Source organism: Lampris incognitus, chromosome 8 (genome assembly GCF_029633865.1).
Source record: "Lampris incognitus isolate fLamInc1 chromosome 8, fLamInc1.hap2, whole genome shotgun sequence".
Taxonomy (NCBI): Eukaryota; Metazoa; Chordata; class Actinopteri; order Lampriformes; family Lampridae; genus Lampris; species Lampris incognitus.
Window position 1 is genome coordinate 40,463,252 of NC_079218.1, and position 262,965 is coordinate 40,726,216.

The 262,965-nt window shown below is 43.0% G+C and overlaps 3 protein-coding genes and 2 non-coding genes across 8 annotated transcripts; 1 reads left to right on the forward strand and 4 right to left on the reverse strand.

Moving 5' to 3' along the window:
• Positions 1-38,100: 38,100 nt before the first annotated feature.
• LOC130116595 (core histone macro-H2A.1) lies at positions 38,101-71,024 on the reverse strand. Its single transcript, XM_056284551.1, has 9 exons — positions 70,949-71,024; positions 68,059-68,259; positions 66,154-66,260; positions 63,128-63,319; positions 59,374-59,481; positions 51,927-52,017; positions 49,919-50,008; positions 40,583-40,757; positions 38,101-39,944 (listed from the first exon to the last, which is right to left on the reverse strand). Exons 2-9 carry the CDS (start codon positions 68,228-68,230, stop codon positions 39,779-39,781), a joined length of 1,101 nt encoding a protein of 366 aa, XP_056140526.1. The 5' UTR covers positions 68,231-68,259; positions 70,949-71,024; the 3' UTR covers positions 38,101-39,778.
• A 10,669-nt stretch (positions 71,025-81,693) lies between these two features.
• faxdc2 (fatty acid hydroxylase domain containing 2) lies at positions 81,694-115,109 on the forward strand. 2 transcript variants are annotated; one of them, XM_056285050.1, is made up of 9 exons: positions 81,694-81,747; positions 82,875-82,909; positions 85,020-85,114; positions 85,452-85,555; positions 101,634-101,755; positions 106,062-106,267; positions 108,249-108,354; positions 108,913-109,079; positions 110,947-115,109. In XM_056285050.1, exons 1-9 carry the CDS (start codon positions 81,723-81,725, stop codon positions 111,101-111,103), a joined length of 1,017 nt encoding a protein of 338 aa, XP_056141025.1. In that variant the 5' UTR covers positions 81,694-81,722; the 3' UTR covers positions 111,104-115,109. The 2 variants fall into 2 exon arrangements, with proteins under 2 accessions (XP_056141025.1, XP_056141024.1); XM_056285049.1 differs by having other exon boundaries at positions 81,723-81,747; positions 85,017-85,114.
• Positions 115,110-118,447: 3,338 nt separating this feature from the next.
• Positions 118,448-233,065, reverse strand: larp1 (La ribonucleoprotein 1, translational regulator). 3 transcript variants are annotated; one of them, XM_056284746.1, is made up of 21 exons: positions 232,460-233,065; positions 183,073-183,137; positions 178,527-178,592; positions 159,319-159,390; positions 156,218-156,368; positions 151,874-152,008; positions 150,528-150,680; positions 144,668-144,830; positions 135,678-135,822; positions 135,110-135,284; positions 134,651-134,817; positions 133,455-133,544; positions 131,969-132,295; positions 124,298-124,421; positions 123,399-123,604; positions 122,323-122,429; positions 121,485-121,642; positions 120,980-121,124; positions 120,564-120,673; positions 120,103-120,230; positions 118,448-119,060 (listed from the first exon to the last, which is right to left on the reverse strand). In XM_056284746.1, exons 1-21 carry the CDS (start codon positions 232,851-232,853, stop codon positions 118,830-118,832), a joined length of 3,312 nt encoding a protein of 1,103 aa, XP_056140721.1. In that variant the 5' UTR covers positions 232,854-233,065; the 3' UTR covers positions 118,448-118,829. The 3 variants fall into 3 exon arrangements, with proteins under 3 accessions (XP_056140721.1, XP_056140720.1, XP_056140722.1); XM_056284745.1 differs by having other exon boundaries at positions 133,455-133,559; XM_056284747.1 differs by lacking the exon at positions 159,319-159,390 and having other exon boundaries at positions 133,455-133,559.
• On the reverse strand, positions 148,906-148,989 carry LOC130117390 (small nucleolar RNA SNORD111). Its single transcript, XR_008810671.1, has one exon. It is a non-coding gene; the product is annotated as a small nucleolar RNA SNORD111 (small nucleolar RNA).
• On the reverse strand, positions 152,258-152,341 carry LOC130117391 (small nucleolar RNA SNORD111). The gene has a single exon (XR_008810672.1). It is a non-coding gene; the product is annotated as a small nucleolar RNA SNORD111 (small nucleolar RNA).
• Positions 233,066-262,965: the final 29,900 nt, after the last annotated feature.

The window sequence follows — 262,965 nt, forward strand, 5'->3', positions numbered from 1 at the left end:
CCTTCTCGGTGGCGCAGTGGTTAGCGCAGTCACCTCACAGGGGCGGCACGGTGGCTTAGTGATTAGCGCAGTCGCCTAACAGCAAAAAGGTTCTGGGTTTGAGCCCCGGGGTAGTCCAATCTTGGGGGTCGTCCTAGGTCATCCTCTGTGTGGAGTTTGCATGTTCTCCCCGTGTCTGTGTGGGTTTCCTCCGGGGGCTCCGGTTTCCTCCCACAGTCCAAAGACATGTAGGTCAGGTGAATCGGCCATACTAAATTGCCCCTAGGCATGAATATGTGTGTGTGTGTGTGTGTGTGTGTGTGTGTGTGTGTGTGTGTGTGTGTGTGTGTGTGTGTGTGTGTGTGTGTGTGTGTGTGTGTGTGTGTATGTTAGCCCTGTGTGATGGCCTGGCGGCCTGTCCAGGATGTCTCCCCACCTGCCGCGCAATGACTGCTGGGATAGGTTCCAGCATCCCTGCGACCCTGAGAGCAGGATAAGCGGTTCGGATAATGGATGGATGGTTGCCTTCTTTATACCACTTGGAAATATGGATGAATTAATCGACATGCAATGGTGGAGGGAATCTGCAAAAGCCCTACTTGAGTATTTCAGAGCTGCCAATGATAAATCCATGTCCTCATGTGAAAGCTATCATGACATCAATGACAACTGTTCCCTCTTATGTCAACAAGACCCCCTTTCACAGACAGATGGCTGCACCCACATACTGATACACAAACTAATCTGCACGTATGAGTACACACACAGGCAAGTACATAAGCACGCATGCACACACATAGACAATCGCCAAACACACACACACACATACTTCCTCGCTGTATACTCACAGATATAGCTACACATAACCAAAAACATACATGTAAAACCTGTTGCTTATTTGCTATGGAGCGATAGTGCCCCCAGAAAGTTGAAATTGAAAAGAAATGGTTTGAAAGTTTTGACAGTTTGAAACTGAATTATGTCAAGATTGACACTGATTTTAATTAAGACTGATAGTGAATTTCACTATATAATATTAAACTGAAATAACCAAGAGCATTCAGCCTTTCAAACCATTCAGTTTCAAAATGCAGATTTAAAAATACAAATTCAAAGCCTACTACTAGTGACACCCAGTATACACAGGAAGTGTCAGACAAGGGAGAATCCTTTCAAAATAAAATGAATGGACCAAGTGAGAAGAACGGAGAAAATAAGTTTAGATCAGATTTAGTCTGGATATTGCTACATTGATAATGCTATCATTAGCATTTTTATCAAACATGTTAGCAAGGCAATACTTTGATAAATAACTGAAGTGTGTAAAAAAATGCAACCTGAACATGGCATCAATTATGTTTTGCTTGTATCAGTGAGTTAATCGCTCAATTTTCCTCGTGTTATCATGATGTGATGTGGGATATATTACAATGCTGTAGCCCAATATTTAGGTAAATTATTACAGTCACGGCAACGGGGCGAACAGTGGATTTTAAAAAGATGTATGTTTTTGACATTTGGATTTTTCTTTTTTACATTCTAATTTAAGCACTTGGTAACAACTAAACAGGGCACAGATGTACCCGAGGGTGCAAGCATCCATGAAAGATGGCAGTGATCCTGGTTTATCTGTTTATCTTTTTCTGGCTGCAGAGGGAACTAAACTGTTGTCGTTCTGATTTCTGTATCATGTTAATGTATTTTCTGCTTTAGTGGGTTTGATAACCAGGGGCCAGGTGGCAGATGGCAGCGGGGACCTGGATGAATGGTATTTGGAGATGGATCTGTGTCCTGTTTGGGAGTATGCGGCAGGTGGGTTGCAGAACACACGTCCACTTAGGAAAAATGAAGCGGAATTATGCTGCAGTTTAGATGCTGACCACAATGTAATGTCTTGATGCGTGCTCAATAACCCAGGTAAGAAAATCAAAGAAGGTTGAATCAATTCATCTGGATACGTTTATTGACAGATATGTTTCATCACTCAACTAAGGGACCTCTTCAGTCTGAACTGACTGCAGGTATCCCCACCCCTTGTAAAATTAAACAGGCCAAACACATTAAACAGGCCCTGGTTAAGTGTGGTTATCCTAACTGGGCGTTTGTCAAAGCCAGGAAGATGCCCAAACAGTGCACCAGCCGATCGAAGAGAGGAGAAGGACAACAGCTGCCTAGGGTAAACCAGTGGTGATTCCTGTATGTGGCGGGAGTGTCGGAAAAGCTGAGAAGCATATTTTCAAAACACCGCGTCTCAGTTGCTTTCAAACCCCAAAACACACTGCGCCAGAAGTTGGTCCACCGCAAGGATTGGGTCCCCTGGCACAAACAGAGCAATATAGTGTACGCTGTTAAGTGTCAGGAGGATTGCTGTGACTTATATACATTGGGGAAACTAAATAGATGCTGGCCAAAGGAATGGCACAACAACAACACAGAAGAGCTAACACGTCAAGCCAGGACTCCCGCAGCATACCCATCTACAGGCCAGTGGCCACTCTTTCAAGGATGAGGATGTGCACATCCTTGATAGGGAGGAACCATGGTTCGAACGGGGAGTCGAAGAGGCCATCTAAGTTAAGAGGGAACGACCATCCCTGAACCGGGAGGCCTAAGAGTACATCTGTCGCCATTGTACAATGCTGTGATTGCAACCATTCCCCAATCCTCTGTGAATAGTACACATGACCATTGTAACCAGTTAATGGGCACACCCATATTTGATCATGAAACTGGTCTTTGGTTTCGGTCGTTATACTTCTGTCGCCGTCTTACAATGCTGTGATTGCAACAATCCCTAATCCTCTGTGAATAGTACACACGGCCTTTGAAACTCTAATTAAAAGTCTCATCCATATTTGCATATGAAGCTGGTCGTTGGTTTCGGTCATTAGGCACTGTATTGTACTGTATTGTTTATAAGGGTGGGGATACCTGCAGTCAGTTTAGACTGACGAGGTCACTTAGATGAGGGATGAAATGTATCTGTCAATAAATGCTGTATCCTGATGAACTGATTCAACCTTCTTTGACAATGTAATGTCATGAAAAATTACTCTTTTCTCACTAGTTTGTTTTTGTTCTCCCAGGGAAAAAAGGCAGTCGACTCATCTTTGGCACTGTGCCCAGCTCTCACCAAGCGTCCCTATGCAGGGCACTAAGAAATAAGTGATTGTGAGCATCTATCCCTTTGTGAAGATGTGTATGCATAAATTGTATCTCCAAATTTTGCCGTCTTTGAGGTCATTGCTGCAAGCTAGTTCAGAGGCTGCTAATTGGTTTTTATAATGTTTGTGTGAGTGAGGCAGAGAGAGAGAGAGAGACACACACACACACACACACACACACACACACACACACACACACACACACACGAAGAACCCCTTTGAGACAGAGCCCATACTCACATGTCACAGGGACATGAAAATCACAGCATTTTGACTGTCATACTATCTGTTCAATTCATGCCCTCCTCTCTCCCCACCATCCCTCAGTACTCAGTATCATGTCCTACAGTGTCTGTCTCACATGGAGGATCTGTGTTCTGTCAGGATCTTCAATAATTGCTTCGTAGGTTTGGACACACCAGCGTTCCCATTTGTCACTTGTTATGTCATCAAGATGGCACCATGGATGGTCACCTCGGTTCTACTATATTCTCTGCACCATTGCACTCACCTCTTATTTCGCCTGCGTAAGTCAACCCTTGTGTATATATATCTGAAGATTGTTGTGTTGTAGTGTTGTTATTCTATGTTAAGTACACCGAGGGAGCCGCGAAACCAGAGTCAAATTCCATGTTTGTGCAAACCTACATGGCCAATAAACATGATTCTGATTCTTGTGGTCGGTGCATGAGGGACTCTCCATTTCATGTGCTACTGCCCCTCCACCCTCTCTTTTTCTTTCTTTCTTTCTTTCTTTCTTTCTTTCTTTCTTTCTTTCTTTCTTTCTTTCTTTCTTTCTTTCTTTCTTTCTTATCTCATAACACATTCTGCTACATAATGTTTCATTGAATATTTATGTTAGTACTTTTTGAACACGTCTAACCAGTTGCTGGAAAAAAACAAAAACAAAATGCATCGCTCATGCAATTCTCTGCCACAGCTCTTTATCCACTGAAACAGCAGAACTCAGTGGGGGTCCCACTGAAAGTATGGTAAGATAATTAAGTGGGCCTATTTCAATGAAACATCTGTAATGTAACCAGAAGGATATTCCCACCCTAAATCACTCTTTTTACTGCTAACAGTAAAAATGGGGCATTAGCTTTTGGATTGATTCATTTTCCAAGCCGCTTATCCTAATTAGGGTTGCGGGGTGCTGGAGCCTATCCCAGTGCTCATTGAGTAGAAGGCAGGAAAACACACTGGAGAGGCCACCAGTCCATCACAGGGCAGCTACACCGACAGATTTGTCCACACATTCACACCTAGGGGCAAATTAGTATCTCCGATTCACCTGACCTACACGTCTTTGTACTGTGGGAGGAAACCGGAGCTCCCGGAAGAAACCCACACAGACACAGAGAGGACTCTGGCAAGCAGGCCAGGAATCAAACCCAAGACCTTCTAGCTGTGAGGCGACAGTGCTAACCACTGCACCACTGTGCCGCCTGCTTTTGGATTGATGTCAAAATTAAAACTAAGATTAGTTTAAGAGCCTGTGTGTTGGTAAAAGTTGATTACATTATTTTTGTCATTGTCACAAATGGAGTAGAGGTCAGAAATATTCCTCTTTGCTTGGCATGCCACAACAAAAACTCTTTGGGCGGCACGGTGGCCCAGTGGTTAGCGCTGTCGCTTCACAGCAAGAGGTCCTGGGTTCGAACCCCGGGGTTGTCCAATCTTGGGGGTCATGCCAGGTCGTCAACGGTCTGTGTGGAATTTGCATGTTTCCCCCCGTGTCTGCGATGGGTTTTCTCCGGGTGCTGCGGTTTCCTCCCACCATCAAAAAGACATGCAAGTTAGGGTTTATACGCCTGTCTGTGACCCTGACCACGGCAATGGGAAAAGAACTGCAGCTGGTCCCCGGGCGCGGCATGAAGGCGGCAGCCCACTGCTCCCTGTTACACAGATCACAGCTAGGATGGGTTAATTTGCAGTAAATGAATTTCCCCAAGGGGATTAATAAAGGAAACTTTTTTTTAATTATCATTTCTCATACATCCAGCTGTCATGTAGTCTATGCAGCATGTATGTTAGGTTTCAAAATCCAAGATTCCAGCAGTGTGAGGTGCAGTCATGCACATTACTTTAGTTAACCCCATTATTAGTGATCTTTTACAGGTCAGGTCCAGTACAGCTCATTGTCATTGGTGGACTTGCTGCCAACTAGCACACATGCTGTTGTAAATATCATCTTTAGTAGACTAGCTGCAAACTAGCAGACTCATAAATGTCCTACATCTAGTTTATTTAAACTTGAAACTATCACCCAATATTAGATTTAGGGATGTATTCAACTTTTTGACATTTCTAAGCTGGACGGCAGGTCCTGTTTTTGTATTTTCTTCCAACTATATGGTCTCATAGAGAATGCATGTTTATGTCCCCAATGCAAGAGATCACAACGTATCGCTATGGACTGAGCTCGCTATGGACTGCATAAGGTCCAGATAGAACTTAAGCAGGCTGATGGTCCATGCAGACCAAGCTGACAAATGAAAGCGAAACTTAGTGGACATCTGCATACAATATCCACGCATCACAAACATCTATCTGGTATTTGCTTTTTGTCTTCAAGCAGTGTCACACAGAATATGGCTTGCATAGATTGTGGGGAATCTAGGCTTTTAGTACGCACTGTTATACATGAAGTATGAACAATAAAGGACTGCATACTGTCAGTCCACATACAGTTGCCGCTCTATTCTCTGACTATGAATGTCCCAACGCTGTGTTCTGCAACTAAAGAGTAACCATGTTGTAGAACTTCTCATGCTTCTTTTTTTATTTATTTATTATTTATTGGGCGCTATATATGGCTTTCAGAGATAACACTTTTTATTATAGTCTTGCAAACACTGATGCTGGTGGTAAATTATAGCATTTTTATTCTCGGAGAAGTGAAGCTTTGTGTAGCTAGAAGAAAGCTAAGTCAATTAGCCAGAAAGCAGTAGTTCTGGGAAAAAAAATGTAACCACTTGTAGGTCTTCATATGCTGTTTTTCACTGTAATGATGGGTCTAGCATCGCATTGGCAAAGTGTTGGAGTCTGATAAAGATGCAGTTCATGTTAAAACATTAGTAGCTTGGACCCTTTAAGTTATATCGGACCAATAGAGTGCTCCAGTGCCTTCTTCGGGTTCAGTCCAGGTGACGTGGCCCAGAGAGTCTCTCTTTTATGAACAATCGTCCAGTTCCGTGTGCACCTTTCTGGTAATGGCCGAAGCGCTCGAGACACCTTCTGACCATTGGTAAATCCTCATTCAAGTGCTTGATGGAGTCAAGTTCATGCACAGTTCAGTTATGAAAGAACATGTCAACTGCAATCTTCAACCCCAGTCACTGACCCTCATAACCACACTGGACAATTGGTGTTTAGCTGTGACACATAGTCCATTTTGGGGTCTTGGAGAAACTAAGAAGTTGCAATTCATATACAGCACATTGCTCAAACAAAAGAGGTTAAACAGTAAGATGACACAACACTCCTGCTGCAAGTAAACATCTGTTTCTTTTACTGCCAAAAATTTAATAAATTAGCTTTGCTGATTTTGTTTGGCTCATTCATTGCGGTACTGCACAACTTGTACCATAGTTGCATTCAATGTAATCCTGGTTTACTTGCTAAAAAATTCTTTGCCAGCAGTCCCATTAGGTATGGTATTCTCAACCTTAATACACACCCTCAACATTGCCATACAACCACTTTTGCACTCACTTCAGTCCAGTTGTTACTACGCAACACCCCGTTTTGTTTAAACTAAGTTTTAATGCAATAAAATCTCTTACAGAAAATACATTAGGGAATTTTTGGCTGCTAAAGTCACAATGGCTTGCAGTGGCTCTCTCCAGGCCTAATGAACATTCTTCTTGCCAACACTTTCAGCTAGCTTGCACATTTACTCCTGGAATTGTATACTTTCTAATTCATCTTTGTCATAACCCCCCCTCGAAAACTTTGGCGGAGTCTTACTGGCTTAAACATAAAAGCTCTGTTCTGAAACATTCAGGAACTTAAGAAGATATGCAGATGTGTTTCACCTTATGGGGAAAAAAATACATATATATATATATATATATTATATATATATATTCTTTTTTTAAAGGTGCAATCAGTTAAATGTTTCTCTAGTTACCACCATCAGTGATCATATGGCACAGCCAGGCACTTTGCCATAAATAGAACGTCCCCTACTCTTTTTGGGGGAAACAAATGACACTCGCTGTAGACTAACAGAGCTCCACCAAAAATACATTCGTTTGTAAATGACAGAAAGACACAGTAAATTAAATATATGTCCACTTTGCTTGCCATAGAACATGTAAGATTCCTCTAACGATTAATCTTATTAATCTTCTGTCATGCCCCCTCAGTCTCTCAACATCAAACAGGATAATGCAGTTAAAAGCCCCGGAAAACTGGGGTGTCTGGGTGGCGTGGCGGTCTATTCCATTGCCTACCAACACGGGGATCGGCAGCTCGATCCCCATGTTACCTCCGGCTTGGTCGGGCATCCCTACAGACACAATTGGCCGTGTCTGCGGGTGGGAAGCCGGATGTGGGTATGTGTCCTGGTCGCTGCACTTGCAGCTCCTCTGGTCGGTTGGGGCACCTGCTCGGGGGGAGGGGGAACTGGGGGGAATAGTGTGATCCTACGCTATGTGCTACGTCCCCCTGGCAAAACTCCTCACTGTCAGGTGAAAAGAAGCGGCTGGCGACTCCACGTGTATCAGAGGAGGCATGTGGTAGTCTGCAGCCCTCCCCGAATCAGCAGAGGGGGTGGAGCAGAGATCCGGACAGCTCGGAAGAGTGGGGTAATTGGCCAGATACAATTGAGGAGTAAAAGGGGGAACCCCCCCCCAAAAAAAGCCCTGGAAAGCTTTTCAAATCAACCCGTGCTCTTAGCAGTGATGTCCCAGTCATGTCCCCCATTAAGACAAAAAATAAAGCCTACTTAATCTTCACCATGATGGATCTGTCTCAATCAACTTTCAAGTCTCTGCAAAATAATTTTCACACGAAAATGAATGGAAACCAATGGATCCCCTGGAAGGAAGGGAAAACGCTTTCAAAGAAATCTAAAGCATGCTTTGGAATTGGTTTTCGATGCTTTTGGTATGCTTTGGAAATGATCAGTAGTAATGTATGTATTTTTTAGTAAATGGGCTAAAACAAGAAAACCACTTGTATGGTTGTCTCAACAGCAGAGCAAAGCAAAGCCCACAACAATAATTTTTGTACCGCAACTGTTATTTAGTCACCAAAATCATTTCTGACAAAATATGTGATGCAAAATCAACAGTGTATATTTTACATCTTTTCCCTTTTTGTATAATATATGCCAATTTGAAAATTTGCTCTGACTTTTTTGGAGCTAGGATTTCCCATTTGCTCGAGATATTGTGCAATACTGGCAAGTCCCTCTCATCTCGAACTACATTGAGTTTTCTACCTGCTTGTTGTCTTATTTACTGTCCCTTCCATCAACCCAGATTACATGCATGAGGTGGTAGGGTCGCTGTAATTCACAAAAATGCCTTTAAGTGCTCCATTATTTCTATAGGCCCCTTTTCATCTTTTGAATTTTTGGCTTTTGTGATGGATGGCACCCCGCCAGTTTTCTGCCTACTAATATACAAGAAGTACACAAAACTCCCTAAGCCCAATATTGATTTTGTCAGTGAATTCTTTGATCGTCCTTTCCCACATTGCTCTGAAATATGACAACATTCTCATTCTTAGAGGTTTCAACATCAACATTTGCTGTCCCTCTGAAGCCATGACCTGCGATTTTATAAATTTGCTTGAATCTTTTGGTCTCCACCAATCTGTGAATGGCCCAACCCGTACCCTAAATTTAGTTCTCTCCTCAGGTCTCTCTATCTCCAACCCTGTGATAGAATATTTTCACCTATCTAATCACAGGGCAATCATTTTTTACTTCGATTCGCCACACACTTCTCCTGTCTGCCCTGCTCTTCTCTGCTCCTGCACTTTAAATTCTTCCTCTGCCACTAAGTTTGCAAAAGCCTACAGAGAAGCTCCCATCATTGCCAGTATCGAGGCTGCACCATCTCATGTGAGCACAGAGGAACTTGTCTCTTTATTTAACAGTATTGTTTTGGCCACCCTTGACTCAGCTGCACCAGTCAAAACCAAAAAACAACAAAAGCTATGGTGAAGCCTCACCACAGCTTAATAACAATACTAGAGAAATAAGGAGAGCATGCAGAAGGGGTAGAGCGGAGGTGGAAGTGGGAAGAATTACAGATTTCATTTCAAATTTTGAAAGATCTCTTGGATAAATATCTGTAAATTGTCTATCCATCTCCTCTGACAACACTGCAGTTTTAAACTCCCTTAACTCCATCGCCTTACCAGAAGAATGTCTTGATGCATGCTCAATAATCCAGGTAAGAAAATCAAAGAAGGTTGAATCAGTTCATCTCGATACAAAGTTTATTGACAGATAAACTTTGTATCACTCAACTAAGTTTAGTTGATCGATGTGACACTAAGTGACATCTTAGTGGCTGATTGACATCTTAGTGATTGATGAAACGTATCTGTCAGTAAATGTATCCAGATGAACTGATTCAACCTTCTTTTATTTACCAGAAGAACTTCATATTATCTCTTCTATGAAGACCTCCACCTGTTCTCTCGACATTATTCCAACTAAACTCTTCAAAGAAATTACCGGAACCATTGGCCCCAGCATTCTTTCAATTATCCATAGCTCCCTGGAACCCAGTCATGTTTCCCAATCTTTCAAATACGCAGTTGTCCAGTTGCTTTGAAAAAACTGAATCTAGATCCTTCAGTCCTCAATAATTACAGACCAATCTCCAAACTGCCCTTTCTATGTAAAATCCTTGGAAAAGTATTTTTAAACCAACTGTTGTCCCACCTGCCTCAAAACTGGATTTTTGAAAAATTCCAATCTGGTGTCAGAGCTCTTCACAGTACTGAATCTGCATACTGAGAATAACTAATGACCTCCTTCTAGCTGCTGACTCAGGTAACTGCTCCATCCTCTTGTTCCTAAATCTACCTGCAGCTTTTGACACAGTAGATCATTCTATTCTCATTCACTCTCTCCCTTTACCAGTCATAGTGCCAACATTCAAAGTTCTGACTCTCACCGCCACACTCCTACCACTGTCTCTGGACATGTCTTCCCCTTCTCCTCCTTCGCCCACCAGTAGCATAGTTTCCACTGGCACCCTGCTGGCCAACAGTACCAGTGACGAAAGTTGGTAACCCAGGCCTTAACCGATCCGGTATGGATATCCGATTTATTATCCGCATATTTGATTTGGTAAAGATTTTATACCGGATTCTCTTCCTTGATGCAACCCTCCCCATTTATCCGGGCTTAGGACCGGCACAAAGAATGCACTCACTTGTGCATCGCCAGTGGCTGGGTTTACAATTAAATTTAAAGTTAAACCAAAATCTAAAATCTAAAATTTAACAGTATTTACAGACCAATTTAAAATAAAACAAAAATCTCTAATTTAAAATCTAAAATTATAATTGAACACTCTGAAACATAAATATTTACAGAGGTAAGCATTAAAATAAAATTGAGAATAAAGATATACAAGTTAAAAAAAAAGAAAACCCTACACACCATTGTTTGGGGTGACAGTGGCTCAGGAGGTAGAGCATGTCGTCTGGAGCTGGAGGGCTGCCAGTTCAATCCTCGGCTCTTCCTTGAAAAAAAGTCAAGGTATCCTTGAACAAGACACCGAACCCCTAACTGCTTGCAATGAGCTGGTGGTTACCTCTCATGGTTGACACCACCGTCGGTGTGTGTGGGTGAATGTGAGGCATTCATTGATTGTAAAGCGGTTTAAGTGGCTGTTGCAGCTAGAAAAATGCTATATAAATGTAATCAGGTAATTTTTTTTTGTTTTTTGTATAGTCCATTATCATAAATTACAAATTTGCCTCAGTGGGCTTTTACAAATCCAATTTAATCCATTCACACAAAAAAAAGCAGAAGAACAGTACAGCTTTTATTATGACTAATAATAGTAGATCTTGTGAGTTTGTACCCCCAAGTTCAACTTGACAAGCACACTCCACAAAAACAAGAGTTCATACTTACTTTTCTCAACACTCTATACTGAGATGCCCTGGGTCCCATAGTGTCCCGTTTTTGTCTTCCTCTCATATAGCTTGGAGCCACAAAACCCATCTTTCAGGATCTTTTTTGGGACATGGAAGGGGAACAAACCGGAGATTAGGCTTTTTACATGTATTTGTGGCATAACCAACTACACAGCAACTCCTCGGCATAATGTTGTTCATCTAATGCAGTTTGTAGACATTCAATTTAGTGCATTTTGATAGCTTGCCAACTGGTTTTGTGCCATAACGCACAATTGTCCCCCCCAAAAAGGTTGTGAAGTCCAACAACGTAAGCAACCGTTCAACATCAACTACGGTGCCCTGCAAGTGACAAAACTAATGCTTACAAGACGTCAAACTTTCATAAGCTAATGCTGAGATTTTGGCAGAAACGTCAAGTGACAAAGTACAGTGGTGCTTGAACGTTTGTGAACCCTTCAGAATTTTCTATATTTCTGCATAAATATGACCTAAAACATCATCAGATTTTCACACAAGTCCTAAAAGTAGATAAAGGGGAACCCATTTAAACAAATGAGACAAAAATATTATACTTGGTCATTTTTTATTGAGGGAAATTATCCAATATTACATATCTGTGAGTGGCAAAAGTATGTGAACCTCTAGGATTAGCAGTTCATTTGAAGGTGAAATTAGAGTCAGGTGTTTTCAATTAATTAACACCAGATACTGAAAGCAAAGGTTCACATACTTTTGCCACTCACAGATATGTAATATTGGATCATTTTCCTCAATAAATAAATGACGAAGTATAATATTTTTTGTCTCATTTGTTTAACTGGGTTCTGCTTATCTACTTTGGGGAGTTGTGTGAAAATCTGATGATGTTTTATGTTATATTTATGCAGAAATATAGAAAATTCTAAAGGGTTCTCAAACTTTCAAGCACCACTGTAATTCCTCCCCTAACGGGAGCAGCCAAAAGTAGTAGTAGTAGCAGTAGTCAAGTGACCAAGTAATTTTGTTATAAAACGCAGTAAAACATTTGTAACTTGTCTCGTATGGCTGTTAATATATTGTATAACAGCCCCCTCTAGTAACAGACATGAGGCACAAGATCACGGTTAAAAAAAAAAACCGGGGCTTTATTCCTCTATCGGACCAACCCATGAGAACTGGGTTAAAAAAGGAAAAATACAATAAATTAAATGTATGTATGTAATTCTTGTATTCACTATTCTTAATTCCCTTACAGAAATACAATAGGTAGCATATTGAGCTGATGCATTTATAGTATATGTAAACTATGCATTAAATTTGCCATACAAAAACACAATGAAATGAAATTAAACTCAAACATACCTCGTAGACTGCTTACTATTTAAGAGGGGCTAAATCTTACTTGCTTCGTCCTTGTTCTTTTCTTAGATCTTGCTATTGTTATTTTGGTGCTTTTTGCGTTTCGTTTTATAAATTACATGCGGAACACTGAAGCGGCAGAAATTAGTTCCGCCTCTAGGACTACTATAATATAGGTAGAAACCAAAATCTAGAAACCCAACTGACAATGTGAGGCAGTTACACTCCCACCAAATCACAAGTGATTTCATAGAACAACTTAGAAAGACAAACATACAGCATTATAAAAACATTAATTTGAAAATACTAACTATAACCTTGGCGCAACTGATGAACTGGCAGAAAGACAGAGTATAAGATACTGGAGTTTTCAGTCTGCTCCCAACAGTGTAATTGTCTTATGGATGCTTCTCTCCAAGTGAACAGGTTTGGAGATACGCTTTCCCTCTCTATCCAGGGCTGAGTCGCTGATGAGCAACTTGATTCTTCTCACTCTTTCATCCTTTCTTGGATAAACTTTGATAACCTTTGCCAACTTCCACTGGTTTTGTGGTGTAGTGTCATCTTGCAGAAGAACGATGTCATTGACCCTTGTGTTTCTGCGGTCTTTGAGCCACTTTTGTGCTGAATATTTAGGAGGTACTCCTTCTTCCTCCATGTCCAGAAGTTGTTGGCTAAGAGTTTAACTTGGCACCATCTCTTGCGGAGGTAAAGATCTTCCTTGATGAACTTTCCTGGAGGTGGGTAGAGGATCGTGGACTTCATGGTCAACATGTGGTTTGGTGTCAGGGGCTCTGGACAGGATGAATCGTTCAGATAATCAGTGGTCAGAGGTCTGCTATTTACAAACGCCATAACTTCATTTAGGAACATTTGTAGAGAGGAGCAGTCAAGTTGTCTGGCTGACTGTTCTAGAATGGACATCAGGACACTTCTGATGGTGCAAATTTGTCTTTCCCAGACGTCACCCATATGACTTGAATCTGGGGCGTTCATGATGAACTCACATCCCAGTTCTTTGAGTTCTTCTTGATCCATCTCTTTCAATGCTTCAACAAACTCACGCCTAGCACTGACGACGTTTGTCCCTTGATCACATCTTATCTGGCAGACTGTTCCACGAATGGTGATGAATGAACACAGAGCATTGATAAAGGCATCTGTGGTCAAGTCATCGAGCATTTCAATGTGGACTGCTTTAGAACATATGCAGGTCACTAACAGTCCATAACACTTTAGCTCTTTTCTCCCTTCCTTGACGTAGAATGGTCTGAAGCAGTCCATCCCTCAGTAAATGAATGGAGGGGTTGTTTCCGTTCATCCTTCCGGGAGGTGTGCCATCCTTTGTTGTTCGGTGCATCTTCTGAACTTCCTGCATATTGTGCACTTGTAAATATGGGATGATACGGCATTGCTGCATCCTAGGATCCATATTCCATTGAATTGGAGCTCATTCATGGTCATTCCTCATCCTTGATGGTGCAGTCTCTCATGATAGTGCTTAATGTGTAACGTCGACACATGACTGTCTGTTGGGAGGACCGCTGGATGCTTCACATGTGGATGTAGGGCAGCACGAGTTAAGTGACCCCCAACTCTGAGAATACCTTGGTCATCCAGAAATGAACTTAACTTGTGCAACTTGTTGGCCTTGTCTTTGATTCGTGTCTCCTTGTAAGGCTGGAGGCACTGCATTTCTTGAGACAGGATTGCTTGCTGAACCTTCTTGATTATGGTCAGCTCTGCTTTCCTCCTTTCCTCTAAATTGGTGGCTTAACCGGACCTTGACTTGAGGCCTTTGGTTTCTCTTGCACAGTGCTTGAGTCTGGCGATAGCTTTCACCATTCTTGACCAGTCACAGAACTTGTGTGGGCGATCTAACAGAGACCTCACTTCCGTTGCCTGGGTGTCATGAACCTGGGCCTTCTTGAGTGTTGGGTCACTATTTGCAGTCACTCCCACCTTGACTACTCCACTTGGTAGCTCTTTCTGCCAAAGAAAGTCTTGGCCTGTGAACCAGTGAGAACCCTACAAGTTGCTCTGCTATGAGACCTCTTGAGGCATGATCTGCTGGATTCTTTTCAGAAGCTACATACCTCCATTGTGCAGACTCTGCTTTGCTTGATGTGTTCCACACGGTTTGCTACAAAGCCATGAAATCTTCTGGCTTCATTATTGATGTATCCAAGGACAACCCTTGAATCAGTCCAGAACTCTTGTAGGCAATCTACTTCCAGTTCTTTCTTGAGCATGTCACTGGTGCGGACAGCTACCACTGCTGCTGAAAGCTCGAGTCTTGGTATGGGCGACTCTTGACTTTCCCATGACTAAGGATCAGTGGACTTCATTAGATGCACTGACTGCTCTGAGGTACGAGCACTCTCCATAGCCTGACACGCAGGCATCGGAGAAATGGTGGCGCTTGTAGTACTGGGCTTTGAGGCTTGATGGAATGTAGGATCTCTTGATCTTCGGACCAGCCACGTTTTGCAGATCTTGGAGCCAAAATTCCCACAGGGGTCGAAGGTCATCAGGTAAGGTGTCACCCCAACTGAGCTTGTCAGGACACATCTGCTGTAGGATCTGCTTTCCCACCAGGATGAAGGGTGCCACAAATCCGAGTGGATCATATACTGAAGCGACAGTGGACAAGACTCTTGTTCAGGTTAGTGGATTTTCTTTCTGTTTGCAGGGATGAATTCTCTTGAGTAGGTCACTGGCAGATGGATTATCTTGTCTGAGGAGAATCCTCTCACTTATAGACCAGTCAGTTTCCGGCAGGACACGACTGTGTTCCTTGAAGCCACTGTGGAGAGCTTTAGCTGAACTGGTTCATTCTTTGTGTGGAGAACCTTTGCTGTTTCTTCAAGGATAAAAGTTGTGTCACTCTGTGTATCGAGAAGTGCATACATAATAACTTCATGATCTGGCTCGCTTGTGGTTGACACCAATACTGGAATGATTGTTGATGTATGAGTGTCTTTGACATTCTGGACGACTCTATTTGATGTTGCCTCACGTGATTCTCTTGCTCCTTTATCTTGTGTTTGAGCAATCTTTCTTTCCCTTGACTTGTCCCTGTCTCTTGCTCCATCAGGCCTTTCTGACATCCTTTCTCCCTTGGTGTGATTATCGTGGAGGCAAGTCCGATGTCCTTTTTCACATGTATTGCAGATCTTTCTGTTTTCACAGTCCTTTGAGTGATGGCCAGATGTCAGACAGCCGAAGCGCAATTTCTTCTCTTGAACAAACTTGATTCGCTCAGAGATCGACTCATCCATAAATTTACAACACTTGTGTAGATTGTGACCTGCTTCTCACAGAAGACACAGCTTGTAGCAACAACTTTCTCATTTGAGTTGGTTGCCAGTACCTTTGCTCCAGGACCCCTGTTCTTTGAAGGTTTGCTCTTCTAGCTTTCACTTGGTTTTAGAGCATGGAGAGATGTTATTGGGTTGTAAGCGATTTTGACTTCATGTGTGATAAACTCGATGAACTGACTGAAGCTTGGGAACGTGTGACTTTGTTCTTCCACTTCTATGACTTTCCGATTCCATCTTTAGGTCAGCCAGTCTGGAAATTTAGTAAGCATTTTCCAGTTCTCGTTGCAGTCGTTGAGTATCTCGAGACCTCTGATCTGAGACATGGCAGCCTCACAGCTGCGAAGGAAGTCGGCGAGTTCTTGACGTTCCACACTGCCTTTGGAGCTTATCTTGGGCCTTGCATCGAGCTTGTCTCTGAAGGCCTTGGCGATGAGGAATGGATTGCCATATCTCTCTTCTAGGATAGTCCAAGCTGCACGATAGGCTGACTCTGTGCCTAGCAGAAAGCAGTTCTCTATGGCCTTCTTGGCGGGTCCACCCACACACTTTTGCAAATAATACATCTTTTCTTCAACTGATATGTTTTTCCTGTCAATGAGTGTATGAAAGGACACTTTCCAGTCATTGAATCTGAGTGGGTCGCCGTTGAACATTGATGGTTCAGGTACAGGAAGACGACTTGCACTGATGGACTCTGCAAATGCTCTAACAAGAGTTGCTGTGCTGTCTTCTTGCCTTGGATGTGTCACAGCTTGTGGTGGAGCGTGGTGCTGCCACGGGCTACTTTCATGCTTGACTTCCTCTTTCTCCTTCAGAAAAACATGTTGATGTAGCCACTCATTTATTTCCTCGTCTGAACATTCACTCTGATCATATACTTGCTGGTGTGCCTTGGCGGCCTTTAGCTTCTTAATAGTCTCCAGTCAATCTAGTTGTCTGTGCTTGGCGTCTAGCACCCTTTGTCTCTCCGCATTTTCAGTCTCTTGTTTGGCTCGTAAATGGGTGGCTTCAGCTTTGAGTCTTTGAAGCTCTTCAATATGATGTTCTTGTTCTAGCAGTACTTCTAACGTGGCTTTATTCGCAGCAACTTCAGCAGTGGCGTCTTGTCTGTTGGCATAAGAGAGGCTTGAATGTCTGGATGTGACTCTTGAGTTTTGAGAATGAGCAGAAGACTTGGTGCTGTGAGAGTTGATGCTTATTTTGTCTGAGGCTGCAGACTTGATTACAGAAGCTGTCCCTTAACTGCCTTGTTCATCTCTTTGACCTTCACCCTTTCTTGCGTCTAAACAACTTCTTGCAGTCTTGACAATTGTCCTTGTTACTGCTTCACAGGTGTATACTCTGCAACATGTGTGATGGTCGGGAATGTCAATGTGCCTTAACTCTTCATAAACAACTTTCAGATCCTTTGACGCATTGCTTACCATTGTGACAGTTTGTTTGAGCATTGCCCATTCAGCGCTTGTTTGGTATATTTAGTGATAGCCTTCCACTTCTCGTAACTCACACTGAAACGGTGTGCAAATCTTCTCACTTGCTAATCGTGTAGTTCTTGGCCCTTTTCCATTAACTTGCGGACTCTGGCTTCTTCGTGGCTCTTGTGAGGAAGTGTGGTTATCAGCTTCTGTGCCTTCGGTCATTTGTGGTTGCATGACTGTGCAGTGCTGCTGCAGGTCTTCACCGCCGTCCTCTGTTTCTCTCGGAGGAAAACTCAAGCTCTGACATTATTCGATTTGCTTTAGTTTGGTTTAATCTAATCTTGCCTTTAACTGTAATTGGCTTATTTACAGTAATATAAGTTGGGTCAAATGTAGCCTAAGCTAAATTGAGTAGTTGCCTAATTTGATATATAACTACTATAACTTGCGGCTAATAACACTATTTGTTACAATTTTATAGCCTTAAATCAGCACAAGTGACAATTAAACAAACAAAAGACATTAACTCTTAGTTAAACTTGTACTCTTTTTAAGTAATAGCCATTCACCTTGACATGTACAAGTTCTACCTTACTTTTAGTACTGCTAGTTTTTTAGTAAATATTTATAACATACCCATAAGTAAACACAATATCAGCACAGCATCGATATCAATGAACTTTAGTTAGAAAAGGTAAGTAAACAACATTAACTTGGTATTTGAAATGTAAAAATGTCTCAGTCTCTTGTGCAGAACACCTAAAGTCTCTTGGTAGCAGCTTAATTCACGCTAGGGCACCTGGGTCTTGCCGTGGGTGCAGCGTCTTGCGCTGTTGTGTAGTTGGCTGTGGGTCGGAGATGCACGCGCTGCAATGTGGCAATGTCCCGTCCCACCTACAGGTTGCTAATTTCTGGCACCGTCTTCCTCTCCTACTCATACGGAGCAGCCGCGTTCTCACCATAGCTCCCTCCAGTAACAGACATTAGGCACGAAATCATGATTAAAAAAACGGGGCTTTATTCCTCCATCGGACCATCCCGCGAGAACTGGGTTAAAAAAATAAAATAAAATATACAATAAATGAAATTTATGTATGTATTTCTTGTATTCACTATTCTTAATTTCCTTACAGCAACACAATAGGTAGCATATTGAGCTGACGCATTTATATGTAAATTATGCATTAAATATGTCATAGAAAAACACAACGAAATGAAGTTAAACTCAAACATACCTCGTAGGCTGCTTGCTGTTTAAGGGGGGCTAAATCTTACTTGCTTCGTCCTTGTTCTTTTCTAAGGTCTTGCTATTGTTATTTTTGGAGCTTTTTGCGCTTTGCTTGCGAGGTGTTTCATTTTATTAATTACGTGCGAAACACGGAGGCGGCAGAAAATAGTTCTGCCTCTAGGACTACTATATTACAGGTAGGAACCAAAAACTAGAAACCCAACTGATAACGTGGGGCAGTTACAGTGCTGCTTACATGTCCAACAGTAAGATGGCCAGGTCGGCATTGGTTTTTATGCCTTTATAGTCGCGAAGTTTTTCGTCGTCGTAGTAGTAGTAGCAGCAGTAGTAGCAGCAGTAGTAGCAGTAGTAGTAGTAGTAGTAGTAGTAGCAGTAGTAGTAGTAGTAGTCGCCGCGAAGTAGTTGCTGAATATGGAGCTGCCAGGGGAGAAGAAAAGAGGAAGGCCAAAGAGGAGGTTTATGGGTGTGGTGAGGGAGGACATGCAGGTGGCTTGTGTGACAGAGGAAGATGCAGAGGACTGGAAGAGATGGAAATGGATGATCCACTGTGGCGCCCCCTAACGGGAGCAGCCGAAAGTAGTAGTAGTAGTAGAAGTAGTAGGAGTAGGAGTTGTGGTGGTGGTAGTAGTAGTAGTAGAAGATAGTCGCGAAGCTTTTGCCACCTCTCAAAAGCGACGACTATACTTATTCTACTTTTGGTGTGTCATTTATCGTGTAATATTTTGCCGGATCTAAAGGCTTTTGGATTCTTTCAGATTGTGTTGCAAAGCTGGCTCCTCCATATTGGAAAATTGAAACGCTTAGCAAAATGGATGTGTTGGGACCTGTAGTTTTGTGGAAGGGTGTTGGGAGTTCAAAAAGGTAGGAGGCCCTCTAGTGGTTTGTTTACCAAAATAAAGATCTGGGGCCAGAAATCTCACTGCCGGTCACAGCTATAATTTTGCAATCAGTGTAGATCAACAAATCTTTCCAACATCCCCCATACTTTATGGTAATTGTTGCGATGATAAAGTAAAATTTTTACTGATAGTACCTTTAACTTTTACGTTGGCCATAGAAATGAATGATGGAATGCTATGGTTTGCGAGGGAATTGTTGCGTCATAGGCTGATTGGCTGTGAACAGGTTTCTAACCACCTTACCAACACATTCAGCTAGTCCACACATCTTTCAGAAAATGTAGTTTCTATCTTTTTTATTATCGTTATTCAAAACTTTGGACTCTGACTCGTCCCTCGGGGTAACGGCATTCAAGCGTCAAAATGTTAAAAATGGTGACAGATTATGTCACAACTTTGATCACGATACCAATTTGAACCATTTTAATCATATATAGATTAGTTTGGGAGCACATGGGACAACTACTTGAGATCCTGTGTCCTGGTGAATGCCTTTCATTTGTCTTAATGAATAACTGGCTGTGGTGTTGGGCTGCTAATGTGAATGGTGGTGGTGGGGGTTCTCTGGTTTCAGATTGATTCAACTGCATGTTTATGAGGATTAGAGGCAGTAGCCAGCCAGTCTAGAGCGGTGTCCTGTTTCACTGGACTCAGACAATGACTGGAACACATGGGCATGGAGAGAGGTGACTTAATATTTTCAATGGGTGGATATAAGATGGAAGTATGCAATGCTTTAATCGCTACACATATTTTGTGCAACATGCGGTTGGCTTTGGGATATCTATCTATCTATCTGTCTATCTATCTATCTATCTATCTATCTATCTATCTATCTATCTATCTATCTATCTATCTATCTATCTATCTATCTATCTATCTATCTATCTATCTATCTATCTATCTATCTATCTATCTATCAAGCCTTTATTTTCTTTATCAACTTTGCTTGCCCTCGAGATCACGTTTAAGGTGCTCAGAGTCAAATTTTTTTTTCCATTCTTGTCCTCGAACTGGTCATTTTAAAAGGGACCATTACCAAAGGCCTCTTTGTTTGTGATTAACTGTATGAAGTTGCATGCAAATGATTATCTATGGTTGCTGCAAAATCATAATATATAAGTATCTAATGGACTCGTTGCAATTACATTTCACATTCATGCTGTGAATGAATTCATTTCCTCTGAAATTGGACCACCTAAGTCTGTCCAACTTAAACTAATTACCTTAATGGAAAAGCTCTCTTTTACACCAAGCCACTATCCAAACATTCCACCACCTCCATTATCTCTGATGGAGGCTATTCTAACACTTGTTTGTCCAATTTAAAGCATCCATCTTGTGTAGAAAGAAAGACAGATGGAGAAGGAAAAAAAGAGAGTAGAGCAAAATATCAGTGAGCTTGACGGAGACAAGAGATGGACAGAAAAACAACAAACAGTGAGAAAGTTGAAAGTGAGCGAGACAGAGACATAAGTAAAGAGAGAGAGAGGGAGGGAGAGACAGACAGGCATACAGAGAATGAGAGAGACAGAGCAAGAGAGAGAGAGAGGGAAAGACAGACAGACAGACACAAAGGAAGAGATGCTAGAGACAGACACAATAGATACTATGAACACACACACACACACACACACACACACACACACACACACACACACACACACACACACAAAGGAGATACTTGGTATACTCCTTTAGTATGTGTCAATCTGGCAGTGACAGGCCCAGATCCCCACTATAAGCCCCTAATTGTGTCTCATTGTTTGGGTGCACTTTGAACTCTGAGGGGGAGAAGGTGACACCCAACGCCCAGCATCTACATGCTCGGCTGTGGGCTGAGTTGTGTACAGACCCCCTACATTTCAAGGAAGGTATGCGATGATCGTATATCTGTGCATTGTGAGTGTGTGTGTGTGTGTGTGTGTGTGTGTGTGTGTGTGTGTGTGTGTGTGTGTGTGTGTGTGTGTGTGTGTGTGTGTGTGTGTGTGTACAGGCCCCTTAAATGCTGTCTCACTCAAGGATTATGGGGAAAAGGAAAAGGCTTTGGGTCTTTTGTCAGGGTGCATCAAGACCTTGACACCTCAAATGTACACACACACACACACACACACACACACACAAGGACATGCATTTGTAGGCCATAAATAAAGACGACAAGAGATGGGTACAGAGAGGGTTATCGTCACTTGGCATCTGTTGGTATGTACACTGTGACGTGGTGGGATGTGGCCCCATACCCTGTAATGTGTTCTGTACACACCACCCATCTACCCCACCGTCCTAATTGCATCGTTATGCCCTACAAATCATATAGCTGTACATTCACACACAATTACTGTACGTGTGGTCTGTACATTAAGAATAAATGTTACCAATTATAATTGTGTATTTTATATTTTTGACTTGTTATACTCTACACTCATAATTAGATTTGCATTTATCTTAAATTTTACAGTTTGGCTTTTTTTCTGTCTTTCTTTTTAATTTCATTATCCAGAGCATGTCATCACATGAAAGTACACACAAAGACACACACATGCACACGGGGCACATATGCATGTGTGCATGTGTTCACTGTTATAAAAATCTGCCTATGGATATATGCATGTTGGTGCAAACACACACAGACACACACACACACACACACACACACACACACACAGGCTCACCTCTGCTGAGACAAACAACACACATACACAGTGACATGAACACATACCTACATGCATAATATTTGTTCACCCACTCACATTCACACATGTGCACATATTGTGATGCATTTATGAACACACATGTGCACACAAAGGCACATGTCATCATCATCTGAAGCACCATCCCCCTTTCTCAACCCCCCTCCAAATCAGGGACCACCAGGTCAGACCCACCTGTCCGTCCTCCTGGGAGGAATTATCCAGGCATAATTTGTCTTTTCTGTAGGACACAATTCCAGGCGTATCGTTTCACCCCAGTGTGATGTATGTCTTACTATCTGGGATGAGATGGCAGCAGTGCATCTACTTTGCATGTGTAACCAAGGACCTAGGGTCTAATTGTAACCACTGTTGGTAATGACTGATTGTTATTACCACTCGGGGACTTTATGGGGCTGCATACAAATCAGAGCATGTACCGGCCGCCATATTTACTTAGATTTGACTTGCACACGTGTCATACATTTTAATGGCAACAATAATTGCAATTCAGAAACCATTTTCTGTTGAAAAGAATACATGCACACACAGGAAAACAACATTGTTGCTAGCATAGGTAAAACAAAAAAAGGTCATATGGGAAAAAGTCCACAATATTGTCTGAGTCAGCTCCAGTTCATCCAAGATGTCACAGCTTTAACAAGAAGAAGAAGAAGAAGAAGAGGAGGAGGAAGAAGAAGAAGCAGCAGCAGCAGCAGCAGCAGCCACAGAAGAAGAAGAAGAAGAAGAAGAAGAAGAAGAAGAAGAAGAAGAAGAGGTAACACTTTAGTATGGGGAACATAAAAAAACTTAATTACTAGTGAATTAGTAATGATCAAGATGTCACTTTAGTATGGGGAACATATTCTAAGTAACAAAAACTTAATTTACAGTAGTTTAACACTATTAACACTTGTAGTTTTGTGTTTTGTTATGTAAGAACAGACCATATTCATTAAGTGTTAGTAAGGGAGAATAACTGTTCTTGTGGTACTACCACCTTATAAAGTCCATACTAAGCAAAGCATAGTGAGATGGTACTACTAATAAGCAATAATTCTGAGATTATAGAGGGAAAACTCATAGTTAATGGCTTACTGGTTGTATAATAAGGCCATGCAGAATAAGGCAGTAATGAGTATGTAATAATGACCAATTAAGAGCCAATATGTTGCTAATTTGCATGCTAATAAGCACCTAATTAATGGTGACTACGTTCCCCATACTAAAGTGTTACCGAAGAAGAAGAAGAAGAAGAAGAAGAAGAAGAAGATGATGATGATGATTGGAAAGCACTTTTTTGAAGCAAACATAATGCAAAATTTCTCAGCTATGAATTCATTTTTGGTACCTCGTATTAAGGTTTACAGTTCAATGGATCCAACCATAAGAATACCATCCTATTCTTTAGATTTATCAAGTTTGCATTGATTAATATCACATGTCAAATTTGTACAAAGCTGCTATATATACACTACCGTTCAAAAGTTTGGGATCACATTGAAATGTCCATATTTTTGAAGGAAAAGCACTGTACTTTTCAATGAAGATAACTTTAAACTAGTCTTAACTTTAAAGAAATACACTCTATACATTGCTAATGTGGTAAATGACTATTCTAGCTGCAAATGCCTGGTTTTTGGTGCAATATCTACATAGGTGTATAGAGGCCCATTTCAAGCAACTATCACTCCAGTGTTCTAATGGTACAATGTGTTTGCTCATTGGCTCAGAAGGCTAATTGATGATTAGAAAACCCTTGTGCAATCATGTTCACACATCTGAAAACAGTTTAGCTCGTTACAGAAGCTACAAAACTGACCTTCCTTTGAGCAGATTGAGTTTCTGGAGCATCACATTTGTGGGGTCAATTAAACGCTCAAAATGGCCAGAAAAAGAGAACTTTCATCTGAAACTCGACAGTCTATTCTTGTTCTTAGAAATGAAGGCTATTCCATGCGAGAAATTGCTAAGAAATTGAAGATTTCCTACACCGGTGTGTACTACTCCCTTCAGAGGACAGCACAAACAGGCTCTAACCAGAGTAGAAAAAGAAGTGGGAGGCCGCGTTGCACAACTGAGCAAGAAGATAAGTACATTAGAGTCTCTAGTTTGAGAAACAGACGCCTCACAGGTCCCCAACTGGCATCTTCATTAAATAGTACCCGCAAAACACCAGTGTCAACATCTACAGTGAAGAGGCGGCTGCGGGATTCTGGGCTTCAGGGCAGAGTGGCAAAGAAAAAGCCATATCTGAGACTGACCAATAAAAGAAAAAGATTAAGATGGGCAAAAGAACACAGACATTGGACAGAGGAAGACTGGAAAAAAGTGTTGTGGACGGATGAATCCAAGTTTGAGGTGTTTGGATCACAAAGAAGAACGTTTGTGAGACGCAGAACAAATGAAAAGATGCTGGAAGAATGCCTGACGCCATCTGTTAAGCATGGTGGAGGTAATGTGATGGTCTGGGGTTGCTTTGGTGCTGGTAAGGTGGGAGATTTGTACAGGGTAAAAGGGATTCTGAATAAGGAAGGCTATCACTCCATTTTGCAACGCCATGCCATACCCAGTGGACAGCGCTTGATTGGAGCCAATTTCATCCTCCAACAGGACAATGACCCTAAACACACCTCCAAATTGTGCAAGAACTATTTAGAGCAGAAGCAGGCAGCTGGTATTCTATCGGTAATGGAGTGGCCAGCGCAGTCACCAGATCTGAACCCCATTGAGCTGTTGTGGGAGCAGCTTGACCGTATGGTACGCAAGAAGTGCCCATCCAACCAATCCAACTTGTGGGAGCTGCTTCTGGAAGCGTGGGGTGCAATTTCTCCAGATTACCTCAACAAATTAACAGCTAGAATGCCAAAGGTCTGCAATGCTGTAATTGCTGCAAATGGAGGATTCTTTGACGAAAGCAAAGTTTGATGTAAAAAAAATCTTATTTCAAATACAAATCATTATTTCTAACCTTGTCAATGTCTTGACTCTATTTTCTATTCATTTCACAACATATGGTGGTGAATAAGTGTGACTTTTCATGGAAAACACAAAATTGTTTGGGTGATCCCAAACTTTTGAACGGTAGTGTGTGTATATATATATATATATATATATATATATATATATATATATATATATATATATATATATATATATATATATCAAACAGTATACCAAGAAAGCACCTAAAATTTGAAATAAAATAAGTTTGTTGGATCTTCGTACGTCTCTTTTCTTTTGACAGAAATATCAATATGTGTGCTGATAACAAACACATTTGAGTTAATCCTGAAAGAGGTACATGCCATTACAGGATTAAATGTCCTTCCTGATATCCTCTATTGCTTGCATATTAAAGAAAAAAGCTAATCCATGGATTGCCAAGTAATGAACACTTTTGTAGTCGCCCATTTTAGCAGGTACTCTCGGGTAGGACTTAGCGGAGAGTAATGATGCAGCCTATGGAGATTTACATCTCCACCACACAGGCCAAATATAGAAGAGCAGGGCAGGTTGGGGGACGTTTTGAGAAGTGAAGCTGTTGTGGCTGAAAGCAGATATGGCAGACGTAGAAGACCTTTACCAAAAAATACGATGAATCCAGCAGTCATTACGTAGATTTAACCATGTTGTTCTGTTTGGCGATGGGGGAGGTGCTCACACAACAGCACCGGTGACAGCTTGTTTTCCTATGGCTCTGTGGGTCTATGGGATGTGCGAGTGATCAAACCCCAATGTAATTGTCGACATCGCTGAAGACGTCAATACATTAAACAGGATTGTAGCTTTTAATACAGACCCCAAGGTTAATAGTTTTGCACAGCTGCAATTCCAATCACTATATGCATTGTGTACATTACTGCCAGAGGTGGGAAATAATGTAAGTGCCAGTTTTAATGGATGTGGGACCAGATGCACACTATCAACGCTCCAGTTTTGTAAACTCTTCAACCCTGAGATGCCAGCGCTATTTTGCCATGTTTCAGAAGGGCACATGGCCAAACACATACCAAAGGTTAAGATAATTACAGTTACCTGTGGTGTTATTACAAACATATGTTGTTTTCTTATAGAACACATGTTCTTTAATTATGTACATGGTTGCTGTACAATGTAATAGAACAGTCTTTATGTAGCAGACCACGTAGCTTTGCCACAGCTTCAGTCCTCTGTAGGCCCATCATGTGTATACTTTAGCCCTAAAGGGTCCCAGGAGGAGGGCACTAATTGGTTAATCCACTGGTGTGGTGTCTGTCTGACACAGGTTAGGGTTAAGGTTAGAGAGAGAGAAAGAGCGAGCGAGAGAGACTGACCTTGATGCGCCCATGCTATTCCTCTCTTTGAATCCTTCCACGAGGTACTGTGGTGGCACGGTGGGGCAGCAATTTGCACTGTCGCCTGGCACGAAAAGTGGTTCCAGGTTTGAGTCCCAGTCTGAGTTTTCCCAGCGTGGTGTTTGTGTGGGTTTCCTCCGGGTACTCCAAAGTCTCGAGTTTCTCCAAAGGCATGCAGTGTTAGGTACCAGATACTCCTTGGCCAAGAAGACATCGTCGCTCAGAGTTTGGGGTCGGTCCCTGGATGCCGCTCTGTGACTGCCCGCTACTACTGAGTAGTCAAGATGGCTCAGATGCAAAGGATGACATTAACCTACGGGGATTAATAATAAAGTGTAATTTCGCTTCCACAGGCTCCCTGTTGCTGCCCACGTTAGATTCAAAGCCTATTTAGTTGGCATTTCAAGGAACTGCACTGACTTACTGGGAAACCCACATTAACATGAACACGCCTGCTTGCCCTCCACTTCTGGTAGGCTGCTGTCTAAGCCTGCTACAAAAGTGAAAAGCTTCAGCTCCAGACTTTACTACAGACTTTACTCTCACCTGGCTCCAAAATGGTGGCACGAACGCTCGGCCTCCACCAGAGAGACTACCTCACTTACTCCATTCAAAAAAAAGCCTTAAATACTCTCCTGTTCAAAATCTACCTTAACCCTTTAAAAAAAAATCCTGCTGGCACTATTCAGCAGATATGAATCATCTAATACTACAATTGGTGTCGGCTGTAACTATTGTGACCTTACTTACTGATGAATCAGTGTCTCCTATTGTTTTATGCTTCTACCTGCACGCCACATTTTATGCTCCTATGATGGTCATTTGCTCATACTGATATGCGGAAATGTGAATCTACTTTGTGCTTTGGCTCTCCTATCCGCTCCCTCTTAATGCTCCAAGGTGCACCTACAATATATACACTTCAGGAGTTAGGAATCGGGAACACTTTATTTGAAATGAAACGAAATATCGTTTCCCCCAGCCCACAGCAGTGCAACATAAAGACAAAAACACATCCAAACTACAACTACAAGAACGCATATACAAAATAACACATATATCCAGTAAAGCGAACGACAGCCAGGATGACTGTTGGAACTGCCAGTCTGCATGGGCTAGCAGTTAGCTTAGCTTGCTCTGCTTCCGCGTCCTGTCAGACCGCCCTCCGTGTTTCCTCTTCGAGCGCAGCTTCGGGCAGGGCCGTGGTCCTTGGGCCCACAGGACGCGGCAGACCAGGCTCCCTCAGCCGATCCAATGCTAGCTAATTGCTGACTCTCTTGGAAGTCGCCTTGGATAAAAGTGTCTGCCAAATGAGTCAAGATAAGATGTGAATATCTGAAATGAGACATATTAGAAATTACGAATTCTCAACATTTTAAGGCATCTGTGTATTTTACGAACAAAATTTGTTTGCTAGCAATCCTTTGGTGTTATCTATCAATAGTAAAACAACTACAACATGCACCATGGACATGTCTCCCCCCTATACGGGACATCCTCCTCCGACGGTTCTACAGTTTAACATAATTAAGTGAAATGTAGAATATCCTTTAATGCCTTATGAAGTGATTATTAACGTCTTTAATGTCCTTAAATAAGGTAGTCAATGGGTGGGCGTCTCCCTCAATGGAGCATTTTTGCCTCTCCTATTCTATTTGGGTCAAATTTTGTGATATTTAAAACTGGCCTAGCACTGTAAAAACAAAGTGCACCATTTGTTTATACCAATCCACAAGTTGCTATTAATCTACAGTTGCACTTGGTGTAACTTGCGATAGATAAAAGTCACATTGCCTGTGATGATACCGCTGAGGTGCAGTATGTGAATCGCTCTGATACGATAGGCCCCGCCCACTGGGCACAGCACTTCCTGTCACTCAAAACGAGCATTATTAATTGTTCCAAACTTGTGACCCCGGTCTGAACAGTACTTTTACTGAGAGCCTTTTCCCCTCTCTTAGAAGTAGCTCAGCCCACGGTATCTTGGATCAGATATCTGCTGCAGCGCTGCCGGCCTACGCTGAGGTTCACACAAAAGACACAGTTCACCGCTGATCCGCTGTGTCAAATGTTTTGTTTTTCAAAAGAGGCAGGATCGAAGGGCCTTGTTGACTCTGGGTTTAATTCGCCCTCAGCGTCATAGAGTCCATCTTTCAACAAATATCCTCGCCGTCCTCCGTTTGAGTCGCTTCATATTGGTGGTATGAGCGTGCACGGGGAGGCAGGCCTACAACAAGGTTCGAGGAATGTTAACTCTTAACAGGTGGCGCTCCTGTAAGGTTAAATACAGTGGAGCTGCGCTAGATTAAAGAGTATAGAGGCTTCATTCATATCCGTCTATTTTTGGATTCATAAATCTGTGTATTAAGTTAATTGTGCACACATGCATGCATGTGTTTATTTATCAAACCAATCCACTTTAATACCCACCTACCCACCCTATCTATCTATTTATTGTGACTTTCTGTAAAGAAAGGCTGAGTTCCTTATTGTGTCCAGTGTGATTTTCAGATTTATCTCTCGTCCGGTGTGTCTTTCTGTCTGTCCGTAGTGTTTTGGCCTTCGTGCTTGTATCCAGATGTGTCTCCGTGTTACCATCAGACTCCCTAGCATCTTAGGAAAGCAGCCCACTGTGGACAGTGGTGTCAGTTTGCCTGGGTGGGTGCAGGATCACACCAGGGGCTTGAAATTAATACCAGTGTCTGACATCATACTGGTCAATTATGCCTGTGGCCAGTTTGTTTATCTGTCCATTCTTCAATTCATTCAACGTGTCGTCTTTGAGGGGACGTCTAATCTGTCTTCAGTAAACCATTCCTGTTGAAGCTACAATCCTCAAGAGTATAATTTTTATATAATTGGCTGATACCTATGTTGATACTGGTAACTGTGTTAGTGTATAGAGTAACTGTGTCTGTGATCCCAGAGATTCATTCCAGATGACAGACAGTCACTAGTACTGTTGGCTCCGCATCTCCCCCACCACTGGCTCAACCTGAGTTTTGGTTTTATCTGTCTGTAAAGGTCTTCTACTATTTTGGTCCGGCGTATCTGCTTGTTAGCCGCCATAACTTTGGTTCTTTTTAAAACTCACTACTGCGGGCAGTCCGGGTGGCGTGGCGGTCTATTCCGTTGCCTACCAATACGAGGATCGCTGGTTCGAATCCCCGTGTTACCTCCGGCTTGGTCGTGCGTCCCTACAGACACAATTGGCCGTGTCTGCGGGTGGGAAGCCGGATGTGGGCATGTGTCCTGGTCGCTGGGAAGGGGGAACTGGGGGGGAATAGCATGATCCTCCCACGTGCTACGTCCCCCTGGCAAAACTCCTCACTGTCAGGTGAGAAGCAGTGGCTGGCGACTCCACAGGTATCGGAGGAGGCATGTGGTAGTCTGCAGCCCTCCCCGGATCGGCAGAGGGGGTGGAGCAGCGACCAGGATGGCTCAGAAGAGTGGGGTAATTGTCCAGGTACAATTGGGGGCGGGGAACTCACTGCTGCCTGCCTTGCTCTGCCAGCCATAGAAAGTATCAAAAAGAATATCTATTTTCATGTAAATCAGTATTGTAGTTTTAAATAAGTGCTTCATGAGGAGAGTAAATTAGCATGTTACTAGCAATTTTAAAATGGCGTCATCCTCCTTGCGAGGGCAGCACACATCCTGTTAGGTGTCTGGGCGGGGAAACAAATAAAGACAAATTTCACATTGAAACATCGTGTGTGTGCAGATGTGCAAATAAATTTCAGAATCATGTCTATTGGCTTTGTAGGTTTGCACAAACATGGAATTTGACTCCAGTTTTGTGGCTCTTTCAGTGTACCTAATATAGAATAACACTACAACACAACAATCTTCAGATATATACACAAGGATTGGCTTATACAGGTGAAATAAGAGGTGATAAAGTGCATTGGTGCAGAGAATATATCAGAGATACTGAAATATATTTGCATTCATGTAAAAAGATATTCACTTAGTGACATAAACAGATAAACACACACACCCACACACACACACACACACACACACACACACACACACACACACACACACACACACACACACACACACACACGCAGACGAATATGAGTCATGGCGCCGCGGCTAGCCCCAAGCTACATGCTTAACCTACCTCCACCCCTCTTCTTCTTCTTCTTTAACTCCTTTTGGTTCCCTCCCTTCCTCTCTCATCTTGGGTGGGGGCCACCTCGATGTCACCTGTCTCCATCTAAAGGTGTCAAAGCACTGAGGCGAGGGCCCTCTGACGCAGGGTCGGGATTCAGATTAGCCGCGGGGCGACCTCCCTAGAAGTCTGTCTCTGACGTAGTCCTGATCCGTGCCTCATGCAGGTCTCGCCAGGCACAAGTGATGAATGAGCACTCTGAAAGTGACCCACGAGCTTCAAGGGACAAGTCGCCTCTCTGAAGGAAACGCCACACATTCGCGGCCTCCTTGTGTAGAGGCCGCCGAGGTGTCAATGCTCACATGGTTAAAGATGAGCAGTATGTAGATCTATTTCTCACTCCCTGTTTTTAATCATTTTGCTTTTCCTCCCTCCGTTATTTACTCTTCTCCTTCTACGTCTCACGCTTTCACTGTCTTTTTCTGTTTGCCTTGCTCATTTGCTCACAGTGATTCTGTCCCTCTCTCCATGCTGAGCTTCCAGTCATTGACACCCTTCATTTAGTGTGTCAGCAGTGATGACACACGCTATTATTCATCCACCCCTCTTCGCATGGGGCGTGCAGTTCAAATCAAGCAGGAACAAGCAAGGCTTTTCACTTCCTATTCAGAAATGTTCTGCCCAATAAAGCCTTGCCACATCGCACAGCCCGAAATGTGGCCTTTTCAGAAGTCAGAGGATTCCTTAGGTGGAGGATTCTTCATTCAAAGCCGGGAAAGAATATAATTTGGGTAGTGTGTTTGATCGAGCACATCGCTGATCCCCTCCTGTCAAGGCTGACGGGTCTTTTATCTCCGAGGGGCTCCTGAGTGGCTCTCGTGTCTGGTTGGGAGCATGTGGAAGCTCAAAGCGGAGTGACAGAGAAACAACAGCGAGTCTGAGTGAATGGCAAGCGGGGTCGACGACGACGGCTCGGACAAATCCCCCTCTATCTGGCCCACAATCCACCGGGGCTACTCGGTGAGCTGCCGTGAATCACCTTGAGCTTAATCATTTGCAGATATTCGGAGAGGGGAGAGTCTCGAACCTCCAGGGCTGGGGGTTTATCTCCTGGACCTGACCCTTTGATCTGGCCCACAGATTAACCCCATAGACAAACACAGGTCGTGGATAGGGCCAAGGTGTGTGTGTGTGTGTGTGTGTGTGTGTTGGGGGGGTGGGGGGTGGAGAGAGCGAGACTGTGTGAATGAGGGGTTGCACATATGCACATATGCACATGCAAACATATTTTTTTCGAGTGTGAGGGTGTAACAAAAACCATGACCATGCTTTTTGTGTTGGAGTCTAGCTGCATGCATGTGTGAGTCTGTGCATGTCTGTGCGTGTATGCGTATGCAGGTGTTTGTGTGTGTGTGTGTGTGTGTGAAGGAGAGAGGAAGAAGGGTTTTTTTATGTTTGTGTCTGTATAGGCGTGTGTCGGTGTGTTCATCCGTGCAGGCCCGTATGTGTCTGGTGTCTGCCAATGTGTTAGCCTTGAGTAACCTCAGCCTAACCTTAAGACCCTGGAAGGACCAATAAAAGTCTCCCAGAGAGCAATTTACAACTGTCCAGTGATACATTACCTGACCCCGTTGTCTTGTTCCCACGAGGTGAAACCCGCGGTCTCGTGAATCTTTTATTTAGCAGCTCCGTAACTTAAGACCATTGTTCCAAACGGTGCGGATCCGCCGTTTGGGGAGTAAGCGACGCCAGCTCTGGCATGGATAACAAAGGGTTAAAACATGTCACGGGGGTCTTTTTTTGGGAGCGATGACAACACTTCGGTAGTATTGCCGTAACTGAGCAATCGTTCGGCCTGTGTAACAAGGGCCAAGAAAAAACCCAAAACAAAACATGGCAATTATGAAAATACAAGGCTTTCAGCCGAAAAATTAGCGTTCTTTTCTTTCCTCCAACTGGCCTCCAGTAGTTTAAACCGCTAAACAGCTCGCCTGAGTATTGCAAAATTACGCCTGCACGACTTGGATCGTGCCCTTTAGTGGTTCAATATCATTACGACCAAGCTTCTCTTGGGGTTGCTCCTTTTGCCACAGTATTATTTTTTTCATTCAACCTGTTAGCTACAATTTTACAGTTATCAGTAGAGCCTGAGCGTTGTCGTCTTTAAGCAGACCCCATCGATAATAATCAATAATTACAGTATAGCCACATTTGCATGGCTCTGTGTCACCCTTCAGTTGGCTGTTATAGTGCACGGGTCTACCGTTGGGCAAACGCTGCAAGAAATGATGCGTTTTCCAGTAGAATCCAGCATGCACCGCGTTCAAAGTGAACCGAAGAGTCTCTATTAGCTTCTATCGGCTGGAAACCTTGTTTGTGCAGAAAAATAAAAAAAATAAAACAAGCTTTCCGGAGTGAAAAAAGTGACCTTAACCCGTACAGTTCATGCACCTGTATGCAGCTGACGTGTAATTATCAGAGACACAGAATCCTTTGAGGTTCACGCACCCACAGGGTCATGTATGTGAGGCCGAAACACACCTTATGACAGCCAGTAAAACAGGAGATGCGTCGCCTCCGACCGACGGCGGCGTGTTGTTGTCGGCAGCCTTCTTCACAGCTGGCTGAATCCCCGAGGCTGGCCTTCCCCGGTGGACAGTATTGGTTTGCTTTATCCCGCTGAAATGAAATTCTGCTGCGTTTTGACTGCACACCAAACCGGATGATGAGATCGCAGCGACCACCCACCATCCTTATGCATCCTGCAGGAAGGCTGCACGGCCACCGTTCGCCTGCCGTGACAGACGGTGGAAGAGGACAGAGGAGATGGACAGAGCCGGAGAGAAAGAAAGGAAGAGAGGAAGGAAGGAGAAATAAAAGAAAGCAGGTAGCAATTTACATGACGGTATACTTCATAAATGGCTGATGTTGATAACTCATTTTTTAATCAGTATCATGTCATAAAAACATAATTAGACCAAAGAAAGCCAAACTGTTGGATGCTGCGGCCTTCCTAGACACTACTTAAACCCAGCCCCTAAACTTTAACCACGCACCCTAACGCTAAGCGCTGCACCTTAGCTTAACCACTGCAGTTGTAGTTGCCGTTGCTGCTGCAGGAAGCTCGACCTTTGCATATGCATTGCGTGACCGCTTCAAGTCGTGTCATGTTATTTGCACGCCTCTCACCGAGAGTGTGATTCAGCAGTCATCGTCACCGCCTGGTCACGTGGTTTCTGAGCGAGTGTCTACGGAGACTCTCCTCCTACGGCTGCGACGAGAGCTCCCAACCTGGCAACCTAAAAAGTCTCTCATCTCATTACTGAGTTACGATGCATTAATAAATGAGTTATTCATATTAATGAAGTACTAAGTAATCACCTATACAGTCTTAATAAAGTATGCCTTATTGTAAAGTAGTACCAAATGTATTAATGTTAAGATTATTGCAAACTAGAACCGGTTTGTTTGCAGGGAGTCTTCCAGACAAATTGCATGCTACCGTTCTGTGCCATGCACTGAAGTTTTAGTGAGGGAAGTGCAGGCATGCCTGCTGCAACTTCCCTTAAATTCATCCCAAAAACAAAAAAAAAAAGATTATGTGGTCCTCTTTTATGATTCCCAAATCCCCTATCCTGCTGAGCGAGTCGCAGAAACAGTAGACGTGGGCCCAGAGATCAGCAGTCAATACACATAAAACAGGCTTGTTATACCCCCTCAGCCGTAAGACAGGTGGCTCTACCAAAGCCCCGAACAGGGCGACAGGGCACCGAGGATCACGCCTGCATATTCCAATAAGTGTCCGTCTGCCAGAATGCCAGAATCCTGTGGGGAGCCCTGTGTTGCAGACCTGATCCTCTGTTTGATGCCATGGGCGACCCACCTCCATCCCTCTCCCCTCCAATTTCCAAGCCAAGGGAGCAGCAATTACAGCCCCCCGCCCCCCCCCCCTTCCCTTCCGACCCCTCACAGTGACTGTCGGCCTTGACTGACGCTTCGTTACGGCTGCACGAACGCTTCTCTTGCAAACCACAATCACAGTTTTATTTCCAATCAGCTTAATTCCATTCGTATTTGTGCTGTGGGCCGGGGCTGATGGCGTGGTGGACGGAGGAGAAGGGGGGGGGGGGGTGAGGGAAGAAGAAAAGGAGGGAAAAAGTCCCGCACAGATGAAAATCCTAAATCAGTATGCCCCACCGCTGCAGCCGAGGCCTAGGCGGGGAATGCATTTAATTTATTCTCCTAAGCTGGGGAATCACGCCATCAAAAGGAACCAAACTATCAGGTTTCCTGTGCTAAAAAGGCCCAGCGGTACATGGTGGCTGTGCGGCTTGGATCAGACTTAACCCTTTCGAGGTGGCTGGAAAGTGATGGAGTGGAGCGGCCCTCCTTGTCAATACTAATTTGTCTCGCGCCGCTCGGAGACCGCAGGCCTGGCGGCAAATAGGCTCAGTGGGGACTTGCGGTGTGAAAGCGACATGGCAAGTAGTGGTGCCACTCCCGCCCAGCATTTGGTAGCTGTTGGATATCCCTCCTTTAGCCTTGTTTAATGGTTGCGGATCATGGGATTAAGGGACATAGGCTCATGGTAGGCCGTAGGAATAAAGCTCGCTTCCCTTTGTTGTAACCTATTAAAATAAAGTGGAAAAATTTGATTAAGCTCGTGAGCCGCATGCTTTTAGATTTACGTCTCAGGCATTTTGTTGACATTCTGATCCAAAACAACTCACGCCGGGCGAGCAGGGAGCATTAAAGAGTGTTACTAAAGGGACGCCTTGACAGATCACCTCGGCGTTGATGGACAAAAACGTGCACCGATGTGGCCACCGGATTTACGACAACTCCACCAGAGGACAGTCGGCCTTATCACTCATCCACTGAAACGTTGAGTTAAGGAGCCAGAACCCCACCCGTAGTTTTGGACACTGCTTTCACCATGCAACATTTCAAATGACGTGAGGATTACTTTTTAAAGAAAGGGATCCGAAGAGGGGCCTTTTCGAGAATAAGCAAGATGGCCATGTTGGATGTTAGCACATCTGCAGCCGGCACTGCAAAGCAGCCTCAGCACTGACGATGTAGTTTTGATTGGACGGAGATTCAGCGGTAATGACAGCTTGGCGGGCCGCAGCACGTTATTAGAGATGTAAGTAGGTCAGCTGAGGTCAGCGGTGGTTGGTGACACGTATCTGAAAAATTCAGAGGGTTTTTGTAGGTAGAACTGTTTTCTGCAAATGATCCTCACTATTTATTCGGGCCTGCTGCGTGCACCGGGGAGGTTGCAGTTCGCCATATGTCAGAAGCCAATAACAGTTTAGATTGTAAAGAGATAACAACTACCCCATTTTATAGCGCTGTGTGGTTAAAAAATAATGGAATAAATTCTTCGCTCACTCTTTTTTTTTTGTTTGCACCCCGGTCTGATTGGGACACCAAATTCGACAGCTTCTCGCCATGTAAAACGGCAGTAAAGAGATATAACCTGGGCCATGTGAGGTCAACAGTAAAAAAACATTTTTTTAAATCTTTTTTCTTGTTTTTTTTTCCGGTTCATGTGTAAATCCAACTTTCCAGTTGCTGGAGTTTGGAGGTTCTCGTATGACTTTTCGTCTGACCACATCAGACTCGGCGCTGACCAGAAACAATCAAAGACTACTGTTTAAACTTCAGACAGACGCACAACTTCAACCACATTAAGAAACATCCTTCACATGGGCTCCATTTGCTACTTGTCCTGAAAAGCAATTTTATAACAAGGAGTTACAGGGGGGCTTCTTACTTATTAACTTATTTCAACATAAGAAATGAGATGGTGCACTGCTTTCACAGCATGAGATCCTGGGACCCCCCCCAGGGGTCATTGCAGGGGATTCGAGGTGGGCCGCAGCAAGATGTCCAGCATGTTATATTACATCTTATTAAATGAAGTCAAGTAAAAAGTGAACACAACAGCGCAGTGACAGTTACATATCGCATAGGTTACCCTGCTCAGTGCCAAGACCTACACAAAAGCGGCGGAAAAATCAGCGGCGGCTAGCAGGACTTGGTTTTTCGGGGTCCACTCAGAACTCAAGTCATGAAGAACACAATATTACATTCTTCTTTTGACCGCATTGGGAGAACTGGGCAGAACTCCGATGACCAGTTCGTTAACCCCCCCCCCCCCACCACCACCCCCACCCCCAACTCCCCACACAACCCCCACCTCCCGCTCCCATCTGCTTGATCTCCAACACTGTTTGCTTTACTTTACTTTGTGTTTTCTCTCCCCCCTCCCCCGGCAATTTTTTCGTGCAAAGAATAAAATTTCATCTGCGCGGGCTCTTGGGAAAGGCAGTCCTCGGATTGGCCCTTGCCGTTACAGATGCTTTAAATTTAAGGAGCTTTTCTGCCTGCGAGGAGAAACGACTGAGGGGTGGATGGATGGAGTGAAAGGGGGATGGGAGTTGTGGGGTGGGGGCTGCCTGTATTTCCTGGGGATTAGGCCTCAGATGGGCGCCCTTAGAGGAGGTCCCTGGGTCCCTGCCTGGCTGGGAAAGTGACCCCCATCTGACTCCCTGGTCCTCAGACTACCCTGCCAATACACCCTGGGGGATGTGACCCAGGCGTGGGCTCTGTCCATGGAATGTAGACTTCCCGGTCAAGTTCACTGCCGCCACAATTCACCTGGAACCTTAATCTGGACTGGCTATGTGTTATGGACATAATCATGGATGTGATAACATTAAACTTAAAGAAGAAAAAAAAAGCATTCAGGAGGCTCTCCAAAGCTGACGATAGTCCTTATAGATAGTACCATTGGCACATACATGAACACATACTGGGAGCGCACATCTATGAAGTATAGAGATAGATTGTGTAGATTAGATCAGCGACAGTCAATGACGTGCCATGGAGAACCGTGGTGTGTGTGCAGGTCATCTTTCCACCCCAACACTACATCTGCGGATTTCAATGATTAATCGACCACTCTGGTTCGAAGCGTGTTACCGGTGACATTAGCTAGTGTAGTGTTGTTGGGTTGGAAGGAAAACGTGCATACATGTGGGCCTCCAGGGGCCTCCGACTGAACACTACTGGATCAGGTAGGTAAATACACACACACACACACGTGCACAAAGACAAAACACATCAGAACATAGCAAGTAATATACTGTAACCTGCAACACACAAAAAAACAAAACACACTAATGCTTGGTGGTCTTGGTACACACCTTATATCGTTGGTATACGCGCGCATTTCTCAAGGGGCGGCCAGTATTGTTAATTTGCCCATAAGCCCTCACAGACAATTCATAGAATCCGGAACTTGGTGGCCAACAGTGACGTCATAATTCAATCAGGAGCCATTCCACTTTCAAATCAAAGGCATTTTATTACCGGACTGTGAACAGAACTTGTGTATAACCGTCGGTCGTAGCAATCGATAGAAAGCGTTTTTACATTTCTCATAAGAAAGGTATTGAAAAGTCCAAATGCAACAGAGCAGTCGGCTCTCTCTCTCCGTGCGTGTGTCCATTGTGATCCCAATTCAAATTCGACTCAAATCAAACGTCGGTGGAGACCTCACCTGCACAGAAAATGGGTCTCAGGAAAACTCCCAATGGTTGGTTACAGGTCGCCATCTAGTGGCGGCTGAGTGAAAGACACTAGGGCAACGTCACGGCACCGCTCCCTAAATCAGAATTAATCACAATTTTATATCTTAACAAGGACAACGAAAACAACCTCACGAGAGAAAAAAAATCCAAATTTAAATATTTAGAATTGCTTGTGCCTCGAGGATCAGTGAGATAATTAAAACAGAAAATAGAAGTCTATGTTACAGTCCAATAGTTAACTACATTATTTCACAAATACTCCATACATACACAGACAGGGACACACAGTATAGACGATCGCTGTCCTGCAAAAACCTTTTTAAATTTCCAAATAGGTTATTTTGAAACTTCGCATATTTATTTTCCATAACTTTGCAACAAGATGTAGATGGGTTTTTTTTTATGATTGTAGGACCATGTGACTGTGACGTAAGCGCATGGCTATAGCTTTGTTTTGTTTTTTTTTTTTTTTTTTTTTTTGGTCATGTGTAAATTGTCGAGTTGTATAAAATAATAATTTTCTTTTGGATATTCAAGGTCTCTGCAGCACACAATGAAAAGAAAAATTTCTGCTTGTGTAAACAAAAGGCAGAAACCATCAGGAATTTGCAACACAAAACACAAACAAAAACCCTTCTGTTGTTGATTTATATTAATCTCCCACACACCAAACTCTTCACTTTTTAAACTTTCTTTAACTTTTCATTAAACATTACTATCAACAAATGTTACAAAGAGCAGAATTTATACCAACAACTGCACAGGAAAAAAAAAACAAAAAACAAAAAAACACCCCAGAATGGTCTGGTGTTTTTGAGTTCAAAAACAACGAGGACAGCTCTGTTTATTATTTATGACATGCATTGACCCGTATTAATATGACTTGCTCCAGAAGCCTTGTAACTGAGGACTAGCTATCTCGTAGCATCGGTCGGATCATAAAAGTTAGATTTTATTTTTTTTTAAAAGCTCCACATCTCACTCAATTGCTTCAATGTGACTTTTTGTATCAAAGGACTGCAAGAAGGAACAGTGCTTTTTTTTTTTTTTTTTTTTTTGTATTCACACCAGAGTTGACAAGGAAAAGCAAAATATAAGCAAATATCAGAAAAATACAAAGATAATGCAACACAAATTCCTGGCCTCGATTAAGATTTTTTTTTTTTTTTTTTTTTGCAATTTTCTTGTGGAAATCAAACAAAGTAAAATTAAACCAAGAAAAACAAAATCCCCAAACAAGCCTCTAAAATGGCAGGGGGTTTGAGAGAGAGAAAGTGAGATGCGTGTGTATGTCTGCGTGTGGGCTTGTGTCGTGTCAAGTGTGTGTGTGTGTGTGTGTGTGTGTGTGTGTGTGTGTAGCTGTGTGTGTGTGTGTGTGTGTGTGTGTGTGTGTGTGTGTGTGTGTGTGTGTGTGTGTGTGTGTGTGTGTGTGTGTGTGTGTGTGTGTGTGCGTGCATGCGTGCGCGCGTGTGTGTGGGGATTGAGGTGGAAAGTGAGGTTGGTTCGAGGGAATGGAGGAGATCAATTTCCTCTTTTCTTTTAGCTGGTTTCCAGTTTGGCCATTTCCTGCACGTAGATGCCGATGCTCTCGCTGTCGAACAGCACAAAGTAGACGGTCTTGATGGTAGAAGACATGGTGGCCACGAAGTAAGTGGAGATAGCCTTGAGAATCAGCTGGGCAGCTGTCTGCTTAGGGAAGCCATTCCTGGGGGGGGGGGGGACAGGAAGGACACGCACCATCTTATTATTCAAAACTGCAAGCAGTTATTTTCTCTATTACTTTGGCTTTTCCAAAGCAGTATATGACCAGTTATACCAGCAGGGGTTTTCTGAATGGCACTGACTGAAACTAAGCAAACGAAGACGGGGTGCATGTGTGCACACGCGTGTTTTCTTTCAGAGCTGCAGCTAGCCCATTAAAAAGACAGTGCACGTATCCATAAACGCCTTTCTAAATCATTAGAAATATAAACATGTGGGACTGTGCATGAGTGAGAAAGTGTGTGTGTAAGTTTGCCCATTTGGCACATACATATAATATACACATATTAGATAAATTGAAGAGGGCTTTAAATCCATACAGTAGCTATTTTGACTCATTCGCTATAGGTCTTAAAAATGACTCAATGTCGATGTATGCAATGTAATAAAAATAAACTTCAAGGATGAATAATGAGGAGAAAAATGCTTGTAACTGAACTATAATTTCATCCCTGAATTTGTATTATGAAAACATCAGAAAATTATCAATGAGACTAGTTTGTCAAAATTATATTCAACGTGCCTACCGGTTTATTAGCCTATGTTTGTGTGTTACATAGTGTTTGTGTGTGTCTGTCGTACCTCCCGCTACCAATGGAGGGAAAGGCAACAGACTTGAGCTTCTTCTCATCTGCCAGGGCCAAACAGTTCTTCACCGTCTTGTCCAGCATCTCCTCACACTTGTCGGAGCCCCAGCCTGGACTGTTGCAGTGGATGACATACTTGGCGGGCAGACCGTAGCCGGCTGTCAGGACCGCTGAGGAACAAGTAGGCAGTAAATACGGATAAAATATTACAAACACATAAAATAGAGTGATATAGCTCGGGAAGGGAAATGGAGGGGAAAGGGAGAAGGCAACCAGCACAAACCAACAGCTCATTCTTTGCATCATCGTGAGCCGAATTCATTTTGAAAAATACTGAGAGGCAGAGATAAGAGGGGACACACATACATGTGGGGTACATATGCGTTTCCTAGTCTTTAAAGTGCTACTTCAATAAATAAGGCACTGGTGCTAGATGGTAGGACACCTCCAACTAACGTCTCCCCTACCCAGTGAAACTTGAGGTCACACCCCAAAAAAAACGACGGGGACCCTTATTTTATTTAGAGCCTTATTTTGCACCTGAAGTTATCATTTGATCTATGTATGGGTATCTGGGTAATGAATAGTCTGATCATGTCTTTTTTTACAATTAAATCTGGCATTTATAGGCATCCTTTTTGGTGTCGGCGTTGCGTTTGTGATGTGATCAATTCTCATTTTGCAAAGAAAATGCAAAATATGACCGATGGGTGGGATGCAATGGAAAGTGCATCTATTGTCCCAGCAAACAACGGTCAGCGAGGGGTCATTTTGACGAGTGGCGGGCAGGTTGTTTCTCTGTGGTCATATCTGTAGCTGCTGTGAATGCAAGTACAGCGACTCGTTTACCGGAGTGGGAGCGGCTCATGCCAAAGTTGGGCAAGTCTGAGTAAATGGCAGCCTTCACAATGAGCTGCAATAAATTTCACTTCTTACCGATGTGAACACTGGATAAATCGCAGTACACCTGGCTGACTGTGGATGAGATCCAATCACAGTCTGAGCACCGTGTGCATTTACACCTTGCACCGAAGCACTTTGTTTTTCTCATCCTGATTGCATTTTGAAGTAATTTTGAACTTGAACTTTTCTAGTTCGAGACTAAAGATGAAGACCACATTGACTGTCACAGCCAAAGTTATCATAGTTTTGTATTTTTCCATTAGTTTTTATTTTCAATTCAGTTTAGTTTCAGTTAGTTTCCAGAGTGGGTTTGCTCATTTCATTTTAGTTTTTATTGTTTAAAAATTTTTAGTTTTAGTATTCATTATTATTGTTATTATTATTCATATTATTATATGGGGATATTTGTCAGGGGCAAGATTTAGGAAGTCCAGAATGGGTATTGCAATACAAACACAACAGTTTGTGAAGGCCGTTGACTGACAGTTATGTAGACGTGTCTGTCTGAACAAACATGACCAACACCTCCTCATGTGTGTTGGGTTGACAAATGTGACAAAACTGACAAAAACTAAAGACTTTTTCTGCATATTTTTATTTTATATTAGTTCGTTTTGCAAGTACACAATATAGTTTTAGTATTTTCACACCTAGTTTTAGTTTTTAGTTAAATATGGATAATTATAACCTTGGCCACAGCTTGGGTAACCAAAAAGTAAAACTACAGTCCTGTTGTTTAACCATGTGAGAGCTAGGCTGACACTGGCAATTGCATTAGTGTAAATGCTGTGTACCATACCCCCCCCCCCCCCCAAGAAATCCAACTGGACAGTACCCATTAAATACATAAAGGTTATTTTTTTGGGGATATTTGAGGATTAGCTCTTGCCTTAAATACTGCAGTGATAGGAAGTTTAACTGGGCAGCTCATGTCTAAATCTTCAGGATTGTGGCTTTCATTTTTCAACCTTTGGTGAGGCAGAAGGGAAATTCTGAGACAATGTGACAGATGTGATATTGAAAGTGAGCCTGGGTTGGGAATCACAACACTTACTGAACAAAGATGGAATCTTTCCGACTTTGTCCAGAAATATGATTTACAAAATCACCAAACCACGTGAATTGTGGCAGGCTCGGTTGCGGGCGTGCTGTGGGACACGTTTGAAAGACCAATCATGGCATTGGAGGCAGTCGAATGTTAAATTATGTCCACCAATAGTCTCTATTGTCCAAAGTGGGCAATAAAACATCAACAGCAAACCACAAAATAACATCTGTTCTGATATTTTTCATCCATCCATTATCCATGTCGCTTATCCGAATTCGGGTTGCGGGATGCTGGAGCCTATCCCAGCTGTCACTGGGCGGCAGGCGGGGAGACACCCTGGACAGGCTGCCAGGCCACCACAGGGCCCACACATTTTTCACATATTTTTCACTTAGTCAGTATCCTCCATGCCATCCTTTGGTAAGACTTCCGACTTCTGGTCTTTGTCTTCTTAAGAATACAGGATTTAGAAAAAGGCCGGTGACACGTCTTGAGGGATCAGTTTCAGTCTGCAAACAGTAAACTTTTCTGTAAGTACTAATTGATAACCCAAGAATGTGGGGTCACTATCACGGCCACAAACATGTCTAACCCTAATCCATCCATTATCAACAATTCCAATTAATAAATCAGCCCACCAACCAATTAACCAATCAATCTATGTAAATAAACTGAATTATTTTTGTCATGACTGAAAATCTCCAAGTTACATTGTTTAAGTTACTGAAAGAACACTTGATTTCTTGAAGGGAAAAAAATAAAGAAGAAAATCTCAGAGCTTAATTCTGCTTGACCAGAGTGTTATCCAGACGTGGGCTTGAGAAATCCTTCCTCTGCAGAGAGCTGGAGCTAAGCCGACAAGAGAGGAGAGGAGAGGAGAAAATAAGAGGGAAGGGAGGAGAAGAGGAAACCGTTTCTGGATGTGATTGAGGAACATGGTAAGCCTGTGGAGTTCAAACACCTAGTTTTATCCACCATCAAACGGCTCGCTGTACGGAGCTGTAAACCAGCCAAAGCCCTCGACGCTGCGAATGTAAAAGCCTCCACTCATAGTTCATTAGCACACAGCTAGCGTGGGACTGGACCAGACTGGCCAGCAGACTCCAAGTCAGGGACAAGCTGATTTCCAGATGGCACAGAAAGATGGAGAGACTTCAGACACGGGGGAGAGAGCCAGTTGGACTGTGGCTGTGTGGTGTTGTTGTGAGGAAAGTGGGCAGATGAAGATTGCCGTTTTCAAGCTCGCCCGTTAAGTTCATGCTGTCCATGGTTTGGAAAAGAGCAACTAAATGTATAATATCAGATTGAGAAGCTAGAGTAAAAAAGAAAAAAGACCACAACAAACCAGACCAAAACAAAACAACACTCTCCCTTATATATATGTATATATATATACACACACACACACACATACATAAACATATTTTATATACATATATAAAGTTTCCAACTTGAGCTTCACTGCAATTTTGTCTCTAAATAAACCCTGAAACTAACACATACGCAGATGTATAAACACACAAATATAATTGTGCCATGGTTCCTGCAGGGTTTTCTTCACCCCAACATCTACCTGTGCCTACTCACTTGTGGTAGGTATCCCCTCATTACTGGATTTACAGCACAACACCACAAAGTCCTTCACACCGACTGCCCTACACTGGCTAAATATAAATAAATCGGAAAACAGCTTTAAATACACAGAGCTACTTTTGGAGAACTTTATTGCACTCCTACCCTGAGGGCAGTTGCTTTCATAGGGGCAGGAAAACAAAACAGGTCCTACCCCCAGCTTTTCCGAGCAACACCAGCCCCGCTCAGAACAATGAAACAAGTGCTCACTCCACTTAACGAAGCCCAGAAACGGGGTTCATTCAACTTCTGTGGTCAACTCTTTAGGAGAGGAAGTCGACATTATTTTTCAAACGTGTATGGAACTTGCTTGAAATGTTAATGTAAATGAGAACGTCTCCTGAAACCATCAAACTACCATATGTCCTCCGCTTTGGGAGCGTTTGATTTCGACCTCCACATACCTGCTTAGCCTCAAAAGAGTGGGAAAGCTGATTTGAAAGAAATGTTAGAAAACAATGAGCCTGGCACGAGGACATCTTCTTTACTTTCTCTTAAATTTGTTCCCATGAGAGTTGTGCGAAAGAAACCCGCGTTGGTTTAATGAAAAATTCTGAATACTAACAATTGTTTTTTAAACACCTGTCTTTAATGTTGATTCCACTTGTTTGTAAATTGAATGCATGTGCCAGTAAAACTTCAACTAGCATCATTAACGCCTCAGAAAGACGATATAAAGATGGCCGATTTTTAGTTTTGTGAGCAAAAAAAAAAAAAAAACAGATCTAGATGAATCCGAACAGCTGAACGGTTGCTACCTTTACATTCAGACTTGCCACCAAAAATGGATAGATGAAAACTAGTTTTGTGTGTTCAGAAAATGAACTGCTGTTGTCAGAACTGCCAAATAGGTACATAAACCCTCTGGTTAAAGTGTTTCTCTAATCAGTTCTAGATGTCTCTGCATCTGTAATTGACGGGCATAAAAAGAATTTTCTATTCATTTAGAAGAAGAAGAGGAATTGCCTTCCAGAGGGTCTTACTGCCTTCAATGTACGAGACACTAATGGCATTACTGCAAAACAATAAATGACTTTTCAACACAAAACCCATCCTAAAATAAACTCAGGATGGTGCAGTGTTTATTTGTGGGCGGATTTTATTCACATTTATGCTGGCCTATATGTATTTTTTTTATGCACTCCATTATTAAAACTTTATTTTTTCCACTTTAATTCTTTAAAAGAAGTCGTCATCCAAATGGACAGTTTTGTACATTCAGGTACAACAGGTCCACATTGCTCTTTCATTTTAATCATATAAACAAATAAAAGCCCAAATAAGAGAAAATTGGTGAATGCCACAATAATTCTTAAAATGTTTGTGTGCTCTTTATACAAAAAGATCTGTGCACACAAACAGTTGTTGCACAAGTCCCATTGCCCTCAAGCAGTTTTAAAAAAACAAAACAAAAAGTATTCAACTGCTGTTTGAATTACTATAGGACAGCACCACTGGATTTTTACACGAAAGGGTGGGAACTGGCAAGCTTGCTCACAAAGAAAAGGTTAAATAAGCGCACCTCCAGGTCTGTTCGGCACCACAGGGCTGCAGACAGGAGAGCGGTTTGGCCCTCAAAAGCTGATCCAGAGCCCCGGAATCCCTGACCAGCCCTGCTGGCTTGGTGTTGAGTCACCTGGTAATCTACTTAAGAGCTCCACACAGAGAGCGAGATGAGAGCGGTGTGCTTACTTGGCTAAGTGTGAAAGGTAGAGACAGACAGAGAGAGCAAGACAGCGAGAGAGAGAGTTTGAAAGAGGGCTTATAAAAGGTGGATGGTGACAAAAAGAGAACTAATGAGGGACAGTGCAGATGGTGGAAGTGTGAGAGTACATGTTTGTGTGTGGGGGGGGGCAAGAGGGGAGGAGGGAATAAAAGAAAGGAAAATGACAGAAACAAAGCTCGAGTGTTTGAATGCGACAGGAGGGAGAGAGTGTGAAAGATGGTGTGGCAGGCATGTTTGCGTGCGGCTCCGAGAACTGTGTGTGTGTTGGCGAAACGCACGTGTCTCCTCTTAAGGCAGATGTGGGGGGCTTATCCTCTCTTTTAGCCTCATGACATCATGCTTTAAGTGGGAGGAGAGGCCAAAATGGCCAAGCCCCACTCCAGCTGTGTGTGTGTGTGTGTGTGTGTGTGTGTGTGTGTGTGTGTGTGTGTGTGTGTGTATGCAATATGAGATTTACAGAATACAGTGACATCATTTTTATGGGGACTGGGTGGTAAAACTGGTGTGGTTTAAGAGTATCAGTACAGCTCTCTGTGCAAAGTGTAAACACCATCTAGGAATGCACCACTTGAATTTAGATTAACTAAACCAATGTGGTGCCAGCAACTTAAAGCGGCGATCAGCAATTTCAATTTAGAACACCTTTTATAATATTTGGCCAAACTCTCTCTACATCCCGACAGCTATCAAGTAAGTAGATGCACTGAGGGGAAAAAAAAAAAATCTGGTCTCTGTGGCCGCCCTTGGTGGTGTAAACAGACAAAATGATCCCTGTATCCACTCCTTAGCCAATCAGGAGAGTTCTTTGCAAGCTGGCATCTCCATTGGTCCCTACTTGCTGTCAATCAGTTTGCGCAACCATGAGGCTCTTAGGCAAACCTGAGGAGGCAGATTCTTTTGCAGTATGCTTTCAAAATATAGCTAGCTAGCTCTTGCCAACTTGAATTCTGTTTAAAAATCACTTATTTGGGAAGAGGGCTATAGTCAAGTCAAGTCAATTTGTATAACCCATTATCACAAATAACAAATTTACCTCAGCAGGCTTTATAGCAATACAACATCCCGTCCTTAGAACCTCACATCAGATAAGGAACAACTCCCTAAAAAACCCTTTAACAGGGAGAAAAAATAGGAAGAAACCTCACGGAGAGCAACACAGGAAAAAAAATAATCTTTCATTCATTCATTCATCTTCAGCCACTTCTACGGGGTAGGGTCTAGGGTCGCGGTGGCAGCAAGCTAAGTAGGGCCCTCCAGACGCCCCTACCCCCCACCCACGGCGCCTCCTGGGGAATCAAAGGGAATTCCCAAGCCAGATTGGACATGTAGTCCCTCCAGCAAGTTCTGAGCCTACCCCGGGGTCTCTTCCCTGTTGGTCGTGCCCAGAAAACCCCCAAAGGAAGGTGCCCAGAGGGCATCCTGATCAGATGCCCGAACCACCTCAACTGGCTCCTTTTGATGCGAAAGAGCAGTGGCTCTACTCCGAGCTCCCTCCAGATGTCCGAGCTCCTCACCCTAAGGTTGAGCCCAAATGCCCTACGAAGGAAACTCATTTCAGCCGCTTTTATCCGCGATCTCACCCTTTCGGTCACTACTCAAAGCTCATGACCAGAGGTGAGGGTCGGAACGAAGATTGACTGGTAAATTGAGAGCTCTGCCTTCTGGCTCAGCTCCCTCTTCATCACAACGGTCCGGTACAACGTCCGCATTACTGCTGATGCTGCACCAATTCGCCTGTCAATCTACCGCGCCATCCTACCCTCACTCGTGAACAAGACCCCGAGATACTTGAACTCCTTCACTTGAGGCAACAACTCATCCCCCAACCTGGAGGGAGCAATCGACTATTTTTCGGTAGAGAACCATGGCCTCAGACTTGTAGGTGTGGACTCTCATCCCGGCCATTTCAAACTCAGCTGTGAACTTTCCCAGTGCATGCTGGAGATCGCGTTCTGATGAAGCCAACAAAACCACATCATCTGCGAAGAGCAGATATGCAATTCTGAGGTTCCCAAAACAGACACACTCCTCACCTTGGCTGTGCCTTGAGATCCTGTCCGTGAATATCACAAACAGAATCAGAGACAAAGGACAACCTTGGCGGATTCCGACACCCACTGAAAACGTGTTTGACTTTGTGCCGAGAATGCGGACACAGCTTTCACTTTGGTTATACAAGGACCAGATGGCTTGTAGCAACTGCCCCAGTACACCATACTCCTGCAGTACCCCCCACAGAGTGCCTCGGAGTACACGGTCATAAGCCTTCTCAAAGTCCACAAAAAACATGTAGACTGGCTGGTCAAACTCCCATGTCCCCCTCAGCACTTCCGCAAGGGTAAAGAGTTGGTCCATTGTTCTATGGCCAGGATGGACTCTGCATTGTTCCTCCTGGATCCGAGGTTCCAGCACCCTAGAGTAGACTTTCCCAGGGAGGCTGAGCAATGTGATGCGCTGATAATTGGAGCACACACTTCGCTCCCCCTTTTTAAATATGGGAACCACCACCCCAGTCTGCTACTCCACAGATACTGTCCCCGACCTCCATGCAAAACTGAAGAGGTGTGTCAACCAAGACAGCCCAACAATGTCCAGAAGTCTTCAGCATCTCAGGGTGAATCTCATCCACACCTGGCGCCTTGCCACCAAGGAGCTTTTTAAATACCTCAGAGACCTCTGCAAGGGATATGGGTGGGGCTTCCCCTGAGTCTTCAGACTCTACCTCCTCCACTGAGGACATGTTAGCCAGGTTCAGGAGCTCCATAAAGTGTTCTTTCCACCAGTCAGCAACATCCCCAGTCCGGGTCAACAGTTCCCCCCCCCCAGCTGGACACAGCCCGAATCAAGCCCTGCTTCCCCTTCCTGAGTCACTGGATGGTTTGCCAGAATTTCCTTGAGGCCAAACGAAAGTCCTCCTCCATAGCCTCACCGAACTCCTCCCACACCAGTGTTTTCGCTTCCGCAACTGCCAAAGCCGCAGCCCTTCCGGTACCCATCTGCTGCTTCAGGAGACCCCTGGGTCAACCAAACCCGAAAGGCCTCCTTCTTCAGCCTGACGGTTTCCCTCTCCGCCGGCGTCCACCAGCGGGTACTTAGGTTGCCGCCTCGGCAGGAACTGATGACCTTATAACCACAGCTCCTGCCTGCCGCATCTGCAATAGAGGCTTTGAACATGGCCCACTCAGATTCCATGTCCCCAGCCTCCCTCGGGATACACGAGAACTTCTTCCGGAGGTGGGAGTTGAAGACTTCATGGACAGGGGCCTCTGCCAGACATTCCCTGTTCACCCTCACTACACGTTTGGGTTTGCCAGGTCTGTCCGGCAACCTTCCCCACCATCTCATCCAACTCACCACCAGGTGGTGATCAGTTGACAGTTCTGCTCCTCTCTTCACCCTAACCCTGTCCAAAACATACGGCCGCAGATCTGATGATACGACCAAAAAGTCTATCATTGATCTTCGGCCTAAGGTGTTCTGGTACCAAGTACACTTATGAACTACCTTATATGTTCGAACATGGTGTTTGTTATGGCCAATCTATGACTCGCACAGAAGTCCAATAACAAGGCACCGCTCGGGTTTAGATCGGGGAGGCCGTTCCTCCCAATCACAGGTTTCTCCATCATTATCTACGTGAGCGTTGAAGTCCCCCAGCAGAACCATAGAGTCCCGAGGCAGAGCCCTATCCAGGACACCACCCAGAGACTTCAAGAAAATCTTACAATTTCAAATCTAACCTTTTTTTTTTCTTTTTAATGTATTACATCAAGGCATATATAACAACTGACATTTCTGGTCATTATATCAACATTTAAACGTGTGGAATCTGTCTTTTCAGGGACTACATCAATGTCACTATTTTCTGATGGTTGAAATCTTCGATGGTTGCAAGTCATTCAATGTAGTGTAAAGGTTTTGCCTTTTGACCCCTTACCTTTCCACTGTTAATTTCTTTTTGCTTCGTTCAAGTTCACACGGCTCCCGTCTAACAAGCAAAATAATATGATACATGTACTTACCACCAGCCACCTCTAGAGGACCATTTTTCTTCTTGAGCTCCTGGATAGCCTCAGTGAATTCCTTCCCGCCCTTCTTTTCAAGAGCGCTTCCTGTGGATGGAACAGAGAGCTGGGCTTGTTACGTTCACAATTACAACGGATATACTTAGAGAGAGGAGGGGGTAACGGTTGTGCAGGCAGATGGTTAAGACAGACGGATATAAAGACAGATGGGTAAGTAAACAAGTGGACAACATGCCATTATGCGCTCAACATGGCAGGAAGGTTGGACATTCATTTCATCTCGCTTTTCTCTGAATCTCTAAACTTGTGCCATCTCGACATCTGACAAAATGCTGTGACATGGATATGTCATGGATGAATACATGCACATGCAAAGAATTAAAGCTGTTATTTTCCCAAAAAGTCACACTAAGGCAATTCAATTATCAAAAGCCTAAGTCTGCATTGAGAGATGGACTATTAAATTTAAAAAAAAAAAACCTTTTCGTGTTAAAGTTGAAATCTGGCACAATTAAGGAATCTTTAGAATTTATATGGCCACATAAATTGGATGTGGGGGATAAGTAAATTAAAGAGAGAAACCAGCAGACAGAAAACCAGATGAAGGAACGTGATGATCTGAGTCCAACGGCCTCAGAATGATAAGACAGCAATAGCAACTGAAAACACAGGCAAGAGAATACAAATAACACAAAAAAACAAACAACAACCTCAAAGCTAATGTCTATGTTTTGTCTATTCTTTTTTCTTTTGCAAAACCCGCTTGTTTCATGAAACGAAAATAACAGCCAATCCAAATAAACAAATACAATGTGGTGTCTTTGATGTATTAGTTTATGTGACAATTAGTGGTTAAATTCCTAATATGTTTATCTTCGTTAAAAGGAAACGTTAACATGCCATATTTCCATTCATCAACCCTAAGTAATTTTTAGCTTGAGCCCTCAAGATATAATTGTATCGTAAACTTGGTAACTCTCATTAGTCGCTGTTATGAGAGCACACTAAAGGGCAAAGGGTTGCATAAGACCCGATAGGCTCCAGATCGCCCTCATTGCAGTAATATGGAACAAAGGCACCAGCAGCAGAGTTTATACATTTATAATTTCTATTTATACTATACACTTCGAGACACTTTTCATTCTTGAGTGTAATATGGTGAAGGTATTTTTGCTCCCTCTGGTAGCACTGCTTCAGATTCTACAATAAACATGTCAAAGTAGTGCTGGGCAGCATGGACAATATTCTTTTTACAATAATCATAGGGGAGTTTATACAGGGATATGTCACAGTATCTGCTTACATACACAAAAGCACAACAGTGAAGAATCCAACTGCCGTTCATCACATTGAACTTTTTGGTAACGCAAAGTATGATAGCAAACAAAAACTAGTTTCCAAATAATACCCCCTTCAAATGTTTTAGACCTCATTTTGTGAGAAGTTTTAGGTAATACATTCTAGTCATCATTGACCTTTAAACAAACTGTGTATTACGATAGCTGAATTTCATCCTGATGCAATACCAACGAAAGACAAATGCTAATATTGAATTACTGCCCAGCTCTACTTCAGTCACAGATATAAGGCATTATATATTTAAATACAAACGTTCTACTTTGAGGTTAGCTCTGCGGATATAGTATTTATATATCTGTGGTGTGGTGTAGTTGATGTTCCATAAACAGCAAATTAAAAAAAAAATACATGGTTCTCCAAGGTACTTGGAAATAACGCTTTAAGCAAAATATATATTAAAAAAAATGTGATAGTTAACATCTACCACATGAAATGAAAAGCTGATGCAACATTGGTCTGCTGACTGCAAGGCAGGCCCCCTGGGATACAGAGTAAAGGAGAGAGAGAGAGAGAGAGAGACAGACAGACAGACAGAGCAAGAGAGAGAGACAGACAGAGACAGACAGCGAAGAGTGCAACAGAGAGAGAGAGAGAGAGAGAGAGGTAGAGAGAGCTATGGTCTCAGCGGTGGCGATAGTTCTATTACCTACTTCACCACCTGTATAGAGTGAAGAGTTGGTCGGGTGAATGACAGCGTCGCTCTCAACGATGGAAATATCGGCTTGGACAACTTGCAACTACAGACAACAACGACAGACAACAACAACAGGCAAACAACATGGTGGTAAAAACACAATGAGTGATGAGGGAGAAACAACATTGGGAGGAGTGAGGGATGAAAAAAAATACTATGAATGAAAGGAGAAAAGAGGGAAGTAAAAGGGGAAAGAGAAGTGAGAGCACTCCTTATTGACTGATGGCATCACAGGAAACAAGGAGGCAACTTGGGCACTGTTTGTCCAATCAGGAAGGCATTTGGCACACCGAGCCACATTGTGTAATAAATGTCAGGATCTATATATTTTTCCATTACTTGTTTTTTTTAATAATAATAATAATAATTGTCCATATTTTTAAGTATTAGCATTTAACATCCACTTTAAAAATGCCAACACAGATATAATAATACAGCTAATTGCAGCTGGTTATTCGAAAATAATCTAGTTTATAGTGAATGTAGCATTATGGGGTATGCTCCTGAGGACCGAACAGAATGCCAGACTCTGATAAGACTCCAGGCCACCACCATCACAACTCACCCTGCAGTAAACAGCTAACAGACTGTCATGTCAGTCAGCTGGTTGGCGCTATGTCTGGCTCCTATGGTAATCTGAAGCCGGTTTCACCATGTCACTGTACCCATGACAAGACAAAGTCCTGTGTTTCATTGTACCTGAATCAAATGGGCGATTTTGCAGACATCAATTGTCACAGACATCTGATTGGTATCTGCTGTCCAATGCAGTTGATTTTTGCGCCAGTGCTTATTCAGATATGACTCGATCTGTAATGTGAGTGGCCTGGAAGACACACTGAAACATCTAGATGGCAGGCAGAGCAAGAGAGATGACTGCTCTGACGGGATTTCTTAAAATCCTTGAATGTCTCTGTAAAGGAAAAGTACTTTTCTGATAAGGATTATTATCATATTAGTAGTATTCACTGCTTTAACCACTATTTGATCTCTCTGGGGAAAAGTTATTCCTGCCCCCTCCACCCGGAGGTCAGAGGACAAGGTTAAAGCACGGTAGTCATATAAGGTCACAGGTGATCAAACCTGGGACTCTTGGTTTACAAGATGAGACCTGGGACCCAGCTGGGGGGCCCCCTTTATGACACAAATATCAATTTATTTAAAGCTACAATACTGAAGATTTACATGCAAACATTGCCTTTTTGACCCTTTTTAACACTGACAACAGCTAATATCAAATATTCAAACCGTGAATGCTTTTGGATAACTGATATGCGACACGGCATTTTACGGCTTTACCACAGCAGCCAAATGCAAAAGAAGGCAGCGGCAAGCTTGTAAAAGAAGAAAAGCTGTTTTTGCTTACAAGCAGTTATGGAAGACCAACCTCAAAGAGCACCTTTATCTACAGGTACTACAGTATTAATAACTATACCCAGGTTTAACTTCTTTGTTTTTTTGCCAATGGGGAAAGGTGCTGACACAACAGCACTGGTGACAGTTTAATTTTAAATGAACCTCTGGGATTTGGAGTGCTGAAAAAACTACTGCAGTATCCACAGTGTCCATGAAGGTCAGTAAGTTATAAAAAAGAAAAAGAAAAAAATAAATCTTCATGATTGTAGCTTGAAACAATTTGCATCTAAATTATGGCTTTTATATTGCTGGGAGAAAAATGTTTAGTGGTTGAACTTTCAAGGATTTTCTTTTTCTTTTACCACTCCAAGCCTGCCCGTGGCCAGGGAGGGACCTCACCTAGGTCATCTTTAAGTTCAAGTTCAGCATTGGTGGGGTTGATGACCCCCTCCACGTCAAAGCCAGCCAAGTTACTGACCTCGCTGTGGATAAGGTTGAGCTGCGAAGGGGGAGGCGGGGAGAGTGAGAGGGTGGGGGGGAGGCATGCCAAAGTGGGAGGGAGGGGTGAGGGGCAGGAGGAAAAGACGAAGAAGCAAAGCCATTAAAAAGAAAAGCTTCACACCACACCTTAAAACGGGATAATTTGACTTTTGGACATTAGGGTCAATAATATTTCTAGTATAGTAGCTTATAAAGCCTTATGGACTGGCGAAACACTTAAATAGAAACGTTAATAACTGATTTATTGATATTTGAATTCTTTTTGTATTATCATTAAATGAAAATGAGTCCTGTATATAGAGATTAGAATAAGCTTGGGTGGAAACTTGCAAAACCTACTCCATCTGCTGTGCCAGCCCACCCAACTTAGTCTCCATCCATTATCCAAACCATTTATCCTGCTCAGGGTCACAGGGATGCTGGAGCCTAACCCAGCAGTCATTGGGCAGCAGATGGGGAGACACCCTGGACAGGCCACCAGGCCATCACACGGCACACACACACACACACACACACACACACACACACACACACACACACACACACCTACGTACCTACCTAGGGACAATTTAGTACGGCCGATTCACCTGACCTACATGTCTTTGGATTGTGGGAGGAAACCAGAGCACCTGGAGGAAACCTACGCAGACACGGGGAGAACATGTAAACTCAACACAGAGGACAACCTGGGACTACCCCAGGGCTCGAACCCAGGACCTTCTTGCTGTGAGGGGACCGCACTAACCACTGCGCCACTGTGCCGCCCTTCAACTTGGTCTCGTTCATCCATTTTTTCAGGTTAAAATCCCATTTTATAAAAAATATCACTTTGTCTAGTTAGTGCAACATTGAGTCAGTGGTATTCTGATATAGCAGTATTACACTAAGGAACACTCACCATAGCAAGACTACAGCAATATTGTACACCATGCAGCATCCCAGCACATAGTGACTGAATGCATATATGGAAAAGCAATTTGTGCAGGGCAACATTTATTGTACCGTTTGTCCTACACTGTATGAGGTCTAGTCAGAAGGGTATATTGTTCACATCTCTTTTTTTTCAGATCCCCCCCCCACCCTTTTTCTCCCCAATTGTATCCAGCCAATTACCCCACTCTTCCGAGCTGTCCCAGTTGCTGCTCCACCCCCTCTGCCGATCCAGGGAGGGCTGCAGACTACCACATGCCTCCTCCGATACATGTGGAGTCACCAGCCGCTTCTTTTCACCTGACAGTGAGGAGTTACACCAGGGGGACGTAGCACATGGGAGGATCGCGCTATTCCCCCCAGTTCCCCCTCCTCACTGAACAGGCGCCCCGACTGACCAGAGGAGGCGCTAGTGCAGCGACCAGGACACACACCCACAGCCAGCTTCCCACCTGCAGACACGGCCAATTGTGTCTGTAGGGACGCCCCACCAAGCCGGAGGTAACACAGGGATTCGAAACAACGATCGCCGTACAATGTTCACATTTCTATGCAACAATGACAACTAGACGAGTTCCTGGACATTTCTTGCACTCAAACTGGGCATCTATTCAAATCAATGTTTGATTGAAGGTCAAAAGTAAATAAGATTTTCAAACTTTGTGTCGAGTAAAATTCAAACACCAGGGAAGGGATCCTGTTGATGGTAGGAATTTCAGATGTTCAAATTAAATCCCGTTAGTAATTCAGTGCTAACAATTAGTCATATAGCATTCCCTTTTCAACTTGAACAAATTAGCCACTTAGCTACCAAAGGATTTTATCTAAGAATCGCAAGAACCATTCAGAGAAAAAGAGTCTGCAGCAGAAGTATGATGTCACAATGTGTCCCTGGGACTGAATGACAGGAACACTATGCCAATCTAATTAGACTTGAAAATGTCAAGATACTTAGTCAATCAAATAATGGATTAATCCACTAAAGGGTATTTATCTTTATTTCATTTCTCATCTGCTTATTTCAGCTCCTGTGGTAATCTGTGATTAACTACCCTATCGAGCACCCTGCCTTTTACAAGAGACAATATTGGAGGCACATCCTGACAAAACCTAGGATGCTCAGTCAAAAACACATTCAAACCCAGTTCATTTCATTTAACTTGGATTTTATGGAGCTAATCTTAAAATAAATTAAACATTTTCTCCAACCCCCCCCCCCCAAAAAAACCCTTTAGATATGTCAATATAGTATAATGAAGACTTCCAGACTCAATTTTACCTAGGACTTCAGGATTTAGGGCACAGCCAAAAATGCCTTGATAAAACAGTATCATTTCATTAAAAAATGTCCAAAAACCAATAAGTGTTATATTTTCAAACACTAGCATGTGAAGTAATCAGTGCTGGTTGGATGAAATTAATCAATGAGGAGAGGAAGCTTTACCAAGCCAACTCCAGTTCCCTGAGCTGGAGAATCCAAAACAGGATTTTTGGATATTTGTGCTTTTACATAAACACCCAATCTGCATAAACAATCTGTCAGACCTCTCCATCCAACTGCTGTGGGCAGGACAGATGATTAATTTTCTATGCATGTTATTAATGCAGGAGCCTGGATTAGCTAGCAAGTGTATATGCATGTGGTCGAAGTATGAATTGGCAATCAATAAGTAGCAAGGGAACAAAAAGGACACAAAAGCAGTTGATTGTTTTCAAAGCAGGGTTAAAGTAAAGGTGGTTTAAGCACTTAAAACATACACACACACATATACTGCAGCAGTCACTGATGTGACAGGTCAAACCTGTAGTACACGAATAATACCAGCTCTTAATATTAGCATCTCCTCTAGAGCTACTGGAAACAAAATCTGCTTTAGCAAAATACCAGGAACACCTGCGTCTTTCTGCGAGACAGACTCAGAGCGTAGGTATATTTCTCACTCTTTTCACCTATTAAATATGCTTCAGTCCTGTTTGGGAGATGTACATTTGATGAAAGAAAGAAGACGGAGATCTTATTTGGGCCTCAAGACTAGGAATAGATATTGTTAAGATTTTAATGGTACTACTACTCTTACCAATACTGCTTATCGATCCAGTACTTTAACGATGCTCTCTTCAGTTTTTTTTTTTAAAGAGAAAAAAAACTAAAATTATGAACAGAATTAACATCACTATCTTCTCATGTCTGGACAGAGCGTTACTTTTAGTCATTAACCCATGTTTGTATAATTTAGTTAACTCCTTGTTGACTCTAGGCTGCTAGCATACATAACATACCTGAGGTGGATGGGAAAACGAGAGATGAACTACGAGCTAGACAGTCGAAAACTGCATTTCTCCACCTGTATTTGATGCACTTTCGCTAGATGTTTGGAAAGATTACTTGTGTTTCCGCCCTTACATGCAAAAGACTTGTTGCACTTGCAGCAACGAGCATTGTCGGCATCGACTCTAGTGAAATATAACCAGACTTTTGACTGTTTAGTTCTCCGTTTTCTGTGTGTGTGTGTGTGTGTGTGTGTGTGTGTGTGTGTGTGTGTGTGTTCATCTGAGAGAGAGAGGTAGAGAGATGGCCCCGCCCATCGGCTCACACATACGACAGGCTCCGAGAGAGAGAGGTCTCTCTTCTGGATTGAGAATAGCGAAAATGCCTCATAGACAAATGTCATAATCTTACTGCAAATTAGAAACGGAGTTGGTGAGATAAAAAGGGGCAAGAAAACGTTTATGTAGCCTAAATAAACAGGACATCCATCCACCCATTATCCAAACCGCTAATCCTGCTCTCAGGGTTACAGGATTCTGGAGCCCATCCCAGCAGTCATTGGGCGGCAGGCAGGGAGACACCCTGGATAGGCTGCCAGGCCATCACAGGGCCTTAAAACCTCTCCAAAAAAAATTAAATACATCCTTAAAATTAGCGTCACATAATAAAGCTGTGTTAAAAAGCCAATATGTACTTTTAGGCCTTAAATTAGTGATTAAAACATTACAAGTGACCAGAAATTGTTCAGTAAAACCAACAGGTAACATTCTGCACCTTTTAAAAACGTTAAAATGATGTTTAAAACGATAAAACCAGTATAGGACATCTATTACATTTAATAGGGCATTTAATTTCTTAATTTTTCCAATACCAATAGCAGAGCCGTTAATGTCGGAGCTTATCAATACTACAGTCTTTAAAAATTTAGCACCAGGGCCCGTTTAATACCGGGTTTTGGTACCCATCCCTACTCAAGACAATTAAGATATACAGTTTCAAATAAAAGTTTTTGTAGGTCAGTAACTGGTGTTTTTTTTTTTTATACATTTGGTATTACTTTCATGGGAAAAAATGGCCAGGGCAAAAAGTTTGGTTAATTTTGTTTGAGTCTCATCAGAAAATGTACTAGCAGCACAAGGAGAGATGGAATATTGTGGTAAATATTATGAAAAATGAATTATCTTAAAATTATTGTCTAGAGAACATCTAGACTGACCAAGCACATGTTCAAATTCTGTAAGCTTCACTGAGTGGCATTAAGTTAATACAAACCTCGCATTAAAACCCTTCTTCAGTAATGAATGGGTCAAGATCAGTCAGACGCTCGTTCTTAAACAAGTGTCTCTTCTGCCATTAGTGTGTAATGGAATCATGGCACCACATGACAAAAAAAGGCTAAAGGAAAGACCCCATAAGCACTTTGGGTGTCTAGAAAAGTGCTATGTAAATGTAATGATCATGATGATTATGATTATTATTATTATAAGCGTTTATTAAAATTTGGGAAGCTTCAATGCCAGGTTAACTGTTTAACAGGCAGGAGTATTAATCCTAACATGTGTCTTTTTGATGGTGGGAGAAAACCAGAGCACCCGGAGGAAACCCATGCAGACATGGGGAGACCAAGCAAACTCCACACAGAAAGGACCTGAGACAACCTGGGGTTCAAACCCAGGACCTTCTTGTTGTGAGGCAACAGTGCTAACCACTGGGCCACCGTGCCCCTATCTATGTTCCATCCATCCATCCATTATCCAAGCTGCTTATCCTACTTAGGGTTGCGGGATGCTGGAGCCTATCCCAGCAGTCATTGGGAGGCAGGCGGGGAGACACCCTGGACAGGCCACCAGTCCATCACAGGGCTGACACATATACACCTAGGGACAATTTATTATGGCCAATTCACCTGACCTATGTGTGTTTGGACTGCGGGAGAAAACTGGATCACCTGGAGGAAACCTACGCAGTCACAGGGAGAACACGCAAACTCCACAAAGAGGACAACCTGGGATGACCCCCAAGGTTGGACATCCCCAGGGTTCGAACCCAGGACCTTCTTGCTGTGAGGCGACCATGCTAACCACTGCACCACAATCTATGTTCCTGTGTAAGAAATATACAAAACAATGCTTCGATTTCTGAATTTTAACATGTTGCTCATACGGTTGAATTTTTTTTGCTCTAATGGGCTAAAACCTTTTCCTTAACCAAGCAAGGGTTAATACTCGATAGAAACACTGGTGATCCAGAGCATCTCCACATTTAAATCATTTCAATTACAACAACTGACCCAGAAATATTTCATGTAGATGCAGAGGGGAGGAAGTATGACTGAGGACTTACCTTCTGGCCCAGGAACAGGCTCTTGGTGGAAAGTACAGTGAAGCTATCACCTGGACTTCCCTCTGTGGTGCTGTCTGCTGATGCGGCTTTGCTTACCTCACTCTGTTTCTAAATAAATTTAAAAAAGAAAAGAAAAAAAAAATAAATGAAAATATATTAGTCAGTCTCAATTTAGTCGGCTGCCTTTCTCAGGGATACTTAGTATGCAGGGGGGATAATTGTGGACACAGGAGACTAAAAAACCTGGTCCCCAATTAAAAATGGGTCAATCCTTAATGTCCAAAGGGTTGCAGACATAAAGTCCTATGTCTAGTTTCTATTTTCCCCCCTCAGCAGAGCACTCTCTAAATGTTTTCAGAAAGGGAAAATCAGTGAAGTGTCATGATAAACGTGGATTGAAGTTTAGCATGAAACTGACTTTTTGTCTTTTGGTTATCAAGTTAAAAGCACAAAATTGAAAAATTTCCCACCGGACCCCAGACCAAAATTTGTTTGTGAATATTCTGGCTCCCTGTGTTGCATTACCGTGCTGCACAGATTTCCCTTACAATGTTTGCTTTTATATATATATATATATATATATATATATATATATATATACACACTACCGTTCAAAAGTTTGGGATCACCCAAACAATTTCGTGTTTTCCATGAAAAGTCACACTTATTCACCACCATATGTTGTGAAATGAATAGAAAATAGAGTCAAGACATTGACAAGGTTAGAAATAATGATTTGTATTTGAAATAAGATTTTTTTTACATCAAACTTTGCTTTCGTCAAAGAATCCTCCATTTGCAGCAATTACAGCATTGCAGACCTTTGGCATTCTAGCTGTTAATTTGTTGAGGTAATCTGGAGAAATTGCACCCCACGCTTCCAGAAGCAGCTCCCACAAGTTGGATTGGTTGGATGGGCACTTCTTTGAGCAGATTGAGTTTCTGGAGCATCACATTTGTGGGGTCAATTAAACGCTCAAAATGGCCAGAAAAAGAGAACTTTCATCTGAAACTCGACAGTCTATTCTTGTTCTTAGAAATGAAGGCTATTCCATGCGAGAAATTGCTAAGAAATTGAAGATTTCCTACACCGGTGTGTACTACTCCCTTCAGAGGACAGCACAAACAGGCTCTAACAGGTACTATTTAATGAAGATGCCAGTTGGGGACCTGTGAGGCGTCTGTTTCTCAAACTAGAGACTCTAATGTACTTATCTTCTTGCTCAGTTGTGCAACGCGGCCTCCCACTTCTTTTTCTACTCTGGTTAGACCCTGTTTGTGCTGTCCTCTGAAGGGAGTAGTACACACCGGTGTAGGAAATCTTCAATTTCTTAGCAATTTCTCGCATGGAATAGCCTTCATTTCTAAGAACAAGAATAGACTGTCGAGTTTCAGATGAAAGTTCTCTTTTTCTGGCCATTTTGAGCGTTTAATTGACCCCACAAATGTGATGCTCCAGAAACTCAATCTGCTCAAAGAAGTGCCCATCCAACCAATCCAACTTGTGGGAGCTGCTTCTGGAAGCGTGGGGTGCAATTTCTCCAGATTACCTCAACAAATTAACAGCTAGAATGCCAAAGGTCTGCAATGCTGTAATTGCTGCAAATGGAGGATTCTTTGACGAAAGCAAAGTTTGATGTAAAAAAAAATCTTATTTCAAATACAAATCATTATTTCTAACCTTGTCAATGTCTTGACTCTATTTTCTATTCATTTCACAACATATGGTGGTGAATAAGTGTGACTTTTCATGGAAAACACAAAATTGTTTGGGTGATCCCAAACTTTTGAACGGTAGTGTATATATATATTTATTAGTTGACATGGGTTGTACTTTTTGGTATTTGCCATATCAAACAGAAAACTATGAATCCATACCTTTAGCAGCAGTAACCAAACACTGCTTATAAGCAGTTTATCACCTCAATCACTTATTTCCCCAAAACAAACTAATCTGGAGGAGATACAACATGCCCATTCTATACATTACAATATCCCAACAAAAGCTGGTTGAAGACTTATGTTGAATATTGCCTCCAACATGTGAACGCATGCACACAAACACACATTAACACTTATCAGTCCTCCCATTTCAACTGTCACTCTCCGCTGCATACCATCTGATATGAAGGCTATAATAATAACTCGGCTAAAACACACCCTTGGACTCCATAGTTTTCCCCATACTAGTTTACATATTCAAAGTACTGGCCAGGAGCTCATATCCCGTGTCTCTGGTGTAAAAGTACAAATGCACCCCCAGAGACAAGAATAAAGTTCATCATATTGATGAGATCTGTTGACTGTTCATCAAATAAGTAAAACAGAACATGAAAATGTGACGAATCTAAGGGCCAGGTCGTCTATTTTAGTGCTGGGCAGAGTGATATCAGACCCCGTTTGGCATGGTTTTGTTGTCTGGGTTTCCGGTTTTATTTTGAAGGCTCACCAGTCTTGCCATTTCTGTTCCTGCCCCTGCTCTGCTCATCTGTTCCCCATTCCCTGATTAGCATGCCATTTCTGTTCCTGCCCTGCCTTGCTCACCTGTTCCCCATTTCCCTGGTTGCCCTGTTTTTTTTGTTTTGTTTTGCCTGATTGTTATGTTAGCCTGGTGCTTCATACCTTGTCCTCAAACGTTCCTTGTTGTTTGAACCTTGCCTGTTGTGTGGACTTTTGAAACCCCTGCACCATTAAATCATTGCTCTATCTCAGCCTGTCTCTGCTGTCTGTACTGGGTCCTCAGTTCGTGCTCCCAGCATGACAATACAATCAGCTGCCCTGTCCACGTCGCCGGACACCACAGCAGTCCCGTCAATGTCGCCAGTCTCCAGGTCATCCTCCTGCCTGTCCGCCAGAGCTGCATCCCTAAGTCCAGCCCTCAGGCCATCCACCTGAGATTCCTGGCCCCATTCATCCGCCCCCAGACCATTTGGTCCCGAAGCCCTCCCCCAGACCCCCTCCTCACACCCTACTTGTAGCTCCTGTTCCATTCATTTGGGATGTCTGGAATCCATCCCTTGAAGGGGAGGTTCTGTCATGGTTGTGTTATCTGGGTTTCCTGTTTTGTTTTGGGGGCTCACTGGTCTTGCCATTTGTTCCTGCCCCTGCTTTGCTTACCTGTTCACCATTCCCTGATTGGCTCCTGGCAGTTATATTCCCCTGGTTGCCTTGTTCTCTTTGTTGGATTATGTTAGCCTGGTGCTTCATGCCTTGTCCTCAAGCCTTACTTGTCATTTGAACCTTGCCTGTTGTGTGGACTTTTGAACCCCTACACCATTAAATCATTGCTCTATCCCTGCTTATCTGCATTTGGGTCCTCAGTTCCTGCTCCTGGCATGACACCGTTCTTTTAAACAGCGGTCTGCAATCATGTGGCCTTACTGGGAGGGAATGTACAGGTTTTCACTCCAACCAAACACCACAGCAACCAATTTTGATAAATTCAACAAAAACAGACACTTCATCTTTGTTGTGCTAATTACTAAAATCAATGTAGTGTTTGGCTGGAATTAAACCCTATGTATATTCTTGGCTCACAAGTGAGAACCAAGGTGGTAAGTGGATTGATTTCTTTTTTCTTTTTTTAAATTTGAATAACCTCCATTTACTGTATGTGTTTTGACTCTTTATTCTGGGTGATGTCAGACAATTGTTTTAATTCTTTGGTAAGAAAACGGATCCCAAACCATGACAATATTAAGCAGAACAAGAAATAAGTGAGAAGTTGATCGGTTCTGCTCAGCTCATATCCCACCTTAGCCTTCCCTCCTCCCTTCTTCCCGCTGAGTTTCTTAGTCACTGGTTTCTTGGCAGTTTTGGGCTTTTTCTCAGGGGCGGGTGTGATGGGCGTCTCCAATTTTCCCTTTGCCCCTCTCTTCTTGGCTAGCAGCTCTGGGTGGATGTTGGGCAAGACTCCACCTGCTGCAATAGTCACACCCTTCAGCAACTAGAACAGAGGGACGGAGATAGAGAAGTCATTTGAATGTGATCGTAAGCCTGGGTCCAGCACCCAAGCCTCTTTCTCTTGTTTTTCCACTCATTTGTTTATCAAACCACGTGTTCTGTGACTCATATCACAGACAATGGATTGTTCTGAGGCAGATTAGAGACAGTGTATAATTTCAACTGGAGTGCTCACCTCCATTTTTAAGAGCTGTGAATAACAAAAATGAATCCAAGTTTAAATAGAAAAAGGTAGCGAATACCCAACAGGTTTGCTGAAATATGCCATCTTCAAACACCATTAGTAGACGCTGCTGCAAAAGCTCCATTGCGGAGACTTGTGTATACTAGCTATAACCTTTTGGGGGTGGAACAACAAACAACTATAGACACACCCAGCTGGCTCAGCTCAGCAGTAACCATGAATGGCATCTAAACAATCTCAGTGACCCATGCTGATACTCACTAGTCATTATGCTTGAGGAAAGCTGAAATAGTGTAGCGACGCTGTATTTTTTGGAGTGCTGATTACCGAAGTCAGTCCATCATCCTCCTGCTCTCTGCCAATCACAGGAATGTGTGTTATGTCTGTCAGTGTGCATGCCTGTGGTTGGTGGAGCAGAGGAGGGGGGAGGGCTGGCCCACTGGTTTCATTGTTTTGCATTTGTGGGGAGATACGACCAGTGAGGAGTTGAGTTAATGGCGGTCTGTACAACGTGGCCAACAACAGCAGAGAATAACCGACGATGTTCGGTTGTAAGTTCTGTAAGTGTGATCTTTACAGCAGTGAACGCTACAATATTATATACAGTGACATCATTAAGCATACAGGGATCAAACAATCTGATTGGACGAGAGTTGAAACGGTTACCGCTTTCACAGTAAAATTCCCGATGGTTAGTATTACTGTTCCCAATTTTAATTATTAAACCCGTGTTTGATTGCCGTGCACTGGAAAAACTCACGGTAAATACTTTCCACATCAACAAAAATTAAAGTGTCAATTAAGTCTCCCAGACGCAGGGCTTCTTTCTTTAGTGTTTATTGGCGGTTGGCCAACCAGCTTAGAGGTGCATTACTGCCATCAACTGGACTGGAGTGTGAAACCAGGTGCGCAGGCGCAGCATGCAATGTGGTTTTGTGTCAATCAAAAAGCCAGATGGATAAGGTGACTTGTTAACTATTCGCACGCGACGACGCTAAATGTTTATTATGAGCGTCAGCAACACCCTTCAACATGTCGTCATGTGTATGGACGTATTTAGAAGTATCTGAAACGGATAACAAAATTATCTGCAATGCTTGTAAAGCAGCGGTGACGCAAGAAGGGGGAAAACCACACTCCTTTAACCCTACCAATTTAATTATCCATCTTAACTATCACCCTAAGCATCATGAAGAGTTTCTGAAAAGTAAGCAAGAAAAAAAAAATCTTGTCACCACTTCAAGTCATCTAACAAAGCTAAAAAATAGTCGCAACCACCCAAAGGTGAAAGCCTCGTTAATTAGACTCCAAACAATGGCAGGGACTAAAGTTCAAGTTAAATCTTTTACTTGGTGCACTGGGGAGCTCACCGGGTTGTTCCAGTGCCGTTTGTGGCTAAGAAAGGGGCATATGGAGCTCCGTTTTCAAGTTTTTACAGTTTTAAGTAGAACCAATAGGCCTACTAGTCAGGTGAATGCGTGTTTTTTTGTTAAGCCTCGTTCATTATACTGTAAAGTGGGTCCCAAGGACTGAAGTTTTAGGTCTACAGGACTACAGCTGTTATTTTGTGCACTTGAGAACAATGTGTTTTTCTGTACTATGTCAACAACTTTGTCAGGCTCCTCAAGGAAGCATTATACAAACCTGTTCAAGTAGGATGAGATTTTTATTTGAAAATGTTATAACTTAAAAAAAATAAACGTGGCATATTTTACATCTAGTCAAAGTTGAAACGATTTCCTTATTTTTTTTATTGAATGTCTACAATTGTAAGAGAATACATTTAGGGTGGAATTAAAGGAAATGGTTAATGTCTATCTGCAACAAGTAGGCCATCATAGGTTAATCCTTGTCCAGGAGAGACTGGGTGTTCACTTCAATGAAATAAAAAAAGATGTATGTGCGTATATGCACACACACACCCACACACACAGGCAATTGGCCAAAATGAGTTTGAAAATATCGGCATACTGAATATCAGCCAAAATCCAATATAGTGCATCCCTATGTTCAGCACATTAACAATAGCATGATAATACTGATAACCATGATAATTTTGGTCACTGCAATGGTGATATGACATTTTCATCCCGTTTCATCTCTTGATTGGACCCAGAACTGTGTTGGCTGAATGCTGTTTGCATGAGTTTCCTTGAACTCTTTCAGTTAGGAATAATTTGTTACTGCCATTCATCAAAAGCAATCCAGGCTTGGGTCCAAAAACGTCATTGGTCTGGGTAATTGTGAAATTAGAGGCAGCCTTAAAAGCAGAGCCAAGATGAATGGCAGAATTGAAATGGCCATGTTGTCAGAGGGTAAAAAACAATTGACTAATTCATGAGGTTGAATACATGCCAGGGGGAGACCGAATAACAGTTACTAAGAAAATCTGTCTGACTGTTCCATGTTAAGTCTTTTGTAAACATGCTGGGAGTAAAACCAACTGACTGTCAAGTTTAGCAGTTCATGACTATAGAGAAATGTGGTCAACATGTCAAAAGTCGAAATGCCTCTACTTCAACATTGGATATGGCTCCTATAAAGGTGTCAGACCAGATCGCTTGGGGCATTCAACCGTAAGAAACTGACAAGACAAGTAAATAAAAAAAAAATCATAATTTGTCCTAACTAACCTGATTCAGTTCCTCATCGTTAGCGATGGCCAGCAGAATGTGACGTGGTGTGACGCGACCTTTTTTGTTGTCCCTGGCTGCATTTCCTGCCAACTCCAAAATTTCAGCTGCAAGGACAATAAGGGCACATTAAAGATAAACGATTAAACAAATCATTATCTCCGTGTACACAGGAGGTCCTGAAAAACATCAACACCACCACCTGCACCTACATTTTGTATAATCTCCCCTCTCTCAAGACTTACAAATCCTCTGTTGTGATACTCCTGTGTGCCTAAGCCCCCTCTCCATTACCAAATGGGGTTAAAGGGCAGAATTAATGAGGTATCAACATTTAAATGAGAGTCCAGCACTTGACAAAAATCAGCCTTATGAATATAAAAGAATGAATATAAAAGCCAACTGGAACAGGGGGAAACAAGTGTCTATAAATGGATATCATTTCTACCTTGCTTCTATCTTGTGTTCTCAATACAAGTGTATAAGCAAAGCCCCTCTAATACACCAATCAATGGAAATCATTTTAAAAGCCAAAATCCCTAAGATTTACAAGCAAACAAGTGTTCTTTTTGACACTCTTGATCCTTGGCGTACAATTGCTAATGCACAGATATTGAAATCATGAACACTTTTTAAGTTGCTTATTTTAAAGATTACAATTGGGTAGAACTTCCAAAGGTGAAACGATACAGCACATAGCCTATTAAGTCACTACCATAGTAGCCAAATGGTGACGTCTTAGGCAGGTAGTGGCGAGTTTGAAGAAGTCATGGCTAACAATCTTGTAGAGGACAAGAAGATACAACATCAATAGCTAAAACTCAGCTTCAACTTTTTCTTCTTTAGTTCAGTGTCAAGAAGGAGCTGATAATTCAATGGTGAATGAGTCTATGGGCTTTGTGTGCATGTGGATGGGTGAGTGTGCGGGGGGGGGGGGGGGGGGGTTCAAACACCACCACAATTACCCGGTATCACCATAGGTGCCCTCAGGATTGTACATTTAATATATACTTAGAAGTCAATAAGTCTGCAGAGCTGCACTTCCAATTACTATATGCATTAGTGTATGTTACTGCCCGAGGTGGGAAATAATGTAGGTGCCAGCTTTAATGGATGTGGGACCAGGTGCACCCTATCAACTCTCCAGTCTCGTGCTTACTGAGGTAAACTCTTACACCCTGAGATACTGCCGCTCTCCTGCCATATTTTATAAGGGCACATGGCCAAACGCATATCAAAGGTTGAGATAATTGGTTACCTGTGGTTTGACTAAAAACAGTTGTTTCCTCTAGAAAAACATGTGTTGTTAACTTATATACAGACCAGTGCAATATATATATTACCATAGGTGTCGGTAAAATAAAGTGTTAATTCTTGTTTTCAAAGGATATAACCAATTAGGTGAGGATGTCATGTGTGGAAGGCTGCATATTTTGCAAGGGAGAGAACAACTGCAATTTAAAGTGTACTATACTGAATATGCATTTTAACATCAGGTGTCAATTGAACACTGCAAATTCATGACTATACATCATTTGGAGACAAGATTCGTGTTAAAGCCATGTGTACATTGGGTTGTGGATTAAGAAAGTATGTGAACTCCTCAGTCTTTTCTCAGGAGTGAATAAATTCAGAAGCTGAAAAACAAAACCAGCGACTAAAGGCAAAAGCACTTATTTAAATGTTTAGTACATTGTGATGCAATTCTGCTACACTAACACAAATTGTGAATCAGCGTATGTGAATCTAAATGAGTGTGAAAAATCTGTCTAGAAAAATATCTCAGGAAAAGATGGATAAGAGCAAGAAAAGATCTTGTAGGTTCCAATATGCACGAATATTTTACCTTACTCCCCCCTGCACACGTCAGGAAAAAAAAGCAAAAGCCAAATCTCTCCATCTTACCAGTGAGGTACTCGAGGACAGCAGCCATGTAGACAGGTGCTCCCACCCCGATGCGGTACTTGGGTAGGCCCCTCTTGATGTAACGCAGCATGCGACCCACAGGGAAGATTACCCCAGCCTTGGTGGACCTGGAGGTCTTGGTTGTCTTCTTCTTCCCTCCTCGGCTGGACATGGTGTCGCTACCGCTACCAGTGTCAGGCTCTGCCAGGATGCACCACAGAGGGTCAGCAATAAGGTTTGGCAAAATTGTTAGTAAAGAAGGTACTGCCTTCAATCCTCCCTGAACACCATCACACAGGGGTGGCACCGATATCACTCTCTCATTGCCAATACGGATTTGGAGTATGAATCTTTAAATATCGGATGATACAGAGTACTGGGGGGGGGGGAAAGAAAGCCGCTTTATTTTGTCATTGTATTCTTACAATGAATTTGTTCTCTGCATTTAACCCATCCTATTGTATAGGAGCAGTGGGCAGCTGAAGCCTCCCGGGACCAACTCCAGTTCTATCCATTGTCTTGGTCAGGGGCACAGACAGTATTAACCCGAATACACGTCTTTTTGATGGTGAGAGGAAACCGGAGCACCTGGCGGATACCAATGCAGACACGGGGAGAACATGCAAACCCACACAGAAAGGACCTGTGACGGCCTGGGGTTCGAACCCAGGACCTTCTTGCTGTGAGGCAACAGTGCCAACACCACTGGGCCACTGTGCTGCCCTGGTGGACCAAACTGGTCCAATCCATTACTTTTGCTAAAGAGCACAGACTTAAAAATATTAGTTTGGGCTCAATGGGTGACATAATTGGGATTAAATCAGGGTTTGTTTCTACAATTAAAGACAAAGGTTTCCATGTGCCAGAAAATACAACAAATCAAGCCATTTTGCCTTTATTCATGACATCTAACTCATTGCTTTTGGCATTGGATTTTAGTCTTTGGGTAAAATCTGTAATACTCCAGTTTAGCACGGTATTGGCATCGGCCCAACAGCCGATTCCAGTATTGGTGCATTCTTAATAAGGGAGCCGTTTTATTGTTTTTCCTGGCAGTTTGTAACTTGTGTAGAATGTTTATTAATTATTGGGCCCTTGAGGCTGCCCTGACTTAAATTCTTCGAGAGCATGTAGAGTTAAATTTCACCTAAATACTGCAGCAGGTGATTTTACCAACACACTCACACAGTGTGCACGCACAGGGGTGTGTCTCTAATTAATAAAGTCATTTCCAATTCCATTCCAATTTCCATTAAAGTAAAACAAAAACATGGTATCAGCTCCAAATCTCCAAACCTGACATATAATTTTGTATTGCAAGAGTTGTTTTCCGATACCCAGCCCCAACTATAACATTACTGCATTGGTCTTTGGGCTCATGATAAAAGTACTCCTTGCTCCATCTCCCACACTAAATACATTGCTGTGGCAGAATCTATTACCATTTGGATTGTAAGACTGGATGTTAACTGTCTTCAGTCATCAGGGCCTAAAATGCATTGTGGGCACTTCCCTGGCTTTATGCTTTTGAATACGATTTGAATGCCAAACTTTAAAAAAAAAGATGTCTGCTCAGCCCCCCCCCCCCAATATTAATTAACAAGCACAGCACAGCATAGAAAAAAGTGATCGTTTGATTGTAGTGTTTTATTGGTTTTGTTGTTCAGCACTACTTGCTCAGATGGCCGGAGAGTAGAAATCAGGCTAGGCCATGAGACAGCACTTAAAGGGCAGCCAGAAGGGCGACCACGGGATGTGACTTATGGAAGAGTCTTATCGAAACACAAAACCAAGTGTCTTAGACTTGACCTGAGGTGACTGAAATGTTGTCCTGTTGCTTTGTGGCATGACTACCATTAACGTACATAAGTAGTGGCAAACTGTTGCACATAGTTGGCATTCAAGATGGAATTTTTTTAAGACTACTCTTAGATGGATGATGATCTGCCTTGAATGCCACATGTAGAATATTGTGCTCTGAGCTAGTAACTCGGACAGTGAGTTTGTACACAGGGATCCAGCCAAGACCTCTATTAATAAACCGTTCAAAATGTTAGTTGACCTCATATAAACGGTCATTTATATTAAAAGCGTCTGTCTGGCTTGTGCTTCACATTTCCTTAAAACGCAACGATTTTCATTAAAACACAAAAGACGTTTGCTAGTGGTAACCCATTAGCATGGCGGTAGGCCAGGCTACGTGTCGTCATCTACTGTTCCGTCAATCGGTGTACACCGATTGCCAAACCCCGTAATCATCACGCTCCTTCCGTTCGCCATCGACGGCGCGACGGTGTCCTCGACTTGCCCCGTTTTCTATCAGTCGGAGAGGAAACGCCGACATCGACATGTCAGCCGTAGCCATTGCACATCTATCATGAGAAAATGACCCCCCCTTCCGTCCGTCCGTCCGTCCTTCCGCAGCGCGCCCAGGTGGAGGCGGACATGCGCGTCATCGCCGCGATTGCACACGCACGAACGCCCAGGTCACGTGCGTGAGTGTATTTACGATATTGGAAGATCGTGCAAATAACTGCCCCCGTCCGCGAGACCACCGTCAAACCGGGACGGGACGTCTGATCCGGACTAGGTTGGGTGTTTCTTAAAGGAGGAGGAGGAGGAGGGGGGGGGATTTCGAAATAAACCCGACGTCAGTGGCTTGTAGCTGCCCACTGCTTCCTCTTTAACCAGCTCCGCTCTACAGTTTCGGCCTCTGCGCGATTACAAAAAAAGCAAAAAAAAAAAAAAAGGACCACGGAAAACCCAAATACCCAACAAACAGACGAAATGCCAACGTTTGAGAGCGGTCTGGGGAAACCACGACGTGTCCGGTGTCTTCGCGGCGCCGGAGCCGACGCGGTGAAAAGCGAAAGCCGAAAGGTTTACTTACAGATCGGGGGAACGGGTAGTGTTTGTACGGTCCGCTGGCAGCCCCCGGTAACAAGCCTGAGCAGTGTCGTCGACTCCCACAATCCACAGCGAACTAAATATTGAACCGGGAGAGCGCTGTTGTTGCCATGTGCAGAGAGAGATACGGTTCAACTGGAAGGACTGGTTGGGTTGGGGGGGGGGGGTGGGAAAAAAAACTCGGATAAAATGTTCTTATAGTGTGCACCCAGACAATCCGCTCATGTTGACACGTCCCCTTTTCCCGTTGTATGAAAGAACACACGACATTCCGAACAGCCTCCGAAAAGACAGACTTACATTTAGCAGCCTGCAATGTACACCGCTGCCGTATCAGCAACGACTGTCAATGCAAGACCGATTGAAAAGCTGTTGTTGTTAAATTAAGCTGGGGCGGCACGGTGGCCCAGCGGTTAGCACCGCTGCCTCGCAGCAAGAAGGTCCTGGGTTCGAACCCCAGGTCCTTTCTGTGTGGCGTTTGCACGTGGGTTTCATCCGGGTGCTCCGGTTTCCCCCCAACTATCAAGAAGACATGCATGTTGGGGTTCATACTCCCGTCTGTGTCCCCGACAAAGGCAATGAGCAAGGCAAGAAGAACTGGAGTTGGTTCCCGGGTGCTGCAGAGAACTCATTTCACTGTAACGGTACAATTACAAAATAGAGTGGCTTTTTTTCCTTTCTTAACCGAGGCTATGTCAATGTTAACTTAATGGCCGCTTTTCATACCGAGGTCCAAATAGTGCTTCAGATGGCTTCCACAAGGGTTCCCAGCCAATCTGGGGGGGATTGAAATTTACGATCAGTATTTTAATTACAATGTTAGTTTCATTTAGCACACGCTTTTATTCCAAAGCGACGTACACCTGAGAGTTAATACAACACAAGCAAGGATCTAGTCATGAGACAATAACGCAATTAAGACCCCCCAAAAAAAACAAAAAACGGTTCAAGTCCGATAGGACATATAGGTGTCAATCAGGGGCGTTTCCAGGATTTGAGGACATTCGGGGTTTAGCGCGGACTTCTATACGGGGGGGTCCAGGGGATCCTCCTCCGGAAATTTTTTTTTATAAACAAGCTCTATTTTGATGCTTTTTATGCACTCTGGCCTCTTATGTACATTCAAAGTACATGTCTTAATCACTGAAAAATTGAAATGTGTACCTCAAAAACTGTTGTTTACTCCTACTCTGGTAGGAATTTGCAGGTACATTGTGATACACATTACAATGAAGTCATCACAAACGAGTTATATATTTAAATATATTTTTAATTCATTTCAGATTTTTCCCCCAATTTAGTGGCCAATCGACCCCTATTTCAGTTCAAACACCCACTCTCCTACTGCACGTGTTCTCTGGCCGGCAGTCTCGAAGGAGTCGCCTCGCCGAACCACTGCTTTTTCCGACGCTTTTATGTGACGAACACAAGCCGACTCCGCCCCCTCCCGAAGACAGCGATCGCTGCTTCATCGAGTCCGGCCATAGTCGGATCCGACGAGACCGAGGCGCGAATTCCGGTCCCCAATGGGCATTTTCAGGAAGTCAAAATAATGCGATATATAATTACATAAATTGTCAAAATGGCATACGACGTGAAAAATAAGCTAAAAATGAAAACCTTTGTTATTTTAGTGCAACTTTAAAAAAAGAAAAAGGTACACCACGACATTGACCCATCTATACTAACATTTGCAATTGACAAAATTCATTCCAATGGTACAGGCATGAGTAGCATTAGCATTTTAGCTAATCAAAATTGCTTCACTCTTTGACTCTCCGACACACAAACACACAAAATAACACCAAATTGTTGTTACCAGTTTCCACGCCTGATTCTGACTCAGCTGCTGCTGGCTCTTCAGTCTGGAGCTCGTCTTTGTTATCCTCTGCAAAACCATGAAAACAACTTAAATGAAACTCATAATTGGCCCTGTGATAGCCTGCCGGCCCGTCCAGGGTGTCTGCCCGCCTGCCGCCCAATGACTGCTGGGATAGGCTCCAGCATCCCGCGACCCTGGGAGCAGGATAAGCGGTGAAGATAATGGATGGATGGATGGATGAAACCCAAAACTGGATCAGATTGCATTCCATTTACATTACCTGCGCCAGCTGTAGCAGTATCTAAACAATACCCCCAAACATAATGGCATAAAGTTAATTGTTCATTTACTTGAAGTTCATTTAGATTTAAATAAATATGATGGTTAGCTTTTGTTTGTGCCTATAGTAAAACGAATGAGTCGTTGCCGTTTTAGTTCGTTTTATGGAAATGTGAGTTATTTACGAGAAAACCCCTGCTAAAGGACAATAAAGATATGCTGTGGGATCACACGAGTATGGCCCGCTAGTTAAACGGCACCTATTGTAAAGATGAAGAGAATTTCTCTTCATCGTGTTTGAAGGTGCCGAATCCAGTTCATATAAGTCAACAGGCAGTTTCAACCATTATTGAAAAGTTACTACATGGGCTAAATTCTTCCCCTTCTCTTTTGGAAAAATCCATAAAGATTTGAGTTGTTTTCCTGCACGCTCCGCCATTTCTGCTCTACTTGTTTCTTCCCGCTTTAACTTGTGTCACGGCACACGGAGTTACTTTAATAACAATAATAAACTTTATTTGTATAGCACCTTTCATACATAAAATGCAGCTCAAAGTGCTTCACATTAAAAACAGGGGAAACAATAAAACTCAAGTTTAGAGACGTGCATTTATTTTGACAGGCTGTTATGTTACGAAGGCCATCAGACATCCACACACGTTACGTTTTTTGTCGGGCTTCACGGTCTTCAATTTAAAATTATATTCGGGGCTACGCTCAAAAACGTTCGGGGCTTACGCCCCGGCAAAATGACCTGGCGACGCCGATGACGTAGTCACCCGTGGTGCGGAGACCCGGGTTCGCGTCCCGGCTGCGGCGGATTCCCGGCTGCCCCCTGAATTCGCTACCGTATGTAACCATCTTAACAGCAACTGATAAGGTAAAACTTTTGGTAACCCTTTAAATCATAGGCCATTCATTACAAAGTGAGTAACTTAGAATAAAGGAGTGGTTTTTACTGGGTAATGTACAAGTAAAATACGGGGCTTTTCTATATCTCTAGTTTGCTTCCTTATCATTATCGTGTGCTGTTAAATATGATCTACATAGACTGGGCGGTCGGTTAATATAGTGGTCTATTCCGTTGCCTACCAACACGGGAATCGGCGGTTCGAATCCCCTGGTTAGGTCTGGCTTGGTCGGGCGCCCCGACAGACACAATTGGCAGTGTCTGCGGGTGAGAAGCCGGATGCGGGTATGTGTCCTGGTCGATACACTAGCACCTCCTCTGGTTGTCGGGGCGAGGGGGAACTAGGGGGAATAGCGTGATCCACCCATGCGCTACGCCCCCCTGGCAAAACTCCTCACGGTCAGGTGAAAAGAAGCAGCTGGCGACTCCACATGTATCGGAGGAAACATATGGTAGTCTGCAGCCGTCCCCGGATCAGCAGAGGGGGTGGAGCAACGACTCAGAAGAGTCAAGTCAAGTCAATTTTGTTTGTATAGCCCAATATCACAAATTTCCCTCAATGGGCCTTACAGCAACACAACATCCTGTCCTTAGAGGAATAATTGGCCGGATACAATTGGAGAGAAAAGGGGGAGGGGGGATCTACATCAAATACTCCATAGGATAAATTCACAGATCACATTGTGCCAAACACAAGTATTTTGAATCCTTAGATTACTATGGGATAGCACGATTAGAGCTCTCACCAATTGTTTCGCCGTTCGATGGTGCTGACACAGCACCCTCACTGCAGACTGGGTTCATTTCTATTATTTCGAGTAGACCAGAGAACGCCATTGCATAGGAGTTCATATATTTCAATAAACTGAACAAATACAGTAACCTTCAGGACTGTAATTTTAAGCCGATTGCTGGGTCTCTCATTGAAGTACTTATCACCCACAGGCATGGGTGTGGTTATCACTGTCATTTATTCAAGGGGTGGGCAACCTTCAGAAAAGGCTGATGTGGGTGCAGGTCTTTGGTCCAACCAAGCAGTTACACACCTGATTCTATTAGTCAACCAATAGTATTGTTCCAACCAAGCAGTTACACACCTGATTCTATTAGTCAACTAATAGCCTTGTCCAAACCAAGCAGTTACACACCTGATTCTATTAGTTAACCAATAGTCTTGTTCCAACCAAGCAGTAACACACCTGATTCTATTAGTCAACTAATAGTCTTGTCCCAACCAAGCAGTAACACCCCTGATTCTATTAGTCAACCAATAGTCTTGTCCCAACCAAGCAGTAACACACCTGATTCTATTAGCCAACCAATAGTCTTGTTCCAATCAAGCAGTAACACACCTGATTCTATTAGCCAACCAATAGTCTTGTCCCAACCAAGCAGTAACACAACTGATTCTATTAGTCAACCAATAGTGCTGTTACAACCAAGCAGTTACACACCTGATTCTATTAGTCAACCGCTGGTCTTGTCCCAACCAAGCAGTTACACACCTGATTCTATTAGTCTGGTTGACTAATAGAATCAGGTGTGTAACTGCTTGGTTGTAACAGCACTATTGGTTGACTAATAGAATCAGGTGTGTAACTGCTTGGTTGTAACAGCACTATTGGTTGACTAATAGAATCAGGTGTGTAACTGCTTGGTTGAAACAGGACTATTGGTTGACTAATAGAATCAGCAGTTACACACCTGATTCTATTAGTCAACTAATAGTCTTGTTACAACCAAGCTGTCACACACGCGCTCAAAAATAAAATTTAAGTCCATAATTAAATCTTATGTATTTCAATCATATGTAATTTTTCCATCCAATTTGATCACATAACATCAATGTTATGATCTTTCAAGAAGAAAAATGTAATATTTTACATTAGAGTTATGTGATCAAATTGAATGGGAAAATTACATGTGATTGAAATACATAAGATTTAATTATGGGCTTAATTTTTGTTTTTTTGTTTTTTTGAGTGCACCTGATTCTATTAGTCAATCAATATTCTTTGCTAAGGACCTTGATTTGTAGACTCAGGCATGTAACTGATTGATTGGAACAAAGACCTGCACCCACACTGGCCCTTTCTGGATATCATTCCACTATTCAAAGCATGCATTCTAATTAGTCTCTTTAATATACTATATTCTCTGCACCATTGCACTTTACCACCTCTTATTTTGCCTGTATATACTCAATCTTTATGTATGTATCTGCAGATTGTTGTGCTGTAGTGTTGTTATTCTATGTTACGTACACTGAGAGAGCCACGACACCGGAGTCAAATTCCATGTATGTGCAAACCTACATGGCCAATAAACACGATTCTGTTTCTGATTTAAAAAATCACATGCTATGAATCTCTCATGCCAGTAGTCTATTTTTTTTCAATAGTAGAATTTTTATGGAAAGCCACTTTATTGTTGATTGAAATAAAGGGACACGGATTTTCTCCATGTTAAGCTCTGAAGCAGGGGTGAGCATACTGGGGCCAATTTATTTCATTTCACTGCACGTCAGACTTTCATACAATCATCTCAGCAGCAGTATTGCCCCACTCACTGCAAACGTGAGTTAACTTCAACCCAACGCAGACACACACACACACACACTACTACAATCTGGGCAGGTACAGTTTTCCCAACCCCAAAATGCAATCCACTCACACACACCCCGAAGTCTGTGAAGGGAACTGCATTGTACTTGTGAGAGATACTATGTGCGGAAGTGGAAGAGTGCTGGTAAAGCAGCAGCGATGTGTCCACTAGAGGTCAGCTCAGCTCACCATAGGAGTGTTGAGGCTGCTGCACCACCCCAGCCAGGTACCAATGACATCTGATGGATGCGAAACACCATTTCTCTGTGCAGCCTCCGTTCATCATGTGCTAACAGCAGGAGCCTCATCAGTCGTAGAGGGTTTCATTGGCCTAGATTCCTGCACAAGGCTTCCAACAGCCACACTCGCCCAGCGGGTTTTCACTTGTCAGAGTTACTGTGTTTATGAACCTCCAAGTGTCACCTCTTGGTCTTGTTTTGTGCCAGTGGCGTAGATATTGCCCTCCTTTTGTCACTACATGGTGGTGGTTCAACCCTAGTCTCTGCATATATTATTATGCACAATACTTGTTCCTACGGCACATGCATAGTAAATCAAATTGGACTTTTCCCCATTGATTTTGATACACCAGATTTTGTTTTTCCTTTCCACGATAAGAATGAAAAAAAATGAAAAAGATAAATCTGAATCCTATTAAACCTATGGATGAGCTTGGATGTCACTTTCAGTTAAAGCATGAGGATATGTTACAATATGTATGTGTCATCCCAGGAGCAGGAACTGAGGACCCAAATGCAGACAGCGGAGACAGATAGAGCAAGGACTTAATGGCGCAGGGTTCAAAAGTCCACACAACAGGCAGGGTAAAAACAACAAGGAAGGTTCGAGGACACGGCACGAAGCACCAGGCTAACATAACAATCCGACTAAGAGACATGGCAAGCAGGGGGAATATAGTAACTGCTGGGGAGCCAATAAGGGAAATGGGGAACAGGTGAGCAAGGCAGGGCAGAAATAGGAATGGCAAGACCGGTGAGCCTGCAAAATAAAACAGGAAACCCAGACAACACAACCATGCCAATATTATACATATATATATATATATATATATATGTATGTGTGTGTGTGTGTGTGTGTGTGTGATTGCTTATGGCATGAAACAGGCTTGTACTGTCTCATAAAGAATTTACTTGACTCACTGGATTATATATATATATTTATATATATATGTGTGTGTGTGTGTGTGTGTGTGTGTGTGTGTGTGTGTGTGTGTTGTCATGTCGCTATTCTATGTTAAGTACACTGAGAATTACAAAGCCGGAGTCAAATTCCATGTAGTGCAAATCTACATGGCAAATAAACATGATTCTAATTATAAATTGATCCAGTGGTGTTTAGTAAAGAACATGACAACACACGTCTCCACCTGTCATAACCTTTGGTTTGGTCAAATAACCAACTGCAACATCATCAGCCTGCTGGCATTCAGATCTTATTCAAATTAGGCTGAGTTCATGTCTTCGTTGTTTTAGCCGGAGGGCAACACTCAACAGTCAAGATTCAAGATTTAATTTCTTTTTGTCATTTCCATTATGTACCTGTGAAAAATGCCGTTTCTCCCAGCCAACAGCAGTTCAACAAAAAAATGATAAAAATATATAAAATTTCCCTAAAGACGACACCACTAAAAATATAAAAGCAGAGAGAACAAAACAAAAAGGCACAAAGTTACACCACAGTCCATTCAAGTGCAATTTCAGTTCAATGTTGATAGCTGATGTCTGTCAACGAGTGACCAGCGCTGAGTGGGGGGGGGGGGTTAGAGGATAGTTGGGGGGGCATGACCATGGGGGGGGGGACACTGTTTGTTTATGATTCTGACTGCTTGTGGGTAGACGCTGTTCAGCATTCTGCTGGATTTAGCACAGATGCTCCTGTACCTCTTGCCAGATGCCAGATGGCAGGAGGGAAGACAGGTTGTGAGAAGGGTGGTGGGGATTCTTAATGATGCTGGGGGCTCCGCGAACACAGCATTGATCTCCAACAGAAAGGGGAGAAGGGCACAAATGATATTGTTAGCTGTTTTAACTACTCTGTTCAGCCGGTGTTGTTCGGTCGCTTTGCAGCTACCGAAACAGGAAGTGAGACCATAGGTTAGAATACTTTCACCGGTGCCCCTGTAGAAGGTGGTGAGAGCTGGAACGGGGGAGATTTACCCTTTTAAGTCTCCAGAGGGGATCACTGTTGTGCCTCTTTAACGAGGGCCATGGTGTTAATGGTTGAGGTCAGGTCATCTGCCAGGTGCACTCCCAGGAACTTGTTGTTACTGATCCTCTCCACAATGGTGCCATCGATGGTCAGCGGTGTATGATTGTGCCTGCCGGCCCTCCTGAATCACCATCTCTTTCGTTTTGTTTATATTCAGGGAGAGATTGTGGGGTTTGCACCACGCAGCCAGCTGCTCCACTTCCATCCTGTATGCAGATTCATCATGAGACCCACTACTGTTGTATTATCTGCAAACTTGATGATGTGGTTGATGTCAAATTTGGTAGTACAGTCATGGGTTAGCAGGGTGAACAAGAGGGGGCTCAGGATGCAGCCCTGGGGTGAACCTTTGCTCACTAAGATGGAATTTGATGTGTGGCTGCCCACCCTGACTGTGTGCCGCCTCCACGTCAGGAAGTCGAGGACCCAGCTGCATGAATATATGAGGTGTCCGATAAACTGTTGTAATCTATTGGACTAAAATTAGCCTCTACTAGATTATAACAGCAAATCCTTTGAGGATACTCTCATATCTCTGCTGGAAGAGGATCTAGAAAGGGTCCACACACCTCAAACAGGTCCACGAGGAGACGCCAGGTGGTTTCCAGCAAAATGAACTACAGCTTAATAAATTTTCATTTTGTTTAACTTATTGACACACAATATGATATCGGTAAATCGGTAAATGAATCGGTGCGTGACCACCCCAGATCCCTGAGACCCATTTGAGATCATCCAGTCATTAGTATGTCAGCACCTTACCCACCACTGAACAGGGGGAAAAAAAACCCCATTGTTGAACCCAACTTTTAGCTATTGATGTTGCATTTGTTGATCAATATTTCATATGAACTTAATCTGTCATACCTGTTATCTACAAAAACGGTGCTTCTGCCATATTCCTCTACATTTGGCTGCTACACTAAAACATTAAGCAGTTACCATATGTCTCAGCAAAGTCCTAGCTGACAGTAACCATTAAAATGAGAGAATAACAAATGTTTTTTAGTCCTTGGCAAGCTATTGAGCTATTGTCTTAGATATGCCAGAGATAGAATGTATCAAAAACATATGTTTGCATGGGAATCTTGGTTTTTAGCAGTTTGAAGTATTGCATAAAGATCACTTTTTTAAAAAATTATAGTGCTCCATGAATGCATATATATTACCTAACAGCAAATATATTCTTAGATGGGGTTTCAAGTGTGACATATTCTTCTTAAGTGTTGGTCTGTTGGTTGATAGATAGCTCTTTATTGCTGCTTTTGTTAGTCTTTGGGGGGAAAAAAAGTTTGCAAACCTCTTCTCCAATTCTGCCCGATAATGGGTTGCACAAGTTGATACTTCAGCGTGCTTTATATAATGAGCAGACCCCACTTAACTGACCTTAACTTTTGGACACCAATAGTCACTGATAGTTGAAACACATGCTGCAGAAACAGACTACCATACAGGCTTATCACTGGGCCAAGTGTGGTGAAGTGAACGTTGAAGGAGGAATCATTATGTCTTCAGTCTGGACAGATTTATGGTTTGTGTTGGGAGCCTGCGGACCTCACACAGATAGAGTCTGATGCTTAAGCTGACACACATGGGGCTTCATGTACAAAAGGGCCTACGATGGCAAAATTTTATGTGCTTAGGTTGCTGTGAAGCCCTTTGGCAAGGGGAAAAACTGAGGTCAGTAAGGGGCCAAGGTAAATAATCTCTTAAATGGGCAATATGCTTCTTTTTTTATCCATCCAAGATATCAATAATCAGAGGCGTTTTTTTCACAATATATTTTAGGATCCAAGATATAAAAGATGGTCTGTACCCCTGACAAAAAGTAGAATGCACATGGTAAATGTACATTGTATATTATATCACATATTGTTCATTACAGGAACAAGGAGGCATGACCATGTCACTCCTGTGCTTGCCTCCCTGCACTGGCCCCCTGTTATAATTCGAATTGATTTTAAAAATTTACTGCTCACTTTTAAGGCTTTAAACGGTTATTGCTCCTTTATACATTTGTGATGTATTGACTTGGTATGTCCCCCCTCGACCATTAAGGTGGGCAGATGGAGCCCTGCTAGTTATTCCCGGGTCTCGGCTGGTTACAAAGGGTGACCGGGCTTTTGCTGTTAGAGCCCCCACATCATGGACCCCTCTTCCTGCTGAGCTAAAATGAACCGAGTCTCTAGCTTCTTTTAAATCTCGCCTTAAACCTTTTTCTTTTTATGGAAGCTTTTACAAATGTTTGATATTTGTTTTTATTTTCACTGTTTTTAATTTTACTCTTATTGGATCTTACTCTTATTCCTGCCTTGTCTGGTTTTATCTGTATTTTTTTTGTGAAGCACTATGTAACATTATTATTATTATTATTATTACAAATTAAATTTTATGTACAGAAATCTATCAATACAAATGAAGATATCTGGAGCACACAGCTATAAACAAAGATAATTAATCGATGCAAATAAAAAACCAATATTCTACACAGGTATAGGGGCTTAACGCATTCCTGCACTCATTTATCTTGAAGCGTTCATTTACGATATCGGCATGCTGCATATACCGCAATTCAAAGTGTAAGGCGTTGTTTTGTGGAGAACATGTGTTTGCGTTGCGTTGTATTTCCCCCCACGTCAGCTTCTTCTCAGCCCAGATACTTTCCGCTGTCCCGAAGCCAAGGTACTGCCCGTGCTGTTGCCAAACAACCTGCGCCTGAACACACGCCGAGAGCTCTCACAACCCAGAAACTTGACCGGTTAAAAAAAAAAACAGCAGGGGGCGCTACGTCCGTGGTTTCCCGAATCAGCTGACCAGCGATTGGCCAATCACGAAGGGGTCACGGCTTGAGACTCCGTGGCTCGGCTGGAGTGGCGTAGAAACAACGGCACCCTGCTGCGGTGGTTGAGAGGGGATGACGAGCGGAGCGGAGGCAGACGGTGAGTCGGTCTTGTGTCGCGTCTTAGACGATGATGGACTCGACGTGTTAAGTACAATTTGGCAGAAAGGGTTTGATGAGATGACGATGTTTTTGTTATTGTTTTTTTGAAGCAGATTCAGTCACACTTCCCATGGTCAGGGTGTGTGTGACTGTGTAGTACTCCAGCTTTTCAAATCCCTTGACAGATTTTTAATGAGTACAGCACACAAAAAAACGTGTTTTAATTGTGTCGCTATTGGCAGAGGGCTTGTGCAGTGTCTATAAACAGTAGCTCCAAAAACTCTTTGTTGAATTGAAGAAAAAAAATTCCACCTCATCTTGATAAAGGAGATATTTTATTCCCCATAATTTGGTGTTGGTGGTGTTGGTGGTGGTGGTGGGGGGGGACTGCTTATATAGCATGCACATTTTGCACAACTGAACTAGGCAGCAAACACAATCTTATAAAGGAGCTGCTGGGGAATTCATATTAGTGTCTGATGTCTTATTTATTGGTAATTGTTGAATGTTTTACATTGAATAAACAAAACGTGAATAAAGCCCAGCAGAAGTCTTTACTGACGTATGTACTTCTACCTGTACGAAGTACTGCTGAGGAGACATCCGGAATCACACATAACACATTATGTGGACTCAGCAGCCTTGCACAGCAATGCAGTCACTGGCATGGAAATAAAACTTCTAATAGGAGTACCATTAATGAAACGGAGGAGCTCAATTGCACAACACGTTTCCAAAATTAGCAGATAAAGGCGATATTATGTTTATGAAACAAACAGTATCGATGCTATATCTTATCTCGGCTTGCAAAGATGTTCACATTTCCCCAACACAGTATAGTTTATGGTCTTAATCCCGAGCCATTCAAAACGTAGCAGCAGTGTTGCCCCCTGACTTGAGAGACTGCTCTCAAGTTCTATTACAGCAGTTTGTAATGCCGTAGTGTCCCTGGGCAAGACAGGGAGCGTGCCAGCTAACTCTTTAGGTAAGAACGGCCGCTCGGTGACCCCCACTGGATGTCTCCAAATGGGATATTGTTTTTTTTTGGAATGAAATGTTCTTCTAGAGTTACTCCAAACGAAATACATCAAACAAATTGAGTGTTTTTTTATTTTTATTTTGCAGCAATGAAGGGAGCAGTCAGCAGCCGTGGAAGACAGGTAAGATGAGATCACCCGTCCTCCGATCAAACGCCCTGTTAGACTATCCATCATTCTTTTGCTGATTCATCATCATAAAAAAGAAATATGAGCGGGGCAGCGTCGAACCAATCAAATAAGTCGCAGCAAAGATGCGTTCAGCTCCCTGAACACAGAGTTTCTATTATCTATGGTGCTGTTTTTCTTTTCTTGTTAAATTCAGTTTGACAACATGTCCTTTCTGGTTTGCACAGGTCTGATTACTTTGAGTCGCTGAAAAATAAAATATGTTGCATAACAATGGCGGCTTAGTCAGACCTTTACGATACCCGAGTCCATTTTGTTGCAGGGAGACGCTCATAAAGTAATTAAAGAGTAGTACTGTGTACATCAAATACTTTTCCACGGGTTAAACCGTCGGTCAGTGTGGCCTGCTGGGGTGAAGAACTGTGCAGCCAGGACACATATTTGTGCAGCCTGCTGCACATACATTTTGCTGTGTGGCTGCTGATTGTTTTGGCTGTGCCTCAAGAAAATCTTCTCTTAATTGTCAAGCTGTCCATCCGGACAGGTTCAACCTGACAAACCGCTTTTCTCCCTTTGCCAGTTCAACGTAAGGTTAGAAGAATGCAGAGCCCAGTGAATTATAGATTAGGCACATGATTGTGTGAAAAAAAAAAAAAAGTTAGGGAGAGTTGTGAGCATTTTGATCGCGTGGAGTCCAATGAGCTTATACTTTGTACCGTCACGCCATGGAAGAGAGCTGCAGGTTACACGCTGTGAGAAGGGAGAGTCGTAATTTGAGATATACAGACTCGTGAAATTGTGTGTGTACATTAGAATGTGTATGAGTGTGTGTGTGTGTCTTCGTACTGTGACTGGGTGTGAATCCATGTGTGTGGGAGAGGCAGTGTGCATGCATATGTATGTGAATGTGTGTGTAGTATAGTGTGTGTGTGCACAAAAGGAGGCTGTACTCTGAAGCTAAAAGCCCCATTTTGAGACGGTGTTTCCAGGATTGCCATGGCCACGTAAAGGTTAGCCGAGTTGAAACTGGCCATTTTGAAAGTTGTAATGAAGGTGACGTTAATCCCCAGAATAAATTCTAACCGGCCTGATTTTTGTCTTAGGGGCTGCCTCGGTGATTTAATTCATACTAAATACACTGAAACTTCCCCTGGCCTTGAAAAACGGAGACAACATTTACATTATATTTTTCATTTTAGTCTGCTACGAGCGGTCCTATGCACAACTTTTAACTGAAGGTGAAACAAAAAATGCTTAAATTCTGTGAGGATAGATTATAGACGAGACAAGTCAACTGATAATAACCCTCAACATCACAAGGAATTCCCTTTCGGGGTTGGATAGGTGTACCGGCACAACTTTATGTAAAGGCAAACAACTTAGAATTGAACAAATTCCAGGTAAATACCCCGACGTGAACGCCACTTCCTGAAACGTGTAGTTTTATTATGAATAAATTGTCCTTCTACGCACTTCAAATGTCAATACAATCTTGTCAATTCTCAACGGTCTGCGCATCGAAAGCTGACTGAGATAAAGGGCTGCACTACTTCCACAAGTCTGCTTATTGATCGCCGGCCGTGTTTGCTGATGGGTGAAGCGTGTTTCACGTGACTGTTATTGTTTTCCCTGGATGTTTTCACACTGAAAGATGGAAATAGAGAGGGGTTCAACCCTGATGGTTTCGATGCACGTTAGGCATGCATGAAATATGCATAGGCCTGCAGCTTTATGACTTGTAGCTTTGCAGTGCAGTCTCACGGTCCTGAATCTCTAGGAAGTATACCTCACCAAAACATAGCTCGAAAATCATCTGTTTGCATATATCGCTGATTTACCAACTGTTGCACAGAAATAAAGGCTAAACTTTGTAGAGGTGCTGCGTTTCTGCCTAAAAGGCTCTTCTTTGCATTTGGATTCACAGTAGGGGTTGTAGTATCATGAGCTTCATGTTGTTGCAGGGGCCTTTCCACTCTCCATGAAGGGTGACCCGCGGATGAGCTGGCACGCAAAAGATTAAACACAGCTCCACTGAATTGCCCTGCTTTGTGTCCAAGTATCACAGAGTTTTATACACATTTCTTGTTTGTCTTGTCCCGAGGAGGGCCCTGGAGCTCTATGGGACTCGGTGAAGAAAGCGGCCTTCATCATAGGCTCCAGTCTCCTGTTCTTGGTTGCATTTGGAAACTCACTGACATGGTAATATTAATATGACCTTACTGTTGAACCAGCATGGGCTGTGGAGAACCTGTAGAGATGATATTGATCTGAGTTTTGCAGTAATGTAAATGAAGCAATTAACTGCATGGAAATATTAATTTCATTTTAGGGGAGAATATGAAAGGGATTTATTGGCCACCAAGTCTGACAAATCTTGGTTTTCCTCATGCTTGTTTCATAAAACATAGCAATATGAGTATTAACAAATATCTGCATTCTTTTTGTTACATTTTTAAGCAAGACAGAGGGGTTGATGGCAGGAGGGGAAGCAAAGGCTTTGTTTTCTAGGTTAACTTGATTGCAATTTCTGGTTCAGGCATCTGCAGAGATTCTGGGGAGCTTCTGGAAACTTCTGGCAGAACCTGTGGACCAAGCTGTATCTGATGTTTGAAGGTCACGATATGGCCTTGTTTTTCTTGGGTAAGCCAAAAAAAAAAAAAACCGTTTCCCAACACTGTTTTTATGTCATTTACCATTGTGTGCTGTAACATGGCCTGCTGGATGTTGAGTTTGAAAACAACTAATCAATAGGGCGCATTGTGTACTTGTTAGATGCACAGTTTAATTATCGGCATCATTTTAATCAAATTAGACTCCCTTTCAGGTCAAGCTCAGGGACAACAAATTCTGCATAGATGTGATACCAACATGAATGGCTCATTGTAATTTGAAGTGGAGGGAAGCATTATCAGATGTAACACATAAGTAGATCTGATTTGTGAACAAAATGGTCTCTCTCTTTCTTACCCTCAAACCCTCCTTGTCCCAATTTTCCTAAACCAGAGTAAACTTTCACATTCGTTTTAAAGTGTTAAGTTTAGAGGCCCCGGGGTCATGTGACATTGACTCAGGATGCACAAGGATGCTGATTTGACAAGGCCCTGTAGGCTAAGTGCCGTATGACTGGGGATCGATACATTTAGATTTATGAACACACTACATAGCCAGAAGTATGTGGAAACCTGAGCATCACACCCATATGTGCTTGTTGAACACCTCATTCCAAAACCACGGGCATTAATATGGAGTTGGTCCCCCTTTGCTGCTATAACAGCCTCCACTCTTCTGGGAAGGCTTTCCACTAGATTTTGGAACATGGCTGTGGGATTTCACTCCCATTCAGCCACAAGCGTATTAGTGAGGTTGGGCACTAATGTTGGGGAGAAGGCCTGGCTCACAGTCGGCATGTTGGATGGGGTTAAGGTCAGGGCTCTGTACAGGCCAGTCAGGTTCTTCCACACCAAACTCAGCAAACCATGTCTTCGTGGACCTCGCCTTGTGCACAGGGACATTGTCATGCTGAAACAGGAAAGCGCTCTCCCCCAACTGTTGCCATAAAGGTGGAAGCACACAATTCTCTAGAATATCATTGTATGCTGTAGCATTAAGACTTCCCTTTACTGGCACCAAGGGACCTAGCCCAGACCATTATGCCTCCTCCACCAAACTTTACAGTTGGCACTATGCATTTGGGCAGGTAGCATTCTCCCGACATCCTCCAAATGCAGATTGATCCGTCAGACTGCCAGATAGTGAAGCATGATTCATCACTCCGGAGAATGTGTTTCTGCTGCTCCAGAGTCTAATGGCGGTGTGCTGTACACCACTCCAGCTGACACTTGGCCTTGCACATGATGATCTTAGGCTTGTGTATGGCGGCTCGGCCATGGAAACCCATTTCGTGAAGCTCCCGATGAACAGTTCTTGTGGTGGCGTTGCTTCTAGAGGCAGTTTGGTGCTCAGTAGTGAGTGTTGTTACCGAGGACATACAGTTTTTACTTGCTACGCGCTTCCGCACTCGACAGACCTGTTCTGTTGTCTTGCGTGTTCTACTGCTTCACGGCTGAGCTGGTGTTGCTCTGAGACATTTCCACTTCACAATAACTGACATCATCCAGCTCACCGGGGCCAGATCTAGCAGGGCAGAAATTTGACCGATTGACCTGTCGGAAAGGTGGTATCCTATGACTGAGCCATGCTGAAAGTCACTGAACTCTTCAGTATGACCCATTCTAATGCCAGTGTTTGTAGTAGTGATGTGCGGGTCGACCCACAACCCACAGGTCCCCTGGGTTGTGGGTAAGCTTGCTAGGAAATATCACGGGTTTGGGTCAAAAAGCGACAAAGCATTGTTCTGAGTAAGTTATAAATAACCTGCAGAAACATTGCTTGTAATAGGCTAAGCTGTTCATTACTGCCCCCCCCCCCCGCTGTCTGTCACATACTCACTCAAACAGCTTTATAATCAATTTGCAATTGTGCTTTTTGTCACTGCATGTCTTAGAGTGTTGAAGCTTCTCCTTGGAGAGAGAGAGAGAGAGAGAGAGAGAGAGAGAGAGAGAGAGAGAGAGAGAGAGAGAGAGAGAGAGAGAGAGAGAGAGAGACAGAGAGACAGAGAGAGAGAGAGAGAGAGAGAGAGAGAGAGAGAGAGAGAGAGAGAGAGAGAGAGAGAGAGAAAGAGAGAGTGTGAGTGAGTGAGTGAGTTCATGTCTCTAAGGTTACTTGTTTTGCTGCTGTTCAAGACTGAAGAACACCATTAGGAACAATTCGTCTGTATATTCAGTAGTCTAGACCCAGACTCTGTTAGACTAAGATAAAATAGGCGATGCCTTGCAGTCAGTGTATAATACTGGGCAAACAGCCCAAAAAAGAAATAATGCAACACTGCTGATTTTGCTGTAGCCTGGGCTAAATTTTAAGGTTTTGCCGGTCGGGTCGGGTTCGGTTGGTTAATTAACACGTATTTTAGCGGGTCGGACGGTGCTGATTGGCTCTCACAATGGGTTGGGTGGTTTGTTGGTTAAAAAAAAACCTCTGACCCGCACATCACTAGCATGGACTGTATGGCCCTGTCATATGGCCTGATATATCATAAATTGGAGTTGTACATTAGCGTTGGGTGATATGGAAAATATTATCACATTAATCATCGTGAACTTTTACGATGTCAGTGCATATTGCAATATCTGCTTACACATGCAAAAATACCATAATTAAGAATCCAACTGAGATTCATCAGATTGACCTGTTTGGTAATATGAAGTATAATATCAAACTAAAAGTAGTTTTTAGATGATACTCCCTCATATATTTCTCCCCTGAAACATTTCAGGGGAGAAATTTTAGGCAGTAAATTCTCGTTATCATTAATATAGACAACAGAAATGTGTATAACGATACAACAATATCTGACTTCTATACACACACATACACACACACACGCTTGCTTGCTTGCTGGTTGTCCATCGTGCCCGATGATGACCATCTTCTTCTATTTGTGGGTCCTTTGGTGGCTGAATAGTCCGATCCTGGATGCACAGTTGCGGTTGCAGACCGGGCATGTAAAAGTGGTGCTGGAGGGGGCAGGGGTAGCTTTGTGAGCATGCCTCTTCGCACGCTTTGCTACACGGTGTTGTGTGCGCTGGTTTTCCATGTACTTCACTCCCTCTGAGATGTGGGAGCACCAGGTTGTGTGGCAGAAAGCAAGTTCCTCCAAAGAAGAGGGGTTGATCTGACATCTTTTTAGTGTGGTCTTCATTTGGTCTTTGAACCGCTTCTTCTGCCCACCAGCAGTGCGTTGGCCAAGGCGTAGTTGGCCGTAGAGGACTTTTCGTGGGAGTCATTCGCTGGGCATGCGAATAACATGCCCAAGCCACCTGAGTTGATGGTGTTTTAGGGTAGACTCCACGCTGCAGCTGCCTGCCTGCTCCAAAACCTCTGTGTGTGGCACTCTGTCCTCCCAAGTAATGCCGAGGATCCTCTGGAGACATTTTACATGGAAGGCCTCCAGGCTTCTGAGATGGTGGCTGTAGATGGTCCATGCCTCACATCCATAGAGTAGTGTGGAGATGCACACTGCTCTGTAAACAAGCACTTTAGTGTGGAGATTGAGGTTGCTGTTTTGGAAAACCCTTCTCCTTAGACGGCCAAAAGATGTTGAGGCTTGTTTGAGGCGGTGCTGAATCTCATCGTCTATTTTGCAGGTGTCGGATAGCATACTTCCCAGATATTTGAAGGCAGGAAAGATAGCAGAAGATACCTGCGCAGAGATGGTTTTTAAAGTGGCATGGGGGGTGCGCTTCTCCCAACGCCACATGACTTGATTGTAGAGGAGATGGTTCTGATGGCGGGGGGGGGGGGTCCCTAGACGACCGGCACCTCCACACAACTCCAGGGGGCTGCCGGAAATCCAGTTTTTCGGAAACTGCCTCGAAGCGTGCCGCCACAGCTTGCTTTTCTGTTGGGGTAAGCTCCCTTAGCCTTATGTCTTCCAGACTCACCCACAAGGCAGCGGGGCAGTGGTTGATATGTGCCAGGGCGTGTCCACCAGGGTGGGCCTGCACACCATATCTCTGGGGCCCACTGCTGCTCCGTGATCCCCTGCCAAGTTAGCCTGGGGCCGCAAGACCCCAGTTACCATGTGTGGCCACGGGGAGGCCTGGCAGGAGTCTTGGTGAAGGAGAGGCTATGTACTGGCAAGGGAAGGCTTACACGCTAGGATGCTTCCCTATTCGCCACAAAGGCTAGCCAGTGGCAGCAAGCTAAGGGCAGGAGGGACACAAGCGGGTTGGAAGAACACATGCACCTTCCCTCCAACTACACGCTGCTGCACCAGACGCATCACAACACCCTATGTGTATGTACACACACACACACACACACACACACACACACACACACACACACACACACACACACACACACACACACACACACACACACACACCCTGATAATACTGAATTATTACCCATCCCTATTGTCGATTGAATAATGTTTTATAACCACAGTTCAGTATCATCTAAGTAGGATGTTTGAAACAGACACTCCAATAAGCTGTGCGTTACACAATGAGGCACATCTTTGAACTGTGTGTGATTTATTCAACACAACAGATAAGAAATCAACGAACCCATTAAGTCAGTTCAATGTTCATTTTTCATTGGTGAAATAAAAAGTGCTTCCAAGTCTGAGGCCATGGTTCTCTACCGGAAAATGGTGGATTGCTCCCTCCGGGTTGGGGATGAGTTGTTGCCTCAAGTGAAGGAGTTGAAGTATCTTGGGGTCTTGTTGACGAGTGTAGGATGGAGCGGGAGATTGACAGGTGGATTGGTGCAGCATCAGCAGTAATGTGGACGTTGTACTGGACCGTTGTGGTGAAGAAGGAGGTGAGCCGGAAGGCAAAGCTCTCAATTTACCAGTCAGTCTTCGTTCCAACCCTCACCTATGGTCATGAGCTTTGGGTAGTGACCGAAAGGGTGAGATCGTGGATACAAGTGGCTGAAATGAATTTCCTCCGCAGGGTGTCTGGGCTCAGCCTTAGAGATAGGGTGAGGAGCTCGGACATTCATAGAGACGCTGCTCCTTCGCGTCGAAAGGAGCCAGTTGAAGTGGTTCGGGCATCTGATTAGGATGCCTCCTGGGTGCCTTCCTTTGGAGGTTTTCCAGGCACTTCCAACTGAGAGGAGACCCTGGGGTAGACCCAGAACTTGCTTGAGGGACTACAAGTCTAATCTGGCCTGGGAACGCCTTGGAATCTCCCAGGAGGAGCTGGAGGGCGCTGCTAGGGAGAGGGATGTCTGGAGTGTGCTTACTTAGCTTGCTGCCACCGTGACCCACCCCGGAGAAGCGGCTGAAGATGAGATGAGAAATCTAAAGTATTCTCAATTATACTGAATATGTTCCACAGCCCTGTTCAAGATACTGGTTCTCCCCCCAACTCAAACATGCATACCATCTGATGGTACGAACCAATGACAATAAGCAATGATACTTCATCCACTAATTACTCAGCAATGGGTCTTGTGCAGTATACTCTGCAGCACAGTTTTACAAAGTAATGCAAATGTCTACATAAACATACACATATAGTCCCCCCCCCCACACACACACATATTCACAGAAGTATCTCACACTCTCACAGACATATTTGCATTTCATTGGTCTACACATTTAGCATTTGGAGGGACCCCAAGTTCTTAGACTTGGTGTATTTTATGTTTGTGGGGCCCTAACACACCTCCTAAACCACTATTCTGGGTGTAATACATGGAATATGTCAGCAATATGTTTCCTAATGTCAGCGTTCTTTGATTCATACTGGCTCCACCCAAATCCTAAAATTCACCCCTGTTTTTTACTTTATAGAGTAAGATAAGGTCCACTGACCATTTGCAGAATAAAGAAGGACACATCTATCCACCATTTTGTACTTCACAGTTCTCATCTGTTGTTCATTCAACACTGAGCCACAGTACACCTCACTAAGAGAAACAGAGGGATGCCTTGATGCAGTAATGCATGGTTAGTTTAAATAACTGAAGTAAAACACTGCTAAAGGAGAGGGGAATGGTGAAAAGATGTCGAACAAACCGTAAAACAGTTTCACATTATTCTGAGCAACTGGAGGGCAATTTTTTTGTTAATCCTTATCCCTAAATCCAACCTTTATAAGCACCTTATGCAGATTAAGCACCACACTTTCAACTTAGCAAAGAAACCGTCCACAGACAAGTCTTTATGCATGCTCGATAATCCAGGTAAGGGAATTAAAGAAAGTTGAATCGGTTCATCTGGACACAATGTTTTTTTTGGGAGAAACGTTTCATCACTCATCTAAGCGACCTCTTCGGTCTCAATCAACGGCGTCTCTGCATTATAGGGGCCGGTGGGGCCTGGTCCCACCAGATGTCGCCATTGCACGACATGACCAATAATTCAGTGTAACAAGTAATATATGTAAGAAGGTCCTGGGTTCGAGCCCAACCTTGGGGGTCATCCAGGGTCGTCCTCTGTGTGGAGTTTGCATGTTCCCCTCGCGTCTGCGTGGGTTTCTTCCGGGTGCTCCGGTTTCCTCCCAGAGTCCAAAGACATGTAGGTCAGGTGACTCAGCCGTACTAAATTGTCCCTAGGTATGAATGTGTGTGTGTGGCAGGCCTGTATGATCGCCTGCTGATCTGTCCAGGGTGTCTCCCCGCCTGCCGCCCAATGACTGCTGGGATAGGCTCCAGCATCCCCGCGACCCTGAGCACATGATAAGCAGTTTGGATAACGGGTGGATGGAAGTAATATATGTATATATATATATATATATATATATATATATATATATATATATATATAATTTTAGTTTCTTTGTAACTAACATTGTTGCGCATTTATTACATATGACAACGGTAGCACTGTCCAATACATTCAAAATATCTTCCTGTACTTGTTGCGTAAACGTCAGTACTTCTCCTATCAGTATTTGTTTGGTGAGCATGGGGCCCGTCAGCGTTCGTTTAACTAAGTGAGCAGTTGAAAACACTGCGCATGTTCAGGGCACTTTCAGTAATGAGCTGTGGGGTACGATCATGTTGGCCCCATGCTGAGAGCAGCCAATAGAAAATAATAGAAAGGGGGGGGGCGCCTCAGTAGCTCACCTGGTAGAGTGGTACCACATAAGGCTGAGTCCTTACCGTAGCGGCCTGGGTTCATGTCCGGCCAGGACCCTTTGCTGCATGTCGTCCCCTCTCTCTCCTCTGCCTTTCCCGTCTCTCTCTCGACTATTGACTATCACTATATGCACTTGCTAAAAATGATAGCCTCTTGTCATTGGTTCAGATTTGTGGATGACACCTGGGTTAAAATTTAATCTCAGGACGTACCACATTCACCGACCACATTAACGCTGTGGACAACCACATCAAGTTCACCAAGGAGGATGTGAAAAACGACAGGTTAGCCTTCTTAGACTGTGAAATTGCAATTGGTGATGGGGGACATTTGATTGTTGATGTTTACCATAAACCAACAAATACTGATCAGTACTTAAGGTTTGACTCTCATCATCCACTGGAGCACAAACTAGGAGTCATCAGGATGCTGTACCACCGAGCTGACAATGTTCCCACTGACACATCAGTGGGGGAAGGGGAGAAATCCCACATTAAACAGGCCCTGGTTAAGTGTGGTTATCTTAACTGGGCGTTTGTCAAAGCCAGGAAGACACCCAAACAGTGCACCAGCTGATCGAAGACAGAAGGACAACAGCTGCCTAAGCGTAAAACAGTGGTGATTCTGTATGTGGCAGGAGTGTCAGAAAAGCTGAGACGCATATTTTCCAAACATTCAGTTGTTTTCAAACCCCAAAACATACTGCAGCAGAAGTTGGTCCACCCCAAGGATCAGGTCCCCCGGCACAAACAAAGCAATTAAGTGTACGCTATTAAGTGTCAGGAGGATTGTCATGACTTGTACATTGGGGAAACCAAACAGACACTGGCCAAGAGGATGGCACTACACAGAAGAGCTAACACATCAGGCCACGACTCCACAGTCTACACCCATCTGCAGGCCAGTGGCAACTCTTTCAAGATGAGGATGTGCACATCCTTGATAGGGAGGAACGTTGGTTTGAACGGCGAGTCAAAGAGGCCATCTGTGTGAAGCGGGAATGACCTCCCCTGAACCAAGGGGGGGAGGCCTAAGAGTATATCTGTTGCCATTTTACAATGCTGTGATTGCAACCATTCCCAAATCCTCTGTGAATAGTACACATGGTCATTGGAACTCTAGTTTCATATGCAAATTGTCACGATAATTTGCATATGAAACCGACTTGGTTTCGGTCGTTATGCCACTGTATTGTTTATAAGGGTGGGGATACCTGCAGTCAGCTGAGACTGAAGAGGTCACTTAGGTTGAGGGATGAAACATTTCTGTCTCAATAAACGTTGTGTCCAGATGAACTGGTTCAACTTTCTGTGTCATCCACAGACAACATATACAGCTGCTTACAGGTTAAGATGGCTACAGCTAGGAGGTTAGCTTATTTAACATGCTGATGTGACACTGAAGTTTAAACTAACCCATAATCATTGAAGAGTGTGGCTTGAAAAAAAAAAGAATAGAAAAGAGAAACTGGAGGAATTTTGCAAATGAAGGTAATAAGGAAGTAGGACTGTAAGACCATTATGTATCGGTTACTGTTCTGCTTCCCTTTTGTGCCATCTTTCACGGTCGTACAAGTCTTTCTATTTATTTTTAATGTCCATTGCCCTTTATCACAAAGGCACTAAAGGTAGTGTGAAGACCAAAACTTGAACATATTCCTTTAATTTTGATGAGTTATAAGCAGTTGAACATTTTACAGGGGTATGTTTGTGCTCCTAGAGCAATGAAACACAAGTAGACTTGATAGAGTTTGATCTACAGTGCGGAAGAGAGGTGAAGAGGAGATTGCAGGCAGGATGGAGTGGGTGAAGAAGAGTGTCAGGAGTTATTTGTGACAGAAGGGTACCAGCAAGAGTTAAAAGGGAAGGTTTACAAGATGGTAGCGAGACCAGCTATGTTATATGGTTTGGAGACAGTGGCACTGATTAAAAGACAGGAAGCAGAGCTGGAAGAGTTGAAGATGCTAAGATTTTCATTGGGCATGATGAAGAAGGACAGGATTAGGAATGATTATATTAGAGGGACAGCCCAGGTTGGACGGTTTGGAGACAAAGTAAGAGGGCGAGATTGAGATGGTTTGGACATGTGCAGAGGAAAGATGCTGTGTATATTGGGAGAAGGGTGCTGAATATGGAGCTGCCAGGGAAGAGGAAAAGAGGAAGGCCAAAGACGGGGTTTATGGATGTGGTGAGAGAAGACATGCAGGTGGCTGGCGTGACAGAGGAAGATGCAGAAGACAGGAAGAGATAGAAATTGATGATCTGCTGTGGTGACCCTTAACAGGAGCAGCCAAAAGTAATATTAGTAGTAGTAGTAGTAGTAGTAATAAATGCTAAAAAAATAAATAAATGAATTATTCCGTTTAGGACAGTGGTTCTCAAACTTTTTCTAACATGCCCCCCTTTGGAGGAAGAAAAATTCATGCCCCTGCCCCAACAAAATGGTGACAAAATGGGCCAAGTTTAACTTTTTTAAATAACATCAAGATCATGAACATTCCTTTCACTTTCCTTTCAGTAAATTCTGTTGTGCAAATAACAAACGCAAGTTCCACTTCAACTTTATCAAACCTCATTTTGCGACATTTGTCACTAGATTGCACCATCAGTCTGTGTGCGTTTTCAAAAACAGAGAAAAACTAAATAAAATTTAAAAATAACTTTGCTAGAACAATAACAATAAAGTTAAATCTGTGCAACAACCAAAAAAAGAAAAAAAAGAATAAATGCAGATATTTGGGAAAAACGGTAAGCAAGTTAATTGTGAGAGCTCAAGTCTTATCACTGCATTAGTGGCTGCAATGAGCCTGTTTTGCACTGCACATCTTTTCAAAATGGGGTTGCATGCTTGATACAGCCACTCTCAAGTCATGCTCAATGTTGAGCTTAGATCTGTACTTTGTTTTAAGTGAGGCAACAGCAGAAAAGCCCATCTCCAAGAGATAGGATGTGGCGAAGGGAAGCAGAATGCCCACAGCCCTTCATCCTATGAATGGATACTCCCTCTCCACAGCAAGCCAGAATTCACTCAGTGTCTGAGCTGTAAAGCTCAGCCTCAGGGTGGAGTCAGATGTCATCTCGATGAACTGGTCCTCTTCAGAAGAGCTGAAATCAGCAGGTGATGCTGTGTTGAATGGTTCTGTCACCCAGTCATACTGAGCACTGTTGTTTGGGAAGTATTTTTGAAAGAATCCTCTCAGGGAAGAGATGTGCTCCTTAAGACATGAAATCACTGTGGTGGCTCCAGAATCACTGGTTTCAAAAAATTCACTCAGATTCTCAAAGAAATCAGTATTTCATTGAACAAGTCGCCTGCTCCACATCTCAAGCTTTTGAGTGAATGCACTGATCTTGTCTGCTAGGTGAAGAAGGTGCTTGTCTCTGCCTTGAAGCTGAAGATTTAATTCATTCAGCTTTCCAAATATATTGCTGAGATAGGCCAGTTTCATCAGAAATTGTTCATTACTAAACTTGCTCACAGTGAGTCTGACATGACAAAGCGAAGATAAGCAATAAACAGTCTTTACTGCTGTCAGTTGCCTCGTCCACTTGGAAGGCAAACGTTTGTCTTTCAGTTTTTCAATGAGTTGTTCTTCAAGGTCATTTGAAATGTCGCATATACGTCTTGCAACTGTATCATTGGACAGAGGGACAGCCTTCAATTTGTGGCGCTTGTCTCATCAAACATAGTCGACACCATATCTAAAGCCGCTGGAAGTATGAGCTCCTCTGCTATTGTGTGTAGTTTCTTGCACTGGGCAATTCTGTATTCGACTTTGTATGATGCTGTTAGTGCTTTGTTGTTCACTGATGCAGCTTTTACAAAGCAATGTTCCTGCTGACGATATCAATCAATCAATCAATCAATTAACCAATCAATCAATCAGATTGTATTTGTATAGCACTTCTCATACAAACAAATGTAACACAAAGTGCTTCATATAATAAAACAATAACCCCCCCCCACAAAAAATAAAAGTACAGACACGTTTAAAATGGAATTAGTAAAATAGATAAAAGTGCCATAAACACTGATTAATTAAAAGTAACAACAGAGCAAAATATATAAAAATAGCAAAATATATAAAACACACACACACACACACACACACACACACACACACACACACACACACACTATGAATTTAGCTGTAGGCTGTTTTTAAAAGTAAGGTTTTTAACCTGCTTTTAAATGTGTCCAGTGTGGGGGTCTCTCTCAGGTCCTCAGGCAGGGCGTTCCATCTACCTGGGGCGTAAATAGAAAATGCAGCTTCCCCTGCTCTAGACCTAGCACGAGGGATGGTTAAAAGACCACTGCCATTGGACCTGAGAGTTCTTGCTGGTTTATAGGGAATTAACATATCTTTTATATAGCGTGGTGCAAAGCCATTTAGTGCTTTGTATACAATTAACAGAATTTTAAAATCAATTCTAGTTTTGACGGGGAGCCAATGCAGAGATCTAAGAACAGGTGTAATGTGCTCATACTTTTTAGTTCTGGTGAGAACACATGCTGCTGCATTTTGAATTAACTGTAGTTGGCGCACAACTGATTTTGGGAGGCTAGTGAATAGTCCATTGCAGTAGTCTAGTCTAATTGTTAGAAAATCATGGATTAATTTCTCATAGTCTGATATTGATAGAAAGCCCCTTAGTTTTGAAATGTTTTTAAGATGGTAGAAGGCTGATCTTGTGAGATGATTGATGTGGCTCTTAAAATTTAGATCACTGCCTATGATTACACCGAGATTTCTGGCTTCACTTTTGCACCACAGAGACAGAGAGCTGAGATGAGTTGCAATTCTCTGTCTCTGAGTCTTTGCACCAAAAATAGGTATTTCTGTCTTGTCTTTGTTCAATTGTAAAAGGTTCTCTGACATCCATAGATGAATATCATCAATACACTGAATTAGGGAATGTATGGGATCTAGGTCATCAGGAGATAGAGATATGTACAGTTGTGAATCATCTGCATAATTATGGTAATTTATGTTGTGTTTCTCTATAACATGTACAAGTGGGAGCATATAGAGATTGAATAGTAGTGGTCCAAGAATTGAACCTTGGGGTACCCCACACATTATACCCACTTTGAGGAAACGTCTCCAATAGACACAAAGAACTGCCTGTCCTGAAGGTATGTTCTAAACCAGTTGAGAACCAGGCCAGAAAGGCCGACCCATTTTTCTAATCTCTCTAGCAAAATACCATGATCAACAGTGTCGAAGATGGCACTGAGATCCAGGAGCACAAGAACAGACAATTTATTAGACTTTGTGTTCATATGCAGATCGTTCACAACTTTGATAAGTGCTGTTTCTGTGCTATGGTGAGATCGAAAACTTGATTGATAAATGCCTAGAAGGTTGTTAGATATTAAATAGTTATTAACTTGAGAATAAACTGTTTTTTCAAGGATTTTGCTGAGGAATGGTAAGTTGGAGATGGGCCTGTAGTTGGCAATAGCTGTCGCATCAACATTACTCTTCTTCAGAAGTGGTTTAATGACAGCTGTCTTAAGTGCTGCAGGAAATATACCTGCCTGAAGAGAGTAGTTAATAATTTCTAAAACATCATGTGCTAAGCAATTAAAAACATTTGTAAAACATTTGGCGGGGAGATGATCCAAGCCGCAGGTGGAGGACTTGAGCTGCCTAACAATATTGTCTAGACTTTTAAGGTCTAGAGGGTCAAAGTGAGACATGGCACCAGTGATATTTCTGGAGAACTGGAGGGAAGGTTCATTACTTGATCTTGATGCACTGATGTTCTGTCTGATGGCAATCACTTTGTCACTGAAGAATGTAGCGAATTGCTCACATTTTTCAGTAGACAGCATCTCTGATGAGTTTGGAGATGGTGGGTTAATAAGTCGGTCAATAGTAAAGAAAAGTACTTTACTATTGTTAATATTTTCATCCTTGTAAATTTCATGGTGAACCTGAAGTTTAGTCTTTCTCCACTGTCATTCTGCCTGGTGACAGTCTTTCTTAAGCTGCCTAACAACCATTCCATTTCTCCAGGGGGCTTTTTGTTTTTCATGATTTTAGTTTTAACAGGTGCAATGTTGTCAAAGATATTTCGTATTTTTGAGTTGAAGTTGTTCACAAGATCGTCAGCTTGTGATGACATGAACGGCGACAACTCATTTACAGTTTTCTGAAAGGTTTTAATTGTGTTATTATCAATTAAGTGTTTTTTGATCATTCGAGTGCTCTTCTGTTGCACAGGAAGCAGACACATCAAAAAATATACAACAGTGATCTGAGATAGTAGCAACATCCATGACACGGGGCACAGTAATATTAAGTCCTTTTGATATGACGAAGTCTATAGTATGCCCCTTATTGTGGGTGGGTCCGGAAACATGCTGAGTGAGAGCAAATGCCTCCAGTAAGCTAATTAGGTTTCTAGCATCGGGGTCTGACTGTCAACATGAACATTAAAATCACCCAATATGATGAAACAATGATAATCAGTGGAAACCATAGACAGTAGCTCCGAAAATTCATCAAGACATTTTGGTGACCAATAGACAGTAATTGTTAAAATCGTAGCATTACAATGCATAGTAAAAGCGAGGCATTCAAACGACGTGAGTTCCTCGAGGGGGATTTCCTTGCAGCTACAGGAATCAGAGAAGACAGCAGCTATTCCACCGCCTCTCATATCAGATCTGGTGGTATGAAGGAATTTGAAGGTGCCGTCTCAATTTCTATCCAGCCAGGTCTCGGTCAGTAGGGTGGAGTCCAGGTTATAGGTACTTCTAAGATCATTAACTAAAAATAACAAATTAGTTAGCGACTTGACGTTTAATAAAGCCATTTTTATTGTCTGAGGTGCATGGCTTTGTGGGGGACTGATAACTGAAGTCCGAAAAGGCAATAAATTGTCGACCTCCCTGTATGTTACAGGGAGATGACGGGGTCTGTGTCTATGGTTTACTATTACAGGAATTAGTATGGCAGAGTGACAGTCGTTAGTATGATGGATCGAACTCACCAAAGGACTTGAATAAGTATCGTTTGCAACGGAACCAAAATGGAAACCACTCTACTCCTGTGGACGTCAATTAGTGACGGAACTGTCCGCACCTGTGTGCGAGCACCAAATGTTGTTGTCCAGAGCACAAACACGAGAGTTGGAGACAATGGAACAAAACACGTTTGCAGCCAGCACTCGTGAATGCTGAAACTCAGATATTTATCCTCTTTGGAGTCGTTATCAGAGCTCCGGTAACGACTCCAAAGAGGATAAATATCATCAGCAGCCAGTCAGACTAGCTTGGTCTAGTCAGAAAGGCACGAACCGAGGAAGCCTCTTGGATGAGAGGCGAAACGTCTTCACGGATATATACCAAGTCCAGTTGCACTTGATTCAACTCCTCTGGATAACCATGACCTGGATGAATGAGAACATTCACAGACACACTGATCGCTCATCTCCCACCACATTCACTGTGAACCCAAGAGCAAGATAGGCTTCGTCCTATTTTCTTAACTAGGTTTTTGGTTGATTACGGTCAGCAAAGCACTTTGTCTTGTTTGTCTCGGAAGCATCGCCTGTCTTTCTTTTCGTCCCTGTCAAATACCTCGCCGTTCTGTAACCCTACAGACTCTCCGTCTCATGAAAGCACGTTTCCTTGACTGTTCCGCCGTGAAAAAGATTCCGACGTCAAAACAGTAGTTCCGCACTGCATTCCCTCCTGGTCACCCCCCCCCCCGTAATGCCGTTGTGCCCCCGCCCGGCGCCACACACTTTGAGAAACGCTGGTTTAGGCAAACCTTTGGTTTGAAATGGGATCATGTTGTTTATGGCGACTTACCATTTTCAAATTAGGCTTTAGCCTCTCGTCGAGCTGCAGTATGCATTGATTTCGGTTTTGGTATGCACAGACAAATAAATGTTCACGAATGGATTTGGCCCACATTTTCAGGCCTGATTTGAGGTTTGCCGGCTTGACCTTCCTTGAACATATTTACACGCCCACAATAACCTGAGTAAGGTCTTTATTCTCAATAGTCCAAAAAAAGCTATTTATACATATTGTAGCGAATTCGGGGGGCAACCGCAGGAACTGCCGCAGCCGGGACGCGAACCCGTAGACACGTTAGCCCTTGGTTAACAGGTCGGACCCTTTAGTCGAGAGGTTAGCGATGGCTCCCGCGATGCGGGAGATACGGGTTCGCATCCCGGCTGCGGCAGTCCCCCAAATTCGCTACATTGGTGTCAGAAGTCGGTTGGTGAGACCGTGAGGTCATCGGAAGCGCGTGAGCCCAGAGGCGTGAGGAAGCTGATGGCCCCATGGTCTCACCATCCCACTTCTGACACCAATGTAGTAAATTCGGGGGGGGCGGGGCACTGCCGCAGCCGGGATGTGAATCCGTATCTCCCGCACCGCGGGAGACATCGCTAACCGCTCGACTAAAGGGTCCGGCTAACGTGTGTACATATCCGTGCACGTTACAATATTGTATGTATTTTTTTTATTTATTTACTTGTCCTGTTATATCCCAGTTTCCAAGCAATGTAATATAACTTGTTTGATTCATTTTGAATGCCCTTTCCGCAGATCGCCCTTAATGCACCCCAAAGTTTAACTTTCCCTTCTCTTTTTAAAGCCATAGCCAGGAATTCTGAGGCAGTCATATTAATTACAGTCAGAATATTAAGCAAGAGGACAGTTTCAGACTCTCCCCAAATATGCTGACAATTAATTTTTGTTTCACTCGTTGAACGATAACCTTACCAACACCAGATAAGTGCCCACCATCCAGCTTTTGCCCCCTGTCAACACAGCAGCAAGTGTTTAAAAGTGTCATGAAAACTCCAGTTTAGGGTGTATAGAGTGTTTATTTGTCATAACAGCCTTTAAATAACCTGACTAATATCCTAATAACCCACACGCTAAAATCACATTATGCTTGGCCAAGACATTATTTGGGCTATATAAGAAAAAACAAACAGTTTACATGGTCATGTCTTATTTAGAATATGATTTTATTTAGGATACTATTGGAAATCTGGTGTGCATGTACTGACTGACCATCATCTTATCCAACAGGGACGATGCTGGTTCCCACCTTGGTGTTCTGGGTGTCCAATGCTCTTCTCCTTTTGGTGGATACCACCGGAAAACCCTCCTTCATCACTCGCTACCGAATCCAGGTGGACAAGAACAACCCGGTGAGCTCAAGGAAGAGGATCTATGGTTTATTCAGTTTCTCCTTTCTCCTTTCTTTCTTTTGCTGTTTGTTTTCACCCCTATCATTATCAGTGTCCTTTGCTTATTGATGGGTAGAGGGATTTCCTTGGTGAAAGTTTTTTTTTCTTTCATATCTAGTCTAAAGCGTGCTTGGGTTCCTTGAAAAAGGCGCTGTACAAAACTAAGTTGTCGTTTTTGTTAATGTTGTTGTTGTTATGAATGCTTTTCCCATTTCATTATCAACCAGCCTCGTGTTTCTTTACCCATATCTACAAACTTCATCATTTTTCCCTTTCCCATAATTCTGAAACCTGATTTCTTGTTTTTAATCAATTTTTATGCTATTATTAGGATAATGAATATTATGACTTTTGTCGTCCGGAGCATTCATCTTTTGTTGTGGTTGACTTATTAGTTTAGCATAAGTTTTGTACCGTGTGATGCCTCTCCACTTGTTGGCGCTGGCTCGATTTCTTAGCTCTTTTGTTCTGTGCCGTCCTGCTGCGAGAAGTTATTGGTGTTTTACTGCAGCATCAGAGTAGGTAGAGCAGACAGAAGTGAAGCTAATGGATTTTGGACATCAGCTCATGATTCAATGTTGAAAGGAAAATGCATCGATTTTCAACCTTATCTCTGTCTATCTGCGATAGCCTCAGCACAAGACAAACATCTGCAGTTGTTCTTGATCGTTTCTGCATCTCCGGAGCGGCGGTGAAACAGAGTTTTTCTGTCTGCCGAGTGACGTATCATGTCAGTTGCCACTGGGAAAAAACTACATACAGCCTAGTGTGGTTTTTAATACCCTAACCTACTCTAAACACGCTGTTCAAAAAACACACCCTCACTCTCTCGCTTCAGGTACGATTTCATGGGTGAGGATACAGAGCAATGCAGAAAGACAAACCCTGATTTCTCGGTCAATTTGATACACAGTGAGGATTTAACTGCTTCAACCCGTTACATTTCTCATCAGTACTGATTGTACATACACAAAACCATCAGCGGAATGTCCCTTTAAAGGTGGTAATCAGGGTGCTCTGTCCTTTTGGACTATTAAGTGTTCTGTTTGGTTATGCCTGGCAGGTAAATTCAGGTATCCAGTATGACGCTGATGTTTTTTTGTTTTTCTGTTTGCTTTTAAGTGATGCACTTATGCTTTATTTTACATATTCTTTTACTTGAATTGTCCAAGGGATAAATGAATATCTTGTTGTGGGACTACTACTACTACTACAACGTGTACTTCTACTATTTGTAAGAAGGCAGGCTGGTTTATATTCTATCTCTTTAATAGTTCGTTAATAGCGAGGGAAAAAAACAGATGATATAAGATTAAAGGTGGGACTATATTATACAACCTCAGTTGATTTAGTATCTGACGATAAGGTGTGGCGTCAATGCATGAGTGACTGAGGGAAATTGATTATATGAATGAATGGCTAGTTGGTTAAAGGAATACATGTAATTTCCTGCACAAACAAGTGGAAAGACGGCATTAGCTATCATAAAAATGACACTCTTCGCTTTTGTATTTGTATATGGGTGCATGTGCATTTGTATATATATGCATACAGTCAGTCACGTGTCACATTGACATCCAACGATCGACTCTGTGAAATATCCTCTTCACTCTTTGTTTTGCTGATGCTACATATCTACCTGCCAGAGTTGTCCAAAGTTCCTGATACTTTGTTTGATTAGTACCTGTTGTCAGGCGCCAGCGAGATAAAGACTGGCATGAGTGATAACCTGGGCTGGGGAGGTTAATGTTCTGTAATGAACTATAATCCACAGCCGGCTTTAGTTAGTCATTTTACTTACACTTATATTTTTTCTTATTATTTTTTAAATTTTATTTATCATTATTTATTTATTTTAATTTTATTTCTATTATTTTTTATTTTATTATGTATTATTATTATTTATTTTACTTATACAAATTACTTTTAGTTGTTTCGTGTTCCAGACGTGTTGGTAAACAAAAAGTTGTGGCAAATATAAACGTTTTTCAAATACACGGTGTGCAATATGAACGTGCTGTATCAACAACTGTTGGGAGACGTGTTGAAAAAGGTTATACATACAGATTAGATGAAATATTATGCTATAATTACGTGGCTGACGTCCCTATCTGGCGTGCTTCGGTTTAAGCTGACACACCGTCTGTGACTAACAAGGTGCTTTGCTATTCTACTGACTTCATATAATAAGTGCTGACAGAGAGAGCACTGTGACCCGGGATTACCTAAGTCCATATCTTATCTGTCAAAAACACTGCCATGCTTGTATTGTGGCCTGAATGTGTGGCAAACGTCATGGGATGTGGATACGAACACCTGTAGAGGGCCATGTGTAGACTTTGTGAGCAACACTACCGCTCGCTGACCTGTGTGAGTCAAAGCAAGCTGGACAAGCAAATTCACACAGGAAGGTAGTGGATACACAATTCATCGCCAACACCCTCCTGCCACAGCTGCAATCGCTGCAGTTTGCTGAGAACTGCGAGTAAGAATCACGGCCTTGGCTGGGCAGAACCTCAAGCAACAACAAACATTTTGTGGTTCTGAATGCAGAAATCTGCAGTGTGTGAGTGTGTGTGTGTGTGTCAGGGGCTCACTACCAGTCAGCAAACCCTGACAGACCGTTTGTCCTACACTTCAGGAGAGCAAAAATATGCTATATAACACCTTTAAGAAACAAAACACAGCGTTGATCATTAATTCACGACATTTATATACTAATCACGAGTTAATCTTTTCTTCAAAACCTTTCTACCATTTCATTTCATTTAACTTAATTTAATCCCATTTCATCTTAATTCCATTTCTTGGTCATTTTTTCTTTCATTTGCATGTTGGAAATAAAGACATTTGATTGATTGATTGATGGATTGATTGATTTTTATACTGTCTTACTTAATATAGTATAAAGTTGTGCCCGCCCTTATGCCCTTTTGTTCCAGTTTAGATCAGTAATCCTTATTACAAAAAAGAACTGGTGAAAAGAGAAGCAGGCCATTTCTCAACGGAAGAGCTTAAACATATAAAAGGAAAAAATGTGTTGTAAACTCCTAATAGTAAATTATAATCACAGAAGAAAAAACATGGAGATGATGAGAAGAAAGAACGAGAGTGGGAGAAACCGCAGAGAAGTGGATACAACTTTTATACAAACACGTGTAGTGTAACTCACAAACATGCACCTTATACAGATCCGTGCATGAATACACACACACCTTAGTCACCGTTATGTACACAGATATACGTGTGCAAACACATGCACGGAAGTGCAGTTTATAACCCATGTGTTTATAACCTGGGTCCATAGTGTGTCTTAGATTGAGGTGAGGTGAATATACATTAACTGGAACAATTTAGGCACAGCGGTGCAGTGGTTAGCGCAGTCGACTCACAGCAAGGAGGTCCTGGGTTCGAACCCCGGGGTAGTCCAACCTTGGGGGTCGTCCCAGGTCTTCCTCTGTGTGGAGTTTGCATGTTCTCCCTGTGTCTGTGTGGGTTTTCTCCGGGGGCTCTGGTTTCCTCCCACAGTCCAAAGACATGTAGGTCAGGTGACTCGGCCATACTAAATTGTCCCTAAGTGTGAATGTGTGTGTGTGAGCCCTGTGATGGACTGACTGGTGGTCTGTCCAGGGTGTCTCCCCGCCTACCACCTAATGACTGCTGGGATAGGCCCCAGCATCCCGTGACCCTAATTAGGATAAGCGGCTTGGATAATGGATGGGATGGATGGAACAATTTATTCAAACATGGGAAGCTTCCATTTATTTATTCGGCTTTTAAAAAAGATTATTTTGTTTGGGTTCCCAAGTCGTGCGTACGAGCAGGAACCATGTACTGAACAGCGGGATAGCTTCAAGTTTCAATAGGCAGGGGATAAGAACAACTAACTGCATGTTTTCTTGTTCTCTTCCTCCGTCCTTATTTTGGTACATGACGTTGACAGTTGAGTGGGCAATAAAGAAAAATGATAGATTGATGTTATCTCATCTCCACGCAAATTAAAAAAAATTATTAACTCACCAATGAGGCAAAGCACTGAATGTTCATATTTTTCATATTTGCTCTGCATTTTTCAAAGTGCATTTTTTGTAACCGGCCGGTTAGTTTCAAAGATCCTTTAAATTGAACCCGATTTTAGGATGCCTTTTTTTTTTTACATGTTTTAGCTTCAACCCTTTCTACAATGACAACTTCTGCCTCTTTATTCTTCATCTTCTCCTCTCTGCCCTCACTCCTTCCTCATCCTCCCATATATCCCTCCCTCCAGGTTGACCCGGTGAAGCTGCGTCACGCGCTGATGACCGTCCTCTTCAACCATGTGTGCATCTCAGGGCCCATGGTGGTCGGGATTTACTACCTGATGACCTGGCTGGGAAACCCCTGCGACCCCCAGCTGCCGACCTTCCACTGGGGTCTGACTGAGCTGGCCTTCTTTAGCATCACAGAGGAGATTCTCTTCTACTACTCTCACAGGTAGGGCTGGGAGGAGAGATTTAGTCCACCGGAGATGTCTACAAAAAAGCATTTCCGGTGTCTAGGTGGTGTGGCGGTCTATTCTAATGCTTACCAATATGGGGATCGCTGGTTCGAATCCCCGTGTTACCTCCGGCTTGGTCAGGTGTCCCTACAGACACAATTGGTCACTGTTTTTTTTACTCATCTGGCTGGTCCCGCGACTTATATTCCAGAGCACCTTAAGGTCTTTACTATACACCAGGGACATGATGGATATACGACACAAAAATGTGAAATATTTGCTTGCGGATATTTCGCATCAAAACTCTTCATGCCAGCAGCCATATGAATTTGCGATAGAAACCCATCTTTCTGTTGCAAATTCACAAGACGTGAGGGGGACTAAACCCAACAGGTTCAGGTATTTCAGTGCAGTGCATGGGGATCTTCTCCTCTTCCCTTTGGGGTCGTGAGGGGACCCCTGCCCGCAGGCGGTCTGGCCACTGCCGGGCACACTTCCTCCGTTGCGGTGCGCCAAAACCAGCTGTGGGTTGTCTAGGAAGGGTTACCTTGCTACCAGCTCTACTACATCCAGAAGTCAAGTAAATAAGCTACTCACTACTCTCATAGCCTAGTTGTTTGGCAATACTCCTCCACACGTTGTCCTTGAGTTCACTGTCTTTATAATTTTTGTGTCCTCTGTCATACAATACAGGGTGATGAGAAACACAATCAATCAACAGCTCATTGTCATTTGGAGTTGTGAGGTGACGTTCATTATGCACAACGTGATTGGTTGATGCCTTTATTTGCATTGTGAAAACTCAGAAAAGTCCACCTCGTTCATTCATTCATTCATTCATTCATTCATTCATCATCAGTCGCTTCTCTGGGGTCGGGTTGCAGTGGCAGCAAGCTAAGTAGGGCACTCCAGATGTCCCTCCCCCCAGCAATGCCCTCCAGCTCCTCCTGGGGGATCCCAAGGCGTTCCCAGGCCAGATTGGACATGTAGTCTCTCCAGCGAGTTCTCAGTCTACCTCGGGGTCTCGTCCCAGTTGGCCGTGACCGGTAAACCTCCAAAGGAAGGTGCCCAGGAGGCATCCTAATCAGATGCCCAAACCACTTCAACTGGTTCCTTTCGACGTGAAGGAGCAGTGGCTCTACTTCAAGCTCCCTCCGGATGTCTGAGCTCCTCACCCTATTAAGGCTGAGCCGAGTCACCCTACGGAGGAAACCCATTTCAGCCGCTTGTATCCACAATCTCACCCATTCGGTCACTACCCAAAGCTCATGACCATAGGTGAGGGTTGGAACGAAGATTGACTGGTAAATTGAGAGCTTTGCCTTCTGGCTCAGCTCCCTCTTCACCACAACGGTCCGGTACAACGTCCGCATTACTGCTGATGCTGCACCAATCCGCCTGTCAATCTCCCGCTCCATCCTACCCTCACTTGTGAGCAAGACCCCGAGATGTAAAGCGCTTGGAGTGGCTGTTGCAGCTAGAAAGGCGCTATATAAAATGCAACTTGATTGATTGATTGATACTTGAACTCCTTCACTTGAGGCATCAACTCATCCCCGACCCAGAGAGAGCAATCCACCATTTTCCAGTAGAGAACCACGGCCTCAGACTCGGAGATGCTGACTCTCATCCCACCTTGTTCCGGGAGAGAAAAAAAATTGCGTTTTCCTTGCCGTGTAATATTCGCGTTCTGTGTGAAAGTACTCATGACAAAAACAACAGTTTGGAGATATCGCACGAAAAAACCCCACCCCTGCTGTATAAAGGTTTAAGGCCACCAGATGGCCCTGTTTAAACTTGCGATTCAATTGAAAATACTGTACCGCCATATAAATGCAATTTATACATTGAAGCAACTCATGTTTTATTCCTCGCAACAAGTTTTTTTTTTGCTGAGTGCAACTTATAGCCTGATAATAATGAAGAGATTTAAATGTTACAGAGAATCCGTATCCCCCTTTTTTCCTCCTCTCTCAGATTGTTCCACCAACCCGCCCTCTACAAGCATTTCCACAAACAGCACCATGAGTGGACCGCTCCCATTGGAATCGTCTCCATCTACGCCCATCCTCTGGAGCATGTGGTAAATAAACACAAGTTGAAACCTAGAGCTGAAAATCAACAACTTTTCTCCATTAATAAATTGTTCCACTGTAATATCCATGGCCTGTTCACCAGAATCACCCCATTTTCTTCACGTTTCAAATGGATAACACTTGTTAATGGAGAAAAGTCCTGGATGGCAGCTTTAATTCCCCACTTATTTCTGCTGTTCACTCTCATACTTTTGATACAGGACAAGCGCATTGGTGTCGAGATTTATCGACAGTGTTGCTCCAGACTTAACTTGCTTCACCTGACATTAATTTTTCGTGAGACTAATCCCAAATTACGACGACCCACCAAACAATCAAAAAGTATTGCACCAAATAAACAGATTGGAGGTGGGGACAGTTTTAGTGCATGCGGTATTCTCCTGATTTTCAGTCAACAGTAACGCCAAGTAATTTTGAGGCAAGTCCCTTAACTCCCCAAGTGACACTCAGCTGCGGTAATGGCACGTCTACATGAGCCAAGTGTTTTCAGCATTTCTTAATCCACCGCCCTAGCACTCCTTCTTTCCTCTTCTTTCACCCGGCAGCTCGCCAACCTGTTACCGGTGGTGATCGGGCCCGTGATGCTGCGCTCCCACCTGGCCACCACCGTCCTGTGGTACTCCCTGGCTCTGGTCAGCACCACCATCTCCCACTGCGGATACCACCTGCCCCTCCTGCCCTCCCCCGAGTTCCACGATTTCCACCACCTCAAGTGAGTCTGCTTTACCTGTTTAAAAAAAAATTTTTTTTTAAGTCAAGTTGACTTTCATGGCTTTTCTGCGTTGTTGGTGGAAAATGGTAGAAAACACAGACGGGTGCCTGCAGCCATATCCCGGTACCTAGTGTGCAAACGTTAACTCAGCTGATATTTTTGATTTCAAGCCACATGCCTGTTGCTGTCATAGATTGTGATGATCTGTTACTGGTGAACAACTGTTTTGTGTTTGATTTATAGATTTGGGTTTCAACTGTGTAATGTCAAGCTTAAAACTCCAGAAAGTTTTGTTACGCAAAGTAGTGGAAAACTCTTACTCTTAAACCTGCTTGAGCAGGGGCTCTCTTGCCAATGTAATCTTGTCACATCCTGCAAACAGAAATTGTTTGTTGACCTAAAACCAGCTTATGGATACACAAACATTCATGTTTCATTTATTTTAAAATTTGCACATTTGGTTTGTTTGTGTGCCTGTGTGTGTGTGTAGACAGTGTGTGTGCCTGTGTGTGTAATGTTCATACAGTATAAGCACCAAGCTAAGCACTTGGTGCTTATACTGTATGAAGAACCCATGTGATTTGCATGTTTAAATTGCCGCTCGTGGCTAATAATCCATGAGCGGCAATTGAAGCAGCAGTTTAACACCTTCCTCACATGTGTGGGAAGGTGTTAAACTGCAGAGCCATAAGGTGCTTCACATCTGACAAGATGCACACTTACCCTAAGAGGTTTCCCATCAGAAAATAAAAACTTAATAAAGCTCACGACAATAATAATAAAGCTATTTTTTTCTGGAATAACAGCATTTACTTTTATTTGTACTTTTGATATTTAAGTACTTTTAACCCGAAGGGGGGGAAATACTTAATAGTGTCCGTTATTAAATGTACCTTTTCTCAAGTTATATTCTAATGACTTTCACTTTTACGCAAGTGATTTTCATGTCTGTGAATGTACTCATTCATCCAGGTCATGGTTATCCAAAGGAGTTGAATCAAGTGCAACTGGACTTGGTATATATCTGTGAAGACGTTTTGCCTCTCATCCAAGAGGCTTCCTCAGTTCGTGCCTTTCTGACTAGACCATGCTAGTCTGACTGGCTGGTGATGAGACTCAGAATTTATCCTCTAGGAGTCGACTCCTAGAGGATAAATTCTGAGTCTCATCACCAGCGAATATATATACCAAGTCCAGTTGCACTTGATTCAACTCCTTTGGAAAAGTGATTTTCATGTCAAGTATCTTAACATCCACTCAAGTAGGAAATGTGGGCATGGCTGGGGTTGGGGCGTGCATCTTTTGTGAGTGAATGTGATTTGACTGTTCAGATTAAACACAGGGTGTTGCTGGAAAGGAATATAAACGATGTCCAAATAAATAAAGGACAGACAATAAGCAGATGTGTAAGTACAGCAATAAGTACAATATACATGGCAGCTCACAAACAGACACATAGGCTCATTTTGAAAGAAAAGAAAAGAGAGAAAGCCACTTTAGTGTCGTCATTGTACAGCTTACATTGAATTTGTCTTCTGCATCTAACCCATCCTATTGTATAGGAGCAGTGGGTGGCTGCAGCACCTGGGGACCAACTCCAGTTCTTCTTTCCATTGCGTTGCTCAGGGGCACAGACAGGAGTATTAACCCTAACATGCAGGTCTTTTTGATGATGGGAGGAAACCGGAGTATCCGGAGGAAACCCACACAGATACGGGGAGAACATGCAAACTCCACACAGAAAGGACCTGGGATGGCCCGGGGTTCGAACCCAGGACCTTCTTGCCGTGAGGTAACAGTGCTAACCACTGGGCCACCGTGAAAAAGGCAATCTAACAAGTGGTTTCCTTTTCCCTCTCTGTCCCAGGTTCAACCAGTGCTATGGCGTGCTGGGCGTGCTGGACCGGCTGCACGGCACCGACAACAAGTTCAGACAGACCAAGCAGTACGAGCGTCACACTGTCCTGACCAGCTTCACCCCGCTGACAGAGAGCGTACCGGACGCACCCAAGAAGCTCCAGTGAGCTCCTCCAGCATCGGCAGGACCCTGGCGCTGGACCCCCACCCCCTCTTTTAAAAATGTACCTTGAGAAATTCTCAACCTGTTCCAATTGTCTGTTAAAATCTGATAATTTTTAATGAAAGAAAAAAGAAGAAACCGAACACCAGCTTTAAAACGGCACTAGATAAACCATTTGGAGTCCAGCAATGTCTTTTATGTCAACTGTCGGAAAAATACACCCAAGGGGCTTTTTAATTTAAAAAAATGTTTTTCTTCACTGCTTAGCAACAAGATGTACACATTTAAATTTACGAGCTATAGCTCAAAAGACTGTCACGGAAGAACAGGAGCGAGGTCCACAGATGAGGTGAAGTAAAATTGCTGTGCTTATGTGCGCCATAAAGCAATCTGTATATTTTCTGGGAGGTTTCGAGCCGGGCGGCAGACAAAACACATCGTGAAAACAAGGCTTGTGATGGTGATGTTCTCCCATAGCCATCCACAATGATTAGACTGATGGGAATGAGTGCACACATCTCCATCTACTATTCATCAGATGCACTGTACTCAAGCGGAAAGGTTCACTTCGACATCCCTCTTCCTACGGAAGGAGATGTTGAAACACTCAACTCTCAGAAATATTGGACAGGATCGGAGTCAGGCTGACCCAGACTGGCCGACTTTTACCCTGGCTCACAGACTCGGCCATCATTCAGCCTAGCTTGCATCCGATTTTCACAATCCAAATTCCCAATCTGACCGCATTTCCCTATCACCGCTATTCAACCAGAATGAATTTAATGGCGTTAAAGCAAAAAACAAAAACAAAAAACAAATTCCTGGTGCTGCTTTAACTGCTGCTATCCTTTCTCCCAAGGGTTATTTAATTTCTTATTTCGTCGTAGAAATAATTAAAAAAAAGATTTTATTTAATTTTTTTTGATGAATGCTCACTTCAGAGATTTAAATGGCATCAAAACAAACAGTCCGGCGTTCAATATGGAGGCCCCAGCCTGCCTCAGCGGGGGGACACGGCTCTTCTGCCGTTTGCTGTGTCTTCTCATTTCTTCTGAGGTGGCTCCTTCATGTTGTCCACCTCCCCTGTCCTTACGAGGACATTGTCTACATTTCCATGGATGTGGTTGATCTTTTCCTCTACTTGGTTAGCCAATACAGCGCTGGCTACGTTAGCATGCTGCTGTGCTAGCCTGAGAAGAAAACGCAGTCAGAAGCAAAGTGCATCTGGATGATCAGGTGCCTGCAGAGTTTAGCACATTTGGCGAATGGAAATCTGCTGTTCACAAATGTGAAGAAGGTGTTGTGATCTGAATTCTTAAGCTCTGAGAGAAGCCACCCATTTTATACAACTGTTTATACCCAGGCTAAGTTTCTATAGAAAAACCTTCAGTAGATATTTTGAACGGATAGATGGGTGCAAGCTGTCAGTATTAAGTGGTGCTTGAAGATGACATCTATTTAAATGTACAAATGCCAATCAGATGCTAGCTCGTCTGTTTAAATGATATTTAATGATGAGTATGGACAAATTTGTATGAGTATGGGCAAATTAAAATGATTGAGATGTGTGTTAATCCATCATTACCTCTCAGTTTAAAACACAGTGAACCTAATTTTGGCTGTAACTGCTGTACATAATACACCTAACCTGACATATCAGACAGTCAGACCAGGTATTTTGTTTCTTTTTTGGGATTATTTGATGGGTAATTTTAGTCTATGTAGACGGTAAAGTGAAGGTAGACAGGTGATGTGGGAGAGGAAATGCATGCAGTAAAGCTTCCAGACTCGCGGTAAAGGCCTTCTCATATGGGGGTACACGTTTATCCTCTTCAGCCCCCAGTACACCCTTGCACTACATGTCTATGTGACGATGTGTGATTGTGATGCGACTATCAGCCACCCACCTCTCCCACAACAGCGGCGCACGTCACCACATCTCACCTCAACAACGGATAAAGGTTTTTTTTCCCCCCAGATCACATAAACGAATTTTAATCAAGTACTGTCAGAACAAAGAAAAAAAATTTTTTTTGGGATTCCCCCCACCCTTTCTCCCCAATTGTATCCGGCCAATTACTCCAGGGAGGGCTGCAGACTACCACATACCTCCTCGATACATGTGGAGTTGCCAGCTGCTTCTTTTCACTTGACAGTGAGGAGTTTCACCAGGGGGACGTAGTGCATGGGAGGATCCATCTATTCCCCTCCAGTTCCCCCTCCCCCCTGAACAGGCGCCCTGACCGACCAGAGGAGGTGCTAGTGCAGCGACCATGACACATACCTACATCCAGCTTCCCAGCCGCAGACACGGCCAATTGTGTCTGTAGGGATGCCCGACCAAGCCGGCGGTAACACAGGGATTCAAACCAGTGATCGAAAATACATAATTTTACTATCCATCCATCCATCCATCGTCCAAGCCACTTATCCAAAATGGGGTCACAGGACGCTGGAGCCTATCCTAGCAGTCATCGGGCGGCAGGCGGGGAGGGAGACACCCTGGACAGGTCACCAGTCCATCACAGGGCCATAATTTTATTATAACATTTCAAATCTGCCACCAAAAACATTTCCAAATGAAACATTATGGGTAACAAAAAAAAGACTTGAAGTTTTATATCCTTAATAACTGTCTTAAAAGTATGAAGGTCCTCCGACTCTTAACCAGCAAATTGCAAAACAAAAAATATCAGGACAGGAAAGCTGTTATGCATCACCATACCTTGGCCAAATCAAAGCGTTTTGTTTTTCTTCCCATGCAACAAAACTGAAAGTTTAATTTAAAAAAAAAAGAAAAAAAAAAGCTTTTAACCGCTCAAATCTTCACAACATGAATGACAGTTTTGATAAAGGTTGTTAATTTCACTTGGATTTATAAGAGTAAAGAAATTAAATTCAGATGATGCAGATTCATCGGTTTTCACAAAAATAAAAAAATGTACAAGGGACAAGGGGACCAAATTATGGCTTGCGAGGAAGATACCATTCCCAGCATCATTTTTTTTCTCTTTTAAACAAAACTCATAAATGCAAGGAATACGTTTGACATCTTTATCCAAATTTATGTGACAATGAAACGTACTGCCGAATGGCAAAGATTGTTCAACTTTGGTAATCTTAATTAAACTGACCCAATACAGAATTTCCCACTATCATACTCCAACATCCCTTGGCCCTTAAACCGCCTCTGTAAATGAATTACTGTTTTTGCTGCATGGCCTCTTTGCATGCAGCATCTTGCAGGAGCTGAGTGTCCCCTTCCACAGATGAAACAGTTTTTCCCAGACAACACAAGTAGATATTTTCGGGATCTGTGACACTGTGATGTCTGTCTGGTGATGTTCAGGTACTGGTCACCGCAACGAAATGTTCCACAGATGCTAATATACATCAACAGCGGTTGATGCTTGCATGATGCCCAGAGGAAGTGTCACCGCTTTGCAGGTGTAGCGGCCGTTGTCTGCAGAGTCAGCTCCTTGTAATATTACGGTGGTATCGTGCACTGACGGGGACAGGAAGGAGACTTGGATGAAGTATTTTTAAATGCACAAAGGGAAAGGTCGATTGTGAAATAAAAGCAGTTCGTCTCAACTTATCATATAAGGAACCTGATCTTTTTTTTTTTTTTTTTGCAGAATTGACTTAAGTTGCTCAAGTTGTCAAAACTACTGAGGGGAATTGAGCTGGTTCGTAATAAGCCACTACCTTAAACCACTTTTATACAAGAGGTCTGCACTTTTAACCCTTTTAGAAAACACAGGCCTTTCCTTGACTGTTAAATGTTCTCTGTTTTGCAGTAGACACCTTAGTAATGGAGGTGATTTTGTATTATAAAAAGTTAAGAATTTAAACTGTAAAATATATATATATATTTTAGATAATGAATAAACCTCTCCCACCATGATTAATTCAGTGTTTCAACATTTCTGATGGTTCCTGACAGTGGCCTTGGACAGGCTGGACACTAATACTGAATTAACACCATGAATAAATAATAATAAAAAGAAGTGATGTGTCTGTCTCTTTTCGGGGAAGTGGTTGTGAATGAGAGAAAAGGAAACACTAGACTCAAGTGAGGACTACTGCAGCAAAATGACACTTTTACTCAAAGTATATATAAATGTGTAGTATTATAGTACATATAAAATCAGAATGAGGTGTTTTGATCCAACAAACATATACTGGTAAATATATTTCGCTGGTTTTGCTTTAAAGCCCAAAATGTTCTATTTGTAAAGGATTTCATGAGTCATAGTGACTTGTTCTGTCTCTAAATGGAAAACAAACCGAAAAATAGAAGAAAAAAAAATCACACTCAACAACTGTTTAAGGTTTTTTTGTCCGTTTTCTGTTTTTTTCTTTATTAAGGAAAAGCATAATTACTACAAATTACAAATAACACTAATTGCGAATCACATCAGCCTACAAAGCAGATATTATGAATATTAAATGTTATAATACAAGATCTCATTCAAGTATTTTACATTTTTAAATTTTATATATTTTTTTTGTTCCTTTTTCCTCGTTTTCATCTTTTTTTTCCTCATGACAAGCCTAAGATATTGTGATGGTAATGAACTATTAACATGTTTTAATGGTTCATATACAGCTATTTCTCATTTATATGGCTTTATGGATTTTTGTCCTTTTTTTTCTCCCCAGTCTCCAGACACCAAAACCAGCCATATATTCACAACCCTAAAAGGGTCGTCTCTCTCTCTTTCACCCTCGCTTGTCGTCCTTCCCACTTCTTCCACCCTTTACCATCCAGTTACTCTTCTCTCCAGTGTCCGGCCATTCGGCCCAATCCATGTCAAACTGCCACATATCACGCGTAGCGCCCCCTAAAGTTTGTTTGGAGAGATAGCAGCAGTCCAGCGGGGTATCTGGTGCTATGCTGAGGGCAAAGGCTGAAGCCCTCGAGGGAGAAACATGGAGAGGGAGGATGCCGATGAGTCTTTGCCGTCTGAACAAAAAAGCCCCCGAAGAGACACACAAGGCCTGTGGCCCAACATCAGCTCCCTCTTTCAAAGATTTTTCCGATGTTTAAAAAAAAAAAAAAAAAGACAACTCATGGATGCGACAGTTGGAAATCCTGTGAGGAAAAACCAGCCAATTGCCATTTTGCAAGAATCTCTAGTTGAAGGAGGAACTTATTGCTAAATCAAATTATTTTGCCAACTGGTATTGATAGGAAAGGACCACTGATGAGACGACATTTGAACATGATCCACAGCTCGCCCTGCCATGACTGCACGGGGTGTGACGATAGGGCCTTATCGCTCCGAAACAGAGGTGGTGTGTAGCGAGTTCACGTTTCTCCACGTGAACTCACAGTGGATGACTGTGTAGTCATAAAAGCATGCAGACTGAACAAAAAGTTTGTTTGGGTGGGTCCCCTCCCTCCCCCACATACTTATACCAACTTGCACAATTCTCAAATTATAATGCCAGTTTATCAGTACGTTTCTTTTCAATGCTATCCCACACTTTCCAAACATCAGCGTGAATCCCAAAAGAAGGATACTGATGAACCATCAACACACTTCTCCAGTGCACTGAGGCAAATCTGTAATTTGTGATACTGGGAGATGCAAATAAAACTGACTGGATTTGATTGGTGATGCTAAGACTTGCTGTTAAGTTATTTCATGAACACTATGTTGGTGTCATGCAATCCGTCAAGATCATTCAAAGGGACAACTGTGTGTGTGTGTGTGTGTGTGCGTGTGGGAGGGGGGGGTAGACTATGTTTTCAACATGAATTTCTGTGACTCAGAATGTTTTTTTAACAGTGAGTGCCTGCTAATACACCGATTTTGAGTTTTCCCTTTTGTTTTTGTACTATGTTCCCATTTCTTAAATCCACAGATGTTTCCACAAACGAACATATGCAACATGGAGACGAATCTCATCTCCTTAACATTGCAAGAAACACAGCAAAGTGAAATTAAAAAGCATTAAAAGATGATCATAAAAGAGCATTAAAAAAAAAGATTACATACACATGTAAGGCGAATATATCATCTGTCCTATAAACAATAAAACAAGTAGCAGGGAGCTGTAATCGATTCTCTTCATCTGTCAGATTCACATTTACATTAATGGAGGAAAAAAAAAAAAGAAGATCACTTGTCTATTTGATATCAGTACTGGTGGTGGATAAAGATGAAGTTATCCACACCAGATCATTAGAGTTCATCACGCTGAATGGAGGCCAGACTGGGACTGGGCTCTGAGTGAACAGAACACAGTGTGCAGAGAAATTCTCACATTAATCTGTCCATTAGTTGGTGTATTTCATCAAACAGACCAGAGTTCCCACAATGAGGCAAGATAACGAGTGTGTGTTTGTGTGTGTGTGTGTGTGTGGATATGTTCCATGTATGTGTAGATGTAGTATAAGTAGGTGGGTTCTCACATGTAAAACAGTAGAGCTAGCATGGGCCCGAGGCTACGCAAAACCGGTGCTGCCAAGCCGAGGCAGTGTGTAACAGTGGGTGGGTGAAGTAAGCCTCTACGTCAGCCAAAGCAAAAGCCAGAGTCCCACTGCAGCCATGCCCCATCAATCATTTTCTCCAAAGAGCACCCACAACGGGCTGGCCTTCGTCTGATAAACTGTTGCTTCAAGTAATCCGGATTGATGATTCCAGTCCTTTAGCCTCAGTGGTGGTCAGTTAAAGGATGGATGTCAAACGGATGGATGGATGGATGGATGCACACCGTCCACAGAGGGCAAACAAACAGGAGTCCTTTCCCCGATAAAAGTATTTGTTGTAGTTTTTTGGGGGGGGGGGGTGCTTTTGCACAAAGCCACAACTCGAAAACACGGAGACATCGCGGATGAGAGGATGATTTGTAACAGATCATGTGACACTTGGAAGACGGCTCAAAGAAAGTGACAGAGGGGGAGGGAGGAAGGTCGGTTGGCGAGAGGGTTCCATCGAAGGGCCTATACGAGGAGTGGCGACCACTATTGCGTGAATTGCAATTTCAATGCTGTACAATCGACGTTAAGGTGGCGGGCACAAGTTATGAGCAGTAAAACCATTAAAATAAGGCAACTTTCAACAATCTCGTCTATAATGAGGGATTTGTTTCAGTCTTTTTTTTTCTCCTTTTTCTCTTCCTTTTTTTTGTTGTTGTAATATTCCAATCTTTTTGTTCTTTCAATGTCCAGCCCTAAAAGGAAAATCATATCTTTTGCATTTTTAAAAATAAAGTTTCCAAATCTCACCACTCGCTTTAAAGAAATAATAATTCTAAATCTTAGATCCAAACGAGGAATCGCATATCTTTCGGCCAGCAGGATAACGTCAATTGTGATTGGGGGGGGGGGGGGGGGGGTCCGCAACGGGAAGAAAGATAAAACTCCCGTTTCCCAGGAATTAAAAATCTACTGAGCAATCCTGCCATTGTTGGCACAAGACATGATTAAAATGTGTGGGAGGTGTCATTCATTCCTTCAACTTTGGAGGAAAAAGAAATTCTTTCCCTCTATAAGTAATTAAATTGGCAGAGCTGTATTGTCTTTTTTTTTTTTTTTACTCTTTTACCCCCTCAATCACAAGTTGTCAAAGGAAAGAAAAAAAAGTCATGCTTGTATTAAGGGCTGGACCCCCCTGGACCCCCCCGCCCCCCCCCTTCTCCTTGCTACGGCACAGAAAGAACCGAGAACTACAAGACGTAGTTGAGTTGTTCCATGGGGCCCGTGGAGTTTGTGGAAGTTATTTCATCACCTTGTCATCCGGTACAGAGAGACAGACGGCAGCGGGGGAGGTTGCTTTCTGGCTCGTGTTTTTGGCATCATCCCTGGCAGTGGGGCCCTGGGCAGCAGGGGCCGGGCTGGGGCCCGAGCTGGCTTGGCTGTGGGGGCGGCTGGAGGGCTGCGAGGGGTGCCGGCGACGGCCATCCCCGCTGGAGGAGTGTCGTCTACGGCTTCCTTCCTCCATGGGGGGCTGGAAGTAAAGGTAAGGTTTATATGAGACGGGTTGTTTCAGGTATGTTGTATTTGAAATGGTTGAATTTTTCCCCCTCCTTTTTCTCCCTGATTGTATCCGGCCAATTACCCCACTCTTCCGAGTAGTCCCGGTCACTGCTCCACCCCCTCTGCCAATCCAGGGAGGGCTGCAGACTACCACATGCCTCCTCCGATACATGTGGATCCGCCAGCTGCTTCTTTTTACCTGACAGTGAGGAGTTTCACCAGGGGGACGTAGCGCGTGGGAGGATCACGGCATTCCCCCCAGTTCCCCCTCCCCCCTGAACAGGCGCCCCGACCGACAGGAGGAGGCACTAGTGCAGCAACCAGAACACATACCCACATCTGGCTTCCCACCCACAGACACGGCCAACTGTGTCTGTAGAGACACCTGACCAAGCCAAAGGGAACACGGGGATTCGAACCAGCGATCCCCGTGTTGGTAGGCAACGGAATTGACCACCACGCTACCCGGACGCCCCCGAAATGGTTGATTTTTAAAATATTTTACATAAGTTTGGGAAGAAAAAAGCAACAAGAGACTCTTCACCATTTAATGTTTCCCAAATGAAGTATTTTCAAAGTATTAAAAGGTATTTGACAATTAGGGACCAAATTAGCTTGCAGTCTTTTATAACCACTGCATTATAATTTCAATTTCTACTACTTTTTTTTGAGAACGCAATGTGAGAATGTAATCTTTTCTTCTTCAAAAGACAACTTATTTTGAAAATAAACCTTCCATTTCAAGTGATATTATTGTCCCAAATTACAAAATGAGCAAGCTATGAGATGAGAATCAAGCAGTGGCTACCTTTCTGCAGGCTAACAAAGGACTTTTAACTAATTTTATACCACTTCTGAAAAGTGAGAACGAGTCAAGTACTAAATAAACCGGTATAGAACTTTGTTTAGGGGCGAATGAGCTGGGGGGCATCGTTTCTGCTAAGACTGAGGGCAAACCTGACTGAAACCTGGGATGGAAGCATGAAAGTCAGTGTCTGGAATATTCTACTCACGTCAATTCTAAAATCCTCCAGGCGCCTGAAATTGCTTAGGTACTCCTGCAGCTTGGCGTCGATTTCCAAGTTCTTGGCTTTGGAGTACTTAAGAAAAGCCCAGAACTTCTCTAGTCCATAAAGTTGGCCTGTGAAGTGGGGGGGGGGGGGGGGCATTGGGTTAGGTTTGAATTATGGAGGTCTGAGAATCCTTACAACAGATAAGGTTATTTGACCCTGTTTAGAAGTTGTGTACAAGAAAAAAACAGACAGAGGGCAGTAGGAGGATTTCTGTTACAGGGATGGAATAATTTTCATATTTTCCTTTCAGCAACAGAGTTAGACTGAATAACAAATTGAGAGAACACAGCACCGTGCATGATTTGATGCTATTTTCACAAGTGTATATGTATAACCACATCTACGGTCATATTGAATAGCAAAGTGAGGATTGATTCTGTGTGTGTGAGAGCTTTCCTCACCAGCTTCATAGTCTTTGATGGTTTCCTCTTGGAAGTCTTTAAAGATGTCCGGCCTGAACTTTCTCTCCAGACCGTAGCTGTAGTACCTGAACAGGCACTCCAAACCGTACCTGAGACACACACACACACACACACACACACACACACACACACACACAAAGAGACAAATGCGAGAGAAGGGTTAGTGTGGTTTGGGTTTAAGCCAAATCCAGAGACTCGCCTGCCTTAACAACGTTATCTGGGAATGTTTGCCATAGCTTTTGTTTTTAACTTGTACACGGGCCAAGTTCTGTACCTTTATCAGACTCTGCCAAAGAAAGCTAGCAAGTACCTAGTACTACAATGATGTTTATCATAAACTTGTGTTAACTAAGTAAAACTTAATCTAAAAAAACAAAAAAACGCAGCTTCCTTACCTGTACCCCTCTTTGCCGTCCTCCACCACCAGCTGTCTGAATTCCTCGTACATCTTCCTGTTGAAGTGGTCTCTCAGGAAGAAGGACCAGAAGCGGAACAGTGTGTTCATCTCCTGCGACTGGCCAATTCCCAGTCGCTTTCGCTCTGTGATTGGTAGAGGACAGATGCAAATGGGTGATTTGACTAGAAACTACGGCTAGTTTGACGTGGACACCTGTAAAGTTTCTGATATCGGTTTAAGATGTTCACTAAATAGCAAAGGTATATTTACTGCACTTTTCCTTTTCCCCTTTTTTTCGAATACCTTTTTTTCTGAGCTGATTTATTCAAGTGACTCTGTAAATCTGTCAGAATTTGAACTTTTATCTCATGGAAGCCAACCGCAGGCAACTCAGAGCAGTCGAGTCACTTCAGTTGACCCTTCATGACCTCTACTGACATGAGGTGGGAAAATCAAGACGGGAATCATCTCTCTCAGAGAAGACGAGACATTGTTGACCGTACCATTTAGACAGCGTCGACGGTATTTGTGGTAAACGTGTTGCGTGAAGCCATTCTCCTTGAGCAGCTCGTGGGAAGGATGCTGGAACTTGGGCAGGGATTGGGGCGTGCAGCCAATGTTACCCAGGGCAGGGGTGCCCTCTGATGGGCTGGCATTGGAGCTGGAGAGGAGGTGAGGAGAATAACGTGAAGGAATCAATCAACTTACACTTTCAATGACTTCACTTTGAACATTTCCATGGTAGGTATTGTGACAGACCAGCAGACAAACACATTTCTCAGAATGTGCATGAGGTCAATGGTTCTTACACAATGGGTGCATAGATTGACGCCCTACAATTTTTATCTACCTGCCTGCACCAATAAATATCAAAAAGGGAAAAAAAATAAGGTATGGTAGAACACAAATGATATTAAAATTATATCAAGATGACAATGATTTAATGTCATTCAACTGTAATGTACATGGTATCGCAATTCATCTTCTAGACATATTTTAACAGCTGAAATTCATATTTCAGCCTAAATACTTTAAAATACATGAAGCCTGAAATAACTTTTAGGCTTAATGTATTTGTTCTTTATTTTCCATTGGAAAAAATGTTAAATAGCTAATAGAAATGAAACCATCAAACATTCTGGAGCCTTCCCCGATTCGAAGACTGTAAAATTCACTGAGTGGGCCATGGATGTGAAAGTGAGAACGTTTATATACGTATGTGGATGTGTGTCCTGTATCCTGGCATTTTGCCTTGTACCCTATGCAACATGTCTATGGCAGGTACAGAAAACCACTAAGTCAATGACTGAGTTGGGTCTGTAAGAAATGATGATTCCTAACCTGACGGAGGCAGTGCGGGAGCGGTGCTCTCTGGAATCCATGACCCAGCCAACATGACACTCCATGGGGGGATTGGAGCTGTGTCGGGTCTTCCTTTTCCTCGGGGTCTGGACGGGTGTGTAGAAAGGGATCATGATGTTAAACAAAGTACATTTTTGGCAAATGGCAAATATGCTACTGTATTTCTTTACAGACTTTCAGCTGTCATGTTCAGTACTAACATAGGCCTAATAACCTGGTCCAAAAAACAGTTTGTTTCTGATTTATAAGCATGCGAGGAAAAAAAAATGTATTCAAGTAAAATAAACAACCATTTTGAAAAAACTTTTTAACAAAATGTTCAGTGCTGTTGGCAATTAGGCTTAATTAGATTACAATATGGTCATAGCGCAAACAAAACATTATAATACAAACCTTCCAACGCTATTATATTAGAACTGCTGAGTAATGCATGGTATTTAAGTAAAGTACCATTGAATAACCATTCTGCCATTATAGCACTGGTCAAGCATGCGAGACTGTTACTGGACCATTTAATGTTTCACATGAGCCAGATGGATAGAGGACCAAGTACTAGATCTATTTTTTTCTATTTTGATGAACTTTATTAATCTCCATGGGGAAATTCCTCCCTGCATTTAACCCATCCTATCTGTGTAGCTAGGAGCGGTGGGCAGCTGCCTTACAGCACCGGGGGACCAACTCCAGTTCGTCTTTCCATGCCTTGGTCAGGAGCACAGACAGGAGTATTAACCCTAACATACATGTTTCTTTTGATGGTGGGGGAAAATGGAGCACCCGGAGAAAACCCACCGCAGACACGGGGAGAACATTCAACCTCCACACAGAGGACGACCTGGGATGACCCTCAAGGTTGGACAACCCCGGGGTTCGAACCCAGGACCTTCTTGCTGTGAGGTGACAGTGCTAACCACTGGGCCACCATGCCGTCAAATTGGGGGTCAGAAAATTCCAAAAGTCTGAATGTTTGTTTCACTGAGATGTCCCAATGTACTTCTAATGGTGCCCAAATTCAAGCTCCCCACCGCGAGTCTAAGCATGCACACCCTTCTCACCTTTGCATCAACCGGCCGGCTCTCCTTCACTACTGGGTAGAAGCGTGGCGTCATGGTGGGGTCCTTCCGGTGGGGGGTGCGGGGTGTGCGGGGAGTGCGGGCACTGCGGTAGTTGGGCGAGTCAGGCACTGTTGTTGGGAGTGAGCGGGCTATTGTGGAAGGCTCAGGAGCACCGAAGAGCTTGTTTGCCAAAGCATCTGTGGGAACTGAGAAAGATGAGACAATATTAATGCAGCAGTAAAGTAAAAAAAAAAAGGGCGATACCGAAATCCCCACTAGTGTGAACTAAAAGCTTGACTATAGCTATTCATCAATAAGAGGAATCTAAGTTGGAAGCTTAGCAAATGGATAACTTGCTAAACCATTTTTATACAGTGAAAATGCTATTCTTGCATGTATTCACTTTATAGATTAAAGAATATAAAGATGACAGAATCCAAAAATCTAATTAAACAAAGGTAACTTTGCAAAGCCTCATCATGTTAAAGGAACTTTATAAAATACTTTGACTTTCTTGAAGTATAACATGACTAGTAAATATCAGTTGCTGAGTGGCGGTGACTACAAGTTAAACAACTCAATCTCACCATTCACATCTTGGTTTAAAACTGTTGCGTGTGACACATTGGGTAAAACACAAGTAATCAAAATGTATTTTTTATTCCAGATGTGCATATTCCAAGAACGAATCTTCAGATTCATCAAGTCAAAATCTATCAAATCCATTCACCTTTTTTTTTGAGCAAGAAACCATAGAACTGGGTGGGGTGTGATGTAACTAAAATGCAGGGATTCACTGGGTATGTGTTTGAGGATTTATATGAAAAATGTGGAACTGACTTAGCGTGAAAAGGGTTTCAACAAGAATCCCAGGATTTCAAACTTGTCTATGTTCTTACTCTGCTGGGGCCGTGGGGGACCTGGGGGGACCTCCTGGTTAGGGTCAACGGGTGGTTCTGGAGTCAGACAGTCAAACTGTTCCCGGCTTATCAGGTGGACCTTCTTGAAGTTCTCCACCTCTTGCTGCAATAATAAAAGTATTAAAAATGAATGGGGTTATTTCTCCCTCTCCCCTTTCCTATCTCAATGACTTCCAAAACTTCTCAATTTGACATGGATAGTAAGGGCATTCTAGGGCTCGTCATTGGCTGATAACAGCCAGGATGCAAATCATACAAGTTTGAGTGTGTTAACAATGCAAACACGGTACATATAGGGTCATACATTTTACTTATCACAGCAACATTCTCAAAATGCCCTCTAAAAATAAATTATTCTAACAAACCCATCTGTTCTGAAAATGAATTGGGAAAAACCCTGCATGAGCACACATCAAAAAATTCCTTTACCTAAAAACAACTGCAGTCATTACATACATTATAAATCACTGAGGATGAAAACACAATAAAGCCCAAAGGCTTATTTCTATTGCAGTCCTCTAGCATAACACTTAACCCACCACAAGATAAAAACAAAACAACAACAAGACAGCAAGCGAAGACAATACAATCAACACATAACTAGCAGGCGGCAGAGTAGCTATGTCAACATGCTCATGTTTCCTTGGTCATAAAAAGTTAAAATTAAAATTGAATATGATAAGTGGTACTTTGTAACCATTTCTTTAAGGCCAGTTTAAACGTGCTCTGTGAAACACTCAATTTCAGATTTGTGAGCAGATTATTCCGATGTACTGTTGCACTGTAGAGAAATGTGTTTTTGCCCATTAGGCTATTGAATCGAAAAGGTATTAAATCTGTCGAACTACCTCTTGTAAAGCAGCTATGATAGTCTCTTAGTAGTGAGAAATTATTGATCAAATACTTTTGTATCATATTTTTAAAAATGTTGTAAGTGAGCAGCATCTTAATATAAATGGTTCTTTTTTCCACCGCCAACTAGTTAAGCTTTTTAAAATGTGGGCCGCATTTAAAGATAGCACTTTTCTAGTCTAACGACCACTCAAAGCGCTTTACAATGTATGCCTCACACTCACTCATTCACACACACTTTCATACACCGATGGCAAAGGCTGCCACGCGAGGTGCCAACCTGCTCATCAGAAGCAGTTAGGGGTTCAGTGTTTTGCTCAAGGACACTTCGACATGCTCTCTGAGGAGCTGGGGATCGAGCCAGGAACCTTCTGATTACTAGACAATCCACTCTATGCCCTGAGCAATGCCGCCCACATCAAATGTGGAGGATCAAGATGTGTACATGGATGGACCTTTAATGTAACCCTTATTAATTAATTTTAAGCCATTTGTAGTTAGTTTGTTTCTGAAGTGTTGTGATAACCCTGTGTACCTGGAGATAACAACATAATCAAAGCTAGTATGTGAAGAATTGAGCTGTACAGAAAGGTAAATGTTTCTGGCTAGAAAATTAATTCTTTGATTTAACTTGGTGAGGGCTAATAAAGCCATATTTTAACTTGATAAAAATCCATCTAAAATGCTGTCATAATGGCTTCAGTTTTTCCCAAATGTAGGGAAATCCATTACCTGTTAACCATCTATTTACATTTTGAAGTTCCTCACTGAGAGTGTTCTCAACACTGATTTGTCTTTATGTGCTACCAATAAAACAGCATCATCAGCATACAAAAATAGATTGCATTAGACAGCTACTTTTAAGTAATTTATATATAATAAAAAGAATAGAGGACCCAGGATACTACCATGTGGCACCCCACATCCTATGATTCTTGACTGAAAGGGTCCCATTACTGTCAACCATTTGGGTACGATTTAATAGGTATGACTTGACCCAATTCAGGGTCAGCCTACTGAAACCCATGGCTCTTAATTTCACTGATAAAATGCTGTGATCTACTGTATCAAATGTTTTCTGCGAATCTGGCATGATCATACCACAAAACTTCCCTCCATCCACTTCTCTTCTAATAAGGTCTGTTAGATACAGCAAAAATGTTTCAGTAGAAGGGGTTTTTCTAAAACCTGATTTCAGCTCATACAAAAGGTTACTGTTTGAAATATGTTCATTTATCTGTTCCTGCATAATTCTTTTGATTATCTTTGAAAGAGCACTTAGAATGGATACTGGTCTGTAGTTGCCTGGATCGCATTTGCTTCCTTTTTTTATGTAGTGGAATTATTCTTGCCATTTTTAGCTCATCTGGAACCTTACCTGACAGAATAGACATATTTATCATATGAGCAATAGAGAATTGATCACTTCTGCAGCATCTCTAAATATTGCCGGTAAGTGATCTAAATCAGTGCCTTTAGTAGGATTCAATTCATGAAGCATTCTAAAAACAACAGCATCAGAAAGCTTGGAGAAAACAATAGAATTATGCTTGATTCCTTTTTGTGTATAATAATCTAATATGTTTTTCGCCATTTGTACCCGAAAGCTGTGGAAGTCTATCGACCAGTTTTTTTTAGCAATTGTAGCAAAATGTGAATTCAAGTGAGTTACTTCCATTTTGTATGATGTGCTATTTCTGTCTATATCCTGACTGTTTGCTTTAGATTTTAAATTTTTAATGTACCCCAATTTCATAAGGCACTTCCACAACTTAACTTCCTTGGCTCTTTTCTACAATTTAAGATTTTCTCACTGAAAAAAAAATCTTCTTAGCCTTAGTGACCATTCTGTTAACCTCATTTCTCAAAATCTTAAACTTCTGAAAACTTGATTGGTCTTTGCTCTGCTTTAACTCTAGATAACTAGCACTTCGTGATCTGATGGCCTTTAGTATGTCATCGTTTATCCATGTTTCAGATTGCTGTTTATTTCTATCTAGTTTCATTGGTGCCACCCTATTTAAAATATCTAAAAATACAATTTTAAAAAGACTGAAGGCTTTGTCAACATCCTGACATTCTAATATTTAAAAAGATTTGTATTCTCTAGACCAGTGGTTCTCAACCTTTTTGGGGTCCTGGACCCCCTGCGTATTTTTGATCTACCCTGAGGACCCCTCCACCTGATCATGGGGGAGGGGGTCTGCAATTTGATAGAAACAGTAGAAACTGCATTTTAAATTGCATTATAGCATTTATTCACTCTTTGGGGCAAAAATAAGAGCTTTCAGTTGTAACTTAGATATAGTTAACAAAACAGAATTCTTATGCAGTAACTTTCAGATATATGTAACAAAACAGAATATGTATTCAGTAAATTTCAGATATATGTAACAACAGAATTTTTATGCAGAATTTTAACAATGCAAACGGGAGCGAGATCTCTTATTAAAATACAACAAATTACACTTGTGAAACAGATGTAATTGGAGAAAAAAGTCCTGTTACCCTTTATAGTTTAGGTAGATAAAGGTCTCAGTCACATTTGAGTAAAATAATCCTATTTCTATAAATGTCATAGGATCTTTTTTTAAAAGATATTTTATTTTCACAGACCCCTTGCAATTACACCACGGACCACTAGGGGTCCGCGGACCCCCGGTTGAGAAACACTGCTCTAGACTCTCCACAAAGTCTGGAAGTAGCAGATAAAGCAGCAGATTATAGCTGCAAAAATGTTGGTTTTCTGATCTCTACAGTCAGTTATGTATGTATGCCTGCTCACTAAAGACTGGAGTTTATCTACAGAGAACTAACCATACAATCCCTAGGTGCCCTGCACCAAACCAGCACCAGTCAATTATGCAAAACTGCTGCTACAACAGCACAACTTTGGCATAAGTTACTATTCTTATCAATACTTCTGTTTAACACCACCACCACAACTCAGTAAATTATTATTATGAAACAAGCTGAGGAAACACATCACTTTATATTATGACACAAGTACAACTCACATTCTCCTCCATGTTGAACCAAGTGTCTTGAGATCTTTGTCTGTCCATCTCTGTCTATTCCCCCCATAGGCCTGTCTGCCTGACCCCTCAGGCAGAGGCCTCGTCGGCGGGTTGCATTTATCAACAAGAGCCTGTGTTCTACACACCGCTGGATATGTGCCTTCCTAGCACGTGAAGAGGGCCAAACAATGCCACAATGGCCAGCATTGACAAAAAAAAAAACAACCTCTCCTGGACAGGAGCTTTTGTTTGTTTGGGGTTTGCCATTTTGCCCTATCCAGAAAAGGCTCAAACTAGAGAGTAACATATCTACACAACATCTGGTCTTGGTCAGAAACAATTCCAATATGAGAAGAGAAACAGCATGGAACCTGACAGAACTGTCTGCCTACAATTATGTATTTGCCCAGGTATGTGTCAGGGCACAGAGTGGAAAAGCTTGTGAAACATCACTTGGAACATCTAACACTGAAGCCAACATTAGAGATGCTATTTCTAGTGGCATTTAGGCTATGTGACAGTACCCTTAGGTCTACACCTACTGTACTGCATAAGCAGCATCTCATCTAATATTGCTTACCTAAATCTGACACCCCCATTTGTGTCCAAACTAACATTACATTTTAAGCCACACATCCAAAAAGGTGTAAGGCTGAGCAGAGTACATCAGAACAGGATCAATAAAATATTTGAATACAAAACTGTCTGCAAAATTTAGCATGCCTTATGAAACACAGGCACCCAGATTCTTTACAATAAATATTTTGAATACCTGACCCATTTTGTATTTATGGGATTAAAGCTTGCTCAAAATAGTTTAAGCATAAGTAGACAGAATAGTCCTTGTGGTACACGTGGGTGAGACACCTCATTTAGACAAAAATTCAAATAAATAATTAGAATATAATTTAAACATCCATTTCTGTTGCAATAGACACATAACTAAATTTACATCTTGTATGGACCGAGGGTTAGCAGGAGCTCCAAAATCCAAGCTAACGGAATTCTTTTAAGTGGACTGGCAGCTCAACTAAATGGCAAGCTGAGAACTGTTTTAACAATTACTGTTAACCAACAGAGTTACTACATAGGCCTCCCGGGTAGATGAAGGTCAGTGTAAGCCAAAACCAAGCCCTAACATTAACAACGTCTTTATGCATACTCCAGGTAAGGAAATCACAGAAAGCTGACTCATTCCTCTGGACAAGACATCCAGATGAATGAGTCAACTTTCTGTGACTAACATTAACAAGTTCAACAGGTCAGATTTTTCATTGAGGCTGAGTGTTTTATGTGCATGAAAGGACATCCTGACATAAAAAATAATTTCTTCCCTGTTAGATTTTGGTTTACTACAGTGAATCTCAATTTATGAACATTATATGGCTTAATAATGACCAACAATACACATAAGTCAAATAACCTCTCTCTGATGTCCTCTGTAACATGAACTTAAATAAAAGGGCTTTATGGCATCTACACATGTACAACGTCTTTCTTTTAAATGTATTATCTCTGACCAGTAAGTTCAGTGTTTCCCACTCATAGACTTGGGCGGGCCGCCCAGGTACGGCCACAAAAGTATATTTGGCGACCCATTTTAGCATTTTTCTTTTTTTTTTATCCGTCTGAGAGAACGACGCCATCTGCGATCAATTAACTAGTGGACAGGATCTCCCCTCGCTCCATCCCTCTCATACCTGTTAATTCTGTGACCGCAAGAAGGGTCTACTGACTATTTCACACACAGTCTGCAGAGAAACAGAGGGTCACATAATTTTTTTTTTCTAGTTTGGCCGCTTGTTTTACTAAGATGCAGACACGGTGGATATTTTACAAGCAGGGACCAGGTAAAGAAACTCCTTTTTTCCTTATTGTGTAATTGTTCTCTGACTGTGGTAGTAGCTTCTAATTCTACTATGTTGCATTGGTAGCTACAAGACTCAAGAGTGGATTCAGCACACGTAACTTGACCATTGCACACAACATGCAGCAAAGTTGTCCTATAAGAAAGATTATAATTTGTTTTCTCTTCGGGCTACAGCAGTTAGAAAGACACAGACTAACTTAAGTTAAGGTTAGACGACTAATTTTTCATCCATTTACTCAGCAGGGTAAGTGAATTTTTATCTTGCTTTCAGCACTACATATATTTTGCATATAATTTCTGTATAGTGAATTTAAAGTCAAGTGTCTGTTTCTCAGGACAAATCTGACCTGAGAAACAGACTGAAAGGGGAGCACCTGGCTGCATGTCTGCCAATATCGATATATGGACAAGCATCAGAGGCGATGGAGCTCTTTGAACAACCTAAAAAGAAACCTAGAAGTGCTCTGACAAACAGTGCCATCTTTGTACATGCTAAAGTACGTTTTCTTCTTTCTTTTTTTTTTAACCTTGTCTTACTCTTCCCATGTGGGCAGATGAAGGGGGAGGATTTGGGGGGGGTTTGGATCCATGAAATACATAATGTGAAAATTAATAGAAATATTCAATAAATCAAAATGTTGTGTTACAGAGCACACGTATTTGGTGTTTGTCACGTGTAGTAGACCATTTTTGTGCCGACAGGTAATGCCGGCCCTTTCCACCAGCTACTACCACAAGTATATTTCAGACCAGCAGGAAAAACTCAAGTTAAAAAAATTACCTTCCTCCCTGAATAAAATCAGTCCGTCATCGGTTCAGGTACCCGTGAGTAACAGATGGGTGACCCGCAAAATATATGGCTAACAGGTAAATTTTTGCTTTGGTTAAATTTGTGGGTACAAAAGAAGGCCCCAAAAAATTTTTAAAAAATGTGTAGTTCGGGTAATAAACGAGTAATGCAGCAATCAAAATGATTTTCAATATTCTTTCTAGTCTTTCATTCATTTCCTACAAAGTCAAACCCATCGGTCACATATAATTCACACACTGTTGTCTGCATTACACACAGCTGTAGTGAACTCATTTCAAGCTCCTGTTAAACAAAGATTTACCATGGCCTTGTTTGTAAAAAAAATTAGGCCTAATGTGTTTTTATTTTGGTAACCGTAGTACCATGCGTGTCACTGTGGACTTGGGGTCAACAGTTATCACGACATACCGCCATGTAAACGTTGCCATGGTGATAGCTTTGTCTTTGGAGTCAGCCAAAGAAGAAAACAGGGATGACAATCAAAGGAGAGCTACAGCAGCCACACTAATTTACTTGAGATGAATAAAAAAAAAAAGGAATTGTAATTTAAACTGGGAGCTGATAGATCTCCAAGCTTCAAGTCTCTTGTTGATGTCGTGCTACTCCAATTCTTTACTACACAAAACTTGGTGCACGCACCTCTACCAAACTGACCAGCCCCTCATCATCAAGGTTGATTCAGTGAAATATAACATGTGGCTTGTTCTGCACCTCAGCAAGACAGCAAAAACTGGGAAAATTTTACTCTTGATGGCAGGTTTTGTTAGGGTTTGGCATGTGGCCGTTATTATTGGAATTGTCCATTGCCGCCCTATTGAAAATAAAACATGGAACAATTGATCTGCCATCTGCTGTGTACATGTATACTTTTGGGTCAGATAGCAGGTACTAAATTAATGAGTTAGGTGGTTTGCAGCAATAAGTTGAATAAATACACGGGTAGCGGGGCGGGTACAGTTTTGCATGGTGCTGGGTCAAGGCAGGAACAGATTTCAAGTCAGACTCACTGTACTACTTTCCTGCCCCACTAATCACACGTCTAGAATGCATGTGAAATGACCAAATATTAGCAACAGTAAAAAAAATCTGCTGTCTCTCACCTTGATAGTGGCATACTCAGGCTCATAGGTGTCGTCCCACAGATCTTGTTCATAGTAGTAGAGCCCGTCGTTGATCACTTTGACCAATTCGCTGGTCAACTTGGAGCGAGATGTGTGCTGGCCCGTGCGGTCGCCCCCTGGGTGCTTACGCAGGTATGGTGGCGTCTGGGTGACGATAAGGATCTTGTTGACGTCCCGGTCATCGATCTCACCATCGGTGTCTTCGTCTGACCAGTCAGTGAAGGTATTGCGTCGGCCGTCCATCTGTTCCATCTCCTCATCAAACATGAAGTCCAGCTCCTCCGGTTCGTCTTGTTCCATTCCATCCTGGTTCAAACCAACAGTGTGCATTAGATATCTCTTTAACAGGATTTCATATTATTATTATTTTGTGTGGATTTTTCCTTTTTCTCTTCAATTGTACCCCGGCCAATTACCCCACTCTTCCGATTAGTCCCGGTCGCTGCTCCCCCACTCTGCCGAGACGGGGAGGGCTGCAGACTACCACATACTTCCTCTGATACACGTGGCATTGCCAGCCACTGCTTTTCACCTGACAGTGAGGAGTTTCGCCAGGGAAACATAGCGTGTTGGAGGATCACGCTATTTCCCCCAGTTCCCCCTCCCCCCTGAACAGGCACCCCAACCGACCAGAGGAGGCGCTAGTGCAGCGACAATGACACAGACCCACATCCAGCTTCCCACCCGCAGACCCGGCCAATTGTGTCTGTGGGGACGCCCGACCAAGCTGGAGATAACACAGGGATTCGAATCGGCGATCCCCATGTTGGCAGGCAACGGAATGGACCACTACGCTCCCTGGACACCCCTGGATTTAATATTATTTGACTTAAACACAACATGTCCCCAGATTCTAATTTTCTCTCCCCTCAGGCCGGGTTTGATGATTGGACAGTTTTCGGTGTTGTGCATAATTGTGTCTCATCACCCAAGGCTGAAGGGTATGTTTCATAGTGATACATTTCCTTTAGTGAACAGAAAAGATCATCTCTGCTGTATGTGCATATTGTGTGGAATCACATGCATTTCGACCCAAAAGGTTTTTCATCTATTTAGACATTTCAGATTGTTTTGTACCAACAATGTTTTCTGAGACACAAACTGTCAGATTTAATCAGTATACAGGAATTTGCCCTGGCTGACCTTTACACCATGATTCACTGACTTCCTCCTTTTGGAACTTTCACAGTGACATTAATACATTTGCCTGAAGTGTTACTAATAATGTCATCATACCTTGATGGCACATGAGGTAATTTTAATGTGCTTTGTGGGGACATTAATGGTAATATGATTTCATCTTCTTGGCTCTTAAATGGCGTCATTTATGTAAATAGTTAAGACATCTATTGTAAAGCAAAAATATCTCAGTGAGACTTTAATGGTAATATGAATGAACCTTGTGGGGACATTAATTGTAATGTGAATTTACCTTGTCAGGACGGTTACTGTAATATGGATTTACCTTGGTGCCTGAGGCGGCAGGTGAAGGCGAGGGGCCAGACTGCACCACAGGAGAACGGGTGGAGTCTTCTTTCTCTTTTTGCTGCTGTTGCTGCAACAAGGGGGTCTATATCAGTCAACCAAGTCCGGCCACAAAGGAGGAGGAGGAAAAGTGTAGGGAACGGAAAGGATGGATTGATGGAGGTTGGTCAGATGGATGACAGTTGAGAAAAAAGAGGAGAGGAAGGGAAAGTAAAGAGATGCAGAAAAAATGATTTAGGGAATAACATAAAAAGGATGAATGAAACAGTTTTATGTTGTTTAGAATGAGACATGCCTTTTTCAAAGAAATGGGTTAAAGTTAAAATACTGAAATTAAAAGACAAAGACTGGTGCACTATGAACAGACTGGATGAAAGACACAATGAAAAACTTAAAATATCACAGGAAAGAGATGACCATCAAAGGGCTGAGAAAAATGTCATATACATAATGCCCTTCTGTGCATTATTTTATCCTGTTGTGTAAGGCACCTTGTAACATTGTTTAGAAAGGTGCGATATAAATAAAGTTTATTATTATTATTCATTTATTCAACATCCAAACCACTTATCCTTACTCAGGGTTGTGGGGATGCTGGAGCCTATCTCAGCAGTCACTGGGCAGCAGGCGGGGTGACACCCTGGACACGCCGCCAGACAATCACAGGGCCAACACACATTCACACTTAGGGACAATTTATTACGGCCAATTTACCTGACCTACATGTCTTTGGACTGTGGGAGGAAACCGGAGCACCCGGAGGAAACCCACACAGGCACGACGAGAACATGCGAACTCCACACAGAGGACGACCTGGGATGACCCCCAAGGTTGGACTACCCCGGGGCTTGAACCCAGGACCTTCTTGCTGTGAGGCGACCGCGCTAACCACTGCGCCACTGATTATTATTCTGTAGCAGGCTGCACCTGCTGTTACCAAATGCACTACTCTACCTAGGCTGCTAGGAGGCTCAACTTAGGCGGTGCAGTGCAGTAGCTATGTGATTGTGTGTTATTATTTAGCTGCATGCCATAAAACATGAGAGGAACCCCGCTAGATCACATACCGAAAATAACCAGTCAGTGTATTTTGAAAACAAGGATAATTTGGTCAAGATAATTATTGATCATTACTGTTCAATCGCCCGGCACTAATTAAACCTTTCTTTCACTAACCTTAGGTCTAGCTGGGGAGGGTCTGGGCCTCTTCTTTACTTCAATCCAGGACTCTGAGTCCAGGTCAGGGAGGCTGGCAGATAAGCCCTTGGGCATGGTCTTAAGGTTGGAGGTTTCTGGGTCTGTCTTTGATTGTTGCTTCACAGATGTTGAAGCTCTGGCGGAACCTGGAGCAGAAGAGTTACACAGACTTGTTTTTTTCATCATTACATTTAGCACAAGGGAGGGGAGAAAAATGGGAAGGTGAAGAGGAGACTTGCAACGATCCATTCCAGTGCGGGATGCTAACCATCAAGGGCACACTACAGAAGATCAAAATTGATGATAGTATTTCTTCAGGGTGAAATACCAAAATTTCTCGGTGATGAGCAAATTTTGCAGTACGGATTCTGATTTTATTGTTTCATCCCTAGTTCAGTCTTTTAATTCCAGTCACGTGAATGTGGCTCTAGTGTTTACCTGCAAGCTGATCCATCATCTGTCTGGGGACAAACTCAGGACAGTGGATGAACTGGGAGAAGTCCGTCTGCGTGTGGTCGGGCACCACCAGGCCCGGCAGCGGCCATTTCTCTGGCTCCACTTTACGACGGATCTTCATATCTATCACTTCTACCTCCTTGCTGTCCTTCAAAGCCTGGCAGAGGAGGAAGACAAGGAGATATTTCATGTATGTAGGTGGGACTCAATGTTTAACATAAATGTTTATGACAGAATGCAGCCTATTGTGAATTTATAAGTCTGTTATCTGTAAGATTTAACAAGTGCAATAACTGTTCGTGGAATTTTACAGCAGGTAGAACCTGAGGTTTCCTAACTGAGATGATACTGAGGGGCATTCAGAGGTTAAATGGAGGTTGTGTGTGCAAAGACATCTGTTGTTGCATCTCACCAACTGCTATACACTGAAGACCACAAAGGCCTCTATTTGATGCTTTCCTTTTGTCACAAACAAACCACCAATCTTCTGTCTATGATGTCAGTTTTGCCATGGGGAAAACTTCAGAAATATCAGAGGTAGGTGGCTTACCTCCAGGATGAGGTTGACATCGGTGGTGAGGGCCTGGACCCTGTGGAAGCTAGCAATCAATCCAATTGGCAGAAAACCCTCATGGTCCATCTTCCTTCTTAGAAAAAAGTCCCTCTCCAGGTTGTCAAGGCTAAAGTAGTACTCACTGTAATACAACAGGAAAGACAAGCAGACACTTTTTTTTTTTTAACCAAGATACACCGAGGGCTTCTGGTGACGAAGTGGTGAGGAGCAGTTGCTGGCTGAAGAAGCAGAGACACTTCAACTATATTTGGTAAATAATATTCACCACTTATCATTTTATGTTCACAAAGCTATCTGAGAGATAGCACTCGTGAGAAAAAATAAAAACTGACAAACGAGAAATATTCCTGATCCGAAAATCAACCAAGTGCTTTTGACACAGCCTCGGGCTAGCAAAGTAACTAACAAGTTCAAGTACTTTATTTGTCACATGCACAGAAATACAAAGTAAAACATGCAGTGAAATGAAGAGGGGTACTCCGTCTGTCAGCAACGAAGCTAGCAGTGAAGACACGGCAAGCATGATGGAGGGAGACAATTCTGAATGAAATTTGAAACATAAATCAAGATCTGCAACAGAAAATACAGAAAGTGGGAGATGATGTGACAGTGATCAAATACGATCTGGACTCGCTTAAATCAGACGTGGCTAAACTGGGCTCCAGAACCAGCAAGACCAATGGGAAGAATCTCACAGCTGGAAGACGAGAATATTCACGTGGCACAACCTAAAGCAGAGCATGGATAGCAAAACTGCACAGCTCGAGGCTCGTCTCGAATACCAGGAAAAATACAGTGGAAAAAACAACATTCGGCATAAAGGAGTACCAAAAGGCACAAAAATTAGCATAAAGTGATGGACTGTGTGAAAGACTTGTTGTGGTGTCTGTTTAAGGACACTTCAGAAAATGTGGACAACATGATCATCGAGAGGGTGTACTGGACACCCACAGCATCTGTTTTGGGGTGGGAGGGGACATAAATTGAGGGTTCGTTTACACTGTATAGGAGCTATACAGTTTAAAGTTAACCTGTTCTGGATTCACATGTCAAATAATCATACACATGTTGTGGTAGGCTGGGCCTACCACAACACTTTCAACTAAAAAACAAAACAGGGGTTATCTATAATACTTTCAAAAAAGGTTAGCGTCAAGGTAGAGAAATAATTTAGAGACAAAGATGGGCAAATAATACTTTTCGTTAATTTGTCAAGACAAAATATAATTTTAGATATGTGGAGGAGCCAGACTTCTTTCTTCAATTTAAAAAAAGTGCTTGATGATTTCTCAGACAGATCTGGGTCTGGCACTGTTACACCATCCAGGACTTAGGATTCTATAACCTCATGTAAATATACGGGACTAAATGATGAATGGGCACTTTCAAATCCAACTGCTCGGGGTTACACATTCTTCTCAAGTAGACATTGTTTATTCTCGTATTGATTACTTTTTGATCTCACACTCTCTGATGGAAAGCATCAGATCCTGCAGTATAGGCACAATAGCTATGACATATCATGCCCCCATTGACCTAATCATTGTGTTTGGATTGGCCCGAGAAAGAGCTAAAGTTGGTTGATGAAGATTATAAGTGCAATAAACTAGTGAAGGAGATGCTATATCCAACAAGAGTTGCCAGATCTAAACTTATTCAATTCAAAATACTCAACAGACTCTACTGGACGCCTGTGAAAATGAATAGGGCAGGACTTAGTAATTCAAACCTCTGCTGGCAATGCCAAATGGAAAAAGGTGATACTGTCCATATGTTCCTCAATGGTCCTAGCATAGCCACCTATTGGCAGAGGGTCATGGAGAGGATTGGTGACAGCCTGGGTATTTGGTGTTGCTCTTATCCCTGCTCTATGCCTCCTGAATAGCCTAAAAGGAAATGAGAGAATAGGTGGGAAGATGGCCCAGTGGCTAAGGGTTGCCATCACCACAGCTAAGAGGTTCATACTGTGACACTGGACAGGGGGGGGGGGGGGGGGCTACCTAATCTGAATGGTGCAGGCCTATCACAAACAGCCTCTTATGAACAAATGATTTACAAAATAAATGGGAAAATGGACACCTATACAGCAAAGTTCTAACACAGTTCAGGGAAACTTAAACTAAGATAAGTCTGATGTGTGCATAATTTAAAACCAAGCCTACAGTGCATTATGTTCAACTGGCAGGATGGGGATAGGATTATGGGATGGGGAAAAAAGTTTCCTTTCAGAACAAGTAATCACTTAGCCTGTTTTACAAGTCTACATGTGTGTGTGTGCATGTATATTTATATATATACATCTATGTATATAATTCTTTCACCTCCATTTTAATATTTAACTTTAATGCAGCTTTACAATTTGTATTTTTATTCTCCCTTTTTCTCCCCAATTATATCCGGTCAATTACCCCACTCTTCCGAGCCATCCCGGTCACTGCTCCACCCCCCCTCTGCTGATCCGGGAAGGGCTGCAGACTACCACATGCCTTCTCTGATACATGTGGAGTCGCCAGCCGCTTCTTTTCACCTGAGAGTGAGGAGTTTCACCAGGGGAACGTAGTGCGTGGGAGGATCACGCTATTCTCCCCAGTTCCCCCTCTCCCCCGAACAGGTGCCCGGACCAACCAGAGGAGGCGCTAGTGCAACGACCAGGACAAATACCCACATCCGTCTTCCCGCCTGCACACATGGCCAATTGTGCCGACCAAGCCAGCAGTAACACGAGGATTTGATCCAGCGATCCCCGTGTTGGTAGGCAACAGAATTGACTGCTACGCTACCCGGACACCCCTACAATTTTTATTTTTAATCTATTTCTACCTGCTGTTTATTTGCACCTGTTGTTGTTGTTGTTGTTTTAATACCCATCTGTAACATGCACTGGCTCGCCTTTTTAGATGTCTGTAAGGGAAACAATAAAAATCATAATGGGAAAAAAAGATATATTGAGAAAAAAACCCAGCTTTCTGCAATGCCTAAACATGAGGTAGTATCAGAATCAGAATGAGAAATCAGAAACACTTTGTCATTTCATTTCATGCACTTGTGCACACCATTTCCCCCAGCCCACAGCAGTGAAACACAAAGACAAAAACACATATCCAAAAAACTACAAGAACACATATATCTAAACTAACACATACATATATCTAAACCAAAAAAAAAAACAAAAACAAAAAAACACTGTCCAGGAGAACGAACTAGCTATCTAATTTAAATTATGCTGTCTCAATATCAAAATTTCAAAAGGTGATATAATCATGGTAAATCAAAAAGGGATAAGTGATTAAACTACAATATTCAAAGGTTGTCAGCCCTACTTCGGCTGTTGCTTGGGTCTGACTTCATTTACGTTGTGAATGAGATTACTTGTGTATGAAACATCACTTTCAATTCCTTTGGAGGCTTTCAGTTATATCAACCAAAGACAACACAGTTGATCACATGGCAAGATAAGTCAGCAGCGCATCCATGTTGTTGCAGTCATCCACACTGGACCGGCAGCACATGCCATTATGGATTTTACCTTTAAATCTATTATTATTACAACATCTTGCTGAGGGTCTGTACTGTGCAGTTGCTTGACCTGAGCTCCAGTTGTGAGTGTGTTTGAGTTCTGTCTGGGTGAACGGGAAGACGACAGGATACCGAAAAAGAAAGTTTAAATCTGTGGAAGATATTCACTGAGAGCTTAGTGTAATATCTTTTCATCAATAGCTTCTGTGTGTGTGTGCATGTGTGTGTGTTTAACTCCTACCATTCTTACACCCTGTGAATTCTGTACTCCATCAAATTCTCAGTCTTTCCTTCTGTCCCTCAGAAAAAAAATAAAATAAAATGGGCTGCTGTTTAACTACAAACTTTTATTTAATGGAACATGCTGCAGCTAGAATCCTAACAAAAACTAGGAAATTTGACCATATTACACCAATTCTTGCCTCCCTTCATTGCCTTACTATCCATTTTAGATCAGAGTACAAGGTGCTTCTGCTGACTTATAAAATCCTAAATGGGCTTGCCCCATCTCCCCTGTCTGATCTCCTTAAACCGTATGTTCCATCTCGAGATCTACTACTACTATTACTACTACTACTACTACTTTCAGCTGCTTCCGTTAGGGTCGCCACAGCGGATCATCCGTTTCCACTTCTTCCTGTTCTCTGCATCTTCCTCTGTCACACAAGCTACCTGCTCTCAAAGTACAGGGCTCCTGTGTGTACCCAAAGCTAAAAAGAAGTCAACTGGTGGCAGGGCCTTTCCCTATCAGGCCCTGTTTTTGTGGAATAACCTGCCTGCTGCCATCAGACAGTCAGAGTCTGTTGAGTCCTTTAAATCCAAATTTAAAACTCATCTTTTTGCCTTGGCCTACAGTTAGTTGCCTTTAAGCTGAGTGCTTCACAACCTGTACTGCATGGCGGGTTGGTTTCTGTCTCAATGAACTTACCAAGCACTGTTCCGCCGACGAGATCATAGCGTATAGATTATTTATTTTACTACTTTGTTAATCCCCATGAGGCAATTCTGTCTCTGCATTTAACCCATCCTAGCTGTGTAACTAGGAGCAGTGGGCAGCTGCCGTGCAGCACCTGGGGACCAACTCCAGTTCTTTTTTCCATTGCCTTGGTCAGGGACACAGACAGCAGTATTAACCCTAACATGTATGTCTTTTTGATGATAGGGGAAACCAGAGCACCCGGAGAAAACCCAGCGCAGACACGGGGAGAACATGCAAACTCCACACAGAAAGGACCTGGGATGACCCTCAAGGTTGGACAACCCTGAGGTTCGAACCCAGGACCTTCTTGGTGTGAGGCGTCAGCGCTAACCACTGGGCCACCGTGCCGCCCATCGTGCCACGCTCTAACTATTGCAAACTGTTCTCTTCTTTCACATGTCTTTTCGCTCTCTCTGAATGTCTTCTCCTTTCTCTTGCTTGTGTGTGTGTGAATGGTGCGATGTGAGTCTCCCCTGTGTGCACCTGCAGTCTGTCCTCCTCCCAGGTCTCCATGGTGATGATGGTTGCCACCTGGACACTGCTTGGCATCCTCCTCATCACATTTTTTTTAAATATATCTTAAAAATCCATATAATTTTGTTATCTGTTTCAATGTTATATCCTTCTCTCACTCCAATGAGTTACTAATGTCTTCTCCTTTCTCTTCTGCCATGTATGTGAATGGTGCGATGTGTAGTCTGTCCTCCTGTCAGGTCTACATGGTGGTGGTGGTTGCGTGGCTCAGGTCCTGGGCTGTTCCAGTGGCATCTGTACACTGCTTGGCATCCTCCTCATCATGTTCTTCATATATCTTATAATTCCATTATAACTGTTATCCTCTTTCAATGCTGTATTCTGTAAATTGTGTAAACACAACAGCCATTGCATGTTGTCCATCTTGGAAGAGAGATCCCACCTCTGTTGCTCTCTCTGAGGTTTCTTCCTATTTTTTCTCCCTGTTCAAGGTTTTTTAGGGAGTTGTTCCTTATCTGATGTGAGGGTCTAAGGACAGGATGTTGTGTTGCTGTAAAGCCCACTGAGGCAAATTTGTAATTTGTGATAATGGGCTATACAAATAAAATTGACTTGACTTAACGGTATATGTTTTAGATTTGCCAAATAAAAACTCAGTGTGAAAAGAGATGTTGTCATTATGGAGACATCCACAAGAGAAGAGGAAAACACAGGAGGAGAGGATGGGTCGGCAAAGACCCAGAGGAAGAACATTAAGTCGAATTATCAGGCAATCTGCTCACACTGGTAGCAGATGCTGGTGTTGAAATACATCACAAAATGCAACTACAAATCACAAAATGGGAAAGCTCCTATCAACAACAGATTAGGATTAGACAGGACTTCTCCCTAACACAAAAAAGATTCTAGGCAAATTCAAAAGAAAGTGGAGCCAAAGTTAACACTGGAGGGTATGGACCCAGCTCAGCTATCTCATTTAGGTGCCAACTACAGCTGTTTTTAATAATACAACTGATATATTTCACTCTCGAATTTTGAAGCTGCAGTTCTGGAGATTCTCGTTCTTATTCTAACTTGCTGACTGACCTATGGGGGATACGAGTAACTGCTAAATCCGAGAGATCCACTTCAAATGAAACCGAGTCGCTCATGCTGTTGTTTCAGCCTGTTGTCCTCCACCGAAATTTTTTTTATTATGGTTGAATCTGAGTTTTGCCTCTATGTTTTTGTTGATAAAGGTCTTCTACAATCTTGTTCGGAGCTCAAAACTAACCTTTTCACATTTGACTGCTACGAGGAAAACATAAAACTACATACCTTATAGTTTTTCTTCAGGTAGTCCTATCTGACAGTAGCCATTAAAAAGACCAGTGTTCATGATTTGTACATTCAACAACTGGCTATCGTCTTAAAGGTAAAATCTACAATTGATGCACTCAACAGCTGTCCACCCCACTTCCGCCATTTTTTTGTTAAGACTTCATGAACATTGTTTGCTTTATTATTGCAAATGAGACAACCAGCTGATGCAACACCAGTTTTACTTCCCTTTCGGGCTTTCGGTCGTCTCCGTTCCTCAAACAAAAACACAATGTTGACCTAATGACCAGCAGCCTCATATATAAACGTTGCTACACACAAAAAAGTTGTGAAATGTGTGTGTGTGTACCCATCTTTCACCCAAAACATCGGGATTTACCAAGAGATTCTGTGCAGAAAAAGCTGTGCATTTCTACAGATCCTTTCACTCGTGCGTAGAGCCGATACAACGTTTATTGACGAGTTTCATCTCAACCGAAACTGATTCAGTAGCAAGCATTTCATTCAACAAATGTTCAAATCATTTGCACTTCTGACATTGTGCCAGATGACAGGGACCAGGCTCAGCCTATAAATACAGAACAAGCTGCTCCACCAGTTGCATTACATGAACATGTCTGGTCTGGTCTGGTTTGTCTGGTCTATGGACAGACCAGACAAATGGTATAGTTTTTTACAAGTTCTTTTAACGCAGTGTGTGCTTGCTTTTGTTTGAGATGCCTCTGAGCCCCAAACTGTACACCTACTACTACTATTACAATACTACCTGGGTTCGATTCCCGGCTGCGGCAGATTCCCAGCTGCTCCCTGAATTCCCTAAATTGATGTCAGAAGTGGGATGATGCGACCGTGGGGCCATTAGAAGCATATGCACCCTGAGGTGTGAAGGAATTGAAGCGCGAGGACGCGCTTCCTGAAAGAGGTGGGTAGTGTAACGACCATGGATGACCAGACTTGCTAGCCCTTGGCTAACGGGTCAGACCCTTTAGTTGACTGGTTAGCACAGTTGCCTGTGGTCTGGGCTACCCGGGTTCGATTCCCAGCTGCGGCGGATTCCCGGCTGCCCCCTGAATTCGCTACATTAGTCGACTCACTCCAACCTCCGATGAGGTGCTGAACCTCAATGAGGAGCACCTCGATCTCGCACTCTTCAAATTTCAGCTTCTTTCTTAAAGACAACGTCTCCATCTTGCCCTCGGTGATATAGTCCAACAAAGGCTCCTTAGAAACGTTAGCATATGCATGAGCATTGACCATTTATATGGATGATTGTGGGACGACACATGGAGGAGTAGACGCGCACACGATTCAACACAAGTGGGTATTTATAACGAGAAGACTGCTAACAAGTGCCCGAATCCTGGGTGTCATGATTGATGACCAACTAACCTTTAAGGTGTACGTGGCCTCGATTGCTTGGTTGTGTCGATCTGCCCTGTTCCAACATCAGGAAAATTAGACCCTACTTGTCTGAGCATGCAGCACAACTCCTGGTACAAGCTCTTGTAATATCACATATTGACTACTGCAACTCCTTACTGGCAGGTCTCCCTGCATGCACTTTCAAACCTCTGAAAATGATCCAGAACACGACGGTGCATCTGGACTTCAACGAACCCAAAACAGCACGTCACCCCGCTGTTCATACCCCTCTACTGGCTCTCAGTTGCTGCCCGCATCAAATTCAAAACCTTAATGCTCGCTTACAAAACAGCAACTAAAAGGGCTCCCACCTCCCTGAACTCCCTCATTCAGGTCTACACTCAGTCCCGCTCATACACTCTGCCAATGAAAGGCGCCTGGCACTTCCGCCACAACGGGGCCCCAAGTCACTAGCCAGACTCTTCTCTTCTGTAGTTCCCCAGTGGTGGAACAAGTTACCAAACTCCATTCGATCCACTGGATCCCTCGCCATCTTTAAGAAGAAGCTAAAGACCCAGCTCTTTATTGAACACCTCCATAACACCTGATGGTATGAATATTAAAAAAAAAAAATCGCTTCTATGCACCCTATGCATTGCCTTTGTGCACTGCCTGTTGACACCTATGTCCTATCGGACTTGAACCTAATTTTTTGGCACTTGTATTGTCGCCTCCCGGCTAGATCCTTGCTTGTGTTGTATTAACTCTCAGATGTACGTCGCTTTGGATAAAAAGTGTCCGCTAAATGAAATTGTAACATTTCAAGTGTGCGCCGCATGGTTTTATAGATCTGAACATTCTACGATTTGTGCAAACGCAGCATTTTAGGATGGAATCTACCCTGAGTTTTATAAACGAGGCCCCAGACGTGTCATATTTCTTGTTGTCACTGTGCTCCACATAGCTGCGGCACTGCATGCCATTATGGATTGTATCATTAAATACAATAGTGATAGAAAGTACAAAAAAAAAAAAGGACACTTTTTTTGATGTAAATCTTAAGGATGTTTGGCTGGGGCAAAAAAAAAAAGAGGACAACACTGAACCTACAATGGGAATAATCGCCGAGCTAACGTTCAACACAGAACTTCGCAAAAGAGCAGTGATGTCGTTTTTCAACTCTTCCTTTTTTTTGGGGATTTCACATTGTTTTAGACACCAAGTACCTATTGATATTCAATGGCGACTCCTGTTTTAAAGATTGTGTTGTGTATTACCACCACCCACCCCTGAGACAGAGCGACAAAAGACTTACATCTGTCTCTTGATGTAGTCTTTTAGCAGGTCCTGGTCGACTGAGTATAGGTCATTGCTGCTCATGTTGTCGTAGTAATAAGTCACCGTGTTGTTGAACTTCTGGCCGTAGGTACCGTCTTTCATCTCGTAGGCCTTGTAGCTGTAGTGGTAGTCGTAGTGGCCTGGATAGGAAACAGACAGGCAGAAATATAGACTGACTCATGGAGAAATTGTGTACTTGAGAACCACCAGACAAACCACCAGATGGACAAGACGGCATGAGTGATGCAGATTAAGGGCCCACTGTTTCTTTTATTTCCCTTCCCTTCAACTTTGAATCAGAGTCACATTTTCTGACACATTCAATATCTGAATATTGAATTATATGGTCACACGAACCACCTCCTCTGTGCAACGTGACAAAAAAAATATCCTCGAATTCAAAGGAGACAGCTGTACAACAGACAGAGCAAAAGGAGACAGAGAGTGAAAAAGAGAGAAACAAATCCCTAAAGGAACTTGAGAAAACCCTCTTTGAATTGGATGTGTCACGGGTGATCAAATGCTGGCAGTGTGCAGGAGTTTGCAGCACAGGTGGATGCTGGGGTAGTGTGCTCCTTGGTCTCTGTGATAAAATGTGTGTTCATATGTGTGTGTGACTCTCATCTCCGTTTCTTCATCTCTTATTTCCATGGCCTCTCGCTTTCATCCCGTTCATACTTCTGCTCCTTTCATTGCCTCAAGTCATCTACCATCGTTCATCACACTCATTTGTTTTCCGTCTAGCTCTTTTTCCACTCCTTCTTTGTCTTCCAGATTCATTCCCTGTTATACTCTCATTCTATTCACCCTTAGATACCGCCCCCCATCCCTCTTTTGCTCTTCAGCTATTGCCTTCCCTTGCGTACACACGGCCAAATACATGTTCTGGTTCTGTCACCAGCTCTTTTCTTGTCCTACATTATTTTCTCTGGTTCACTCTCAAAATGAAAGGGTTTCCGTGTTTTCTTTTTAAATTTTAACCACAGCATAGGCAGAATGGTTAGAAGGTGGAGAACACAAAGCTGCAGAGGGCATGGGAAAATAGAAAGAGACGGGGAAAGAAAGACAGACAGACAGACATAAATGGGAGCCATTTTGTCCAAATAATGTGAAATATTGAAAAGGATTATGATGTAGCACTGGTGTAGAGGGCCAGGAGGAACATAGGGAGTTTAAAAAAAAAATTTTAGACAAGTTTTGAAGCTCATGCTAAAATGGATGCAGTGATTTGCAATTTCTGTGCCAAAAGTGATGACCGATAATTATCTGCTTATTGTACTTCTAAAATTCAAGCCTGATATCAGCAGCAAGTATAGGCAGATCTTTTTTTAATTAAGTTCCTTTAATAATCCCCTCGGAGAAATTCAGTTACTGCAAATTAACTCATCCTAGCTGTGACCTGCGTAGCTGGGAGCAGTGGGCTGCCGACTTCATGTTGCACCCGGGGACCAACTCCAGTTCTTTTCCCATTGCCGTGGTCAGGGGCACAGACAGGAGTATTAACCCTAACCTGCATGTTTCTTTTGATGGTGGGGGAAACCAGAGCACCCGGAGAAAACCCACCGCAGACACGGGGAGAACATGCAAACTCCACACAGAGGATGCCCTGGGATGACCCCCAAGGTTGGACAACCCCGGGGTTCGAACCCAGGACCTTCTTGCTGTGAGGCGACAGCGCTAACCACTGGGCCACCGTGCTGCCTCTAGCTTTCTCAAAACTGTCTGCACCATTGCACTTTATCACCTCTTATTTCACCTGTATAAGTCAATCCTTGTGTATATATCTAAGATCGTTGTGTTGTAGTGTTGTTACTCTATGTTAAGTACACTGAGAGAGCCACGAAACCGGAGTCAAGTTCCATATATGTGCAAACCTACATGGCCAATAAACATGATTCTGATTCTCAATAACATATGGTCGACCTTGCGTGAGAGCAGCCAGCCAAACACACAAGGGCATTTCAGCCAAAGTAGGTCTAATCATAATTGCCATTGAACTTTTTAGGAAATGGGTGAGTGTTGAGAAATTACTTAATGACTTCTTCTTTTGGCTGATTCCACGTTTTTTAGGGGTCACCACAGCAGATTTTACAGTTTCCATCGGTACCCTGTGAGGACACAACACAAATGGCGGCCGCTGTTCACCTGGGCTTCGACCGATCTGGTATGGTCTTGTCAACCCGTATATATAATGACTTATGCAAGATATAATAAGCTTTGTGGGTTGTGAGGCCTCATAATTTACCCTACCTATTAATAGGCTACGTTTAGCAGTCCAGGTGGACAAAGCCTGAATACACACAGTAGAGCAATTTGAATTGCCAGCCTGAACTAGTTCACAAGCTTGTTTCATTTCACAATTTGAGCCACAGTTTAAATGCAATGAGGGTGAGAAAGGTTAAAATGTTTTAAGGCTCAAACATGACGTTTTGCACAGTGGACAGAAGCAGGAAGGCTGGGAGAGTGAATACGTGTGTTTAGGAGGGTGGTGTTTAAATAATCCATTCAATGGCTGGATTCATTTCTACAGTGTTGTGCAGCATGGTATCTGTTGCATACCTTCACCATCAGGGGGCATTAAAGAGGATTACAATTAATGACAGAGTTGATGTCAAATGAAATCCCCACAACCACAACTTAAACATTTCTTTTTTTTCACCTTTAAAGATGACATAGCAGTCTTTTCCAGCTGCACGCAACTGTGAAAACAAGAGAACTAATAATGACCAGAGATAAAATACTAAATGTGAAAATTTGCTATCAAGGTGAACCATTTAATGATACTGTTCTCCTAACACTCTCTAAAATAACTGGGGAGGAGAACCAGTGGGGAAGGAGGTGCTGAGGAGGATATGGGGAGAAAGAAAGAGTGAGAGCCAAGGCAGAGAGGAAGCATGTTCAATAGCTATTACAAAATGAACTCTATGACAAAGAAGGTGAAACAGAAACCCAAGCAGACAGGAAGGAGAAAGGATGTAGGAGACACACCAAAAGAGGGAGAAGGGGGGGGTAATATAACAACTAGTCGACACTGTGCATAGTTGTAGACAAATTGTCCATCTGTGGTGTCAGCACTGTGCGAAGCAGTGGCAATGCATCTACAGCAGATATGCAGCTGGGGGCGCTGCGGATAGGTGGACATAACATTGGTTGTTGATGGACTTCGATTTGCTTGAACAATCACTTCCTACGTTACGCCATGTTAAATAAACAGAATTTAAGATATTTAGAGAAGGAAAGACTCATGGTTTAGCAAGTGACCATGTTAACTGGTGACTAGTGACGGCAGAAGTTGAAAACACGAACAGAACGCGTAGTGTCCACCTAAAAGTCTTTAATTTTACCTTAATCAATTTTAAATACACACTCATGTGTGTTTAATAAATATGCTAACCATTTATGTAAGTTAAATTGTGCTCAGCAAGACTCATTCACCTCTCATAGCATTTCTTATAATGTGGGAAACAAACCGCAGCTGGCAGTGCAGCTGTATTTTATACTGTTATCCCCAATCAGAAAGTAACCCATCATTTAAACCTGTAACATAATGTCAAATTCCTCATTACACACTAGCTGCTCTGCTAATTTGTGCTTTTCCCCCCACATTGAATGTAACTTCAAGATACGTGAATACTTCTTGTTGATGACGCCATTTAATTTACATAATGCAGGACAAAAAGGACCGGAGGATGTTCTGTACTGAACATTCAATTTAAGATAATCTAAGACTTTTAGGCTTTTCAACAGCTGCCGCCACCACAACAACCATGGACGCACTCGGCTGAAAGTCACCAACACGGTCACTAGTTAAACCAAAACGCCATCAAGAAAGCAGTTGCGTTGTTACTGCAGTCAACCAGCATCTCCAGCTCAGACCGGCTTGCTGGGGGTTTAGTCCAATCAGACAGAGGCTCGTTCGTAAACGGCATCTCGGAGCCAATCGAGGACTCTGCTATTTCGTCTACCCCCAGGTTGGTTCCGCCTACATTTCATAACCCTTTACTGGTTGTATTTGAGGCCTTTTTGATGAGAATTGATCGTTGTTATTGGGCGAAAAAAATATACCTACCATGACTTATCGACTCGACTACTTTTTGGGAGTAGTTGATGTCTATTAAGCTGCAGCAGTTGTGAATGCCCTAATTTCTAGGCCAAGCAAATCACAAATCCAACTATTTCATGTCTAACTTTGCATGTCTAACTTTTTTTTTCCTCATGCTGTGATCAGAGATTTAGAAGTTCTCTCCATTGATATAAAGTCAGAGAAGAGACATGAAATACTCATCACTTCTACAGCATGTGTGTTTACTGGGTCAAAACTGGACAATCAATCCAGTCATGATGTTACCACCATCATCGTCATTATCACTATGATCATCATGATCATCAATATAACCCTGTCAGCAGTGTATTACACTCCACCCAAACAAATAAAAACATCCTTTGGCTAAATGTTATTTTACATGTACCTATATCCAGCTGAACAATCTTCAAAACTTGCCTCAAATTTAAATAATGAATTTGATCGCAAACCTATGAGTCGAATGTGGGGGGAAACAAAGTAAAGGAGAAGGAGGAGGAGGAGGAGAAGAAGAAGAAGTTGTCATGCTGTGTAGTTTGCTAAATTCTTCCCCTAAACACTGCTTTTGTTCTCCTGCACACACGTGCTTGACATCTCTCGCTCAAGTTATGTTTGGGTAATCTCGACTCCCCTCATCCAACGGCAGGACCAAGCAGTAGGTTGTATGTCTGTAGTAAATTTTGCAAAAAGCAGTCAAGTGTCACTCCATCATGTGTGCTGAGGAGCTACGTTATAGTTATACAACCAATTTGCAGAGCTACAAACGGACAAGGGTTCTGTGTTTTTAAGAGTAAATGCACATTTCAATACGTTTTTGATTGAAGAACTGAAACATATGACTTAATTTTTGTGAAAAACTATCAGTCCTGGATGAAATCTTAATATTTCTGAAAAAAAAAGATATATTCTTTTCTTGTAATAAATCCGTCAGCACTGGTTGAACTCTGACATAGTACCGAATGCTTATGTGTCAAAATTTGTCCACAGACCAATCACGTGTACAAAAAAGGACGACTGTAACCAGACAGTCTGGTCGTAACCAACCAGCCCCTCTTCTTGTCGGTGATGAAAAAAGGCTGTTCCTATTGAAAAGTACAACCAAATGTCTGCTGGTTATTGTCTATTACTAGGCCACTCATAATGGGTGAAACACTCATACCATTTGCAAATTATTAGTGCGCTGCATCCTATCATATGACAATACATTTTATAATAAAAAATACCAACTCTAAATTGAATTTGATTCAAGTCCATGGTGACTGGTATTCTATGAGATGACTGACAGCCCTAAAGTGCAAAATGGTTTGTCCAGCTAGTCTGAGGTCCATGATAAATATATATAACATTTTAGAAAATATATTTATACTGTTACACGAGTTGTCAGTTGGTCTCTACACCAACTACATCCAGACTGATTTCCGTACATTTCACATACGTCAAATGTTTTAAACCAACACAAAATAGTAACACAATGTTCAATAGGGCCACCATCACAGCCACAAAAACAGTTCAGAGAGAGGTCCTAGTGGGTGCGTTGTCTGCAATTCTTATTTTACAGAGGAAAAAAGGCTGACAGCCACAAGAATACTTCAATGCAAGATAAAGAAAGAAATGAGAAAAGGAAGTTCACAGAGTAAAAACTGCTGGTGAGATTCTATTATTAGCATTTGTCTTAGTTTTCTTAACATGCAGCCATCTGTGTGTATATGTGCATGTGTGTGTGTGTTTGCAAGTTAATACAAAAATAAACACATACCTCTACTGCCACCTCTTCCCCGTCCTCTGCCCCTTCCTCTGCCACGTCCACGACCTCTGAACCCGCCGCGGAACGGTGCCCCTTCGCTCTTCACACTTGACACTTCATCATGGTCATCGCGCCACTCGCGCTCGTACTTCTGACTGTGCCAGTCTAGAGAAACAAAAACAAACATGTATAAAATAAATAATTTTATAAAAATGTTTCACGCAGACCTTACAATTGGCATAAACAAGCCAAAAGATTGCCAAACAGGGTCAAAATCAAGTCGTATTTAACACAAACCAAGCTGATAAAAAATAATCAGAAAACTGTTAGATGTTAAAATTAACCGTTACTTACTATAGGATTTGTATTTACAGTTGCACAACACTCATCACTGAACACCCCACCGCTGAGTCACCCACCGGCGGCTCTGAGGCCAGATTAAATACAGTAAATACAGAACTACCTTCTAAACAGCGGACAGCAAGAGAACAGTGTTGCTCTCAATGCAGTATTGTCAGAACATAACATTAAACCAACATGTGCAGTCATGTGCATTGTGTTCATGACCCCATGAATCAACAGACCCCTTGTTTTATCAGTCTGCATACACAGTCAATTAGCAGGGACTTGTAACACTGACAGACATCGCTCAGAGGAAAGCTCAAATGAAGCTTTGCTTGATATCATATCTCTCCTGATGCAAGATATATGTAGTAAATATCCATAGGAGGGGTTGTTGAGTGTAGTTATTGATACAAAGTCGACGTATGGCATCCTCCACTTTACATTTTTGCAATAAAAAAGTTAAAAAAAAAAAAACAGGAGCAGGGTCAACTGCTCAAACACTTGGTCCGACAAAAGACTAAGTTAGCAAACTATGCAGGGATCTCAGCAAACAGCATCTAACCGAGGGCATTTGAAAATGGTAGATTCTGACAAATGTTCTTTATATTACAACCTTTTTATTTAAATTTGTGTCTGGCTTGTGCTGACTTGTTGTCAGCTAATAAAGTCAAGTAGAATAACACAGCGACTTTAACAGTCTGAAATGTAGTGAAACATGTTCCTGTGACTGTGAACAAGCTCACGGTGATTATCATGTCGCCATTCATGCCACCTAAACGTTAAACCGTTAGTAACTAATGCGTAACATAGCATGATTTAAGATGACATTGATTCATTTAAGTGATAGTGGACTGATGTGATATTTAAAAGGACGTTCAAAAACGTCTATGTGCAGACTGCTTAACTGATAGTTTATGGTGAGAGCTGTCCGAGCCGCTGTACAACAGAGTCCCATACTGATAATGGGCTGGCGTTTGAATTGCCATCGCTGGGCGAGGATATCGCACACTCACCTCTGAGGTCGTTTCGGGTGTTGGGGGCCATGCGGGGGTTTTCGTTCTGCCTGCTGTTGTTTCTGGAGGCCGACCGCTCCCTGGGACCCTCGGACTTCACCTCGATCATCAGAGGGACCCACTTGTGCTTGTTGCCTGTTAGGTTGAGATGTGATGAAGCATCGGATTAAGGTGATTTGGTCATGTTATATTATTTCATTATCTTTAAACTCTATTAATTCTAGAAGAGAGAAGGCATTCAAAAAAACCCAACAGGTCTTGAGGGATGTTTGTATCTGAATGGGGGCGTAATGTAAATCAACCTCATTTCAAGACTAAGCAAATCACAAATCAAGCTATTTCATGGACACCCTTTGTGTGTGTGTGTGTGTGTTTTTTTTTCTCATGCTGTGATCAGAGATTTAGAAGTTCTCTCCATTGATATATAGTCAGAGAAGAGACATGAAATACTCATCACATCTACAGCATATCGCTTTACTGGGGCAAAACTGGATGTTCAATCTTGCCATGATGTTACCATCACCACCCTCATCATCATCCCTGCCATCATCATGACCATCAGTAAAACATCCTTTGGCTAAATGTTATTTTACATGTACCTGTACCTCACTGAACAATTTTCAAAATTTGGTTCAGGTTGGTTATGAATTTGATTGCAAACCTATGAGTCAAATGTGGGGGGAAACAAAGAAAAGGAAAAAGAAGAAGAAGGAAAAAAAAGCTTTAATTGGATGTGATGCTTCCACCACTGGCCCATCCTGCGCTGGGTCAGGGTGGGTTATTTTTTTTAGTTTTAGTTTTTATTTTTAGGTCACATAATTCTATTATTTTATCTTATTGTAACCTGCTCAGCGTATTATTATCCAAATAAAACAGTTGCTATTGCTGTTGAACAATTTACTTACCATAAATAAATAAATAAATAAATAAATAAATAAATAAATAAACAATAAAAAGTTGACTCCAGGTTTAGGCTACATGTAGTAGTAGACACGTAGATACAGGTCATCTATGAGACGATCTGCAATACCTCCTTGCTGACCATCCCAACGTTGCTTCTTCTTATTTTTCTACGTTAGGTCAATATGTTGGAAGACTGCAGTGAGCCATATTGGTTACTTTTGCAGCAAAAGTCCAAACAGACAGAAACCATTAAAATGATGAAGACATTTATAGATTAGCTATCGTCTTAAATATGCCGGCAACACAAAGTGTAATAAAGGACACCTGCAAGTCCATAACCTTCACAACCATTCTTCTTCTCTTCTCGTCTATCAAATAAAACCTGGTAAAACCATGGTAGCTGTTAACCATTAGCTGACTGTTATGCTCCCTGATGTTTTAATGTGGAGATCAGATTTAGAAGTTATCTACATCGATGTGCAGTCAGACAAGAGGAAGGAAAGAAAAAAAAAAGGTCATCACTTCTACAGCGCGTCAGGTCAGTGAGAATAAATGTGATGTCATATTTGGCTAAGATGACATCACAGGTGTAGAGGAAACGTAGGTTTGGGCCAAAGTTCACCATGGGGAAAAAAAAGTGGCTTTTAGCTTAGCATTAATTTTTATGCATGTTTTTTTTTTTTGTCTTAACCCTTTGAACTCTGCAATAGAAATGGTCTGCTACACCTACACTGGTGTTTTTTTGCTTACTGTGACATCATTTCTTTGAATACCATCAAATGCTTCATGCCCCAAAAGTCTGTACGACCTAAGCTAAAAGGCTGTGCAAGTCAATAAACAATAATAACTGATAACATTATTGAATTTGTGTGATAAATAAAAATAAATACAAAAATTGGACGTGTTTTTTCATCAAATTTTACTAAACACACAAAATATATTGATCCAAAAAAATTCAGAATGTAGAAAATTATCAAAATATGTAATGCTCCATATGTAATTTGAACTACATACTTTTTTCTTTTTCAGTTTTTGAAATATGCTAATTTTTATGAGCAGAGTGCAAATGTGTTTTGATAGTTTCATCAGCAATAGAAATTTCATCGGACCTGTGGACAGCAGGTCTGCGGACGGCAAGCTGTTTTCAAAGTGTTAAAACTTCTCTGCACTGCATTTATGGCCTTTTAGACAGGTTCTATGTGCAAAATTAGACACTTTAACTACAATGGCAACATAAACAGTGCAGCTAAATGAGGTTGTCGTTCCTCAACGGAAGCCCAATCGTGTTTATTTTGCATGCAGTTTGTTTATTAATGGGATTGACAATCACATTCTGCAACCACGCTCACTAATTCAGGTAGAGACAACCAAATTACAGTGTGTGTGCCGTTAACCTGCGTAGTGTGTGCCACAACTGCACTGAACAAGGAATGTAATGTGGGCTGCTCCTCCACTGCTCCCTGTCTTGCTAAATGTGGCAGTCCACACACAGTAGGTCACTTTAAGAAACAGATTCATAAGAAGAAAGAACGTATGACACCGCCAGTTAGTGTTGTCGTCAGGTGTTAAGTGACAAGTGTACAGGAGTGTATGCATGAGTAGGTATGTGGCATCTTGTCACTATATGCGAAATGGTAACACATTCTATTGAAAGTGTCATAATAAAATCTTTTCCTCATCTTACAAATCACAACAACATTGTGTTGCTCCTCAGTGTTATCAATGATACTCAATCCTGGCTTGCGTTGTGTGTGGAAAACATGGTTTAATAATCCAGGATCCAAACTGCTCAGTTCTCTGAGGCTGCAAGAACCACACTTGTAGCTAAGCCAACCAAGTGAATGAATTATAACTGTACCAAGGATGACAACTGACAAGATGCAAACCACTTTCATGGTAAATATTCTCTGATAAGAGTTCTGGCAGCATCACATATTATGTTATGTTGCGTGTCATTGGAAACAGAAAAAGTAAGCTATATGAGCCCAATGTATCAAGTGCTATAAAAATGAAGTTTTTATATTGCCATTAATAATCAAATACTTTACCATAATATAATTGCTATAAATATTTCTAACTGCTCTTATAGGACTAAGCAGGTCAGCACTTCACTGGTAAACATGAGTGGTTAGCAAAAAAAAATCCTCTGAATGGACGTAAAACAACGAGTAAGACGGTAGAATTAAAACACTTTCTGTCCACCACTTACGAGGTGGATTTGGAAACCAATTCCCCCATCTGCAGGTTGCGATGGTTGGGGAAGATCAAAACAGACTAGGCACTTTTATTATTTAGCAAGCTAAAAAAATTTTTTCACTGCTGGTCAGCCAACTGCAGGTCTCTTCCTGGCCAGCAGGTTGTGTCGGTGATCTACTCACTAAAAACAACATCAGCGTGTAAAACACTGAGCATGGTGGGGCACAGAAGTTAACAGTGCTGTGGTCTGATAGTCTGGTGACTGTCCAGGAGGGAGAGAGGGAGAGAGGGAGAGAGGGAGAGAGGGAGAGAGAGAGAGAGAGAGAGAGAGAGAGAGAGAGAGAGAGAGAGAGAGAGAGAGAGAGAGAGAGAGAGAGAGAGAGAGAGACTTTTTTAAGTCAATGAGAGAGAGCGAGACACACACACACACTATTTTTGTCATTGTTCAGGTCACCATGAATGTGTTCTCTGCATTTAACCCATTGTATTGTGTAGGAGCAGTGGGCAGCTGCAGCACCCGCGGACCAACTCGAGTTCTTTCAATTGCCTTGCTCGGGGGCACAGACAGGAGTATTAACCCTAACATGCATGTCTTTTTAATGGTGGGAGGAAACCGAAACACCCGGAGGAAACCCACGCAGATACGGGGAGAACATGCAAACTCCACACAGAAAGGACCTGGGACGACCCGGGGTTTGAACCCAGGACCTTCTTGCTGTGAGGCAACAGCGCTAACCATGGGGCCACCGTGCCACCTTAAAGAATTAAAGAGAAGAACAAATGGATGTGTGAAAACAGAGGCTAAAAGATTCTCTTTGTTTCTCCTTATTACAAAAGGGAGTCTGAATGTGAAGGTCAGAAAAAAGGTGTCTGATTTGATGGCTTGCAGAACATAGTAATTTAAATCTTGTACTGCTGTTCATTTGATTATGAAAATAAAGACTAAAAATGGGCAGTAGCAGTTTATAATTAGAACTAAATAAATTTTAATCCAAAATCTTAAAGTGCAGGGGGGGGGGGGCATTCCTAACTTCCACTTTCAATTAAAAACTCGCCATTTTTCATTTCCTTTTCTTTAAAAGTGTACCTACTAAACTGCTAAAACACAGCAATGTTGGAGCTGAGGTTGGGTACCAGACACACCACACATACTAAGTGGCTTTGCATGACCCTAAAGTCCATCAAGTTACATCAGGTATGCACGTGTATTAGTAAAATATAAATTAGCACATGATTCTCACTCACCTCTCTTCTTTTGGCCATTCTTCTGGGCATCTCCATCACTGTTCTTCTCCTCTCCAGAGTCGTCCGACTTCGCCTTCAGATTCTCCTTGCTCTCCTCGTTGCTTTCCCTCTTCTCCTTGGACTCTTTCTTTGCTGTAGTCCTCTTAGGGGCCTGTGGAGGGAGCGGGTCAGTTAGGGACGGGACACCTACATGTACAATGTAAGGCCTATGATGAGAGGGTCAATAGGAGTGCTTTACATGTGCTTATTTGTATGTTCTCCCTGTAAAGGATCGGGGTTCAATGCTGGTGTTTTTCTTTATCTTCGGGGCCTGGAAAGTGAGCATCTGCAGTGAAACAGGAAAGGTATGTTTCCCATACCTGGATCGTGGCCTACCGAATATAACTATATAATACAAGTATAACACACCTAACATACCAGCCGACACAATCTTAATTGTGAAACAGCGTATCAATACTCTAACACAAAACAGGGGGCCAGTTAACATGTTACTCTAAATTGACACAAATACAAATGTGAAAAAGGCTAGCTGAGAAGTTAGGGAGGGCTTCTAAAAAAAATGAGTCAGCGTTATATGTCTTTTCCTGACGGTGGGAAAGTTGCACATCTATTGGAGGTGGGGGGCCGATTAGGTGATCGGCCAATCCAGATCTTCTACGTGGCCTTGGTATTTCCAGAAAGCCACTCTGACCCTCATAATGATTAGAGCAGGGCAGAACAACAGCAAGACTCTGGGTCTGTTTCATCCGGCCTCAAGGCTAAACTAACACAAACCTGGACATAGTACATGGCAGCGGACCATATTAAATGATCTCTAACCCCGGAGCTCGTATCTGAGTTTATTCATATCAGGAAGAATTCAAACAGCTGGTTGTGTTACACTGGCTCGGTTAACAGTGACATACATATCAGCACAGTGTGAAACTCAAGAGGGGTTTTGCATAAGAAGTCATGCAAAGCACTCAGCTGTGAAGTTTAGTTAGTGTAGTTAAATCTAACAGGTAGCCCAGCTCTCTTCCCCGTGGACAGTTTTGCACACGACTGCTGAAAACAGGCGCCGACACACAAAATATCTCCTTACCCACCAACACACATACATGTTCACCCCTCTAACAAATGCACTTATTGTTTTAGTTCTTTACAGGACAAAACTTGGCGAAAGAATGTATCACCACACTTTGACCCCCCCCCCCCCCCCAAGTGTACTTGGCCAATTACCCCACTCTTTCGAGCCGTCCCGGTCACTGCTCAACCCCCTCTGCCGTTCCAGGGAGGGCTGCAGACTACCACATGCCTCCTCCGATACATGTGGAGTCGCCAGCCGCTTCTGTTCACCTGATAGTGAGGAGTTTTGTCAGAGGGACGTAGCGCGTGGGAGGATCACGCTATTCCCCCCAGTTCCCCCCCACCCCCGAACAGGCGCCCCGACCGACCAGAGGAGGCACTAGTGCAGCGACCAGGACACCTACCCATATCCGGCTTCCCACCCGCAGACACGGCCAATTGTGTCTGTAGGGACGGCTGACCAAGCCGGGGGGTAACACGGGGATTCAAACCAGCGATCCCCGTGTTGGTAGGCAACGGAATAGACTGCCACACCAGCCGGACGCCCCCGTATCACCACACTTGAAATTAAAGATAAACACTAGAATCTTAAGGCCTTAAACAGGAAACCCTTTCTCCAAATCTGCTGAAGAGGATATAGGAAACCCAAGCCAACATAGCCCACAAGCAAGAAGTCTGTCCAAATCACAATGATCTGAAACACAATCATTACGGATAGAATACATTTGGGCAGACAGAGATGGGACCTGCACAGAGAGAAAAAACCATCAGACATCCAGTTCACAATTTAGGAGTTTTATCAAAAATGTGACTGGGTGCTGGAGTTTTGACCCTTGCACTCACTCCTTGGGTTTGGCAGGAATGTTAGCAATCTAACTTTTGAGCTCATTCAACCATTTAACTCTTTGCAAGTCACTCTAGATATGGTGTCAGCTTTCGGCAGATGGTCCATCCATCCACTAACCAAACCGCTAATCCTGCTCTCAGGGTCGCAGGGATTCTGGAGCCTATCCCGACAGTCATTGGGCGCCAGGCGGGGAGACACCCTGGACAGGCCACCAGGCCATCACAGGGCAGACATATACACATACATACACGCACACACACACATTCATACCTAGGGAATATTTAGTATGGCCAATTCACCTGACCTACATGTCTTTGGACTGTGGGAGGAAACCCACACAGACACGGGGAGAACATGCAAACTCCACACAGAGGATGCCCTGGGATGACCCCCAAGGTTGGACAACCCCGGGGCTCGAACCCAGGACCTTCTTGCTGTGAGGCTAACCACTGCGCCACCCTGCTGCCCTCGGCAGATGGTGTAGTGTGAACACTTCTATGTGAGGCATGTGACCAAGGACTATGTTAGTGCATCGTGGTGCAAAGGATGCACCATGATGGAGAATGTGATCAGGAACACACACACACACACACACACACGTTATCTGCCTTTACGACTGAGTAGGAGCTGTGGGTCAAAAATAAATAAAATAAAATGACAATGACATCCCAGCTGACTGTCAAGTCAATTAAGTTTCCATTCAACAGTTAATTATCATGACAGCGTTAGGAGAATACCATTCCACTCCATTCCAAAAATTTTCACACCATTCCTCTTCAAATCCTCTGTGGACTTGGGAGTGTTGATTAGGCTTTCAGATTCAATTATTTCCTTTAAATTGCATTCCCATTCTGAATAATGTTTAACCATCAGCAACAAGGGCAACTTCCCCTACAACCTGCCGTCACGGGGACTGTGTCAGAAAGCTTGTACTGCCTTTTAAAAAGCATGCAATAGGAAAACAAGAGCTATCGACAATCGTACACTGCAACACCGGCCTCTACGGCCCAGTATGGCGTGTTCAGCATTTGGTTTATTCTCACACAAAATCCACTTGCAAAGAATATTAAATTTAAGTTAGAAAAGCAGACTGCGACTGGAAGGTAGAACGAGATTTCAGACTGTCCACAGGCAGGTTGGCAAGCTGGTTTGGCTGGTTGACCCCCCTGTGGCTGGAGGGTGAACTTACTGGGAATCTCCGAGTCTCTCTGACCTGCCTGACGGTCGCTGGGCAGGACACGGTCCGTGTCACTACCTCCATCTGAGCAGAGGGAGGGAGGGAAGGGGCAGTTTAGAGAGAACAGGGAGATGGACAGCGATGTACACACACAAAAGCCCACGCACGCGCGCGCACGCACGCACGCACGCACACACACACACACACAAAAGTCCCAATGTGCACACACACAGACACACTTAAAATTTCTGACTTGTGAAGTTCAGTGTACTGCTTGCACATCTTGAAGGGGCTGTGTATGCTTTGAATGGTAAATGGATGTCCCTCCAAGTTTTGAATGGGCAAATAATAATAGTATCTGCTGTTTTTACCATCTGTTGAGTGCACTCCATTTCATCTCATCTTCGAACCCGTTTCCGACCAGGGTAACCATGGCGGTCTGTATCTTGGGTTATGTTACCTGACGATGAATAATTTGGACCTGCCCCTTTGCATGTTCGCATTCCACACCCTGTATACATCTGGTGTCGCACGTGTTTTCACTGTCCACTGTGCGGGCGTTGTGGTTGTGTTGTTGTGGCTGTGCACATTTTCATAGTGTGTACAAAGTCTGTGCCACAATCGTGGTTGCAACTGCTGTGAAAGTCTTAACGCTATGGGACCGGTTCAGGCCAAAGTTGGGTTAGTCTGAGTAAAGGGCTACCTTTAGTACGAGTCTAATGTTGAACTACGGGCTGCGAAGCCCGGTGTTTGTATCCCCTGCATGCAACTGTCTCACCAATGCTAGCACACTAAACGGACTGCATTTATACCTGGCTCATTCTGCCCAAACTTCCCTCGGTAGCGGTGTGGTATATCTGATCCGATTTTGAGCCCAGGCCCAGTGCATGCCTCCAGTATTTACACCTTGCATTAATGGGATTTTTCCTTATCCAGGTGAGCTATCAGGACAAAGGCTGCATGTTTGGAGTCTGTGTAATTATCAGAACAAGATTGGAGGTCCCTTCAGGTAATATTCCTCAGCAATACTACCTGAGGAATGCTGCCTGGCTAAAGAGACACTGTGTTAGCTCCGTGTTCCCACGTATACCCAAGCTGTCCTCAGTGTGCCCTGTACATGCCAGGTCATTTCTGCACTTTTCCAAAGCATTTAAATAAATGTACCTCTTTTTTTTTTTTGCCCTTTTTTCTCCCCAATTGTACCCAGCCAATTACCCCACTCTTCCAAGCTGACCTGGTCGCTGCTCCACCCCCTCTGCTGATCCGGGGAGGGCTGCAGACTACCACGTCTCCTCCGATATATGTGGAGTTGCCAGCCGCTTCTTTTCACCTGACAGCAAGGAGTTTCATCAGGGGGACGTAGCGTGTAGGAGGATCACGCTTTCCCCCCCAGTCCCCCCCCCGAACAGGCGCCCTGACTGACCAGAGGAGGCGCTAGTGCAGTGACCAAGGCACATACCCATATCTGGCTTACCCGCCACAGACACGGCCAACCGTGTCTGTAGGTACGCCCGACTAAGCCGGAGGTAACACGGGGATTCGAACTGCCGATCCCCATGTTGGTAAGCAACGGAATAGACCGCCAGGCTACCCGGACGCCCCCAATAAATGTATCTTTTGCGACGAAGGGGCGTCCAATTTCTTTTATTTGATTTTGCTGGGCCTTCTCAGAAGCCTTTCTGCCCCGCTGTTTGTCTAAATGCCTCTATGATTATGTCATACACGGTTCTGCCCTGGACTCTGCACAAATGAGAAGAACTGTTAATTACTTTAAGTGAGCAAAGAAAACCACTGCTGCGGTGCCAAATGAAAAACAGCCACTTAAGTAAATAAGTGTTCAATGCTCAGGTGAAGTGATGGAGTGTATAGTCTGAATCAATCTGGCAGTATGCTGCAGTGGCTGAGAACATAGATAGTGGAAATGAGTTTGAAGGAATGCTGAATCATTCTTCAGATCATGGCATCCGTCACCGCCGGCAGGCGATGACATAACTTTGATAAGATTCACACTTTAATCATGCCTTTCTGCACCATGAGAGAAACCCTTTAAAAAACAATAAAGAAATGGGGCGGTACTGTAGTTTGAGCCAGTACAGGAGTGGTAAAAAAAAGACCACCATGCCCAGGATGTTTTTTTTTTTTTTTTTTTTGCAACAAGCAATGCATTTTCAAAGCCGGTAGCTGCCATCAGGTTTCTGGAAGAGGTTCTGGTTTGGGAAGCTCTCCACACAGATCCCCTTACAGGAACCCGAGTAAAAATGGACTGCTTTGTATGGCTATGCTATGCTACTTTGAGGCAGATGGGACCGGGGTAATTGTAAATACAAAGTGTGTCAGAGGAGGGGGATAAAAGCTTTAGGTGTGGCCCCAAATTCTATCTCCACTCTCACTGTGATAAAGACAAAAAAATGACATTATTCAGCTGCATAAACAAGAAATGTCTAGGAAACGGATGCCTTGCTGCTAAGGCTGGAATTACTACATGAAGTCTCGATTTCTAAATATGTTAAGTTTCTGTTATAGCTACAATTATAGCACTTAATTTAGAGTTACAATCCTTAAGATTTTACATGCAAACAAATGTCCCCTTTGTTTATATTCTGTATGGTGTGCGGGCGGCACAGTGGCGCAGTGGTTAGCGCGGTCGCCTCACAGCAAGAAGGTCCTGGGTTCGAGCCCCGGGGTAGTCCAACCTTGGGGGTCATCCCAGGTTGTCCTCTGTGTGGAGTTTGCATGTTCTCCCCATGTCTGCGTGGGTTTCCTCCCACAGTTCAAAGACATGCAGATCAGGTGAATCGGCTGTACTAAATTGTCCCTAGGTGTGTGTGTGTGCACGCGCATGTGCCCTGTGATGGACTGGTGGCCTGTCCAGGGTGTCTCCCCGCCTGCTGCCAAATGACTGCTGGGATAGGCTCCAGCACCCCCACGACCCTGAGAGCAGGATAAGCGGTTTGGATAATGGATGGATAGATGAATGGGGTGCTTAAGAAACGCCTTTTGTAGTTTATTTTGATGTATATTCTGAGGCAGACTTTTCACTTGAAAAATTAGGCTACACGATGAATAGCGGTTTACGTCTTCACCACAGCAGCCAAGTGAGGCAGAAAATGATAAAATAGCTAAAACCTGGGTTCAACAAAAGAGTGCACTCAGTAGAGTGCAGCTCTCCACCAGGCATAGCTCCTCTTCTCTGGTGCTCAGACTTAGGCAAAAAACCAGCTGAGGAGTTAGCACTCGATTGCAGTGTAAAACAGGTTTTGCAAAGGTTTTGAACCACCACAACTACAAGAGGTCCTTGATCATACAGTCTTAACCGTGCACAAAAATTATTAGGTTGACAGGCCAAGTAGTATGTGAGATTAGCAGCAGACTAGGGTTTGTGAGAGTGAATAATTTTACAACTCAGGGGTGGGGGGCAGGGCTCGAAATTAACGATGTCCCGATGTCCCAGGGACCATAAAAAAATCCTACTGGGACACAAAGATATTTTGTCTGGGACAATTCCGGGACAGTGAAAAAAAATGTCAAAGTAAACTTCGAAATAGGTGTTATTTGCAAAGTCATTAATTGTGAGTATCTAGACGTTACTTTGTCGTTTGAATAATTTAATAAAAACGTGTGAACGGCGAAACTACAGTAGGCTTACGTTCTTGCGGCACCTCACGATAGGGCAGTCAATCGCCTGTTCGTGCAAATCATGGAATGCATTCTACGTCATCCACTCTGCCAGTGGCTGCTGCTTGACTCGTGCCAATGCAACATTCATAGAGCCAGAGCGATAGAACATCATCAACGACAGTTAAAAGAAGAAGAAGTCCGTGGTGGTGTAGCGGTCTAAGCATCGGCTTTGTGTCGATGCAGTTGCCCACTGGGGACCGGGGTTCGCGCCTCGGTCTCGTCAGATCCGACTATGGCCGGACTCGAAGTAGCGATAATTGGCAACGCTGTCTTCGGGAGGGAGGCGGAGGCAGCTTGTGTTCGCCACATGACTGCGTCTCTGTGTGTCGGAAAAAGCAGTGGTTCGGCCTGGAGTCGCCTCGCCACCTTCATGACGAGGCGAATCCTTCGAGACTGCTGGCTGGAGAGATGCAGTTGGCGAACGCATACAGTACGAGGGTGGGTGTTTGAATTAAAATAGGGATCGATTGGCCACTAAATTGGGAGAAAAATTGGAAAATCAGAAATACATTTATGAAAAAAAAAGAAGAAAGAAATGCTGAGGTGGTTGAATAAACAGCCCCCTGATGCAAGCCCCAATACTGCCGACTCCCGAAACTAATATTCATATGTTTAATAAAAGAATAAGTATTTTAAACTTATATGGTGGACCAGAGTCCATGGTGTGATGATTAAGTGACAAAAAAGGATCAAATTATATGTATTCTGCATAATTGAGGGGGCGACGACAAGAATTAAAATTTGGGACACTGTTGGTTATATCCGGGACAATACAAAGTAGAATTCGGGACAGTTGTGGGACACTGAAGAAAAAAGTTAATTTCGAGCCCTGGTGGGGAGTCTTGAATCAATTAAGACTATGCAACTATGATGTGGTTGGTCTCAGCGCATAGAGCAAAGCATAGAATTAATGATATGATATGAAGACAATACTTGTTCTTCCCTCACACAATGATGAAGTATGGATAATACAGACGATATATTAACGTTATTGTTACCAACAAAAACTATCAAAATAGTCAGAATCACAAATACTTGTGGAGGTCAAACTGGGTCAAGTTACAGTTACTCACATTCTAGAAGAGAAAATATGTATAAGCGTAAGTGAAATTATAAGAAAAATAAGAAATATGTGAAAACTATCATATAAAACTATATATATATATAAATGTGTAAATTATGTGGATAATATGAATTATGAATGCAGTACTAATAGAGTATAAATACACACCAGAGTATTGCACAGTTGAAGTATCTGACCCTGTTTCGGTCATCTGCTGCAAAATGCAAAGAGCATATGTGAAGACTTCCCAGCACTGACGGCGGTATCTTTTTGTCATATGTGGGGGTTTTTTTTTTAATCATTCGGAGCCATTCTTTACGCTGTTCAACATCTGTTGTGGTAGCTTACGCATATTCCCTCCTCCCTCCTCTTCCTGTAGTTGTCACACCCAGGTACGATACAATGAGAAGGCACGTTAGTCGTGAATAAAACTGATCCAATTCAATTTGTGCCGTTTTTTGGTTTTCTGATCAAACAGTGAAATTTTAAGACACCAGTCTTTGTACACAGAGCCACAAGAAATGCCCGCCTCCATGAGCTGGGTGGGCTTTTGAAGGATTTGGGGTTTGGGTATCTGAAGTCTATCCTGGTACATTTAGGCACTGCCAGCACAGCGCCGCAACCAGGAGAACTTGGAATTCCCATTCAATGTAGCATGCGCTGAGGAATTCATTGCTTCAATTGACTTATTTTGAATTTCTTACTTGGATTATTGAGCATGCATCAAGACATTCAAATGACTATATTTGTGCTCAACACTGATTGGACGTCCACATAAAAAGTGGCAAGATTTCCCTCTCAGCAGGCTGTCTGGGCAGACCTGTCCACGTGGTGCCAGGTAAATGAGACTTTGAAGGAATGAACGAAAAAAGTAATAATTGTATGGCTTTGACTTCATATTATGTTAAAAAATATTTGTTTTTCCTACAGACACAATTGGCCATGTCTGTGGGTGGGAAGCCGGATGTGGGGTATGTGTCCTGGTCGCTGCACTAGCGCATCCTCTGGTCGGTCGGGGTGCCTCTTCAGGGGGGAGGGGGAACTGGGGGGGAATAGCGTGATCCTCCCACGCACTACATACCCCTGGTGAAACTCCTCACTGTCAGGTGAAAAGAAGCAGCTAGCGACTCAACATGTATCGGAGAAGGCATGCAGTAGTCTGCACAGCACTCCCGGATCGGCAGAGGGGGTGGAGGAGAGATCAGGACGGCTCGGAAGAGTGGGGTAATTGGCCGGATACAATTGGGGAGAGAAAAAAAAAGGGGGGGGGGATCCCCAAAAAAAAAAAAAAAAAAAGCACTGACGTAGAGCTAAAGATGTACCAGGAGATGCCAGCATCAATGACATCTGATGATCCTGCTGCCTGGTGATGGAACAAAATTAAAAACCACATCCTTTGCTAACAGCGGTGACCTTTTCGTATTTGTGTGTGCAGGCCTCCTCTACCTCGAGTGAGAGGGTTTTCTCCACTGCTGGGGACACTATCTGCCCAGAAAGATCTCGCATACTACCAGAAAAGGCAGATATGCAGATTTTTCTTAACAAAAACTGCTGCCTCTATTGTTGCACCCATGCAGAGCTTTTACATACTTGCCTCTGTTTTATGTATTCACTGTTTATTTGGTTGCACTTTGAAAGCACTTTATTTTTTCACAAGCAAAAGCTGTAGCATGCAAAAACCACAACTGACTGTGGCTCATTTAAGAATAAAGGTTATTTTGACATATAAATGTAAACTTCTTTTTTTTTTTGCTGTATCGGAATCGGGAATCGATAAGAATGGGGATTGATAAAATTTAAACGATACCATGGGCTTCAGAAAGTTCACAAAAAGAACAATCTTCAGGATTGTTACTTTGAATAAAACTTTTTAGTTTAAACAGGGAGGCTTACATCTTCGTTTACCATGGCTGAGCAACATGAAGAAATCTCATCTCATCTCATCATCAAGTGCTTCTCTGGGGTCGGGTCGCGGTGGCAGCAAGCTAAGTAGGGCATTCCAGATATCCCTCTCCCCAGCAACGCCCTCCAGCTCCTCCTGGGGGATCCCAAGATGTTCCAAGGCCAGATTGGACGTGTAGTCCTTCCAGCGAGTTCTGGGTCTACACCGGGGTCTCCTCCCAGTCGGACGTGCCCGGAAAACCTCCAAAGGAAGGCGCCCAGGAGGCATCCTAATAACATGCCCGAACCACCTCAATTGGCTCCTTTCGACATGAAGGAGCAGCGGCTCAACTCCGAGCGCCCTCCGGATGTCCGAGCTCCCCACCCTATCTCTAAGGCTGAGCCCAGACACCCTGCAGAGGAAACTCATTTCAGCCGCTTGTATCCGCGATGTCAACCTTTCAGTAACTACCCAAAGCTCATGACCAAAGGTGAGGGTTGGAACGAAGACTGCCTGGTAAATTGAGAGCTTTGCCTTCCGGCTCAGCTCCCTCTTCACCACAGCGGTCCGGTATAACATCCGCATTACTGCTGATGCTACACCAATCCGTCTGTAAATCTCCCACTCCATCCTCCGAGAATCGGCCACCTTAACACGGTGGAGGGGTCTGGGTGTCCCGTTGATCCTGGGAGCTTATGTTGTCAGGGGCAATAGCTCTTGGTAGGGTCTCCCAAGGCAAATTGGTCCCAGGGAAGGGGCCAGACTAAGAACGATTCCCAAGAAACCCAATGAAATTTCAACAGCAGAGCTACAGCACCTCACCCGGAAAAGGGAAACTGTGGGCTCCTCCTTGAGCCAGGCCTTGGAAGGGAGCTCACCGGCGAGCGTCTAGTGGCCGGGTCTTGGCTGATGGGGCCCGGTCAGGCCCAGCCCAAAAAAGCAACATGGAGCCACCACCCACGGGGATGAGCATTGAGGTAGGGTGCAATGCAAGCTGGTTGGCAGGCAAAGGCGGGGACCTGGGCAAGCCGACTTCCGGCATTGCAGACTGGTCCTCGGGAAATGGAATGTCAACATGAAGAAATAAAATGCAAAAAAAAAGCTTCCTAGTTGCAAATTCCAATATCTGAATCATGGTGTGCATAATTTATGCAATGACATGAGCAACTGACGGATTAAAATGTTCCACAGTAAGCAGCATACTCTAAGACCCCTAAGAATAGCAGCTGTGCAGCAACATGGGCACTTTTAGTACAAGAGGGGGTCCCCTAAAAGGATATTCCTTCCCAGCCGTTGCCCCAAGGGTTATTCATGGCTCTGATTACGTGACCCACATTTTCTTCTACAGGCGCATGGCAGAACTACAGGAACACTCACTCTCCCACAGCCTTGCTTAGACCTGGCTGTTCTAACAATATGCATGATTGTGCGCGTGTGTGTGTGTGTGTGTGTTTTGTTTGGTTTTTTTTTTACTCAGGTCATTCTACTGGTGACAAACTATCGAAAAGCCTTCTCCAGGGTCCAGAAATAGAACTATCCACCCGCCCCCCGTGCCTGCCTTGCTCCAAGGAGCTGACGGTCAGCCAACTGCTGCTAATGTAACAGGAGACAAATTAGATGCATCCTATGTGTGTGTGTGTGTGTGTGTGTGTGGAGAAGTGTCATGACACCTGAGCTCAGCTGGCCTAGCCTGGAGCTGAGTTTGTGGGTGACAGTAGCGTGTGCTCTGAGGCAGATGTCTGAACTTGTGTTAAACCGAGCTGCAATTAAACTAATAACTGTCAAACATAAGCTGTCAAATATCGTGTCATGTAGATTCTCTTTTCTGTGCTTTTGTGCAATACTGGCTAATTCTGAGGGCGTTTTAGCTGCTTTGCACAAACTAATTTCTAATCCAGAACACAGGAGGGAAACAAGCCTTTGGTTGCCATGTGTCTACAAAGGAGCGAACTTTACAGGACACGGAAAAAACTCACCATTTCACAATTTTGTAACCATATACACTACCGTTCAAAAGTTTGGGATCACCCAAACAATTGCGTGTTTTCCATGAAAAGTCACACTTATTCACCACCATATGTTGTGAAATGAATAGAAAATAGAGTCAAGACATTGACAAGGTTAGAAATAATGATTTGTATTTGAAATAAGATTTTTTTTACATCAAACTTTGCTTTCGTCAAAGAATCCTCCATTTGCAGCAATTACAGCATTGCAGACCTTTGGCATTCTAGCTGTTAATTTGTTGAGGTAATGTGGAGAAATTGCACCCCACGCTTCCAGAAGCAGCTCCCACAAGTTGGATTGGTTGGATGGGCACTTCTTTGAGCAGATTGAGTTTCTGGAGCATCACATTTGTGGGGTCAATTAAACGCTCAAAATGGCCAGAAAAAGAGAACTTTCATCTGAAACTCGACAGTCTATTCTTGTTCTTAGAAATGAAGGCTATTCCATGCGAGAAATTGCTAAGAAATTGAAGATTTCCTACACCGGTGTGTACTACTCCCTTCAGAGGACAGCACAAACAGGCTCTAACAGGTACTATTTAATGAAGATGCCAGTTGGGGACCTGTGAGGCGTCTGTTTCTCAAACTAGAGACTCTAATGTACTTATCTTCTTGCTCAGTTGTGCAACGCGGCCTCCCACTTCTTTTTCTACTCTGGTTAGAGCCTGTTTGTGCTGTCCTCTGAAGGGAGTAGTACACACTGGTGTAGGAAATCTTCAATTTCTTAGCAATTTCTCGCATGGAATAGCCTTCATTTCTAAGAACAAGAATAGACTGTCGAGTTTCAGATGAAAGTTCTCTTTTTCTGGCCATTTTGAGCGTTTAATTGACCCCACAAATGTGATGCTCCAGAAACTCAATCTGCTCAAAGAAGTGCCCATCCAACCAATCCAACTTGTGGGAGCTGCTTCTGGAAGCGTGGGGTGCAATTTCTCCACATTACCTCAACAAATTAACAGCTAGAATGCCAAAGGTCTGCAATGCTGTAATTGCTGCAAATGGAGGATTCTTTGACGAAAGCAAAGTTTGATGTAAAAAAAATCTTATTTCAAATACAAATCATTATTTCTAACCTTGTCAATGTCTTGACTCTATTTTCTATTCATTTCACAACATATGGTGGTGAATAAGTGTGACTTTTCATGGAAAACACAAAATTGTTTGGGTGATCCCAAACTTTTGAACGGTAGTGTATTACATTTTCACAGACATTGTAAAACACTTTTCATTTGTATACGAACACTGAGGTATTCCCAAACCTTTATTTATTTATATATATATATATATATATATATATATATATATATATATAAATGAAATAATCCAGTGAGTCAAATAAATTCTTTATGAGACAGTACAAGCCTGTTTCATGCCATAACCAACCATCGGCTGTCAGTAAAGCTACTTGTGAAAGAACATACTTTTTACTGCCTCGTCATGCACATCACCTGCACACCGTCCAATGGGGAAGGGAGAGGTGCGACATTCAAAAGTTCAAAGACACGTGATTGTTAACGGTCCAATGGGGGGGTTGGTATTTGTCTATTGGCATGATTTATTTATAATTACAAAATAGGTGCTTATATCTATGTCTGCAACTGCTGGCCAATTCATTCCTGTTATTCAATATGGACATTTCTGGTTTGCAAATGATAAAATATTGTTCAGTTAGACATAGATTGCACATTTTACTACTGGTTGAATATGCTTTGAATATGCATGATGAGGCAGTAAAAGGTATGTTCTTTCACAGTAGCTTTATTGACAGCTGATGATTGCTTATGGCATGAAACAGGCGTGTGTGTGTGTATATATATACATACATACATACATACATACATACATACACACACACACACACACACACACACACATATAGATGAATTGGCCACCAGTTGTAGACACAGAAAATATCTGCTTTGCAATTATAAATAAGCCATTGTCTTTATCACCCCCCCCATTAGATGATATACATGTGATGACCTTTATTATACGTTATATTTTTATATTTTAGCTGTCTATTCTTTTAACTGGGCTCCAGCCCAACTCCACTATATGATATAGGTAAAGTACCCTAGTGGCTGTTATTTTGTTATATTTTAAATGTATGCTTTTTCAACAGTGCCCGGCCCTTTAAGTCCTTGCTTTTTTAAAACGAGCACCCAGGCTGTAGTTATTTTTCAGATGTTTCCCATCCTCCCATTGGTTGCTGTGCACTGTAACTAGGGGCGTGGCACAGGGCAGCGTGGTATTTATTGGCTGTTTCTTCTTTGTTTAAACACCTTAGTAGCTGATGAATGCGTGGCACATGAAACAGGCTTGTACTACTACGAATTTAAGGTTTTTTCCTACAGCTATCTTAATGTATATATGTGTGTGTGTGTGTGTGTGTGTATGGGAGCTGATGAGTGAACGACGTGCAAAAAAAGCTTGTACTGCTATGTATTAAAAGTTTATTTTCCTACATCTCTCTTGATATATATATATATGTGTGTATGTATGTATATATAGCTTTGTTAAAAGAAACACTCAACGGTAGGGAAAGTGCTCAACAAATAAGGAGCAAAATAATCCAGTGAGTCAAGTAAATTCTTTAGACAGTACAAGCCTGTTTCATGCCATAAGCAATCACACACACACGCACGCACACGCACGCACGCACGCACGCACGCACACACACACACACACACACACACACACACACACACACACACACACACACACACACACACACACACACACACACACACACACACACACGCAGGCAGGCAGGCATGCATAGTAGAATAGGAAAGTTGCCAGATTTGCAGATGTGATTTTCGCCTGACAGTGACATTACGTTGGAACTATTTTCTGGTTTTCTGGGAGGACAAACACAGGCACCGTGTGTCTAAAACTATCAGTGTTGTTCCCGATCACTTCGATCCTGATGGCCTCTAAAACTATAAATGAAAATATCCACCTGCTGTTGCTCAGTGCTAACTGTCTAAGACGCTTGTGAATATCTGCCAGTGGCTATGGGAAACACCATGCCCCACTGACAATGCAGGTATAAATTTGGCTCATCCTTTGAGATCATGACTCACCCTGCTCCCATCTTTTTCCTGTGCTCCTTCATTGCCTCACACACCATTATCGCATCAATCTTGCCTGTATTACTCTTACTTTCAACTGTACATTATTTACAACTAACAAGGCAGCATATTGATCCATTCCCTGGTAAGATGTCTTAAAAAGTCTGTTAAAAGTACTTCAAAAAAATTTTGCAAAAACAATTTGCTGATTTACAGAAAATAATCAATTATGATTTCAGTAGTGTATCAATAATTTTAGTCATTTATCAGTTGAAAATATGTATTTGCTGGTTACAACTTCACAAATGCTGAGATGTGCTTGCCTCTCTCTGAGCCATATCAAAATACATATACTTTTGGGCTGCTGGTCAGAGTAAGTTAACAGTTTTAAGACATAATTTTGGACTCTGGCAACTTGCACTGGTTATTGTTATTACCTTTTGGGGTCCAAGCACGTAATGCTTGAAACATTTTGTAATTTATTATGATTCTTCTGCCCTGACAGTACCTGGGTCTCAGACACTATAAGGGCTATAGCAACCAAAACTGGCAGATAGGTCCCAAATCCACCACTCCGAGGAAAGAAGAGGAAACAAAATTCACCAGATGATGGTGGTATGATAACTACATTTATGTTTCCAGTTTTCAAGTATAGAACCGTAAATCGCATATTTTTTTTTTCCTCACTGGTTTCCTCTGGCCGAGACACATCTAGCTATATAGCCCATGATCAGTTCGGTCGGATGACAATTTTTGCATATTGATGACACATTTAATGAGTTATAAAATGTATGAACATCTATGGCACTCCATTAACTTGTTATATTTGTTATATTAGAAAGTATCTTGATCTCAAAAGACCAAATAGGCAACATGAATCACACTTGCACATTGGCTTATAGTATAATGCATGTGTCAGCAGCCATCAGGTGCTAAATGCTACTTCCGGCTATATTTATTTTTGACATTTTAAAGACTAAATGATTAATCAATTAAGAAGAATAAAAAAATGTATAGAATAATCAATAAAGTAAATAATTATTAGATGAAGCCCTAAAATAAACACTTGGCTGTGTGTGCACGTGTTTGTCAGATCTCAACTGTGAGCTTGGCCATTTTTGTTTTGTTGCCACAGAGTCAAGCTGACCCAGCTCCAGTCCGTCCTGACAAGGACTGGAAAGACTGGACGAACCATTATCCTCATAAAAAAAAAGCAGCCCGGAGGACACAAAGATATTCAGCAACATGAGACCGCAACTATTCTGTCTGGGCATGCTGTGTGGCTGTATAATTACTCCCTCAAACACCAAAATACCTACTGTTGTGAGTTACACAACTGTGTTTCAACTGTGTTGGTTTTACATTCCAAATGGCAGCATTTAGTGTAGTTGCTGCTCTGTGGCCATAGTGAGATGAGGGATGCTCACCTGATTTTGGTTGATTCAAATACCATCTAATTCCGTGATTTATTAACTTGAAAGTGTTGGCTACGTCCAATCAGCTTTGACCATTGCCTGCTGATTGTGCCTGATAAGACCAGGGATAGTACTGCAGCTTTACGAAAGGTCCCTATACTAACCATAACCCTGCACTCACACCAAAAGCATCATGAGCAACATATGCAGCCAGCAGTCATTCTTTTTCAATGAGAGCTGACGACAAGGAGAAGTCAACGGCATGGCAGCAGCGAGCAGCGCGATTCCAGCACCTAGAGTGATGATTTGAAGTTGAGCGGAGTTTAACTACATGCAAATTAGCATGACGCACTGAAGCAGCAATGGGCACACTGTTTGTTTGCTTGTTTTGGTCACAGTCTTGTTTTAGTCATCCTAATTGAATTGTCCACCTTCATTTTCAAAATAAACACCTGTGTTCACATTTTATGGAGCGATATGTCTTTATGTAATAAGCCTTTTCCTATTTTATATGAACTGTCATTGTGTAATGCCCTGTGTGAAATTGTGTAACCTTACTCAGCTGACTTAGAAAATTGTATTAACGGGCGGAACAACTTATTATTATTATTATTCAACACCAACAACAACTTAAATGTATATAGCACCTTTCAAGGGGCCCAGAGACATTTTACACACAGTCAACCAGAAAAAACAAATAGTATAAGAACAGGAAATAAAATATAGCAAAAACTGTCAGGCATGATAGAAGTGACTAGAGACTAAAGGCCTTGGTGAACAGGCGAGTTCTCAGGAGTTTTTTAAAAGTGCCCAAAGAAGTAGTGTTGTGGATCTTTGTCAGTAGAGTTCCAAATGGTGAGGGGCTGCCACACTGAAGTCCCTGTCCCCTAAAGTCTGCAGGCTGGTGTGAGGGATGGAAAGCAGACCCGTGTCTGCGGATCGCAGATTCCGGGATGGAATGTAAGGGTGAAGGAGGTCTGATAGGTACTGGTGGGGAAAGGGCATACAGGGATTTGTAGATAAGGAGGAGGATTTTGTAGGGACTTGACCAGGAGCCAGTGAAGGTGGATGAGGGTAAGGGTGATGTACTGCCAGGGCTTGGTGCAGGTGAGAACCCTGGCAGCTGAGTTCTGCACACACTGAAGCATGTCTAGGGCTTTGCTGGGTATGCCAGACAGGACTCCACTGCAATACTCCGGACAAGAAGTGATGAAGGCATGGATGAGGGTCCTTGCCACAGATTCTGAGAATGATGGCTGGAGTCTGGAGATGTTTTTGAGGTCAAAGAAAACCGATTTAGTGATGGATTTGATGTGTGACTGGAATGACAGAGTGGAGTCCAGAAAGACCTCTGGGGATGGGCAGATAGAGCAGCCATCCACATCAAGGAGAGCTCCAACCTTCTGGAACAGTGCCTTGGGAGCCACAGCCATGAGCTCTGTCTTATTGCAATTTAGCTTGAGTAGATTTGACAACATTCAGATTTTTATTTGGTACAAGCAATTGACAAGGGATTGTGGAGGGAGCTGGGTGGATGGCTTACTGCTGAGATACAGCTGCGTGTCATCAGCATAGCAGTGGAAGCTTAAACCATAGTGGTGGATGAGCTAACCAAGGGGGAGCATGTAGATGGTAAAGAGGAGGGGTCCAAGCGCAGAGTCTTGGGGCACGCCTTGGTTGACTTGGGCTGGGGTGAGACTAGAGTCTCTGATGATGACAAACAGTTTCCTGTTGGGGAGATATGACTGGAACCAGCAGAGAGCTGCACCAGTGAGGCCTAGGTATTCAGATAAGCAGTTGAGGATGATGATGTGGGAAACAGCGTCGAAGGCTGCAGAGAAATCGAGGAGGATGGGAATACTGATATGGCTGGAATCAGCAGCAATGAGAAGGTCATTGGTGATTTTGATAAGGGCGGTCTCCATGCTGTGGTGTGCTCTGAAGCCAAATTGAAGGGGTTCATAGAGCTCATGGTTGCACATGTACTGATGGAGTTGGGGAGCAACTGCCCTTTCCAGGATTTTACTGAGAAAAGGAAGGTTGGAGATCGGCAGGTAGTTGGTGAGATCATCTAGGTCCAGACCTGGCTTTTTGAGGATAAGGGCGACTGCGGCCATTTAGAAGCTAGAGGGTACAGTGCCAGATTCCTGAGAGGCGTTGATAATGTCTACCATGATGTGGTAGAGGAAAGGTAGACATGCCTTGACCAGGGCTGTGAGCATTGGGTCCAGAGAACAGGTGGAGGTCTTGGCCATGGTGACCAACTTAGCAACTTGAGGAGCATCCACAGGGGAGAAGGGGAGGCAGCACTGAGGCAGGTAAGCAGCAGGGGGAGCATAACCCTGTGGCTGAGGTGCATGTGGAGGTGAGGGGGCAGGCACCAGAAGCTGCTGGTGGATAGAATCCACTTTCACCTAGAAGAAGTCCAGGAATTTATGAGCAGAAGTCGGGGGCATTGAGGGGGCGGACTAGCTGGTTGATGGTGGAGAACAGCATTTCTAGGGTGATTTTTCTGGTTGCCAATGAGACTGGAGTAACATTGTGTCTTGGTCTGGACAAAAGCTTCTTTATAGTCCTTCACGTGATCTTTAAAGGCCTCGAGGTGGACAGTGAGGTCGGACCTTTTAAAGGGCTTCTCCAGTTGACGACCGGTGGCCTTCATGGTGCGAAGTTTGGTGGTAGACCAGAGGGCAGGACGGGAGAAAGAGACAGTATGGGTTTTGAGGGGGGAAAGCGACTCAAGGATGAGTGATAAGGCTACACTGTAGTGAGCTACCAAGCCATACACCATGGTATCAGAGTGATCTGAGGCCATATGGTTTACTATCATGTTAATCAGGGCTGGTGCACTCACTGTTTCGATGTTCCTGAACATGATGGTATGCTTTGTGCATTTCCTGAGCAAGGGGACAGGAGCAGTAAAGGGCATAGCATGATGGTCGGATATAGCTCGGTCCAGGCACTGCAGATAGGAGGGAGTTGTACCAGAAGATCACATCAGACCCAGCATGTGACCTTTAGCAAGGGTGGGACCTTGAACATGCTGTGTGATTTTAAAACAGTCCAGCAATGACAGGAATTAAGCGGCAAACATGCAGCTGTTGGAGTCCACATGGATATTGAAGTCACCTTGTAGGAGTGTAGATGGAGACATGGAGGTGAGTAGCTCAGACATGAAGGTAGTGGAGGCTTTAGGGGGGCAGTAGACAAGGACACACTGGCTGTGTTGACCCAGCCAGTGTGAAAGCATCACTTTCAAATGAGGAGACATTCTGTACTGGAAATTCTTTAACCAGGCTGTCAGCTCAACGTATAACAGCCAACCCACAGCCACAGCCCACGGAATGAGGTTTCTGTATGTACACATAGCTTGGGGGTGTGGCGTGATTGAGTATCACAAAGTACTGCTGATTTTGCCAAATCTCAGTTAAGCATAAAAAGTCAGTTTTTCTGTCCACAATGATGTCCTGGATGAGTGGTGCTTTATTGTTTAGGGGGCCAGAGTTGTTTATAGATAGTGAGGTAGGCGATGATGGAGGATCGGCACTGTCAACACAGACCAGGGGCCTCAGATTGCCAGTGTCAACGTGTGGTTTATTGTGATGACATCGACGTCGCAGAGTGACAGAATGCCTGTCAGACAGTACAGATGGTATTGCATGATCTGATTAAACTTACACTGGGAGGCCCTCTGGACATTGTGGGGGCGACGCAAGAATCTGAGAGGTGTAATGTCAGTGAGGCAGTTTGAAGCCATGTGACGGTTGAGGTTCAGGAGTTCCAGAGCCAAATATATTTTATAAGCACCATTTCAGCAACAGAGGAGCGCCACCTAGCTACTGAAGCTGGGAGCCAGGGAGGGGGCACCAAGAACCGGAGCACAGCAGTGGTGCAACAGTGAAGCCAGAGCAGGATGACTGGTCCAAAAGAAAGATTGGGGATAGTCCTGAAATCGTAGCAGAAAATAGTCTGGTCGGTTGTACCTAAAATGATAACCCACAGTATATTGAGTACGCTGGTGGATAGCTAGCATGCTAGCAGGTTGACAGCTGGTCAGAAAAGTAGGTGAGTACACAGAGTCGCAGGTGTACAAGCATCAAACTGTTAGCAACACAGGACTGGACAATGTTGAGATGAGATAGGAAGTGGAAGAGACAGTCCACAACAATTCGTACTTGTGGTGAAAAGCATAAGCAGTAAAAAGCACAAACAGAAGCAAAGTTTAATCGGACTGGGAAGTGTCCTCTCATTCTGGCAGCCTTGAATCCGTGTGAATCTATATTGAAGGACCCCGTATTAAATGCAGTAACATTGTTGTTAAGGGCCATAGACAATTTGTAGGTCAAGAGCCAGTAACCCTTGGTGGGGATCCACCTTTCAACCCTTCTTCCTTTATATTTCCGGCAGATTAGACGCTTCACAGTGGGCAGAACCACTGTGCACATGTCAAAAAAGTTATATTTTGATTAAATGCTTTGGGGCATATAAACACACATTTTATCAGATCACTTTATTTAGTGTCCATGAAAACAGTTAAGTTAGAATCTCTATAATCAGAATAATTTCAATCGGGTTAAAGAAATATTGTCCATGTAACTGCAGCTATTGTATGTGCCCAGAGTAATAGGGTGGCTATTCTTGTCTAAAACAACGCTTTCCACTTAAGGACTATAGAACTGCTGAGGAAGACATAACACATTTCTTGTAGTCAATATAAATGGCTGCATCTACTGAATAAATGAGATCAGTGTATTGTTATTGGAGGAGGACCTGCACCAGTGTTTTCATGTATATGTGCACTGCTCATGCATCTTGCTCATGTACAAATGAGTCTGTACGCTTATTCAGCACAAGATACTCAAAAAATCCTTTACCCACCACAGCCTGGACTATTTCCCCTACACTATGTTTGTATATGTGGTGTGGGATTTCAATCATGTGAACATGTCTTGAGTTCTGAAAGACACTCTCCAGAAAGAATGATAATCAGCATTTTAATCTGCTGAAGCATGAGGGGACTGGGGACTCTAGCAGTTGGACAATTGTTTTGTTTATCACATGCCTTCCTCGGGATATGAAGAGACATTAAAAATATGTAGGAAAAAGATGGAACATATATAAATATAACATATAGATTTCCTAGGATTTCTATTTGGGCACTCAAACACACCGTGAAGTGGACAAAAGTATGTTTATCTTCAGCATAACAGCTCAAAACCAGTTTGAGGTTCAGAGCCATGCTAAGAGGTACCTAGGCAGTGTTGTGATTAGGGGTGTCACGATTTTGATTTTAAATTGAAAATCGATTAAAATGAGCTTTCGATTTCGACCTTCGAAATCGAAGTTCAAAGACAACACAGCATAGCTTACCAGTAGCCTGCAGCTGCATTTTTCAAAACACCATGGTCACTGCCGGAGTCGGAGATGGCGGAAAAACAACAGGGCTGGAAAATTCTCCTGCTGCCCTGAAGTCACCGGTGTGGCAACATTTTGCCTTCCCCGTGAGTTGTGTCCACATTGTACGTGTCATTGAGAAAAAAACTACAGTTTGTAGGCTACGCTACACCACACAGGTGCCATACGCTACCTCAGGAAACATGACAAATATGGCAGGACATCTTCGCAGGCATCATAAACAAATAGATATCATTGGGAAAAGAACATGATTGACACAGGTAACTCCTCCATCCTCATTTAGAGTCAAACTTTCACAAACTTCAACTCGCACTAAACAATTAACTAGCGCAATGTAGCCTATCTTTTTAAAGAAGAATTTGAAAATGTAAATGACAGTTGTCAAGGCAGAAAACCAATTATCTGTTGATCTTTACAAATCAAGACTCGATAGTCTAACAATGGCATAGCCGTCAGTGCTGACAAAAAAAGTTAAAATCGAAAATCGAATCAAAACCTTAAAAAATCTAAAGTAAAATCGAATCGTGGATTTGGAGAATCGTGACACCCCTAGTTGTAATTAATACACAGATAATTCCATCAAAACATGTTACACTAAGTAAAAAGAGTCCAAACGGTAATAACAGTCCCTTGCTTATATAACTAGTCTCCCCATTCAAATAGTATTCTGAGGAGAAAACAACCCACCTGCAAGTCTTTTGTTGCCATTTCCCCAGGGGTGGGCCAGTTGCTTGCATCACCAAAATCTCCCACCTGAGCAACATGAAAAAAAAAAAAAAAAATCAGGACAGTGTAAGTACACCTTTATCTAGTTTCTACAGAGAGTTAGGTGATGATATTGCCTCTGAGCAGGCTTTGCACAAAGACAGAAAACTTCTAGGCTCAGACCAAAATTAATCTTTCAAAAACATAAAAATGAAGCAGCAAGTCAGCCTATTATCAGTATTAGAACTTGCTCAGAAGTTACAACAAAGGATGGGAACAAAATGTGGAAGTCTAGTCAAAGAACCAACGGAGGGCCTGAAACTAGTGTGTTTTTGTGGCAAATGTATGTTTAACTTGAAAATGATGAAAACCAATTAAATAAAGGCTCTAAAACATTTTCATGAAGAGAATACCTTGTTTCCAGAACTGAAACTCAGACTGCAACAAGCACTTTTAGTGTGACATGACATGGCACCCTCAAGGCAGGATTTATGCCCATGTTTACAGATACCAAACACTAATTTGACATCACCATGTGATCTACCTTGGTATTAGCACCCAGAAATGTTCTTAAAAATTAAAAGAACCAAAGGAAAACTGACATAGGCTACTACATATATATTTTCTCATGAGCGCAGACCTGGCACACTACAGCCAATTACGTACCAAAACTGTGGGAAGTTGTGAATGAAATGCTTCAGGAAGAGTCAGCCAGCTTTCTCTGGCACTAGCTTACCAGGAACTTGCATTTTCATTCAAGGAACCAAATCAAGATTTTATAGACTCTGCTTGAGGCATGATAGATAAACATAGACTCAGACCATAACTGTCAATTTTTATATTTACCTTTTCTAATTTAGCAAACATTTTATAACTTACCGACTTACAGTCAGTAATTACGTATATTCATCTGTCAACCTTCAAGTACTATGTTAGATCACTGAAAAGTAATAATATGATAGCCAAGAGTGCATCTCATTTCTAGCGCAATTGGTTAAAGTGCACGACAGGTAGATCACCAATAGCAATGCCAGTAATAGAGGATCTAGAATCAGCTAAGACAATGCCGTGAATCTGTATTGCAGCCATGCTTAGAGACAACCTACAGATTAAGGTAGGCCTGGAAAAGGAAAGTGTTAGGCCCTTTTTGAATGAAAGTCGGTCTGTAGCCCTGATTGAAGGTGAGAGTTCATTTGACAATTACAGGGCCAGGTGAGAGAAAGCGTGGACCTAGAACTCAGCCCTTTTGAAGTGGGCACAGACAGCAGCCTTCCAGAGGCAAAACACTGTTGTGCCACAAAACTAAACCTGGGATCAGACAACACGATATTTTTGTCTTTCACGATGGTCACCATGTCAGATTAGACAATCATCGTGCCATGAATTTTTGCCACGTCTTGGCTGGGAGACTGGCAACACTACAAGTATGACCCTGACCAATCGTCATATGCTGCCTTTCATGATCTTGCATGAGTAAGTCTTCGGGGACGAGAGTCAAGAAACTGTCAATCACGGCTGGAGAAACACTATGTGTGATGCTGGCGGTCTTGTGTTCCGAAATGAAAAAGAAAGAAAAAACGATTGTGGACACTGTTGCAGCTAGTGCTACTGGGGAATGATAAACTAGCACAGCTTAACCAGCTAACTACTCACTGGGTTGCTGAAGTGCCTCCACTATTTCCCGCCAACTTGTAGCCTATCTTTTTTTTTCTTCCTGCACCCCCCTCCCCCTTTCCCCAATTGTACTTGGCCAATTCCCCTACTCTTCCGAGCCATCCCGGTCACTGCTCCACCCCCTCTGCCAATCTGGGTAGGGCTGCAGACTACCACATGCCTCCTCCGATACATGTGAAGTTACCGGCCGCTTCTTTTCACCTGACAGTGAGGAGTTTCGCCAGGGGGACGTAGTGCGAGGGAGGATCACGCTATTCCCCCAGTCCCCCCCCCCCCCCAATAGGCGCCCCAACCGACCAGGACACATACCCACATCCGGCTTCCCACCCGCAGATGGCCAATTGTGTCTGTAGGACCGCCCAACCAAGCCGGAGGTAACGCGGGGATTCAAACTGGTGATCCCTGTGTTGGTAAGCAACGGCCTAGACTGCTAGGCTACCCGGACTTCCTAGCCTATCTTTTTTGACTCTTGTCATGGTCCTCCCTCGAGGAAACGTCAAAAAGGCAGGGAGGGGTATTGTTGCCACTGCTCAATGAACTGTTCTTCAGTTCCATCGTTCCACCTGACAGCAGCAATAGCAGCATCACTTTCTTTTTGCAATGTTTACATATGTGCACCAGAGAGCACTCTGTCATCCTATTGATCCTCAAGGAACACATCGTAGGAGATGTCAGACTAGGCAGGGGAAAAAAAAAAACTGATATGCTAAGACTTTTCTTGTCTGTGCCGTGGGGTGTCCCAGATGCCACATCGCTGTTCTTCAATTATGTCAAACTACACGGGTTAAAGACACCCGTTCATCATTCCTGACGTTGCTGGATTGTGTCTAGGGACGCCCAACCAAAGCGGAGGTAACATGGGGATTCAAAGTGGCGATCCCCGTGTTGGTAGGCAACGGAATAGACCAGTACACTACCCGGGCGCCCCCCAATGCTGGAAATTTATTAGCAATGACAAAATCGTGTCAAAATCGGGCTGAAATCATGTGGTCTGATCCCGGCATTAGGGGTACTTCCAGATCAGAAAAGGCTGTCCAACCAGTCACTCAATCATTAGGACTCAAAGCTTAGAAAAAGAAATTCAAGTATGTGCTAAACATGCTAAAAAGCGTCCGTTTCGACACGTAAAAAAAAAAAAAAAAAAAAAAACGAACTTTAAAAAAAAAGTCCCTTCACCTTAAAAACACCCTAGGTGCAAAGCTGAGATTAACTGCTTTATTTGAGATGGAGTAAGCAGGTGACTCCCAGTTAAAGTTCTGAATTTTTTTTCTTTTTCTACTTAACCTTTTGACAAAGATGACAGGGAAACACTAGCGCTATATATAGCCAGAATCTTGGGTCAAAGACATGGGATATGGTTAAGTACTGGGGACAGGGAAAAAAAATTAATAAGGTGCTTTTAGCATTTTATAGAGCTGCCACCTGAAAGTTGACGGGTCAAATCATCCGTTGGTGACCCTCAGTCGACTTGAAATCTTCAAATTGAGCCATTAGTTATTAATTTATTTTGGTCAGTCAGTGTGCATTACATTATATTTTTATATTCTAGTGTGTGTGTGTGTGTGGGGGGGGGGGGGCTCAACAGTACCTGTCTGCGGACTGCAAGACAGGGGCATAACGTACAAGACACGCCCTCACAGCCCAAGACCCCACCCGCTGCACGCTGAGGTGCTGAGGTTAAGGTTGGGAGGTTAAGGTTAGCGCAAGTAATGGGATTCCTGTTACGCCCTTACACGTTCCCTTCCCTGTCTTGCATTCCACAGACAGATACTTCTCAGCATGCTTGCAACAAAAAAAAAGAAGTCCCGTGACAACATGTGCTGGTGTTAATTGATGAGAGAAGCTGAAACCTGAGGTGGAGTGGTTGATAAACTAGTCTATCTATAACCATATCTCAGAAAAAGTCTAAAGTATGGTGGCATAAGAATTCTCTTATCATCCAACAACATCGAACATGTCAAACCATCTGAAATGGGTAAGTTGCACAGGAGCCAGGCAGACATTCTGCAATTACCTGGGCAGATTTATTACATATACTATAATGCAGACAATAAATCTATTTACAACAATATTATATGTTTTATGTATATCTTTGCTGGGCCAATCCCACATACAGTAGTACTGACGATGATCAGGGCTTGTCTATTTCAACCCCGAAAACTCTAGATTTGAGGTCCCCCCTTCACGGAGACCGGGAAACAAGCAATTACCAACAGCATCGCAGATTCATAATGGGCAATGCTGTGAAATTGTTTTAAACGGTTTCATTTGTTTATTCATTTACATGGTTTTTAATGTTTGAAGTGAAAAAAAAGGCTATAAGAACTTGATTTCAACAGAAAGACACATGTGCTGCCTGTCTCATTATTCAGACAAATCCGTATGGTAGCCGACATAGGTCGGCAATTCAAGTAGGCCGCAATTCAAATGTTGCATCGTATACAGCTGTCTTAAATTCATTTTTAAATGCTCAAAAATATGTCCCCATGACTGTTGCATTTGACTATCAGTGTGGTTGAAATCATCAATGAAACTCATGCCAATGGATTTTCCAATTGCCAGATAGTCTATATGAAAAAAAAGAACTAATAGTCAAATCTTTGTATTGAACAGCCAAATCCAATGTGAACCCAAAAATTCTGATTTGGGTACAGCCCTAGTATCTTGCACACTCACTGTGTGTTCATAACAGACTTCACTTTTGTCAAATTTAGATACATGTATACATGCAACAACAAAAAAAATCCTTGTACATGTGGGAGGTATAGACTCCTCATTCACAGACAAGCAAGTAGAGGAAAAAGAAAGACACACAAAGACGTGCACACAAACTCAAAGAGTTACTGGTCATTACCTTTCCTCCTCGTCTGGCTCTGGGTGGATTGCCTGCTCTTACCACTTTGGCGGGGCCTGGGGAATCTGTAGGGACACAAAGTCAACATTACAATAGATTCACGATGCAAAAGGTTCTGAATACATGAGCAGAGATGGTCAAGAACCCGGGCATCGAGGACACGGCAGACCTCAGAGGAAAGGAGGTAAACAGTACAATAAATTTTACAATCTAAAGGGGAAAATGAGAAAGAATTGATAAAAGTATGCAAACCATTTTCTACTCAGTCAATTAGCATACATGTTCGTCCCTTCCACTTTGCATCATACTAGCTGGAAAATGCAAGTAGAGGCCAAATGCATAAAAATGGCAAAAAAAGCATCTTTGCATAAGTCTTGACCTTGTTTTTCAAAATAACTTTGTTTGTTTTGGGAGTCTGGTTTGCTATTGACCCGTTCGTCTCAGACGTCAAAGGGCTGTTATGTTTATCAATTTCATGTCATTTTTATAATTGCTCTTTTCTTACTGAGACTAAGGAACAGCTTGATGAGGTCTTGTGAGATTCTTTGCCTTTCTACCACCCCATTTCCTGACATCCCGTGTTATTTATATGAACTTTGACATCAAGTTCAGGTAAACCAAGCCTAAATGATAGTCTGCATATAAACAATGTTTTATTGATTGAAATATTGCCAAGTCATAGTTAGAGCTGGGTAAAATCAGGCTACAGATCATATCAAACTAACAAACATGCATATCTCTTGCATAAAAATCCCCCTCTTTAATGCACTGATTCAATACAAGGAAACAAGATAATTTAATTTAATTATGTTTTTTACTATGGCTGACACTACTTACATAGCTGGCAAAGAGACAAACCAGAGCAACGGATAAAGAAAATCTTTTAAGTGAGTCTTAAGGCACACAGCCATCAACACGATGTCCTCACCAAGTAAAAGTAATCTGTCTGGTGGACTGTTAAGGGGCTAATAGTTAGGAGAACACACAAGTAAAAGACATGACAGGATGCATGAGCCTCAAAGAATTCACTTAAAAAAAACCCAGACCTCATTAAAACATTGTCATTTAGAACGGCACAAAAAAAAAAATCACTGCTTGCTTCAGTATTGAGAAACTTTGCCAAATCTTCCTGCTAGGCTTGATCACAGAAAATGGGGCAATTCCTGATGCCTTCAAAAACTTTTTTTCCATGAAAAAGGAAGCTCACTGCAAGGTTGCATATACAGTATATCAATATGCACCACTAAAAAAAAAAATCAGTAAAATCATGTTTTATATCAAGTTGAAAAGACTTAATTTTGTACTTCTGCAAATACAATTTCCTTGCTACATCTGCACCAGCCTCCATGGCTGCAACTAAGGCTGGGCGATATGGACAAAATTAAATATCACGATATTTTTGAACCAAATGCCTCAATATTGAGATTGTAACGATATTTCAGGGATGACTATTGGGGCTTTCACAAAACATTCACACAATCAGATTTTTCTTAAATAATCATCAGTAAGGTCTATATAATAAGTAAGTGGATAAAGGCAAATAATACAACAGCTAAAACAGTCTGGTAGGTTCAGAAAAATACGCCACTTAACTGTAATGCAGCCTTTAAAACCAGGTAAAGACAACACTTATATCACGATATCCAAAATCCCAGACGATATCTAGTCTCATATCACGGTATCGATATAATATCCGATATATTGCCCAGCCCTAACTGTAACTAACACTACACAGGACAACTGGGCTGTAGTGCCAACTTTATATCCATATATCAGTCCTCAGTAAAGCTCCCTATATGATGCCACCGTTGAACATTTATCCACTGATAAGGTCAACGTTGAAAGTTCCAGACTAATGAGAAATACAAGCCCCTGACTTCCTGATTCAACCAGCAAAAAGTTGCCTACGATACACATTTACCAACAGACTCCTTTCATTTAGATTGTGGTGATTTTAAAAAATAAAAATACAAAAAGCAGATATGTTCTCTAACAGTCAGAGTGGAGTAGTAGCAGTAGTGGAGTAACCTAGGTGGAGAGAGCTAGCAGCATGTGGCTAGTTAGCAAGAGCCCCGGGATAGCTGATTAGCTCAGTCGACAGACAACGAGATGAGGATTTCCACACGGCTTCTTTATTTCTATCATACATACATCGACCATACAATGCCAGGTCTCCACGGCACCATGTTCACCGATCATACATGAACAAATTATAACCTGCACCAACTTGCTACGGTGAGAGCTCGTTCTTGTGGACATCGGTCAAAGCAGCACTGAGAACGGTTCTACTCTATTGCGTCACAACAAAACAAAAGAAGCCACCATGTGGCGCTATTTGGCATTGCAGCACTACTTTTAACTATATTTACCGGATTCTGACCGTTACAGTTCGGCCAAGATAACAGTAGAGGATGTGATTGTTGAGAACGTATTTCATGATATTTTGGAAAAGTCTACTGTAGAGTCGGAGTAAACTGAAGAGGAGTTACTTGAAGTGGAGCGACAGGACGAGCGGCCACCATGATACAGAGGCGGCTTACAGTGACTGGTGGTGTACCCCTAAAAATTGTGCGCCAATGCCACTTGAAATAGTGTCAGTGTGTTGTTGCCTTGCATTTAATTGAGGAAGATTTCAGTTGGATAAACAAGAAAATCCAGAAGTAGTGCCAGTAACAAACCATGACAGTTTTGGTCTGTATTTCCGATAGTGTCGTTTCTGAGACTTTAAGATTCCCAACATTAAATGGAAGTCAATTTAAACCAGCATGACCAAAAGAGCAGATGGCCACCAAGTAAGTACAACATAACATGAGGTAAGGACAGGATAAACTCTCTCTCTCTACATTTCAATGTAGACGACCATATCGCAAAATAAAACGAGAAGGTCCGTAGCATACAGTTAATAGTAACAATATTTTAATAGGTGCAAACAATAAACCAACATTTCAGTGTTAGTTTAACACTGGTGTCTTCATCAAAGTTGAAGACTTCAACTGTTTTCATCGCTAACTAAGACACTGCATCAAAACGTTAAGTTTGTTGTTTAGTCAGTTATGTTTCCTGTCTGCTTAATGTAGGCTTACCTTCTGCAGGATTTGTAAGACGCAGACCATGCAGACCTAGCCTAGCTCACACCCACAAGTCGCAAAACTTGCATCACACTGTCTTGGGCTTTCAAGTCACAGGACACTGAAAGTAAGGAGAGCTAAAGGGACTTGCTCTGCTCTGGCCAAAGCTGTTGACATCAAGTGCAAATCTTAGTAATCTCCTTAAAGCAGATCATAACGAGGGACACCACCGGGAACACTCAGGGAGAAAGAGAGATGCAGAACATCTCCAGCAGACTAGAGCCATTTATATTCACATGAGGGGCCACATGCTTGAATTTTGACCCCAATCACTCAGCGATAGGAACTACAACAATTACAACAAATAATACGAGCTAATTTAAATTGTTTCTGTATGGGGTGGGTATTACTTAGTTTTAATCCTTCCTACATTCCAACTCAACTCTATGGTATTTCATAGTTATAATTATTCTTCAGGAAAACAAAAATTACACGAAATGTATTTAAGTCTTCCGACACAAACCCACATACGTACATTAGTCTATTGAGAAAGGAGCACTCATTTTGTGGAAACAAGACAACAGCTTCGAATTGACCACACACACAAGCACATTACTATCAAATATAAAATGTATGTGTAGAATAGCATAGTTTGCTATCCTTAGTAACTGCAGCCGATGTGTTTTCTGCACTGGATGTAAAATCCAGTCGACACTGTGAATCAACATTGTGCTTTAAGCGAAAATCTGAAGATAGCTACCTTTCGGGATAGTGAAAACAGCAAAAAGCATATTCGGTATTGGGCCGAATAAGTAAAAATGCTGCTATTTTGACCAAATAGCTGACAGTTTTCGTTGCTCCCTGCGCCAGTTATCAATAACGCCTTTAAACAACGCCAGACACCCATTCTGTTCATAGCCTACTCCTGTTTTATTAACTATCTGCTGTTTTCAACAGGGAACATGTCAGCAGTATGAAACCATTTCACAGTTCGTGATAAGGACACCAGATTTGTAAATATTTTTCAGTGAAATTATCTGGAGGAGGTACAATGCCAAATAACTTCACTTCTACAAGTTTAGCATACACCTTCTCAGAGCATGACACTGCTCACTATGCAGAATACATCAAAATAATGGCAACGACAAAGAAAATCTCTCCCAGTGCAACCACTCCACCATAGACCACTCTCCATGAAATTGCTGAAAAAGAAAAATCAGGTGAAAGTGCCAAACCAAAAAGATATGTATTACTGAAAAAAATACCGGAATACATAGCCTCAGTTTACAAACCATTGTCCATTATTTGTAAGGCAATAGTGAGTCCTATTATACAGTGCCTAGAAGACACCTTGAGATTAAAGGGAAAACTTTAATAAATGAGTGGAGAAACATTAACATATGCAGGTGCTTCCATACAGGTGTAGTGCATAAGGCTGGGGCGACTCATCGACGGAATCGATTATGGAACTACGTCGGTTTGCATAACATGCGTTGGGCCCGTCGCAATGAAATAAGATGGCTGCGCCTGGTCAGAGCATGGATTTCCCCAGAGAACAAGCTGGAGCTAAAAAAACCTCGCCCATGATCATCTTAAGTGCAGGAATATTTTAGGAAGAGACCCAACAATGTGGTGCTCTGTATGCTCGGCAAGTTGGAAATGGCTTATTACAACAGTATAACTGCTATGCACGAACACTTGAAGCGAAAGCATCCCAGAGCGCTTTGTCAAGACGACAACAAACAGCACTGTAAATCCGGGTAGCTGTTTGTCCCCACCCAATCATGCTATATTACGATTAGCAAGACGCAGAACATGTTTCTGATTGGTAGTCACTTAAAATTGATTTTCTAAATGTTTCTTCATCGCCCCCATGTTAAAAGTAATTTCTGCATCGATGCTGTTATGGTAACATAACGTTACACCATGCGTCATCTAACATTTTAGATTTTCTGTTTCTTCTCCTGGATCGCCACCTTGTTGTTGTGGAGAAGCTTGCATGGATCAATGATCCCAAGAGCTATGCCGTCCAGAGCTTGGCTCCTGGTACGGTCACCCAAGGTGGATAGATCAAGGGGGAGGTTCCAGACGAAGCGTGATCCAACAAAGACCTCAACGGCGGAATTGAGGGAAAATGTCTCCAGGTCACAACGGCAGTGAGGACGGATGAACGCTGCAACAGAGGGTGGTCCCCAATCGTCTTGGTTCTCCATGCCATTGGACTCTGGCCACCCCCTGCCAAGGACCGTGTGGTGGCTGCAGGTGCATCAGCCACTCCACATAAAAAGCTGTCATGCACAGGCATCCTTTCATTATGCAGCTCCAGGATCGGCCTCTACACCCACCTGAGGACCCAGAGGGAGGACATGATTTTCTGTTTACTTTTAATGGCTGTGTGTAAGTGAGAAAATGGTTTAAACTAACATTAGAGACTGTTGTGTTGATGCATGCTCAATAATCCACGTAAGAAAATCAAAGAAGGTTAAATAAGCTCATCTGGATACGATGTTTATTGACAGATACGTTTCATCACTCATCTGAGTGACATCTTCAGTCTAAACTGACTGCAGGTATCCCCACCCCTAATAAACAATACAGGTGCATAACGACCAAAACTAATGACCAGTTTCATATGCAAATATGGTTGTGATCATTAACTAGAGTTTCAATGGCCATGTGTACTAGTCACAGAGGATTTGGGAATGTCTGCAATCACAGCATGCTGTGATAGCAAAGCCCGTGCTGCTGTTGTTGTTGGTGAGATGAAAACTTCAAGGAACGATTTGAAAGCTCCCCTAAACTCTCAGGTTACATCCTCATCTTCTTGACTCAGCCGTTCTCCGTTTTGGCTGACAGCCAGTGGACTGCAGAGGCCAAAAGGCTAGTACCTTCCATAGATGAGGCAACTCTTCAGGAGGTCCTAGAGAAGGGAAAATTTTTGCTCAAAGCACAACACAAGGACGTTGGGGTGAGTGACTTTTGGATCACTGTGGTTCCCAAAGCTCAATTAAAAAACATGAGAGCTATTGCAATGCTCCTACTCAAAATTTCCCCCTCCAGATACATATGTGAGTCATCATTTTCTTCAATGAACTCGTTCAAGAACCAGGAAAGAAAGAGACTCTCCAGTGCACATCTTGGCCAGTGCCCCTGGCTCACCACAACAGAATACAGGCCCGACATCAGAAGGATGGCCTCATCCCATCACTCTCACTTCTCTCACTGATTGGTGAATGAACATACATTTATTTTTGTCCATAATTGAATTGATGGTTTTTGACTTAATTTGTTTCAAGAGTGCATTTTTTTCTTGTGTGACCCTGAGAGATGCTAAATGACTGTACTCTGAGAAACTTTAACAACAGTTCTCAGAAAACAACTCAGCCTCTGTCTGGAAGGATCTCAGACATATCACCAACTACAAACCAAAAGCCCCTCACTCCACTAATGATTTGCGCCTGGCCAACAATCTGAATGAGTACTAATGTCGATTTGAAAGACAATGGGACAGTCAACCCACAGGGGACTCCATCCCCTGTGACCCCATCCACCAGCTCCTCCTCCCCCACCTCAGCAGGGGTCCAGGCCTCACCTCAACTGCCCACCTTAGAGGCCCCCTCCTCCCCTACCACAATGACGACTCTCTCCATCCTAGAGAGGAACATTAACAGGCTGTTCAAGCAACTGAACCCCCGCAAAGCAGCTGGACCAGAGTCCGTCTCTCCCTCCACCCTGACGCACTGTGCCGATCAACCATATCCAGTGTTCAGATATCTTTAACACCTCACTGGAGACCTGCCATGTACCAATTTGCTTCAAGACCTCCACCATCATCCCTGTCCCCAAAAAGCCAAGGACCACAGGACTCAGTGACTATAGACCCGTCACCCTGACCTCAGTGGTAATGAAGTTTTTTGAGCGCCTTGTACTGTCCCACCTTAAAACTATCACGACCCACTCCTGGAGATGGTTGTGGACTTCAGAAAGAATCTAGCCCCACTCGCCTCCATCACCCTGTGTGGCTTCCCAGTCAACACTGTGGAACCCTTCCGCTTTCTGGGCACCATCATCACCCAGGAACTCAAGTGGGAGCTGAACATGACCAAGAAGGGACAGCAAAGATTGTACTTCCTGCGGCTGCTGAAGTTCAACCTGTCAAAGCCAACGATGGTGTACTTTTACACCGCCATCACTGAGTTCACCCTCACCTCCTCCATCACTATCTGGTATGCTGCTACCACTGCCAAGACAAGGGAAGACTGCAGCGAATCATTTGCTCTGCTGAGAGGGTGATTGGCTGTAACCTGCCATCCTTCCATGACTTGTACACCTCCAGGACACTGAGGGAAGCAGGAAAGATCATGGTCAACCCTTTCCACCCAGTCCATGATCTCTTCAAAACACTCCCTTCTGGCAAGAGGCTAAGGTCTACAAAACACCAGAACAGCTTCTTCCCTATAATAATAGGCTTTTCAAACAAGCCCCAAGACACCTACAGATACTGAGTCCACCACACCCATCCCCTATGACCCTCTCCACACCACGACATGACATACATCTACACACATGAATAAACAGTGCAATAGGTCTCTCTACCCTACCGTGCTCTCTGTAAATGGGCACTTTGCATAAAGCCCGCACTACCCTGTAAGTAACACTTATTCTACGAATAACTTCTTATTCTTTAAAAAAACGCTTAACAGTTTTTTAAATGGAGTACATATCTATTATCCCAATTATTTCACCTTATTTTATTTTTATTGTTTTGTATATATAATTTAATATTCTTTTAACTTTTGTCTTTATTATTTACTGTTAAATGTTCCCTCTTGCGCCAACATATCAAAACAAATGTCTTCTACGTTCTTGAACTACTTGGCAATAAATCGGATTCTGATAAAAATACAATTTCAGGGGGCATCTGGGTAGCGTAGCAGTCTATTCCGTTGCCTACCAACACGGGGATCAGCGGTTCGAATCCCCGTGTTACCTCCTGCTTGGTCGGGCGTCCCTACAGACACAACTGGCCGTGCCTGTGGGTGGGAAGCCGGATGTGGGTCTGTGTCCTGGTCGCTGCTGTTTTCTTCGGTGTGAAATTTTATTTAATTTGTTTTAAGTTATATAATCGTTACTGATATATTTTATTTTCCATATTCCTACATTGTCTTATCTATTAGAGGCTATCAATTGACCTTTCGCAAAGTACCGCCCCAGAACGGTGCTTGTCCAATCCTACCTTAGCAACGGTCCGTCAAGCTTTCAAACACACAGCAAAATGCTGAAACGGTGTGCCTATGGGATCTGCAAATTGGATACTAGATATCTGAAAAGTTTGGAGGGGGTGTAATTTTCTTTCCCTTCCTGAAACCCAGAACGCAAGAAGCGCAATGTCGGCAATAGATTTGGCAGTATAGCAGACCCCATGGCCAGCTTAATCCATCCAAAATCAACAAAAATACCCGTCTGCTCCAAGCTAAGCTTGCTACTAGCTATTATTGATAGCTAATACAGCTAACGTATTATTACTGTTACCCACACAATGCGCTGGTTTCTTCCTTCATGTTTTGGTGTTTTCCGGCTACTTCCTGGATAGTTGTGAAACGCATGACGGGCATAGCAACAGTAACTAAGGGGGACGGGACTTTGCGAAAGGTCAATTGTCTTGGCAAGTTTTATCTATCAGATGACGACAAAGAACCAAAACACTAAACAGGAGAATAAGGAATATAGTAAAAGGTTCCGTTAATTTTATAATGGACATTTGTTTTATGATATTTAAACAAATCTTCCATCAACAAGAAAACAAAAGCTTCTCATCTACGAGACGGGTCTCTCGAGAGCGCCAGCCAGCTCAGGGCGGGGTCTGTGGGCTCAGGGCGGGGTCTGTGGACATGACTGGCCGGATGGTTGCCAGTTTGTGAAGCTCCTCAACCCCGAAAACGTAAACAAATTTTTTATTCTGGCTCTAACATTTTTGCAAGATTATCGCATAATCTTACGACGTCTATCATGGAATGTCCCTTACTCTTTCTTCCCAGTTGTTTCCATTTAGTTGTAATAAAAGTTGAAAAAAAATCTTCTTAAATGAACCGAAAAGAAGAAAAACCAGATATCAGGAATCAGGAACACTTTGCCATTTCACTTCATTCACTTGCGTACATGAAATGAAACGAAATACCGTTTCCCCCAGCCCACAGCGATACAACACAAAGACAAAAACACATCCAAAAACTTCAAGAACACACATACCCAAACTAACACATATATCCAAACTAAACAACAACAAAAAAATCACTACCCAAGAGAACGAACGCCAGCCATGATGACGGTCGGAACCGCCGGTCTGCATGGGCTAACAGTTAGCTTAGCCTGCCCCACTTCCGCATCCTTTCAGAACGCCATCGGCGTTTCCTCCCCCGCCGCAGCTCCAGGCAGGGGCCGTGGTCTCTGGGCGCACTGAACGAAGCAGACCAAACTCTCCCAGCCAGACACCTTCGACACACCTCCCCGCATTCCTCACGACGACATCAAAAACACCAGTCAACACAAGGTGAGGCCGCCCTCGGTCTGGCGGCGGCGGCCAGACTGAGGGTGCCAGCTTTTCCAGCCATGAAACGAAGACAAAACTTAGACGCAGACATGGACAAAGACACTGCATGGACGCTACTGGGTGAGGCCGCCTGCAAATGTGAACTCGCGTCACCATCTTCTGACACCGGCATTGGGTGAGGCCGCTGCAAACGCAAATTGGTGCAGCCATCTTCCCACACCGGAAGCGGATATGGAACAAACCTTAGTAGAGATGCACGGCAATTTGGGAATTACAGCACACTACTGAAAGATTAATAAACAATAACAGCAAAAAATTGTTATATGTGAAATGACAGTTCAACTGGCGCTCAATAAAATAAATGTATAAATAAAAACATGAAATTTATTGGAAATGAATAGTTTCTTTCAGTACCATTCTTGTAATTCTTGAACTTTGCATGGTCTGGAAATCGGTAAATTCCTTTCATACTTTTTCTGACCTTCAGAGATTGAAAGCGTACAAAATAATGAGGGCGATTAGTGGAAAATATGTCACTTGTATAGCTGCTACACGTGGGACTTACTTACAATATCCCCAGCCTTTAAGCAACAAATCCATTTCTTGACCAACAAATGTTCTTAGCATAGTGACTGTTATTGTACTGTTGGGTAAAGCGAGGCTAAGTGAAACAAGGATTTATTGATTGAATATACAACATTTTGAATAAAGCATTGAGGCAAAAAAATACAAACCAGTGACCATGTCATGACAAAGTTATATCATTTATATGCTTCAAGTTTAAGAACAAACACATAACTTTCATGGCACAAGCATATCCGACATCAAGGGAACTGTGATACAATTTTGATCTGATTTGTGGAGCCACCATCACAAATGGCACCCTGACCTTTCCAATGAGATGTTCAAATACCCAGTGATCAAGAGTCAGTAGGATTGCAGTTACAATACTTGCACATAAACTTGCCCTGACATTGTGTAACGGCAAAAGCTGCTCATATCACTGATCCCGTTTTTAAGCCTATTATAGGAGGAAAAAGAAGCCTGATAATGACTAACATCATCAAAGGCTTACTGCCTTGTCGGGATAATTAAGACCTAGACTCAAAACATTGAAATTCAGAATGAAAATAATTTTACGGATCTCCTCAGCTGTTTTTCTTTTTCATACTCCTGAACTGCACACAGCAGAATGTTGTAATTCTCTTTGTCTTTGCTTTCTTTATGACGGGATATTTGTAAGCATGGTGACCCATGAAGTACTCATGAATACAATATGGGTGAACAAATTAGTTAAGATTCATTTTCATTTACTTGTATGCATTAGTCCATTTCATATTGTACCTTTATTTCATTAAAGTGTATGTACTTTAATGAAATAATGGTAAAGTGTGTGTGTGTGTGTGTGTGTGTGTGTGTGTGTGTGTGTGTGTGTGTGTGTGTGTGTGTGTGTGTGTGTGTGTGTGAATGACATGTTTTGTTTAAATTACTAAGCAATATTATATGAAAAAAATGTTGCAATATAAAATATCAATGCCCATATGATACCAATGCCAAAGAAAACAACAATCGTGAAAATTTGGTTCAAGTATGTGTTGTAATAACATGGATGGATAACACGTGTACAATTCATATTTAACTATGGTTCTGATACATTACTTGAAAAGAAATTCCTGTAAAAATGAGTGAGTGTACATTCTATATATATATATATATATATATATATATATATATATATATATATATATATATAGTATACACACACACACACACACACACACACACACACACTGATAAGCCAAAGCATTATGCGTTACGACGACCTGCCAATATGCTGTTGGTCTTCCATGTGCCACCAAACCAGCACTGACCCACCAAAACATGGATTCTACAAGATTTGTGAAGGTGTCCTGTGGTATGTTGAACCAAAACATTTAGCAGCAGATCCCTCAGGTCCTGTAAGTTGCGAGGCGGAGCCGCGGAGGATCAGACTTGTCGGTCCAGCACATCTCACAGATGCTCAATCGGATTGAGATCTGGAGGATTTGGAGGTCAGGGCAACACCTTGAACACTTCATCATGTTCCTCAAACCATTCCCTAACAATGTGTGCAGTGTGACAGGGTGCATTATCCTGCTGAAAGAGGCCCCTGCCTTCAGGAATACAGTTGCCATGAAGGGGCGTACCTGGTCTGCAACAATGATTAGGGAGTTGGCACGTGTCAAATTGACATTCACATGAATGGCCGGACCCAGTGTTTCCCAACAGAACATTACCAAGAGCATCACACTCCCTCCCTTAGCTTGCCATCTTCCCACAGTGCATCCTGGTGCCATCACTTGCTCGGTAAATGGCAAACACGTACACGGCCATCCATGTGATCTAAAAGAAAATGGGACTCATTGGACCAGGCAGCCTTCTTCCACTTCTCCCAGGTCCAGATCCGGTCCTCGCATTTCCATTGGAGTCACTTTTGATGATGGACAGCGGTCATCATGGGCACTCTGACCGGTCTGTAGTTACACGGCCCCATACGCAGCAGGATGCAATGCACTGTGTTGTGACACATTCCCCCGTAACCATCATTAAAAATTTCTGTGACTTATGCCACAGTAGACCTTCTGTCAGTTCAGACCAGACAGGATAGCCTTTGTTGCCCATCACGCATCAATGAACCTTGGGCACCCAACAACCTGTCACCGGTTTGTCCTTCCTTGGACCAGTTGGTAGGTACTCACCACTGCTGACCGGGAGCACCCCACAAGCCTTGCCATTTCTGAGATGCTCTGACCCAGTCATCTGGCCTAACAATTTGGCCCTTGTCAAAGTTGCTCAGGCTGCTCCTGCCCATCTCTGCTGCATCCCACACGTTGACTATGAGAACTGATTGTTCGCTTACCATCTAATCTAGCCAGACCTTGACATGTGCCCTTGTTTGGAGATGATCAATATTCTTCGATTCACCTGTGAGTGGTCATTATAGAAAAAATTAAAAACAATAAAAACTGGTACTGTAAAAGACAATAGCAATTGGACGTGGGATCCTTCCAACATCAAAACCTGTATTTTAACTGCTAAAGACTGGTAAATGGATTAAACATTAACAGCAGAGGCAAATATTCAACCCCTTCTAAAAATAAACCAATGTCACTGATGCTAGTCTTGACTGCCAGCTGTTCCAAAATTGACCTTGACATCACTGCTGGGACTGTCAAACTATTGGTTTTGACGGCAATGGGTATGACTACATGGAATCAATGACCCAGTTTCTGTGAGTGATCGGATAAAGGCAATATTATGATTAAACTTGTTTACAAGGTTTTGAAGTAAACTGCTTTTTCCTGGGTACTAATTGCTTCTATGATTCCTCCTCTCTTCATATACTTCCTGCTGTTCCTGCCCAATTGATGGCAATGACAGACCCAAAACCAATCATATCGGATCATTTTCTCCACCCCCTTCCATTTATTTCAAATATTTTTTTACGTCATTGCAAAACACATAACATGAGTGTTCCTACATGCGATCCTGTATGAAAATGGGCCACATGGTGGCCCAGTGGTTAGCACTGTTGCCTCACAGCAATAAGGTCCTGAATTTGAACCCCAGGCTGTCCCAGGTCCTTTCTGTGTGGAGTTTGCATGTTCTCCCCGTGTCTGCGTGGGTTTCCTCTGGGTGCTCCGGTTTCCTCCCATCATCAAAAAGACATGCATGTTAGGGCTAATACTCCTGTCTGTGCCCCTGAGCAAGGCAATGGAAAGAAGAACTGGAGTCGGTCCCCGGGCGCCGCAACTGCCCACTGCTCCTATACAATAGGATGGGTTAAATGCAGACAAAACAGTCATTGTAACCGAACAACTGTACAATGACAAAAATAAAGCGGCTTTCATTCAAATTTCCTGTTAGCCAGCTAAACGAGTACGTGCATGCAGTGGCAGACAGTTAACCATCAAAAATGAGCATCAGCGTGAGTCAAATTATTTGTATAGCCTTAAATCGCAGTTTTGTCTCAAAGGATTAAATGTAATTGTATTCACCCTATGCAATGTCAGTATCCACAATAAGTGGATACTGATTTATTTAGACTACATAAACGTCACCTTTCACCTTTCATCTCACCAACTCTGTTTCTAATTTGCAATAAGATTAAGATAATTTGTCTATGATGCATTTTCACTATTCCCAATCCACTCAGAGCCTGTCATATGCCCCCTCCCCCGCACGCACGCACGCACGCACGCACACACACACACACACACACACACACACACACACACACACACACACACACACACACACACACACACACACACACACACACACACACACACACACACACACACACACACACACACAGAAAGAGAACCGAGAAGTAAAACCAAACGGTCTGGTTATACTTCACTAGAGTCGATGCCGACAATGCTCGTTGCCACAAGTGCAACAAGTCTTTTGCAGGTAAGGGCAGAAACACGATCAATATTTCGAAACATCTAGCAATGTATCCTCAGGTATGTTATCTATGCTAGCAGCCTACACACGGAGTTAACTAAATTATACAAACATGGGCTGATGATTAAAAGTAACGCTCTGTCCAGACACAAGAAAATAAAGCGATGTTAATTCTGTTCATAATTTGTTTCATTTTTTTCTCTTAAAAAATAACAAAAAGAACCGGTAAGAGTACCGTTAAAGTACCGGATCAACAAGCAGTATCGGTAGGAGTAGCAGTACTGTAAGTAGTAAGTAGTAGTCTTAACGATACCCAACCCTACTGACACAGTCAAGACATAAAATGAGTGTACTTAATTAAAGCAACTTAAGTTCAGTTTGTGATGGTACATGGACCCGACTAGTTAGGCCTGATAAAATCAAGAGCTTTTTATAAGTGTTTGACTTTTATAAGTGTATGACTGAGTTATTTGTTTGCATGTAAAACACACGAACACAAATCAGATCTCATATCCAATTTCAGCCAACAGGATTAAATACCCAGTAGAAAAGGAAAACTGAATAATCAAAAAAACTCATCTTTGTCAATAAAAATGTCAAAAACAAAAAGGAGTGAACCATCTTGAACCCATAACAAATAAGCCAAAAGGGAAAAGAATAACATAAAGTCTGCCAGTAGTGCAGCCTTCTCACACAATTCGAAACAGAATGTGTGATTTTTAACATGTCTCAATTGGGGACGGGGTGGAGGCTTCCTGGGACCAAGTATCCTCTTTCTTATGGGAACGAGAGAATATTGTCTTTCATATTGGCAATGACCGACACGGACAGGCCAGAGTCTGATATTCCAAAGGTTAATATTGGCTTAATATTTTGAAAATCAGATCAAGCCCTAACAAATATCCCACTGTTAAGGTTGAGTTGATGAGAATGTATGTTAACTGAAAACTAGTATGACGAAAACAGACATGAAATGAAAAGGAGAGAGAGATAAATCATCAAGTGACATGACACATGTATTGTTTGACTTGTTACTTCGCCCATAATCCTACTGCCAAACCCAATGAAAAACATCTAAACAAAGGTTCTGAAGAATGCTTTTACACAGTGAGTCCCAAAATGGTGGCAGTGACGGGGGGGGGGTGCACAAGATACACAGGGTGACGATAAGAAATAAGACAAAATATCTGAGTACAAACTTGAACTACAACAGAACAAATGGACCCCCCCTTTTTTTCCCTCAATTGTATCCAGCCAATTACCCCACCCTTCCGAGCCGTCCTGGTCACTGCGCCACCCCCTCTGCCGATCCGGGGAGGGCTGCAGACTACCACATGCCTCCTCCGATACATGTGGAGTCGCCAGTTGTTTCTTTTCACCTGACAGTGAGGAGTTTCGCCAGGGGGACATAGCGCGTGGGAGGATCACACTGTTCCCCCCAGTTCTTCCTCCTCCCACCCTGAACAAGTGCCCCGACCGACCAGAGAAGGCGCTAAGGCAACGACCAGAACACATAACCACATCCACCTTCCCACCCGCAGACACGGCCAATTGTGTCTGTAGGGACACCCAACCAAGCCGGAAGCAACACGGGGATTCCAACCGACAATCCCCGTGATGGTAGGCAACAGACCGCCATACCACCCGGACAAATGGACTTTTGATGGAGAGAGCAAGTCAGCAGGCGGCTGAAGGAGACATCAGCACTGCATTTCTGCAGATTATGAGAAGTGGCGGTTGAGGAAAAGTCCCAGTACTCAAGTGCAAAACACAGAAGTGTTGGTATGGTGGTGTACCTGTGAGTACTTGAGCGAGACTTCAACTACTAGTGACAAAGAAAAAAGCAAATTGTGTATCAATACATTAAATGTGAAATGAAAGAAACCACACAAATAGTGCAACAGCTTCTACTTCCCACTGTCATTGATTTGCCAGCTAAGCTTGAGGAGGCAAACGGCATATTAAAAAAAAAATCTCACTGGCATTTAAAATGACTTGGGACAAGCTGCTCGCTGAAAAAAAAAAAAAAGCCAAACATTTGTAGATCGGTCATGTGCGCTTTATTGATGCAAAGTCGCTGATTTGTGTTTGGCGGGTTCTGAAGGTATTTCCATTGTGAGAGGGAGCCTGACTTAGGCTCGCACATGTGCTCTGTATTCACATCGTGCGGTCGTCACCATGTGAGATCGCCGATCCTCAATACCATCACTCACTTCTTCACACGCTAAAGCTAACGGACGGCTATCTCTGTCCATGAACGAGTGTGCACAGTTGGAGTTTCCTCCTACCAGATTTAGGTGCAATACTTGCTGAAGAACAAAGGTAAAACCAAGAAAGCGCACTTCACTTTCCCATGGGGGGAAACCAGGACTAACAAATGTATGTAACAAACAATGTGTTGTGTATCTCCTTTGAAAGGCCATAGACGTTGAAGTTAGAAGTCAGTTAGCAGTTTAAACTGCCGGCATTCAAATGGTGATTTGAATGCCGGCAGTCCCAATTTTGTTTAAATATCTATGCACACACTTAACGTGTTAAACCAGGTCAGCTCAAAAGTCCCAACACATTCAGACTTTGCAGTTTTGAAAACAAACGGGGAAAAAAAAGAAAAGAAAAAAAAACCTGTCCCGATTTCTCCGAAGCCTTCTAAAGCACAGCCTTGTCTGGAAGGTTAGACCTAAACAAGGTTGGGCAGGATACTTGAAAAAAGTATCACTGATCACTGAATACACCGTTTTAAGTGTGATCAGTAACGCATTTGGTTACAGAACTCAAAAAGATTCAGTTACAATACAATACTTGTCACTATCCTAGTACAATCGGCATCTGAAATGTAATAAATCTTCAGTGTCAAGTCTTTGTGTCGTATCAGACACCCACACAAACAGCTGAAGTTTCTGAACTGTCTAGTTCAGGGGTGGGCAATCTTATCGAGGAAGAGCCGGTGTGGGTGAAGGCTTTTGTTCCAACCAAGCAGTTACACACCTGTGTCTCCTAATCAAGTTCCTCAGCCAAGACTTTACTGGTTGATTAGTGGGATCAGGTGTGTAACTGCTTGGCTGGAACAAAAACCTGCACCCACACCAGCCCTTTCTGGATAAGTTTGCCCACTCCTAGTTAGTCATCTCAACTTATCTCCTTTACACATCCATAATGCTGGCACTGGTTAGGAGGGAGGCATTCTGAAAAGATTCTCCTCAGTAATCGGAAGGTTGCAGGTTCGACCCCACTCCTCACCTTGTATCAAAGTGTCCATGAGCAGGACACTGAACTCCTATCTGCGCCTGACAAGCAGGTTGGCACCTGGCATGGCAGCCTCTGCAGTCAGACAGAGCCGAGTTGAGGCTCTACAGAGCAGAAAAGCGCTGCATATAGTCCATTTACAATTCATTTCTGTATTCTGTATTCATAAAGCCGTTACTTGTATTCCCTTACAACCCATATCTCGACCTAATAACGCAGACTCATAACCGCTGGTGTTTGCCTGAAAAACCTTGTACACAGACAGCTGAGACCTGTGGTTGAGACGGTTACAGACCTCAGATCAATCCTCTGCCGGTGCTCCAACCTGCACTTCTGAAGAACTGTACTTACAGGTATGAAAATGCACACTTCTTTTTGTGGTATTCTGCTGTGAATTATTTGACAGTAAAATGGCCCACTTTTAGTAAAGCCTTGCTTGTAATGTTAGAAAATACCCGAGATTAGTTTGCTGAAAATTTTTCTTCCATATGACATAAAATGACAATTTAGTCTGCTCCGTTTTGCTGCTGGCGTGTAAGAGCAGGAAGGATGTGCGTTGTTTTTGTTCCACTCAAAATATATTTTGTGTTCTCAGTTCCCCTAAATTAGCTAAATGAAACAAATGAAAATTCCCAATATTAAAAGTTCAACAGTATCATTTCAGCATCAAGCTATGAAAAAGTATTGACATGAAGCTTTTTTTTTAATATCATAATTCTGCTAAATCAAATGCTACTTTTTAGCACATCTGAGCCAAAGATCTGTAGCTTGTTATTCGCCTTCAAGTCTAAGAGGAACCTTGAGAGTAGCCTGACATTACAGGTACAAGTGAACAGTTGGCTGTTATCGTAGCTCCATGTATTTAAATGTACAAGAGCACTGGTAAGTGCCTTACTGTATTAACACAAGGACAAATCAGGTGTGTGTGTGTGTGTGTGTGTGTGTATACACGTATGAGTGTGTAAGAGCACAAGGGAGTGTAGTGGTGAAAATTATTAATGACTAGCCACTTTAACACCAAAATCCACATTTCGAACTGCCAAACCAAGAACAGGTTTTTGCTGGAAAGCCCCCCTTCCAATGCACACTGCAAATATCTGCATTATAGCATTTTTGTCACACCCTGTGACGTCATCTTGTGTACACTGAGTTTGACAAAATGGTAGCTGTTATTTTTTCCATATATTGCCAGTATTTGCAAAGTAGGCATTTGCCTTTTGCCTTCATAATCATATTGGCTCAATGCTGCAGCTACAGTGCAGCAAAATGTGGAGGAATAAATTGCTGCAAGAGTGCACAATGCAAATATATATATCTTCATATAATTTTCTTTTTCTTTTTTTTTTTTGCTAGTGGAATGACATAAAAATGCATGTTGATGATACAAATGCTGGGTTTCTTTGAGACCCACTCAAACCAATGCAATCCGGGCTGCTGCAGTTCATTGACTATGTTGACTATGTGAATGCAGCTTTTTGTCCACACCCACCAAAAAAACTCCCAGGTTGGAATTGCATCAACTCCGCGACCCTAGACCCAAACCATCTAAACTCTTCAATTTCTTCAAAAAAAACAAAAAAACACAACAAATAAACAGCGTATTTTGCTTATGAAAAACAGAAATAGCAGTTTAATGGTACGTCGGCCATGCATCAGTATCTTAAAAGAAAACATTCTGGACTTATTCGTTTAGATCTACGCAGAGGCAAAAACATGGTATGGTTAACTTCAATATTATTATTATTATTATTATCATCATCAATGTTATTATTATTATAGCTATCTTTTTGATAAGTGGCGGAATGGCTTAGTTAGCCAATCTATATTAACATTGAAAAAAGGTGCTACAGCTGATAATGTTTAGTAATTAGTTATAGTTATTATTGATTTATTTGTTTGGAAAAGTAAAACAATTGCAAATGTTCAATTGTTTTTAATAAACTTTAATTGTTAAGCTGCATCAATTAATCAATAAAATAATTAAGATGCATTGATTAATCAATAAAATAATTGGTGGATGAATCGATTACTTAAATAATTGTTAGTCGTAGCTCTAGCGCCAATGCCTAGAAATACTGCAGTGGTGTTCACAGTACATATTTCTGAGGGATTTGAACATTAGATCCTTTCAAACCTAATCACAGAAAGATGATAACAGTTCATCTGGCCACAACTTTTAGCGGAAGAAACATTTCATCACTCATCCAGGTTCAGGGACAGTCATCCCCCCCATCACATAGATGGCCTCTTTGACTCCCCTTTGAACAGGGAGTCAAAGAGGATGAGGGGGGCCTAAGGGCCCAGACACACCAAACCGACTAGCGGCAACAAAGGCCGACTGTTGCGTCACCTCACGTCGCCTACCATCTGGGCCAAAAAGTAGCACTTGAACACACCGCAAAGACTACAGCCGACGGCCAACTAGCATGTATGTTCTGCGCTGATTCGCTAGCTGAACAGCCAGTCAGAGTGATCTCTCTCACCGAGGGGCTCCGCCGATTCAGCGAATCGGCCGAAAAACTGCTGACAGGGGTCCGACTAGTGCCGACGGTGCGGGACACATCGCAAAAACTAGGGACACCTGCAGTCAGTTGGGACTGACGGGGTCACTTGGACGAGTGATGAAACCTCTCACTGAACGCTATGTCCAGATGAACCGATTCACATGTCTGATTTCCTTACCTGGATTACTGAGCATGCATAAAGATTCTAGGAAAACAAAATGAAATGGTGTGAGAGATTATATAAGCTCAAAGAGAGGAGTAGATAGAACAGGAAGGAAAGAGGATGGAATGACCTAGAACGAGATTTATATTTCATCACTATAAGAGGGGGCTGCACTTAACCCCACCTGTGAAGAGCTATCAGCCGGTGGGTGTCAAGGCTGACAGCTCCTGGGAACAGGATCACTATGCAGACGCTCAATCTCCAACCTAGTTTCTCCTCACTTGTTTAATCACCCATTTTTCTACGTTAGCTTGAGTCTTGGCAAGGGTTGGTTACCATTTTGATACAACTTTTTTTATTTTAAATCATAAATTGGTTCCGGTCCTTATAATTTTTGAGAAAGAAAAGCAGAAGACTTGAAAAAACAAAAATTATGCTCTTAATGCAAGATTTGGTGTTGAGGAAGTTGGTCATGTCCTTGCAATATGAACACTCAAAATTACTGAGCCGAGATGCCATCGCACTTTAGTTTTCTAATTTTATCCTTTAACAGAGGACATGAATAATATCCTGTAAAAAGCCAAACATCGGTCATTTTGCGCAGACAAAATAAATGGAGACTCAACAGTTGAGAGGGAATATAACCCTGTAACACACACACACACACACACACACACACACACACACACCACACTGCTCAGTGAAATTCATTCACTCTTTGTGCTCATCTGCCTCTTCAATGCAACGGTGAGGGAATTTCACTGACAGCTTTCTGGAGATGAACTGGCGGGGGAATCATATTGCTCTGAGAAGCTGCGTCTTGTAAAAAGATTTAGAACAATATCGTCCATCTTGCTGTACAAAAGTTTCATGTCTGCTGTTTGTTTGGTGCGGCTACTGAGTCTTTTGAATGAATCTGGGGCGTTGTAACTAGCGCTGGCAGAGACATCGAAAACTCTTTCAGGTCCAAATCACAAATGGTGGCGGTTCTTTTTTTTATTTTTTTTAATCCCGAATGGGAAACTGCTTTATCACAGAAACCATGCTGCAGTAAATGCTTTGCTTTGTAGGATGTGCTTCTTCCCTTGCGTGAAATTATCTCACCGTCATGATCACAGTTTGCTTGCTATCACTGTTTTCTCGACTGACGTTTATCCACACTGACCACAACGTATACTGCGGGCCTTGACTGCAGTGTTTGCTCCAGTCTGTATGCAGTGTTAACACACAGTGTACCCAGTGATAAAGACCTGTTGAGGCCTGGAAATCCAGACTTAAAACTGATCTTTTTGCCTTACCTACAATTAGTTGCCTTTAAATTGATTACTTCACGACCTGTACTGCATGGCGGGTCGGTTTCTGTCTCAGTGAATTTACCAAGCACTGTTCTGCCAACGAGATTACAGATTACTGACTATCGCCAACTGTTCTCTTCTCTCACGTCTTTTCTCTCTCTCTGAATGATGTCTTCTCCTTTCTCTTCTCCTGTGCATGTGAATGGTGTGATGTCAGTCTCCCCTGTGTGCACGTGTAGTCTGTCCTCCTCCCAGGTCTCCATGGTGACGGTGGTCACCACCGGGACACTGCTTGGCATCCTCCTCATCAAATGATTTAGCCATCTTATAATTCATATAATTTCTTATCCTGTTCCAATGTTGTATCCTTCTCTCACTCCGATATGTGACTAATGTCTTTTCTTGTCTCTTCTCCCGTGCGTGTGAATGGTGTGATGTGAGTCTCCCCCGTGTCCATGTGTAGTCTGTCCTCCTCCCAGGTCTCCATGGTGACGGTGGTCATGTGGCTCAGGTCCTGGTGGCATCTGGAAACTGCTTGGCATCCTCCTCATCATATTCTTCATATATCTTATAATTGCATTATAATTCTGTTATCCTCTTTTAATGTTGTATTTTGTAAATTGTGTTTTGTTCTGTACACACAACGTCCATTGCATGTTGTCCGTCTTGGGTGAGAGATCCCTCCTCTGTTGCTCTCTGAGGTTTCTTCCTATTTTTTCTCCCTGTTAAAGGGTTTTTGTTTTTTTAGGGAGTTGTTCCTTATCCGATGTGAGGGTCTAAGGGCAGGATGTTGTGTTGCTGTAAAGCCCACAGAGGCAAATTTGTAATTTGTGATAATGGGCTATACAAATAAAAAAAAATTGACTTGACAGTAAGGCAGCGGGACAGCTTATGAAAACTTTTTTTAAAACTCAATGCATTTCACTTGTTTTGCAATCACAGCTCGAACTATGCTTTTCGAAACCCTCCTTTCTTAACGTACACCTGGTTCCTGGAAATTTGCAACAGCTTTTAAGAAATAACTCATTCTTCAACCTAATAACATAGTTATGAGTCATCTTTCCTCAAGCTAAATTCCTGAAATGTACTTGCAAACTAATATCTTCTGTGGTACTTTGTGTTGCTGGGGTATTGGGGACAAGAGCTCACCCACAAATAAATCATGAACGCTTCTGTACTTTTTGAATATTATAAAAGCGTTTCCCAGGGAAAAAAGTATTACGCCAAATAGCAGTTTACATATTCACCATAACAGCCAAATGAGTAAGACTAAGACCAGTAGTGACGAGTTACAAGAAGAGCTGTTATGACGAATAAGCTGACGTGGCAGAAGAAAATCATAGAAGAGCTTAACCAACAAACAGTACAACTTTTAACACCTAAGCTCGTCAACAATGCTGCCAAACGATAAATCCTGAATGAACATAACTTCAAAAGTAAAAAAAAACAAACAAGAAGAGTAAGTCAACGGAACCCAAGATTTTTTTAAAACCAAATTTTGCAAACGAAAAACCTATGGATATTAGGCATATGAATGACTTGCCGAAATAATACCGCAACAGTTAATGAACAAACATAAGACAGACCTAACTCGGTGTGCCCTGTTTTGCGTTGGACCTATGCTCGCTCAAAATAATTCACAGCTGGAGAGAAATAAAAACCAGCTAATAGAAACTCTGGTGGTGTGAGAAGGGGCTACAAAGCAATACTCAAGGTTTTTATTTGGAGTGGATCTCTTGGATTTACTGCTGTCATACACCAATGCCAATATCTCCACAGGCATCAATAAACTACAACAAAGACCCTCAATGACTCTAGCTTCAAATGAGTAAATGCAGCTTTGACACTTGAACACATTTGTTAACACGCAGAAAAAAGGCCATGGCTGCTTAGAAACTATGTTTAGACGCAGTTAAATAATCTGATACCAATCTGGCTGATGGCTCCATAAGTATGATTAACCTTCACGTAAACACCTAAATCAAAAGACCGTTATCCGACTGAGCTCTACCCGACTGAAAATTATATCTGAAGGAGTTGGTGCACGTCTTTTGATGATCTCTTAACAAGCCGTATAAACAGTGGAGTGTGACTACTTTCTCAATCGGTAAGATAATGTACTTTTTGCAAATAACTATTTGCATCACGCTGTTGGCAAGCAACAAGAAACATGGTAGACCATGGTAAGAACTGGTCCATGGATGTAACAAACTTTCTGCTCAAAACTTTGAAAAACTTCCGACATAGTCCAGGGCTACAGGTTCATATATATATATATACACACACACACACACACACACACACACATACATATAATCCAGTGATTTAAGTAAATTCTTTGAGACAGCACAAGTCTGAAACAGGCTTGTACTGTCTCATAAAGAATTTACTTGAATCACTGGATTATTTTGCTCCTTATTTGTTGAGCACTTTTCTTATCATTAAGTGTTTCTTTTAACAAAGTTTTATATATATATGAGCCATTGGCCCCTAAACCGAAAATATTTAGGAGCCATATATAGTGATGTCATATGCTACCTTGTTAAAGTAAAAAAAAGAAAAAGAAAAAAAATGTTAAGAGTGCCTCACACTACCTTTTCTTTCCCTTCTGTATTGTCTGCTTTTGTTTGCTCTGCCTTCCATATTCTACACAATGTATTCTTTACATACACAATATGTGCAATGTTCAATATACTGCAATCACATTACCATAAATACTTAAATGTCCAGTCTTGTTTTATTTTTTTTTCCACTTTTTTATTTAACTTTATCGGGCTGGGATGACTCAGAGGCTGGGTCTGGATGGACAGGGAGTGAGAAAAAGCCTGATATTTTTTCGTTTGCGCATTTCATTTTCTTGCTAGCTGACGAACGTTAGCCAACTATGCAGTTAGCTACATCCAGGGTTCGAATTAGACAGTGGATTTCAGGAGAGCCCCATTTCCAGGTGTGCTACTACACGTCACATGCACGTGCATACATGGACGTGTGCGGTCGATTGCAGGGTTACTGCGAAAAATATTCTACTGCTACTACATAAAGTTAATACTGTCAATAACATTTCACTTCATACAGAAGAACTCAAGCCATGCCGGTAACACAAAGAGACAGAAAAACAATTCACCGTTGCAATGTTTTTATATCACTTGAGCAACAATCACCAAAAAAAAAAAATCCACATAGTGGATGTGGCCAGTGGTTTGTGCTATGCTTCTTAACAGACCAGACCTATAAGTTACATCATATGACAACATGGGAACATGCCCATAGCCTTAGTCTTACACACACTCTAAACACAAAACGCAAACACATACTACACAGTAAAACACCTTGGAGGCAATGCAACTATGGTAACACTCCATAATACAGTACCCATCACACTTTTGTTTACCACCTTGCACAAACAGAATTGAAACACCACAGGCCTAAATAAAATGACAGTCAATACCAAACAAGATACAGCACACAGGATTCAGGAGCATAGCACACATGCCACACATTGCCTACATTATAGGATAACCCATCCTACATCATGCAAGTCTATCTGATACAAGCATGAAATTGTCCAGACCCACAGCACACCTCCCGTGTTAAGTCAATCAGATGAACGGTCGTCGAGAAAATCAAAGGCCAGTTAGAGACTCCTTTCATTTTAGTGAGATTATCATTCCAAGTAATTTTTAACATGCATGTCAGGTCGTCCATGAGTGAGTGACCACAATTTGCGACAAATAGCCCAAGGCGGCAGTTGTGTGGCGCTGTGGTGAAAACAGAATAGACCAGTTGCATCGCAGTTAGGGAACGCAATCACAAAACCATCCTAACAAAAATCATCAATAGTAAATAGGACAAGGGCCAGTCCTCACAAATGCACAGCTCAAGGAAGTAATTCCCTCATTCCTACCTTAAATCAGAAGTGACCACAGGGGCCTGGGGTCTTGCTTCGACATTCTGACTACTGGCCCATGGACCGTTAAAAAATAACCAATAAAATCACTATTTTCTGACAATTTACCATCCACATACTGCATTAGCTAACTTGTTAGCTAGCTAACTCAGTGAAGAGAAGTTTAAGTGCTGATGTGAACTTTTTTTTTCTTTTTTGAGTATGCCACCATGCATGGATGGCCACAGCAGAAACAGACACAGCATATAGTGGAGACCAATGTTCAGAAATGCAAATGTAATGACTGAAAAAAACACAACAATGGCACATCATTATTATTATTATTCATTTAAGGAATCTTAATGTACAGAAAAACAAAAATCTATAACCTGTGACACAAAAATGGACAATGTTTCAGAAATCCTCCTAAATTTCTCAAAGTAGGCTTTCGGGGGAGCTCATGTCCTTTTCAGGGGAGCCGAGCACCCCTAAGCTCCCTCGTAATTTGTACCCTGGCTACATCTAACTTCTAAATTCAAACTCCATTGAACTAAATTAAACACGGTTCATAAGGTTAACACTTCAAATTTTCAACCCGATAAACGTGACATTAAACTATCTTCATCCACGGTTTCTGTTCATCTGTGCAGCCACCGCAGGACAGGAGTGCAGACAGGGAAGTTTATGTATTGGGAACCATTTATGCGATAGGACAGGTAGACACAAGCACAAGAGGAGGTGAGAGCTCAGTACACAAACAAAACGTATGGCCATTTCTATTTCTACACTAAATGCCACTCTTTGTATGAATCTCGCTCTTACATGCACTTATGCACAAGCAGACAGAACTAAGGTGAGGTCTAAAGGAAAAATTACTAAAGGGTGGAACAATCAACCACCTCAGAAACCTGAGGTGTCAGTATTAAAATGATTTACAAATGGTAGGCTAATTTCTGGGCCTGTGGGACTGCTGCTTTGCAGGTAAAACCAACCAGTCACTGGATATCACCTCAATTCAGTTCAATTTATTGTCATTAAAAACAATGTGCAGGCACATGGTAAAAACGAAATGAGAGAAAAATCCCATAAAATCCCACAAATTCTTAAAAAAAAGGTGAATTAAATAAGTGAATTTGAAACTTTAGTCACACTGAATTGCCCTTCTGGGATAAATAAAGTTGTCTGAATCTGAACACTTCAGGAAAGACAGAAAATATACTATAACAAATTATATATATATCGCGGCATTATAGTTAACAAAGAATTGGATGCAAAAACAGCCAGTACAGGACTCTGTGTAGGAGTCCTGTGAACAACTGTGATGTATGCTACTTCATTTCTTTGTCCACAATACATTTAACAGTAGTATATATATATTCCTTATGCACATAGACACACCTTCATTCTGACATTAACAAAAAAAAAACCACAAACATGTGCACTAATGTATGTATGCACAACATAGGTATAACAGTCATACCCCTAAGTCATGTCAAAATGGCGACACAAGACGAAGCTGTGCTAGAACTGAATTTCACAGTCACGAGGATCTCCACAATGAGCAGTCTGGTCTTGTTTAGAAGTTTAAATCATTTTAAGACAGGTGCTTCTTAAATAAATGTTTGGCAGCTGTGTAAATTTGGGAGTATTCAAAGGTCTCGTAAGAATTAATTAATGTTAACAAAAAAAAACGACAATGAAATATCAGGTGAGGTGGTCTGGGCGAACCACAATGCGTTAGACACTTAAGGAGTTGACTACGCAAGCGCTTCAGTGGCGAAAGAACAAGAGTGAGGGACGACTGCCTGCAGGAACCAAATATGGAGGAAACAGAGTGTATGCCGGCAGACTGTTTGGCTACCACACACATTCAAGCACACACCCGCCCACACACACAAGGCTGAGACTCTTAGCCTTTCACTAGTGTCATATGATCAGTCTGGTGACATCACCTCCTGCGGAGTTAAAGCGCTCAGACAGCAGAGGGCTGAAGAAAGGGAGATGTCCGTCTGCCAAGCCTGAGCCGCAGTAACATCTACACATACATACGCCACTTTCTTTACCCCTGTCCTTATCATTCTGGAGAACACAATTGGCATTTTGAGCATGGTGATGTACAAAATGCTCACTTATGCTCATTCTGTGATAAAGATATGGAAGTCTAGTGGGGTTTTTCCTCATTTGTGTCGAGGCTCCAAGGACAGAGGGTGTCGTATATTGTTGTATATTGTACTGCTTGTGAAGCTCTTCAGGAGTACTTGGTGATTTTTGGCTATACAAATGAACATAATTTGAAGTCACCGCAGCGGTCAGAATGCAGAGCGCCACCAGGCCGCACACCTCAAACCAGGTGAGGGTTTAATGTCCCGGTCAAACAGAGGGATATACTCAGGGATCAAAACTGAGTTGTTCCAGTCATGAGATAGTTTCCATCCCCACCAAGACACAAGATAATCTTCCTCTGGCGTCGGTGTTGAAACAAAATTAAGGATGTAACAAATTAACATTTTTTGTAAATGTTCAACCTCCCATTTTGGAAACATGTACAGGTTTAACCACTAAGGAAAACGGTGGTCCGACTGAGGAGTTTTTTTTTTATATATGAAAACAAAAAGGCCCATATACAGCATATATAACAATAATAATCATTACATTTATATGGCGCTTTATCTAGACATCCAAAGTGCTTCACAGGGAAGGGGGGAAACTCACCTCAACCACAACCAATGTGTGGCACCACCTGAGTGATGCACGGCAGCCATTTTGCGCCAGAACACTCACCACCCATCAGCTTGAGAGGGAGGGATCATTGAGCCAATTATACTGGGGGGATGATTAGGTGTCCATATGGAGAGAGCCAGGTTAGGAACTTTGCAAGGACACCGGAGGACCCCCTAATCTTTGTGATAAGTGCCATGGAATCTTTAATGACCACAGTGAGTCAGGGACCTCGATTTAACGTCTCATCTGAAGGACGTCATTTCCTACGGCACAGTGTCCCCGTCACTGCACTGGGGCACTGGGATTTTGTTTTTGTTTTTTATAGGTGCAGAGAGAAGACTGCCCCCTGCTGGCTTACCAACACCACCTCCAGCAGCAACTCAACTTTTCCCGGGAGGTCTCCCATCCAAGTACTAGCCAGCCTGTACCTGCTTAGTTTTTTTTTTGTTTTGTGGATTTTCTCCCCAATTGTATCTGGCCAATTACCCTACTCTTCTGAGCCGTCATGGTTGCTGGTCCATCCCCTCTGCCGAGCCGGGGAGGGCTGCAGACTACCACATGCCTCCTCCGATACATGTGGAGTGGCCAGCCACTTCTTTTCACCTGACAGTGAGGAGTTTCGCCAGGGGGACATAGCGCATGGGAGGATCACGCTATTCCCCCCAGTTCCCACTCCCCCCCCCCCCCGAACAGGCGCCCCGACCGACTAGAGGATGTGCTAGTGCAGCGACCAGGTCACACACCCACGTCCGGTTTCCCACCTGCAGACACCAATTGTGTCTGTAGAGACGCCCGACCAAGCCGGAGGGAACACGGGGATTCGAACCGGCGATCCCCGTGTCGGTAGGCAACGAAATAGACCACTACGCTACCCGGACGCTACCTGCTTATCTTCTGTCATTCAGCAGCGCCAGGGTACATGTTGGTATGGCTGTGAACTCAATAGCCACAATAAGTATCTATAAAACAATTTGAGCACCTTCTTCCAAGTTCTCTGCAGTGTGTCTCTCCTCTATGAACTCTGTGCTAAGTACATGGGATTTCATCTCTTAGCCATTGTTGACGTGGTAGCCTGTTATTGCTGTGTAGGAGGTCATGTCCAGCCATCAGTTGTCCAGCCGTCAGTGGTCAATGCAACATATTTGACTTTTGCAAGCTCACGTTTTGTATCTGCAGCAAGGGAACTGTACAATTTCGCCAGTCAAGCTGTCACAGCCTTTCAACATGGCATGTTATTGTCAGGATCCAAGTGTGCCATTACTTTGTTTAAGCCAACATCCTCAATGACTGACATCGGCTGCAAATCAAGTGAAAATATTTCACAGATTATCGATGTAATCTTGTCACTTTTGTTCCCTGTCGCACTGTTGAACATGTGAAGGCTCGCAAGGATTGCTGTAGATTGCTTGCATTGCTAGCAGCTGATGCTGTAGGGCTATTATAGGGGTGAATAAACTTAAGATAGTTTAACAAAGAGCCGGTACTGCCACTGTATTTGATCTATGTATCAGAAAGAAAACATTCCACACTGTTTGAGTTTATTATTTCTTTTTCCTTCATAAGATCCCCTGCAAGTCTACACTGCACAAGCTTACACCTTGCCTATTCCATTGTTTGGGCAAAATGAGCTCTTTGTGGCTAACAGCCTGAATGGATACTGGAAATCGGATGGTTTTTTTTAAAGCCTATTAATGGTGCAAGTGACCATTTATTCTTAAACGAGCTTTTGCTTCCAGCTAAATGAAAAAAGAATTGTCATCAGTTATTATTTTCTTACATTGGTAAACATTTACACATCCTATTCCAAATTATATTGTATATTCGTTTATTTACCTCCATCTGAACACCAATACATTTTGGCTGTGGCTGGTAAGCATATTAATAGCCCTTCAGGCAGGTAGCCGACCATCACGTGGAGGTACTTTAGCATTCACCGAACTACACAAATTGTCCAATTCAATCATTTTATCATTTATTTTGACATGCTTGATTAACCAAAAATGATAATGAAATTAATCAATCAAGTAATTGTTAAGTAGGCTATTTAGGAGAAAAAAAGTCTGCTAAAATGGAAATGTATTACATTGGCTTTTGTTTTTTTTTTTGTTTTTTTTTGCTGGCCTTTTCAAGATGCTTTCTCTCAAATTGCTTCTCTTTTGTCAGGGAGTAATCATTAAAAGCACAGATTTACTATCAAACTTTTCAAATCAAGCTTACAGCTGTCCTCAAGTCCCAACATACTAGCAAACTCTTCCTCTTCTTTTCTGCCTAAGGGGCTTTCAAGCTCCATGTAGCTAGTCCGTTTTTCACTCTTTAACCACACCTTGGTTGCAATGTGAGGCCCATGCACACTTGCATGCACATCACATATGTACACACACACACACACACACACGCACTACATTAAAAGAGGAAATAAATTCAATCTGTCATTTCTACCTCAGTTTACAATCTAACCTCCTTCGTAATACGCTTTGTGCCTGGCCTTTAATTTATCTGTTAAACTGCCTCATGAATAGATCTGTTTTGAGGCTGTTAGCAGGCCTTTGGCTGTAAGAGATTATGCTGCACTTCACAAGAGTACATCTAAGTGCACTATGATGCAAAGCACCCACACCCTTGGCACAAGCCTGCAAGCTACTCTGAAGAGCCATGCCTTCTCAGGGATGTGCTGCTATCGTGGAGTCCAGACCAACCCTCTAAACAGATAACACGGCTCACGCCGAAACACCTTTTACGCTTCTAAAAAGCTTAGCGTATTTGTTTGTGTGTGTGTGTGTGTGTGTGTGTGTGTGTGTGTGTGTGTGTGTGTGTGTGTGTGTGTGTGTGTGTGTGTGTGTGTGTGTGTGTGTGTGTGTGTGAGCTCCTTGGTCCATGCATCTCTGCCACAACAGAAACACTCATTTTAATTAACACTGCTTTCTATACCTGGTGGTAAGGTCGTAGGATGCTGGTAAGTCAGCATCCTACGAACGTCAATAGGACTTGTTCAAGTCTTTTTACCCTTCAAGTTGCAATTGTTAGTCATAGATGCATAAATGTGGGGCTTATTCCCAATAGTCTTTTAATGGGTGGATTTTTGACCAGATTTCATATTTCAATCAATCACGTAAATGTTGAAATTGCACCAATTTTCAGGGCCAATTCCTAACAAGGACTTGTGTTTTTTGAGACATTGAGTACTTGATTGCTACTATGTAGTCATGCAAAACAGCCCACTTGGTGAGATCCTACAGCCTGACAGGAGGGATATAGTTGTGTGTCATCAACATAACAGTGGAAAGAAATATTAAAATGAAGAAGGGTGACTTGACCCAAGGGAAGCATGTAAATTTGAAATAGAGTAGGTCTAAGAATGGACTTACAGTGTGGCACACTGGAAGTAAGCAAAGATGATAATTAAACATACCTGCCAATGGACCGCAATTTTTTAATTTGACCAATATAAGGAAAAGCAGTTTAAAGCAGTCCTGACTATGTCAACCCACTGCCTGCGTGTTTATCAAGTCTGTGTCAATGGTGTGCGAGGACACACTAAGATGAAGAGGAACTAATACTGGGCATTTACAAGAGTCAACATGGATTTATATCCTTTATAACTCAGCAGAACAATTTTGGTGCCGTGTTGCCGGTGAAAAGCAGACTGAATCAAAACAACAAAAAATTCTGCTCATGTGCCCCAGTTTTTGTATACAGACCCCTGTTTTCAGGATTTCAAAATTGTAATGAGTCTGAAATTAATAAAAACAGTACAAGACTGTGTCTCTTTAAAAGAGGATGAACACAAGCCTGTTTGAGATAGTCAGGGACATAACCAGAAAGAGACTCATTTACAATAGTCACAAGACAAGGACCAACAGTTTCTGTTAATTTTTTAAGCAAGTTATTCTTTGAGGATCTCAAGTGTTGCACTAAATCAATTAATTCGCGCAAAGAAAATGGTGTGAGAAGGGATGTGTGATATGATGATATATATCATGTGACGATAGAAAAATATCTATCATTTCACGTTATGCTCTATTGTTTATTTTGGTGTGTCGCAACTCACACTTTTACTCAGTGTGAGAGTTTCTACTATGTTTTGCTGTCATTTATAGCCGTGCTACTATCATCTGTTCTAGGCTCAGGCTGCATATTTTTGTCCGAACCCAACCCGAGCCCAACAGCACAGTAACTGAGCCTGAAACAAACCCATCAGGTATTCTGTTTTTTATGTCCAAGCCCGACCCGAGCCCGACGCAGTTAAGGTAAACTGAAGCCCTGAAGCACCGAAATGCCTCCGTACCATCAATTTCCCTGCACGGTTTTCGGTTGGTTTAAACTCCCCCGATAACAAATTTGGTTCAACGTCCTCCATCCTTAGCTATAGGCTGCATTTACTGCCTGAAATAGCCCGTGTTTCATTCAGCATTGTCACGCAAACCCCAGCATTATATTTTAACTTAAAATAACTTGAAGCCAACATGACCGATATTGACCCGAACCCAACTCATTTCTAAATTTTTGCCCAAACCCAGAGAGTTGAGCCAGATCCAACTTTTGCCTCAACACAACTCAAAGTCATGCTGCCTTGGCCTATCACGTAAGCTGGTGATCAGACCGAATATGCCCAAATGGGCCATGATCGCTGCGATGGCCCATTCAATGATCACAATGGGCCATGTAGTGACACACACACACACCGCCACACACTGCTGCAGCCAGGCACCGCATTGCCTGATTCTGTGTGAATCCAACCTAACACTTGTTCTGAGGTCAATGCCTTAGCTCTTAACAAACCAGTGTACTTCCAGGGTTGCTAACCCTTCCAGGTCCTGGCACATCATAAAAATAAAACTACAAACAGCTGCTGTGTCAAATTGATTGTAAACTTTTAGTCTTATCTGCGCATCACTAAATCAGGTTAAAAGTATGGAAATACAGCTGGGTGGCACTTTATCCAAAGGAGTTGAATCAAGTGCAACTGGACTTGGTATATATCCGTGAAGACATTTTGCCTCTCATCCAAGAGGCTTCCTCAGTTCGTGCCTTTCTGACTAGACCAAGCTAGTCTAACTGGCTGGTGATGAGACTCAGAATTTATCCTCTAGGAGTCGTTGTCAGAGCTATTGATGGGTGGGTGGCACGGTGGCCCAGTGGTTAGCACTGTTGCCTCACAGCATGAAGGTCCTGGGTTCGAACCGCAGGCCATCCCAGCTCCTTTCTGTGTGGATTTTGCATGTTCTCCCCGTGTCTGCGTGGGTTTCCTCCGAGTACTACGGTTTGTTCCCACCATCAAAACGACATGCATGTTAAGGTTAATACTCGTGTCTGTGCCCCTGAACAAGGCAATGGAAATAAGAACTGGAGTTGGTCCCCAGGCACTGCAGCTGCCCACTGCTTCTATACAATAGGATGGGTTAAATGCAGAGAACAAGTTTTGTTGTAACCTGTACAACTGACAAAAATGAAGTGGCTTTCTTTCTTTTCTTCTTTCTATAAACCGATGGGAGTGAACTCGTTAAGAGGGTTCTCAACTAAGCTGACCTCGATTTATTCGAAGTTGGATTGGTATAAACAAAGTTTGGCCAGGACGGATGAAAATCCTCAAGTTGTTGGGGTAGTTCAGATAGCACTGTTCGAATCAAGTGGGTTTGACAGTACAGTGTGATTTCCACCATTAGAAAACAATTTTTTTTCTCTTCATATCCAATTTTTTTTTAAAACAGATTGGGCTTGATTTCTACTTGTTTAGGAGGGCTCCTCTAGGCACTTTAGGAATGCTAATGTGTTAGAGCAAACTTCCCTGACCTGTTTTTTTCCCCTTTTAATTACATTTCATCTTGTAGATCTTAACTAGGAGCTGAATATGTCCTGTTTCTAGTACTAGAACCCAAGGTTATGACATCAGATTGTCAAGTCTTATAAGGGGCTGCCACAAGAGAGCCATAGTCATGATTACAGTTCTACAACTCATTCTGGGCCAATAGGTGACACAAAACTGTAAAATCAACTTACTCATCATCAAATATATCGAATAACTCTGTAGATAAAAGGAGGCGTCAGAAAGAGCACGGTGATAGCTTTTTATTACCCACTGGAGGAAAAACAAATCCACCAGAATAGGAGAACTCTCACCACCAACCAGGTAAAAAAAAAAAATTTTAAATTTCACACCCTGGTCTCTGGTCAATAGGAACATTTCTATCTCAGCTTTCTTTGGTTCGGCACTTTTTATTTTACAAGCCCCAAAAACTCACCGCAAATTATTTGGAGATTGGCTGGCGGTGTCCAGAGTGCAAAGACTGCCAATTTTACTGTTAAAGCTCACTCTGGGCAGTTGCAGGCTGCCACTGAGGGGAATATAGGGAAGGCTACCCGAAATATTTCTGGCCAGGTGCTGCTGAGTCAACTGGACAAACGAGGAGTAGTGTTCTTTCAAGTAATCATACCTTTAGGGTGAGAGGTCAAGTTTCTCAGATAAGATTAAAAAAAAATTATGAAAGCAATAAAAACTGCAAAGCTAAAGCACTAAAAAGACAATTTCATAACGATCCATCTTAAGTCTTCATGGTGTTGCAGGATTTGTAACGAAACACTAGGATGGCAAATGTGTCACACACACAAGCAGCTTTAACATTTCTCACCATATCACTTGTGACCTTCAGGAATAATTAGTTTACAAGAAGAATACAATTGCCCCAGTGCACTAAAACACCCCCTCCCCCCAACTAGGACCAAAGGTCAAAGCTACAATCCTTAAGATTAACATGCAGACACACGTCCTGTCACTACCAAGATAATAGCTAATCCACAAACATTCAAATCATAAATGCTTTTATAGTCATTAAGTTACAGTCAGGGGGCTTTCCCAGGAAAGCCAGTATGGCATATAAGGTATGCTCCCAAATGCAGAAGAAATGGACAGGCAGTGGTAAATTTGATGTAGAATAGAGCTGCCGCGACTACTTAACGTAATCAATGACGCTGACACTGAAAATGCGTTAATATTTTAAACCGACACAATGTTGCTTTTGTTTTTTTTTAAATTAATTTCCCTTTTTGATTTCTGAAACGCTTCATTATAAAAAATGTTTTTCTTCAATATCACTATGAAATTGCTGCGTGCATGACGTCAGTCGTTTTTGGCTCCAGTCATTGGTCGGCTCAAGTCAACGCTACAGTTTTAAGAAATTATGGTGGCTGCAGCGGAGTCCAACTAAATTGCAAAAGAGCTTCAGTGTAAAAGTTTCCAAATACCCAAGGCTTCAAAAGTATGGGAGTATTTCAAATTATCCCCAACAAAAAGGTGGTTTGTACACTGACCATAACAGCACTAGCGCTATGCACGAGCACCTGAAGAGAAAACACACAGGGGCGATATTCCTGATGATGGATCACCAGAAAAGGCAAAACCACTGTAAGTGTTGTCCATTCATGATTATTAAATTACCATTAGTAGGGAGAGCTTTTTAACATCTTTTCTCCTTGTGGCTGTCATAAGGTCATCTGCCTGCTACCTTAGAATTGTCACTGAATTAAGTGTTTGAGAAAATGCGTAGGCTAGAATCTGGGCTTATGCTGCATTCCAGACAACTCAGAAGTCGAGCTTTTCCAACCTCCTACTAGAAAAAGTACAATGGACCATGACTCATAGCTGCAGCTCCTACTTGTAAACTCGGGGCAAACCTATCTACCCCCGACTTCGTGAAGAAGCAGTTGCCTGATGCCACACAACAATGGCAGCACCCATGGAGGTTAATGGTAAACCCATGGAAGTTAATGGTAAACCCTCAACTAAAAGGCAACCTAAAGTATATTTGTCTGTATTTAACTAAATTTATGCCATCATAGAGCAAAACCTCTTCTGCATTTAATTTTTTTGTCAAAATATGTCACCAATGTTATTAGGTAGCTGGTTACAGTAAACAATTCCTGAAAGTTATCTTCTCTGTACAAAAGTTATTGTTTGTTTATATACGCAAGGAGGCTGCACAGCTGACAGTTCAATTGTCTATACATTAGCCAAAAAAACACGTCTGTCACAGTCAGCCATATTTTTTGTTTACGTTTGGCATCATGCACCTGGGATGCTTGGAGGTCAGAAATCGGAAATTTCAACCAGGAAATTCCGACCTCGGACTTTGAATGGAACGCAGCATTATTCTATAATGATTGACGGTGCCAGTGTGTATGCGCGCAGTGGGCTTGTTGGGACATGTACCTTATCTAAATATTTATTTCTGCCATTATATTAAGCACATTTCTTTGTGTGAGGAATGCCAGAAATACAATAGAAAACATTTGAACAATTGTGACCAAAATTAAAAGGTGCAAGTTAAAGGAACAAGACATTACTATGTCTTCATTATCACATGTTAATTATGTTACATTTGTTTTTCTCCTCTCTCTCTTGCTGTCAGTAGAAGGCAAAGCCACATGAACAAATTCCTGCAAAAGAAGGCTTGCTCACTGCAATCTGCAGCAGCTCTTAGTGATAGTGTCGGGGCCGTGCCTATAGTCCCCGGGTCCTATATTCCCCGGGTCCTATGTTCCCCGATCGGGGAACATAGGACCCTTTCGAAAAAAAAGGGTCCCATATTCCCCGTTTTCCCCTAAAAAGGTCCTATAATCCCCGTTGCAATAGACACCGGGGAACATAGGACCCTCTTTTGGAAAAAGGGTCCTATATTCCCCGCTGTTTCCAGGGGAACATAGGACCTTTTTCCAAATAAAGGGTCCTATATTCCCCGCTATTGCCAATCGAGGAACAAACCGGGGAATTTAGAACCCTTTTTGCAAATTATTTCCTTAACGGGTCCAAAATAATCAAAACTGGGGTCATGGCTGAGATGTAGGCTACGACAATCTATTCCTCCGCTGATTAAATTAGGCCGTATTACCATTGTTGGCTGTTGTATATCGCAGGCCACCTTGAGTGCGTATCCAAATCGGGCCTAGAGGAGGCTGTAATTTGCTTTATTGTTATTTCTTACCAATATTTACTGCAGTAGGCCTAGTTAGTTGGCTCTCCGGCTCAGCATGGACAGTCGGCAATCAACGCAAGTTTGTCTTGCAGTAGGCCCACCTACCAGTATAACCTAGCCATTTCCACCTTCGCTCAAAGTTCAATTTGCACAGCACTGGACACTTCAGCCACTTTCTTGTTACTTTGCAGATCGTTTTCCATATTAAATCACTTGGCAGACTTTCTTTCAAAAAGACTTTAATGATGAACTTTTTAGGCAGAGAACTTAGACCAGGACTTGAAATTTAGGACCAGCACAAAGTATCCATCAACGGGGGCCGCTTACCTTACACAATAGGCTAATTGCCTAATAATAATAATAATATGTGCTTCTCAAAAAACTAAAGGCTTGTGGAGGTGCTAAACCAAAAACATGAATCAAAGACGAACATCAAAGGATGTAAGGTAACACTCACCAAATGGTAAAAAAATAACAGAGGCAGTCCTCTATTTCACCATTTTATTGTTTGGCATCAGTCATTAAGGTTTCTGAAGAAGACCACCAGGCCAAGTTAATGACTGATGCCAAACAATGAAATGGTAAAATAGAGAATTGTGTCTTTTTTTCATTTGATGAGTGCTACCTTACATCCTTTGATGTTCTTCTTTAATAATAATAATAATAATAATAATAATAGTAATAGTAATAATATCAATAATAATAATAAATAATACATAATAATAATAATAATTACAGCCTAATAATAATAATGATAATAATAATAATAGCCTAATTATAAAAGAGGCCTAATAACAAATAACAATTGCAGGCATAATACTATAGTAATGCTGATAATAGGCTATTAATAACAAAATGCTTCTAGTAAAAGCTTGGCTGAAAAAGGGTTGGTCTATGGCAGAAGCCCCCCAGAAAAGGCATGGTCTAAAACAAAAATCTCCAAGGCCTAACTAGGCTAACGTTAAGGCTTTTTTCTTCTTCAAAAAATCAAAATGAGTAGTCCTAGTCCATTAGGCTACTCAGCAAAGAGGGGCTAAAACCCTGGATTCGACATTGCCGACGCTGCAGGACCCTTTGCGCATTATAGATCCTTCTGATTGGGACTGTTGGCTCCCTCGCAACTTCTGCAACCACCCCGTCGGAATTCTGCACGGTGCACCATTTCTCCGTCAGGGGGATGCACGTGTTCCCCAACATCGTGCACAATAATGTTAGCATCCACGTCCTCCACTTCAGATCTATTTGTGATCAGTGGCACTCTACAGTTTCACCTCCAGCACCTCCATCTAATGGTGTCTTGATTGGTGCGGTGCTTCTGATATCTGAAGTTCTCATGTACCAACACTTTGCCCCCTCGATCACCATCCATAACTATCGCCATTGTTTGTCTTCTTGTAGGCTAGTAAGCACATGACAGTGAGTCCACGAGTTATCACCGATAACAACCGATTGTTGCAAATTGTTGCAAGTTGGCGGGCGGTTTAGACATAGGTGAATTTTGATCATGTGGTTTAGAACGCCAGGAAACTTGCGTGCAGATGACCACACATCCACGACAAGTCTTAAATATTTCCAAACTCGAAATCATGTGTGCATTTGGCTATTTATAAAATATTTTTCGAGCAATATGTGTTTTGTGATTCAGCTTTAGCGTTGTTGATTAGCCTTTCATTCATATTTTGTCAAAAAGGCGTATTCATTAGCCTAGGCCTATGTCCCGTTATTTCTGTAGTATACAGCATCTTAGAATCTTAAGAGACCAGGCATATATTGTTATTATTTTATTGTTATTACCATGCTATATTAGCCTACTTTATAATCATAAATATTTCAATTATCCAATTTTTAGCATTTCTAATATAAGGCTATATTGTTATTATTATCCTTATTATTATCATCATCATCATCATTATTATTACGCTATTATTATTATCATTATTATTGTTCTGATCCGTTATTCCCACCTATATGCTTATTTAGGTGTCATTGATTATAAATGATCAGGCACACCGTTATTACACAATGCCTAACGTGGCTTGCTTTATTCCACCGTATTGCAAGACTGCCCGAACAATATTCCTCGCGCTTCTCCCCACGTCAACAGGTGACGTCACATACATACGGGTGCCCTTACATGCAGAACCGGTACATGACAATTATTGTCATTATTATTATGTTATTATTATTATCATTACAATTATGATGCTTAAAGGGCCTTACTGAGCAGATGGTTTCTATCTAATATCTGTCAGATGCTTTTCCCAATAAGCGGGTGTGGTTATGATGGGAACGACGGCTTTCTAGGGAACATAGAAGAAGTGGGTCGGAATTGGCCTCTTGTCGGTATCAGCCAGCTTTCGCAGGAGTCTATCCCTGGTACAATGCGCTAGACCTCTGGGAGATGGACTGCTGAGGACGGAACACAACACCTATCCTCAGCTCCCAGCACTTCTCGCACAATGTGCTACTCATACGCTGAGTTGACGGCACCCGGGATCGAACTCACGACCTTGCGATCCATAGGCGAGAGCTCTACCGACTGAGCTATGCCCGGGTACAGTTGCTCAAGGAACATAGGCTTACTATATTACATTCAGACACAGACGAGCCAGCTCACCTACTAGGCGAGGCGCATTTTCCTCGGTAAGTGACACATTTCGCGCATAAATATCAGAGAACTACCGCGGTGGGTTATGCGCCCAAATATAGGCTATAGCCTAATAAATTGAAATTGGTTTAGTGTGGAAAGTTTCCACATACTTTAGCCAACCTGGACTTTGTGAATTCGTTTTTGTGATATAAAAATAGAAATCGTATGATTCATTGTCTTCTTAATAATCTGCCCTAAATAATGCATTATTGAAAATGCACTTTTTGCGCCAAACAGCGTCAAACCTGCTGACCGGGGACCATAGGACCTTTCTTTATAAAAAGGTCCTATGTTCCCCGGGTGCCCTAGGGGAACATAGGACCCTTTTTATAAAGAAAGGTCCTATGTTCCCCTGCACATACAAAACGGGGAACATAGGACCCTTTTGGGGAAAAGTGGGGAATATAGGGCCCTCTGTATACAAAAAGGTCCGATATTCCCCGGTCTCATACAAAGCGGGGAACATAGGACCCGGGGACTATAGGACCCGGGGACTATAGGGAGGACCCCATAGTGTCTTCAACATGATCAAAAACAGACTCCTGTCAATGGCAGAATGATGAGGGTTTCCGTGCTATCGTTAAAACATCCCAACCAGGCTATATTCTACCTAAAAGAACATGCTTCACCAACATGGAGAAGACACAGGACGAATTCAACAAAGTCAAACTTGCCCTCTCTTCATCCAGTTCCAGGATCAGTTTACCAACAGACGCATGGACAAGTATTGCCAGAGAGGCATTCTTGGGCATAACCTGCCATTTTATTAACAATGACTGGGAGCTCATAAGCTACACTTTGACTACTATGCCACTTGGAGAGCATCACACTGCAATCAATATTGTATCCCAGGTTGAAAAAGCAATTGAGCAGTTTGGAATTCCTGCATGTAAAATCAAGGCTGTGGTGCATGACAATGCAGCTAATGTAGTAGCAGCCCTCAAGTTGTTGGATAGCTTCAATCCGCTGTGTTGGCCACACATTACAACTGGTGGTCAACACAGACTGTAGAATCCACAAAATACCAAGGTAATTGGAGCTGCAAGGTGCTTGGGGGAACGTTTTTAAAAAGAGTGAAATTGCCAGCTCAAAGCTGAAAACACAACTAAAACAAATGGGCAACCTTGAACACAAACTGATTCAAGATGCTAATGTAAGATGGAATAGCTCTTACTACATGATCAGCTGCCCACTACAGCAGAAGCCGTCTGTTACAGCGACTCTGTCAGACCCAGAAGTTAAGACAAAGAGCAAAACATTTCCTTTACTCAAAGCTGAACAGTGGAGCCTGCTGGAGGAGCTAGAACAAGCTCAAGCCATTTGTGTGTGATACAGTTTATCTTAGTAGGGGGTCACGCAGTATTTGGACTGTGATGATTTTCATAATTTTGGCTCATGACACCACTAGCACGGATTTTAAATGAAACAATTAATGTTATTTAAGTGTAGATTCAGCTTTAATTTAAGGGTTTTGTCAAAAATATTGTGGGAAGGGGGCGTCCAGGTGGTGTGGCAGTCTAGTCTGTTGCCTACCAACATGGGGATCACCAGTTCAAATTCCAGTGTTACCTCCGGCTTGGTCAGGTGTCCCTACAGACACAACTGGCCATGTCTGCGGGTGGGAAGCTGGATGTGGTTATGTGTCCTGGTCGCTGCACTAGCGCCTCTTCTGGTTAGTCGGGGCACCTGTTCGGGGGGGGGGGGGACTGAGGGAATAGCGTAATCCTCCCACGCGCTACATCCCCCTGGCGAAACTCCTCACTGTCAGGTGAAAAGAAGCGGCTGGTGACTCCACATGTATCGGAGGAGGCATGTGATAGTCTGCAGCCCTCCCCAGATCGGCAGAGAGGGTGAAGCAGAAACCGGCATGGCTCGGAGGAGTGGGGTAATTGGCCAGATACAAATGGGGAGGAAAAAAGGGGGGAATAAAAAAAAACAAAAAACAAACATAGAAAGAACATTGTGTGAACTGTATAGGAATTACAAACATTTTTACACACAGCCCCTAACTTTAGGGGCTCAAAGGTAGTTGGACAGACTAACAATCATAAATTAAATTGATTTAATACTTGGTTGCAAACCCTTTACAGTCAATGACTGCCTGGAGTCTGGAACCCATAGACATCACCAGACAATGGGTTTCTGGTGATGCTCTGCCAGGCCTTTACTGCAACCATCTTCAGTTCCTCCTTGTTCTTGGGACGTTTGGTCTTCAGTTTTGCCTTCAGCAAGTGAAATGCATGCCCAATTGGATTCAGGTCAAGTGACTGACTTGGCCATTGCAGAACACTCAACTTCTTTGCCTTAAAGTCTTAGGTTGCTTTTGCAGTATCTTTGGGTCATTGTCCATATGCACTGTGAAACGCCGTCCAATGAATATGGAAGCATTTGGCTGAATCTGAGCAGATAATATAAGCCTATACATTCAGAATTCATCCTGCTGCTTTTGTTAGATGTCCTCCTGCTGCTTTTGTTATAAGTCACATCATCGAAAAATACAAGGGAACTAGTTCCATTGGCTGCCATACATGCCCACGCCATAACACTACCTCCACCATTCTTCACAGATGAGATGGTATGCTTCGGATAATAAGCAGTTCCTTCCCTTCTCCACACTCTTCTAATCATTCTGGTACAAGTTGATCTTTATCTATCTGTCCATAGGATGTTGTTTCAGAACTGTCCGGGCTTTTTAAGATAATTTATAGTGAACTCTAATCTGGCCCTCCTGTTTTGAGGCTTACCAATGGTTTACATCTTGTGGTAAACCTTCTGTATTTACCCTGTATTTACCCTGGTGAAGTCTTCTCTTGATTGTTGACTTTGACAGGTATGCCTACCTCCTTGAAGGTGTTCTTGATCTGACCAACTGTTCTGAAGGGGTTATTCTTCACCATGGAAAGAATTCGTCTGTCATCCACCACAGTTGTTTTCCATGGTCTTCCAGGTCTTTTGGTGTTCCTGAGCTCACCAATGCATTCTTTCTCTTAAAGAATGTACCAAATGGTTGACTTGGCCACAGCTAATGTTTTTGCTATCTCTCTGATGGGATTATTTTGATTTTCAGCCTAATGGTGGCTGCTTCACTGGCGGAGACAGCTCTTTGGGCAGACAACTCGGGACGACCCCCCCAGGTTGGACTACCCCGGGGCTCGAACCCAGGACCTTCTTGCTGTGAGGCGACCACGGTAACCACTGCGCCACCGTGCTGCCCATACTAAATTGTCCCTCGGTATGAATGTGTGTGTGTGTGTGTGTGTGTGTGTGTGTGTGTGTGTGTGTGTGTGTGTGTGTGTGTGTGTGTGTGTCGGCCGGCGGCCTGTCCAGGATGTCTCCCCGCCTGCAACCCAAGGACTGCTGGGATAGGCTCCAGCATCCACGTGACCCTCAGAGCAGGATAAGTAGTTCAGATAATGAATGGATGGATGTTATTAATACACATATGATAATATTGTGCAAATAACTCAGGGCCTCTTAAATCATTTCCATTTCTTTCAATTATCGCTTTGCCCCTCCACACACACAGAGACACACACTTGAGGTGACGCCGTGATGCCGCAACTAGCTAGCTAGCTACTACCACAGTGTGTGGCTACTACTGCCGCGCAAAATCATGTCATGAAAAAGAAAAATTATGCAAGAACATGGTCACAGTATATCAGAGTGGTTAATTGTCAGTCGCTGGTCTCACACACAAACTCTGTCCCCCTGCTCCCCAAAAGTGGTTTTGTTTCAGTTGACATTGTATTGATGGCAGATGTTAGGCCTTGTGGATCTTTTGTTTATCAGTTCATCTGGTTGCCTTTTCACTATCCACTGAGTGTAATTGTTCTTTTTGTGCGCTTTTGTACAATTATGGTTTCAGACTCTCTCCACCTCCCCACATAAATTACTTTGGGTGTAATTTATTTGCCAAAACAAAGAGATAAACACACAATAAACAAAGTTAAAGATGAATTTGACTGACAGCACTATTGTTTCTTTCCCCCAATTTTCTATAAATATCTTTATCGTGAATTTTTTTGACCACGATAATCATGTAGTGAAAATCTGACATTGTGACAGCCCTAGTTTAGATTTATTGACTACTCAATAGATTAATCGATAGAGAAATAGTGGCAGTCCTAATGCAGAAGCCAGGTTGCTGTGCCTAACAGGCACATATGGCAGACTAAGCACAACCCAAAGCATTTACCAACAAATATCACACCACCAACAGCTAAAACTCAGGTCTATCCTTTTTTCTTTTTTTTAGGAAGCTGCTGACACAACAGCACTGGAATGAATTTCGGGAATATAGGAGAGGCCTACAGTGTCACCACAAACACTTAAGGCTGGCTCATAAACATTTCTCTCAGGCACCAAAGCCCATCATGGGTGTCAGTTGTTCAGGGGAGTTTGGCCTAAATGCTGGGGGAGCACATTTAAGTTCGAGACCATACTTATTGAAAATACAAAACAGTTAAACACACATTTGGAAATGCACTGCAAAAAAAAAGAAAAAAATAAAGTTTTCTTTTACCTGAGTGCCTCAATGAGGCAGTCAGAATACCACCACATCCTGCATACATGCCCAACGCTAAACTCCTCTGCAGAAATCATGGATACTCTTTTGGCCCACTGTGAAACTTATTGAATTTGTGATTTCACACCAATTAGCTGTGACGTCACAGGGCACAGAAACAAAGTAAAAAGCTAAGTCACAGATGACCACATTATATCCCTGCCTCTGCAAAATTTAAAGCCACTGACAACTTGGCTCAAATGTGTCTATGCTATTAAAGATGGGCGACTTAAAAAGCATTAATCAACATTGAAATAAAAAAAAGGAAGCACTGTTTACTATTATTAAAACGCGCTCAAACAAACTGACCAACAGACTCTAATTCATCTGCCAGGACTCTGGGGACATGATCTGATCACGTAGTGATTGACAGAGGCGTCTTGCCAGCAGTGTTTGGTTCTCTCCCTCACATCCAATTGTGTGAACAACACGCACCAATGAAACCCATGCAGCTCAATTATCAGTTCCAAAATGTCGGGTTTCACTTAATGAAATAAAGATATTAAAAACTGAAGTGAGGGAGGGAACTGAACACTTTATTCTGTTGGGACACAACATTGCAAGCCTCAGTGTAAACAAAAGAAAAGCATTATAAGGGCTTGCCCCAGGCCACGACTATGCAATCACATCGCAAAACACATGTAACATCATGTATCTTAGCTAGCTAATGCAAACTAAGCATTCTGCCTTGTAACTCACCATTCAGTGACCAGCTGCTGCCACTGCGAACAGAGCCCTAGCTGTCACTTAACCCGTAACTGGGTAGTTTGTTTACATTGCCAGGGAGATCCCACTATCAATCACTTTGATCAGACCACACAGTCCTTGTCAGACAGATTAATGTACATTTTAAGCACATGTAATTATAAGCAGGATGAAGATTTCTTTTTAGTTAGCTTTGGTTGGAACTTTTACAGTGATGGGTTTTTATTATACACATTTTCCATATTTGAAACCAAGTTTTCCGGAGCTTCAAGAGGAGGGATCATATGACGAGCACCATCAAATTCTCTGGAGATAGCACATGCACATCTATCTACATGTCAAGTGATGTGAACCACAGGCAGTGGGTGGGGTCCATAATAAACCCCACCCGCTTCTAAGTACTGCTCAACTTGATACAAAACACTGGTCTGGAGTGAGCAATTTGTTCAGCCATCCAATTCCATTCCTCAAAGCTTGTGGGAACTTTTAACACAGAACTTAAGTTTTGGAACGTGTTAGTGCCTTCAAAAAAGTTATAATTAATATTCCAAACATAAAAAATAAACAGGTAAAAATATGCTGCACCATTTAAAATCTCATCAAACCTTTGGTGGATGTGGATTCTATCCAGTGTTACTGGGTGGAAGCTTTAAAACAGTCCACCCAATGGCCTCCTCAGACTACATGATATTTTGTATTCATATAAGGTTGCCATGGACAGACTAAACTAAACCATCAGCTTTTGACATGTCTTGATCACCAGACAGGAGACACTAACATCTGACACTCACGATTGGAGATAGTAAGGAGGGTAAGTGACAGGGGAGGGAATCAGGAGGAACCAGCAGTGTCAGGGAGGAGGGAACATGTGTCAATCATTCATCATCAATGTGGCATCGACAGAGCAGGTAGCTTCCTACTTAGTTTTGGCGTTAAGGACACCAAAATGAAAAAATAAAAATGTATAAAACAAGCCTGAAACTGTTACTGGTAAGGGAGAAGAGAACAGTATGGACTCTATCCTCAAAAGAAAACTAGAGATAATTTTCCGCATAGCCACATGTGACTCAGACATGCTATAAGTGCAGATCATTATCATTATCAGAACTCACTGAAAAGTCTGTCCTCAGAAGAAAATTTTAAGATCTATAAAATTATAAAGTTATCATTGCACACATTTGTAGAACACACTGTGCACTGATTGGTCAACATCACTGAACTCACTACATGCACAACCAAACTTGTGTCTGAAGTTGTCACATTAGGAAAACAAAAGCAAAAAAAAAAAAATCTGATATAAGGTTGGGCAGTGTCAATATGATAACCTGGGGTATTTCAAAATGAAGACAGCATCCATTTCAACACCAATATAAAATGTTATTATCACATCTATCAAATAGACTATAGGCTAACTGTTTGTCCATTCACTATTTATAACAGTACACACCTGCCCATTTGGTCAGAAAATTACAAACGTTTCATTATGTGTCTAAATTTCAGGCTAGGCCTTCACAACCAACTTTTGCAAAAACAACTAAACAGAAAAACAAACAGGACAGTGTGCAATGAAAACTTGTACTGGCTCAGTGACAACATACAGGGCCAAAGAAAGGGTGTAATTCCACAGAGTGGACAAATTGTCATTTGAAGCCATGCTCTAAATATTTGATCCACTTTAATGAACTGCATGTTAGGAAATTCTTTTTTCAAAACCACTATTTCCAGACTTGTGTAACAAAGCTATACAGGATATCCTTGTGGATTGGTGAATAAAATAAATAAATACGATTCCTGTGACACCTTTTGTAAATTTGCATGGTGGTTTAACAAAGGCAGCTCCCTCCAGTCTCTCTTTTTATTTATTTATCTATTTTTAAAACCAATAACACCGTATTCCCTGGTAATAATAGGGGTCTGTTTGACAGTATGAAAAAAAAACACCAACCAACACTGTTCTGACATGCCAGTCTTTGTTGGGACGCTGTGAGGCAACTCTCCCATCTGTTTCTTCCTCTATATTGACAAATTTAGAGTTTAAACACAATGTTTAATTGTCAGAAAAAGTTTAAAAAAACCTTTTGTAGTGTAAGTGTGGTTGCATTAAGTTAGTCAGAGTGATAACCATTTTGCTGTACAAATGCATTTATAGGATAGTGGGGTAAATCAGGGCAATGGGTGAACATTTGTTTTTAGGTTTATTAGTTTTTAGATTCGTCACTTATCTGACTATGTGTGTATGGGGGGGCTCTTGCATAGTACACCTTTAAGCCTGTGGTACACACTATGCCATCATGCCAGGTGTGCTGCCTCTGTGAAGACTAGGAATGAACGCCAATGGCAGAATTGAGGATTGTTTTGCAAAGAGAGAGCAACACTGTTTTAGTCACATTTCCTATGTCATCTTTAAAGGTCCCACGAGACAGCATTTAGAGCACTGCAACCCTCTAGGATTTGATGTATATCTGAATGACAATGAACAGTCAAGCGGGATTTTGTGAGGGGAGAGAGAGTTTAATTTCACTAACAGCCCACGACGGCTGGGAATCTTTAGATGAAGTGGGTGTAGGTGGTAGAAGATTACTAGTCTTCTCTCAGTCTCAGTCCATTCCACCGGACATCTCTGTTCGCAAACATCCGAAAGTACAGGATGACACAACTATTGGCATTTGCCAGGAAGAGAAAAAAATTCCTACCGAGTAAATTTCTACAACAATCTTAAATATATGTAGACAAGCTGCAGATCAAAGAGGTTAACACGAACGAAAATACATTTTTCATGTTATGGGACCTTAAAAATATATTGCACTGAAATCGTTGATGGTGCCGAAGCCTTGGCGCTCCTGAGTACTGCCTCGTTACCACAACCTGTGGCTATCGACTACTTGGTTGCAGACTGAGCAATATTTTGGAGATATGCACCCTCAACGACCACCCAGATTTCTTTGGTATAGGATTCCTACCGTGTGGGGGGAGGGGGTCGACCGTATTGTTTACGCACGCATTGCCACGACAGGGCAGACGAAAACACTCAAATGAACCCACTGCGAAACAATCAACTCTACTGAGAATCTAACTGACAGGGGAAAATAACGGTTGATTCACTCAGACATAAGGCGTGGAAACACATGGCTGAAAGTAGGGGAAACCACGTTGCCTCAGCAGTCTTCGCCCTAAGCACGCACACAAATCAGTTACATTTAATGAAACATTGTTATTCTGTGTCAGTCCTTTCGTTTTAAAAAAAGGGACAAGAACCTTTGTATTTACAAAAGCAGGATTACTGGCCCGTATATTAAAGAGGAGAACGACAACAATGATTAGTGAGACTGTGTGTGACCGTGAGGCGGCCGCAGCCATGTTGGATCTCATATCAGCTAATTAGCTTCCAAGCTAACGTTAGCCCCATGGACACTCGGTCTTACAGCTAACGAGCTAGCAATCGAGCGTTGCATGGCAACCTGTCAATAGGCAAGAGACGAGTATTTTGCACATCCCAAAGTGAATGATTGTTGGATAGCTGATCATAAGTGGCGCAGATGTGAGTTATATGGCAGCATTGTACCCATGCGTTTGGATCGTGTAGCACGTGGAGAGAACACGTGACGTTCAACAACAAAAGTGTTCATTTAAAGACTAAAATGGATCGTCTGCCTCATGTTCAACATTTAGCACTGAACTTTGCGTTTCCCTCTGGTCTACTAATATGCTGACAGTGTGTTTGCACAGAGACTGGGGGTCAGCTATGCGCCTAGCCTTACTGCTCTACGGGTAAAGTCTAGCCAGCTAGGGAGTAGGGCTTGGCGTCTGTGTAGGCCAAAAGGGGACTCGTTGCTATTGTTAGCGCTTAGCATATAGAGAGCCAACCTCTACGTTTGTCATTGGGAGACAATACGTGTCATGGGGCAATTCCTTGCAACCGAGCATATAACTACCGGCTTCCATGTTCAAAGTTGACCGGCTAAAGCAAGCGCCGAACACAGCCATGTTGACTGAACTCGACAATAATGCACTAGCTTGTTGTTGCAGAAAAATGGCCAAGTTGTTACTTAAAGCCACGACAGCCATCGTATACAGAGCTTAGCATTAAATAGTGACTACCGGGTGTAACCAGACAACCACTGTCAACGTTGTCAAACCTTGCCAAACATAATCTCACCATACTACCATACTAGGAAAGCTTAAATGGAGCCCGTCTGTTCAGATGAAACAAAACAACGCTAACAACGAGTATTATTGCTTGACGGTGCAAAAACACTCAAAATAGAGGGGGGTAGAGGGGGGGGGTGATTAGTGATGTCTGGCAAGCAAATTTCAATTACACCGGGTGAGCACGGACACTCCACTCCAGTCTCAGGTCCACAGTACAGATCCAAGAATAGCACTGGCCCTTCCACTAAATATAGAGAGCATGTTGGCTACACAGCAGCGCGACAGTAGCCAGGGGGGAGGGGGGCAAGCGAGCTTGTCAACGCAGCCCTAACTTAAACACACTATACAGGCTGAGCCCTGACGACCGCTCAGCTATCTAGTGGCTCAGGTGTGTGCACCTGGACGTGAATCCGCAGACAGTACGACAGAAAATAAATATATATATATATAGAGAGAGTAGGGATGGGTACAAACCATGGTGAGGCTGTCCATTCACGCTGACCACGGTCACCGCATTCATTTTCTTGGTCCATGGGTTCACCTTGGGCGGAGGGGCTTCAGTAAAATCCTTTTTGCCGCTTACAGCACCATCCTCACTTTGCTTACAGTTGGAAACATCTTGATCCACGTTGTCCTTCGCTTGGCTGCTGCCCTCTTTCTTTGCCTGTTTCGGGGTTTGTTCCGTTTTACCAATCCCACCCTGCTCGCCGCCGTCTTCCTTTGAGCTGCTCACCTCGGTGACACCACCCATCTGCTTGGCCCCCGTGTCCAAACGCTCCTCTCCGCGGATCACGTCGCTCCCATGTCCACGATCCTCTTGTTTGACAAGTGGATTGCTGGGCAGGAGAGCCTCCACCTGAGTGGCCATTTCCCCCTCTTCCTCACGATAACCCCCCCACCCCCAAATTCGCCTTGTTTTTCGGGAAATGAAAACGTGAAGTATTCCGCGGAAGTTACGCGTCCAAGTTCCCTCTCCACTCCACCCCTAGACCAAATGACCTTCAGTCTAAGACGCAGAGTGGTAAACACCGAGTTAAAACATATAAAAGGCGTCCCGGAGCCTCTCAAAACTACACTCCGTCTCCGCCACCAGCAGCAATATGGTTGATCCCTACCACGCGACACACGGGTGCGCGCACGTACGGCGTAAAAAAGGTGGAGGCGTGGTCACGTCATGGCCCAGTGCGACCGGAGCGACGTCGGTTCCGCGCACGAGTAGCCAGTTCACCAACCTTGTAAGGATAGAAGCACCGCCCCGTTGTCCTGTCAGCCAATCAGCTTTGACGCAGGCTTGTCGGCGTTCGTAGCGTCTCTCAGCGGAGCAGTGAGCAAAGTAACACGTTGCTACGGATGAGAGTGGATTCACATTCGGCATGTGGTAAGTTTAGGGTACGGGTTAAGGCCAGGGCAGGGTTTAGGTCAAGCTTAGCGTTGACGGATTATTATTATTATTATCGTGACGGAGTATAAAGACAAAATTCACTGGTTGGAAGGAGGCGGAGATTAAGTCCGATCTAGGTTTGTGAACTAGAGGCTACTGACTCGCCCGTCTGCAGAAACGTCCGCGGATCCCCTGAATGCCTCAATTCAACAATTCCTCACTCCAACACGTGTCCGTAACGGGACAACACGTGTACTCACATGCTCCAAATTGCAGTTTTCAGGGACATTTTAGCTATTGTGAAACCTCGACCATCGCCAGGCCTAGAGTTCAAAATAGCAGGGCCAGTATCCTGAAGACCATGTTTGTGGAACCACGTCTGTGATTGCATTGTGCGTGTTGCTGATGTCCAACCTGTCGGCAAAAGTTGGGGTGGGGTGGGGGGTATGCTGTTTATGAGTGATTCCATAATCGCAATACGAGCTCGAGCGAGTATTCAGTGTGTCATTTGAGACTGACTGACTCTCTCCCTCTCTCGCTCTGTGTGTGTGTGTGTGCAATTCTGCTTTAACTGGAAGACATGGTTTGGGTAGAAAATGCAATGTTCGATAGCTCAGACCGTATGATGGTCGTGGAACTCGAGCATGAAATGAAAGACATACGTTCAAACATAACTGCCTCAACCATTGTAGTGGGACTCCAGTTGTCAGTCTAAAATTAATCGAATTTAAGACAGCATTTAAGATAATTTTACATAGAAAAAAAAGTTTTCCTGTGTAGGTAAATATCCTGTTGATCGGTGAAAAGGTGCAGTTAATACAGTAATACCTGGACATCACTCGTTCGTGTTCATTTGATTAATTACAATGGTTTTAGTGAGGTCAGAAACAGTAGAGAGCTGAGAATTATTTGGTGCATAGACTGTCTCATGGTTATTAATTTGTTTAAAGCAACAAACCGGAAAGGTTACATGCTAACATGTTTCCTTTTTTCACACGTTCTAATGTGACAGTGTGAAAAATTGAAACATGTTAGCTAACATAGTTTAGACAGTGGCTAATCCATAAATATCCAAATCATGAACCCTTTTGTAGTTGCTCATTTCAATTATGAATTGCTACTATCAGACAGGACTTTCCCTGGAAAACTGGTACGCCACATACCTGTTTACATCTTCCCCATTGCAGCCAATTAACTGCAGAAGACTAAGGCTGGATTGGGTGAGTCAGAAGATCAAGCAAAGTTGTTGTGTACAAGCAGATCCGGCAGGAGGAATTTCCAGCTATTACAAAATGAAATCCAGCAGAAATTTAGGTTCAGCCCTGTTGTTTTGTTTATCACTGGGCTGGATGCTGACATGACTCTGTTTCCTTCAAATCCTTCAGATTTGGTCAAACCCCAATGAAAATCACTAGCACTACCTTACATGTCAGTAAGTCCAACAAAAATCACAACGATTACTGCTTAAAGGTTATATACAGGCCTGAATCCTCAACTCCAATTTTCTTGCTTGTTTTTTTTTGCTCACATTCATTTTTAAAAACGATCATCTGATATCAGTGTGCACAGACCATCCTTAAATGACTGTCATGCGCACATGAACAATTGATGTTTTGTGACCATGCTCAGCCTTTTCACCAGCAGATTTTGATTTATTTTAAATACTGGTCGATTGCTGTACATGCTCTCAGGGTGAGGCTGAATAGGACCATCTCCTTTGAATAGAGCCACTGATTTCACCATCTATCCACTGATTTCTGTCAGCGTCACCCCCCCCCCCCAACTAACTTCTCCTATAACCAAGCCCCAACTAGAGCTAGTACCCCACATGTGTGCCGGTGTTTTCCCTCATCTCCCTGGACCATATTGTGTCTGAGGCGGTGACAGTTGTTGGTCAGTGAGAGAGTATCTGCAGTGCAGATTCAGAGTCAGTCAGTCCTGCCAGTCTGTGCCATGGAGACTGAACTGAATTACCAGTTCACCATGTAGACTTGAAGTGCGTGGCTGCACACTGGAAATGTATTCGATATGTGACCATATATGAAAGCAGCTCAAATCACAACACAGATGACACGCACATAATTCACTTTAGAACAGAAAAATGTTCTATTTACAAGTAAAATATCTCATAATCTGAACGGATTGATGTCGGCGTGGCGTTGCTCCTCTTTTTTTTCCAGCTGGGGTCTTTTGACAAATTACAGTGATATTTACGTTTATGGGATTTATGTGAGGCAATTTTCCAGAGTGATGCACCAAAAGAAGTGGTGATGCACACCTTGTCTTGCAAGGACACACCGGCGGTCACAGAGGATCTTCTATCTCTGTCTTTGTTTTGCACATAAAACTGAAGACGGTGAAAGAAACAGGTTGTGCACACAATTGCACGTCTGTCCGTCTTGGGAGAGAGATCCCTCCTCTGTTGCTCTCCCTGAGGTTTCATCCTCTTTTTTTCTCCCTGTTAAAGGTTTTTTTTAGGGAGTTGTTCCTTAACCGATGCGAGGGTTTAAGGACAGGATGTCATATTGCTGTAAAGCCCACTGAGGCAAATTTGTAATTTGCAATAATGGGCTATACAAATAAAATTGACTTTGACTTGACTTGACTTGACAGGTGCCAAAATAAGGCTGTGTCAAATGTAGATTTTGCCTCTGGACTCATATTTTCAGTGAAAACACACACACACACACACACACACACACACACACACACACACACACACACACACACACACACACACACACACACACACACCATTCATCTTTCCGAGGTGACAAGAATGCATTTTTAAAATTCTTAAATGGGGGGTGAATTCATTCAAGAGTCTTTAAAAGGCCACACGGTCCTCTCCGTTAAAATGAAAACTTGTTTTTCTCTCCACACGACAGACAAATGGGATGTTTCTTGTTCCTCTCGGATCGGTCACTTTTGCCCTTCGTCCTTTAACTGTGGAGCTCGTTGAAAGCCAACGTCGGCTTCACGGCCGGCCCGTGTTTAGTTACTTCTGACTGAGAAGTTGAGTTTATGCAAGTCCAGACTTCTGGGATTTGTACAAGCAGACAAAGCAAACAATTCAACTTCTGCATGAAAAGCCACCTCACCCAGTTTCCCTTTATACTGTTTTACCCAGTCCTTGGCTTTTAAAGTTTTCGAAAAAAAACAAAACTAAAACATGATTGTATCGACTTAGTGAAATCTTTTGACTATTGAAGGCTATGAAATCAAAAACTACTATTATTACGACCACGACTACTAATTCTGCTGTTACTGCCAATGCCACAGCTACTATTATTACTTCTAATTATGACTATTATAAGCTAGTTATGGAGCTTTAAAACCACTATTAGGGTGGTTTAAAAAGCACTAAATACTTTGGGTGCACTGGTTTGACAACACATCAAATTTTAAAATGACTAGAGTCATGAGGACGGGAAACAAAAAGGTGAGGACGTGCCGTTAGGTGTGTTTTGAGGTCTTGGAGCTCTAACAGCAAAGCTGCATGTGCCTCTGGTCATGAGTCTGGACGGCTGCACGCTGCTAGTTTGAGTTGCTGCACTAAATGCTGCTCTGTCCTCAGACACATGGCACGAGCCGCCTGCATGACCACTTACACTCAAGTCTGCACAAATCACTGCCCACCGCACACAGCCAATGGGGTTTCTTTTTTCTTTTTTTTTTGTTACTAAATACAGAAATATGTCCAGCTGCATGCCATGCAGTTGTTGTTGTTTTGTTTTTTGTTTTGTTTTGTTTTTTTGCCTTGTGAACTTTTGGTAAAGTTCATTTCGAAAATCAGAACCTGTGCTATCAAGGCACGTTTTACACATTGGAGGTCTTGTAGCATCAGAAACATTTTCCTCTGGGTTTGAATGAAAAGGTTGAGTTGACCTCTAGGGGGGAAAGTATACTGTTGATGGAATGAGGAGGTAAAGAAAGAGAAAGACCAGTAGAAAGAGAGACAGACAGACAGACAGAGACCAGTAGAAAGAGTGAGAGAGCAAGAGCAACACAGAAAAAGAGAGACAGAGACCAGTAGAAGGAGTGAGAGACAGAGAAACAGAGACCAGTAGAAAGAGTGAGACAGACAGACAGAGACCAGTAGAAAGAGTGAGACAGACAGACAGAGACCAGTAGAAAGAGTGAGAGACAGAGAAACAGAGACCAGTAGAAAGAGTGAGACAGACAGAGAGACAGAGACCAGTAGAAAGAGTGAAACAGACAGACAGACAGAGACCAGTAGAAAGAGTGAGAGAGAGACAGAGACGAGTAGAAAGCATGAGAGACAGAGACCAGTAGAAAGAGTGAGAGAGCGAGAGAGACAGAGAGACTGAGACCAGTAGAAAGAGTGAGACAGAGAGACAGAGACCAGCAGAACGAGTGAGAGAGCGAGAGAGAGACAAAGACAGAGAGAAAGAGACCAGTAGAAACAGTGAGAGAGCGAGAGACACAGACAGAGAGAAAGAGACCAGTAGAAAGAGTGAGAGAGACAGAGACCAGTAGAAAGAGTGGGACAGACAGACAGACACCAGTAGAAAGAGTGAGAGCACGAGAGAGACTGAGAGAAGAGACCAGTAGAAAGCATGAGGGAGACAGAGACCAGTAGAAACAGTGAGAAAAAGTGAGAGACCAGTAGAAAGAGTGAGACAGAGACCAGTAGAAAGAGACAGAGAAGAGACCAGTAGAAAGCATGAGAGAGACAGAGACCAGTAGAAAGAGTGAGAAAAAGAGAGAGACCAGTAGAAAGAGAGAGAGCGAGAGCTCCTTGGAATGTCAAACACGCGCCCCACAATTTATGGTAAACTACTAATAAGACACGTTAGTCCCTAGCTAACGGCTCTGACCCTTTAGCCGAGCCGTTAGTGATGTCGCCTTGTGGTGCAGTACACCCCGTATCGAATCCCGCACCGGGCAAGAAAATAACCGGTTACATTATCATACATTTACTACTCCTCGTTTTAACTTATTCACACACACACACACACACACACACACACACACACACACACACACACACACACACACAGAGAGAGACACGCCTGTCAGTTCTTCCCATACCTGAGTAGGTGTGAGCAGCTTTGAGGGCGTGCACATTAACGTGAACATAAGAAGCCAGCAACAGACTGCCTCGTGTTTGCCGTCCGTTTTGTCGGTGTGCGCACCAGTGCTGCAGCACGCGACGCGCTGGAAGTGTCAAGGCGAGCTTTCCCCCGACGGTAAATACTGACGCTGTTTTCTCGGCCCGGCTGGGAGGTAATCAGTGGCACTTGGTAAAAGAGCGGAGTCTTGTTTTTAAAATGAGAAATCAAACAAAGAAACGCACAGCAAAGAGGCGCCTCTGACACACGAACCCGCAGCTACAACGTCACTACACGCTCCTACAACCAGAGTCACGCTGACTGGCCGTGCAGTCTGCACATACATGGAACCCGACTCCGGTTTCGTGGCTCTCTCAGCCTACAGCGGGCGTCCAGGTAGCGTAGCGGTCTACTCTGTTACCTACACGGGGATCGCCGGTTCGAGTCCCCGTGTTACCTCCGGCTTGGTCGGGCGTCCCTACAGACACAATTGGCCGTGTCTGCGGCTGGGAAGCCGGATGTGGGTATATGTCCTGGTCGCTGCACTAGCAGCGCCTCCTCTGGTCAGTCGGGCGCCTGTTCAGGGGGGGGGGGGAAACTGGGGGGGGGGTAGCGTGATCCTCCCACGCGCTACGTCCCACTGGCAAAACTCCTCACTGTCAGGCGAAAAGAAGCGGCTGGCGGCGACTCATGTGTTGGAGGAGGCATGTGGTAGTCTGCAGCCCTTCCCCGGATCGGCAGAGGGGGTGGAGCAGCGACTGGGATGGCTCGGAAGAGTGGGGTAACTGGCCGGATACAACTGGGGAGAAAAAGGGGGAGGGACATAGAATAACAACACAACAATCTTCAGATATATACACAAGGACTGACTTGTACAGGTGAAATAAGAGGTGATAAAGTGCAGTGGTGCAGAGAATATATCAGAGATGCTGAAATAAATTGATGTTAGCAGGTGACTTACATACATGCCTGAGGTAGATGGACATGTGTGCACGATTTTCACAAAACTTAAGTCATTGTACCAAAAGCACAACCAGGAGAGACATTGTGGGGACTTGGGACATGGCTGCAGACCGGCGGGGATGAGGCTGCCTCTTCTGCCTTCTCTCCAGCTGATCCCTTCATAGGCTCTTCGTCAATTATGTGCTGTTGCTGGTGTGCTGGACTTAAAGGAATACGTTCCTACTATTTTTAACATGTTTATTTTGTAATCATCCAAAATCTGCTGATGTTTCGTTCCCCTTTAAGTTGATCTGTGCAGTTATGATATAAAAGAAGATGATACGATGCACTTTCATTTCCACTGTGGGGTCATTGCAAAGACATACACACAATTATACATGTAAACTCTGCAAAGTGTGTGTAAGTACAGATTATAATATCTGAAAAGGGCCGGTCCTGAGGATGAAAACTTTTACAAAAATGTGAACTTCTGGAGCCAACCAGTTTCATACGGGTCTTCCACCATCCGATAGGCAGCATCTATTAGTGTATAAAGATTTGGTTTGTGCATATGTCTCCATTTTGGATTTCCAGTTATTTATTTGACTTATTCAATATTTTCCAGAACCGTCTTGTGGTGATGGTCGTCCATTAATAATGGTTGCTTGTGGGGGGATTGTGCCTTCTTGGTTCTTGAGTTCATCCCTTGAGCCTGTGTATATTTGAATTCTTTTAAAGCTTCACAATAAGCAAGTAGTAAATCTGCATTTTTTAGGACCTCTCTGCTACTGTATTTTTCGTTGTGTTTTCTACTTTCAGTTGGGGTTTTTTTAACTACATTTCAGTGCTGTTTTGGGTCCTTGCTGGTCCTGGTTTCTGTGACAGTAATTTGGCTGTGGTCAGACAAGAGGGGTTAGTGGCTTTACTGTAAAGGCTCTTCAAGAAAAATAAATCTGTCCCCATGTAATCGGCCGCTCAAGAGGTGAGCAAAAAGTGCATCTTCCCATTAGGATCCCCTCCGTGCAACTGCCGTGCCTGACTCGTTCCTATGGGAAGGCAGGTCTCTCGGCTGCAGGAGTGCAGGGAACTGGTAACTTTAACCCAATGTGGTATTCGGCTATTTTACGGTGCCTATTGAGCTTGCTGATGTGGATTTGAACCAAGTTAAAAGTCCCTACTGAGTCTCTAGGAGGGTCCATTTATTTCTGTATTGACTGTGAATGACCTCAGGACATTTACATCATATCTGCTGGAGAGTCATTATGGTCAACCGTCACCTTCAGCGATGGAAAACTCTCTCTCTCGCTCTGTTCTTTACTTCCTCTCTTGCTCTCTCTGCCTCGTCTTGACCTTGTGTCTGGTTGGACATATCTCTAACAATGCCAAGATACAGCCATGTGACAGACAGACATCGCACTTTTCCTTTCATATGTTCATGAATGCACACGTGCATGCACCCCCCCCCCCGAAGAAACGTATCCCTTCCATTTAGACAATCCTGTTGGTTAACTTTACCCATTTAGGAATCAGGCCTGGGGGACTTTGTTAAAGACAAACAGCGACATTACCGGTGAATAATTCCTGTGCTCAGTAGCGAGGATAAAAGTGACGGATAAACCCACCTCCAATCATGTGTGGTCATGGCAATTTAATTAACAAAGCACCTCTGACAAAACAAGTCAAATGCTTTAAAGAGCTGCAAAGGACATGAGCCCAGACGTAGAGGAGGGGAAACAAATATTAAAGAAACACCAAGAAGTATCTAAGGCATCAGAATATATATTTCTATGTGGATGACATTTGTCCTATTTAATGTTATTGCCACATCATCTTTACTGAATGCGGCATGGTGGCGCAGTGGTTAGCACGGTTGCCTCACAGCAAGAAAGTCCTGGGTTCGAGCCCCGGGGTAGTCCATCCTTGGGGGTCATCCCAGGTCGTCCTCTGTGTGGAGTTTGCATGTTCTCCCCGTGTCTACATGGATTTCCTCCAGGTGCTGAGGTTTCCTCTCACAGTCCAAAGACATGTAGGTCAGGTGGATCGGCTGTACTAAATTGTCCCTAGGTGTGTGTGTGTCGGCCCTGTGATGGCCTGGCAGCCTGTCCAGGGTGTCTCCCCGCCTGCCACCCAGTGACTACTGGGGTAGGCTCCAGCATCCCTGCGACCCTGAGAGCGGGATAAGCGATTTGGATGATGGATGAATTTCTATGAGTGCATGACTATTTGTGTTCACATGATACTATCAGGGAATTATCAGTACAACTGATAGGTTACTCAACTTTACCTTAATATCGCCAATTCAAAGAAGATGTCAAGTGGCGTTTATTTGTATGGCCCTAAATCACAATTACTCTCAGAAAGCTTTACTTTCACATTACATTCTCCACATATAGGTGAATACAGTGAATGACAACGCTTGTGCTTGAGCTTAGACCCTTGATTCAGGTGAGGATGAACGTTTTCAGGGGAAAAAAATGAAATGGGAAAAACATCAGGAGTAACAGATTTACAAATAAGCACTCGATAAAGACTCTTAATGATGACAGTTAGTGATAGCAAAACAATGCAAAATGCATATCCCGAGACATCAAGCATCCTCCCAAACTGTTGCCGCAGAGCCATGCCGTCCTGCGTAGCATCACCAACCGCGTGCCGCAGAAATAAAGAGCAGAGCTGTCGTCCACGCGTCAGACAGACCCGGACACGTCACTCACACAGGCGGAGAGAAAGCACAGAATGAGGATGATGTGTAGCTACAGCTGCTCCAAATGATGAGGAAGCGGTCGTGAACAAAACAAAAGACCAAACACATGGCAGGGTCTCCAGCGAGGCCAGGGCCGGGGTTAATGAGGCCAGAGGATGCTGTGCAGACGGGAGCGTAACACCTCCCTCCACCAACACCGCTGTTGCCACTCTGCCCCCAAGCAGCTCATCTCTAGCCGTGAAAAGAGAGGATATGAGAGAGAGAGAGAGAGCCCAGACACATGATAGGCAGACCCATACGCTCAGCAGTAATCATGCAGACGGACAGAACGTAGATTAGAAAGGTGCAAAAGCTTTCGGGGGTTGGGGGCATTCTAGAGTTCAGCACTGACAACGAAGACCAGCTCAACCCTGCATCTAGACTGAGAGCTTCCTGTTGAGGATAAGCATCAACAACACTGAGTACATCAGCAGTGACAGCTAGTCAAATGAGAATAAATGGGTCATAAATTTAGATTTGAAGGGGACTAAACACTCAGCCTCTCTGATGTCAGCAGGAGAAGAAGAATTTCCAAGAGAAGAAACACCACGAGAAAACTGCCACTTCTATTATTAGCTGCCTTTAAGTAGACTGGGATGCAAACGCATGTCTGTAGTGAAAATACTTCACACACAATGGTGCAGCAGTTTTGTGTGGATGAGTGTTCGCGTTGAGTCAGTCGGTTAACTAGTTGCCTACCTGCAAGCCTGCTTTTGTGTGACCAAATTAATCTCAGTCTTTCTCTACTGATCTCAGACATGTCTGACTCCGTCTATATAGACGGGCAAATCATCAATACAACCATTATTTTACTTGTACACTAAACTAAAATCCTAAGAATTTACTGGAATTGCCTTTTGGTGTGCAAGAGTCTGGGGCTCAAAATCCTTGGAAATGTTATCTGGGTATGACACAACAACCCAGCCAGCCATAGCACACGATTTTGTGGCATAGCGTTGGACGTGCAGGGTTGCTCACAGACTCTGAACATTAGCATCATTAGCATGTTTGAAGCTTGTTATTTGACCTGTTGCACAGCCAATGAAAATGCATGTTCATTTTCTGGATAAACACACAGCTTTGCATTATACCACCCTATTCCTCCTTATTCAGCTGCTGTACGGAGCCGCTGATGAGATAACAATGGGGATAAAAAGCAAAATGCATGTTGTGCAAATTCAAACAATATACACATTTTAAAAAAAAAATTAGCAACACACTGGAATGATCTAGCTCACTCGCCATTTTCTGAAGATCAATTTAAAGTAACAGGTAACAATGAAAGGGGGGGGGTGGTGATCATAGTGCAGGTCAGACACCACTAACATGCAGGGGGTGCATGAGGCTTTCCAGGAAAAACCTGGAATCAATATGGCGGCGTGAAAGGGAGGCACATGAATGAGCCTGTCAGGATCCGAAACCCAAGAAAACATCGAAATATCGGTGTGAAAAGGGCAATGTTTGTTTGCGGTCTCAAATCCCTCGCCTTGCCACCATTGTAGGTAGGCATTGTAGACACATAACACACTTACACACATACACACACTTCATCCTACCCTATCGTGGCCCCCGTGTTGTAAACACTCTGATATTGCGACCAGCGGCAGAATCCCATTCTTTGTTGGCGATGACATCGGTGACATGTAAAGCTCTCTGGCATTGTCCAGTCCTCTGAAGCTCTTTAGCGATGTAATCACCAGTGAGATGGGAGCGGGCCACGGGGATAAAAAACTCAAGTCAGCAACTGGTCAGCAAATCACAACTGAAAGCTGTTAACTGATGGAACTGCTCTGTAAGCAAGACAAGCGATGGGCATTGTAGACCTGGTCTGGAAGTGGACAGCGAGATAGGTAGGCTATATAACGTTTTTTTCTTTCCCTCCCTCACCCACCGGCCACAACAGGTGGATATACTACAGGGTTTGTAAACATTTGTAGAAAGGCTGCTGTGCCGGGTAGAAAATCTTGAAACGGGGTTTCAGTGAAGACACACGTCACATTTTAATTGAACGCCGCAAAGGGTGTTTACTGGCCCCCAATCCAAAATCCTGCTTCCTCCACCAAAGACTGCAGAAGGTGCAGCAATCTTACCAGCCAGTATACAAATACATATAATAATAAGCTTAAAAAGTACATGTAAAAAAACAAAACTTTAAAACTTATAGTGTAAGGAATTATTATTAAGTTCCCACAATAATATAACTTCAACCCCATTTTATTAGTTAGGTTTCTCAAAAAAGACCAAACATATAATTTGTCATTGTGCTTTGTTTTGTAGCGCTGTAATGATGAAAATAGCCCACAGTGTAAACTGGACTGTAGAGGCATCACGTGTCTCTGGCTTCTGAAATCAAATTTTCCAGCTTACGACACCCCCCCCCCAAAAAAAACCCCACAAAAAACAACAGCACTTCAAAAGCTACTCAAAACTCTCTAAACATAAATGTTACATTTGTTGTATAGCATGGTACTAATAGTCCCGAGACAGAGAGAAGAAAATTAAAGTCATAGACTGAAATAGCCTAAACTAATTTTCTCAACAAATATATGACAGGATTTGCTCTTTTTTAACTTTATAAAGTGTACCTTATCTGGAAACTCCATTCAAAATGACTGTAAATTCTTGTCCCTCACCGAGAACCACGTGTCGTGATTTGAAAGGAATCATTTGGCTCACAAAGGCATTTTGTAACCAGTTTACATAATGTGAACACACCCAGTGGCAGTTTCAGTGATATCCGAGTACCTTCTGGGTACCAGTCTGAAATTATTCCAACTTTCCTGTCAATTAATTGTTAATTTGTTATTAGGATGCTGTTAGCGTTCACTGAGAAACTGTTTTTCAGGAATCAGGGATCAGGAACACTTTTGTCGTTTCATTTCATGCACTTAACATACATGACATGAAACGAAATATAGTTTCCCCCAGCCCACAGCAGTGCAACACAAAGACAAAAACACATATCTAAAAACTACAAGAACACATATATAAAACTACATAAAAAAAAATAAAAATCAAAGTCCAAGAGAAAAACAAAAAACAAAAAACCGAACGCCAGCCAGGATGACTGTCGGAATTGCCGGTCTGCATGGGCTAGCAGTTAGCTTTGCCTGCCCCGCTTCCGCGTCCTGTCAGCCCGTCCTCGGTGTTTCCTCCTCAGTGCAGCTCCAGGCAGGGCCGTGGTCCCTGGGCCCACCGGACGCGGCAGACCAAGCTCTCCCAGCCAGACATCTTTGACACACCTCTCTGCATTCCACACGACGACACCAAAAACAGTCAATGCTAGGCGAGGCCGCCGCCAAACCGCCCTTGGTGTTATCGGAACTGCCGGTCTGCATGAGCTACTAGTTAGCTTAGCCTGCCCCGCTTCCGTGTCCTGTCAGACCGCCCTTGGTGTTTCCTCTTCGGGCTCAGCTTGAAGTTTCTCACCTGTTATCCATGTTATACGTCAAAGCGAATTTATTGAATGTGCTACTCATACCACCAACACTGTCTAGGGCTGTGTTCCACAACTAAATGTGCTGTGTTCTGGTTTTCCATAGTGGTTAGTTATAAACAGAACTGATCATTGGGATTATGGTATTAAAACACTAGTCAGTGTTATTAAAAAAGAAATCAAACACAGGTCTTGTTTAACATTCAATGTATTGTCCAATGTCTTCTTCACACTACCCACAACTCCACACCACCCATATAATTTCCTTAAACACCCCTCCCTCATTCACTTCCTACTTCCTGTCTTCTCTCCCCTCCCCTTTCTCGGCAGCAAAACATCCATCCATCCATCCATTATCCAAACTGCTTATCCTGCTCTCAGGGCCGCGGGGATGCTGGAGCCTATTCCAGCAGTCATTGGGCAGCAGGCGGGGAGACACCCTGGAGATGTCGCCAGTCCATCACAGGGCCAAGAAACAGACACACACACACACATTCACACCTAGGGACAATTTAGTACGGCCGATTCACCTGTATCTTTGTACAGTGGGAGGAAACCGGAGCACCCAGAGGAAACCCATGCAGACATGGAGATAACATGCAAACTCTAAACAGAGGATGACCCGAGATGACCCCCAAGGTTGGACTACCCCAGGGCTCGAATCCAGGACCTTCTTGCTGTGAAGCGACAGCGCTAACCACTGCACCACCATGCCGCCCCCAAATTAAACTCGACATATTCTTGTGAATTGTATGTCATACAGATCACTCCCCCACCCATAAAGAAATGTACCTATTTCTAACTAAAGAACATCTGACAGTGTACTACAAGAAAGTACCAACAGACAAGGTACTTGTACTACAAGAAGCCTGTAGCAGTGAAAAAGAAACAAACGCCCTAGCTCAGGAACACTGGGGATGCTTAGTTCAAAACAAAGTCTTGGAGGTGTCAAGGCATACATCGTGTTCTCTGGCTTCTGGGGGCAAAGACGGGCAGTCAGAACAGGGTTGGTGCCGGAGTCACAGTAGCTGTAGCGAGTATGGCTATGGCAGGGGAGATGGCAGGGCCGGGCCAGGTGGGTGGCTGGGTAGGAGACATCCATGGGCTGTGCGGTCCTTGTTGCACAAAGGTAGAATGAGAATGTAACCAGGGTGGGGGCAAGGACCCTGAGAAAGCAGTCAGGGGTGGGACCATTGTCTGGTTCTCCCTGGGTAGCAGAGTCAATATCCCCATAGCAGGATACTTCTGCCTTAGCTCTGGGCCAGGGAAGATGAAAGGCTTCAGGTGGTTATATGCACCCATCTATCTTTTGCCTGTGGGTTATCTGCTTAATGGATTTCGAAGTTCATCAGTAGATGGTCACAACTTGGGCCGATGGAACGAAGGACTACATAGGGGCTCATCCCATGTGGGGCAAACTTGTCACGGCGTTGGGCTGGATTGTTAACCGTGACTAGGTCCCCCTCACAGTAAGGGGTGTACTTTCATGTCTGTCTTAATGTCTTTGTCGCTCTTTGGCGATGTCATTGCCCTGTGTGGCTCCCTGCAGTCTACCCTTTATACTCTGTAGACATGCCGGGTGTGTGGGTAGGAGTTGGAAGTGATGACCAAGTTAGCCTCATGTCCATAAGCCAGGAAGAAAGGTGTGAAGCCAGTGCTTGCCTTGGCAGAAATATTATAGGCCAGTTCCAATTGGTGCAAGTGGTCATCCCATTCGAATCCTCTGTCAAACAGGGCCTTCGGTAGCTCCGCCTTCAAAGTACGGCTGTGGCGTTCCATGGCACCATCGTATTGTGGATAATAGAGGGATGTTCGATGCTTGTGGATCCCCAGGTGTGAACATAGGGACTTCACCAGGTCACACTCAAATAGCCTTCCTTGGTCAGACAGTATGCCATTCAGTATACTGTGCTAACTGATGTAATGCTTGAGCAGGCAGCAGGCCATGGACACTGAAATTTGGACACGAAGGGGAAAGAGGTTCACAAATTTTGAAAATGGGTGCATGACTACCAGCACATAAAAGTTTACCCTTCCTAGACATGGGCAGCTCAGTGATGTCTGTCGCTACGATTTGAAATGGCCAAAAAGGTATGATAGGCACCAGGGGTTTTTGTTGACATGGCTCAGGGGGAGGGTCAGGACTGGAAGGGTTGGCATTGCTGTCAGAAGACAGAGATGTCAGTGGCCATCTGTAGCCAGTAGAAGGACATGGTGACTTGTTTATATGTCCACATGTAGCCATAGTGCCCAACAGATGGGTGTCCATGGATCTGTTCCAGGACAAGTTGAATCAGTGCGCATGGGACAGGGGAGGGGTGTGTGTGGAAGAGTGATGAACTCTGTGACAGATGAGATCATCTGCAATGTTTAAGTGGCCAAATTTACGTAGGCTGGGGCGGGTGGGCATTCTGCATCTGTTTGTGTGTAGACATGCATCCATCTGCTAGCCATAGAAAAACCTACTGTAGTTCAGGGTTGGTGTGATGTTATTCCCTAAGGTCCCAACCATCAGCCTGGATGTTGATAATGTTTGTAGTAACTGCTGAAGAGACTGGGGCCTGAACTTTTGGAAGGGGACAGGAGAGAGCTGTGATGGCAGACTGAATCTACTGGGGGCTGGTTTGTGTCGCCTGTGAGGTAAATAATGGCTGTGAAGGTGCGTGACCAGGTTCCGTGTCCGAGCGCCATGACATGGTGTCTGCATTAAGGTGTTTGGAGCCTTCTTTGTGGACAATGCACTAGTCATAAATATCCAACTCTACCACCCACCAGGCATGATGGCCAGTGCAGTCGCTGACGAGGGGCATCTTCTTCAGTCCTCCAAGTGGCTTGTGGTCAGTAACAATAGTGAATGGGTGACAAGCTAGGTAGTGTCGAAAGTGTCTCACTGACCAGACAATTGGATACAGTTCACGATTGAATGTGGACCATTTCTGCTCTGCTCCGGTCAGTGTATGGCTGGCATATGCAATCCCATGCTCTGTTCCCCTCAACTTCCGGGCGAGGACTGCATCTATTGCATGCTGAGTTGCATCAGTGTACAGCAGGAATATCTCTTTCAAGTGCGGGAATGACATTCCTGGAGGTTGGGTGAGTTTTCCCTTTAACAAGTTGAATGCAGCCTGGCAGCTCTCAGTCCATAAGAATGACACGTTCTTAAGAGTCAAGCGATGAGGCAGTTCTGCAATGTCAGCAAAGCCTGGAATAAACCACCTGTAATATTAACAGATACCCAGAAATGCCCTGACATCTGTAGAAGAGCATGGGTGTGGCCAGGAATGGAGCTTGTCTGTGTTAGAGGGGTTGAGCTGCACGCCCCCTCTTTCAAGACTACATGTCCCACGAAGGTGATGGAGACCATGGCAGGGTGGCACTTGGAGGGCATTAACTGCAGCCCTGCAGGCCTGAATCTGTCGAACACTGCTCTTGAGATGGAGAAGGTGGTCCTCGTAGGCAGCGTTGTAGATGATGAGGTCAACTAAATAAATCAGACTGACACTCTAGTGTAGTCCTTAACCATTAGCCTCTGGAAGCTAGAGGCCACATTACAGATTCCTATTGGCACTGTCCGGAAGTGATAGAGGCCTGCTCCTGTTGCGAACACGGTTTTCTCTTTGTCGTCAGGGTGGAGAGGAATTTGCCAGTAGCCTGAGGTAAGGTCGATCATGGTGAATACCTGAGCACCACAGAGCCTGTCCAAAGTATCATCCACCCAGGGTAAAAGGTGTGTCTTTGATTGTAACAGCATTCAGGCGTCTGTAATCCACACAGAACCAGTATGTGCCATTTTTTTTCCTGACTAAGACTGTTGGTGCAGACCATAGGCTATGGGATTCCTCAACCATGCCCTGTTGAAGTAATTATCCAATTTCTGTTTGCATGATGGCCTGTTTAGCTAGGGAGGTTGGTAGGCATGGACCTTTATTGGCGTAGCCTCACCTGTATTGATGCAATGTTCGACTAGGGTGGTCTGGCCAAAGTCATGCGAGTGAGTACTAAAAATATCTGTGTATTCTGGAGGTGTCCGGGTGGTGTGGCCGTCTATTCCGTTGCCTACCAACACAGGGATCGCCGGTTTGAATCCCCGTTCCCTTGATCGGGCGTCCCTACAGACACAATCAGCAGTATCTGTGGGTGGGAAGCCGGATGTGGGTATGTGTCCTGGTTGCTGCACTAGCGCCCCGGTGGAGCAGCGACCAGGACGGCTCGGAAGAGTGGGATAACTGGCCAAGTACAATTGGGGAGAAAAAGGTGGAGAGAAAAAAATCTGTGTATTCTGTCAATTCTGTCAATCTGTGTATTCTGTCGTAGCGAATTTGGGGGGCAGTCGGGAACTGCCGCAGCCGGGACGCGAACCCGGGTCACCCACACCACGGGTAACTGCGCTAATGAGTCAACTAAAGGGTCTGACCCATTAGCCAACCGGTTAGCAACTCTACTCATTCATGGTCGTTACACTATCTCCCTCCTTCGGGAAGCACATCCCCACGCTTCACTATACCAGCTCCCTCACACCTCTGGGCGCATGCGCTTCCGATAGCCTCACAGTCTCACCATCCCACTTCTGACACCAATGTAACAAATTCGGGGGGGACGGGAACTGCCGCAGCCGGGATGCAAACCCGGGTCGCCCACACCATGGGCGACTGCGCTAATCAGTCAACTAAAGGGCCTGACCCGTTAGCCAATGGGCTAGCAAGTCTACACATCCGTGGTCATTATGCTACCTCTCTCCCTTGGGAAGCGTGTCCCCACACTTCAGCATACCAGCTCCCTCACGCCTCTGGGTGCGTGCGCTTCCGATGGCCTCCCAGTCCCACTTCTGACACCAATGTAGCAAATTCGGGGGGCAGCCAGGAACCGCTGCAGCTGGGATGCAAACCCGGGTCGCCCGCGACTGCACTAACCAGTCAACTAAAGGGTCCAACCCATTAGCCGGCTAGCGAGTCTAGTCATTCATGATCGTTACAGTACATTGAGTTGGTCTTTCTGAGCTGTGGTTAGGCATGTGTCATCCGTGTTTACCTTTGGGCAGGACTTTGAAGGGCTAGGGGGTGGAGTGGTCGAGCGGTGATCTACCACTCTCTCATAGCTCTCCTGATGCTGGCCGAGAAGAGGATGAAGCTGTTCCAAACTCTGTCCCCTGTGGATCCGAATGGTTCGTGTAGAGGGTTGAGCACTCCAACTGCTGCCAAACCATGTTGCACTGTTGTAAGGGTCCTGGCCACCCCTAGCCCTGTGCTCTCTGTCTAGTACTGTTCAAGGAGCCCCACATAATTGTGTTTGACGGGTGACTCTTTCCCATCAAGGTTGATGGCTGCTATATTTCGGATAAGGGGGGAACTGCAACTGTAAAAAGGCAAATGCAGTAACACTGAAGTGAAATGGGGTGTGCCTGGTATAACAGTGGCCCATGGTGGCTGAACAGGGACACATGTTGCTTTGCAAAATCAATGGTGACATGATACTTCGATAGGAAGTCCCATCCCAGTATGACAGGGAAGTTAGCTGTATGGGCCACCTAGAAATCGTACTGTAGGGCATGGCGGCCTATGCGTAGCTATATGGTGAGAGAGCCCACCATGTCAAGTGGATGCCCTGTCACAGAAGAAGCCAGGACAAATGATTTGACTAATGGACAGGAATGTAGGACTAACACAGACTGTCAGAATGTCTCTGTGATAATGGAGATGCCTGAACCCGTGTCCAGGAGGGCATTAATTTCTGTGGCTAAAACTATTGCATGGATAAATGCAGTTTGAGTGTCAGTGGACTGAGATTGGACCAGTTGTGTTGAGGCAGCTGTCATTCTGTCCTCAATGCCAGCTAGTAACCGTTCCCCTGGTGTCATGTGTCGTCACTGACCTGACGATCCCTAGAGTACTCAAAATGTACTCTATGTGTGGGTGAGGGGTGGTGATAATGTCGAGCCTCCTCCATGGAATGTTGCTTGGGAGGGCTCGGGGTGTGCTCCGCTCTGTGTCGATGAGGTGATGATGGCCTTCTTCTGTAGGGTGAACAGTCATAGTGCATGGCACCACAGAAACAGGCCTTATTACCTCTTTAGTCTGTGCAGCCCCGTTAGTCCCTTTGTTACGCCAGGCTTGAGGAGTGGCGAAGTGGTGAACGTGAGTAATATTATCACCTCAGAGAGTGGCTGTGGGCTCTGTTGTAGCCACAGTCCTCATGTTGGGCACTTACACCATAGTCACAGCTGTCGTTGTTGTCTCGACATGATGAGTAAGTAGCTCTGGTCATTTTAGTCGCGGTCATTTCTACTTGGTGTGTAGTTGTAGTAGCAAGCATTTTGCAGTGTTGGGCCCTTACAAACACCCCTGACATTGAACTGCAGCTCTGCAAACTGGTCTACCAGATGTTGTCTTTCGTCTGTCTGCCTATCCTGTTGTCTTTTAAAGTTGAGCTCTGCCCTCATGTCAGACATGGCAGCTGACAATTCAGCCAGTGGTGAGGGGATGGGGGGTGGCTGACCGAGCTGTGTTGTAGCTGTGAGTGACATAAGTGGGCTAGGAGTGCTGATGTTAAGGGCTAATTGACAACATTCCCATTGGGATGCAATTTTTAAGGCAGTGTCCATTGTAGTTGCACCGTTTGGCTTCCACACCATAGTTTGGGAAAGCCTCCTCCACTAACATGGAAAGTTCAGCTACATACAATTCCAAAGGCTCATCCAGTTTACGTGTGTGGGCCATGATGTATGTTTAGAATGTTGCCAAAAACGGAGTGCGGTGCATCTTCGTTTGCTCATAATGATCTTTAATTATCATTGGAAGGCTCTGCCAGTAGGCAAATGCCGGACCAGACATGTCCACAGGTCCACAGACAGACCAGCAGGTAAGAGTTTGGCTTTTTCTAACTCTGGAGAGGATACATTTGCTGCAACTTCAAAATGGAGTATCCAGGAATTAAACGATTCCTCCCCCCTCTCCGGTGAATGTGGCTGGGACGTCAACTCGGAATGCCACGTCGGCCTGTCTCAGTGCTGGTTGCAGCGGCAGTTGCTGCTGTTGTTCATGTGGCTGTTCAGCCTGTTGCTCTGGTACGGACATAAGTCTGGATGTTGTTGCTAACTTGTTTAAAAGTACAATAACCGAAGGTCTGTACTCACAAGCCGTGCGGAAAAGCAAAGTGAAAGACGTGGCTGACAAGGCGAAAACGTTCATAATCATTAACACCGTCACCACATAAATTTTTGATAAATAACAAAAGGTTTCCTTTAAATTATTACACAGGTTTCACCCAACGAGTCAGTGCCTGAGAAGATTTGTAAAAACAATGAACCCCTGTTGTTCTTTGTGCAAAACTCAAATTGAGACAATCACACATTTATTTTGGGACTGCACCTTTTCCAGAAAACTTTGGAAGGAACTACATGCTTTTATTATGTCTTGGTTTCCATGATACAAATAGTGAAAGTAACAATAAGTTTTACTTAATACATCTTGTTATTTACTTATTTTATGACCACTGAATGTAAAGGTGTAAGGTTTGTTTATAGTTGATAGGTCTGATGATATATATGTACAATGTTCCTGTCTCACTTGTATTATTGTTAATAAGAAAAAAAATCATTAACACCGTTGCCACCAATATAACACTAGTCAGTGTTATTAAAGAAGGAATCAAACATAGATCTTGTTTAACAATCACTGCATTGTACAACCTCTTTTTCACACTTCTGCAACTCCACACCGCCCGTGTAACTTCCTTAAATACCCCACCATCATTCACCTCCCATTTCCTGCTTCCCGTCTTCTCTCACCTCCCCCTAATCACCAGCAAAACATTCAAAACATTAAATTCTACATATTCTTATGAATTATATGTCTATCAGTATTAATTGTATAAAAGCTATAACAGAGCACACACACACACACACACACACACACACACACACACACACACACACACACACACACACATACACAAAAAACCCAATTCAGGCATGATACATAATAGAAAACGGAACAAAAAAACGAACTAGCACAAGACGCCCCAAGTGAAAACATTAGGGTTGTTGACAATAAGCTGCAAGTGAAAATGTTGTAATCTGTATATACTATAATACACTTTGTATTTACTGACATAATCATAATGAACGCTGATAAATGAGTTATTAAAATGCTTTGGGCCCAGTAAATGTCCCTCCTCCCAGACGATTCAGTGTTGTTATGTGTGATGACTATCAGAGGTCATGACCTCTTCTGAGAGGTGACAGAAAACTCATGGGTTAATATTGTATCAAATTTGGGGGGCAGCCAGGAATTGCCACAGCCAAGACGTGAACCCAGATCTCCCACACCACGGGTGACTACGTTGTCCAGTCGACTAAAGGGTCCGACCCGTTAGCCAAGGGCTAGCGAGTCTAGTTATCTGTGGTCGTTACTACCCGCCTCCTTTGGGAAGCGCGTCCCTGCGCTTCAGCATACCAGCTCCCTCACGCCTCTGGGCTCATGCTTTTCCGATGGCCTCACGATCTCACCACCCCACAATGTAGCGAATTCAGGGGGCAGCCGGGACGCGAACCCGGGTCTCCTGCACCACGGGCGACTACGTTAACCAGTTGACTAAAGGGTCCGACCCCCGATGGCCTCATGATCCCACTTCTGACACCAATGTAGCAAGTTCAGGGGGCAGCTGTGAACCGCCATAGCCAGGACGCAAACCCGCGTCTCCTGCACCATGGGTGACTACGTTAACCAGCCGACTAAAGGGCCCGACCCGTTAGCCAAGGGCTAGTGAGTCTAGTTAACCATGCTCATTACAATTAAATTACCTCAGCTGCTCTGGAAAAATATGGAGAACTCGGAGCTCAGAAATAAATGGAAGTGAGCTCAAAATTGCTTTTCACCAGTAAATGCTCAAGAGGCTGCTTTGTTTGAGCAGCATTTGGAATATCAGTGGTCTCAGCAACGATTTGAAATATTAAAGTCAGAATTCTTTTTCATAAATGTTTTAAAAAAAAGCCAAGTTTTACACATTTTGTGGTTGATGGACGGTTTTTGCTTCAAAAAGCACGACTAACTGAGGTTGGTATATGCATCAAAATGAAACAATATATTTCATTTGAGGTGATAATGTCAACATTCCTGATATGTGAGCAGGTGACTCCTGTTCTACAGAAAGTTTGAGATGAATCAGATGTTTCGAATTCATATTTATCGAATCGGCTTGTAGCTAATGTTGCTAACAGCTAACCGAGCGGCTTAGTGGGACATGCATGCGCACAGACACGCGGCAATCGGCGAGGACTTCTGTCGTTTTTGATCACAATTTTGTCTCCCATTCATTTCCCCCCCCCCCCTGTAGTTTGCCTTCTTCTTTCCTTTGCTCTCCTTGGTGGTGACTCAGAGCAGCATGAAGGCCCGTCCACCCAGCTCATGCTATCTCTCTTACTCAGCGAGCCTATAGTAATTATGAGAGTTATCGCCACTGTTCAGCTGACTTAACTGCATCCCCACCCCATCCCTGTGTGTGTGTGTGTGTGTGTGTGTGTGCGCGCGTGTGATTCAAGAGAGCTGAAAGCGAAAGAGTGAAAAAACAACTGAGGCACTTTATCATGTATCATGTACATACATGTTATAATTGTTAGACGCCTCTTTTGTGTCGGCTAATGGAAAGCCACAGCGATGAGATGACAGCTTTTGAGCAACTGAGCAGCTTTTTCACCAGTAAAGCATAAATAAAAACTGTTGCTGGTGGAGCATGGCATGGACACACTCTGCAACAGTTTCATTTGAAAACTACGTGGTCATATAAACAATCTATCAAATGGGCCGTTGAAAACCACTTCAGAATGAATCATGGTTTGTGTCAGAAATTAGACCGGATTCACAAGAACCCAAATCTTTTCCTGTAAATAACACTAGCGTTAACCGCTGCATGTGCAGGCTTGTCAGGTATGTCTATCAAGTCCCTTAAAGCTATATAGTATACTCTCACACACCCATCAGGAGTAGGAGGCTTAACAGTCACATTTTGGACTCCAAAACCTGCAACAGCCCACCAGAATATCTTTAGTCACCAGATATTTTGACTACTTTAAGAAATGTGTTCTTAACTTTTCTTGTTACCTTTGACACATTCATCATGAGGATAAGTTTAAATGGAAAACAAAAAAAAAAGGGAGGAAAAATCATCTCAAAGCTGCAATCCTGAAGATTGCCATTTGTCTAAATTTACTAACACCGACGGTGATACGGGATAATGGCACTTGAAGTGCTTTTTCACCACCCAATATCACAGACATCCATTTGAAATGAAACTCGAGAAGAGTTACCATTGCTGTTTGTGTCTGCCAAATACAAAAAAAAAAAAGACACAAAAAAAGACACGTTGATTCTGAGGTTTAGTCATATTCATGTTGTAGTGTACGAGCTTGGCCGATGTCATACTGCCAGCAAAAACTGCTAATTAGAAAAGTATCAAAAAGTACACTTGCTTGCATGCAAATGTTAAAGACTGCAGCTTTAATTAAAGTACAACAAGTTGAAACTGGGGCACTATGAGATGCTCAGTACTGTGTGGGCTGTCACTGTAATCAGTCAGAGCCACAGTCTGACTGTCAGGGTGGGTGTGAGGTACATGAGAGTGACTGATAACACCACTGTGTTGACCAGCCTCGCTTCAGTACATAGTAGACACACACTCACAGACAAACAAACAACACACACACGCACGCGCACGTTCACACAAATACAGACATACAGTATATGGACACACGCGGAAAACAAAAAGCCTTCAGCTCAAAGACTTTCAACCGCCATCCAAATAACAAACATGGATGGCTTTGGATTTGAAGCGGATTTGAACTTCACTGTTCTTTCCGCCCCCACAGCGCCACCTAGTGAACAAAGTACAGAATCACAATGCTAAAACAAAATCATATGACATCCGTTGCTGCCCTTATCCCATATGTCAGGTGAGTTGGTTTATTATCCTGCCAACAAACTGAATTCGCCCACTGAAAATTATCCAGAAAAATAAAAGAGAAAGAAAGGAGAATTTCGCTTTTATTTCCTGCAACATTACACCAGCTGATTTCACCATCGTCATTATCCTTGGTGTAACCCACTGCCCAGACTTTGCATAGGTAATTGATTAAGCCATATATTATACAGGCGTTGCAGATATTCAGTTTCACCCTGAGATGACCGGATCTGAACAGATTGTGCTGTGTAGTCTGCTCATGATTATCACTCATGATGCTGGGGGAAAAAATCATTACCTTCACGTCATTTACCATCAACCTAGCTCAGTTCTTGGAAATGAGGTGTCATACTTTGCTACCTTAACCCTTTGAGGATGTTGGTAACAGGCAACCCTGTTGTGTAACTGGATACCAGATACTGGATCACTGTCTCCAGTTTGTAATTGGAGGCATGCCTGGTACTCGATCAAGTAGGCAACATTACACATTATTCACATCAGATGCTTTTGCACTAGTTTAGCAAAGCCAAAGTTAGCTCGTCTGAATCATGTTTTTAGCAAACCAACAACCCAGGGAAACAAGCTGACACATCAGAAACACCTTTATCAAAACATTAATTAAATCAATCATGTTGAATTTTATATAGCGCTTTTCTAGCTGCAACAGCCACTCAAAGAACTTTACATTTCTGGTCAAATCTGAATTTCAGACACCTGTTACAATAGAACACAAGCCGTTCTCTGTACAATCGCTGCCTATTTTGTATGCGTAAGGCCACCGAAATGTGATTTACAACGATTAACTTATTCACACGCGTATTACAAAAAGATCTGACATGGGCCGTTTGAGACTACTGACATTAAGCAGACCAGTGACAGACCTTAGTCGGTATGCAGACAATGGATTGTCAACAGCAGTGGAATGGTCGCCAGAAAGTAGTTATTTTGCTGCACCTAACGTTGCCATTGCCATTATTACCACGTGGGAACGAATCAGAGTCTCTGAACAGCACACAGGCTTTGCATATCAACACGGCCGAAGGGGTCTCCATGTGAACTGGTCCAATAGATTTAACCATTTCAGCGCATGCCAAGCTAACCACATGCATACGGATTACGTTGCTGACTAGTGAGCCACTGTTGTAGCAGTTTTGTCAACCAGCACACAACGTTACCATTGGCCTAACATGACATTTAACATCCTGTGACTTTAACTATATCACTCATAACTGCTTGATTTTCTAATAGTAACAAAAGATGTGGGATGAGTATTAATCTTAACAATACCCAAATTTACTGATTACACTGTGGCCGTATCCACGCGCCACTTTTTCTTGCGTAGTGGCCGGGCAGCTTGCTCACATACACAAACTCAACGGCCTGTGTCGTTTAAAAACACAAGGTGAAACAAATAACAGCTCAATACCACATTAGCCAATATTTCATATAAGCTGTTAATTACATAATTCGTTTCTGGCGGCGTGTGGGTAGTGTAGCGGTCTATTCCGCTGCCTACCAACACGGTGATCGCCGGTTCGTGTTACCTCCAGCTTGGTTCGGCGTCCCTACATACACAGTTGACCTTTCGCAAAGTACCACCCCAGAACGGTTCTTGTCCAATCCTACCTTAGTAACGGTTTCTATGTGAGGGAGGTCCGTCAAGCTTTCAAACACACAGCAAAATGCTGAAACAGTGTGCCTATGGGATCTGCAAATCAGATACTAGATATCAGAAAGTTTGGAGGGGGTGTAATTTTCTTTCCCTTCCCGAAACCCAGAAAGCAAGAAGCGCAATTTCGGCAATGGATTTGGCAGTATAGCAGACCCCATGGCCAGCTTAATCCATCCAAAATCAACAAAAAATACCTGTCTGCTCCAAGCTAAGCTTGCTACTAGCTATAATTGATAGCTAATATAGCTAACGTATTATTACTGTTACTTTTACCCACACAATGATTATTACCATTATCAACATATCAATGTATTACTGACTAAAAAAAATAACATTATTAATGTACCTGGTGAACATAACCAGCTTAGTTTGTGGCCAGAGATAATAAAATAAAATTATCTATCTATCTATCTGTCTATCTATCTATCTATCTATCTATCTATCTATCTATCTATCTATCTATCTATCTATCTATCTATCTATCTATCTATCTATCGATAGCTAGCCCACTAACATAACTTTGTTATCGTAGTCACAGGTTAGCCAGGTTCCACCTATCATTTCAAAGCATAAAGACCCGCAGGGAGGGTCGGCTGGGATGGTCTCTGGCCAGTCTGACCTTCCCATATCCGGCCTATTTTAAACATTTCTCCCCTCTGTGAGCTCCAGGTGGGGACCGGCCGTTCGGAAAAGTCATCCCGCCCGCGGCGGCATCTCGTTTGCCTTATTTTGTTGAAAATACCGGTTCTGGTCCGAAGGTAAAAAATAATCATGGGGTGGTTCTCTTGTCCCCGGGGCATGTCCCTGGCTGCCCTGCGACCCCCAGGACCCCATACAGAACCCCTGAAAAAGCCTGGATAAAAGAACACCATGGGGAACTTTGGCCAAAATCAACACTATAAGACGGTGATGTTGACAATTGATTATTAAAAATATACCAATAATAGCTGAAATATTTAACTCACCCTACAGGGCAAGAGCACAATTGGTCCACAGTGTGTTTCAGAATTAGCTGATGGGGTTTCTCATTCTTTGATTGCAACCGGTAAGCTTTACACTCCATTACAATTGCACCCGGCAGCCCGGAGTCCACGCAAGTCAGTTTTACTTTAATTAATATTCTGAATGTATCCCTCCTGCATACTGTAGCCCCTTCTGCCTTTCACGTGATGATATTAAGGATGAATTACTCCAAAATACATCACTTATTTGCGCTGATTTCTTCCTTCATGTTTTGGTGTTTTCTGGCTACTTCTTGGATGGTTCTGAAAAGCGTGATGGGCATAGCAACAGTAACTAAGGGGGGCGGGACTTTGCGAAAGGTCAATTGACCCTTTGTCAAGCTCCGTCCATGTCCGCTTTCCTATGTTACTGTTGCTAGGTTAGACAAACAAAGCTCCGAGGGGGTCCATTCCCATAGAAAAACACTGAAAACTTGTACACGTAGTTAGCACCAAAACTCATAATTTTGATTCTTAAAAAACGCAAAAAGCATACAGTGAACAGGTGTATGTATGGTGGAGGGAATAGCCAGCACATAAACTCTAAAAACGGATTAACATTAGGTATTGCAATTTTTGTCATATAATGATACGGTTTACTGTTTTATTGGTGTACTGTTTGCTATCATCACATTAGAATTATATTGGAAATTCTAAAAGTAATATTGTCTGGGCCTGTTCTTTGTAATAATTTAAACAAAAACTTCATTGCCAACCTTCTAAGATGGGTTTCATGCTTCTTGCAGATGCACTGTGTGGGCCATCCGCAGGGGGATTGAGCAATTGAGCTGGGACCCCAAAGAATTATTTGAGACACCGTATGTCAGAAATATAATAATGCAAAGTTAAAGTATCATTCTTTCACCAAAACACACACACACTAATCAACATTAGCTCACTGCTGGTTGTGTTAGCCTAAGTTACATCAGACAGCAAGTTGCTTAGCTGACGTTAGCAAACAACATTTCCTACTTTACCTTTTTCGACTTGGTCTGGCAGCTGTTCCTGCTGCAGCCACAGGATCAGGATACTGTTCGCTTGGGGCGCCATCAACAAAATGCTTATTTTGAAAGGAACAAACAACATGTGCTACTGATTTCTATCTGGCTTGGTAGGCTAGCACTTAGTTGTTGATGTTAGTTAGCTTAGCGACAGAAATGGCAACGTTACCAGCATGCTTTTAACGTTATTCCGTATAGGTAGCGAACATTACCGGAACGTTTAGAATATTGTCAAAATACTGAAAACAATATTGTTTTCTCTTACCTTGAACATATGTAGGTATTTTTGCTGACAGTGGCAGGGTTGAACTGCCCGTGTGGTCGTCCACACAGCCGAATCCAGTGGCGACATCTCTCCATATTTGCTTTGGGTTTGATGAAAGGAGTAAAAACAACTCCAGGATTGCGTTCTGGATATCGTGAGTCACTGTTACAGGTACCCCACACACACCTTTTAACCATTTTCCCGTTCAATCTCAATTCCTCCTTTTTTTGCTCTCCAATTCACTTACCATCGGAACGCATCAGAGTTTATCCACTCGATTTGTTTGTCTAACCCCAAGTACGTTAGCAACAGTAACCATGTGTAGGAGCCCTCTGGTTGGTGGGTATAGCAGACCAATCAGAAGGCCAACAAAGGGTCAATTTGTCTGCGGGTGGGTATGTGTCCTGGTCGCTGCACTAGCGCCTCCTTTGGTCGGTCGGGGCGCCTGTTTGGGGGGGGGGCTGGGGGGAATAGCGTGATCCTCCCACGCGCTACGTCCACTTGGCGAAACTCCTCACTGTCAGGGGAAAAGAAGCGGCTGGCGACTCCACATGTATCGGAGGAGGCATGTGGTAGTCTGCAGCCCTCCCCGGATCGACAGAGGGGGTGGAGCAGCGACCGGGACGGCTTGGATAAGTGGGGTAATTGGGCGGATAAAACTGAGGAGACCCCCCCCCCCCCAAAAAAAAAGATTTAGTCTTTTGAGCAGGTTAAATGGTATTGAGCACGTCTTGCATCTCTGCCGGTTCTGTGAAACCCAACCTGGAATGAAACCACACGGGCGATACCAAGTGACGAATGCAAGGGAGAGGCTAAGAGAGAAAAAGAAATACATTTTGCCCATTGTCTTATCAACGAGGATTGTAATGTTAAGTTAAAGACAAACAAACAAAAACTACAAAAAAGTCAAACAAATACAAAATCTATCATCTTACAGCATCATGTATTTTCAGATGCACTCACAAACATTTTGGAGGGGGTCGCAATGCCCCTAGTCCCGCAGGTGCAGATGGTACAGCTGAAGGTGAGACTTAGAAGCCCACTCTTCACGTCTAAAAAGCAGCGCTTGATGAACATGGAAATTGAATGAACTAATATAGTCTCAGCTCATGTGCAACTCTTTACTTCCATCTAGTGGTCACAAATGTAAACTGCTAATTTCATGTTTCGACGGCACAGCAAGCGAGTAGCTTTCATGTGTGTCCGAATAAACTGATCGTTGGCTGACAGTTCACGTGGTAACAAACAAAAAAAAAATCTACAATTTCCTCATTGTTTTGATGGTGGTGAGGTGCAACTATGATGACACATCTGTTTGGCTAAGGACTTTGCAGAAGGCCCTGGCCTGCTACAAAACCTGGTTGCAAAATCTGCGTCCTCTTCGAACCGCAGTATTTCAAGCAATTCTTTCTCAATTTTGAGAGTTTCGATGCAAGCATGTTGCACCATACAAGTTGATACCAATGCATTCCAAGCATTTCTTTTTTTCCAGCGAGAATCAGTGCAAGACTTTCTTCCCTTCCAGGAAAAAAACGTACACCCTAGATATTTTTAAACATATTCTTTTGAAATGCATAAAAATCCGAAAATGATAATCAAAGTGCATATCTAGCTGTATTAATCCCATATATATATCTATCTATATATATACATATATATTATATTATATATATATAAAATCGGATAGCTGTAGATTTAAATTCAACCAAAATATTATTGAAAAAAATATATAGTCATGGCTGTTTTGAATCGTTTTTAATTATACTGTTGTAATTCTTTGTGATAACGTGTTCTTTATGAAAAGATGTAGTTTCACCGGATTCGGGTTTACCGATTTTATTCAGTCTCACGGAACAGCGTACAGATTCACATGTTGTCATTTCAGTTATCACTACTCAATCTGTGTGTCTCAACTCATCAACTTGATAACCCTAGGGGTCAACTGTACCTCCTTAGGGTGTGGGGTGGTACTGCAGGTAAGTATAATATGAACAGGTAGTCAGTATACCACATTGCTGAATATGGAGCTGCCAGGGAAGAGGAGAAGAGGAAGGCCAAAGAGGAGGTTTATGGATGTGGTGAGGGAAGACATGCAGGTGGCTGGTGTGACAGAGGAAGATGCAGAAGACAGGAAGAAATGGAAACGGATGATCCGCTGTGGCGACCCCTAACGGGAGCAGCCGAAAGTAGTAGTAGTAGTAGTAGTAGTCAGTATACCACATCCCTCGCCCCTTAAGAGTAAACTACTCGGGTGAGCTTTAACCTCGTTACCTTTTTTTTTTAACTGCTCACACATTGTACTGTAACAGCAATTCAAACCTAAATAAAATGTTTAACTTAATCAAGTGTTCAAAGTTAATTTCAACATTTCATATTATGACAATGTTTACCCATGCGTTTTTTTTTTACATATCACGCTTGAACATAGCACAAGAATGAACTAGGAAGGTGGATAGACTACCAGCCTTCCAGTGATCCCCAGAGCGCATTCTTGCTCTTGCTTGAGGGATCTCA

Excerpts from the sequence above, each read along its gene's own strand:
- LOC130116595 (XM_056284551.1), bottom strand. The coding sequence starts at position 68,230 with ATGTCCAGCCGAGGAGGGAAGAAGAAGACAACCAAGACCTCCAGGTCC. Across the intron at positions 59,482-63,127 it reads AGGGAGGAGGGAAGGCTAAG|AAACAGAGTGAGGTAAGCAA; the intron begins GTGGGATATGAG and ends AAATTTATTTAG. Across the intron at positions 52,018-59,373 it reads GCCTGTTCCTGGGCCAGAAG|TTGCAAGTTGTCCAAGCCGA; the intron begins GTAAGTCCTCAG and ends TGTTGTCTGTAG.
- faxdc2 (XM_056285049.1), top strand. The coding sequence starts at position 81,723 with ATGACGAGCGGAGCGGAGGCAGACG. Across the intron at positions 106,268-108,248 it reads CTCTTCTACTACTCTCACAG|ATTGTTCCACCAACCCGCCC; the intron begins GTAGGGCTGGGA and ends CTCCTCTCTCAG. Across the intron at positions 109,080-110,946 it reads CACGATTTCCACCACCTCAA|GTTCAACCAGTGCTATGGCG; the intron begins GTGAGTCTGCTT and ends TCTCTGTCCCAG.
- larp1 (XM_056284745.1), bottom strand. The coding sequence starts at position 232,853 with ATGGCCACTCAGGTGGAGGCTCTCCTGCCCAGCAATCCACTTGTCAAA. Across the intron at positions 183,138-232,459 it reads GAATGGACAGCCTCACCATG|ATTCCCCAGGCCCCGCCAAA; the intron begins GTTTGTACCCAT and ends GTGTCCCTACAG. Across the intron at positions 144,831-150,527 it reads GGGAAGAGGTGGCAGTAGAG|GCCACTACGACTACCACTAC; the intron begins GTATGTGTTTAT and ends TTTCCTATCCAG.